This window comes from Furipterus horrens, unplaced genomic scaffold (assembly GCF_987537825.1).
Source record: "Furipterus horrens unplaced genomic scaffold, mFurHor1.1.pri manual_scaffold_4, whole genome shotgun sequence".
NCBI lineage: Eukaryota > Metazoa > Chordata > Mammalia > Chiroptera > Furipteridae > Furipterus > Furipterus horrens.
This window is the reverse complement of record NW_028327174.1, coordinates 38,308,394-38,552,186: the sequence shown is the minus strand read 5'-3', so window position 1 is coordinate 38,552,186 and position 243,793 is coordinate 38,308,394. Positions and strand designations below refer to the sequence as shown.

At 36.8% G+C, this 243,793-nt stretch overlaps 4 protein-coding genes and 1 pseudogene across 4 annotated transcripts; 3 read left to right on the top strand and 2 right to left on the bottom strand.

The window, feature by feature from the left end:
* Positions 1-8,564: 8,564 nt before the first annotated feature.
* Positions 8,565-51,548, top strand: OVCH1 (ovochymase 1). Its single transcript, XM_090275115.1, is given in 32 exon segments — positions 8,565-8,705; positions 9,006-9,076; positions 9,078-9,101; positions 10,056-10,196; positions 10,617-10,726; positions 12,267-12,370; positions 12,479-12,578; positions 12,978-13,029; positions 13,031-13,127; positions 14,613-14,682; positions 14,685-14,801; positions 16,444-16,531; positions 18,954-18,988; positions 23,253-23,387; positions 24,670-24,746; positions 25,279-25,282; positions 26,116-26,369; positions 26,578-26,664; positions 27,096-27,307; positions 27,577-27,744; positions 31,546-31,637; positions 32,014-32,196; positions 34,650-34,695; positions 34,697-34,802; positions 41,204-41,244; positions 41,246-41,359; positions 44,159-44,223; positions 45,311-45,352; positions 45,355-45,547; positions 49,237-49,361; positions 50,523-50,656; positions 51,411-51,548. Coding segments are annotated over 32 exon segments (3,366 nt in total).
* Positions 26,546-27,712, bottom strand: LOC150011544 (V-type proton ATPase subunit E 1). The gene has a single exon (XM_090275503.1). The coding sequence runs from the start codon at positions 27,641-27,643 to the stop codon at positions 26,963-26,965; it is 681 nt and encodes a 226-aa protein (XP_090131629.1). The 5' UTR covers positions 27,644-27,712; the 3' UTR covers positions 26,546-26,962.
* A 9,433-nt stretch (positions 51,549-60,981) lies between the features above and the next one.
* Positions 60,982-70,323, top strand: LOC150011542 (chymotrypsinogen A-like; annotated as a pseudogene).
* Positions 70,324-71,776: 1,453 nt separating this feature from the next.
* Positions 71,777-110,901, top strand: ERGIC2 (ERGIC and golgi 2). Its single transcript, XM_090272968.1, has 14 exons — positions 71,777-71,904; positions 81,484-81,623; positions 83,092-83,200; positions 85,289-85,335; positions 86,543-86,613; positions 92,011-92,051; positions 95,866-95,964; positions 97,083-97,178; positions 101,319-101,374; positions 102,215-102,313; positions 105,664-105,761; positions 108,234-108,396; positions 109,413-109,495; positions 109,665-110,901. The coding sequence occupies exons 2-14, from the start codon at positions 81,518-81,520 to the stop codon at positions 109,725-109,727; spliced, it is 1,131 nt and encodes a 376-aa protein (XP_090129094.1). The 5' UTR covers positions 71,777-71,904; positions 81,484-81,517; the 3' UTR covers positions 109,728-110,901.
* A 5,865-nt stretch (positions 110,902-116,766) lies between these two features.
* Positions 116,767-217,304, bottom strand: FAR2 (fatty acyl-CoA reductase 2). Its single transcript, XM_090272967.1, has 12 exons — positions 217,140-217,304; positions 151,418-151,646; positions 140,761-140,936; positions 138,674-138,853; positions 134,389-134,566; positions 133,046-133,090; positions 128,639-128,757; positions 127,728-127,795; positions 125,416-125,587; positions 119,932-120,061; positions 117,943-118,070; positions 116,767-117,032 (listed from the first exon to the last, which is right to left on the bottom strand). The coding sequence occupies exons 2-12, from the start codon at positions 151,604-151,606 to the stop codon at positions 116,870-116,872; spliced, it is 1,548 nt and encodes a 515-aa protein (XP_090129093.1). The 5' UTR covers positions 151,607-151,646; positions 217,140-217,304; the 3' UTR covers positions 116,767-116,869.
* Between the last annotated feature and the right edge of the window lie 26,489 nt (positions 217,305-243,793).

The window sequence follows — 243,793 nt, the reverse complement described above, 5'->3', positions numbered from 1 at the left end:
AACATAGTATATTCTACATGAAAATTATTAAAGATATTAACTGAGAGAAATGTTCTACTTTATTACCTTAACATTTAGACATCACGAGATTTATTATTTTTTGAAAAATATATTTAACCATTTAGGAATCTTTACAGTGTATAACAAATTTTCATAAACTCTAACTAAATGGAAAGAGAGCTTTATTGATTTGTCTTCCTAGGCTTAATGAGAATTCTGTACTTAGAACATGAGTGATGTAAACCCAGAATTCTTGGTTCTGTATTTGCAATTTTGGATAATTCATGGAAAACACTCAAAAAAGTCTTTTAAAAAATCTAAATTCATAATTTAAAATATATATTTATATTTAAAAATAAGGAGGGCAAATTTGAACTTATGAATTGATGCTTGTTTTTTAGTGTTATTTATTTTATAACTTATAAAATATTTAATATATATACACAATTTTTCATTGTACATACTGGTTTTAATAGTAGCTTTTAAAACTGATCATATAAAAATTATAAATTTAAATTACAAAGTAGTTAAGTTTCAACAATATGTCAAAAAAGTTGTATTGATTATTCACTTGCTAAAATCAAAGAAATTAGGGCTCAGCCTTCAGTGTTTAGGTAGTAGTATATTTTGCTATATATTTTGAAATTGGAACACCTGCTTTTAATTTGATCATTATTAAAAAAAACAAAAACTAAAAACTCTGGGCAGTGCTATTCATGGTACTGAGCCAGGTTCCATAGAGACACAGTAGTTTAAAGTACACATATTTTCCATATTTAGGTTAGGGTATGGTGGGAAAAAAAAAATTGCTTAGCTTCTTTTCAAATCAGTATCAAGAAGCAGTGCCCTTACATGTTTTTGTTTTTTGGGGGGTGGGGGAGATGTGAGAGGGGTCAAGGTAAATCTAGATAAAGGAAGAAAAACTTCTGTAGAAAGAGATGATGTAAGGAATGTATTAAATGCAAAGGATTACAGAAATTGCATTGGCATACATCTGCTTGCATGCATCAATAATCCAACAGTGTTTCTATTACCACTATGATCTTATGTTTCTGATACTCTTTTAAAGTTGTGTATCATAAATTTATCCAAAATTTTATTTAAAATATTTTTCTTCCCCCAATATATTTCTATAGTCCTAAGGCCAAGAAATGTACTACAGTATATTTGAATAATGTTATGTATTAGACCCACCCTCAAAATGAATAATATGAAGCTCTAGCTAAAACCAATATCTAGGACTTTAATCACAACATTTTAGAATGATCTGTAACTGAAATTCACACTTAGAAAGTTAGTGGAAAGACTGAGTCCCAAGTTTTGAAAAGCAATTATGCCTTACTTGAAGTGCTATGAAAAGCTATGAGAGTACATTTGTAGGATTAATTGAAATATTGAAACAGCAATTACAACCTAAATATCTCTGGGAGAAAAGGGTCACATGGCCTTCAGGAGCCATCTTCTGCCTTCTTTTGGGTGCTTTTCTCCCCTTCCCCCCCATCCCCCCCATGTCTGTTTCTCTCTCTTCTTTCCTCCTGCCTCCTTTCTAGTCCCCTCTCTTCTCATTCTGTCTGCACACACTAGCATCTCTTTGAACATTAAAATCTAGCACTATTAGCATCATATATTTTTGTCCCAAATTAATACCTTCACTGAGATGTAGCCAATGAAATAATTTTTATAGTTGAAATGGTGCCTATAAGAAAATAAATCACATAATATTTTTTCAAAGATATTAAGTATATTTTATAACTTTTTATTTGGTCCTTGTAACATGAAATAATAAGTGGAATCCATGCTTATCAAAATTAAAGCTGAGTGCCCTGACTAGTCACGGGGGTGCATCCAGGTTGCCCTCCAGGAAGCAGGATTGGCAGGGAGTTGATAGCGCCTTTCTGTGATGGAATTGCAGAGCCAGCTTTATGGACATGCAGTCTACACAGTCCCTCAAAGTCCTGTGCTAAGAAGCACCTTATGCTTGGTTGACTATCCTGCTTGAAATTCATATCTTCCTTTGAATTGTTTTTCTATTACAGTTGTCCCAATTTTCCCCTCATTTCTCTCCCCTGTCCCGCCCTCCTCCCCCCTCTCCCACAGTCACTCCCCACCCTGTTGTCCATGTCCATGGGTCATTTATACTAATTCCTTGAACCTAATATCTTAAACAGGAGTCCTGCAATTTCATTTTGTACTGGGTCCTTAAATATGTAGCAGGTGCTGGGTAGGAGTAAGGTGGCTGAGGACAAGACAGGGGTTCCTTTATTCTGGCTGAACACTTGATCCAATGATCAGAGTTTCATTTGTGACTCTGTTACCCTGATCATCGTTTGCTATTTTTTCTCAACTACATTAGAGTTCTTCATGTACCCATCTTACCCTTTCTCCTGCCAGTCTGTCTAACCTGTCCTCAGTCCTACCTAGAACCAATTCTCTTTGCCTTCAAAATCCCCAGAAGTGGCAGCTTTTTAACATGTCCTTTGACAGAGGAGCCATAGAATGGCTTTACACGCGTATTTCAACCTTAAGAATTATTCAGGATTTTAAAAGTGATTCAGATATTTTCAATTTGTTAATGACATTCATAAAGCATGGTTCAGCAATGTAACAGGTGAACTAAACCAAAGATTTAAATACCTTGGAGGAAAAAAAAATTTATCTTAGAAAATCCTGATTCTAATACACAGGTAGGCTGGAGAAACACCACAGGCTAACAACTTCAATGGGAATTTATGACTTTTACAAAATATATGTTCATGATCTCTCACAGAAGAGATGCTTATAATCTTTCAAATTCTTACTTTTATATCTAGACTAAAATAAGCCAAAGAATCCTAAAGAAGGATTGATTTGTGGCACAACTGGTTGGCTGAGACTACCATTCCAAAACTGGCAAACAGATGGGCTGGACAGAGTGGTTTTGCACTTGTGACATTTGAGCTATAATTTCATCTATAGTTACAGAATTCTTATTTCTAAGATGGACAGGATTGCCTTGTCATTTACATGTATACAGACAAAATGCCCAGTATATAAAACTTATATTTTTTTATGACTCGAGGTGTCCATACATAGTTTATGCCTAGACCTATGTCTCTCTGTCTTTGGGTTAATTATATACAGGTCAGCTTTGGATAATTATTTCTTAGTTGTACTCATTAGTTTTTAAAATAACAAGTTTTGCTCTAATTTATGATGAATTTGCACCTTAGATTAGTATATCTATAGGATATTAGTAACAACATTTAAAGGAAATGTAGTAGGTAGGTTTTTTTCCTGATTTCCATATCACATTTACTTTGATTAAACTATGTTATATTTCCCAATGATAGTAAAACTTACCTAAATGCCTCTTTTGACATTTAAAGAAAGCAAATACCTTTCAAGGCTTGCATTTAGGCTGCAATTGAGTAAGATAAAAGCTTACAATGCAAAAAAATACGTAGGTAAATATTATAACTTTTTTATTATTCTTGAAGTTTTTATGTAGAAGAGCGAAATGTTAAACAATTCTTCCAAAAATAGCACTTTATTATTTTTTAAAGTAATCATGTGGCTTAAAGAGAAGAAATAAAATAACTGCAATCAAAGGTATGGTTTAATATCAGTCAATAAAATGGCACAACAGAAGTGATGGTATTCATATCTATGCATCGGCTCTTATAAAAGTGTCCCATTATAATCACCAAAGATCCTTGCAATTAAAACCTTTAAGGTATATAACTCATAAAATTAGCACATGTCACAAAATACAATCATTAATTTGTAAGTTCAGATCATCATTTACCCTAAACTGGAAAGAGATGTGTATATCCAGAAATCCAGAAGTTTCATCCCATTCTCAGTGGTGCACATGTGAAGTTTTCAATGCGCATAACGTCCTTCTGGGGTTGTCTTGCTGGTCCATAACGGGATGCACCAGTTCAGGAACCAGGAAGTCTGGGTTCTTAGTCTTTCCTCTGTCCACCTGGGAAGCCATCTCACCCTGGGCACGTTACCAAATGTCTCAGTCATGTTTATCACGCATTGAAGCACTGGTTAGTTCTATGGAACTAGCAAGCTTTATGAGTCTCCTGACCCAGATCGAAAGCCCTGTACATCTGAAGACAGAACTGATAAGTGTTGCCCTTTGTTTTAGGAATTCTGAAGATAAGCACCACAACAGAACAAATACACAAACACCCCTGAATGTGACTGAACTGCCTACATGCTTTAACATGGCAGAGGAAACCACTCTTATTTTGCAGTCTCTACTCATTAAAAAAATTAGTGATTTTGTTATGTTGTTAGGAGAAAAATATTTTTAAAAATTTCCTCCTAAGCAATTAAAATATCTGTAGAAGCCATGGCTTGCTTTTATAGTGTGGATATCATTCGACTTGCTGTAAACTCACACCAAACCCTCCTTTTTTCAGAGGGAAATGACTTGCATCATGTTCTTTGTTCAGAATGCTTTTATTTTCTACTTTGATCAGTTGTATATAAATGTACATTTTTGTTACTTTTGCTGTGCCAGTTAGAAATATATTTTCCACAAAGTATCTCTCCCATGTAAGTCTGATTATGTACACTTTGCCTAGGTCTTTCCAAAATAAAATTTATGTAAATGTCTATTTTATATAAAATATAACGAAAGTAATTACGTCTTGTTTCAGTCTCTAAAGTGCTCCATGATTAGTACCCAATTGAAATCCATGTCACCAGTCAGTGTCTACTTTAAAAAGAAAAAAGACCATCTTCCTTCCTTCCCTCATTTACTCATTCATTCATTGCATTGCATTGTTCTGTGTTCATCGAGTCTGCTCTGTTTCCCATATCCCACAATGACTATTTCAGTCCTTACCCACTCCAGATCTCCTACCCTCATCTTGCTGAGTACATGCCTTCACAAAGTAAACATAAGGTAGAAAAGAAGTACTCCCTTAATATCCTGCACTCTGTCTACAATCTTACCTGTATGCAGTTCTTCCTTCTCTCCTATTGCTGCAGTGGAAGAAGAGGGCCCTATTTGCCTCTTGTAGAAGAACTTAATTCTATTCCTGAACCTCTTTTTGCTGTTTCTTGCCCATGCTCTTCTATTTTAAAATCCATATACAGGTAACCACCATCAAAATCATTTGAAAAAAGAAATTCCTTTACTTCTTTTTATCTCTAGCTGCTACCACATCTCTTTCTGTCATTCACAGCCAAACTATGTGAATGAATTTTCTTCACCCATCCTTTCTATTCCATCCTTCAAATTCCCTCTGCATCATAGTGATATCTATTCCTGCAACAAATATTCAAATAAAACTGCCACTTTTAAGGCCACTAATAATCCCCATAGTGCTGAATCCTAGGCCTTATGGGACTTTGGGGCAGGTTCTAGAGTTTAGTCCAGTAGTTTAGCATGAGTGGAAAAACTTGTTTTTCACATAAAACATTATTTGCCCATAATTTTCTCATTGTTCGTGGGTTAATCACCTAACACTCCTACTTTTACAACTCATTCCAGTTGGGGCTTCATCAAGAGTCTTGGGAGGCCTCCAACAGCATATCATTATTACCCTGCCCTAATGAAGATACGTTCAAGTTAAAGGCAAATTTTTCATATATCACAAGTCCAAACTAGGGCATTCCAGTACACTCTGCTCTTCCTTGACATCCTTCCTTTTCTAATGTTTATTTTTAAATAAGAGAATACTTCCATTTGAACACTTCAACATCTATATAAACTTAACTAATACTCAACTCATCATCTTACAAATTTAAATCTAAATCTAATGACCTGACTATTGGGTATTATACAGTTTATACTATTTAATGCAAAGGCATTATGTTGTTAGGCCTGTAAGAGAGCAATCCTTTACACAGAAGAACAAGGTCTCACTTGAGGCTGTGAGTTCTGAACTCAGAAAACAAAGGGGGCCGTGCTGTAACAGGAAGTGAGGTAGTATCTAACTCCATGGAGATTTCTGAGTGTGAAACAAACCACTGAAGGTCTTCAAAGCTGTGTGTACCACATGCAGAAAGTGCAAGGGGACAGGTCTGTGAGCTTTATAAGAAGTTTAGCCATGAACTTCAACACTGTGGGTGTTAGGTTCATGCGAGGAAGAAGGGAGGAGACGTGTAAAATGGTTCATAGCCTTTATTGGGGAGGTCCAAGCAGGCAGGCTGAGTCTGGAGGGACTGCAGCTCCCAGCAGAAACTGGGGCTTTTGAGAGCTTTAGTGTTGGGAAACAGGATTGTCAGTCTGGGAAAGCATAACAACCTGACCCCAGGCTAAAACAATGATTCTTGCAAAACCAGGATAGGGGGTTTCTGAGAACACAGGCACACATGGCGTGACTGCAAGCCACACAACAGGGAGTGTTTTGCAAGATCTGGTGCCAGTGGCAAGTCACGGGACAGGCAAAATGGCGGTCTCTGGCCCTCAGAGTAGGTTCAACTGCATTTCCACAGCATATGTTCTTTTTTTTTTCTTCTCCCACTTTATTTTCCAAAACCTTTGTAGTAGGTTTAATTTGACTCCATTTTGCTAAGAAGAAAGAGAGGAGTTGGGTCCATTTGAAGAGTCTGAGCTTTTATTGGAGAGTAGTGCAACCCTGGGGCCAGGGTTGGTTATGGTAATCTTTGTGAGATAACTATAGTGAAACAAAATTAAGGGATGAGGATGGTGAGGGCCATTTGTCATGCTGCCACATATATGAAGATTTCCTGGCCAGTGATCAAGTCTGGAGGTATAGTGCTTTATTTCATAAAAGAGCTACTTACCAAGCCCCCTCCCAGTGTCACCTAGACACGCAAGATTGGGTGCCAATCACATTCCCCATGCTTTTTACCCAAAGGTGCCCACCCATTCACCTTCTCCTTTCCACAGTTACAGGGATCATTGTCCCAGCTGACTGTCATCTGCCTAGTCCAGTACCTGCGTTCCCTCCAGCTAGACTTTCTGTTTTTCCATTCATCAGTCTACTGCCTCCCTACTGTCCTGGGTTTGTTTACTGTCCTACCTCAAAGAGTTTTTATTTCTATTTTACACAGAATTGAGACAACGTGTCCTGGGGGATTGTATATAGAATGTCCACTTAGCCTTGCCCTAAGTTTTTGATAAGATATAAATCCATTACAAATTCTGGCTTTATTCCTCTCCCATCTCAAGCTAATTTATTGGAAAAGTGCTGACATGATCATTTTAGCAATGAACTTATTTTCATAATCTTAAGTGATGTATTGTATAGCTTTGGGCCACTCCACTTAAGCTGCTAACACTGCCATCCAGAAAAGTAATGACAGCATAAATCTGATCTTTTCTGTCCATTCTATTTGAAAACTCCTTTGAATTTCAAAGCCTTCAACAAGCTACTTAGATGCAGGAGCAGTGCCATTAAAGACTCATTAAGCTTCCCTGAGTCTCCTTCCTCTCAGAAGTTGGCTAGCCTGTGTCTTGTATGGGTGACAAGCTTCTTTGCCCTGTGCTTGGGGCACATTGCCCGGCGTGGGACAAAATTCACCTGCGCGGGACAAAATTCACCTGCGCTGACCCTTGTAGGTCACTGGTCACCTTGATCCCACATCTGTCCCTAGGGACCTCTGCACACTTGTGAGCATCCCACCAGCCATGGGGACACCTCATGTCTTTCTCCATGGGCCGATGGCTGGGCCCTATGAAACCTGGGGCGGCCAGAAAGCGGCAGTCTCTCGGGATAATCCCGAGAGGGAGACGCTGCGAGGTCCGCCCGCGGGGCAGGTGCGGCCCATCCCGCTGTGGCAGAGGTGAAGAGCGAGGCGGGCGGCCTGGCGTGAGCTGGCAGGAAGGAGCGCTAGGACCTGCGGCGCGCCGACCACTTTCCTCGCTCGGTTTTCTCAGTCCGAGACGGAGGAAGACGCGCGAAGTCCTCCCGGGTGAAGCCATGCAGGCACTGGCGTGGCTTGGGGTGCTGCCGCTTCCCGCCGTGGACCTCCCCCCACGCTCAGGGGAGCCCGGCCCTGGGCACCCAGGATGCTGATACTGGGGCAGGGAACTGCAAACTCCTCAGGCCGGCCGAGACAAGGGTGAGGGGGCAATGCAAGCCCAGGTGTTCCCAACGACGCGCCTGGGCCAGAGTTTCTGAATGAAATTCTTGGATTCTGGAGTTCAAGTTTGTAGGCCCATCTGTTACTCCTGATCGTGCTAAGCAGCCTCCTCCAAAGAAAAATAACCAAGGCGCAGTAACTTATAGCCAAATGGCTCTCTTCCGGGTAGCACATGTTGTTCTCCAGCATCTTCACTGGAACCCAAACTATGTACTGCGTACCCTCCCAATCAGCCCGCCCCTGTCAGTCACCACAGGAAGAGCTGGCGCATCTTGTCCCCAGGTGTTTTCCTGTTAAGGCAGCTCCCGCTGATAGGGGGCAGGGGAGTGTGAGGCAAGTTCTAGTCAACACACATGACTGAGGGGTAGTCTCAGGAAGGAAGAGTTTGAGAAAAGAAAGGGGATAGCCTGCAGCTGAGTGACGTCAGAACATCTGTGCCAAGCCGGAAAACTCTGAACGTGAAATCTTGATAAAGTGAACCCTTAAATAAGGTGCTCTGTGTGCGCTGGTGCATGCCTAGGCTCTCCCACACAGGACTGAAGTGTGGAATTCCAGCAGTTGATTTGAAAAGCATGGAGACTGTCTTGGAATCTGAGTTCTTCTCTAGAATTATTAGTTGGAGAAATTCAACAGTTGGTGAACATCCGTGGCAGGTCAGTATAACAAAGGCACTGATTTCTTAATGAGAAAATGGTAAAATATTTATTTTGTTTCAAATATCGCAACTCGAGCTAGGTTAACACGTAATTGTTTTCTTGACACACTTGCCCTATCTGCCAAAAATATTTATTTCAAAAAAAAATTACTTCATAGGTAATATCTTAGTAACCAACTTGTAACTGTATCTAAGGATATCATAGCATATTAAAAGAGTTAATTTCAAATATATCTGAAGGAGTCAGCACCATGGGGACATGTATGTTAGTCGTGCTCAGAAATTTTGTCTTGGACAGGTCTCCCTAAATGTAGGTGAACACCATTTCTATGGAAGAAGCTTGATTCAAGATGATCTGGTGGTTACAGCAGCATTGCCTGGCCAGCCTCAATGAGTAAGTTGTGGATTTTTATCAGTTGTCAAACTTCTATTTGTTGTTATAGAACTTGGAGAATTGATTATCAAAATACCTTCCAGGGTTAGACCTCAACACCTTTCTTACTTTTACTACCTGGTCTACCATCTATTGGCCTTCCCCATGCTTCCCACTTTACTCACCAGAAACCCTACATATCCAAGACATCATCTATAAATTGTGGAGTTAGTGGGAAGAAAAATAATTATCTATTCTCATAAAGTTTTAATATCAAATGTTAAGTGATGCTCCAAAGTTTTAATAATCTGAGTTTTAATCATTGGGAGGGGAAAAATATGTAAACAACAGATACTTGATGAGATTAAAAAGAGGGTACTAGTAAGAGGAAAAGAAAAGTAGTTTTAGAAATAACTTTTATAACTTGTTTTAAGAAAATGAAAGCGCCTTGGCTGGTGTGGCTCAATGGATTGAGTGCCAGTCTGTGAACCAAGGGGTTGCTGGTTGATTCCCAGTCAGGGCACATGCCTGGGTTGTGGTCCAGGTCCCCATTGGGGGGGCATGTGAGAGACAACCACATGTTGATGTTTCTCTCCTTCTCTTTCTTCCCCCCGCCTCTCTCTAAAAAAAAATACAATCTTTTTTAAAAAATAAAAAAATGGAAGCAGATATGTAGACTGGTTTATGTACAAAATAAGAAAAGATGACATACTTAAATATTTTACAGAGAGGTGATCGATGGTCAGGGAAAGAGTTCACAGAATGTAAGCACGATGACTAAAAACCTTGTATTTTTATAGATCCCTATAACTTATAGGAAATTATGACAATTAGTAATCACTAATAAAGGCATAACTTCTTTTAAGATAGTAATACAAGTACATCAATCATTTTTTCATTTAATTACAAAATATCAAGCGTCTTTTCTGGAAAAATGACTGTTGTACATATTGAAACATTTTTCTTTGCTTTTAGGGAGCACATTAAGAGTCTGACTGTGATTGCTGGGGAGTACAACCTCTTTCAGAAAGATAAGCAAGAACAGATTATTCCTGTCTCAAAAATTATTATCCATCCTGAATACAACACACTTGGATATAATGAGAGAGAAAAGCTGTAACTTAAGAGAAAGCGGCTGAGGTTTAAGCATGACTGATGAAACACAAATCTTCAGATCTAAGTTCAATAATTCCAAACTATGATATTTTTAAAAATTGACATATAGATATGTCATGCTGAACCTACAGCATGCTAAAAACAAAAAGTGAATCTCAAAAACATCCAGAAGAAAAAACTATTACCAAAAAGAAATGACAATTAGATTGACAGCTAATTTTTCCACAGTAATAATGAAAGTCAGAAGACCTTAGTACAAGGTTATCAACATACTGAGAGAGAATGACTCAAACTAGATTTGTACATCAAAAAATATTATTGATTTTTTTCTGCTCCTCTTCATAGAAACACTCTATGAAGATCCAATTATGTTACGTATATCGATTTCCTTTCCTCAGCTCTCCTAACTGCATGTATTAGGTTTGAGATGTCTATTAGACATCCAAGTAAACGAGACTTTCAGCCATGCTATTGTACCAGATTTGCTCTTGTTACTGTCACCAATGACCTCCATGTTGCTAAATTCAAAGGTAAATTCTCCATCTTCATCTTACTTGATAGGAACTTTGACAGAGTTGTACATACTTCCCTGGAAACATTCACCTGAAGTCCAGGAGTCCCTTGGTTTTTCTCCTACTCCTTTACCCCCTTCCATAGATTTCTATGATGTTTCCTCCTCTTCTTTGTGACCCTTTATTGTTGTAGTGTCCCCAGGGCTCAGTATTTTCACCTCTTCTCTGTCTGTGTTTATTCCCTCAGTGATCCCATCTGGAGTTGAGGCTTAATGATCTCATACAAGATCTAAGCTTTAAATACCATCTACTTGAAGATTACCCCAAATACTGTGTATCTAGCACAGGTTTCTTCATATTATATAAACGCTGGTGGGATCAATAGGGGTCATATAGTCAATTACCTAATATTCTCTACCTGGATGGTTAATAAGTTCTCAAATTTAATATGTTTAAAACAAAATCCTGATTTCCCCCTACATCCTAAATGTGCTCCACCCATAACCTTTCATCCAATTAATGACAAGTCTATACTGCCAGTTGTTTAATCTAAAAACGTTGTACTCATTCTTCTTTCTCTCACACTTTACATCTAATCCATCAGAAAAATTCTATTGCTACTGCCTTACCTTCTCCACTCTTACCATCTTATTTCAGCCTACAGTCATTCTTTCCTGCATTCATTTTATGGTCAGCTCTCTTTTGCATCACTAATCTGTATTATTAACACAGCAGCCAGAATAATACTTATTGCAATGTAAGTCAAGTTCTCCATCACCCTCAGCAGGAAATCAACATTCTTATTATCTGACATCTTCCTCTTCCTAATCCAACATCTAACCTCTTTTTTTTCTTTTTTGTTCTTTTTTACTGAACATTCTTTTATTTTATTCCTGGCCTCCACACTGTTCCTCAAACACATATGATAAGATTCCACTACAGGGATGTTCCATCTGTTTCGTCTTGCTTTCCATCAAAATAACTGCATTGTTCCTTCCCCTAGCTTCTTTAAGCTGTGTTTAAATGTCACAAGCTCAATGAGACTACTCATGACTGCCCTATTTAAAATCATATCTCCCATGCCACACTCTTTAATCCCCATACTTGTCTTCTTCAGCCTGCTATGATTTTTCCAGATCACATATCTTATAACTAAATTATTATGTTTATTGTTTATATTTCCTCCCCCTGCCCCGAACACACACATGCACACACATACACATGAGTTCTTCTAGGGTAGGGATTTTTTTTTTCTGCTTATTCACTGAGACCCAGAAGAGTGCTTGCCACATAGTGGTATTTAATTTACTATTGAAAGAAGACCTATTTCTTAAGAACAATGCTATACCTTAGTAGCTTTTGGGGGGTTATTGTGGTGTGTAGTACTATAGGTTATGTTTTTCCTTGTTTTACATTTTCTGTGTTTTTCTAAATTTCTATCTGAAATAATTGTTAAAGAGGAAAACTTTGAAAATATGTGTCAGTATAACATTTATTAATAACTTGTAGAAGACATGAAATCAACCAATGTCACTTTGTTGTTTTTGTTGTTTTTCAGGAATTGCTGTTCAGCCAATCTGTCTTCTCCAGAGAGATGATGAATTTGAAGAAGGGATGACCAGTGGACGGGAAAGACTTCAGAGAATAACAGGCATAAAAAATGTAATATTTCTTCCAGGCCCCCTTTGTATGCCCAATAAAGCAAGGATTTTGTTGGCCATGAGTAATACATTTACCCTCTGTTTTTCTTTGCCCTGAATTCTGTCTCAGGGAAGATTTCTGATTGTCTTCACCATAGAAAAGTCTACATCTAAGGCTCTGCATAAAACTCTTGCTGACATTTTGGTAAGTGTGTCTGATAAAACTGGAGGTAATTATAATAGATGAAGAAGACAACAGGAAAGGGATTATCAGGAAATAGTAACAATAGTGATGTTTTCTTATCTTTAATATGGTGATTTTTAAAGAAAAATAAAGAATTCTATAAAATATTGCTTTATGACTAAGGTTTTTCTTCTGGGGAAACATTCAAGCATATCTTCAGAGAAGCCCCAATCACCTATGTTCCCTTAAAAATCTGCTGGATGTTTTTAAAATGGTCTTGATCACATATACGATTTTAAGAAAGAATATAATTCACCCTTAAAAAAATAAGAACTTCTACATTTTAGTTAAAGATCTATTTAAAATAGTCATAAACTTGTAGGCTTTTTATGATTTGTTTCAGTGAGGACAATTGTTGACTAACTTATCAGTCCCTTCTTCACAGCATCAGAATATTCAAACGTCCTACAAGAACTGGAACTTCCTATCATGGATGACACAATGTAACACTGTGCTCAAGGGTATGAACCTTCCTCCCCTGGAAAGGACCATGTTGTGTGCTGGTTTCCCTGAAGGGGAAAAGGGTGCTTGTCAGGTAAAAACATAAATCAGTCTAGTTATTCAATAACACACAGGTGATGGTGGATTCTGCCTTCCTCATGAGCTGCTTTTGGGGTTACTGCTTCAAAATTCCCTTCCCTTCGCCTTTTTACCTGGTTTCGACTAAAAAGTTGACCTGGGTTGAGAGAATTCTTTCCTGTCCTATGCCCATCTTACCCCCATTCCTTTTTCTTTCTTTCTTTTTTTATTTTTGGAGAGGGAGAGGAAGGGGATGTGGTTTAAACATTCCCAATCTAATAGAATCAAGCAAGATAACCACTTTGGCAAACTAATTAAGTTTGGCTGTGAACTTTTTTATTCCACATTTTGTTAAAATTTTTTCAGTGTTAAGAGCAGAATGCAATGTTTGCACAAAGTCGGACCAAAGATAGCATAGTTACAGTAACTGTTGGGTCAAAGATGCTGTGATTGATAGTGACCTCCCAAAGACAACAGTTTTAACAAAGAAGAACAATCTTTGCCAGATACAGAGAGAAAGGGAAATATTTACTAATGACATGGGTTTTAAGTTTTAGATAGAGAAGATGACTTACTTGGAAAACTTATTTATTTATTTATTTATTTTGGTGGAGGATCAGGGAGTCTTTGTTCTTTTCCATCAAGCAGCTTGAAACCACTGTGAGAAGCTCCCTGAATTTATCTTTTGGAAAAATATTTAAGTTATCTTCCAGGGGGTGACAAAGACCAGGAAGACTCTGGGAGAGAGGAGATAAAAATTTATAACTGTGCCATTTTCTAAATTGGAACACGGGTAGACTATGGGCGCTTTGTCCTGTCTGCATGCTTTACAAGCAATCCTGTTTTAGATGAAGCCCTCAAGCAATTCTGTGCCTTTTTGGGAAGAGCTTAATCTGACAAAAAATTGGCACATATTCTCAAAGCAGCATATTTTCCTGAAAGATTATTAAAGATAGGATCTTGAAATCACGGGTTTCTTATCCTCTAAGGAACCAACAGTTTTGGCACATAGTCTCTGGGACAAAATGAAGCATCCAGGCATTCTGCTTTCAAAGCCTTGAGCCATTGCATAACCTTGGGGGGGCTCTATTCACTGGTGCTATAGTTTGGGGATATTACCTAGTCTTTTCCAACAATTTCAGGTGACAAAGTATTGTAAAAGCATGTATCTGTAAACTCGCTCTCTTCCTTCCATTGATTTTGGGATGTGTGTGATTGTTGCCAGAAAAGGAGGGGAAGAGATTTTAAGTGTTATGTTTACAAGATTGTACGCAATGGGTGGAAGTATGTTACATCTGGGCAAAACTATATACCTTGAAAGTAATGATAAAGAAACAAAAAGATGGACAAAAAATATTGATAGACAAAAAATATTGATAGATGATGACCATTGGGCTTATATACCTCTACTTCTCTGAGATTAGTACTGATATTTGTGCGCCTGATGAAATATTCTTAACTCATGAATATTTTCAAATTTTCTCTTTCTTTACTATAAAAGAGGGGCTCTGGAAGCCCACTTGTTTGTAGAAGAGACAATGGATCCTGGGTTCTTGCTGGGATAACTTCCTGGGGAGCAGTTGTGCAAGAAGTTGGGCTCCTTTAAGAAATAACTATGTAAAGACATCACTTGGCATTTTCTCCAAGGTGTTAGAGTTGATGGATTTTGTCACTCAGAACATGATCACAGGTGGGTATAATTTCTGTGAATTTTTTCCTTTCCTGTTTCATTGTAACTCAAAAATTATTGTACTTAATTATTTCCAAGAGTACTTTGATATATTGCAGATATAATTAGGACTAAGCTTTAAAACAAAGCAAAAATATGGCTTGTTTTCAATTCATAATCCAATGTATATAAACTTCTATCTCTGAGTTCATGAACACTGGTCTCTGTCAATTTTCCTTGATCATCAGCTGGATCTTCAAGTTTATGTTCATGCAGATTTTCATGAAATATGTTTCTTTTATTTTTATGAGATTTTAAAATACAAGAAAAGATTCAGAGTATTCTTTATTTATCCAGTTGACTTTTTTTCTCTAAATTACTTAAGAGCACTAAAATAAATCACTTGTCTCCCACTTCTTCCATTCTGCCTTGTTCACTTTACTTGGCAACAGTGGAAAAAATAAGGGAGGCTTTGCAGAGTTATTTTTGTTCTGTAGCACTACAATCTAGATTAGAAAAATAAATATGGGTGTGGAGATGCTAAACCTGTCCTACAGGAACTTTCCAGCTATTTGGGGAGACAAGTAAATGGATAGGTGCAATGAAAGGTAAAGTGCAGGTAAACCCAGAGCATCGTCAGATCACGGAGGAGGGGTCTTAGAGGCCTAGTCCTGAGCCACCAGAAGGTTTTTCATGCAAAAAGGCAGCAACTTCACAAGAAAATGACACAAGGGACAGCCTCTGTAGAATAAAGAAGCATGAGAAAATACAGTTTCCAGAACAAGTAGTTTGATAGATGAAAAGATTTTTAGAGCCAGGACCCAGAGTAGCATATTGTTCTCTCCATCCCTCCTTCATTATAGTCCAAGATCAGTCACCTGGCAGATGGTTTGAAAAGCACTGCTGCTGTTGGGCCAACTGAAGCCTAGCTCTGCCTCAGGCTAGAGCAGGCTCTCAACTCACTTTCATTTGGTCTTCATAGTTAAGTGTCTCACTCATTGCCATTACTGCAAGTGGAAATTTTCTCCTGTGGTGATTCTATCAATTGTTATCACCTGGAAGTGAAGGTTAAAAAGGTTAAGAAACCCTGAACAAAGGTTAATGATAACAACGTTTTAAAATGGCAATGAAATCAGGTGATAACCATGAATCCACAGTCAAATGAGTGTTGGAATGTGACAAGTACTTTATTTAAATAATACTTCCTTAAGGTATCTTGGTAAACTAGTCCCCTCATTGCCTGTTTCTTCTAGCTTCAAACTTTCATTACAAGGAAAAAATTTATAGCTATATGTGATGATGGATATTTACTAAACTCATTGTGATCATTTTTGCAATATGTAATATTGAGTTATTATTGTGTACACCTGAAACTAATGTAATGTTATATGTTAAAATTATACCATAATAAAAGCAATATAGGAAGAAAAGTATTGTAGAAGTACATGAGATGATTAATAAAACTATCATTAAAAAAAAGAATGTATCATTTAGAAATTTTTCTAATGCAGTTACAAATACAATGTCACAATAATAACACCTAAAAACATATTTATTCTCATAAATATGAATTCTACAGCTTTGAGCTGACTCTGTATAATATGTCTTGAAATATTGTCCATGACTGAAGTAAATAATCAATTATTTTCCAATGTTTTGGAAGATTGTAGACCTCAGGGAACAGTGTTATTTATACAGAAGGGGGAGATCTGCTATCCCCATCTGAAAGAGGGCAACTATTCTCATAATTGGTATGTATCCCAGGTAGGAATGATTCCTAGGTTTTTCCCCATAAACAAGGTCATTTAAGAATCTATGTTTTGGCAATTTAATCTAGGATCTCAATACCTTTATCCGATTAATATAAAAGTCTGTATGTTTCATCTGAAATTTTCTGGTTGGCAAATATTTGCTAATCAGTATTTCTGATATTCAGTACAAATTATCAACGCAAGTGGCATTAAGACTGGAGCTTACCTGAATTGGTGTGTTCAGATGACTAACATTAACAGCACCCGGTAGTGAGATTGTTATGGGAATTTAGTGGTTCATCTGTTTCACTTATTTCTGTAATAATGATAATGTTTTGTTAAATGTTGCCTGGAAGATGGAAAGTAGTTCATGATCTATAAGCTTTGATGTCTTTGAAAATTTTTCTACGTACCCTGTCTTCTATATGAGTAAAGATATATTTAAAGTTTAGAAATTCATTTTGCAAGTATCTCCTATTCTTAAGTGTTCTACATTCATTTTTAAAAATTATATTTATCATTGAAATATATTCAAAGACAGATGATAATTCTATGGATTTGTAACCTGGTAGGAGGAGAGAGCTGGACAAAAATAACTATACTATAAAACAAGATGAAATAAGCATTATAATCTGCACTACCCAGGTGTGTTGATATTGTGGCACATGGAGAGACTAATTTTCAGTTTTCATTGCAGGGGTGTGTGTGGTCAGTGTACTGTGGTTGGGAGCGGTGGGGATAGGAATGCTTTAGTGAAGGGAATGTTAGTGAAACTAGGCATTAAAAGATAGTTGTGACTTTATAGGTCATGAAGTCTTTTGTAGCTCCAATATCTAAGAGATTTCCACAGCAGAGAGAATTGTGTGTAAACGATGTCAGGAAGGTGAGAACTGTGGGGTTTTTTGAACAATGTGTATCTCAATGATGTTGGAAAGCAATGTTAATGTAAATAGGAACTGGGATAGCAGTGGACAGTTCAGACAAAAAGAATGGTAAGGTCTTAAGCATACAGGACCTTGAATTGCATGTGAATAAATTTACACTTCATTCCATATGGAAAGCTAAAATGATGGTGAGATTATAATTTACAAAATTAATGTAAAATGAATGTAAATATTTTCACAAGTACAGGATGGAAATGAAGTGGCTTATTGCAATCCATACTTAAAATGCTTACACTCTAAGCTGGCTTTCTGTGAGTAAATCTAGTCATAACATACTAACAGTAAAGCCTTTGTCATCTTTCTTATTCTTTTAGAAGAATAAAATTCAGAACAAAATAGAGAGTACTGTTTTACCAGAGTTCTGGGCAGAGGAAATAGGGAGGAGGCCTATAGGTATCATTTTTAGAGAGGGACATTGATAAGCCAGAAAGTATTTGAAGGACAATAACTTAGACGAAAAGAAATTTTAAACAGTGTCTTGGAAGATACAGTGGAAGGAACTAGGAATATTTTTGATGCAAGGGAGACTTGAGAGAAGGAAAAAACTGTCTTGATTTATATGAAAGGCTACTAGAGAAGCAAAACTGAGCAGAATTGAGCTTGTTCTGATTAACAACAGGGCTGAGAATAAGGAGCAGACAGTAGATGTTAGGAGGAGGCAGATTTCAGTTCACTATAAAGTAGTTTCTAATTAGAGAGATTTCTGGGACTTAATGAACTTCCTCAGGAGATAATTAATCTTCTTCATAACTGGTTATTTGAGCAGAGCATGGATGGCAATCAGTAAGATTAGAAAAAAAGCATTTATATATTAGGTACGAGACATGTAGATTAATGCCAATTTACCCTCAAGCACAGAGAACCTGTTGTTCAACTTAGTGGAGAACTGAAGGTATTGCTACAAGAAAGACTTTCAAGACAAAGGGGGTTTGTAGTAATGTCAGATATTGCAGAAGTTTAAATGAGCTCAGACTAAATGCCATTGGATATGACCATTCAAAATTTGGGAGATGATTTGGTAGAAACGGTCAGATCAGAAACTATATTTATAATGGATTAAGTGATTGTTTAAGACTTGGTATCTTTTCTTCACCAAATAGGCAAAAAAAATTATTGGGGCCATAAGATGTGTCTGGCACTAGTTTAGGTGTGAGTAATATAGCAGTGACTGGTTTGTAACAGTAGAGGTGGTGAGAAGTAGCAGAACCACAGGATTTGCTAATTAGTCAAAAATCTGGGTTTTGAGAGAGAGAATATTATGACTAACTTGAGGGGCTGCCTTTTTCTTTTTCTTTTCCTTTTTCTTTTTCTTTTTCTTTCTTTTTTTTTTTTTTTCCAGCCTATGGAAGAATAGAGCTGCCCTTGTTTGGGATGAGAAAGACATTAAGCACTGAAGAAAAAGACAGTGGCGTTTGGGTAATAGGGTAATAGGGCCATTAGGCCAAGAGAAACAGACTTTTGTTTTTGTTTTTTGGAAGTGCAGGTTTAACTGCTCTTATGGGCAGAAGAGATGGTAAGAGAGATAAGTCCAGAGAAATACATATATATGTGAAGTAAGTTTAATCAGAACAAAACAGATAAAGGTTTAGCTTTGGAAAGAAAAACAATTCCTTTTCTGAGAAAGCAACAACAAAAAAATTGATGTAATTTATAGGAAAGTTGAAGGAATTTACATTAAATGCCACCTTCGTAATTATAAGGTTTTAATTGTTTCAAGTTTAGGAGATGAGGTTGAGAATCATAGATAGAAAGGCATTACATAGCTTTTAAGGACTAAAGTAAGAAGTGACATAGAGAGAATAAGACTTTCAACCATATCACAACTCAATATTAGAATGAATGTGTTACATTTCAACAAGTTTCAAACAAACTGGTTGTGAAATTCATCATTATTTCATGTACCACCAATAATGAAAACAAAACATGGAAGACTGAGAGATCTCTGTAGAAAGCTGGGACACCAAGGGTTCACTGTTAGGCTAATTGAGGCATAAACCCACCCACATGGAAAGTTACATACCTCCCTCAACCTTGGCACTGAGAATTTGAATCACAGGATAATACTCATGTAGGGCTAGAGTCTAAAATTCTCTACACTAATGTAGTCCAACCTACGTCAAGCAGAAAAATGAAGTAGTATTCAGTTGAGAGTACCTCCAGTGGCTGGCCAAAGCTGACACTGGAGAACACAATTTTCATTCAGGTAGATCTGACACTTGTTTTTGACTAACTTTTAGCATCTGAATCAAAAAATGCCCCAGTTTTTCTCTATCACGTCAACTTTTTAAGGTACAGGATACCCTTCCTTTATCCCAAAAAAACATACAAAATGTACACACAAAGGACAATAAAGAAAAAATTACCTGAATAGACTGTTTATTTAGAGTTATTTATTTTATTCCTATACAGGCTATATATTGTTGCTATAAGTCAAATTGTGTATAAGTAGTAACGTTCTGCTACCAAACATACATATTAAGGTATTTTATCTTTTCAAATGACAAGTTAGGAAATGCCAAAATGAGATTCTTGAAAAAGTCTCCTTCATTTGGCAAAGCTTTAACAAATTGCTTCATGAGACCCAGTTTTATGTGCAGAGGTGGGAATATAATGTTCTTTCTGTCAACAAGTGGCTCATGTAGAATGTTTGGATCACCAGGTTTGAGGTCAGACCTTGGAGGTCAATTTGACTCCACCTGATGCTTCTCACGAGCTCTGCTATCCCACGTACACAGAAAACAGGGATACTTGGTGTATCTGTGTTGCTGACCAAGAAGGAAGCAGACCATTTTGAGGTCAACACAGATTATCCAGTTTTGCTTGTGATATTGTAAAAGATCAATGACTCTCTTTATGTCTTCACATTCTTCACAAAAACAGACTAAATGGCTGATTGGGACTGCACCAAATAAATTGCCATTGTGGAGGAGGACACACTTCAAGCTCCGCTTTGAGCTGTTGATGAACAGTTGCCATTCAGTTGCGTTATAGATTAGAATTCCCAATTTCTCCTTTAAACCATGTATGTTATGGCAATACACAAAGCCACTGTCACTTTGAAAGTACTGCAGAAATGCCCTTTCTCTTGATTGAAAGTAGGATACCTTTGCTCCTTTTTCCCATTAAGTCTTGATGCTAGGAGTTCTGAAGCCTTTTTGGATAGTCTCAAATTTCATGCCAAATTATTCAACTCATGCTGATCAAATCACTTATGAACTGAGTCATCTTCGGTTTCAAAATCTTCATCATTGCTGTCACTTAGTTCTTCACCATGCTCCTGTTTTTTGAAAGAGGGTAGATCAATGAAAACTGGCACTGGTATTTCAGCTGAATGAGGCACTGGGCGTGTAGCTGATGGTAGACTAGGATACTCTATTTTACATTTATTTTTCTTGTTATATCCTGACGTTTTCACTCTATAAAAGTAATAGTCACTTGAATGATCTCTGGGCTCTCGCCAAACCATAGGTATACCAAATGGCAGTTTATCACGTGTTCCCTTCTTCCATATCTGTAAACTCCCAACACACTGCTTGCACACTTTGTGAGGGGCCCAAGACTTATCTTGATCACCAAGTTTTACTTTAAAATATGCAAAATAGGCTTGCCTGACAAATGCTCTGATGTTTGTCCTTTGCCTGGGAATGGTGAAACTGCCATAGATATAACAAAACAAATCAGGGTTGTTTAGGCACTTATGATGAGAAACAGCAGAGGCAGACATGATCTGAAGGAAAGGAAATAAGTATGTATGTGAATAAAAAAATAAATTCTCCTAACTCCTTGTATAGAGACATGAACTTGGACTACACTTCGGAATACAATTCACTATATAGAGTGGCACACAACCTCTCACCACACTGTCTCATGTGTAACTGAATAGCCTAGACAAGTATGAACCTGTCGCTGGTCTCCAAGGTCGCCCCCCCCAGCCCTCCCCACTCGAGGGAGGTTTGCTCTCTGCCAATAGGAGAGCACTAATGCTTCCCTCAATCCAGGCTCGATCCAGTTTAGAGTGGTCGCATTAACATAAGCTGTACAGAGAAAGCTTGATGTGATAGAAGAAAACTAACTGCAGTTTTTGAAATCAGCATGCCTATTTAAATCTAAAACAGCTGAAAAATCAAACTCAACAGGAATTATGTTAAAAATTGTTCCCCTGTGAATCCAAGTCCTTTCTGGAAAAACTCTGTCAATCTGTGTCTAACGGAATTGTAAGGTCCTTCTGATTTTAAAATGTTCAAATGCAAAAAGAAAGTTTTTAGAAATGGAATAAGATATGGGGCCAATTTGCATGCTTAGTGACTTTTCCAGCATGCTAAGCAATGCTGAATGGTAGAAGGGTTTTATAAATTCCCAATGGAGTCATTTAGCTAATGGTAAGGGAAAAAGAGATATTCAGGAAAGGAGTGGGGAGTTATACAGTGTCCCCAAGCCTAGTATTTTTATTCTGGTATGTGATAGCTCGATTCAGAAAAGACAGATACATGACACTCAGGTGGTCTCCTATTTTCCCATTCCTATGCAAGACATTGCATTTCTTAGAAGCTAGAAGAGTGACTTGAAACTAAGAAACACTCAGTAGATACTTGAATGAATAAATCAATGATTAATTTTGGTACCCATCTCTCACTTAGCTTGATTCAGAATCCTTTTTAATATAGCAATCACTAACAATAAGTCAAGATTGGCAAATGATTTGAAATCTGTTTTCCATCTCTGAGTTAGCAATTTTGAGGCAGAAGATAGTTTGATAAAAACAGACAAAAGTACTGGCCTTTGAAATAATAATGCCTGAACTATATTTTCTGTTATACGATATGTGGTAAGTCCCTTAATACCAATGCCAGTTTTCCCACTTGGAGAAGGAATAATTTCTCTCCTGCATGCTTCAGAGGAATATAATGAATATCAGGAAAAATGATAGACATGGAGTGTTTATTCGATTGAAGCGCTTTAAAGAGTGAGATTTATTAAATTTTAGGTAACTTATTGCTTTTTAAATTAAAGTGCTTAGAAAGTGATTTTAATAATATTTTTAGCAGCCTATTTTTTACATCTGTGTTCAGGATGATGGACACAAGTAGAAAAAGAGTAAAGCAGGGAATTTCTAGTTAAGGAGGAGATATTTGGTAAAAAGAAATACTGTGTTTGGTTTTTGGAAACTGGGCATAAAAGAGTTGATAAATTCCTGCAGTTTTGAACATTTATTGCTTAGAGGGCAGTGGGGTGTTAACCAGTCTAAATGTGCTGATAAAGAGTACTGAGTTTTAGAAAGAAGTTCATTCTGATATGTTAGATTCCAGATAAGATTGTTCTGCACTAAGATGAGCATGAGACATGGAAGACACTGAAGATTTATGGCCCACTGAGGTTTCTTATCTTGAATAATAATAAGTTTTAATTAATGTAGGAAAATAAAGATGTAAAGGATTATGTGTTAAATTATGAAAGACTACTTTCAAAATACATAGACATGATTCTAAAGATACTGGGAAAAGGTTACAGTTTACCTTTCTGGGAGTTTGAGAGATGCCTTGTAACCACAGGGACTGTGACTTAGGCTGACACATGATGCATGATCAGTCCACAACTTATAATTCATAATTTAACTCCTGGGTGAGTATTATGAATTTCCAATTAGACTTAGAATAGAGAGATGAATCTTAGGATTCTTCAACTTAGATATTTAATTCCATGCTATTTTTTTATTGTGGAGGTAAGGAAGAAAGAATGCCTTTGGCTATCCACTTGGGATTTCCTCTGTATCTCCATAGGTTCGGGGTATGGGAGTGTGGCTCTATTAGTGGAAGAAGGGACGATTCACTCTGCCAGTTACCCAGACTCATATCCCAAGAATTTGAGGTGTCATTGGTTCATTCATGCTCCTGAGAAACACATTATAAGGCTAAGCAATGAACGAAGCTTTGTACTTCATTGAGAACATAACTATGTTAGTTAGGCAGACTTGCTTCATCTGGACTGTTCAATTGCCATCATGACTAGGAGCTTCTATTTGCCTTTTATTTTTCAAAGCCCAAAAAGAGGATTTATGTATGTGGTTTTAAAAGTTTCAACAACTTAAAAAATAACACAATGCAAAGTATGCTTCCTTCTCATTCAACTCCCATCCTACCTCCTGGTAGCAAACACTCAAAAGTTTCTAGAGCACCCCTAGAAAGATAGTCTGAGCATTTACAAATATATGTCTGTATATATTACTTGGTGATGCCTTTTCGACTCAAAAATATCTCAGAGATCTTTATAGATCAGTCCACAACCATGTAAAATTCGTCGTCGTCGGCAGCCGTCCGTCTGGAGAGACGATGGTGTAGCTTCTTAAGAGTCTATCTGCACCGCCGAGAATGGCTGTGCAGTCCGACTCGGGAGTGACAAGGTATCTGTCTCCTCCCGTGTTGAATCGACATCTTACGATGACGCTGGAGTGTCCTCTCCAGTGAAGCTGAAGCTACAGAGCCTGGGCAGGGTGATATGGAGGGTCTGCTGTTGCCCATGCAGCAGACCCCCCCTCTCTTCGCAGCTGAAGGGTCCAAGGGAAAGACGGAGTCAATACAGCTTGGCTTCAGGTGCGCCGCAGGAGTTGCCGGTGTTGACTACAACGTCAAACCGCCTTAGGGACTCCGGCTCCGGATTTTCTGTCGGGGTTTACTCCCTTAGCCTTTCCCCTGAAGAGGTATGCCGCAAGGCAGCGGAGGTTTTTTGGAGTCAGAGTTTTCCTTCTCTGATGTGCCCTGACTGGAAGATCGAACCAGCGACACTTAGCTCGCAGGCCGACGCTCAATCCACTGAGCCAAACCAGCCAGGGCCATGTAAAATTATATTGTGCAATATTCCATAATTTCTTAAACCAGTTTCCTGTTAACTGACATTTAGTGAGTTTCTAGTCTTTGCTCATACCAGTAATGCTGGTACATTCCTGCATCACTCTGTTTGGGCACATGCGGATAAATATAATTCCCAGAAGTAGAGTTACTGGGTCAAAGGGTTTGCACATTTAAACCTTGCAATCATTGCCAACCTGAGCTCCGAAGAAGCTACAATTATTTACACTCCTATTAATGGAACAGAAGGTGGTTACCGAGAGCCATTTAATGTACAGAGGAAAGCTCTTAAAGTTGATCTCCTCTCTCCCTTGACCACTTCTCTGGTTATGTTTATAGTATGTACAGTTGGCATTTGCGGACTTTATCACTGAATTTAACCAAAACTGTACATGTGATGCTGTTGTGATTTATAGTGATCCTGAAGAGGCATGAGTTAGGTGGGTAACATTTTGTCTTTTAAACTTAATCTGAAAAGCATGAGACTAACCAGAGTAGCTGTGACACTGGCTGGCTTCACTGGGTACCCAGAAGGTCAAGTGGGAATATGAGTTTCTTATACTGAAAACTTATGATGCCATAAAACTTTAGCTTTACAACCAAGGAGCCAGCAATGGGTTCACCAGTAAAGTTTTGAATAGAAACATGCAATATTTGAAGAATTTTTCAGAATATTTCCTTCTTTTCAGTATTAATGCCTTCTCTCACTGATATTTTTGTTTTTATGCCCACAAAAAGAAACAAAAAAGGTAATCGAAAACTGTAATTTCTACTTGAGTTAAAAGTTAATTATTTGGACCAAAACATCAAATATGCTTTTAGTTTTGACCTACCAATTTTCCAAGTATAAAAAAGTATTCCTTCCAGCCACATATCCACTTCCTTAACACCTTAGCTAGGTGCTAGTGTGGGTCAGACACCAGGAATATTGGTAGGTTCAGACAGTTTATTTGATATTTAGGCAGGTGAGTGGAAACACAGTTCCCTCCCTGATCCAGCAGAATGGGATCTGTCTGGAGGAAGGTTTGACTGAAGCAGATTCCAGATATTATCTATTCACATACAGTGCAACCAAGTTCTCTTTGGAAGGAGGAATACAAAGCCCGGTTTGTTTTTTGTTTTTTTTTTTACTTGCCTCTTCTCATTGTCTACAAATTAACAATCAATTGAGGTTTTTATGTATACTAAAAAGTAAATCAGATGTCTTTAGCCTATCTATAGATTTTTCCTGTGAGATAAAATTATAATATGTTGTTATCTGAAAACTAGTGTTTAAATCCCACATAAAATAATAAAAGTTGTTTCTACAAACCAAAGTTGAAGAAAACCACAGTTGCTTAAAAATAATTAATCAGATGATACTTTACTTCTGTTTGTTTTTTAATTTATAACTATAAATTAAACTTCCCTAAAACTTTTGCAGCTAAATGGGTTTTTAGGCATTTTAGAGATAAAGTAGTCTTTACCTAGAAAGAGGAATATCATCTGCAAAGACCCCAATATAAAAGAGAATGAATTATGTACAGAAAAACTACAGATAATTCAACGTTGTTTGACTTTGGAGGGGATAATAGAAAAGGCGAGAGTTAGACTGTGACGGACATGGGGCATTAAATTTTAAATACCAGAGTGACAGGATAGCTAGCTAATGTTTCATGATTACTTGCTGTGTAAGTAATTACTTGCTGAGCGCACGCGCGCCGCGCCTCCACCTGCCCTGGTGACCTTTGGCTGTAATGCCCTGCCGCGCCTTCTCCGCCGGGGACCAGCGCCTCCGGGCTTTTGAGGCGTTTTCTAGGCGCGCGCCAGCGGGCCCGGATCACGTGGGCCAAGGCTGCCTCGTGGTCCCCAACGGCAGCTGAAGCGGGAGGACGGAGCTGCGGCCAACGCTCGCCCTCCGAGTGCGCCCTAGGGAGAAAACCAGAGGCTGGAAGGAACCCTCCTGTGCTGTGTCACGGTGGCCGCGCTCGACCCACTGGTGCCTGTGCCTGTGGGAGGAGACAAGCACCTCACGATGAGCCCTCTGATGTCAAGGCAGCTGACTTTTATCAGGTACAACCAGGCCCACCACCACATCCAGTATTCTACCCAGGAAAACAAGAAATCAGTCTCCCACCAGATGGCCTCTGGGTTTTGAGATTTCCTTATGCATACGTGACAGAGAGAGGACCGTGTTTGCCCCTGAAGGAAAACGTGCACATAATGAATTACAAGGGATTTTTTTTTTTTTTTTCACGTACACGTCTTGTTTAATAAATAGAGCCTCACGGCTTGGGTTTCACATCACACGTGCGTATCAGGAGCCCTTCTGGGCCCGCAGGTGACAGGACGCCAGCTCCGCCCACAAGTCAGGCCTGAAGAGCGGAGGCGCCACGCACGACACTACACTAGGTGACAAGCAGAGGAGAGCAGGGGACAGAGGCCCGCGAACCACCGCGTCCCTTCACCTTCAGGACCCACGGCGAGGGGCGGTCCTCCTAGAGAAGCCCGGGGTGGGTTCCGAGCACAGGAGCCGAGCCCAGCTCCCGCTGCCGACGGCCAGGCGAGGGCAAGTAGAGGGCTTACACTGGAAACACAGGACAGCAGGACAGCGGAGGAAGCTATGATCTCGTTTCTCCGACACCAGACACGTCGGCCTCCCAGGCCTAGTCTAGAAACTTCCTGTTGGCATTTGCACCAAACAAGGCTCCGCGCACTTCCGGCATCATCTGCTGAGCAATGAGGTCCAGTCGGCTCTCCAGGGTGTTGGAAACCTTTATCTTACGGTCCCCGTTATAGATCTCAATTCCACCAGCGGTCTCCTCGGGCAGGAAGGCCTCCTGGTCAATGTGGACGTCGGCGTCTTTCTTGGCGGCGATTTTGTACATGGGGATCGCTTTCTGCACAGCAGCCTTCACCAGCGGGAAATCCTGTTTCCGGCAACGAATAATCATCCGGGGCTCCAGCAACTGGTACATCCCCTGGAGGACCAGTCCATCCAGCAGCACCTGGTACCTGGTTGGATCTTTTACCACCTTGCCGAGTCTCTGTTTTGCTTCATTTAGTAGGTCCGTAACGAGGTCATCTCTCGCTCTGAGGACTTTGAGTCTTGCCTGATTCAGTAAATTGGACATCTGAATTCTCTTCTGCTGCTCTATCTGCTTCTCCTTCTTCTCGTAGTACTCCATGATCTTCAGTCGCTGGGTCTGCACCAGGCGGCCTTTCTCAATGTTGAACTCTTCTTCTGCTTTTGCATCTATTTCTTCTGCTTTTTCATTAGCTTCTTGTTCAATAAAAGCCATCATATGCTTAATCTGCTTCTGCACATCCGCATCGCTGAGGGCCATGGCGACGGCGAGGCTGGGCCGGTGCGCGACGAGCTCGCTGCGACTCCTGAAGAAAACGACGGAGGAAAAAAAATACAAGGGATTCTTAAAGCAGTAGCACAGTAAGTGATATATTCAGTGGAGCTAAATAGTTGCAAATCACTGTTACAGTCAGGTGCAAGGGAGAGAGTTCCCATCAAATCTTAGCGGTATGTGGCTTCTGAAGAATTAACACCGTCAATCTTCCTAGAGAGCCTGGCCCCCCGGAACTGTATACTGACACATAGTAATAAACAGTGTTTCTATATATTGTTCCAGCCCTGGCTGGTTTGGCTCAGTGGATTGAGCGTCGGCCTGCGAGCTAAGTGTCGCTGGTTCGATCTTCCAGTCAGGGCACATCAGAGAAGGAAAACTCTGACTCCAAAAAACCTGCGCTGCCTTGCGGCATACCTCTTCAGGGGAAAGGCTAAGGGAGTAAACCCCGACAGAAAATCCGGAGCCAGAGTCCCTAAGGCGGTTTGACGTTGCAGTCAACACCGGCAACTTCTGCGGCGCACCTGAAGCCAAGCTGTATTGACTCCGTCTTTCCCTTGGACCCTTCAGCTGCGAAGAGAGGGGGGGTCTGCTGCATGGGCAACAGCAGACCCTCCATATCACCCTGCCCAGGCTCTGTAGCTTCAGCTTCACTGGAGAGGACACTCCAGCGTCATCGCAAGATGTCGATTCAACACGGGAGGAGACAGATACCGTGTCACTCCCGAGTCGGACTGCACAGCCATTCTCGGCGGTGCAGATAGACTCTTAAGAAGCTACACCATCGTCTCTCGAGACGGACGGCTGCCAACGACGACGACGACGACTTGCTGTGTACCAGACAAAGCATTTCACCTGCAATATCCCATTAATTCCTCCTTAAAAATCTGAGAGGTTTGTGCACCGCTCCCCTTCTCACAGATGAGAGAACAGAGGCTTCAAGAAGTAACTTTCCCAAAGATGCATAGGTAGTAGAGAATTCTGGGGCCAGAACTCAAACCTTGGTAGTAATGTGGAAGAGGGAAATTAGGGATGAACTTATGTGCAAGGGGAGTAGTGAGGAAGTCATTGTAATAATTTATTCTAGATATAGTGCTTGATTAGATGTGTTCTAGGGAAGGGGTTGTAAGAAGGAGAAAAATTCCAGAATGATGGTTAGGGTTCTAGTTTGAATGGCTAGCTGGATGGTGAAGCCTCAGAATGATACAGAGAAAAATAAGATCATCTCGACTGTTAAAATCAGTTGGTTCCATTTGAGACATGTGGATATTTTATGAGCTTCTAGTCGATCCAGATGGTGGTATCTAGCAGTCCTAGGTCCTAGAATTCAGGAATGAGATTTAGATTGAGGAGACAAATTTGGAAGTCATATATATGTAATTCAATAAAAATGGGGCTATAAACAGTACCTTGTGGAATACCTTTCAGGCTGAAGAATAGAACCCTAAGAAAACAACAACAAACTGATACTGAGAAAAAGCCTTAGATATATCAAGAAAACCAAGAGAGTAATTTTATGGAGCCAAGGAAGGAAGAAGTGCTTTAAGGAGTCAGAGACAATAGGGGTATTAAGAGACACATAACAAATTGTATCTATGGGATCTGGCATTTAGCATTTAAAAGGCAGTGTTAGTGAGCTCAGCATTAGAGTGTTTTTATGTTTGACTGGGGTGAGCAAGTAGAGTTAGTTAGTTAGTATAGGCTACTCTATTTTTTATTAGATATTTTTTTACAGATACCTTAAACAAAATTGGATCAACATCACCTCCTAAAACCAATCCTGTATCTTCTGCAAAAGCTATTCCTGGTGATGAGTTTCATGGCCATGTGGTTACTCTTTGTTTAATCTCTTTTCTTCTTTAACAAGATGTCTGTTTTGGAAAGCCCCTTCTTACATTGGTGTAACTCCACAGTGGAGGAGAATGAGTTTTATACAAGATTATTTAGGACCATGAAACTTCTAGCATCCTGTCTGAGTTTGCACATAAATTCATAAATAGAAGAAATAAACTTTATGGTGGAAGAAAGGGGTGCAAACCTCAGTCCTTTGTCCTCCTCTATTCCTATGCAAACTTAATATTTAACTTATCTTCCTTTACTCTGTATTTAATATGATTATTCATTTTTAGGCAAAGGGGAAAACAGGTTTTTTGTTTTTTAGCACTCACTGGCAACTTTTAACTTCTTTATAACCTAAAATATCTGGTTAAATATTATGATCTGTCATTCCTCTGTATGCATGTATTGAATATGTTCTAGTTGGTGGCTATAGTAGAAAGCTGTACAGGCCACTGTAAGAGGCAAAAATATCTGCCTCCTAGGGGTGGGGGGCCAGAGAAGGCTTCATGGAGAAGATGACACTTGAGCTGAGTCCTAGCAGTATTCCAGATAAGAGAACAGTATTTGCATGTCTGAGTGAATTTGGCATGTTTGAGTGTTGTAAATCATTTTATACAGTGAGAAAGAGATAAAATAAAGACACATAATGAAGAATCTTGTGTGCTCTGCTACAAACAAAATTTTCCTGCTGGAATATAAGTTCCATATATTATAAATTCCAATGTAAATATATATAATTGTTTAACAGAGTCACCTGGGCAAGCCTTTAAACGCAGATTTTCCAGAGATAGGTTTCAGGAATCTGTATGTTTACAAAGCTTATCTGGTGGTTGGGAATTACAGTCATTGTTTATGGCAAGCCTTTGGAGGAGGATGCTCTTAATTATTTCAGTTAAATGGGTCATTAGTTTCATCTTCCTTGCTGTAGGTATCTGTGGCATCCCTCCACTCAGTCCTTTCATTAGAGTGCATGGCAGGTAATAACAATGATAATGGCTACCCTTATGGAATCATTACCATCTGCAAGGTACTTGCCAAGCACTTGGCCTGTGCTAGCTCCCTCAATAGTCATATAAAAACATGAATAAGTCAGACTCACCATGCAAAGAATTGAAACAGGCATGGTTGTGACTTGAAAGAAGATGCCTATGTGTATTAAGAAACGTCTCCTTTGAATAAAGCGTATTGAAAAGTAATTTCAATAACTTCAATAACTTTACTTGAAGAAACACTTTTGAAAAATGGAAGTCTCTAAGCTGAAGTGACAGAATATTTGTGACAATTGAAGGATTCTTCAGATTATTTTTTCAGTTCGAGATGTTGATGTGGCCAATTAATGGATGTTGATGCAAGTTTTTTAACATGTTGTGAAAGTATATCAAAAATGTGCAAATCTTAGAGGAATTTTCACAAAGTGAGCACCCATGTAACCAGCACCCAGATGAAGAAACAAAGTATTGCAGCACTCAGCAGCCCCCCTCCATGCTTCTTCCAATCATCGACCCCCTAAAATGATCTGTGATTTCTTGCCGTGATTTCCCATGTCATAGATGAAGCTTACCTATTTGTGAACTGATAATCTCTTTTTATCCTCCATTTTATCAATTTGTGTGACTTCATAAAAGACAGCAATTTGAGTTATATTTCTATATGTTTGGTTACTTTTAACAGTAAAACACAAACCTGAAGCTACCTCATTTTGAATGCAGTTTTTTTCCCCCCATGTATTCTTAACATCACTGTGAGATCAAAATAAGCTCTTTTTCTTTTTTTCTTCTCAACTTAAAAATTGCCTTTGGTGTTATTTGGTAAGGGCTCCAAAGACATTGTACAGCCAGAAGAAGAAGGGAAGATACGCAAGTAAGAACTTCTCAGGCAGACCAGGAGGCATGGTGTGCCTTCTCGGTGGGAAATCACACAAAGGAGCCAGGCAGGGGACTGACTGGCTCGCACCTGGCTGAACTGAGCAGTGCATGCTGGTCAAGCCAGAGAGAATTAGGCAAATGGTGAAAAATATCATTTTATGTCAAACTTTTGTTCTTCTTTCTTAGGAAAAACAATCCATTCTTTCGGACTATAGTTGCTGGGTACTATGACAGAACCCTGAAAGAATCGATGGAGCTCATGAGAAGTGTTTTTAAAGGTCTTTTTTCTTCACTCTAAATGCGGTCACATGCCAGGGACTTTCTTTAGCAAAACTATGTAACAAGATATTCATCTCCTAGTGCCCCTTTACATTTACAATTTATACCAACATGTAAAGAAACAATTGGAGGCCATGTTTTAATCAGAGAATTAGGTGAAGTTGGTCAGGAAGTACAAATTCATGTCCACATACCCAAATCTACATAGTCTGGTTGCTCCAGAACTGCCAGTCCTCAGAATGAGGTTCAAGGCCTCCTGTAAATTATATACAGAGATTGCCCTTTTCCATTTAGTACAAAGTCATCTTCATTGCTGATATTTGGAGATTTAAAATTTATTTTGGACCATTAGGCAAGGAGGTAGTTTGGCTTGACTTAACCTTGTGGTGCACGAAGACTCTGATAGATTGAGCTCCAACTCCCACATCTCCCTAGTGCGGCTGAGCTCTCCTCTGGAGTTCAACTTCATGGTACAGCCAGTGTGTCTCCCACACAGCATGGAGCCTCTGTTTTCCTCTGAGATCTGTGCTGTGACCGGATGGGGAAGTATCAGTGAAGGTAAACATTTTATATTTGCATAAACGTTACTGCAGTTAGTAATTTTGAAAATTTGTCATGGAAATGATATAAGGCAATATCTGCTTTAGCCTTTCTTTTTCCAAAAGCTAGAAACCATGTTTTATTTAGTCGTAATAGGTGATCAAATTAGAGAATGAGCCATTTTATATTTTCCCATTAGGGTGGCTAATTATAAGTAGGCAAGATCTGCAATATAAAGGGCCAGATAAGTTTTTTAGGCTGTGCAGGCCATATGGTCTCTGTCACACCACTAAATCCTACCATTGTAGCGCAACACAGCCACAGGCTATACGTAACAAATGGATGTGGCTGTGTTCCAACAGGCCTTCATCATGAACTTTAAACGTATAGAATATTTATATCTCATGAAATATTATTCTTATTTGGATTTTTTCAACCTTTTAAAATGTACAAACCATTATTAGTTTCTGGATTGTATTAAATAGGCACGGGGATGAGGTGGGAGGTGCTGGCGGGGAACTGGCCCGCTGTCTGTGGTCTGCTGACTGCTGGGCTACATTATGGAGCTCTTAAATCTGGAATAACATACTGAGTGATCTGAATGGGTCAATGTTGCGTCTTCTTTTCACAGTGAAAGATCATTTTCTTTTACATTTCCCTTCTGTTTCTGTGTCACTTTTTGAAACCTGTGAGCTTTGTGGAGAGGGGATTTATCTTGGCGTACAGTATTCGTGTTCACAGCTACCGGACTACCTGAAGCCAAAGAGCATTTCCCAAAAATCTTTGCAACCACCATGTGAGGAGATGTTTATCCTCTCTGTTTTGCAAATGAGGAGGTTATGGCCCAGAGTTACATAACTTACTAATATCCCCAGACTACTACGTAACAAAGCTAGGATTTAAAATCAGCCATGGCCCAGCTGATAATCCATGAATTCCTGGCCTGACTTGGGCTCGGTGTTGTCTGGCCTCCTCTTAACCCTTCAACTTCATTTCCTCCTTTTGTCCCTTCAGGCACTGTGGTCTCCTTCCTTTCTCTTAAACCAAGTGTATTCTGCACTCTGAAGCTCTGCACATCCACTTAGAACGCCCTTAGGCTACTTGCCCAGCTGCCTCCCCCACATCATTCTACTCCACTCAGATGTCACTCCATTTCTCAAACCTTGGTGCTGCAGCAGGACTGTTCCATCACTTACTTCCTGCACTAGCCACTTTGTCATCTCATTACACATACATTCTTGACATTATTTTATGTGATCACTTTCTAGAGCTCATCCCTTAAAGTGGGAAACTCAGGGAGGCACATCTCTGTCTAATTCAGCACTCTTTCCCTAGGGCTAAAAGTTTAAGTAGGTTAGAGTGAAGAGCAAATACTTATTGACAGACTGGCTTCAAAACCCTTGAATAAATATGCCCATTCCCTAAGACCTTCAACCTTTGCCAACTCCATGACCACCAGACAACTGAGAGGTGGTGATTACAGTCTTGTCTAAGAGGAATCCATTCTTCCAAACTCAGAGAGAGTGAGTTCTGAATATTGAGACATGGTAAGTAACACTGGTGGGATTCATGGTCCCTGAAAAGAGGAGTTTAAATACATTAAAATACTTAGGTGTTAGATGAATATATAAAAAAGAGCATAGAATTTAGAGTCAGACCTAGGCTGGTGTCCTAGTGCTGTCCCATAGGTGCCAGGAGATCAAATTTTCAGAGCTCTGGCTTTTCCACATGTGAGGTCCGTGTGATAGCCCACCTCACACCACTGTTGTGTTATTAGGTGGGAGCAAAAGACCCTATAAATATAAAGGTCCTATATAAATGTTGGGTAATTTTTATTTTGTCTTAAAAGGTATAAGACTATAAAATAGTAAATTTAATTTTTGTCATGTCATGAATCTAAAGTGATAGAATAAGTCATGCAAAATACATGTTAATAGGCCTGAATGAGGGTCAATTATGAGAAGAAATTCTTTAGTGTCATTTTAAATTGGAGTTGAGTTTAGGTCACACTGTCAATTGAAGAAAAAAGGAATATGATTTTAGTTTATATTAGGAAATCATAAAAACATATTGTTATCACTTATTTATAATATACATTTACATAATATATTTATATGTATATCAATCACATATAACACCAATTCATATCTTGTTGAATTTCTCTTTCTGAATTCTTATGTAACAATATTTGAAACACTAATATTTAAGTTGGAAATAAGCTAGAAAAAAACGTTTCTGGTCTTGTGCTCCTGCCAATGTTATTTCCTTTACAAAGATGTCACATCTGGAAATGAAGATACTTTGCATGAAACACATATATTTTTGATTCAATATTCTATGTCAGCTCAGGAATAACTGAGTGATTGCAACTCTGTTGGAGAAGAGAAAATCTGAGCCTCAATATTTTTTTTAACATAACTTCTTGCTTACTTCTTTGTGAAGCTCTCTTTCTGAATCTGTTTCTTAATTAGATGGTCGCCTGGCAAATCGCCTACAGCAGATACAAGTGCATGTGTTAGAGAGAGATCTGCGAACATGCTTATTATTCTGCTCACCCAGGAGGGATCACAGAGAGGATGATCTGTGCTGGCTTTGCAGTGACTGGAGGGAAAGATGGCTGTCAGGTGAGACAGCTGTAATTTTGCAAAGGACGATAGAAAGTTGTCATCTCCTGGAGATTCTCCTTGCACAGGAGGAGACAACTCTCTTAGCCTGTGCTTCACAGCATCATGCCACATCCCCGCATCCCAAGGCCAGTAGGAGGACAGGAAGAGTGAGTTACTTTATCTAGACTTGCTGAGATGGTAGAGGTGTGTGGAAAGAGCCTACGGCCAGAACAGGAGGTGGGTGCAGAGAGGATCTCTGAGGAGATAGGAGAAGGCAGCACCCCCAAACTGGCCTGTAGGTAGGAAGATGTGTTCAGATATATTTAAGCCTTTGGAAAAAGAGGAACAAGCGAATAAGGATTCTAAATTAGTGTATCCTGTTTATCACTTAAGAGTTTAATTGTTTTAAATTGTTATTAATCTCCAGTGCACTCACACTTGATTTTCCACCATGAATTGACATAAAATAAGCATGAAGAAAATGAGAACCTTTGAAAAAATGGGTTTCGTATGCAGTGAAAATGAACACACAAAGCACTAGTTTAATTTCAGTGATACCGTAGATGTGTTCACAGGGTTAATCATGCTATTGGCAAGTTCAGAATCAGTTAAGAAAAAGGCAGAATATGGGCAAATGGATCGCCAACGCCAGCTTCACTATTCACAAAGCCAGCTGAGGAATGCAATTTTAGATATAAAACCAAAAAGGGTTTCTGACATTTTGTAGCCCACCTTCAGTATCTAGTCTGGAATTAAGCAGCCCACCTAAAGGAGAGTTGTACTCTTCACAACTTTCATACTGGTCTAAAATAGAGAGGGAAGAAAGAATGAATCTCTTGTCTTTACTGCTTTTTGGTAGCAACCCTTCCCCCCCAATCAAGAAACATGAACCAATGGATGTCACCTCTATGGGGAAGGCACTGGGTATTAATCTGAATAGAAGTCCTTCCACCTGAAAACATGAAGAGAAAAGGGAAGAGGTACGTTCTTAACACTGAGTATAAATTTATTGCACTTAAACCCTTTGGCGGCATCAGGGACTACTCAAGTTCTGTTATATGTTGTGTATCTTACTTTGCATCCCCCAGAAGCAGAGCCTGTGACCAGCACTCAAGTGCTACAGTCTCTTTAGGAAGTACACCTCCCTGGCAGGAAAGAGAGGAGGGGTACAGGGAAGCTACCACAGTGAGGGACTGAGCTTCATCCTGCAACAAAACTCTGGCAGGGATGCAAAACCCACTAAGAATATGTATCCCCTCTGAGGGGTGAGAGAACTGGGATATTTATACACTAATTCCCTTAAGTCATAGTTCAAGGCTGCAGGGCAAGCACTTCCTACACTTGTGGCCTGCTTGGTGGGTGGGATGGAGGTAGGGAGAGCCCGCAGGCCCAGAGCCAGGATGGGGACTGGAAGATCTGAGGAGTATGGGAAGGGCACTGCCAGGTCTGTTAGAGGACATGAAGTTATATTATAAAAAATTTTTTAAAAGAAAGAAAAGCCCTCTAAATTAGTGTGTTCAGTCTTCCCCTTTTGAGGGATGGTTTTTATCTCTGCTTTGAATCAAGAAAATCACAAATGGCTCTACTGTCTGTCATGTTTGACAGCATGTACATTAAGGGAAGACCTTAATCTCTATCAATAGAGCAAATCAGAACTAGTGAGGAAATTAGGTTCATGTCAGAGGTGACCTGCCTATTGTGGTCTCCATTGCCACTTTTTCTTATTTCTGTTATAACAGCAGTCACCTTGGCTGCAGCATGACCAAATTCACAGCCAATACAAGGGAAGGAAAACGGGGACATTAGATGCTGACTAGTAAATGTGGCTGGATTTCTTTTACAAAGGAGTGACTTCAGAAACTTGCTTTGATGAAATGGACTCTGTCTATCAGCTAATTGATTTTTACCCTCCCGTGTATGCTCAGAGGTAATGGACCTGCTGATGTAACTTCTCATCCAGGAAGGTGAAAACAAAAGTGTTGGAATGCAGAGACATGCAATTTCAGATATACAATGTAGAATCCTGTGGTTTCTTGCTCACAACAAAAATCGGATTTTAGATTTTTAAAACATTTCCAGTTCTCTGACTTAAAAAGGATCTCTGTAATCACAGAGTGATGTAGGTCCCATTCCTGCTGACTTTTCCAGTTGATTTCATGCTTCTCTCCTCTTGCCTACTGAATTTCAGCCACATTTATTTCTTTCTGACTTCCCAACTTTCTATCAGTTCTACATAAATATTATTCCTCTAGGTTTTTAAAAATATAGCTCCTTTTAATCCTTCATGTATCAACTCAAGTGTTATTGAAACTGCATATACATACATGCACATGTAAATACACACACATACCTACTCATATTCTCTACATTTCACTCTATTCCCTGTATAACTGTTATCACCAATTGATTTATACTCTCTCTTGCTTGAAATGTCTAGCTCACAATAGACACTGAATAATTTTTAAAAATAAATAATAGATACTCTTGTTTATGTAATACCATATGCTAGTCCCTGTGATAGCCACTGGCAATAAAAGGTAAATTAGACAGTCTCTTTCTCTATCAAGGAATGATTGTAATTGCTTAAAAAATTCTATATTGGGTATGTGTTGGTACTAAAAGAATGAGTGATTTTAAAAAGAAATTACCTGACTTGATGCATCCAACAATTTCCAAACTGGAAGGGGGTCTTAAGTATAATCTTATTTTATGTGAAAAAATATATGCCAATAAAAGTGTTATTTGTTCTACATTATAGACTAGGAAATCTATCTTCTTATTCCCAATTTAGGATTTATTCTGTGCAATTTTTCATGTATACAATGTTGTTAACTACAATCACCATGCTATGCGTTAGATTCCCGGGACTTGTTAACCTCATCACTGGAAGTTTGTACCCTTTGACCAACATCTTCCCATTTCCCTACCCCCACTCTCTGGTGACCATCATTTTGTTCTCATTTACATCATTTTGTTTTCATTTACTTTGAGTATATGAGGTCTGTTCAGAAAAAGTCCAGCCATTGTTAATATAACAAGAATGGTTTGCACAACATCAGTGTAACCTGGTATCCAAGGAGAGTGGACTGGAATGCACATGCGTGAACAATGATGACTTCACTGTACTAGGCAGTGTGGGCAGTAGACACTTGAGTGAGCATGTGTACTGTGTGTCCATCACATTCAAAATGACTGAGCGACTAGAGCAATGAATCTGCATCAGATTTTGCATTAAGATCGAACATTTCTCCACAGAAAGGTTGAGTCAGAAGGCTACATCCTATGGGCAACTGGTGATTGGTAGCTTCATCATAACAATGTGCCTGCTCAGGCATCATGTTTCATGAAGAATTTTTTGGTGAAACATCAAATCACCCAGGTGACTCAGCCCCACTGCAGCCCAGATTTGGTGCCCTGTGACTTCTGACTTTTGCCAAAACTAAAATCACCTTTGAAAGGGAAGAGATTTCACACCATCGATGAGATTTAGGAAAATATGACGGGACAGCTGATGGTGATTGGGAGAACTGTGTGAGGTCCCAAAGTGCCTACTTTGAAGAGGACTGAGGCATCATTGTTCTGTGTACAATTTTTCTTGTATCTTCTTCAATAAATGTTTTAATTTTTCATAGTATATGGCTGGATAACTTCTGGACAGACCACATATTTTGAAATCAAGAAGTTTGATGCTTTCAGCTTTGTTCTTTCTCAGGATTATTTTAGCTATTCAATGTTTTGTGGTTTCATATGAATTTTAGAAGGTTTTTATTTCTATGAAAAATGCCACTAATATTTTGATATAAACTATATTGAATCCGTAGATGGCTTTCATTAGTATGGACATTTTAATAATTTTAATTCTTCTGATCCATGTACATGGAATAGCTTTTCAATTATTTGTGTCTTCCTCAATTTCTTTTGTCAAAATCTTACCATTTTCAATAGAGAGCTTTTACCTTCTTGGTTAAATTTATTCCTAAGTATTTTAGTCTTTTGATGCTTTTGTATATAAGATTTTAAAATTTTCTCTTTTATACATTTTGTTAGTGTATAGAGACAAACTGATTTCTATATGTCCATTTAGTATCCTAAATCTTTACTGTATATGTTGATTAGTTCCAACAATTTTTTTGTAGAGTCTATAGGATTTTCTATATATAAGATCCTATCATCTGCACACACAGTTTTACTTCTTCCTTTCTGATTTGGATGCTCTTCTAAAATTTTGTCTGATTGCTTTGGCAAGGACCTCCAGCACTATACTGAATAACAATAGTGAGAGTGGGTACCATAGTCTTGTTCCTGATCTTAGATGAAAATGTTTCAACCTTTCACTGTTGAATATGATCTTAGCTGTGTGTAGTTATATATAGTTTTTATTATGTTGAGGTATGTTCTGTCTATACCCAAATAGTTGAAAGTTATTTTTTTTATTGTGAACAAATGTTAAATGCTTTCTCTATCATGACAACATGATAATATAATTTTAAACTTTCATTCTATTAATGTGGTATATCACAAATGTTGATTTTTGTATGTTAAACCATCCTAGGGTCACTAGAATAAATCCCACTTGATCATGGTGTGTGTTTCTTTTGAATTCAGTTTGCTAGTACATATACTCCTTGACTTATGATGAAGTTACATCCTAATAAACCCATTGTAAGTTGAAAATATAATTAAGCCAAAATGTATGTAATACACCTAGTATATGAAACATCATAGCTTAGCCTAGGTTACCTTAAATGTGCTCAGAACATTTACATTATCTCACTGCCATTGACCAGCATCACTAAAGAGGATATCATATTGCATATTGCTATCCCAGGAAAAGATTAAAATTTTAAATTCAGTTTTTACTAAATGCATATCTCTTTTGCACCATCATAAAGTCAAAAACCGTAAGTCAAATCATCGTAAGTCAGGGTCTGTCTGTATTTTGTTGAGGACTTTTACATCTGTGTCCATCAGGGATACTGGCCTGTGATTTTCTTTTCTTGTAGCATCTCTATCTGCCTTGGGTCTCAGGGTAGTGCTGGCCTCATAAAATGAGCTTGAGAGTATACCCTCCTCTTCAATTTTTTTAAAGCATTTGAGAAAGATTGGAGTTAATTCTTTAAATGTTTAGTCGATTCGCCAGTGAAGCCATCTGGTCCTGGGCTTTTCTCTGTTGGAACATTTCTGATTACTGAGTCAATCTGCTTATTTGTATTGGTCTGTCTGATTTTTTATTGCCTTATGATTAGGTCTTGGTGGATTATACAATTCTAGGTCATGCACTCTGCTTCATGACAAGAATACATTCTGAGAAATATATCATTAGGAGATTTCCTCTTTTTGCAAACACCATAGATTGTACTTACACAAACCTAGATGTGTAACCTACTACTGTAATTGTATGTGCTAAACTTTTACATGACTGCCAACATAGTGGGATTGTTTACACCCACATCACCACAAACATATAAATAATGCATTGCACTACTTTTTAGGATAGCTATAACATCACTAGGTGAAAGGAATTTTTCAGCTTCAGGATAATTTGTATATGTGGTTTGTCATTGACCAAAGCATCATTATATACTGCCTGACTGCATTTCTTCTAGGTGGTCCAATTTTGGGTGTGTAATTTATTTATTACAGTCACTTATGATTCTTTGTATTTCTGTGGTATCAGTTGTAATGTCTCCTCTTTCATTAGCGATTTTATTTATTTGAGTCTATGTATTCTAAAGCATTCAAGTTGACAAAGAATGATTCTTTTAGAAATTAAAGAAATTCATATGAATAAATTATTGCTTATTCCTGTTCCAAAAGCCCTGGCTGGTTTAGCTCAGTGGATTGAGCGTCGGCCTGCGAGCTAAGTGTCGCTGGTTCGATCTTCCAGTCAGGGTACATCAGAGAAGGAAAACTCTGACTCCAAAAAACCTCCGCTGCCTTGCGGCATACCTCTTCTGGGGAAAGGCTAAGGGAGTAAACCCCGACAGAAAATCCGGAGCCGGAGTCCCTAAGGCGGTTTGACGTTGTAGTCAACACCGGCAACTCCTGCGGCGCACCTGAAGCCAAGCTGTATTGACTCCGTCTTTCCCTTGGACCCTTCAGCTGCGAAGAGAGGGGGGGTCTGCTGCATGGGCAACAGCAGACCCTCCATATCACCCTGCCCAGGCTCTGTAGCTTCAGCTCCACTGGAGAGGACACTCCAGCGTCATCGCAAGATGTCAATTCAACACGGGAGGAGACAGATGCCGTGTCACTCCCGAGTCGGACTGCACAGCCATTCTCGGCGGTGCAGATGGACACTTAAGAAGCTACACCATCGTCTCTCGAGACGGACGGCTGCCGACGATTCCTGTTCCAAAATTGAAAACAGGAGCTCTGATTAAGGCAAATTTATAGAACACATTTCCTTGGTATTTCAGGGAGACCCTGGTGGACCATTAGCATGTAGAAATGAAAAATCTCTTTGTCCTCTATAGCATCGTCAGCTGGGGACCTGGCTGTGCCCGGCCAAGGAAGCCAGGTGTGTTTGCCAGGGTGAGAGTCTTCTTGGACTGGATCCAATCCAAAAATCAAAGGTAAGTATTTTTCTGATAATTATGAAAACAATGCCTGGTTTTAAGATTTCTATCAGCATTATGAAAGAGAAGACTATAAGGTAATATTTTATTTACTTTAGTTTTGAAACACATTAAAATGCACCTTAAAGTTCTGTAAGAATACATTCTCCCTTAGACTTAAGGTAAAACTGACTTTTCCTGAGGCTGTTTTAATCCTACATATGCATTCCTCTTTAACAAAAGCTGCGTTGGTACAGACTACCTGTTGCCTTCAAGCATTCGTTTTTATTTTTTTTTTACCTGTCCTCTCCAGATACAATTTTTGCTTCATTTCAGATAAATAATAAAAGCAAACCCTTAATAAGGAAACAAATTGCCACCACTCATAACTTCAACAAGTAGTGCATCAGGGCCAGGTAATGGATACTCATAGATATCCCATTAATACAGCTAGTAAGAACTTAGCAAAAAGCATCACATGTCTGGGTTCCCTTATTTTCTTTGGAACACTCTAAACTCTATGTTTTCATTCTATTCACTAGTTTAAGCTGAAAGAGAGGAGAGTTGTAATTGCGATTGTCTGGAGATCTTTTCTCCTCATAGATACAGTGGTCACAGGTTTAAAAAAAAATCTTTTGATTGTGAACAACTGCTTGAATAGTGGAGAAGTGCATAGAATTATTTTGATCTGTGAGTTATTTATTCCTACATGAACAAAGGTCCTTATACTTTCAGGTATCTTGCTCTGTAAAGACTCTGGCTATGAGAATACCAAGACCAGCATCAGGATTACTGTCTCTCCTAATCCTATTTCTAATAGGATTTTTATTTTTAATTAAGAGCAAACAGCAGCTTGAGATTTAGAAATTGGTAGTAGACTTGTGGGAAGATGAAAAGTTCTACGATTTTCAAATTATCAGGGTCTTTCCCTTTTCATCTAGCCATTCCCCACTCACTCCCACCTACACTCAACCCAGTAGAGACAATAAGATGAGTTGGAGAAAAACTAATAAAGGTGCAAGAGAGACGGGTTGGGGAATTGTTAGAGTGGTGAGTTCAGTAGAAGAAAGGAATGAGATCTAGTGCTCGGCTGGAGGGGCTGGTCTTAGGTAGGAGCAAAGCACAGTTCATCCATAATTGCCGGATGGAAGGCAGAATATTTAGTCACTGACACACATGTATAGGTACATGTGGGGATGGGAGCTTCTGGCATTTTTTTTCTAATTGCTTCTGTTTTCCCAGCAGATGAAACAGGGGGTTCAAGGGTCCTAAAAGTAAAGAAGAGAAAGTATGAAATAGTTCTCTAAAAAAATGGTAAAGTGCATGGACTAAGAAAATGTAGTAGGATTATTGGGCAACACAAAAGCCTCTGAGATGAATGATTATAAATTTAGAAGGAGACCAACCAGTTAGCTTAATTGTATGTTTTCATCTGTAGACACTGAGCAGTACTATATAGATGCAGAGCAGGTAGAGAATTGATTCAGTCACAGTGGATTTTCCCAGGTAGGAAAACATACAGGGAATTGAGAATGTGTGTGAAGAAGGGATTAAAACAATAGATCATTGGAATTGAAAGAGGAAAAAAATAAACAAGGATGTGAGATAAGTTAGGGACCAAGGAAAAGGTGATAGGATAGATCAGCGATTTTCAATCTTTTTCATCTCATGGCACACGAATGAATTACTAAAATTCTGCGGTACACCAAAAAGTAATATATATTTTGTCAATTGACAAAAAGAGTAGATATAATTTTGATTCATTCATACCAGAAAGCTATTGTATTGGCTAGTGTCATTTTAAAAAAATTGACAGTCTAAGGAAAAAGAGGTCAGGCCCCTGACTAGCCAGGTATTGCATGTTTTAAATATTCTTGCGGCACAGCAGTTGAAAATCACTGGGACAGGTGAACTGCAAGTCTCAAGAGTTGTGAGGAGTGCTGGAGGAGCTTAAAAGATAGAATTTGCGGTTGGAGGCAGTGGTGCTTAAAACTGAGATTATGAAAGGCATGGGGTTTCTTCTAATGAGCAGATCTCATTAGAAGCTTGAGGTCAGTTGGGGAAGAGTTGAGAAATTGAGAAACTTCAGTACTGGAATGATCATCTACAATATACAGATACTGAAGTCAGCAAGACTTAAGGGAAGGATAGTATTGGAGAGAATGTCTGCTAAAAATCTAGGAATGAGAAGGAGTAACTCGAGACCAGTTGTGGGTGATATGGTCTGACAACACAAGAGTCTAAGAGTCAAAACAAGAGTCAGAGTCATATTTAGATTGAAATGAAATTTGGAATTCGGGTTGAGATGAAGAGCAAACTTAGGTCCAAGATCCTAAAACCTAATGATTTCAATGGGTTGAGGTAAATGAATAATTTCAATGAGTGCTTAAGTAATTTAATACATGTAAAGCACTGAGAATAGGGGTGGCATGGCCAAGGAGTCAGTAAGTGACAGTGATGGTGACAATCCAATGTGTTCTTTGAACTGTCCCATTCAAGCTATTAGAAAATAAATATTGTTCATATGGAGAGAAGATATTTCTCACTTGTATATGTTCAGAAATTCTTAATGCATCCAAAGAACTTAGAACGTTTTACATATGAAAAAGCATTGTTTTATTTTAGTTCCAGGACTATTGTATGAGATAAAATGTTAGGGCTGTGCCACATTTAACACCCACCCATTCTCACCACTTGTTTTTTACACCAGGGAATTAATAAATCTTAGCTATGTTTTTTAATTGTTCCCCTATTATTAAAAGCAGTGACTGGTGGGAAATTCATGAATTTATATGATTTGGCTCCTTTTCCAGGCAGATTTGTCACAGAGGATTCATGTGCAGAGAGAAAAAAACGTTGGAAAGACACATTACGGCCAGACTGTGAAAGACCTGGCCAGGTATACTACTTTAGTTGTCTTGAACAAAGCAAGAACTTAGTTATTTTGTTTCATACATGGTTCCCAGATTGGAGGGCATGGTGGGGGAAGATTAGAGACTGGGAAATTAGTTAGGTAACTATTAAGTCAAAGTAGGTTTAGTAAATCTATAAATGACATTACAGTAGCCATATAAATGAAAAGGACAGTTTGCAGAGAAGTAACAGAGTACTAGGTGGTGGAGTAGCATCCCGAATTCTGGTAGCATTTTATTTCCCTTCTACCACTCTTCATCTCTACTGTTCAAAAAATGTATTTATGTATGCATTTCCATGGTTAGATTATTAATTTTTCTACACATAACATATATAATCATGTATATATTAATTAAATAATACACATTAAAACATGTTAATTTGAATACAGAGTATTTCAAAATATAATTGCTCAGAAGATTTTTATCAAGGGACTAAATGGACATAAGGGAAGAAGGCACAGTCGAGGATATAACCTAAAGAAAGAGCAGTTGGTTACAAAGTCAGTGGGCCAGAGAGCTACTGGCATCTAAAGCTCTACAGGTATCCCTGCAGGTCAAATGGTGCCCTTGACCTTACAAGCAACTTGGAGAAGTGAGAGACATTCAGGTGCTTTCAGAAAATTCTCCTTTTCTTGGTCTCAGTCACACACTGCATGAATGTAATCATTACTCCCAGTAGCATACATGCTCAGTGAAATTAGCAAAGATTTAGGAACAGATCTTTCATTGCATACCCTTCGCAAAGAAGGGAAGAAACAAAAACATGTTGGAAGTAGAGAATGTAATCCACTGTGCATTTTCTAAGAATTTTTAAAAATTCAGTTAAAAGTCATTTTACATCATTATAATTTAAATTCTACTATCACAATCTCATTTCAGGAAAATAGAACACATTAAATGTGATGATCTTTTTTACTCAAGAACTTATAACTGATTGTAGTAAAATTTTAATTTTCTTCTTGTAACCTACATTTTTCGAGTTTGTGATAGAACCTCATTTTTCCTTGCTTTGCTTATATGTTGGTCCCTGGTGTCTGTGTATTCTGAATTGCAGGCTGTTCCTCTGAAGTGAAGCTAGAAGAGCCCAGAGGCTTTTTTCAACTCCAATATATCCACTGAATTATCAAGGAAAACTAGAATGTTCTTCGGTGCTCAAAGTTTCACTAAGCAGTAAGGCAAAATTTACAATTGAGTACCTGTCACAACCTGGGTCTCCTATGTGTCAAGATTCAGTCCTGACTATTTATGAAGAAAACCACAGCGAGAGAAGGATGTCAGGTAATCCTTACTGGCATTTAAATGTTGGGCTGGAAGTCTTTTCTGTAGAGGCAGTTTATGATCAAGAGAGACTTGGACTTGGTAATAATACCACCAAAATCTTGATTCATGTAATGGGCATGCCTTTTTTTCTAGGCTAGCCTAATATTTTCAAAATTTGCAAAACAGGTATACTAAAGATTGAGAGTGTGTGTTTGTATGTAAGTATAGTAAAAAAAAAAAAAAAAAAAAAAAGACAAAAGGGGGCCAACTTCTTCAAACATCGAAACCACACAAGAATGCCAGAAGTGTGTATATAATTGGAGTTAAGATGGTCAAAAATGGGAAGGGGAGCATGGAGGGAGTGTTGAATTTTAAAATAAAGCAAAATACATTAAAGGCTTTTAAAATGGCAGAATTAAAAACATTGTTAATAACATGCCAGCTGTCATTTTATTTCATGTACCAGCAAACCTATTTTTGTTCAACAAAACAAAGTTGCCACCCCTTCTTTGTATAGGTGTAATACAGGCTTTTTGTCTCTTAGTAAAGAGGAAAGTGTTGGAAATAATTTGGTTAATGGGGAAACCTGGAATGAAAATAAGTTTGTGTACGTCATTGTGAGTGTGTATGGTACACACACATATGCATGTGCTTGATTCTGGAGTATTTGGAGGCCAGGAAAATTGCTTTGAAGGTGAGATTAATTTCTTAGGTTTACATCAGGGCGAGAGATTAAATCCTTGACTTAAAAGGCACACACATTTATTAGAGGCATCTTTCTTTAAAAATACTATCTCATTTAGACTTCAGAAAAAACTATTAACTGGTCTGTTCACTTTGGATATTTTTCCCATACAATTAGACCACCTTCACCATCCCCCTTAACACTGCTCAAAGTCTTCTCCTTAGAGCTGCAATAAAATCCAAACCCAAGCACACCTTTCCCCTCTCTATCCCTAGCTCTCCATGCTCCAGGCATCTTCACTCTCTCCTGAGGGTCTTGTGCAGCTATGGCTCCCAGCTCTCCAAAGAACTTCTTTTCATCCTTCTCCCTCACCTCCCTCAAGTGTTGACTACAATGTCACCTTCCTGATGAGTCCTACCTTGACTGACATAAATTGCATCATCTCCTGCCTGTGTACTTCTCAGTTCCCTTTTCTTAGCACTTAGTGACTTCTCACATATTTTTTTTTTCATGTCTGTGTCTTCCCCTTTGAATGTGAGCTTTCTGAGGGCTGAAACTTTTTTCTCTTCACTTCAAGAATCCCCAGGGCCTAGAACAGTACCTGACACATGGAAGGTGTTGAATGAATGAATGAATGAATGATCATCTCCTCAAAGACCTGTCAGTCTCAAGTAGTATCATTTTTTCCCTCCCGACAATCAGTTTCCATCATATTATGCTAGTTATTTCTTCTTCAGCCTTGGTCTCTATTTAAAATCATCTTCATTTATCTGACTAAAATGAAAGCTTCACAAGAGCAGGGATCTTGCCACTTCGCTCCCTTCTATATCGCCCCAAATTAGGATAATGCCTAAAGACTCAGAACATTTTTTCACATGAACGTGTACTGCTAAATACTCCAGAAATGCTGAATCAGTTTTTGCTGCCATTAGCAATACATGGGAACTTCTTCCACAATGCCAATAACCTTATATATCAGTTTGACAGGCACTTTTACTTTTCAAAAATCATTAATGGGGATACATATTTTTTCATATATTGCTTAGCTATTTGTATTTTTTATTTTTTTTCATTATCATCTGTTTTTGTATTATTCTTTTTATTGGTTCATAAAAGCTTTTATATATAAAGATATTTTTCTTTATCACAAAATGCAAGTGCTTGTTCATAAGGTTATAATTTGCCTTTAAATTTTATTATATGTTGGTATAAACATTCTAAAATTTATTTGGTTAAGTCTATTCATACATATCTCTGATCTGTGATTTATCTCATTGCTTTTACATTTAAAAATTAATTTATCCTGAGTTCAGAAAAATTTTAATCAAAAATTTATTTATTTAATCTTGCTAAAATGTATTATCTTGTGTAGGAAAGTGATGCTATACCTGTTTTTTTTAAATAAGTTATTTTCTCTTCAATTTATATCACTATCTTTATTATATACTAAGTTCTCATATAGAAAGGCATTTTCTGCAAAAAATTTCCCCTGTCCTTACAACCAATTGAAAAACATGCTTGACTCTTATGTGGACTAACTGAGAAACCACTATAATTTTTTATCCTAGCATTTCTTTGCTTTGAAATGGTAATCTTGATCTTTTTAGAATTGTTTTGTCTCTTCAGATGATAGCTAGCAGAACTCCAAGACTGTAATGGAAATATTATCCCTCATTCAAGTTGGATAGTATTCTTCTATACTGTATGTAAAATGCTGTCTTTTCCCCTGTGGGAGCCAGCAGTTCACTCAAGAGCTGCATTTATCTCTACTTGCTACAAATAAGTATTTGCCCATTCTTCAAATAGTATTTCAACATGACTTACCCAAATATGTTACGCCAACTAATTGTTTTCTTCTTCTTGGATATAATCTCCTCCCTCTCTTCCTGTGGAGCACTATGGGCCAGAGACTGACTCTTCTTGGTTTTGGGGACCCAGTAGTGAACAGATAGACAAAAAATCCCTTTCCTTATTAAACTTATGTTATAGTGGAGAGAGGACACATAATAAGATAAAATAAAATATATAATGCATTATGTGGATGAGCTAAGGACATGAAATGAGGAAGGAGAGAATTAGTATCTGGAATGTAGGTACCATATAGTTGTATGTAGTATAAGCAGCAAATGTCTTTCTCAGTAGTTAACATTTAAACAAATGTTACAGAATGATACTGCATCGTTCTTATCGAAGATGAGCTTTATTCTAAAAAACTCACAGGTTCTTTTCATATTTTCTCAATTAGCCCTCTGAATTGTTTCAGAATTATGATTATAATTTTTCTTTCCATCTTTGACTTCAGGTTCTCAAAGTAAAGGAAAGAAAGAAAGACTGATATGTAGGGAAAGAATAAACTTTCAGGTAAAAAAGTTTTTTGTTATGGATCTTCATGGTGAAATGTTTTTAATTATTAGGTTAATTTTATAGGAGAAAAAAATGGCATCTCAGCATCATATGATATAAAATAGTTTACTACCTACTGTCCTTCAAGGAACAATGTGGCGTGGTAAAGTAGACTATAATGATATTGGGGTCATGGGCCCAGGTCAGATCCTCGCTCCTCAGCACACCAGTCTGTGACTTTGGGTGAATCACTTGAGTTCTGGAACCCTGTTTCCTCATGTTGCAAATTGGGATAAATTTCTCTCTCATGGGTACACACTTACAACTAATAGATAAATAAGTCCCAGAGATCTAATAAAGTACAGTGTAGTGAGTATAGACAACAATATTGTATTCTAATCAGCAAACTTGCTAAGGTACTAGATCTTAATTATTTCTACCACATGAAAAAAGAAGAAATAATCATGTGTTGTGGTAAAAGTGCTAACTACTGCTACAACTGCAATAATATTGCAGTATATAAATGTGTCAAATCAACATGCTGTATCCCTTAAATTCACACCATATTGCATGTCAGATATATTTTAATAAAAGTAAATAATGCTTGAAAATAAATAATTCATGTGCATAAAATAGAAAGCTGCTCAAAAACTTGAGTCCTTGTTTTTCACTAGATTTTTTTTTTAACCTAGATAATTATGTGGAAGAACACTTTACTCGATGATTTTTGTGAGCTCTGGAGCACTGGTGAGGGTGACATTTTGTTTCCTTGTACAAGGTGCTTTTGGCATAAGTTCTATTGCCTTTAGAGTTCAAGGTATGTTTGGTCATTTTATAAACTTATACAGTTTAAAGTCAATGTTTTGTTTTTTGTTTTTTTTTTTTTTTTGTCTGTGAGGTTGCCTCTCACTTGCGTCCCCAACTGGGGACCTGACGTGCAACCTAGTCATGTGCCCTGACTGGGAGTCAAACAAGCGACACTTGGCTCGCAGGCCGACGCTCAACCCACTGAGCCACAGCAGCCAGGGCCCAATGTTTTTTTTATTTTTAGAAATATTCAAAACTTGTACATTGTTTTGAAAGAAATCATGTTTCTGTGGAAAATGAGTTTAAGTTTGAGGCGATCATGATTGGTCAGGTCCATTAGAGAGACTGCTCAGTGGATAACTTGACTGACTTGTAAACCAACTGTGATTTCTGGACACGACTAAGATATGTTGGTTGCAAAACAATGTTTTTGATTGTCATTGTCATTGTGATTTTACACCATAGAGAGCCTTTTCTGCTGTTGTATTTCTTGCAAATCAGAAGATCTGGATTTGAAATCATAGCTGGCTCTGGACAGGTTGTTATCTCTGTATTAGAGTTTTCTTTATGGAGATAATATAATAAAAGGGTAGAATGAGTTTTGAAAAAAAACTACACAAGTATTAGATGCTAGCATTGTAAATGTAAATTCTGAAATTAAGAGTTATCAAATTGCATTTTAGAACACATAATTAGTGAGAAGTTTCGACTCTTGATGAACATAGGTAACTGAAAGCTTGTTTTTCTCCTTGGCATCAAAAATCACTGCAAAGATATATTTGGGGAAAAGTTAAATGAGTAATAAAGAAAAGCATGCATATCGTATGAATTTTTTTTCCCTGAAGAACTATATTTAGAATGTTGCTTTCAGATGAAGCTGTGCATGGGACCAGCATTATCTACATTTATCCCACATTACTTTCCATAGACCCTAGACTATGCCAAACAAAATTCCAAGAAAGGTGCTGGTTTTCTGTATCTTTCCATATTTCAGATAGAGACTTTTCAGAAACACTAACCATCTACTGTTAACTTTTTAATAACAATTGGAGAAGAAAGCTTACAGCCTCTTTTTGGAGGCTTGCTGTATGCCTTTGATCTGAAAAGGCATATAGGAAACCTCTTAAAAATTAAGTTTTATTCTCATTTTCTTTTCTTCCTTTATTTCTAGGTAAAAATATCAGTAAAATAACCAGACTTCTTCAGAGTTCAAACCAAGAGTATATGGCCACTTGCACCAATGTTATTCTGACCAAACCAGCAGGAATCATAGAGATCCCAAGATATTTTCACAGAACTACTATGTGGTGAGGAAGGACTGTTTGTTACAATGAAAGAAGTATGGGAATGATTGCTTGACAGGTAGCAATACTTAGTATTTACTGAAGCATTATTTTTCACCTCTTCTGCTTAAAGAGTAGACTTTGGGATAATCCCTGATCTGAGGCCTTTGATAAATGAAAGCTGATTGTAAAGTTATCCCCATTGATAAATTCTACTTTTTGAACAAAAGAGATCATTTATCAGTTGAAGTGTAAAGTCAGATCTCTATGAAAGAGTTTTAGAGATTAAAATAATATATGCAGAATCTTCTGGCACTTAGTAGGTTCTCCGTAAATGGTTCTTAAATTGCCATGATGGAAATAGAACTTTCCTGGAATTAAACAAGAGGATATATTTAAAGGGAAAAGTGAAGATTTATATAATACAAATCCTAAGTAAATTTATGTGATTTGGAGGAGTTTGGGGCAACTTCAGACAAGAATATGTCCTTAATTCTTATAGACTGCGAGTCAGAATTTAGAGTACTTTATGTGATTGACCAACCATTCACCATGATGGGTGAATTTACTTAAACCTTTTGACAAAGCAAGTATTAGAGAATCTTTTTTAATTGTTGTAAATTAAAGTAGAAATCTTTCTTTCACCCAAGCACAAAGAAGCAGATATAAAAACTAAGGCATTCTAAGTCAATTACAGTGATACATTAAATTCTCAACAAAGCAAATAACAGCATATGCTGTTTAGAAATAATTTGACATTCTTCCATCTGTGCCATCACTGCCATTGGAGGTTATTAACCCCTTCAAATCACATCATTTGCCTAGATATTATCAATTTCCAGATGAAATCGACACCCTTGGCCTGCCAGGGTCACCTGTTGGTTTATGAAAGATTTGGATCAGCAAAATATTAATAGATAACTAGTCTTCCATGAAAAACTATGTTTTTGATTTTCTTTTATGAAGCATCATAGCTTCTTGTGGGGAAAACATAGGATCTGGGCCCGGCCTCCTTAGAAATTATCTGTGCTTCTTCCTTTCTTGCCTTACAGAATACCTGTTACTTAAACTGCCTCATAAGGTGGTTTTGAGAACTTAATGAGGATGCATGTTAATTAATATAAAAGAAACCAAGCTTCTGCTGTGTTTGAATTAGAAATTTACATTCCCATTTCTATTCTTTAAATTGTGCTGCTTGGAAGAAAAGATTAGACTGTTGTTTCCCTCTTGCCTTTCCATGAATGGGGTGTCTGCATACACAGTTTGGAAGAAGAAAGAAATATAGGGAAATAGTACATTAGCTATATTAGTTATAACTTATAATGTTAATGAAGTCCATACCTGTTCTTCTTTACTTAGAATTAGTTCTTTAAACATGCTTACTACTTCCTATCTCCACCCCCAAAAGTTTTAATGACCCAATCTCAATTTTTGCAAGTAAGTTTTACAAGCTCCAGGAGCTAACTCAATGCTTGAGGTCAGTAGTTAATCAATGAATATTTAACATAGCCAAGCACTATGATTTATCCCTATAATGCAAGGATCATTTTTTGAATATTAAAAAATGTATTATGTATCATGTAACTAGGTCAAACTAAAAAAAGAAACTAGATATAAATTAATTACACAGCAATCATACCTTTAAAACCATACCAGTAAAAATTAGTTAACAGATATAATGGAAAGATCATTTCCATTATAGTTAACAACAAAAACCATAAAGCTAAGAATAACCTGAAAGGAATATGAGATATATCATCAAATGTAAAACTTGATACACACACACACCCACACCCACTATACCCCACAACCCCCCCACACAAAGATCAGAATAGAGAAAAGTAGCATGTTCTAATACTGGAAGACAGAATTAACATTAATTCATCCCAAATTAATTTACAAATATATTTCCCAACAAAATTCCAATGGGAATTTTTTTTACACAAAGGAAGAAATTGATAATAACTCTAAAGTTTATTCTTAAGATAAATAGCACTAGCTGTTTGGGGTGAAAAAGACCAGATGAAGCAAATTATCAGGTATTAAATCATACCTTCAAATAATGATAATCAAATAGAGTAGTGCTAGTGTAAGAAGAGACACATATGAGTGGACCATAAGGGAAATCAGAAATATATGCATTAATAGGATAAATTTGTCATTACAGATCAGAGAGGAAAATAAATTATATTCTTCATCATATTACAGAAGAGCTTATTAAAGAATTAAGCATTTTCCTTAAACCATTAAATGTATAAAAATAGGTAATTATTTTAACTTTGGATGGAGAAAGACCTTATCATATAAAAGCAATGAAAGTGAACAGAAAACTATCAGTAAATTTCTATATCATTAAAACCTTTTCTGCTCTAATCAAAACAAAATTTAAAAAGCAATAAATGGGATTTTCAACAACTCTGAAAAAGGATTAAGGTAATTAACATGGAGAATTTTAAAATCAGTATTAGAAAAGCTCAAATCTGTAAAAATAAATTTTAGGTCTCAAAATCTTTGACTAAGCTTTGATTAAGTTGCAAGTTAAAACCAGGGTCTCCAAAGGGTTTGATTTTTTGTTCATTTTCCAAGAGAATGACAAGCTATTGACCCAAGTGATTTTGAAAACATAAAGCACTGGATTAATCATTAGCTTCTTTTAACAGATAAGAAAGGTTAGTGACTGTTTGCATATCAGTTACTATACAATCTAAATTAAATCTCTTTTTATTTTGTGTCCTGTCACATCGAAGTTGATCCTCTGGCTCTCTGTTTACTAAAAAGAGCAGTTTTCCTGCAATAGTGAAAAGCTTAATAGTTCCTAGGATTATTGACTTGAAACCTTGAAACTATGAATGTTATAGCATACTACCTTTGTTAGAATGTTTGTTTCAGAAAATACTGTGTAAGATCAAAGTTGAAATGGTTTGTCATAGGAAACAGATTTAAATCATCAACCTTATGATAACCCTTGATTATGACCTTTTATTTAGTATTTCAACTTTTAACCATACTTATTAAAGATATACTTCACACATATGTAGAGGCATTTATGTATAAGGTGTTCATTCAGCTAATGTTACTTATAATGGCCAAAACCACTTACATGGAATATTGGTTAAGAAAAGTATAGTAAACCCATAGGTAAAAATGTTATGCAGGCACTGAATAAAATATTTTCACTTTTTTTTTTAAGAAACTCAAGTCTTTTTTATTATTATTACTGATTATGCTGTTACAATTGTCCCAATTTCTCGCCCCCCTGCTTCTCCCCTCCCTCCAGTAGTCCCCCCGCACCCCTTAGTCCATGCCCATTGGTTGCGCATATAGTTTTTCTCAACATCTTCCTGTCTACTCCACTCCCTCCTACTATGCTTCTTAATTCCTGCATCATCTCCCTTCCTTTTCCCCCTTCCCTCTCCCCGCTGACCTCCCCACAATATGTTCCCCATACCTATAATTCTATTTCTCTTCTCGTTGCCTACTTAGTTTGCCTTTATTTCGATTCCCTAGCTTCTGTTGTTGGTTGTTGTGATACAGTTTTATTTTAATGTTCATAGTTTTGATCCTCCTTCTTCTAAACCAGTCCCTTTAACATCTCGTAGAACAGTGGTTTGGATCTAACAAACTCCTTCAGTTTTACTTTGTCCTGGAAACACTTTCTCTGCCCTTCTATCGTGAATGACAGCTTCGCTGGATAGAGTAATCGTGGCTGTAGGTTTTTGATTTTCATTACTTTGAATATTTCTTGCCAGTCCCTTCTTGCCTGTAAAATCTTCTTTGAGAAATCCGCTGATAGTCTAATTGGGACCCCTTTGTACATGATTCTTTTCTTCTCTCTTGCTGCTTTTAAGATTCTCTCTTTATCTTTGATTTTTGACATTTTGATGATATTGTGTCTTGGTGTGGTCCTCCCTGGGTCCAGCCTATCCGGAACTCTCTGTGCTTCCTGGACCTGTAAGTTCATTTCCTTCCCCAAGTTAGGGAAGTTCTGCTTCATTATTTTTTCACATAATTTTTCAATTTCTAGTTGTTCTTCTTCACCCTCTGGCAATCTGATAATTTGAATGTTCGATCGCTTATAGCTGTCCCAGAAGTTTCTGAACCTCTCATCATATTTCTCACTTTTTGTTTCCTCTTTCTGCACTGGTTGACTGTTTGTTCCCTCCCTATGTTCTGATTTGTTAATTTGATCCATGGTTTTCCCTTCCTCACCACTTGTCTTGTATGTATTTTTGTTCATTTCAGCAGGATTAGCCTTCATTCCTTCCCTGTCTTGATTCAGCCCCGCTGTTAGGTCTGTAAGCTGCCTTATGACTATAGCTCTGAACTGAGCCTCAGAAAGATTCGCTATTTGTTCATCGGTCAAGGCTTTTATTTGTTTTTTTTTTTTTGTTAGCTGTGTGATTGGTATTTCAATCATTAATTCTGCCATTCTGACTGTTTTGTTTATCTTTCCTTCTTATGCGGGATGCTGTCACACCTCCTACGCTATATGGGGCCGAGCCCCATGTGCTCGTCACAACCTGGCGACCTTTCTCACCACACTGTGGTGCTTTGCGTGGGGGCGGGGGTCCAAGATGGATTCCTGCTGTTACTCTCCACTGAGGAACAGGGCCGCCTCCCAATGGGGTCTGCCTTCCCAGGCGTTGGAATCGCGAGCCAACGGATCTGGTCTGCAGCTGGGGCTGGCTCCCAGTCGCTTCTCTTTTCCCCCCAAATAGAGGTGTCTGCTTACCCGGTCCCACTGTTCGCTGCTGTGGCTGCTGCGGCTGCTGCCTCCAGCACAGTTTGATCTTTCTCAGCTGCGGGTTTGCACTTCCTACCTGTCCGTATGAGCACCACTTGTTTATGACTTCATACGCTGGACTTCCATGTAGCTTTATTTTCAGGAACTTCTTATTATTTTTAGTTTTGCAGTAGTTGTAGTCTTTCTTAGTTGTAGAGGGAGACAGAGCGTGTCAGTCTATGCCTCCATCTTGGCCGGAAGTCTATTTTCACAACTTTTTTATGAAACTGAAAATTTTTAAATGTAATATTGAATGAAAAGATCAGGATGAAAATCTAAATAGCATAATTAAATATTTTTAATTTATGACTACATATGACTAAAATAAAAGTCCAAAGGAAAATACATCACTATGTTTAAGTAGATATTTCAGGAGTACAAGATTATGAGTAATTAGTTTTGAAATTCTCTAAATTTTCTCCAGTAATTGAACATTCTGATTTTAAAGAAAACCATAAAAAAACAAAAGAGGAAGGAAAACTGTTTTGTTCTAGATGTTGAATTAACTTTATGGGGGAGAACTTCATGACAGCAGGCTGGCTTTTAGCAGTCCATCTCATAAGAGAGAGAACTGTCTTTGAAGAAGTTCAGACTCTTATCACCTTCCGAAGGATGCTTTAGAGATCCTGGTGTAATGAGAGGCTGAACCATTGCTAATTAGCTCTAGGATTCTGAGTCTCAGGAGACCTCTAAAAGCTATTGCCTAAACAATTTCACTTAGGCTAGCTAATGGATTTAACTTTCGTGCCAGTTTCTACAAGCTGCTTCTTATTCATTTGACTATGCTGTGAATACATGAAGGTTGTTTATAGAAAAGGCTCCAATACACTCCCTATACATGATTATTTTTCTGAAGTCTGGTGACATGAATAATATTTTTGTTCCCTAAGGAATTATCTAGACCATGTCACCTTCTCTTGTAAAATATAGCTTTAAAAATATCTACTAAGGTTATTTCAGATATTATACTGTCTCCTAGTTGGTTTAGAACCCTTTCCTAAGAATTGCTTAGACTCAGGAATCTGGAACTTATATCTGTTCTAATTGGGTTTTATTCTGCTTGATTTTCCCATTTTTATATTGTTGGGAATAGATATGGTATAAATTTGTAATTTCAAAAATTGGATTTTTCTCTCTTATTTTGCTCAAAAACCTTTGCCTTATTGAATAGTAAGTTTTTTGTTTGTTTGTTTGTTTGGGGCTAGAAAAATTAAGTGAAGGAGATTCATCTTCATTCAAATCTCATGGTCCTCATATGATGATTTTTACATACAATGCCAGTTTGGCCATGGAAGAATTTTTTTTGAGATAGTCTTTTCATATTTCTGGCAAGTCTATTGCTTTTTTTTCATGTTTGTTAATGTGCTTGTTTCATCGTGCTTCATTATGAAAACTATGTTACGAAATAAGTAAATTGGAATTCTCTGTTTCATTTGTCAGCTTTAGGGGCGAAGACAAAAATAATATTTAAGGTTGTGACTTCTTTAACCCATGGAGGCCTCAATCTAAATATCTATGAAGTATAAGATTGATCAGATTTATTATTTTTTTGTATGTCACCTAAAACTTTTATCTAATTTTATGGGTACTTGGAATATTATAAAAATATAGTAGGAATATTTTATCCCTACTAAAAATTTTTTTTGAAATTCCTTAATGTGCAAATATCCAGAGTAAATTAGTTCTCTTTTACTTGTTTGGTATCTAGTTCATATATATTAGTTGCAATAAGGTTATTGAAAAATATGTTTTGCCTAACCTTCCTGTGGTTTGGGCAAAGGCACTGATGGTATTATGAAAATTGAAAATTATTGCAAATTATAGAAATCAGGTGCTATGAAGGAAACACTTGCAATTATGTTATTAGAATTGCTCTAGTTCTTAAGGTTAATCAATTATAACCATTAAAATGTTAATTGAAATACAATTGAAGAGATATTTCTACTAAAAACAGTTTGCTTAATTTAGTCTGATAATTTGGGAAGTGTTGGTAGGAGATCACTAAAGAGACTTGCATCGAGTTCAGATTATATGTCAAAGAATACCTTAAGGGACTCACATAAACAAAATAGAATAAAATCTCACATTTAAACCTTTAATTATCCTGAATGTCAACAAATATTTTTAAACTTATACTAGAAGGATTCAGCAGTGAACAAAACAGCCCCTGCCCTAATAGAATTTACAGCCTGGTAGGGGAGCTAGTCAATAATCAGATAGTCATGTAGAAAAACATAGCGTAAAAAAAAAAAAAGTGTATTAAATTTGGAAGGAAAAATACAGAGTGCAATGAAAATATGTAACAGAGGGATTCGGTCTAATTTGACTAAGGATTGAGTTGGAATTCTAGGAAAACTTTGATTTCTCTGTTTCCTTACAGTGAAGCATCAGGAAATTTATTTCTACTCATTGTCTCCCCTTTTGCTCTCTTATTTTGTCTTGAATCCATTGCCATAAGACTTTGTTTTTCTTACCATTCCACATTGTTCTTGCCAAAGCTACCAGTGACTTTCAAAAGTCCAGATTCAGTAGTCACGTTTCTGTCCTACCAGCAGCGTTTGACTCCCCTCCCCCCTCCTTGATCTCCTTTAACTGGTTGTTCATCATTTTCTGTACCATTAAAAGTTGAGGTGTTCCAGGGCCCAGAACCTTGACTCCCTTTTCTTCTTTACCTATACTCACCCTTAAGTGAGTGAGTGTGCAACCCCTAGCTTTAAATACCATCTATGCACAGATAATTCCCAAATATATATCTCCTGGCTCAACTATTTTACTGAACTCCAGCACTGTATATGCGACTTCCTCCCTCTCCACTTGGATATTTATTAAGCATCTCAAACTTATTATGACCAACATTCAACTCCTGATTTCATACCCCTGACTCCAATTTCTTCTTCTACCAGTCTTTCCCATCTCAGTAGATAGCAAATCTATTTTACTAATTTATTGCTTGAACCATTAATCTTGGTTGTCCTTGACTTTTCTTCTCATATCTCACATTAAATATAGTTCATAGGTGGGCCTTTCAGTAAAACAGATCTAGAATCAAACTTTTTCTCAACAATTCCAACATAACATTCTGATATGAGTCTCTTTTTCATCTATTTTACTCCTAACAGCTAGCATGATCCCTTTAAAGTAAATAATTCAGATCATGTTATTCTTCTGCTTCTAACCTTTCAATGTTTTCTCAACTCATTCATACTGGAAGTCCTTACAGTGACCTACAAGATGTTACATGATCCTGATCTTGGCTACCTTCTTGATTTCTCCTACCATTTTCCCCAATACTCACCACACACCAGCCATGTCAAACTTCTGGCTGTCTCTCAGTTGTATCAAGCATGCCCGATTGCTGTTATCTCCAAAGATGACAAGCATGCCTAGTAAACAATTGGTGCTCAATGATTGTTTATTTGAATAAAGGAAACTACATTGCAGCCAGAGCAGATTAGAGAATAAAGAGAAAGGAGTGAATGGGTAAGAAAAGTATCTGTTTTCTTTATGCTAATCCCCCTGGCTAAGAGCTGAAGTATGAATTAGAGTTAACTCAGGAGACTGTTATTACACATATTCAATTTTGTCTTTCAAGTAAAGTCATAAAATCTTTAGTGCAGACATTTTTGTAATGACAGAAGAAATTATTAGATTTACACACTGTGTATGAGGTTTATTAAAGATCTGACTCATCATTCATATTCTTGAAATTAAAAATTAAAATATGTCCATAGAAATTATGTTGTATCTACATGAATCAAAAATATAGAGCCATAAAGTGTCATACAGTTTTGAAAGATGTACATATAGCATAGAAAAAGACCTGACAGGATTTACATTAAAATATGAGAATTGGTTACAGAGCTCCTGCAACTACAGGAGACTTTTTATTCTCTTTTTTGAACTCGATATTTTTGAAATTTTCTACAATGTGCTTGTATCACATTTAGAATAAAAAATATATAATATTTGCCTGGATGTATTGACCCTGAATATTTTCTTATTCTAGATTCCATGTGAGGAAAAGTGAAAGATAAAGGTAAGATTATAAAGGAGGTAAGGAATCCAAATGGCTTGGCTTTGGTTATATAATATTATGGAAATAGAATCAAGAATATCCTTGTTGCTAAGCACTGTTTAATAAAAGGTGTCCTCTGATTTCTGTCAAAAATTTCCAGGTGTTTGTGGGGCCTGATTCTAGTTGCTTTGGAGTGAAGTATAGATTTGAATTAATTTTCTTAGTGTTAAACTTTGAGGGTAATGGAGACCCAAGGTGGATTAGGGAGTGGAGGGTAAGGACGTGGCACATTGCCCAATTAATGGATGAGAAAAGCATCTGTTTTGTTCATGTGAATCACCCTAGCTATTTTAAGTCTATTTATTGACATTCTTTCTATATACTCTTATTTTATGTCTTTTGCGTTATGTATATTATTTCTCTCTCTCTCTCTCCTGGACCAATACATAGGGAAACTACAAAGAGCTAAGATTATGAAATAAGCCAGTTTTTGGATGGTGCTAACTTTAGGTTGGATAATACCTAGAACATTTGGAATAGCCCCAAAATGTTACTGAATTACTCAATTCTCTTTTCTGGTTTAGTAGCCCCTTTCCCCCTATGAAACTTAGTATCCTGGTTCCAACTATCTGAAAGTGATCCAAATTGCCCTATCTAATAAATATGTGTAATTTGAATTGTACATGCTGTGAAACTGAATTTCGAGTGTACATAATTTGCTCATGTATTTAGTCTAGTAAAGTATTCATATCGACTTCTCAAACTGCTTTGTTCTTTACTCACATTTTGTAACATTGAAATTATTTCTCACTGTATTTGTAAAGAAATAAAATATTATTGTGGTATTTACAAATTTAGAAAGTCCTGAAAGTCTTAGGGCACATTTGTTGAATGTCAAGTGTGAGTTCACGTGATGCTAGACTGAAGATAATAAAATCTGTTTCTCATGATTGTGAACATTAAGTAAGATTATGTATTACATATGAGCAACAAAACTACATTTAAATGTAGAAGGTGATGATTTAGTAGTTCACAGTTTGTGAGTTTAACTCAGAGAACTTCTGTGTCTTCTTTTGAGGGGTAAGTTTTTCAAAACAAAAATCTCTTAAACCCTGTGTCAGTATACATAGGAACTATGGATGCAAAGAAATGGTGACAGAAATTAATAGAAGTACACTATAGTTGAAGTTTTTTAAAGATTTTATTTATTTATTTAGAGAGAGGGGAAGGTAGGGAGAAAGGGAGAGAAACATCAATTGGTTGCTTCTTGTACACCTTCAACTGGGGAACTGGCCCACAATCCAAGTATGTGCCCCAGCCAGGAATCAAACCATTAATCTTTTGCTTCATGGGAGATAACCCAGCCAAATGAGCCATGCTTGCCAGGGTTATAGTGGAAGTTTTAATAGATTCAAGAAGTAACTCAGCTTTTTGATTATTGCATAAATACTTTTTATTCTTTTTGCCTTAAGGATGTCCAGTATTCGATTTGATTCCCATTAGTTTTATGGAAATCACATCTCCCAATTTTCCTAGTATTTATCCAAATATGCTGAACTGCACTTGGACTTTTTATTCCATGTCAGTAAATACAATTAAGGCAGTGATCAAATACTTGATAACAGAAGAATCTTGGAATTGTGAATGTGATTACGTCAATATTTATGATGGACAAGATCAACAATCAAGATTACTTGGTAAAATCATTTTTTTTAAAATGATCTATGCTAAGTGTCTCTAAATATTTATATAATGTATACATGTGGAAAGTGTGACCTACAATTACCTTAAGAACAGTATCATTTGTTGTCAGTGGTTTTCTATCAAATCCTTAATCAGAATTCCCAAACACAATGGGCTGAGCATAAGACCACACTCAACTGGATTTTGACCTTTAATCTCAGTACTTCTTGATTTCAGCCCAGTGATTCTTATCTCCCTTTATCATTAGAAAACAGTCTAATATGTTTTTTCTCAAGATGTAATATACTTCAAGAGGTTTTATTTTCTAAACTGAATATCCAGGTAACTTTTTTGAAAATTTGTTTAGATAGGTTTCATTCTCACAGTAAAGATGGCCATTTTTAGACTCAGAGTAAATTAAAGAGGAAAAAGCTAATTAGGTTAAAGAGGAAAAAGCTAATTTACAGACTTATCAATCACATAGTGTCTGTAATACGTGGATGTCAGGCAATATCCTGTTCTGAGACCGAATCATAGAGGGAAACTTTTCCAGAGATTTTGTAATCTAATATTGAATCATCTTCTCCAATGCCCTCCCAGTTCTGCCACTTAGGACACCATTACAAGCCACGTGTCACAAAGGGCAAGAGGAGAGTTTTTGATAGTATATTTTCCAGGGACCTTGACCTCTTCTGTGATATTCCAGGATTTATTACACCAGTATGTTTAGCAATTTGCTTCAAAATTCCAAAGTTACCTAACTATTTCTTATCGGTGAGTTTGATAACTATCAAGATTTCTAAAGCAATTAGAGAATGGGTGAGGGAAAGATACAAAATTTCAAGCTATTAGTTAGTTCTCCTTAAGATTAATTAGAGGCATCTACGGCACTAGACTTGCCTATCTAACTCTCATCAAAGCCCTTTAGCCAAAGACCCCTGGAACATATCTATAATTGAGCAATTTAGATTTAATACTGCAAAGAGGGAGATTATATACTATGGGAAACCATGAGGTGTCAGTTAGAAGGTGTTAGAAACAACCCACTAAAGGATTTGGGCTTTGCTTGGGTTGTTTTAGAGAGGGTCTAAGTCAGCAGACTTAGTTCTACATTGGATGCTGTCAGGAAGTGGGGCAATTTTATGATTGGGTATATCAGTCATGCCTGGCTCGAGTAAGGATAAAACTGCAAATGAGTAGCAAGCTCTCATTTTAGCTGAGAGAGAGAGAGGGAGGAAGAGAGAGAGATTCGGTATTTTGGTGGGTACACATGACCTTGTCTTTGTCTCACCTTATTACTGACTCAGAGAGTCCTAGCTGATGTTGATGTTCTGTGAGATTGTTTATGTCCAACAGGAGAACAACACATTCTAGCTTTGAGCACCACATTACAGCAGTTCATGGGCCGCCTTTTGCTTTTTCACTCTTTTGTACTCTTCAACTTGGCAACATTATTCCTTTTTAAACGTTCTGATTAATAAAAAAATTAGAGGTATCAAATGATTACAAATGAGACAGGTTGTATTTCTGTAGTTATGATTCTATATAAAAATGAGGAAATTACCATTTGCTTACTAGCTTTTACAAATTTATTTCATACAATTTTATATACTCATATTATTTTATTTCAATGAAACACATGATTTCTATAAGGATTTTTTTATAACTATTAAACATAGAGTCCCATTACTATTCTCCTAACTAGTTACAAGAACTATCTCTTATACAGAAGCACACTGGCTACATTGTCTTAATTATCTTTTCTTACTAAATCTTTTTGTTCACTTAAATAGAATCCACCAGTTTTTAACTAGCTTTTAATCATTGATGTGAATATAAATGGAGTGGTAGATAGCTGCCAAAGAGTTTCCATTTCAATGTTTTTAGAATATTTTAATGAAAATAAATTCAGCTAAATTAAGGTCATCTGGTCACTTTTCTTCCATTTACTCCATGAAAGCAAGACATCAGTAATTAGTAAACACCATATTAAATGCATAGGTTAAATTCATTTATTACTGAATATTTCCTAAAGTGTAAGGCATATTGGAGACACAGTGGTGAATAAGTCAGATGATCACTGCCACCTTCTCTAGAAAAACAGACAATCAAGAAGAAAAAGGTAACACTATTTAACAATACATTACCGAGGTCTCCTCTATCCCATAACCTAAACAGCCCCCCTCCACTTTTTCTTCTTGGCATTTATCATGACATAGCAGATATATATTTGTTTATTTGTTTAAAATCTTTCTCCCTCTGACAGAATGAAAATTTCCTGAGAGCAGGACTTAATCCCTTTTGTCCAATGGTTAGAGCACTAACACTTAGCAAGGGAGTCATTTGAGGCTGCTCTGGCTACTGTGCGGAGGAGTGGATTTGGGGGCAACAGGTGAATTATATAAATAGTTATGAAGCTATTGTGGTAGTCTAGACTTGCATTGTCCAATATGTGTTGCTATTAAAGTTTAAATTAGTTAAAATGAAATAAAATGTGGTATTAGCCATATTTCAAGCACTCAGTTGCTACTTATAGTGATTGACTACCATACTGGACAGAGCTGATATAGAACGTTCCATCACTGCAGAAAGTTCTATTAGTAGTTTTAGATAATAGATTATCTTACCATACAAAGAGATGACAACAATAGGGTACAACTGAAGTGGGCAGATCTAGAACGGAACTGGTAGAATTTTTTGATGGATCGAGTATGGAATTAAATATACAAATCAAGGATTGACTCTGGTATATGGTGTGAGATGTTGGAGGTGGTATTTTAATAGATAGGAAATGCTAGAAGGAGAACTAGGTTGGTTGGGGAAGATCAGTTTGGGCCATGTTAAATTTTTAATGCTATGCTATATCCAGATGGAGTTGGCAATAGGTAGCTAGAGGGAGAACTCTTGAGCTAGAAAAAAAGTTTAAGCTAGAAATATAAACGCTAGAGTTATTGGCTTTTTACAAAATTCCTTATTTTTCCTTTCTCCCACATCGTCAATCTCTTCTCTCATTCTCGAAGTTTCAGACACGCACTAATATTATTCATCACTTAAAGTCAGACAAGAAATTTAGCTTTTGTCCCATTTTTTCTGCTTCTTTTTACAGTAAAATCTCTCACTGAGGGACTGATAGATTTAGAAAGTTTATGGCATCAATGGCTAGATGGCCATGGTGAGATCAAACAATTACAGCAGGGAAGTACTAATCGAGTTGAATAGATATGAGGTGGTGATTTAGAAACTGGGTGTTTAAAAGAAAAAATTCAGAATTGTCAAATGATTGTGATTTTTCAGAGCAGTGTTAGAGAATTAAATGATAAAGGGAGTCATAGCTCTATTGTATGGTCAAACTTAGTGTTGGCACTTAGCTGGCACGCGCTAGCTCAGTCTCATGAATCTTTGCAGCCAAGGTCCAATAGGATTGGCTGTTGCCCTGCCTTACTGGTTATTTTATCCTTGGTAATGCAACAGTTTTATGAAACACTGACAAACTGGAACAGCTCTGTACAGCATAATGACCAGGATACTAAAAGTTGTGGACACATGGGCATGTTCATTTTGGAGAAAAGAAAAGACAGAAAGATCATAAGTCTTCTTTTCAAATATGTGTGGAATTCTAATAGAGGCCATGTATGAAACTTGTTCTGTGTAATAATATCTAATAGTTATTGAGTATTTACCATTATTGAGGCATAGTCATAAGAACTCTCTTAATCTTCTTAAAAATCCTACAGATATAGGTTAGTCTCCTCTTAAATATAATAAATCCAAGTCACAAAAAAATGGAGTAACTTACCCTCACTGACATGATAAGTAGATAAATTAGGATTTAACCCAAGCATTCTGATTCACTTACATTTTTGGCCACTATATTAATGACAGTCATTACTTAGATGCCTTTTGATTCAACATGAGAAAGAACACTTTAGCAATTAGAATTGTTCAAAGAGAGAAAGTGCTAACAAGGTCCATGTCTTATTTTCAAGGTTAATAATCATATGCCCGGAGTTATTTTAGAAGAAATTCAGTGTTAGATGAAATGTGAAATTAAATGCTCTCTTAGTTCTGTATTTAATCTAGCCCTTGACTCCTCGTCTAGCCACCACCCATCTTAAACCTACAGACTGTGCGTGTTACATGTATTTCTGTCAAAGCCATTAGTAGAAATACTGTACTTGGAAGAACCAAGGATAGAACTATTTCCATACCATTAAGACCTCCCCTCCAGGTTAACAGTGTATGGTAATGAAACTTCCTAGCCACATAGTTATCTACTTATATTCTATATCTGTTCATAGGGACATTGTAAGATACTTTGTTAAGTGCTTCACTGCAATCAAGATTCATTAGATTTATCTCCTTTCCCCTAGTCACCATCTAATGATCTCTTTCAAAACTTAAATTAGATTAATTTAATGTGGCATGAGAAGGATCTCATGCTGCCTTCACGTGGCCACTGAGTCTTTCTCCAAGTGCTCAAAAACCATCTAACAATTAGCTGTAAATTTTTGGTGAGGTTTATTTTTATTTAACAAACACAATACTTTATAATTACCAATTTATTTAATCCCATGGGAGTATTGTTATTTTTATGTCCATTATGCAGATGAGAAATTTGAGGCACAGAGAGAAGTTAAGTAATTTGCCCAGGGCCACATAGTTAATAAATTGTATAGCTGGTTCAGACCAGCAGTTGGTAGATAGAACCTGCCTATAAACACAAACCTGCATTACTTCACTGATAAATTACCTTGAAAACCTCCTACAACTCTTGGTTTTTTCCTTTTTTTTTTTTCTGAAAATGTGTGGATGAGAAATGAGAGGGTATGAGATAATTCTGTACTCTCCACTCAAGTTTATCTATAAACTCAAAACTGCTCTAGAAAATAAAGTCTATTAATTTATTTTTATTTATTTTATTTTTTAAATTCTTTTATTTTTTGGTTTTTCAATTACAGTTGTCCCATTTTTCCCCTATTGCTCTCCCCCACCCAGCCCACCCCTTCTCCCGCAATCATATCTCTCCCCGTTGTCCATGTCTGTGAGTCATTTATACACATTCCTTGACTAGACCCTTCCCTTACTTATCCCCCTTCTCTCCCTCCCCCCTCCCCCCTATTGACTACTATTCTACTCTTTGTCCTATTTAGTTCGTTTGTTTGTGTTGTTCTTTAGTTTCCTGTATTAGGTGATATCATATGGTATTTGTCTTTCGCCAACTAGCTTATTTCACTTAGCATAATAGTCTCCAGTTCCATCCATGCTATCACAAATGTAGGAATTCCTTCTTCCTTCTTTCTGCTACATGGTATTCCATTGTGTAGATGTACTATAGTTTTTTAGTCCAGTCATCTACTGATGGGCACTTAGGCTGTTTCCAATACTTGGCTATTGTAAGTAATGCTGTTATGAACAGAGGGGTGCATAAGTGTGTATCCTCCTCAAGGAGCGGTTCCCTACATATAAGCTCTTTTGAATTGGTGTTTTGGGATTCTTAGGGTATAATCCCAGCAGTGGAATTGCTGGGTCCCATGTACTCCTTAACTGGTTTTCACCAATGGTAACATATTGGCATTGATTCAGTAAAGAAACAGAACATTTCTATCACCACGAGAATCCATACTGTTTTCCTCTTATATTTAATAAACAATGGTATATTGATCTGTATACTGTGTGGTATTAAAAATGATGTGGTAGACCTATATGTAATTACTTAAATGATATAACCATAATCTAGTACATGAAAAAAATCAGAATAAGAAAAACGACCAATTAAAAATATGTTGGTAGAGGAAAAATGTTTTATTTTAGCTCCAGGAAGTTTGGCAGGAAATGATATGACAGACCAATAACAGTCTGTGAAGGCAGCATAACATAAGCTTTGGAGCCAGTTGGCACATATGTGGAGATGAGTAGGACAAGAATAGACAAGATTTTATTAAGAGAAGGCAGTAAAAATAAAGGACAAATCATTTAAAAAATGGCCTAGGACAGCAGGTATGCTGAAGCATTTAAGTATCTAAAATCTGGATAAGAATTAAGTGAAACATCATGGGAAAACAAACACAGGAGCACTGCATTCTGTGTATTGTATGTGTAGTGTATGTATACACAGACAAACATATAATACAAAACTTCTGTATATGCAAATTTTAATTAGAAAAATGTAAATGTTTAAATGCATAATGTATATAGTTTATATATCATGCCTTTATTGAATATAAAATTGGACATAAAATAGTTATAGCTATAATCATAGGTAAAAGGTTTTAAATTGATACAAATGTGATTTTCCCCACTCATGTAATATAGTTAAAGAAAGAGAGTAATTATATTCTCCTCCACTGTCATCTCAAATTTAACAAGGTGTTGCCCTGGAGGCACAGGGACAAAAAAGGCAGACACATTTCAAAAAATGGTTCTGGGTGAGAATCCAGGGGTCCCACATCCCAGTGTAGAGCATGTGCTTCTATTGTCCTAGGAGGATATGGAACTACCTGGAGCAAAGTGGTAAGATATAAATTGGGATGATCCCTTCTGAGTAATTAATAGATGCTTTCTTCTGGAAGACTTATTTATTAAATTACAGGGTCAAAAAGGGTACTAGAAGTCAAAGTAGATATTCTTAGAGTCATCACTGAAAAACTAACAATGCTCATATCAATCCTATGGAGTAAAGGATATTTGCCTTTTTCTTTCTCATCTTTTTGATTAGGAAAATTTGTATCTCCAATCTGTTTGCCAGGAAAAGACAATAAAATAAATTTACTTTCCAAATGTATGACTGCTGGCTGGAGACTAAGTGACCCACATTGTGAGTATATTTACTACCTCTTCCAAGATTAGAATCCGAATAGAAGTGAAGTCTGAGTATAGTATTCATTTAAAATTTTTTACTGTATTTTTAGTAGAAATGATAGTAGAAAAGTCTTTTCCATAATGGATCTTCAGGTGTCTGCTTGGGTTTTAGGCCATCATATTTATTGATGTTAGTTCACTGAACATAGCTCATTGATGCTTGTAAAAATGTGTGTTGGAGAATATCTAGTGATTTTATTACCTAATAAATATTTGTGTTTCATTTATATGTAATTATTCCCTAGTTGCACTGTGAACACACACATACTCACACACAATTGTTTTCATAACAGTATGCCACTACTGTGGAAATCCATATTTACAGATATAAGCCCAATCCTTGTGGGTGTGGCTCGTTTGGGTGTCATACCGGAAAGTGAAAAGTCATTGATTCAATTCCTGGTCGGGTCACTTGCCTGGATTACAGGTTCAATTCCCAGTCTGGGCCAAATGTAACCAATCAATGTCTCTCTCTCACATTGATGCTTTTCTCCCTCTCTTTTCCCTCCCTTTCCCTCTTTTTTTAAAAAGAAAAAAAAAATGTTGTGAGCCTATTCCCAAAGACATGAGACATTTTTCTGAAATGATAGGCTGGTAAAAATGGTATAAATGGGTGTAAAGATTATGTGCAAATAACTAGGATAAAGGTCAAACTCATGACTCTGTATTCTACAACTGAATTAACAATCAACAATTAACAATTTACAAATATCCAACAAATTAAAGACTAAGTCACAAAGCAATTTTAGTTGACAGCTTGCAGACAGTGTCAGCACATAGACATAATGTCTACTAAGCAAAATTCAAGAATGAGAACAATCTGGAAACAATGGAATAAAGTATACATTTAATATGTAAAATATAAATTGTATTGTTTCCTTTATCAACAACTAATTTGGGTGTATACGTTTCTTTCCTTCTAAAAATATTATTTTTTAATCTTCTTAGAACTATACTAAAAGAAAAAGAGCCCACATAAATATTTTGTTATTATTTTTGTCGTATAAGCCACTGAGTAGTAATATCAGCTTTTTGTTTTGTTTTTTAAAACAAATTATCTAATAGCATCATTACATTGCTGAAAGGAAAGAATGAGTGGGATTTAACCTTTGAAGTCATCTATAAAATAGGGCATTTTTTGTTTTATCTTTTAAAAGCATTTGCCTAGGTAATATATGTTTTTATTCCTTTTCTACTAGAAGATGAATTTTCTAAAACCGTGCAGCAGACAAAGGTACCATTGATCACTAGTACATCTTGTCAAAGCTACTGGGTACTGGATATTAAACACATCAATATATGTGGAGGGGCTACAGGGTTATCCTCATGCATGGTAATTCAAGGATTGCATTGATGAGTGTGGGGGCTTTCTTCTCAGTGTGTCTCATGAATGGGTATTGGTTGACAATGAAGAGTAAATGTATGGCAGTTTTAACATGAAAAGTGAGAAGAATAAGTACATTGCTAAGTTGATGTGCTGTGACTGTTAATTTGATACTTGAAGGGGACTCAATTCTTGGAAGGAATTATTCATTTGCTTAGTTAAGCTATGTGAAATTAATGATATTCAACTCTTTTTGACCTACAAAAAATGATAATTTATTTGATTTCAGAGCTGAATCAGGTAGTTCAAAGTACCTACTTCTAGTAGCACTGAAGATAATAAGATGTTTCCATGTAATTCAAAACTGTCATTTAGTCATTTTATTTAGTAGATACTTGAAAAAACTTTCTGCATGACACACTTTATTGTTGATATTGAATCAACTTATGCTCAATGTATCTTTTAGCCTATCCTTGAAAATACAGTTTGATCTGGTTCAGATAGTTGTAACATCAGTCAACTACCTGATGGCTCTAGTTTCCTATGCTGTTGTGAGCAGAAATCAGAGTTGAGAGAGTTGAGACCACTGTCTGAACATCCTCTGCAGTTGGGGTTAGCATCAACCATGGATCATGCAGCCAGACCTTTTCTTTTTGCTGGTTGTGGGGAGATTCTGGAGGACCACTGCAGTGTGCCCAGGATGGGCAGTGCAAACTCATCAGTGAGCTGGGGAAGCAGTAACTGCCCTCCCACCGCACCAACGGTCTTCAACAAAATTTCTGCCTACAGGGATTGGATCACATTTGTCACTGAAGGAGAAGCATGATCACTGAGACAGCAGCTGGATGGAATTGTGTTATAAATTGGAAAGAAAACACATACTAGTATACTTGAAAAATAAGTCTTTTACCAGTGCTAAAACACTCAATGTCACTTGTATTGAGGAACACTCAACTCTTGTATTGAGGAACTTGGATTTGGTATATTTCATACATTCAGTAATAAACATCGGCCACAGAAAGTTAATGTTGTTTCAATGCCTCCTGGAAATTTACAATCTGAAATGTCATTAAGTTCATTCTTAGTATAACATGTATATATCATAGTTGAATAGCATTATATACACTTCTACTATTTTTTTTCTAGTTTGTTAAACATTGAAAGACATCAAGGCAAATGTTATTCAGTCCATAAAATTATTAATTTTATTTGAGCAGAACAATACCCTGCACTCAGGAGAGGTCCCTGTAAGTTTCACAATTTCAGTGAGCAACGGATACTTAAGAAATTATATATCAGGCTGATTACTTGATTTTTAAGTAAACTAGGATATTGCCATTGTTTATAAAGCATTTAATTTATCTTTACCTCTTTCTGTAAACTGTAGCCAAGAATGAGGTTAACCACTATGCTATGCTGCTTTTTAAAACTGTGAGGGAGGTAGAAGCAAATCAACTTAAAGTTGATTTAAAGTTTTTCAACTTAAGTGTTTTGACAGGAAAGACTGGAAATGAAATTGCACCAATGATAACTATTTATGCTTATATTCTAGGATTTTTCAATTTAGTAAAATTAATATTTATTTAAATGTTAATTCACCAAATAAAAGGGCAGTTTAGTGTTTGGTCAATATATCTCTCTGCCTCTTGCACCTATTGATTTTGGGTAAGTCACTTAACTGCCACTTGACTCAATTTTTAAATTTATGAAGCAGACAAATAATGGTATTACTTTACACCTTTAAAAGAAGTAAGGCAAGTGAAACATTTAAAATAGTACTTACTGGGGAAAAAAATACAGTGCTTGATGTGTGATTATTATTGTCATTCGTAATAATTGTCATTATTGGCCTTCGTAAGAGTTTTTTTGGCAATCATTCAGAAAATTAAAATCTAAATGTTTGATTGGAAAATCTGATAACACGTGCTTACTCTCAAATAGTAGTACCCTTTCTTCCCAAAGTCCCCTCTATTACCTATTATACTGTGAAGTGTTAGGAAAAAATGAAGTATTAATTTTTCTTAAGAAATATTTGAATGCATAGTAGGTATTGGCAATATAAGGGTGAGAAAGACAGATGTTCTTTCTTAAGGTGCATACCATCTGGAAGACAAAAACATTGAATAATTAATATCGTTGCCTATGTCAGGAAAAATAACTTTAAATATTATCAGCGTGGGGTGGGGGGTGAGTAAGGAGGCAAAGACGGGGAACGTGGTGCAGTTTGAGGACTGATACGCATCCTGCGCCCAGGTCTTTCATCAGTATGAGTAGAGCGACATTATTAGTTCTGTGTTCTTAGTGTCTGTCAGAAGGTAATCTACCCCTTCCCGGAGCAGCTGATTAGTTACTGGCCACATGGTTACACCTAAAATAAGTTTCAACCTCCGTTCTCTTTAGCCACGCCCCTTTCAGCTTGACCACGCCTCTTGATTCACGATACACTTCGTCAGCAAAGGGCATATCGCGAGAACTCTACATTGTCTCCGTTCTGATATTCTCAGTAGTCGTAGTTCCTTTTGTTCTCGCGATATTTCCGGGTGAACGGGAGCCCGGGCGATCCGGGTGTCTGTGAAACATGGTGGTCGGCTGGGACCGAAACTCAAGGTAAATTTCTGAAACCCTGCTGGGTGCTGTTCTGTTGGTTGTCCCAGGGCTTTTCCGGGCGTGAATGTAGTTAAGAAGGTGAGAGGCTGTCATGGAATTGGCTCCTTATCGTCTTCGCTTTCCTCTGGAGAGCGGGCTGACCGGGTAGCCGCTCCACTTACCCCAGGGGCGTTACTGGCAGGACCCTGGGCAGCGCTACGCTTGGGAGCTCCACTCTCCCTGGCTCTGTTTCTCTGAACTGTATTGCAACTTGAAGGAGTTTAGGTGCTTCCTCGATAGCTGTTTACCTGACTCATTGCTTCTCACAAAGCCAGACTGCTTCCGTCCGCAGGCGAGGAGGGTCCCACGTTGTGAAGACCATACGGGTCGTGTCTCCGTCCTCCTGCGTGTCTGGCTCCCGACCATCATTCAGACAGATACCAAATTCTTGGCAGCAAGTTGCTCCCTCTTTTTAAGAAAAACTGAGGTCTTGGCCTTGCCTGGACGGAGAGTTTCGCACCTTCTCGGAAAAATGAGAATGGGGCAGGGCAGGGTGATATGTTACTGGAGGGACAAGTCCGAGTGTCACTGCTTTATTTAAACCTTCGAGGATTAAAGAGACCCTTGGAAAGTAACTTGTCAACTCGTGGTGGAGAATAGTCTTGGGTAAAGGCTATAGACGTGAAGGAAAAATCGTTATTTGAGAAAACATGTTTAAGTAACTTATATTTAGGATTTAGTGCCCTCGAGACAACACAAAGTTACATAATATCTGTTCAAATGTTGCAAGACTGGCTTTCAGAAGCTATTAAAATACATTATAAACAAGATGTATTCATTTGTTTGGAGTTGTACTTATTTCAAGTAATTGCTTAGTCTGTTACATTGAACGCGTGTATACAGCCATTATAAAGAAAGAAGTCGGGCTATTCACCGAAGATTTCAGGACGTACACTGGCTTAGCTGATTTGTTTATTGATAGCTTTAAATTGATGCAGTTGTTCCAGTTCTCAGAGGAAAAATATGAGAAAAAGAAATTCCATGGTTTTGGGGGTGGGATGGGATGGGGGAAGGAAAGAATTTCTTTTTGAGAATAAAGTTTTACCACACAACTAAGTATTGTAATGGCTCGAGGGTACAAATCATAAAAATACATCAAGCTTGAAAGCCTTATCAAGGGAAATTAGGCCTACTCTGGCCTAAAAAGAATTAGAAAAAACAAATTTATTTTCTTTGGGGGTTAGTGATTTAATTGAAAGAAACAGTGATTTAATTTTTAATAGAAGTTACTTTCAGATAGTCTCTTGCGGCTACTAATCCTAGTTAACAGTTTTCAATACAGTATTCTTATTCTGCCTCTTAAATGTCACGATGGGCAAATTAACTTCTTTGTGCCTTAGTTTCCTTACCTACAAATTGGGAATAATAATGCCTAATTCATGTGGTGATTGGTGAGGGTTAAATGAGTTAAAACATGCAAAGCACTGAGAACAGTGCCTGGCATGCCGTTAACATTCATTATGTGTTAGCTCTTGTTATTTTTAATTTTTTGTTTTCTAACTTCTTTGGTTACTCACAAAATGTTGCCTTGGTATTTAGTCAAAATTACAGACTGAAGAAGACATGTAAAAAAAAATTTCTTTCTGACCCCCAAATAAATGAAACACTACTCATTTTATATGGTTAATAGGTCTTTAAACTCCATCTTCCATTTGCTTGCTTTCTTAAGCTGTTTTCCTAAGATAAACATTCCTTCTTTCTACTGATCCATGTAGTCTTATTACAGTCTAGATCAGCGCTATTGATCTCTACACGCATTGGTAACCTGCTCTCCTTGCTTTGGGGGCCATTCTACTGTAAGATTTTCTGTTTCCCTGACCTTTTCCTTACCATTCCTTCTCTACTTCAATTTTGTTCCTTTTATTGAGTAGTTGCTGTAGTCAAGCCATTCCTTGCCCTTGGTTCACGTTGCAACTGGGCACTTGCTGCTATTTGTTGTGTTGTCATCACTCTTCAGTCTCTTCTCTTAATTTTGATTTTCTCAGTTTATATCACCTTCCGGGTATTCATGTTTTAACTAACCTCATATATCCTCCCATTTTCCTTAAAGACTTTTAAAGTAATTCTCAAACATCATACAAATCTTTGCATTTCTTTTGAGAATTAGAAACAGACATTTATTAAATGATTATTTTTTAAATCTTGAATAAGAACTGTGAGGTAGCCATTATATCCCTTTCCCTCCTTTTAAAATGAAATGATAATAGAGGATTCTGAGAAGTTGAGGATCTTTCCAAATTTGTCACACAGCTAACAAGTGCCTAGAAATTAACCCAAGTTCTTCTAATCACAAAACTCATATTTATACTGTCTTACTTGGCTTCCAAGTAAACCCTTTAATCACTTAGAATGTTATTTATTTTATTAGAATTATGATAAATCATTTTGAAAACATAATATTTAACTAAGTAAGTTTTAAAGTAAAAAGGATAAGCACTTCTTTTGGATATCTGGGTTTATATACTGATACTAAGCTATCTTTCATAGAAATATTTTTATTGTAATGTATCTTAATATAATATAATTAAGTAATTTAAAATTACATAAGTTACAGTTTTGCTTTTCATTTCTAAAGTTCAGTAATGGCTTGGATAATACTTTTTCTGTCTTCTTTCTCATTCTTAGTGAAGATTTGTATTAGTTTTATAGGGCTACCATAACAAATTACTGTAAACTGGGTGCCTTAAAAAAAGTAGAAATTCATTCTCTCACAGTTCTAGAGGCTTACAGACTGAAATCAGGGTATTGTCAGGGCCATGCTCCCTCTGACAGCTCTAAAAAGGACTTTCTTTGCCTCCTCTAGCATCTAGGCAATCTTTGACCCTCCTTGGCTTGTAGAAGCATGTAATCTCTGCCTCAGTCCTCACATGACATTCTTCCATGTGTCTGTGTGTCTTCACATAGCCTTTTTTCTTTTTTCTTTTTGCTTATTCTTTCTTTACTGGATACTTTGTAGATTTACTTCACATGGCTTTCTTAGTAAGGCCATCAGTCATTGGGTTTTGGACCACTCTAACCCAGTACAATCTCATCTTAACTAATAATATTTTCAAAGACCCAAATATTTCCAAATAATGCCCATCCATCCACAGGGTTCGGACTTCAATATATCTTTTTTTTTTTTTAAACCCACACCTGAGCACATGCTTATTGATTTTAGAGAGAGGGGAATGGAAGAGGGAGAGGGAGAGAAACATCGATGTGAGACTGAAGCATCAGTTGCCTCTCGCTTGTGCCCCAAGCAAGAACCCACAGACTAGGCATGTGCCCTGACCAGGAATAGAATCTGTGACCTTTCAGTTTACGGATGACTCCAACCAACTGAGCCACACTGTCCAGGGCTCAGTATATCTTTAAAAAAAAAGATTTTATTTATTTTAAGAGAGAGGGAAAGGGAGGAAGAGAAACAACATGAGAGAGAAACATAGATTGGTTGTTTCTTGTACACACCCAGCCAGGGATTGAACTTGGAACCCAGGCATGTGCCCTGACCAGGAATCACACCAACAACCTTTTGGTTTGCAGGCCAGCACCCAAGCAACTGAACCACACTGGTCAGGGCTCAGTATATCTTTTTGAGGGACACAGTTCAACCTATAACATGTCCATATCTATTAACCAATTAAATATTTTTCATATTGCCAAATATGTTTTAAAAATAGAAGTTAGCTCATAAAATGTGGGTAGCTGGAGATAAATGGTGTTTCCACTTTTGTTTAGAGAAGTAAGAAAACTTAAATGAGCAGATAAACTAAAAAGTGTGATGAATTCTATATTTTAATTTTGGCAAAGCATCTGATAGTCTCATTTTCAAATTGATTCAAGGGTAAAGTATGGGCTATATGACTACATATATTGAGTGTTGATAGTGTGTGTCTCTATGCTCCAACATGAAAGATGGTTTCTTATTTCTTATGCAGTTTTTCAAAGCATTGTCTTATTAGTCACAGCTGTATTCCTGGAGGTTTTTTGTTTTATTTTTTTTATTATATATGCAGTTTAGGAGAGAAATTGGAGGAAACAGGTATGGTACTGAAATTGTCTAAGTATGAAAAGCAGCACCAACCAGTGGACAAAAAATCTAGTGCAACAGCTCCTAAATTTTTAGATTTTGTGGAGCAGTACTAAACATATATAGAAAAAAAAAAAGGAAAAGAGATTGGATGTGAAGACTGAGATAGAACTGCAGTTTTTAATTTTACTAAAGGAAGACATAGAAAAACAAAACTTCTGTTATTTACTCTTATCATTTCATTAAAAAAAGACATTTTGACTTCTGCATTTTTCAATATGGCTGACCAAGCTGGGTGGAGAGAGAGATGGAGTGGGGAAGGGAGCAATAGAAACGGATAGCTGAGTCGAGTCCAAGAGATTCAGAACATAGGGAAAATGAAGAGCAGATTCTGTCCTAGTCAGGCAGTTACAGAGCTGCAAAGATGATTGGTTCTGCTTAGCGTCTTGGGTTTTGGAGGTGGAGCAGTTCTAAAAATGAAGAGAAGACAACACATGCCTTTCTTGTGTGAGGCTTTGCTTAGATTTAAGATGAAGGTCACTGAAGTAGATCTGTTACGTTTACATGGTGAATGTGTACCAGAGGAGTGTCATCCGGTTGTGAGTGCCAAAGGGTGGTGATGGAATGGGGAAGAAGAGAAGCAAATTAAGTGATCCAGGTGCCGAAGTCATAAAGAAATTTTTAAATTTTTATTGAATTTATTGGGCTGACATTGGTTAATAAAATTATATAGGTTTCAGGTGTACAAGTCTATGATACATTGTCTGTATATTGTCTCCTTCTGTCACCATTTATCGCTCCTGGGAATTGTAACTATATGGAGAAAATGATATAAAGTGCTAAAGTGAGAGTATGCACTGTGGTTTGGAGCTTCGACTCTGGAGCCAGGCTACTTGAGATCAAATCCAGGTTCTATCACCTGCCGCATGGCCTTTACTTGAAAAATCACGTAAAAAATTCCTTGATTTTTCTGTGTCTCAGTATCCTTTTCTATAAATGAGATAAAAATAGTATCTAATTCATAGAGTCATTTAGAGGATTAAATGACTATATAGTGTTTCAAATAATACTTGGCACATAATATGAAAGTTAGGCTATAATTCTATGTAGTATATGTGTTTATTTGAAGATAGACTTGAAAAGGGAGGAGGTGGCTGAGAAATCATGATAATACAAGCTACTTTTTTTACCCTTTGAGTCTCAGAGATAAAGTAAGGATTTACAGGGACTTACTACCAGTTGAACCCTGGCTGGTTTGGCTCAGTGGATTGAGCGTCGGCCTGCGAGCTAAGTGTCACTGGTTCGATCTTCCAGTCAGGGCACATCAGAGAAGGAAAACTCTGATTCCAAAAAACCTCCGCTACCTTGCGGCATACCTCTTCAGGGGAAAGGCTAAGGGAGTAAACCCCGACAGAAAATCCGGAGCCGGAGTCCCTAAGGCGGTTTGACGTTGTAGTCAACACCGGCAACTCCTGCGGCGCACCTGAAGCCAAGCTGTATTGACTCCGTCTTTCCCTTGGACCCTTCAGCTGCGAAGAGAGGGGGGGTCTGCTGCATGGGCAACAGCAGACCCTCCATATCACCCTGCCCAGGCTCTGTAGCTTCAGCTTCACTGGAGAGGACACTCCAGCGTCATCGCAAGATGTCGATTCAACACGGGAGGAGACAGATACCGTGTCACTCCCGAGTCGGACTGCACAGCCATTCTCGGTGGTGCAGATAGACTCTTAAGAAGCTACACCATCGTCTCTCGAGACCGACGGCTGCCGAGAGAGAGACTACCAGTTGAACATCATGTTTTCATATTGAGAGCAGGTAGGGGGATTGTTTTTAGGCAGACTTGTTATTGGATAACTTGTTCATATCAGAACAGTGGATCTTTAGAATAGGGCGGCAACTATTGGAGATTCAGTAAGTTTCTTGTATGTAGGTTAGTGCCGAACGAACAGGAATGGGGCAGGAGTAGCACTAGAATAGTAGTCGTGGAAAACAGGAATGAAAGAGGCTAGAGGTTGAGAGCAGCCAAGTGGGCTATACTAGCTAGACTTTTTTTTTTTTTTTACTTATTCCAGAGAAAGAGAGAGAGAGAAACATCCTCCCATTGCTTTGCCCATCCATGTACCCAGTGGTTGCTTCTTTTATGTGTCCTGACTACAGATGGAACCCATAACCTTGCCGTATCAGGACAACACTCTAACCAACTGAGTGACCCAGCCGGGGCACTAACTAGACTTTTAAGGGAGGAGTGCTGAATAGTCTATATGAATTGTTAGAGGCTTTGTAAAAGTAACTCTTACATATCTTTATACTTATGTAAATTTAAAGAAAGCATTTATAAAGCTTGTAAAAATATAGAAAATTTAGGAAGTAAAATTCAGTTTTATTCATTTGCCCAACAATGCTACCTGCTATGTGCCAACCACCGTTCTAGGTGCTGGGGACATACAGTAGTGAACAAAACAGAAAACTTACCTTTGTGGATCTTATACTTTAATATATTTATTTAGGAATGATGGTTTGTTTTGATTGTAAAGCTGTGCAACCATGGGTGATTCTGAGGAAATTTCCCACCTTCCTTCTTTTATTTCTTCCACAAATGTGTATCAATACCTGCTGTGTCAAGAACTAGAGATACAAAGATCAAGTTAGACATGATTCCTGTTGTAACATTACAGTGGAGAAACAGACAATTAAACAAGCAATGAGAAATGGTGTTCTAGGAGCACCTACTATAACTAGTATGTTTGAGGTAATAGAAAAGGATTTTCACCCCCTCAAGAGAGAGATGTCTAGCCTGAGACTTACAGAGTAAGTAGGAGTTAGCCAAATGTAGAGGTAGGGGGAGCGGAAGAAAGGATATTTCTGGTAGAGAGAATAACATGTTGAAGGACTAGAAAGTGATTTAGTTTTATACAATTTAGATTTTGAAGAGAAGTAAGCAGGACTTGATTTTTGAGGGCTTTGTAAACTTTGTTAGGATAGAGTCCAAACTCTTCAAATATAATGGGAATGAACCTATACAAAGGTTTTTAAAGAAAATTTATATGATCACTTTTATGTATTAAAAAGATTATTGGTTGTATGGAGAGCGAATTGAGGAGTAAAGGCTGTTGAAGCAATGAAGTGATAGATTGTGGCAGCTGGGACCAGGGTTCTAGTAAAGAACTTCTCAGTGAGCTCAGAGAATAAAAGGTTGGAGAGAAATTTAGGAAGAACTTAAGTTTAAGAATGTAAGCCATGTTTCTGACCTGTGCTTTGGGGTGGTTTTTGGATACCTGGTGTCGTCATTGACTAGGAGGGACACGGGAGAAGTAGGTTTGGTAGGGTTGAGTATTCATTTTGGACCTGTGGAGTGTGAATTGTCTTTGGAATGCTCCCATGAAAACGTAATAGAGGCAAAGAGATAATACATGTCTGCAGAGAGCTTTAGGCTGGGAATAAAGATTTGGGAAGAATCAACATGTAGATGGAAATTGAAGGGATGAGAGATGTCTTGGATAAAGTGTGGAGGTTGGAAGGGAGGCCCGGTAAAGAACTGGGAGGAAGAAGAATCCACAGAGTAAGCCAAAGAAAGTCTTAGAGGCAGAACAAAAATCAGTGTACTATCGCTTATGCCAAGATAAGAAACTGTTTCAAGAAGAAAAACAAGTGATGGACAGTGTATTTTCTGATTGGCAAAATTAGATAAAGACTAGATGAGTCTGTTGGATTTACTACTAAGGAAGCTGTGAATGACCTCGCTGAGAGAAATTTAGTTAAGAGATGAGCCTGTGCTGAGGAAGTAATCACAGTGGATGAATGGGGACAACTCATTCTTTTATGTTTGTATGTATTGACAGATATGCAGGCAGAGATCAATAGTTGGAGTTGGACGTGAACTTCAGTGGAATGTTTTGTTATAGAGATAAGAAGATTGAACATATTTAATATTTAACTCCAGTAGGAAAGAATGAACAGGAATAGAAAGATTGAAGGAGAATCAATCTTTGTGCAGTTACCACTAATCAGATATAGAAAATAAATTTGATTATTCTCAGTCAAACAGTTTTAGGGAGCAGGGGCATGGCTTATGCCTAACAAACACTGAGACGCTTAACTTACAACTGAGAATACCAGTTTATAACTTTCCTGGGGCTTAGAAAATGTCATGTGTTTTATCTACATGTTCTTTTTTTCTTAGGAAGATCATACACATGAGAAGCAAAATTTTAATCTGAAGGCCACTTTGTGAAGCATGGAATCAGCAAGGGAAGTTAGTTGAATGTTTTTAGTGGCAATTGAAATCAACCTATAAATGCATCCAGCTTCACTTAGGGCAGTAGCCCCTTCATGGACTGGTTAGTAGTGTCCCTGATTAGGACCTGTTCTCTTTTGGACACTGTTTATGATTGCTGCTAGTTTTTACTTCTCTGACTCCTTTTTCTCTATGAATGCCCTTTCTATGTCCTATTCTTTATATTAACCCTGCCCATGGGATTTTAGACAAATCTTTCTACTATTTTTTCGAGAGACACTTTTCCTTTTAGTGGTTTTTGCGACCATTTGATTTATTCTGCAGTTAGGTTTGAGTTTATTAGTACAACTTTGATTTCTGGTAATGCTTTATAGTATCACTTATAGTATTTCTATAAATAAGTCATAAGATTATGTAAATATTTGAGAAATCAGTTATTTTTATGGCCTTGTAACATACTTTAGATGTAGTTGGCATCCCAATCAAAAGAATAGCACTCAATTTTTAAATATTTTTATTGTAAAAATAATCTGGTAAGTCTAACATTTTGTAAAGAAGAATATTAAAACCCTCCCATGATCTACTTTTATCAGTTTTGTGTATAGACTTTCAATTTGTTTCTTGAGTATCTTTTTCCTGTCTTTCATAAAACTGGACCCATATAGCCTTCTAGTCTTTTCTCAATGCATTATGATTGTTTTCTTATTAAATTTTTCTTTTATGAGATTTTTAGTGTTTGTGTAGATGCAGAGTTTTTAATTCATCATCATTTATATCCTAGATATGATGAATTTATTTCTAGGTTAAATGTAGTTAAAAATAACAGTATGAGAAATACTGCACAATCCAGATTATTGCCTTATGATATATTCCTAAAAAAGAGATTTAGTCAAAAGGAGAATGGTGAATAGTTATATTTTCATTAGCAATGTATGAGCATGTCTATTTTACACCATTGTCATTTATTAGTGGTGATGTATTATTTTTATATAGTTGTAAATTTAATAGAAGAAAAATTATTTTGATTTGTGTATTTAAATATTATGAATACGGTTTCCTTCCTTCCTTCATTTCTTTCTTCTATTTAATGTGCTTGTGTCTGTAAGTAGCCTTTCTCTAGTGCTTTTTTTCAGGGTGAGAGTGGAGAAAGGAGAGATGTGAATGAGGGTTAAACTCTTTCTCAAGGAGAAATGAGAATATTAAGTTCTTCCAAGGACATTTGTCAGTTATCTAAAAATAAAAGAAACCTTTATATCTTTTTAGAGGATACATTTATTCATTGTTTATTTCTTAGCATGACTATATGAAAGAAGAAGGTTTTTCTGAAGATGAGGCGACTGAATCGGAAAAAAACCTTAAGTTTGGTGAAAGAGTTGGATGCCTTTCCCAAGGTTCCTGAGAGCTATGTAGAGACATCAGCCATTGGGGGTACAGGTGAGAGTATCAATTCAAATTAAAACTCCTTCACTAAATGCAACTTCTGAGTGAGCCAATCAATAACAGACAGAAATGTAACTATGAGGAAAAGCTCATCAATGTAGTAACTTTTTAACTAGTCTGTCCTCATGTAACACTGTTTTGCCTTAATTTTATTGTGTCTATGTCTGGGTGTTCTCTTTGGCATCTAACTCAGTGTAGATGTGTAGTGTTTATTGAAACATTAACTCAATTTTACCATTTGAGCTCTGGTGAGTATGTGTATTAGTAAGATTATTATATATAAATATAATTTAACTTGGAGGAAGTTATTTAATGAAGTGAAACTGCCTCATTGCTATTTTGGTTAAGAATAAATCAGTTTAGGTGTTATAATAAAAATTCATAAATTTCACCTTATTGGAGAGGCAGCATGGGGTAATAGTTAAGAGCTTAGATAGTGGAACCAGGCTGTTTGGATTTAGATCCTACCTCTTCCCGTTTCTAACTGTGACCTTGAGGACTTTAATCTGTCTTTACTTTAGTTTCTTCTTCCATGAAATGGGGATGATGACAGTATTTACGTAGTTAAGTTGCTGTAATGATTAAATAAGTTAATATTATGAAATGCTTAGAACAGTACCTGGTACAGATAGAAGTATTTGTTAAATAAAATAAATAAAGAATGGAATATATAACTGAGCTACGGAACTATAATAGTATTTACTATTATTCCTTTTTCTGAGAAAAACTAATAAAATAATATTTCAGATAAGATTGACATTTCATTTGGTAATTGTGTACTAAGTTGCTTACTATTTCCAATCTCTTGTGATCAACTTTTGTTAAAAAAATTAGTGCAAGTCCTTGTTGCACAATTCATTTTAAGTGTTTTGTCATAGTATGTGATAGTTCTTTCCTTTTGTCAGGTGTCTTTGAGTTGCTTTTACAAATGAAATATGTTTAGGAGATTCCAAAGTAGTTGAGAGTTTTATTAGAGATTTGGAGATGTATGGTACCTGAGTTTCTTGCACACAGATTGTTGTGGCTACTCAGGATCTAAAACATTAGGCTTTTTTTAAAAAATTGGGCTGCAGGCATAGATGTATTTTTAATTATGAAGGGACCATTTTAAAATTCGTATTGTAAAATTTATGCTTACTTTGATTATTATGTCTGTGATACTGCTATATGTAAGAAATCAAAGTTTTATGTCTTGTAATATTGAAGAAATAAAATTTTTCTCCATAGTACAAATGTTTGTGTTTGTTTGTATGTTCATTGTTCATTAAATCTTCTTTTCTGAGTTGTTTTAGAAAAAAAAACCTATAATGGACATTTTAGGAAGAACGTTTTATAATATTCATTGTCATGGCAACCATTAAGTCATTCTTTGATATATTTAATTTCAATAAAAGTAGTGTCCTAGTATTTACTTTTTAAAATTTGTTTTAATTCTGTTTTTCTTTTTTGTTTGATTTCTTAGTTTCTCTAATAGCATTTACCACTATGGCTTTATTAACCATAATGGAATTTTCGGTATATCAAGATACATGGATGAAATATGAATATGAAGTAGACAAGGATTTTTCTAGGTAACATTCTTCTTCTTGAAATATCTTTAGATTCAAATTGTTTTAAAGATAATAGGCCTTTTTAAAAAAAGTCTAACCTTTTATACTTCATTTACTTTAGTTCTGAAGAAATAATTCTGATTAATTCTCATTAATTGTATACATTAGGTGAAACATTTTAGAATCATTTGAATACTGGTTAAATTCTAAAAGGGAGGTTCTCTGATATAATATGCACTGTATAAAAAGGTTGGGAGAACATAATATGGTCTTTTTAAAGATGTTGAACTGGTAGGAATTATTTAATGTTTTAAAACTATTTACTCTTTAGATTTTGAAATAACTTACTGATCTGTGTAAGCTGGAAAATAAATTATTTAAAGATACATTGTATATGCTTATAATGATTTTTATAAATTGTATCTAAACTAAATTTTAATGTAAATAACATCACTTAAAACTTTGAAAGTATAGTACCTTAATAAGGAGACAGATGTACTTTATTTGTCTTATTGGAATATTTTAATTAACTGAAGATAACAGGTTTATAATATTAAAATTGTACTAAATAGGGGAAACATTTATTTCTCAAATTCAGTCCCAGCTCTGCCATTTACTAGCTGCGTGACTTTTTTAGGGAAGTTACTAAGTCTGTATCAGCATGTGTTTCAGTTTCTTTTTCTGTTAAATAGGGTTAATAATTATAGTACCTTCCTCATGACACTAGTGAGAAGTAAGTCAGCATTTGTAAATTGCTGGTAACCTTGGGTAAGTCACACAGCTGACTTGTTTTGGCCTCAGTTTCTTCATCTATAAAATGAGTATTATTCTTGATAACATAGGTTTTCAAAGACTTATTTTTCTTATTTTGTTTAACACCAAGGAAGCACTTTATTTTTTCCAAATGGAGTCTTATATAATTCACCAAATAAGCCAAGTGGGGATGCCCAGAAGCCTGTCTGCTTAGTCTTATCCCCTGGTTCCTACAGCATCTCCTGGGCCTAAACCCCAGGGTTATTTGGAGCACAGTTTGAACTCTAGACAACTTTAAGACTATGAATCCCTAAAAATCTATTGAAAAAATTTTTGAAGCTCTAAAAATTTCTTTTGAAACCTGATATAAAATCTTAGAGTGAAAAATGTTTTGATTGGCAGCACAGGACGAGACTGATATTGATTGTACTCATTCTTTTATTTAGGGTGCTTAATTAATTCTAACATTTCAAAATTAATTTAATTTGATTTCGTCACTTGAAAATAAAGCATTAATTGAGCTTTTTAAAAAGGCCATGCAAAACTTTAAGCTTCAGAGGTTTTTTCCTGGCAGTTTGGTTGCATTTATTGAGTCACACAGACCTAGTTTCCAGTATACCTTTTCAGTGGTTATATGATCTTAAGCCAGCCATTTATACTGCCCTGAACACCAGTGTCTAATCTACAGAACTGTGAAGCCACCTACTTTATAGGCCCATGATAAAGAATGAGATAATATTTGTAGGGAATCAGGCATAATGCTTGATATATAGTATTTATTTGATAGAAGAGAAAGACTTGCAGTTGCTAATCCTTGATTTTGAAAGTTGTTTTTTTTTTAAGATTTTATTTATTTATTTGCAGAGAGAGGGGAAGAGAGGAAAATAGAGATATCAATGTGGTTGCCTCTCCCATGCCCCCAACTGGGGATCTGGCATGCAAGTCAGGCATGTGCCCTGACTGGGAATTGAACCGGTGACCTTTTGGTTCACAGGCCAGCAGTCAATCCTCTGAGCCACACCAGCCAGGGCTGATTTTGAAAGTTTTAAGGAATATTGTACACAAAGGTTATGTAAACACAGGTTAAGACTTATTTTTTGAGTTTCTTAGAGTTTTTTAATTTAATATAATTAAATTACAGGATACTGTATTAAAAGCTTGTTAATTCTGAAAGGCTTTTGGAATGATTGCAAAATAGATTTTTACTTTGAAAGTACTTTTTTTTTGGCCATAAGAAATACTATCCAAGTTCTGACACATTCTTCTTGAAATTCAGGTTTTTCATAGAATTGACTTCTATTTCTCGTGTTTTGTTGATTACTTGGTAGGTACTAAAGTTTCCTTTTTGTCTTTTAGCAAATTGAGAATCAACATAGATATTACTGTTGCCATGAAGTGTCAGTGTAAGTACACCTTTAACTTCATGAATCTGTATATAGTTATGGTTTAAATAATTGCTAGTAAAAAGTAAAAACCACTGGTTGTGCTTTTTTTTATTTTTCCTTTACCATATCTTAAAATGCTATTGCAGTGTTATTTAATAATGCAAGTTTTCTCCCCAACTTCTGTTCTTTAAATTTCTTCTCTAGAGAGAGAAGAGACTTAACATTCACATTAGTATAATTAAAATAAAAGAAATTGAAGGATATTTTTGTGAATCAGTTTTAGTTTAGGTATATCCTTTACTTCTTTCTTGTTTGGACTACCAGTTTTTACACCTACGTTTCTCAAGAATATCCTGTTTCACTCTTACAGTTTATCACCCTTTACTTTTACTCTTGTATATTAAAATACAGATCCAAGTATTTTAAGTTAAGGGATCCCTTTTCTGTTTTCTTCACTGACTTCACTTGATTATACTGTTAGAAGTGAAATATTCCGGAAATGTTTGAATCAGAGTGCTCTCAAAAAATGAGGATATTTTTCCTAAAAGTTATCTTTAAATTACTGCTGGAAAAGTAGAGACCAAGAATTCATTAGTTCAGACAAAGATATTTAAAGTGTGAAATAGTATTATCCAGTTAAGGAAATTAATTTCGGGGGGTTTTATCACAGAACAACCTTAAATCTTTTTTCCTTTTCTACTTATTTTTTTCTTATGTTAGTGATTTTAAGAGAAAGAAATGCTTTGTAGCTAAATTATGAGCTAGTGTTAATACTGAATACATCATATTTTACCTTATTTAGATGTTTGAATACCATTAGAATTCTAGCCTTTTCAAATAAACTTTTTCTATTGATATTTAAAAATCATCCATCAGTAACTTTGTCTTAAGATTTTTTAATCTCTCAAAATAATTCTTATAGTTAATATTTTGTGTAGCAGCCATTTAGTACTTGTGATTAGGTTCTTGCCAATTTTTGCAAAGTTCTTCAGTAAACTATACTTTTTACTGTGAGAGTCTGAATCATCTTTTTACTGAGCAAGAGTAGAAAAAACATTATTAATTTTTAGAATAATCTCAACCAAATCTATATAATGCTATTATTTTAACTTTTAAATAAACACTACAGGAAAGTGAGTTTTCTGTTATCTTAGTTTGTTAGTTTGTATCAGAGATAGTTTGGCCCTTAGCACAGAATGTAAACCTTCTAATTTCTTTTGTGCAGACGTTGGAGCAGATGTGTTGGATTTAGCAGAAACAATGGTTGCATCTGCGGATGGTCTAGTTTATGAATCAGTAAGTTTGATTCGTATGTTTTTAAGAATAGTGTTTTTTGAGAAATTGTTCCCTTAAAAACAGTTTTTATATTTTCTTTTGGTTTTGTCTCAGCTGGTTTTTAAAATATATTTTCTTAATTCAAAAGCAATCCATATTCTTTGTAAAAAATTGGGGGTGGGGGGAGTTGTATCTAATACCAAAACCTTGAGATAATCATTGTTAGCATTTTGAATAAGCCTTTAATGTCTCTTTTATGTCCTTATTCTTATTTTTCACTTTCATTAATGTTTTCTAATAGTTTCTTTTTCTCTTTTAGAGTTGCTATAGTGATGAAATTTTCTTTTCCTCTTAATGATTTGGAAATTCTATGTCCTGTTTGTATTTCTTTTAACATAATCAAGAATGGAGCCGTATCTAAGAGGAGAAATTTCCTACGCATTATTTCTTTCTCTTTCACATCTCCATTTCCCAAAGCTAGTGAGATACTGACATTCTCATATTGTTTTTATGGAACAAGTTGTGTATAATATAATTGATTGATCAGAAATCACCACCAGCCCTGATTGGTGTGGCCCGGTTGGGTGTCCTCCTGCAGAGCACAGGGTTGCTGATTTGATTCCCATCAGGGCATGTGCCTGGGTTGCGGGTTAGTCAGGACCTGTGTGAGAGGCGGCATATTGATGTTTCTCTCTCCCTCCCATCAGTGTTTTTCTCCCTTTCTTTCTCCTTCCCTTCGCCTCTCTCTAAAAATAAATAAAATCTTCAAAAGAAATCATCACATTACTGAGGCAGGTTTTACATTACATGGGCTGATAACAAGTCATGACCAGAGATAGCTCTAAAGAAGCAGTTTTGCCTTGAGTTGCTGACAGCTGTGTTGGCATTGTGGTACTTATGTTTACCATGCATCCTTGAGTTCTTTTGCTTACCATTGATCCCATGAACACTTTTCTAAGCAAAATTGCAGTGAAGACTAAAGGTGATGGAGAAGAATTGGAAGTGACTGAATCCGAGGAGCAATAAAAGGAAACCTTAGGTGTATTTTGATTACCAGATTATTTTTAGCTTACAACAACCAACTATAATTATATCTTTTGATACATACTTTTTAAATAGAAATTTCTAAAGAAAAATTTTAGTAACTTTCTTATTGCCATTCTTAGCTTCTCTACTTTTAACTTCTGTATTCTCACTTAAGAAAATTGATTTCACAGTAATTTTTTATAAGATTAGGCATCTTACAAATTTAGGTACCATGTTACTGCATACACTTGTCTGGAAATTTAGTTCTGGGTGATTATTAGAAACTTCAAAATTTGCATTACACTTTATACTGTCTTAATAATAATTATTCAACTTTACCTCTATGTTTTATTATTTTTATTTTCTAACATTCTTAGTGTCTTGATTTTTGTTCTTTCTCGGAGGAACTTTTTTGAGATTTATCAGCAAGAATATGTGGTTTGTGTTTATGGACTCTATATAGAGTGCCTGCCTACGTCATTCTGCTGTTCATATATGTAAGCTTGGTTAAAGATAGAATTCATTCTTGCTTTTTGATGTTTTGCACTCAAAACTTTATAGACATTCCTTCATTGTCTTCTGGAAAATTATTTTTTTCCTTCATATGTAACATACTTTATCTACTTGAATGCTTCTTTTCTTTTAGTTTTGAAATCCACATATTTATTCTGTATATCCAAGTATGGAACCCTTTTAGGTTGTTTTTTGTTCGTTTTTGTTTGTTTTTGGTTCTTGGTGATCTTAATTTTTTAAAATGTTTTTGCTTGTTTGTTTTAATGATGTTCAAAGCAGTGCTTTTACCTCTGCTTTTCAGAATTATCATATGATGTTGAATTTTGTGGAGTTCTCAGTATCTTTATTACTCCTTACATTAGATACAGATTTTGAACTTTGCCTCTGAGTTTGGGAGATTATTTTGACCCTAGAAGGACCAGTCTTCTTCTCAATGCCTTCATTATGTTTTAAAATTCAGTGATTATATTTTCCACCTCTAATATGTTGCAGATCATTTTTTCCTGTCTTCATGATGCTAAATGTCTTTGAGAAATAATTAGAAAAACAACATTTTTCTTCTTATTTTTAGGAATGTTATCAGAGAGGAAAATTAGCTCTAGTACTTCATACTGACCACTTCTTTCAAGTTAATAACTCTTTTAAACATGTCAGTTGAGTAATTGATTTACTTGGTCATCTTTAGAATGGGGAAGTAAGTGGCCTATTGAGAGTTGTAATAGAGTGTTATGTCAATTGTTATACTCATTCTGTTTTATTTTTTAATACCAAGATGAAAGGAGGTTATATGTACTGTGTTTCTGTGTCAGATTAGAGCCTCAGAAGATTTTAAAAACAAAAGAAGTCACAAATGGATCTGGGATGGCAGAGTGGTTCAGGGAATCCTAAATTTCTTTTTTTGTATTTGCATTAACAGGCTAAATTTAGCAAGAGTAACTTCTTTCTTCACTTGATGTGACTTTCCTCATTAGCAGCCACCCGTGGCAGTATTTTTGCTTAGTTTAAAATACGGTACAGGCCACGTATAAGCTAGGAAATAGCACTGCTGTGGAAATCCTTCACCATGTGGTCTCTGGCACTTGATTGAACTCCTAAAAGTGTTTGTTCCTAGGATGAAGACTGCCTCCTTCTGAAGTGTCTTTTTATCTGTTTTATCCTCTGTTCCTCTTTTTATGTTTTTTCCTCTGTTCCTCTGAATTGGGGATTTTACTTGCTGCTTATATGTACGTTTCTGTTCCATGAAATAAATTTTATGTTGGCTTTTTCTTAATTTAGTCTCCTTTGTACTCTGTCTTATATAAGTTCTTGAAAACTTTCAGTATGTGGATACTAATTTAGAATGATTTAAAATGATGACATTGGTTGTGTCCTAATTTTTGTATTTCTTTAAACGTTGTAAAAATTCGGTTATGAGGAGACTTAATCATCTTGAACTTATCCTCTAAAATTTATTTATGCTGTTTCTCTAGCACCTTTTTAATATTCTGAGTGTCTGTCGTTCCCAATCTCTTTTCTTGACATTTATTAAGTTCTTTATTTTGTTTATATATATTTTTTCTGAATAGCTTGTCTATCTAGATTTTAGCTCCTGAGAAGTATTAACTATTTTTTCTTTATAGGTCACAAAATGTAAAGCATAATGCCTGTAGGTATTATACACACTAATGAATATTTTAGAATTATGTAATTGTAACAAGATCATTGATTTCATTGTAAAAAGTTTCTGCCATCTCTTCCATTCATTGTGGAATAGGAAAGTTTTATTTAAATTTAACTGCCATGTAATTACAGGTCATGTCTTAGCTAGAAAGTTAGGAACTTAAAAATATTTAATTGTATACTCTTTATCAGTAATTTTTAAAATGTGTAACAGTGTTTCTGGTAAGTATTCATTTCATTGTTCTTATATATATGAAAATATTGAAATAATATAAAATATTAAGTATCTTTAGTATAATAAGTATTATTATTAATGTAAAATTATTTGAGAAGATTTTACTTGCTTTCAAATTTTTCATTCATTGTTTTAATATCACTCTGAATATTAAAAATTTAACTCTAATAACTTTACAAGCTTCTAAACCATGTTCACACAACATATCATAATAGTTACTATTTTGCTATTTGCTGTTATATTGTATCACTTTTTTTTATTTAAAGAAATTAATTATTTTTGAAAATGTGGGAAAGTGAGGAATCTGGCAGAGCTGGATTTATAGGCTGACCCTTACTACCTGATTTTGAAAAAGTTTTCAACCTTTAAGTGCCTTCCTTATATGCAAAAGGAAAAGAATTACTGAACAAACTCATAAGGTTGTTATGAAGGTCAAGTGACATAAAGAATTAAGTAGCATAGTGCCTTACACAGACTAGGCTACTCAATAGTTTCTTTACACCTTTGTGCTAAGCATTATACTAAGCATTTCTGGGAAGTTAAAGAATCCCATAGTCCCTACTGCCACCCGTTTTATTCACAAGGTAACGGGGGAGCAATTGAATGGTGTGTTTTTACAGATATTAGTATTATCCTTGTGTGCTGTGGTGTGAAAAGGGTTGGGAAGCATGCTGCAGACAAGTTCAGCAGGAGGAGTACAGTATTCCCTCACTTATCGTGGGTATTATGTTCTAGACCCCCCGCGATAGGTGAAAATCTGCGAAGTAGGAACCTTACATTTATTTTAGTATTTATATATATTTTAAGGCTTTACAAACCCTTTCCACACACTTATAAACCATTCCCAGTCCCTTATTAACTTTTTCCACACTTTTATAAACACTCTTAAACCTACGTAACTTTAACAACATACAGTACCGCAAAATCCTGCGATATAGTGAAAAATCCGCGGTAATTAAGTATAATATTTTTAAAAATCCTGCGATACAGTGAGGCCACAATAAGTGAACCGCAATATAGAGAGGGACTACTGTAATCAAAATGATTTCATTGTAATCAGAAAGAGGGGACAGTTTAACTTGGAGCACATGGTTTATAGAATTTAGATAGACATAAGGGTCAAAATTGCAGAAGTTGTTTCCAGGTTGGTATAATTAAGTTACCAAAGGTACAGAGGTAGAACTGTTTACTAGAGTGAGAGATTGTTCCACTTTAATTTAAAACCAAGAATTTGTAAAGAGAGAGTAGTAGGTTAATGCTTAATTATGGAGGTATAATTAATAATGTTAATAAATTAGAAAGTAGCATTAATATGCTTTGTTATGAATTGCCTTTATGAAAATCAAAAGAAGACATTTTGTTGCAAAATAAGTTGTTAGTATTGCCACAAACCATGAGAAACTTAATTTTTCTCTTAATTATATAAGTAGCCAAGTCTGATTTTGAATTGATGAAGATAGTGCCTGGATAAAATTTCTGGAATTATTCTTTATTGATTAATACATTTAAGAATTACAGTGCTATTGTTAAGCTCATTATAAAAAGTGTCGATTTCATCATGGTATTATCCCAACAAGAATATGTGCTTTGGAAGCTTAAATATTATACTTAGGCTATATGTCTTTTTTTTTTTTTTCTCTTTAAATACTTAAAAGTTTCATGCTGTCATCATTTAAATGATTTTAGGTACTAAAATACCGTTTTGTACATATGATAGATTACCAACCTGTGTCCTTTCTCATAAATGTAAATAACTGTTGTAACAGGAAAATATTTGTGGTTAGTAAAATTTCTTTTACTATTTTTGAATAAAAATAAAATACTTAAATTTTTATAGATTGACACAGATTAAATAAATATCATGAATGCTTGTTTTTAATAATACTATAAACTTGTATCTTGCTCAAAGAAAAAAATTTTAAATTATTATTATAAAAGCCAAGGGAATTTGACAATGTTGGTGATTATGTTGTCCTTTATTTCAGGTAATATTTGATCTTTCACCACAGCAAAAAGAGTGGCAGAGGTAATAATTAAACAAAGTATTGTGATCCACAGAAATCCAGATCCCATTTTGTCTATTGTAAACTATTCCTACATTAGCATATTTCTCTAGGCATTTCTCTGGATGAAATATTTGCAGAATATAGTATATAATATAATTTTTACACTTTCAGAAAGGTATCAGATTTAAAGTCATGTTAATGATATTTCTAGTGACCTTTGAATAATGAATACACTTTAGTTTTTATTGTATTAACTATTTAAAAAATTTTAAAAAGCAGTATATGATCATCGTTTAACATTCAGTTTGAACAGAAAGGCTATAAAGTAAAAAGTAAAAGCCTCCTAATCATTTCGTAAACCTAGTATTAATGACTAGTGGTAATAATCAGAGTTAAATTTCTTGTGTAGCATTCTAGAAATTTTCTCTTCATTTATAATTTTCTGTATGTTTGCATATTTTTGTTATTTTTTTCCTAATACTAATGGAATCATTCCATATGTTCTATAATTTGCTTTTTTCATCTAATGTGATATTTTGTTCAGCTTCCTGCTTAAATACATATGGTGGTCCATTTTATTGATTACGGATGGGTAGATTGCTTGCAAGATTCTAATATTGAAAACGATTCTCAGTGCCCCTGGCTGCTGTGGCTCAGTTGGTTGAAGTATTATTCCGTAAACTGTAAACCAAAAGGTTGCACGTTTGATTCCTTGTCAGGGCACATGCTTTGGTTGAGGGTTTGGTCAGCGGTTAGAGCATGTATGAGGGGCAGCTGATTGTTGTTTCTCTCTCACTGTGATATTTCTCTTCCTCTCTTTCTTCCTCCCTTCACCCTTCTCTAAAAATCAGTGCATGTCCTTGAATGAGGATTTAAAAAAAAGAACAATGCTTAGTGAAAATTCTTGAACCTAATTCCTTATGTACGTGTGTGTGTGTAGTTTCTAGAAAAGGAATTTCTTTCAGAGGATGTTCATTTAACATTTTGATAAATTCTTATCACAAGGAAAAAAATTTAAGTATTTGAGGGGATTGTTGTTAACTGTGGTAATCATTTGCAATAGGTGCATATATCAAATAATATGTTGTACACCTCAAACTTTTACAATGTTATATGTTAATTATATCTCAATAAAACTCGAGAAAATATTTGATAGATAATGCAAAATAGCTTACCAAAATAGTTTTGCTTATACTCCAAAACTGTATGAGAGTACTTGTTTTCGTACAAACTCACCAACAGTGATAATAACAAGACTTTTATTTTTGCCAGTTTGATGGGTGAAAAATGGTATTGCACTTGTTTTAATTAGTCATTTCTTTATGAATCAATTGAATACTTTATGAGTTTTTTTTCCATTTGTACTTCTTTTTTTATGAAATTGCTTGTTCATGCCATGTACCCGTTTTACTTGGTTGTTGCTCTTTTAAAAAAATACCTTATGAATTCTCTGTGTATTAAAAAGTGAGTCCTTTGTTAAAAATGGTTCCTCCTTCTACCACAGATTGTGGGTTTTTGTTTTCCAGGCTATGTCTTGTGCTTAGAAAGGCTTTACCTAATTTAAGATTATTACAAAAACATATTTTTTACCAATCTAAGTATAAGGCCTTTTAATTTCCAGGTGGACCATTTGGGGAGATTTTAAAATTAAAGTTGAAATTGAATGTAGTTGAACAAAAGAACTGAGTATTAGGTGTTTCTGGGATTCTAGTGGTTTTAGTATAAAGCCATCTAGAGATGAAATATGGTACCTAAATCTAGATATAATAAAGTGAGAATAACCTTTCATTTGGAATTTTATTCATTGTTCAAGACTAGTAATAATTGGAAGCAGAGATTGAGTTTGTACTATGATTTTCCATCATAGTATTTTCCTGTGTACCTCCATATATGGAATATAAGTGTGGATGTTTGTTGGTATTTTTGAAGTAGAAGTCACACACACCCATCTACATATAGTTTGGTGTCATCATCCTTTCCCACTGCCCAGCACTAAAAGTTGAACTCTGGAAATAAAAGACATCAAAATATGAAGCTTTGAATTGTTGCTAGCATTTTATTCATAGATTTTAGTCTTTAGATGTATAAATCTGAAGATGGGATCTGGCTCTTTGAAGCTTCTTACAAAATGATGTCCTGCTTCTAAACAAATATTCTTGAATGGACTAGAGCTAAGGCCCAGCATTCTGAATAATGTACTTACCAAAATGTTCCTTACCTTTAGAATTTGCTCAAAGATATTTAAGTTCGCTCTCAATTTATCTTCTGCTTTCTTAAAATACTTAGCATCCTAATTATTCTCCCTCCTATAGAAGTAAATTTCAATCCCTGGACATAACCTTTCTGATTTCTGCTTTTATTTATAGATTTAAGATTTATTTTGAACTAAATTTACATTCTAAAAATGACTTGTTATTTTAACTAGTCCTGTTTTACCAGTGTTTGTATTTGATGGTGTAGAAGTATTATATTTTATTTCTCACTTGCACGTCTAGAAAATGTTTATTTTATCATTATAATGGGATATGAAATATTATCAGATTTACGTTTGCTTCCTTTTCTAAGTACCGGTATTTGTTTAAAACTTCTCAAGTTTTATTTAAAAAAACTTATTTTTTAGAGCAGTTTTGGTTCATAACGAAATTGAGCAAAAAGTACACAGGTGTGCACAACCTTCATTATTATCAACATCTGACACTAGAATGGTACATTTCATACAATCTTGCAATCTTTGAACCTACGTTGTTAAAGCATGATTATTGCTCAAAGTCCGTAGTTTACATTAGGGTTCACTCTTGGTGTTATACATTCTACGAGTTTTGACAAATGTATAATGACATGCATCCACTATTACAGTACCTGTAGAATAGTTTCACTGCCCTAAAAATGCTCTGTTTTGTCTATTCATTCCTCCTTTCCCTTTATGTATAATTCTTATGATTGCTGGGCTTGCTCTTTAATATACATGACTTTGTTACTTAAAGATACAGAACTAAAGAAGGTAAAATAGCATTATGTATGAAGACACAAAGCAATTGTTGAAAATGGTAGGAGATAATATGGTCCAAAGGTAGAAGTGTTAGAAGAAAGGCTTTTATTTTTGATGGTGTTTATAATAAGTAATTTAATAAGTTATTGTGGACATAAGAATTTTGTTTAAAAAATCCTCAAGCAACTAATTCTTCGTGGCTAGGTGTATTTAAAAAGGAAATGTATACTTTGTTTCTATAATCATCTGCCTTATATGCTGATATTCTTTTTTAAAAATATAGGTAGAGTGTAATATTTTGTTTAGAATGGTCTTAACATAGAATAAAGTTCAGGTTTCTTCAGAAAAGGAGTCACCAGGTAATATTAAATGGCACTGTGGCCTGGTTTGTAATGAGAATTGGATGCTGGTGTTGTGGCTTTGTATGCCAGACATCTTCCACTTTAAGTCTTATCAGATTTATCATGTGGCCCCTTATTTATCTTTTTTTAAAAAAAATATGTAACACTTTATTCAATGTTGGACAGAAAGTAAGAACTTTGTAATTACTGCATGCATGCATAAAAGATGAATTGAGATATGCAGATGAGCACATTCATTATTGATGGAGTCAGACAGGTTCATTATGGAGTCTAGACCTGTAGCCATGCTACTTCACTCTTCCTTCTTTCAGGAGAATGACCAAAGAAAACTTGGTGTTTTATTTTAGAATAAAGCCCTGGAGTAATAAATGTGTGGTTTAACTGAGTCATCTCATCTAATTATTGCTATTTTTTTTAAGGGCTTGGTTTTCTTTGTGTACCTTACAATATTTATAAACTATTGCTTGTCTGTGTTATGTTTAGGATGCTGCAGCTGATTCAGAGCAGGCTGCAAGAAGAACATTCACTTCAAGATGTGTTATTTAAAAGTGCTTTTAAAAGTTCAACAGCACTTCCACCAAGGTGAGATGTATGTTTTAAGTGTGCTGCTATTTATTATGAATTTACTTTGACATAATTTTGGTATTGAGTCTCATATTTCTCAGAGAAAATGTAATCATTCTGTTTGATGAAGATGTCTTTTAAATTTACAGCCTGTGATATTGGTCAGGGTTATCACAAATATAGTTGATCCTTGAACAACATGGGTATGAACTGCTCAGGTCCACTTACAGTATACTCAGTTTGATTTCAATAACTAGCTGTACTGTTTTCTACCCAGGGTTGGAACTTCACAGGCAGAGGGCCAACTGTATGCAATGATCTGTGTCATTTTATGTAGGGGACTTGAGCATTTGCGAATTTTGGTATCCTTGGGTCCTGACACCAATCCCTGGCAGATACAAAAGGGCAGCTGTAAAGTTTCGGTGAAGTCAAAAGTTACACATGGATTTCAACGCCCCCTAATACTCATGTTGTTTAAAGTTCACTGTATTTTATTTTCATTTAATTTTTCTCTTTTATATGTGTTTTGTATACCTCCATATAAAATTATTTTATGTTTTAAGAACAAATTAATCGCATTTTCTTTTATGATGATGAATAAATTTTGAGTAGGAATTTTGTGTGTTTTTTTTCTGTAATAGATTAGAAAAACTGATATTTGGAAATGCTATAACAATGAAAATGATCATTTAAATTTAAAACTATACAGAGGTTTCACATTTGCTTAGAAAGAAAATGTCATTGTCTGTTTGAACTTAGATGGCATGCCTTTCCCTTATCTCATTTCTATTCCTGTCCTCCCCTGTCCTGTAAGTGCCAAAAACAGATGATGAAAGTACGTCTCTGTTGGACTAATTCTTTACCAGTAATCTTTCTTCTATCATGGGACTTAGTCCTTTGGTTAGATTTGAAGAGCCATGGAATTTTAGATTTGTGTAAATATAACATATATGTATTGATTATATAATTTTTTAATTTTTTTTGATATATGCTTTTTTATAAATGTTTAGACTTCAAAAAACTGTTCTTCTACTTCTGATATTTAGAGCATTACCTGAAAATTGATCTTTACATATCAATGTTGCTGACGATATTGAACATGCTGTAACTAATCCTAATATATCCTGTTGTAACAGGGAGGATGATTCATCACAGCCTCCAGATGCTTGTAGAATTCATGGTCATCTGTATGTCAATAAAGTAGCAGGAAATTTTCACATAACTGTGGGCAAGTATGTTCTTTTCACTCACTGAAAATACTTTAGACAAGTTGGCAGCTTGTTAAAAGTAAATTCTTTGCTAAAATAATACAAGGCTACTAAAGGACCGCTTAAAATGTTTTTTATCTGTGTTTTTGATGTCTTGAGACTGCTGTTCTGGGCTTTGACCTCAGGATAGAGAAGACAACTAATTTTAAATACTACTTTCAAAACAAAAGTTAGTCATTTTATATTTTATATGTTAAAGTAAATGAGCTGCAGGTAAATACGAATTAAAACCTACTAACCATTTTAGTAGCCTGAAAGCTCTTACCTAGACATGTCATTATTTGTTCATTTTGTTGGATGGCATTAGGGTTTTGTTTGGCTTTTCTGTTTGGTGATCATCACAAAAATATAACCCTAACTAATTCAAGATAAGTATTTTGACGTCTGGGAAAAAATTCAGTTAGGTAAAAGTTAAGGAAAAATATTAGACCATCTACCTTCATAAGCAGTACCCAGCACAGAAACTGTTATACAATGAATACTTGGTAAATTTCTGAATAAATAAGTAGATTCTCTGATCCTGCCTCCCTTCCTTATCTTCCATCTTGAGTTACAGAACTGAACAGTTCTTCATTGTAAAAGACATTTTTTGACTACTTGCTATGTACAAAGTACCATGCTAGATACTAAGGGTGAAGGAATGAAAAAAGAGAAAGATTTTTGTCCTATTGGTACTGACAGTGTGAGAGAATCTAAACTTTTAAACAGCAAATTGCACTGATAACCATTTAATTATAGTCGTATTGAAGCCATAAAGGAGAAGTATGGCTGATAAGAAACTGTATAACAAGGTACCTGACCTACTCTGCACGTCAATAGAGGCTTTATTGAGGTAAATCTTAATAGTGTCCAGACTAGTGGATGATTAGCAGTTTTATATATAAAAGAGAGAAGGGCATCCATGCTGAGGGGAAGGTTATGAAGCAGAAGAGTGGCTGGAGATTATATACATATATACTGAGAGAGAGAGAGATGTTTATGCAAATTATTTCAGTGTTTACATTGATCACATCAAACATTTCTTTGTGTCCCACTCTTAACATTCATTTTTTGTTGTTTTGTTACTTACTGTTGCCAGAACCTATTGTCTCCATTTCCGACCTGTAGCTGGGTATCTTAGAATATTTGGGTATCATACAGGCAAAAAAAACAATTGGCTCAAAGAAATTTAGAGGATTTTATTACATCTTTGGATACAAGCAATATACTACTCCAAACCTAACTGAAAGGGAGTAACTTTAACAAATATTTACAAGCCTGTAAGCCTCCATATTATGGCCTTTGTTTCCAGCTTCACTTCTCTTTTCGTGTGATAATTCAAAGTAGCAATAAGAGGGCCAAGCAGAAAAGCATTTGGTTTGCATCTTATTCTTGTCATCTCTGAGGTATCCTATAAACCACTCCTAATTTTCTGGTACTAGATTTGTCAAATTCAATATTGATTTTTTTTTTAAATATCTTACATTACCTCTCAGGCACAGAATTATTCTTTTTTTTTTTTCAGATTTAATGTGTTTTATTGATTAAAATATTACATTTGTGCCAATTTCCCTTCCCTCTGCTCCCCTCCACCCGGTGGCCCCCCTCCCTCCAGTTGTCCCCCCCTTTTAGATTATGTCCATTAGTTGTGCATACAGTTCCTCCCAACCTCTCTCCGTCTATTCCATTCCCTCCTACCATGATCCAATTCCTATATCATCTCCCTCCCTCTCCCCACTCCCCCTCCCTGTTGACCTCCCCCCAATATGCTTCCCGTACCCACAGTTCCTTTTCCACTCTCGTTGCCTGTTTAGTTTGCCTTTGTTTCATCTCCCTAGCTTCTGTTTTTTAAACCAGTCCCTTTAACATCTCATATAACAGTGGTTTGGATCTAATGAACTCTTTCAGTTTTATTTTGTCCTGGAAACACTTTCTCTGTCCTTCTATTCTGAATGACAATTTCGCTGGATAGAGTATTCGTGGTTGTAGGTTTTGGATTTTCATTACTTTGAATATTTCTTGCCAGTCCCTTCTTGCCTGTAGGGTCTCTCTTGAGAAGTCAGCTGATAGTCTAATTGGGACCCCTTTGTACATAATTCTTTTCTTCTCTCTTGCTGCTTTTAAGATTCTCTCTTTATCTTTAATTTTTGACATTTTGATTATAATGTGTCTTGGAGTGGTTCTCCCTGGGTCCAGTCTCTTGGGAACTCTCCTTGCTTCCTGGACCTGCAAGTCTATTCCCTTCCCCAATTCTGGGAAGTTCTCCTTTATTATATTTTCACTCAATTTTTCAAGTTCTAGTTCATCTTCCTCATTCTCTGGCAAACCAATGATTCTTATGTTGGGCCTTTTATAGCTGTCCCAGAGGTTTCTGATCCTCTCATTGTTGCTTCCCATTTCCTCTCGCTGCATTGGTTGACTGCTTGTTCCTTCTCCATATTCCAGTTTGTTGAAATGAACTCTGGATTTTTTTTCCTCACCATCTGTCTCGTATGTGGTTTTGTTCCTTTCGTTATGAATGTTTTTCGCTTCTTTCTTATCTTTTTCCTGCTCTTTTGTGAATTCTGTAAGCCACCTGATAACAATGGCCCAGAACTGAGCCTCTGACAGGTTTCTTATCTGTTCATCTGTCAGGTTCTCTATCTGTTGCCTGGTGAGTTGTGCTACCGGGATTTCTATAGTTGTCTGCCTCATTTTGACAGATGCGTTTTGTTTTCTTGGGCCGGCTGTAAGGGGCAGTGCCTGTGTACGCGTCACAATTCAGCGACTGGCGCCTGTCTGCGACCTATTTCGCAGCCCTGTGGTGCTTTCTTTGGGGGCGGGGGTCCAAGATGGATTCACACAGTTATTCCGCTAGGAGACCGGGATCCGTCCTCCCGCCCCCCTGGGCCTCACTGTTCAAGGCGATGCGGCGGCCGCTCTCCCCAGCGCCGGAGTCGGGCACCGCCAGGGGCTTGCGCAGCCGGGATTCCTCGCCGCCCGCCGCTCCAGGTGCGACCGCAAACAGCACTGCCCTCTTTAACTCTTACCTGCCCAAATGGCACCGCTGGTTTATAACTTCATATGTTGGACTTCCATGTAGTTTTGTTTTCTGGAATTTCTAGTTATCCTTTGTTTTGAAGTAGTTGTATTCCTCTCTAGTTGTAGAGGGAGACCTAGCGTGTCCGTCTAAGCCTCCATCTTGGCCGGAATCGGCACAGAATTATTCTTAACTGTATTATAAAGGAGAACTATTTATTCCAGTATGCAAATCCTTGAACATGACTACATTAGATAAGATAATGAAGTAGACAGATTCTTGCCACTTACATGAAGAATCATTACAACATCTGCAAATGCAGATTGAAACAGATGTGTTGGTCGCTCACATGTCATGAATGGTATTGATGTTGATGAGGTGATATTCTGAAATAGTGAACAACTCTTTGTAATATTCTGAAGAAAACAAAGTATAACATTGCCTCTATTTCCTGGGAAAGTTAATGTAATTGAAACTACAGCAAATTACTTTGTATAGCTAAATGGAGTTAAGTTCTAAACTCAGATTATTATATATAGGGTTTTCACCTACATAATGCCACTTAGAATGTTTGGAAATCATGCAAGATGTGGGACACTATTATCTTGTGTGAGACTGCCATTGCCTTGGCAGGACACCTTGCTTCCCGGCTGCTATCCACTAAATGCCAGTAGAACTCCTCCCCTTTCCCAATCAAAAATACCTCCTCTTGGTGTTATCCAATTTTCAACAATCATTCCTTCACTGATCTTTACATGGAATGATGTATCACAGCACATGAAGAATATATGAAATGCAAATTTAAGTATCTCAAAGTTTTACAGGAACATCTTCATGCTCATTGGAAGTTTGTGAAAATTTACGCACCTAACTACATAATAACTTCAGTTTTTCATCTTGGTCCACAAAAGCTGAAATATTTACTCTCTGGCTCTTTACAAAAAGTTTGCCAGCCCCCAGTTTACCAACTTAACTCATAGGCCAAGTATGTTCTTATATTATTTTATATTAAGAAAATAATATGGCTTAGGAAAGATACCCCTTTTCAGATTTTAATTAGTTATATATTTGAATGTTATTACTTTAATCTTCTTTCCTCCTTTCAGGGCAATTCCACATCCCAGAGGCCATGCACATTTAGCAGCACTTGTCAACCATGACTGTAAGCAATTTCTGAAATTTATTTCCATGAAGATGTTCTTGAGAAAGTTTTTTTTTTAAATTTTAGCACAGGTGCAAGGTAGGGCTTTGAAAGTGGGCTGTTTGAAAATAAATATCTATAGGAAAAAATAAATAATAAATATTACCTCTAATTCATTTTCTCTTGTCTTTAAGCTACCTGTATTTCTGTTTAGTCAAGGATCAGAAGTTGCCAAGGTTAGGGAGGAGAGTTGTAGTGTGCTTTATATCACTTTGTACACATTTCTGCTAATTTTTATGGATAATGAGGGAAATATGTAAATCTAAGTATGGACATATACACATGTACATATAAAGTATTCAAGTTAGTTTCTTGTAATGGTTGTCATCAAACTCAGTTTTTAAAAGTCTGCTTTCAAGAATAAAAACAAGTAATAAATTCCATAAAAAATCAGTTTGGTCCCATTTAGCAGTTTATTAAAAATATATCTGATCCAAATATATTTGGATTCATGGGTATCATCCCAGTTTTGACAACACAATCCTATTACTATGTGATAATGTGGGCCAAGAAAGACTTACTTTTTGGGTTATCAGAATTGGATGTAATAGTTTCTTAGACCTTAATTTGTATGTATTCATGAAATTTGAGATATAGCATTTTATCAGAAGTACCCATATATATTTAATTTCTGCATATTTATATGTGTTTTCCTCAAAATTAATGTGGTTTTAAGTGCTATGTTTTTATACTTGCAGATTTTAGATGTTTTCATCTGAAAGTAGATAAGAATATGAATCCATCTGTAATATGTTTTGAATAATAATTTCTCTACTTATTGGTTTTATTTTTTTGCCTCAGCATACAACTTTTCCCACAGAATAGATCATCTGTCTTTTGGAGAGCTTGTTCCAGGAATTATTAATCCTTTAGATGGAACTGAAAAAATTGCTATAGATCGTAAGTACTTAATACTTATGTTGGAATTTGTATGTAGGCAATGTTTTAATATCTTTAATATTAATATATTTCTAATAATCCTCTTCTTAACCCCCTAGTAACAGATAAACAGATATATCTTTAAGTAGTTTAAGTGGCTGATAACCTTAAGTGGAGATGTGTCCTAGTAGTGGATAAAATGTAAATGTTAAAAAAAGATCCATAGAACAGAATAAGAAATTAGAGTTAAATGTGGGCTATTAGAAGGAGTAGCGTTTAAAGCTCTCTAAATATATGAGAGATTAATATGTCAGCAGGGCATAACTTCTTTCCTATATTCACCAAAGAAAGAATTAGAATAAAATAAAATTTCAACATTGTAAAAAGAATGTTTTTCTTTGTATTGGTTCAGAGTTCTAAAATGTATATTTGCCATTTCAGAAACCTCTCTGGAGAACTTTGCAAACACCAGAAACCTAGTTATTTCATGAGTGGTTTGGTTATTAACACAGATAGAAGTTGTACATTATAGCACAAATACCTTATATTACTGTTTGTTTTAACTTTCTATTCCACCTAAAATTTCAGTTTTTCCAAATACGGGTGGATTATTATTATTTTTACTTTTGTAGCAAGTAATCTGTTGTTGAGTTTCATGATGAGTTTTGGTTGCTTTCCTCTTCTTAAATAGTAATAATGTATGACATGTCCTACCTATAAGACCTTTTAAGGATGTCTGAAGCTTCCTGTGCTATTCAGAATTCTAGCTTTTGTAAAACTGAAATTAAGGATTTTATTTGTATTAATTCAAATAGATTTACTAATATTCTTTTCACTATCTTACTCTTTTAGTATCGTCTTATAATCAGATACATTAAAGATGTTATACTTAAAATACTGACTTACATTCATGAGTATTTTATGTTTGTATATTTTTTTCACTTAAGGAAACTTGAATGTACTAAATTTGTTAATGTGAGTAGAAATTATAAACTATACTCATAATCTCATTTTTAATTTAAATGTGTGTTCTTTCTATACCAAAATGCATTGAATATTACTTAAGAGATGCTCATTTGAAAGCATGTAGGTTAATACTTTGTTTCAGGATGCTAAAATGAACTATAAATTTTTCTACAGAAGTGGTACTAAATATAAACAGGTTTTCAAAAGGATCATTTTAAGTCAGCTTGTTCCAAAATTCAAAAAGACTAGTAGGTATTTAGAGTTATGTTATAAAATGCCACCATACAAGTATTAGTAAGTTATTCAAAGCTTTAAAGCAGGTAAACTTTTCTTCCTAACTAACATGTGTTCTGTTGGGCTCTTTTTCCAAAAAGAAAGAACAAATCAGCATTACAAATCTGTTGTGTTCAGGTAACCACCTCCTCCTTGATGTTCTCCAGAAGTTTCGAGGGGATTACTTAGCAGTTACATCTTTAAAACCATTCAGATTTGGACAGATCTGAAACCTTTGGAACATTTTGTGGCTTGCAACAAAATTTCATTTAACTGCCTTCTCCACCCTCCACCCTTGGCCTCCGCCCAGCCTGGCAATTAACTTATTTAACAAACTTAGAGCCCTCTCTTGAATTAATATTAGACAGATAAGTCTTCAGTAGTTATCTGGCCACAGGTTGAAGGTTTCCAATTTGTCCTGTCCTGTTTCTTTGACCCTTGTTTGTTATTTATTGCAGTGGCATGTCACTCCTCACTTATGGTGAGAGATTTCCTTTGTCCTTCATTTTTACCTCCAAGTGGGATTTTCCCACCCATATGTACGGCTTTGGTTATTGCCTCACCCCTCTCAATTTCATTTCTTTTCATAAATACTTAATATAAACACACCTTTTTCATTGCACTTTTAGCTCACTTTTTTTTTTTTTTTGGTCGATGACAAGATAGAGTTTATTTGTACAACACCTAAAACTAAGCAGAGATTGAGCAATTTACCTTACATCAAAGAACAATTTAAGGGACGAAATTGAAGACTACTCACAATTGATATGCCCTCTATTGGTGGTAGACAAAGTTGATACATTTTCACCCTAGTATAGCCTGTGATAGTATTTAGGATATTAAGTTGAAATTAATAATGGGAGAACTGGTCAAAAACTGTTTGGTTTTGAAAGTTGCAGTGGTACAAGCCCTCAGAGAAATAAGAAGTGGTGACGTTGAAACAGGCTTTGATTTATTATGTTAGAAATTTGTTTAATGATAGTGTGTGAAGAAACCATTATGCATACCTCTCTCCCTCCTCTCCCTTCCCTCCTCCATTTGGAAGTATACTGAGATAAGAGCAGAGAAATTGGATTTTTAGAAATAAAAATTTATTCATGCTGTGAAAAAATAGGTATACTTCCATTTATATGAAATTCTAAAATAGGCAAAACTAATCCATCACAATAGAAAGCAGATTAGTGGTTGCCCCAGGGCCAGAGATAGAGGAGATTGACTACAGAGGGGCACACAGGAACTTGTTGAGGTGATGAAAACTTTTATATTTTGATTGTGGTGGTGACCATATGGATGAGTGCATTTGCTAAAGCATGTATCAAACTATTTAAAATCAGTACATTTTATTCATGCACATAGTTTTCATAGACAGTTATTACCATGTGTTACGAAGTATACCTGTTTGCAGGTTAAACATAATGAGGCACTATTATCTATTGGAAACTATAATCGATATATCTAATTCTAAATTTTTTAGAATATTAACCTAGAGAATTAATATTTTGTATTATGTGAACTGTTAATTAAAATTAATAATTGGTAATGAACTGGTATTTATGACTTATCTTAAACCTGAAATGCTTAATGACTATATAAATGTGATCCTTTGATCACACAGTAACCCCAGGCCATCACTGAGTAGTTTCTTTACATATCTTTCTGCTCTGGTATCAATTCCTTATATTTATCCAAAAGCCAGCTAATTCAGTTTTGGTTTATATACCTATCTTAAGATATCAGTATAAACTAAAAATGTGTCTTGTGGTGATTATAGTATTGTAGCTTTATTATTATAAGTTTCTGTACTATAAGGCAATGCTAGTTTTATTTTCCATATGGATATGAGGATAATAATGATTATAGAGGTATCTAAGTAAGTGACTAATTCATCATTTTAAATATCGTATAAAAGATTTGTGTGTACATGTGATCATTTTATGATTACTGAGAACTTGTTTTATCAAGTATTAGTATATCAGTTCACTTATTCTTTTAAAACTATTGTTTTAGACATTTAAGTCACAAGTAGCATTAAATTTTAGGTTAAGTGTATTTAATAGAAGGAGGATATATTTGGTAGTAGTTTTGTTGCTACTGGATTGATGAGGAAAAAACACATTTTGTTTTTATTCTAGACAACCAGATGTTCCAATATTTTATTACAGTTGTGCCAACAAAACTACATACATATAAAATTTCAGCAGATACCCATCAGTTTTCTGTGACAGAAAGGGTAAGTTAAATCCAACTGATAAAATGATTTTTTAAAGCATTTTATAGTCCTCCTGATACAAAATAAGGTGGTAGTTTCAGTTGGTGTCCCCCACCTTGTAAAATTTGTGGAAATTTTGAAATGCATTAATATTTTATTTTAAGACACTAAAATACCAAAAATGGGTGTTAGTATGTTCTAGAGCAAGCAAAGAAGTAGGTCTTTTAAATAAAAATTTAGGTAAAAATCATTAAACTGCGGTGGTTTTTTTCTTATACTTAATATCTTAATTTTGTAATATTTTCTCATGTATTGGTATAAGTGGTTTTTTTATTTGCTAGCAGATTCTCTGATTTCTGTGTTTGTTACCTATTTTTTAATTAACGTATCTAACCAAGGCATGCGTAGCTATTGTGTGGCTCAGATAACAGATTTGGAGGGTTGGCCTTTCTAATTTGTATTTTGTATTTATCTAATAGAGGACAAATGTTCTGCAACCTCAGGGTGGAGTAGCCTTATAAATAAATATGACATTGAGGATCAGACTTTTGGAATTAGATGGTTTAACATTTCTCCTCTATTCCGGGATCATGTTTTCTTTTTGTGTTCAAGAATAATGAATATTCAAATACTATTTTTCTAAAGAATGCTACAGTAAAATTTAAGTGCTTTAAAATTTTGCTTTTTTCAATGTAGAGTTTTCTTTTAATGGTCTTATAATTTGTGATGGCTATGTCTTCAATAATTGTAGAATTTTCTTTAGTATAGGAGATTAAATATTGAAGATTTTAGGGGTGAAATGTCATGTGTTTATAACTACATGGTTCAGGGGGGAAATAAAGTAGGTGTAACTGTGTGTGTGTGTGTGTGTGTGTGTGTGTACACATTCAGAGAGACTAGGTCATGTGTATACAAGTATATTTTACACTTTTCCACACTGCTGTAGGGGGGTGGGAAGATGCCATTTCTCACTAAGATTGGCACCACCTCAACATCAGTCTACACAGTGGCAAGGCTTTGGGGAAAACAGGCACACATACATTGATTGCTACAGGAATGCAAAATGGCATAGTCTCTGTGAAAGGGAGTTTGGCAGTATCTACAGAATGACCTATGCATTTATGCTTTAACCCAGCAATCCCACTTCTAGAAGTAAAATGCAAAGATAAAGTGAAAAAAATACAAAAATGATGTGTGTATGATACTCTTCATTGTATGGTACATCCACACAATAGAGGAACATGCAAGTTTTTAAAAAAGAGAGAGAAAAAAAGATATCTGTATACTGATATGAAATTTTTGCATTATCTCCATAATGTATTTTAAATAACAACATTAAATTTTAAAAAATGGAATGGAGTCCCAGAGCATTTGACCATTGTGTGGTTTATGCTCAAGGTGACTAAAATAGTTGAGTTTCACTTAAAAAAAAAAAGGAATAATGAGTTGGTAAGGTGGAGGATGAGGGGGGCAGAAGTGTGAAGAACTGACCTTCATTGGTCCTGCAACCCAGAGGGAATCATTATTAGTCTTTTGTTACGTGGACACTCTGATCCCTGGAACAGCTTTAGTCCTTATAGGTGCTGACAGTAATGGTTGAACATATCAGAGCTTTAAGCTGAAGTCATTTCATTGGAAACATGAACAATGGCCTTTATAAGACTCTGTGGTGTTAATAGGGGAAGGGGTTTTGTAATGCCCATATAAAATTGTTTTGTTCTAAAGCTTACAATTTTGTTATAGCTTAGTCAAAATTGGTAGGGTCTGACATAAAAGTAGCAGCAAACCACTATGGTAGCATGGTGTTTTTGAGCTATAATAGAAATTTGTTAGAAAGTTTCCAAACTTGATTTTTGAAAGTGTAAACAGAATAGAATGAAATAGAATATATTCTCAGTGTACACACTTTGGTAGGTTTATAATTTCAGTTACATATCTTTCAAGAAAAAAAAATTTCTTTAAACACTGAACCAGTAGCTCAAATATCGATGTCTTTCAAATTAATTCATTGTTTTCTTCTTGTACTGTTTAAAATGAACAACAGATACTGAAATTATTTGCTTTTAAATCTGATTATTTAAAGGACAGGAAATAAATATGATTATTTTTTAAATTCTTAGCAAAGAAATATTTTTAAAAAGTCAAAATATAAACTTAGTGTTTATTGATTTGGTCAATGAAGAATGTGCCATACCGTTGTAAACTCCTGAGCTCGATAGAAAACTTGTATGTGAAGTGATCTTTCAGAGAAAATAGGAAAGAGTGATTCTGTTCTCTCTGACTGCTTCAAAATCTAACCACACAAAGAATACAGAATAATTTGATTGTCCGAAGATCTTAATCTAGAAGGATGATCTGTAAAAAGATTTGGGAGCTTCTTCCATGCGGCAGAGGAGTGGGGCTTCATGTTGACAGGAAAAGTGAGTAACCGGATAACATGAGTCCTGCCTTTCTCCTCCTCCTACCTCTCCCCATCCTCTGCCTTCCTCTCAGGAACGTGTTGTTAACCATGCTGCCGGCAGCCATGGAGTCTCTGGGATATTTATGAAATATGATCTCAGTTCTCTCATGGTGACAGTTACTGAAGAGCACATGCCATTCTGGCAGTTTTTTGTAAGACTCTGTGGTATTGTCGGAGGAATCTTTTCAACAACAGGTAAAGATTCATTCCCTTTTTTGCCCAATTTCTAAAAGTGTTGCTGACACTGAAATTAAATGCCTTTACTTAAAAGGAGCAAGAAATATAAATACTTTCATGTTTTGATATATAAAGAACTTACACTTTAAGACTTCATTCCAAACCTCCAAAATTAATTGATTCATTGTTAAACATAACTAAGTTTACTGCATCCAGTGGTTTAAGGGAAGTTACTTAGTGAGCTAGACAGATCCTAGAAGTGAGCCCAAGTCCTGCCATTTTTGCAGTGGCTGCCTTGTATAGGTCACCTACCTTTTCTGAAACTGTTTTTCATCAATAAAAAAGGGAATAATGGTTTCTGATTTGCAGGTGTGTTATAGAAATAGTAGACACTTGGATATAAATTTTCTTATGAATTTAAATAATTTTTAACCGAACAATATGTAAAATGATATATTATGGTACTTTGAACTATGATATTTCAGCCAGTGTTTTTATGATTTTGACCTTTATGTCCTAAGATCATGGGTTTCTCTCAAAAATGATAACTTGCACAATCATGAAAATTTGAGAGTTAAGTACAGTAAATAAATGAAATAGTTCCTTCTTTATTTCTAACCCCTATTCACTATTACATGGAGCTGGGTAGTTTATATACTTTGAGTTATATTTTTTAGATGCATGTCCATCTTTTCTTGTAAAAGTCTTTGTCACTGCTTCACTTAAATGCATTTAAATTTGTGGTGCTGGTATTATTTATTTTTCAAAATTATGTGGGTGTGCAATTACTAAGTACCCTTGAAGAGATTGCTTTGTTAAGATCATGAATTATTTGGCCTTGTAATTTTGAGAAGAAATTAATTTGTTTTAAAATTTAACTGTCTTGTTATTTTTAACTGTGGGAGTAAAGCAAACTGCTTTATTTTCTTCCTTAATTTATTCCATCATAATTAGTGTAGTTTTATATTCTTACATAGCAGTTTATGAAATAATTTCATTAAAAGCATAATTTAATTAAAACATTTTTATTACAGGCATGTTACATGGAATTGGAAAATTTATAGTTGAAATAATTTACTGTCGTTTCAGACTTGGATCCTACAAACCCGTCAACTCTGTAAGTAATATAGTATAAAGGGTACTGATTTCTAACTAACAGTGCCATTGTTAAATCTAAAAAGTATCTTTTGGTGCCTCCCCACCCCCAAATTGCCCCAAATAAAGCATTGTGTTTGGAGGAAATCTTGTAAGGGATAAAACTGATGCTCTGGTCTCTTTCTCCCTAGGTCCCCTTTGAGGATGGCCACACAAACAACCACTTACCTCTTTTAGAAAATAATACACATTAGCACCTCCCAAGTGAAGGAGAAAAACTTTTTGCCTGAGACATAAAACCTTTTTTAATAAGAAAATATTGTGCAATATATTCAAAAGAAAAAAATATGAATGAGAAGCAGGAATCATACCTAGGGAAAAAAAAAGAGAAAAACACCCAAACTGAAATCTTGTATGTGTTGTGTCTGTTACAAAAGTTCTAGAAGAAATTATGCAGCTAATCAGTGAATACGCCCAACTGGAATATTGCTTTGAAGGTGACCCTTCCTGATATTTTCATCGCAAATGGACTGTATCAAAATCAGACCTTGAAGACCTGAAGGAAAGAAGTTAAACCAAGTCTAAAGAAAAAGGTGTTAATAGTGCTAATGTCTGAGTCCTCTTGTTTTTAAAATATGGTGTCAGAATAAAATATGTAAAACATATGGAAAACTAGTCTAGACTTTAAAAAGTTGTGATCAGGTCACATTGTTAATAAAGGTAAACAGGGATGGGTTCACATGCTATAGCCATATTAATGTTAAGCCATAATGACAAGACCATTTATCTATTAACTTGGTCTTATGAAGGTAACTGCTTTTCTTTAAACTCTGGCTATTGACTTTGTTAACTTCTCAAGGCAGGGTCATGGGAGACTAAGGTGAGTTCTTACAGGGGCGGGCATATAGGTGCTATAATATGTATAGAGGTATCATTCACAAACTGTATAGTCGGCACTTGCAAGGGGAGAAGAAAGCACATTTTTTTAAAAGATACTAAATTTCTTAATCTGATCATTGTTGGTATACTTTGGAGCAGGGGGTGAGTAATAAAAAGATCTGCTACTGATGATGAAAATAATTAGTTTGTAAAATATTAAGAGGAAAATAGAATATTTTATACATGTTGTGGTGATCAGGCAAAACAGGGTACCTTTAAATAAAATAGAAGTGTGAGGCAACTATTTAAGTAAACAAGATGATGTCATATCTGAGAGATTATCATATTAAATGATGTCCATTAAACTGTAAAACCGGATGAAAGAAGTATCTGCATTCAGAATGTCCTGAATGTGGTTGATTGTATATTAGATTGTGTTGTTCTGACTTTCTTACTATTTAAGGGTTGATTTAAAATTTTCAGACTATAAAAGATTAAAAATAATAAGAGGGAGATATCACCCAGGTGCCATTAAAAACTTACTTGGAATATGTGTGCCAACATCACTTTTCCTTTTGTAATACTTAATGATAATAGAATAATCATCAACCAATCCCCATGGTTCAAATCACTTAGGGAAATGGGGAGACAAAAATTCTGGTAAGCAACAAGGTCAAGACTTAAAAACTAGATCTAAAATTGTCGTTTTTAGAGAACAGGCTGCCACAAATTGTAGTTTTTCAAATGGATTGTTTTTGAAGGTTAAAAGAAGTTTTCTTGAAAATTGTTGGGACAATAATACAGTGGAGAGGAGAAATACTGGTAAAACTACTTTGCAGTGAAGCTTATATTGAGTGATATTTTGTTGAAAATAACAGAAGCATCAATGTTTAAAATACACAGTTTATTATTAAGAGCCACAAAGTTAACTGATTGATACTGGTGACATAACATGCTTTGAAAGATGTTTGAATCCAGAAAATTCAAAAAAATCAATGTGTTTTTTATTTATTCTTAGATTTCCAATGAAGTTAGACTAGGAACTAATAGAATATTTCTCAAAAGGAATTTCAAGGAGAGAATTAGAACTTTATAGCTATTTTTAGACTTGGTTTTGTGAATCTGCTTGTCAGAAAGTTCAGTCAAATTCTAGCCTTTTTTTTTAATGGAAAGAAAGACAAGAATGATTTAGAATTATTTCCTTTCTGTTAGGATTATGACAGTTAAGTATCTTTAAGAATTTAAAAAGTTATTTTGGTACTTATATTTTAATTGTTTTCATGTTTTCCAAATACCATATTGAAATTTTAATGGAATTAATTTGTCCCATTAAAACTATGAAAGGTATTTCTTAAAGCAAAATTTGGCCTAGCTATTGATTTTCATTTTAAAAGTTAAGAAAGATTGAAACTCCTCTGAAAAGCAAGGTCAGATTTTTGGCAATCAAAACAAGATTCTGACCAGCCCTTTTGGACGATGGATGATGGATTTGTTAGCTGTTTTGATCTCACCAAGTGTTTCTTTTCCGTTGCAGAGAACACTGTACTGACCTACCTATTAGACACTTTGGCTTGTGCCTCGGGTGCCTTCATTAGGATACGTAACCTTATTAACTCAATCCTGCTTTTTTTCTTATTAGGCTATTCATAATATCCACACGTATATATTTTAGCCTTAATATTTTAAAAGTTGAAACCTCACATTATATGAAATGTTTTTTTAACTGTATTTGTATACATTGGCCTATAAGAAGAGGTGAAATATTTAGGTAGATAATTTTCTGCTGCAGTATTTGTATACTTCAGACTACCTCATGGGGAAAGCTTAACTCAGTATTAATAACAAAATTATAATTTTCAACCTAGATTATTAATATCACTTTTCTCATGTACATTTTATAATACAAAGCACTGAATTTTTATAATAAATTATAAATGCAAGCAAAATTGATAATGTTTAAAACAAACTTTGGAATTCATAAAGAACAAAGACCTCTTACTTTTTAAAGGTGTAATGGGAGGGCAATATTTTACAGTCTGTCTTTATATGTTAGGTTAGTAATTCAGTACCAAAAAGTAAGTTTACATGCAACTTCTTTGCTTCAAAATTTAAAACTTTGACTCTTGAACCTGAATTCAAGATGCATTTTTTTTAAAAACATTTTTTATTTAAAACTTACTTAAACCTGAGCCTTATGACCTTAAAATTTTCACCATGCCTTTTAACCTGTACTTAAGTCCTTCCCCTTCTATTTAGCACTCTAGCAAACTTTCAGTAAGCCAAAGGGAATCACCCTGTGTCTGCACTGTCAGGACAGATCACCATTTGTTCACTATCTTATGGTATGCTGCCTCAATTAATATCCAACTACGTCCTTATAATTTCCCCCCTTTTGAAATATTTCTCTAGTGATGAGTCACTGCATTATTTTAAGAGTTGGAAACAAGCTGCCTCGGATTTTTGTATTTTAAGAGAACGAAAAACACTCATTTAGTGTCTCAATCTTGAACATATGGACTCTAAATGAAATTACACATTATAAAACAATTTCTTGGTCCTTTCACAATCATGTACCTGCAGTTAAGCCTCAGTTCTCATATTTAAGGCTTCTCCACCCCAGGAAAACTAGCAGTCTTTAAATATCAATTATATTTGCTTTTGCTCCAGATGAAGCTAAATTATGGAGACTGGTTGTATTTTATATTTTTCATATTAAATATAAATGAGTGATTTAAATTGAGCCATAGAGGCAAGGCTATAAATCAGTAGAGTTGAAGATTATAATCAGCAAAACATTTAAATATGTAGTTTCTTTTAGCAACTCCAAATTGTACTGAATGCTTATTGACCCTCCACTAATATATTCAATGGTGAAAACTGAAACAAGGATGCCCACCCTCACCAGTTTTATTCAGCATAGCATTGGACGTTCCAACCAAAGCAGTTGGGCAAGAAAAAAAAAAAAAGGCATCCAAAGTAAAAAGGAAAAGGAAAATCATTTGCAGATGAATGTTTATCTAAAGTAATTATATTAACAGCTCCTCAAAATATAACTCATTTAAGTTATATTGTGTAATTTTAGGTAAAACTTAAAATGATAAGGTGTGGGGAAAAGTATCCATTAATGACAGCTACATATTGTACTAAAGCAGACCTTCAGCAACAACTTATAAATATGTAATAAATATTTTATAAATTGTCCTCTGTTTTCAAGCAGTTATACTAATTGATTTATTTACCTTTTATTAAGTTATTCTAGAATTGATGCAAGGTTCCCACCCTCCCATCTTCCCAGTTATTTACAGTCACAGGTAGAAATCCGTATTGCAGATAAAGTAGGGACATACTAAAAATATTTGTGTGTCAGTAGAGTTGTTTCTAGCTACTTAAACTTAATTTCAGTTAATCATCCTTTGCCATACCTAGATACACTTCACAGGATACTATCTTCTGACAAGCAAATTACATCTTAAAACTAGCAACTACCAGTTTTGTTAACTTTCTAAAAATATATATATTTTTTTAAATAATCTAGGCAGTGAACATTTTCCATTTCCTTGTGTGGGCATATGAAACAACCATACTTTTTACTATAGGTAGTTGCTTATGTTTCCAGAACGTTAGATTTGCAGTTCTAGAAAAATAGCCACATGGAAATTTGCATGTGATTCCTGTAAACTTTGAAAATTACAGTAGTCCCTCTATATTGTGGTTCACCTATTGCAGCCTCACTGTATCGCGGGATTTTTAAAAATATTGTATTTAATTACCATGGATTTTTTGCTATATTGTGGGATTTTGCAGTACTGTATGCGTATGTTGTTAGGTAGGTTTAAGAGTGTAAAATATGTTTAAGAACATAAGTAGTGTTTATAAAAGTGTGGGAAGATTAATAAGGGACTGGGAATGGTTTATAAGTGTGGGAAGGGTTTATAAAGCCTTAAAAATATATATAAATACTAAAATAAATATAAGGTTCCTACTTCGCGGATTTCACCTGTTGCGGGGGTGGGGGTGGGGGGTTCTAGAACGTAATACCCGGGATAAGTGAGGGAATACTGTATTGTTGTTTTTGGAGACTTAAGGCTGACCTGTTCAGTTCATTGTGAGATAACACACTATTTGGGCATTATCCTTCAGATCTGTCAATTTACCTTGAGACTCTCAATCAGTTATTTAAAGTGCTTACTGGAGATGATGATGTGATGTTAGTATAAAATTGTGAGATATGTTTTTCTGAGTTTTGTGCCCATCTACCTCAACTTTCTCTAGTATTAATTGCTTCAGGTGGTGACTGTCTTCAACTCAATATTTATTACTGTATCAGGTATCTAGTGAGTACAGAATATAGGGATTACCAAAATTGCTTTCTAAACATGGATACCTTTTCTTTGTTTTACTTGCCATCTCTTTCCCCCCAAAAGTAGAAGGTTCTTTCTCCTTGCGCTGTATATATTAGGTCCTCAAATACTTGTTAATTGGTCTCGATTTAGAATAATTTCTTTTCATACAGACACCTATCTACTTTCACTGCTTAATCACAAGAGAACTTTATTCATGTAATTTCTTTAATGCCACAGATAAAACGCGCTTCAGCATGTGAACGCAGCTCTATTAATGATGGCAGAAAAAGTGAAGCATTATATACCTATATGTTAATTTATATTAGTCTGGCAGGTCCTTTGGAAGATTACAGCCTTTTTTCTCAGTGGGAGGGAGCTCTGCAGTAGTCAACAGTTAAAGACACAACACTGGAGAGGAGAGAAACGTTTTTAATTCAAATTTTCACTTAATCAAAAGCCAAAATGAATATTTGATTAGTGGAATTTACTGATTTAGCAAAACAATACTCAAAAGATAGTAAATTCTTAGAACTGTTGTTTTATCCAATCTCATTGAATTATGTATCTTGATATTTGTTTTTACCATATCTAGTTTGTATTTTCATCAATGTAACTCAGACATAGACATCTTAAGCTAAAGATCACCAGGAGTTTTGTTTCAGAGCTGTGTTCTCTGCCCTGGAAAGTGGTTCCCAGAATGTAGATGAGATTGGGAAAGACATTGCCCAGAAGAATTCCTGAAAAATGCCCTTTAGGGGTTCAGAAAAACCACAAGGAATGCTAGAAGCTGCCCTCCAGGCCTTGTGCACTTCAGCTACTTGAATGTGCAATTCTAAGTATTACCAATCATTCCAGAGTGAGCAGCAACAACTTGTTAACATTCTATGCTCATTTAATTTTCCAGTAGTTGTGATTATTTTTAATTGTGTAGGCCCCAGACGTTATATTTGAATAATAGTACATGTTTTTAACATCAAATATTGTAATCCACCATGCACTGATTTCTCAAATTTGAGGGAAATTGGGATATATTAATACAGAAATTTGAAAATAACTATAGCTTTTACTAATTCCTTTTCATAACACATAAAATATTTTAAAACAAAACAACACCTATTCTCTAAACTTGGAGTCACTTAATGAAGTCTAGCCTGCAGTACATTGTTGAGGTACTAGCAAATCCTGGTGATCACAGAAGAGTCATCTTCCCCACTTTATGGAAAAAGACTAAAGCTAGCATTTAAATTTTTATTTGAAATTTTGCTTTCCTCAATGACAAAGATCAGGGGACTGGGTTTTTATATAATTCCAGCCTGGAAGCTTCCTCTCCATTTGTCACTCTAATTGAGGCCTGAGTAAAATAAGTTTGAATATAAGGGTTTTGGGGACTTTGATGGACAAGAAGGAAACTCTTGAGAGAAGGTTATCAGGAAAATTGGTAATTCTAAAGATGTAGAAATAATAGTTGTCAAATTCAAATTATGAGAATTGTTTAGTTAAAAGCATAAAAAACTGTCAGTGTAAATATGTTTGAGCCCTCATTTGGACATAATTATTTATGTCTCAGTTCTTTTTAGGTTCCAGAAGTGGATATAGTTAAGAAAAATATTAAATGTAAGTCCCTTTTCTAATTCCCCCAGGACTCCATGGTGTAACACAAAGATTTTCAGTGATTACAGTATTTCCATTACAGCATTTATGAGGATGTTGAGACCATTCTTCCTCCACTTATATTGATTTTAAACCTTTATACAGGGTACATGCCAGAATGGTTCCAAGGTTAGAACTGCTTTTTTTTTTTTTTTTAAGCATAATTCAGCTTCTATCATGTGTTCTTACATGTTTATTGAGTTGAAACTAGTCCTCTCAAGGAGAAAAAAGCTAAATGTGGAAACAGAGTTGTACTTTGGTGGTTTTTATTCAAGGACATAGACTAGAGTGTTAAGAAACAGTCTGGAAATATATTTTTTTCCTAAAATATATATATATGATTATAGGTGAGGATATGACTCCTCTCACTGTAATGAAAAGAACACAGGGATGAATACATGACAACACATTTGAGAGGTGATGAGGCTGGCATATTCTTTATTACTTCCTAATCTTGCAAACCACAATTTGCTGTTTTAGAGGGATCTGAGAGGTTCCAAATAAATGAAGACTGGCAGACTTCCTTAGGCCTTGAGCGTGCTGGATGCCCTAAAGTAGGAGATAAATTTATAGCAGAAGCTCACAATGAAGAGCCAGACATTCCGAGCCATCTGAGATCTTGCAATGAGAAGGCGCCAGGCGATGAGGAAGAGGGCAGTATTAAAGAGGTAGTGAATATTTCGGAGCCTGGGGAACAGACATACATAACCAAAGTTAAAAACAGTGCCAAATACACAACTAATGTTATCTGAGCTATAAATGTGTCTCTTCTGGCTGTGACAAGCAAATAAACGCTCATGGGTATGACCTGATAGCCTTTAGATTTTATATTTTTTATTTCCACAACATTTTTTTCTCAATAATCATGTCCATAATATTGCCCTGAATAGTTTCCCTTTCTCATACCTCTTTCTAACCTATCTTGCAAATATGACTAACAGTCTTTCTTAAAAATACTTTGATCATATTACTGTATCACATATCTTCTCTGGTTCTTGTTCACTAGAGGGTAAGTCCTAAAGTTCTTAGCCTACTAGTCAAAGTCCCACTCTGCTTGCAACTTACTTTTACACCCTTACCATCTCTGTGTTAAAAGCCCTTTGTTTCTACCAAAATCATACCAGACTGCTACAATTCTTTGTCTTTTAAGGGATTAATGACAAATTTAAGGTAGTTGAAGGACTTGAGAAGTGGCTATATGATTTGCCCATGATAAATAGTATGATCAGGTCTCCTGTGGTTGGGTATCCTTTCTCTGTGCCATGTTATGACAGGGTGTGGTAGAAGAATCAGAGAAGCTTAGGTTCAAATTTGGCTCTTTTACTTCCCATGTACTACCATGAACAAGTTACTTGGGGGGGGAGGGGCTAACTAGTTCTTTGATAAAAATGGGATAACAGAAATAATACCTTCATAGGGGTGTTGCAAAGTCTAAATGAAATAGTATATCACAGGGCATAGTAGACAGGGAAGGACCTGTTATGGAGTAAATGCTTCAACAATGTTAATTCCTACCCTCCCAGCTCAAATTTCACGTCTGGTATAAAATCAGATACACATAGTGTGCAATAGATATTAAGTGACTGATTATGCTTACCTTCTTAAATGTTGCTTTGCTTCTGGGACCCCAGCCATATCCTCTTTCAATAAGTACTTCTTAACTCCTAAAACATAATTTTCAATGTATTCCAACCAGTTCAACTGGCGCACATCGAAGTTGTATACCTTGAAGGCAAAAAGAGATAATGGATTGCTAAAATTGCACAACTGGACAATCACTTTGTTCACTTAAGGAAGTTTCTTTTATGTAAATAAGCAACAGTCAGTTTAGAAGACTTAGGTTCAATACCACCAAATGAGATTATTTGAGCTGTTATTTCAAAGGCACTGATAATATGGATTACCATTTCCCTAGCAATATTTAAACGTGGATCAAGTTCAAAAGTTTGACCTTTAAGAAGTCTTGTGAGGGAAATATAAGGAACTGGTATTAGGTGAAAGCTAATTTCATTTCAAGTAAATGTGGATTAATTATTTTTTAAAGTGATGGAATACAATGTTAGGAACCAAAACAAATTATGTGTCATTTTCTTTCCATTTCTCTTAAATGTTGATGTCCCCTTAGCCTACCATCCTTTCCTACAATATTAACCACTTCCTTCTCCTTCAAAAAGTTTTCTTTAGTGTTAAGAAAGCTTTGCTTCTCTTGGAACACTAGCATATTTTCTCCTCTTGGACAAAGAATACCATGAAACTATATATTTTTTTCCTTTTCCAACAAAAACTCAACAAATTCACTGTTTAACTGCCCTGGCTTAGGTATGACCTTGTAAACCACAGATGGACATTCTGTTTTTTCATTCTTATCCTTGACTCCATATTTTAATTCAATTTTATTTTATTTCTATTTTGTTTATTATATGTGGTTAAGGTATCTCAAGTATCTGAGATAATGCTGCATATTAACAAAGACAGTAGATGAGATCAACAAGTTAGAGAGAGGCTAGCTATCCATCTAACATTTACTTCTCAAGATGACTTTGTTTCTTCTCCATGCTGCCAAGTACCTTTTGAATTATTTAGATGGGTAAATTCCACGGAGAAAATCCTATAAAGATAAGCCTACCTAAAATTGGAAGCTAATTTTAAAAATAATGTACAATAAGCTTGAGGGTTTTTTTAAAAAATAAGCTGGCTTGATCAATCATCCATGCATTTCAAATGGGTATACTTAGAATAACTTTGTCTATAGATGGTATGTAAATATTTATGAAAATAGCTCTATTTCAACTTAATTGTATGGTAGTCATGATTTCAGTTAAAATATCCCTCTAAATCTCATCTGGCTTCTCAATATAACATGTAAAGTATTTGACTTTGCAAGAAACCTTTAGGTTCCATGACACAAATTCTAGGACCTGGACTTGAATCATGCTTTCTGAGGCCAGTATGTAAAAGTAAAATCCTTAGCTGGAATATGAGGCTAGCTACTTAAGATAACTCAGTTTCTTCTCCAATGTGTCAAGAACAAGTTACATCAATAAATGCTCTTTGAAAAAAAATTTTATTGGAAAAATGTCATTCAAGAGAGTGAAAATTTAAAGTTTAATTGGAGAGAGGCCTCAGGTGGGGTAGAATAAAGAGGAGTAGAGGTTAGCTTTAAAAGAAAAGGAAGAAACTATATAGTTTAGAGACACCAAGGATTTTGATTTGACAAGGATGGTGGTTGAGAATTTATGATTATTCTTCCTCAAAGTTATACACTATGGCTGTTTGGGGAAAGACAGAGGTACAGATGGTTTGTTGAAAAGATAACAGCTCCGAGGGTGAACAAAGGTTAAGTCTAAGTAAATGTAGGAAATGTGAATGCAGAACAGCAGTGAGAATCCAACCGAAGTCCAAGGACCCAGATCTACCCACATTAAACCTGTTTCCTGAAACTGTGTTGATAGCATTGACTCATTTTCTTAGCAAAAAAAAAAAAAAAAGGTATATAACTAAAACTTTCATCAGCTTTCCAGATTAAATACTTCCAAATTCCAAATGAGTAAGATTTCTCCATTGGTTAAGGCAGCACTGTACTTACTCTCTGGTCTTCAGGACTCAGCTCGGACATCAGCATTTCTGTATTGTTTGTGCTCCATTCCCAACTCTGGTTGATGAAATACTCCAGGATAGAAGTGGTTCTTAAAAGCTGATTCATGAGCTTCGTCATCCTGAGGTAAAGATCAAAAAGGAGCAAATATCAGCACAGCACAGATGGTGCTTCCCTGTTCCTCTGTAAGAATGCATGAGAAATTATTTTTGAGAAAAAATTTTTACAAAGTACGTATTCCTTCCCTCTTTCCTTCCAACCCTCATTAAAACTTCTACTCATTTTTTCCTTCCACAACTCTCTATTAAATGAAGGGAAGGGGATGAAGCTGAAGAAGCTTTTTAATACCACCAGACCCCTCCTCTGCCTCTTTTCTGTCATCTCCTTCTCAAGAGTAATTGATACACAGAGATCTAATTAAGACTGGGGAGAAATAGGAGGGGCCCTAGGAGGCTTTGCTGAGGCAACGGAAGGCAGTCAAGGATGGGATTGGCTGAGAAGCTGAAGGCCTCCAGAGCCAATGGAAGTAAAAAGAGGGCTGGTTCTCTGGCTTAATAGCTTTTCTGGCTCCTGAGCTGGCTCTTTAAGGCTCTGGCTCAGGCTCTCAGGCTCTTCTTCCTCAGGATGCCTGGATGATCATGTTGCAGCTGCCTACATTTTCCAACAGGTATTTTGGGTGGGAAGGAACTCCGGCCCCTCCTACTTTTCCCCCTTAGGAGGCTAGTCTAGGATTGGGCTGGCCTAGCAGAGGGTGGCAGGTTTATTCTTCAGGTGTTCTAGAGGGAACAGGTTCTGAGGCAGAAGGCTGTCATTTTTTCCAGAATTGTGTAGCTTTTGTGTATTATGTTGTTTTAGTTCTTAAACTAACTATAGAAACTAACAGAGGAAAAGAGAACCCAGGTGTTAGAGTTTAGCCTTAATTGATGGGCTTAAGTGATTAAAGCTGTGTTTTGATAGCCTTAAGTGACTACTTTTGAATATAAAGACTCCTTTCCTTTATCACCAAACCTTTGACTCTGGAATTTTGCCTAGAGTGTGGCAGCAGGCAGCAGGACCCCGACTGCTGTTTGCTAACAAGAGTAGCAAACAGTTAAAAAAACAGCTAGATAGCCATCCTTAATGGCATACTATTCATTCTTTGAATTCTGAAGTAGACAGAAAACTTACTTCTCTCCTTTGTTATATGTTCTTGGATTTTTAAAAAATGGATAGACCCAAGGTCTTAGCATATAATTTCTGGGCAGACGTATTGACTGTATTAGCATCCACATAACTAATGACTCATGAGGTACTTCTCTCATTGTACAGTATTCCCTCACTTATCGCGGGTATTACGTTCTAGACCCCCCGCGATAGGTGAAAATCTGTGAAGTAGGAACCTTACACTTATTGTAGTATTTATATATATTTTAAGACTTTATAAACCATTCCCACACACTTATAAACCGTTCCCAGTCCCTTATTAACCTTTCCCACTCCCTTATTAACCTTTTCCACACTTTTATAAACACTACTTATGTTCTTAAATATATTCTACACTATTAAACCTATGTAACTTTAACAACATATGTAAACAGTACCACAAAATCCTGTGATATAGTGAAAAATCCATGATAAATAAATACAGTTTTTTAAAAATCCCACGATACAGTGAGGCTGCGATAAGTGAACGGTGATATAGAGAGGGACTACTGTACACCACATGCTAGTTGTAATGTCAATTGTAATTCAGATTGAAGGAGAAAAGAACATTTGCTGATAACCTGCTCTTGTTAGGCAGTGTTGATAATTTTAGAAACCATCTTTACTAATTCTCATAGCATCTCTGTTAGGTAGGTATAAATCTGCATTTAAAAAAAGATTTTATTTATTCCTAGAGAGAGGTGAAGGGATGGAGAAAGAGAGGGAAAGAAATAACAAGTCTGGGGACCAAACCTACAAACCAGTCATGTGTCCTGACCAAGAATTGAACTAGTGACCTTTTGCTTTGCAAGACAACATCCAACCAACTGAGCCACACTTGTCAGGGCTAACTCCTTTTTTATGAATGGGTAAAGTGTACTTAAGATAAAGTGGCCACAGCAGTCAGTAGGCGTCAAAGCCAAAATTCCAACCCAATTTTGACATCAAAAACCTGTTTTTATAATTTTATCACCCTGTGTCCCATTATGTAAAGTAGAACACATCTTCCAATCCCATGGTCAGAACTTGGACCAGCTCTGCTGTGTGAACTTCCCAACATAACAATTTATTTAAAAACTTCCATATACAATCTTACTGCTCCTCACAATATGAGTCCGTGGAATCAACATCTATATTACTTGCCCTGACTGCATGGCTCAGCTGGTAGGCGTGTTGTCCCATGCACCAAAAGGTTCCAGTTCAATTCCCAGTCAAGACACATACATAGGTTGTGGGTTCGATTCTTTGACAGGGTGCATATGGGAGGCAACCAATCCATGTTTCTCTCTTACATTGATGTTTCTCTCTCTCCTCTCTCTCTAAAATCAATAAAATATTTTAAAAAATTAAAAAGATCAATATTATCTTCATCTTACAGGAGAACTAATAGGTTTATGGTCATATAACTAATGTGTAAACCTAGGTCTTCTGACTACATATCACCTTTGGACTATAGAACATTTGACTTTCACCTTATCAGTTTAGGCATATCTTGGTAGTAGTGATTATTGTAGTTGACCCAGTAATGACTTATGATGCTGTTTTGTGAATTTGGTCTTATTTCTGGTCAATCCTAATGCCCACTTTTCTAACGACTCATTAGGTACTTCTCTCATTGTATCATGGAAAATTCTTAGGCAGCAGGTAAAATCATTGCTTATTGATACAAACGTCATAACATGGTTCTGCTTAGCTATTATTACCTAATATCATTGCTATAAACTAAATATTTGTGTCCCCCTAAAATTCATATGTGGAGACCTAATGTGATGGTACTTAGAGGAAGAGCCCTTATCAAAGACAACCCAGCAAAGCTCCCTTGGCCTTTCCAGCATATGAGGGCACAGAAAGATGATGGCTGTGAGGGACCTGGAAGCAGGCCCTCAGCACACGCCCAATCTACCCACATCTGGATCTCAGACTTCCAGTCTCCAAAGCTGTGGGAAATAAATTAAACTTGTTTATAAGCCACTCGATCCCTGATAGTCTGTTTTAACAGACCAGATGAATAAGACATTCTTTATCCATTCTATAACTCTGATGTAATTGATGCAATTTCAATGGATTTATTTTCATTCCTAAAATAATCATTGTACAATATCATTGTATGTATGGCATTATATCAGTACAATAGTATATTTTAGAAATAACATTTTTTCTTAAGTAGAGAAGGTCTTCTTAATACTTAAAATGCAAAAGTCTTAAGTAATTCATTTTATCGCATAAACATTTAGAACTTTAGTAAAAATGGTGATTACTGTATTCTACACACTCTAATGCACAACCCTATAAATTAGGTATGATTGCTATCTTTTTAAAATTTCTTTACAGGTGAGAAAGTTAGTCTTTAGAGAGGTTAAGTAATTTAGGGCTCATGTGGCTAAATTGGTGAAGTCAGAAACCTGACTCCGAACTCCATGCTCTTAACTACATTATATGTAGCTTCCCTTGTATTAGTCAATATTAAAAAATTTCCTATTCAAAGAAAGAAGAAACAGACTTGGAGAAAATACATCAAATACAGATCTACACAGACACACACATGCACATATACATGAGTTTCCATAAATTAATAAGGCCAACCCCAACCCAATAGAAAAATAGGTGGGAAATAAAAGCACGCAACTTGCAGAAGAGAACTGAATGTCTAACGAACAAATGTCTAATGAACAAACGTCTAATGAACAACTGACAGAGGAGAAAACTCGAATGTCTTGTCTAATGAACAAAAGGGAGGGCCAAGGACTTGGGGCTTGAGTCAAACTAACAAAGACATGATAATTCTTGTCTTGAGTTTGACAATTCAAAAGATTGATTTTTGCATAGCGATGATGGGAGGCAGAACAAACAGATTGTGCCCTCAGATGCTGATGTAGTTGGCCAAATTGACAGAATCTTTGTTTAGGGCAATTGCATACCCTCCAATACAGCAATAACCCTCAGCATCTTCCTCAAACCCAGTGGCACATTCTGTAAAATGCATGGGCACTTGTATTTATTTGTTTACCTCAAAACAAAAACATATACTTCATATGTGGTTGTAAATGCATAATTACAGACAAACACACCTGGTGAGGGACAGGGTCTAGAAGGATTCTAGCATTTTCTATCATTAATGTTATTCTTAAAATTCCTTTCACAAAACAAACCTACCCATTTCCCTACAAATATTACAATTTCTCGTGAAAAAAATTCATAAAGATTTTTATTGGGCTCCTTTCTCCTGTGTTTTTCTTTTCTGCTTCTTGAACTTGGTCTTTATCCAGGTCTTCTTCAACCCTTGATATATTTTAAAGTCTTTAGCATTTCTGCTTACAATATTTAGTTTTTCTTTTTTTCCCATATTTATGTAATAAGCCCTCATACAAATATTTTCCCCACAGACAGTGTCCCCTTTTCACTTTGCTCAAGGAGAAACTGACCATAACTGAATTATGAGCTCTTAGGAGGGTCTGAAAAATTTGAGTAAACAACATAGCCTAAGTTTTTAGTCATTTGCTCTGCTAATAAGCATGGAAATTAAACAACTGGAGAAAGACTTCCTTCTTTATGAAGAAGCTAGCACGGAAGGCAAGACTGTTCATATTTCTGATTCCTGATTGCAGGAATTGCCTTTGGTAATCATAATAATACTGACTCCTCAGGCACATCTAACATTCAATGAAACAGAGAGAAAGGAGTGTGTTCTGTCACAGTCACAGTGACAGAGCTGCCTCAGCATCTGCACGTTTTTCACTCCACCTTCTTCCCTCTAATTTCCTCACCTCTAGGTGGCAGTATATCTAGTTCAGATTTCTCCAAATCTTTCCTCATTAACTTCTGTGAGACTGTTTGAAATTCTTCCCTAAGCTTGTTTCTTCATTTGTAAAATTGGGATGACGACAATATCTTTCTTGCGTGGTTGTGAGAAGGAAAAGGAAGTCCTCATGCACCTTCCCTTGTGTGTGTAAGTAGATTTGAAGATTACCCAACAATTTAGAAAACCCCAGGCACAAGAGTCTCGGATACTTTTCTTTTTGGGTGGATGATTACTTGCTGAATTCATCAAGCAAATTCCTTAACATTTAACTTCTTTTCTTATGATGAATTGTTAAGGTAGGGGTCCTCTGGGGCTTCCCACTACTATTGCTTCAGTGGTCCCAAAATGTGTGACGTGTGTGTGTGTGTGTGTGTGTGTGTGTGTGTGTGTTTCAGTTGTCAACTTGGATCCCCAGCTGAAGTAAGGGCTAAGAACTTTGGAGCCCTAATCTTCCATGCAGTGATACTTTTAAAGCTGTTGACCCAGCCTCTCACCTGGGCTTCCTTCCTGTGAGCCAAAGATAGAGGTCATAGATGATGGCTGGGGCCAGGTGGCTGACTGTATTCCAGTACTGGGTTGTGATGGCGTTGGTTGTGAAGTCAGCATGTGGTCTTCTGAAAGCTCTCTCAAATGGGATTTTTTCACAGGTTGCCAAGACTTGGAATCCTGGAGGAAAAACAGACTCAAGTGGTAAGTCTAGAGCATATGAGCCCATAGTGGTGGATGGCATTTGCAAATGGGTCAAAACAATAGAGAATAAGGGTTTGCTGAGTGGAGTCAAGAATCAATTTCTGACAACCGTTCTAATATTTTTATCCTGGCAAGTAGTCACATCATTGTGTATAGGTTAAGAATTGAGTCCCCTTCTTGAAATCTTTACTCTGAAACAATTTCCCCCAGAAAGCATTGTTCAGAAAAATTTAAATCCATCACTGAATTCCAAAGTTATCTAGTCTATTCTAAAAGCTCCAAGATAGAGCCTAGGGGCCTTATTTCCTTGTTTAGATCATTACTTGCAGAATCAGGAGGAAAGCTTCTTAACAGTTAACTTAAACCTTACCCCTAAGGGTTTAAGGAAAAGAGAGACTATAAGGTAGGATTCCTCTGTGCTGGTTCACTTGAAATACTGCAATCTATTACTTCTTTGGGATTTCTACTCTCTGGGAATACAACAGACTCAATTGTCTACTCTTATCTCCAGACTTCTTTTCAAAATATTTTTCGTTTTTTATTATTACTTAGGTAAAACCTCATTAAAAACTTTAAATGTAAATTTGTAAATTCAATGATTCTTTTCCAAAGATATTCATTTGTACTCAGTTTTGATTTCATCTATGTAGAACTTTCAAAGAATATGCCTAAATTCATTATTCAGTTCTGATGACAATATCAGTTATTTTGGTAATATTTCTATTTAAAAGAATCACCTGACCCAGGAATCTGGACTCTCTTTCTCCTGGAGAAATTCATATTCACCTTTAAGAATCACTAGTGGAGTGGTTAGAGCAAATTCAAGGGAAGGAAGAAACCTGTCTTCTATTTCAGGCACCAGCTCCCCATCTGAATTTGAAATAGATCATTTCCTTTTTCTGGGTCTCATATGTAAGATAAAGCAAACGACCTAGATTATTATTATTATTATTTAAATAATTTATTTGTTTGTTTATTTACTTATTTTTAGAGAGAGAGGAAAGGAGAAAGAGAGGGAGAAACATCACTGTGTGGTTGCATCTCACTTGCGCCCCCAACTGGGGACCTGACATGCAACCTAGTCATGTGCCCTGATAGGGAATTGAACCAGTGACACTTGGATACTAGATTATTTTTAAGATCACTTTCAATTTGGGATTCTATAATTCTGTAAAACATATAGTAAGAATTCTTAGCATGACAGAAGACTAGTTTGAATCCCAGAAGTAAAATTTACATGTAGCATCTTTTTATCTGAGAGCTTAAAATATCTTGTTTGTGTCTATTAATGCCTCTTTTTATGAGTGGTACTTAATTCTCTTACTGAGGTAGAGGAGATTTATTTTTATTTCTAAATGTTTTCAGAATTATTTAGATATATAGCCTAAATAACTGATATATGTTTTAAAGAACTTTGCTGCTAGAAAATTTCATTTCATTTTCACTGAAATAATAACACAGCTGAGTGCTTTGCATTAGAAATCAAGTTCTCATGAATTAGGTCCATTTGATTTTTTTCTACATCTAGGACCTAAAAAAAGTAGCTAGATGATCTAAAGTTTCAGATATTGACATGAAAGTCAACTCCCAAATTGATGAAGGGGTACAAGATTGATTAGCTAATTTTCTATTCTATACAGGATTAATTACTTCAACAAGATACTTTCGAGGTTACTTTTATGGCTAACTGCACAATAAGAGTATTAGTGGCTCAATAACAAAAGTTCATATTATTGGACTTTTTAAATTTATCAGTCCTGTCACATGGTCAGGGATGTGGCAATGGAGCAGGTGTAGTGCGCGTGGAAGCAGTGGCCACAGCAGAAGCAGTGTTTTGTCACTGACCTTGCTTATGGTCACTGACTTCTACTTGGTGTTACTTATTTTTAAAAATCTCTACAGCCATTGGACCCCTTATTGCTTACAATCATGCAGATGTTCCCACTGACTCTTCTTTGATACATTGTAGTTAACTCTTACACATTTGCGGATTGTAAATATTTTATATCTTTACTTAGTTTTTGGTGTTTTTTCCCCACTAGACTGTAAGCTCCATGACACACTAATTTTTTTCCTGTGATAAAGACATAGTAGTGACGTCGCTAGAGGTACTTACCCATTTTGCCCCAGTGACAGGGATTAAAGTTACTAGATGTACAGTGGTAGATTAATGTTGATTTAGGTCTGGAAAATAAAATAAAATTTAAATAAATACAACAAAATGGAGAACTAGGAAAGATAAGGCAAAATAATATTTAGACAGGGTTGTTTCAATAATTCTCATGAGTAAGGTAATGTAGGCAACCTTCCTTCTTTTGTTCCTTCTTTGGGTTAATAAGCAAAATGGAAGATGTCTAGGAAAAGTGAGAGAGAGAGAGAGAGATCAAATAGGCTGACATTTATGGAGAAAATGGAGGTGTCACAATGAGACAGCATATTGTATTTTTAACTTAGGAACATGTTTATTGGGCAAAAATATAGGCTATGTGTTTCCTAAATCCAGCTAAATCCTGCTGGTTTGGAGAACATCTAAAGTCTGACATCAAATAAGAAAAAATTAATTTAATTTATCATTTACTAACAGAGCCAAATATACAAACAACCTTTTTTTTTTTTTTTTTTTTCTCTGTACTAGGAAATACCTCATGCATAGTGATCTGAACTTTTGGCATTTATCAGGAACTGAACAGGTCAATGAAATATAAAATATGCTCTTATTTCATCCACTTTGCATTAAAAAAGAAACTATATTAGTTTACTAATTAGAAAGAAAAACTTTTCAGTTATCAATAATTTTATGGTTAATTTAAAGAGTTTGTTACTTTACAGTCAATGAAGTACTAAGCAGTACTGATAAAACAACTCAATGCATATATGACAGCATATTTGGAACTATGTAAATTATTGAAACAGATACCCTCTCACATTTGAGGTGTCCTACAATAAAATATAAATGTTTCAAAAATAAGCCTAATATATTTACCCTCCTTATCATCAAATCTTTGAAAGTCAGGTTAGAATCCACACCTGTGAACTGCTGTGTACCATCCTACAGCCAAGGTGAGATTGATTACTGTGTCGACGGGAATTAGATCTGCCACAGCCATTGGCATACCTCTTATGGCCCGGAGAAAGCCTTTCCCAGTCTGCATGGGAAGAAGAACATAAAATATTGAACCAGATCTTAAGTAACAGTAGGGGCGAATGCTGATGCTGTTAGTAATAAAAGCCTACATTGATTCACCCCTTACTAGGTACAAAGCTGATGTCTCTCAGACTACCCAACATTTCTATGAAGCACTAGTGAGTGGTTCTTAGGTTGAAATCTCTCAAATTTGTGAGAGGTAATATATTTAATTAATTATCAAACACCAAGAATAGTTTTCACATCTTAAAAATTAATTCGTAAGACATTTTAAGAATTAAGGTTTCCCAAATTTCCTACTAATGCTGTATTAGTTTACCGCTTCTCAAATTTTGCTGTTTTCTGCCAGTGCTTACTAACTTATAAGCAACAGCAGACACTAAAAGTTTAAGAAATGTTTATTTTTTAAAATTAATAAAATTCTGCCCTGACTGGTATGGTTCACTTGGTTGGTGTCATCCTGCAAAGTGAAAGGTCACCAGTTCGTTTCCCTGTCAGGGTGCAAATCTGGGTTGCAGGTTCGGTCCCAGATCAGGGCATGTACCAAAGGCAAGCGATCGATGTTTCTCTCTCACATCAATGCTTCTCACCCTCTCAGTCTTCCTCCCTAACCACCCCCCTCAAAAAAAATAAGTAAAATATTTTTCAATATTAATAAAATTCTACCATTGAACAACAACCTTGTTATTCCTTGGGAAAAGGCCACCATTATTTACCTTTCACTTGGTATCTTAGTTTACCTCACAGATCACCAAAATAAATAAGTCAGTAAAAAAGTAAAAAGTTTTGTTTATTTTATGAAGTAATTGATTATTTACAGCCTGCATATTTCCAACATCAATTTTCAGTGGTTGTTAGCACTTTTTATGTTCCTAATTTCTGTTTTCTTGTAACTGATTCATTTGGACAGAAGATACCAGTTTGGAAATTTTTACTTTTTAAAATATGTTTTATTGTTATGCTGTTACAGTTTTCCCAATTTTCTCCCTTTGACCCCATCCTCCCAGTACTCCCCATTCTCTCAGGCAATTCCCCCCGCCTTAGTTCATGTCCATAGGTCATGCATGTAAGTTCTTTGGCTACTCCATTTTTTATACTGTTCTTAATATCCCCATGGCTATATTCTGTAACTACCAATTTGTTAACCCCTGTACCTTTTCCCCCATTCTCCCCCTTCCCCCTCCCAGCTGATAACCTTCCAAATGATCTCCAAATCTATGATTCTGTTTAGGTTCTGGTTGTTCGCTTAGTTTGTTTTTTAAGTTCAATTATTGATAGTTGTGAATTTATTGCCAGTTTTAGGTTCATAGATTTGATCTTCTTTTTCTTAAATTTTAAGTCCCTTTAATGTTTTATATTATAATGTCTTGGTGATAATGAACTCCTTTAGTTTTACTTTATCTGGTAAGCACTTTATCTGCCCTCCCACTCTAAATGATAGCTTTGCTGGATAGTAATCTAGGTTGTAGGTCCTTGCTTTTCATGACGTTGAATACTGCTTGCCAGTCCCTTCTAGCCTGCAAAGTTTCTTTTGAAAATCAGCTGATAGTCTTATGGGAACTCCCCTGTAGGTAACTAACTTCTTTTCTCTTGCTTTTAAGATTTTCTCTTTATCTTTAACCTTTGGCATTTCAGTTATGATGTGTCTTGGTGTGGTCCTATTTGGGTCCATCTTGTTTAGGACTCTCCGTGCTTCTTGGACTTGTATGTTTATTTCCTTTGCCAAATTAGGAAAGTTTCCTTTCATTAATTTTTCAAGTAGATATCAAATTTCTTGCTTTTTCTCTTCTCCTTCCAGCACCCCTATGATTTGAATGTTGGTATGTTTGAAGTTGTCCCAGAGGCTCCTTATTCTATCCTTTTTAAAAAATATTCTTATTTCTCCTTGCTGTTCTGATAGAATTTTATTTTTAATTCCTTGTTTTCCAAATCATTGATTTGATTCTCAGCTTCATCCTCTCCACTGTTGATTCCCTGTAAATTTTTCTTTAATTCACTCATGTAATCTTCATTTCTGTTTGGGTCTTTTTTATGCTGTTGAAGTACCCAGTGAGTTTCTTGAGCACCCTAATAACCAGTGCTTTGAACTCTGCATCTGAGAGATTGCTTATCTCCATTTTATGTAGTCCTTTTCCTTAAGTTTTGTTCTGTTCTTTCATTTGGGCCACATATCTTTTCCTCCTCATTTTGGCAGCCTCACTGTGTTTGTGTGATTTACATAGAGCTACTTTGACTTAACTGTCTTGGCAGTTTGACTTCCTGTCTTAGTAGTGTGGTCTGTTACTGAAAAGTGTACCCGTAAGTTGGATGTGGCAGACCCTTAGGTAATTGCATGGGCAGGGAAACTGATATGAAGCAGATTGATGGAATCTCAGATATGGTGTCTCCACTCTGTGGCTCTATGTGGGGGAGGGCTCACAAATGGGACAATGGCCACTTCCTGGCTTCTGGAGTTTTGTCTGGGAAGGAGCTGTCCCCCAGCACTCACCCTGATGCCAGACACTTCAGTTTTTCCTTGTATACCACTGGTGCCCTTCACATCACTGCCCTCACGCTGGAGCTGGAGGGAGTGAGTCTGTGTAAGTCCTGAGTTTGTTGCAGACTCTTTATGAGGAGACACCTGAGAATCCTGAATTTTCTTCTGCCGCCCCAACTTCCACTGGTTTTTACAGCTAGAAGTTATAGGAACTTATCTTCCTGGCACTGGGACCCTGGACTGGGGAGTCTGGAGTATCCCGTGCTCCCAGGATAGGCCTCCCAATTCTTATTCACCACATGTGAGTGTGGAACCACCTGTTCTGCGTCTCTGCCCCTCCTACCCATCTGAATGAACATTGTTTCTTTAATTCCTTGGTTGTCAGACGTCTATACAGCTCACTCTTCTGACCATTCTGGGTAATAAGTGCTTTGTAGTTCAGTTGTAATTTTTGCTGTGGTTGTATGAAGAGGTAAGCTGTGTTTAACTACGCCTCCATCTTGACCAGAGGTCCAGAGTCCAAATGAAAAACTTTGGTCTTCTTTGTTCCCACCTTTGGAACTGAGCTGCAGGTTCTGTCCCCAACTGGGTGTGTAGGAGATACAACTAATTGATGTTTCTCTCCCTCTCTTTCTCCTTCCCCCCTCTTCAAAGTGTAAAGCTAAAGCTTGGCCTCCTATAATCTTCTGGTGAGACATAGGCAGGAGCACACAAAACAGTGATGAACACACTTAGGCATATGGAGAGAAGACTGGAAAATTTTAGATAACTTGAATAAATGTGCAGTTTTGTAAGCAATGTAATAAAAACATACTCTAAGGTCATGTTAAAATGATGCTCTAAGTTACCAAATATTCACCCTAACTAAGCCTCAAAGCAGAAGGCAGGTAGAGAACAAAAAGAGAGAAGCTGGAAGCTGCTAGATCATAAAAGAAATCAGAAAGTTCCTTATCACCTTCTTTGACAAGTAGTCGTAATTCAGTGTCTTATATTTGTATCTTAGTTCATGTTGGACCTAGCTCTGAGAACAGAGCCAGAGTCTGAAGTTGAGGTTTGTGAGATTTAAACTCAGCAAACTGAATTGCTATTCATTGTCCTAAAGTGTAGAGTTGTGGGTCTGGTCCCAGAATGCTTCAGCATGAACTGTGCAGTGCTCAGTGTGAACTGGCTGCAGGAAGACACACACAAAGGGCTGCTGACCTAAAGGAACCATTGGTGTTTCTCCTTGTCTCTGAAAGGATTATTGTTGAAAAGTGTTTCCTGTATTTATCAATTTTTTTTGAAATCTTTGCTCCATTGGTAGTTCTCTTTCTTATATTTATTAAGAACTGGTTATTGATGTATTTTATGCATTTATATAATCTATAGCCACACAAAAAATCTTGCATGTGTTTTATAATCAAGAATTTAATATTCTTTGTGAATATGATTTTTATTGTATCCCCAGTTCGCTGCATTAATTCAAGCTGTCAATGAACAAAAAGGAGGGAACACCCCCATCTAGTGGTCTACACTAAAGAGGCAGTCACCTTCAGACATGGTCCTCCATGCTCAAAGGCTTTCCAAAAACTAATTCCTAAATGGTAATTGATATCACAGCATGTCAGTTTTTCTGATAACAATATCCAAAAATCAAGGCAATTTAATCCTGCCTCTATTTTTCAATGAGCAAAACTGAGATAAGATGCTTCAATCACAGTTAGTAAAGTAACATTTATGGTTTTAGATCAATGACACTAAGCCAACACTAAGCATGTTGTTAGTTATTATCCCTCCACATTTCAATGAGTTATTTTCACATCATTATACATACCGCAATAATAAGCCCACTAGGTCCATTCACATTATCAACCCAACCCTAAAGAAAAAAAAAGGAGAGAAGATCTCTATTGGTTATACATGTCAGAAAATTTAATACCTTTGGAATATTTGCAGTCTAATCTTAACACATTTCAAACAGGAGCACTGAGATCCCAGATGATATAACTGTCTAATCCAGTATTTCTCACATCACAAAGGTCAATGGCAAAGCACCGCATATTTTCTGCATTTTATTTGTGCAAGAATTAATATTCTGCCAGCAGGAGTTATGGAGAGTTTCAAGTTGTTTTAATGACATCTTAGGGGCTAAACTGGACCTTCTATTAATATCAGGCTCTGCTAACCAACTCATCAACCATCCTTTTCCTCCATCTGGGACCTGATTTTATCTCCCCAGGGAAATATTTCAAACATGATTTGTAGGAATTATCCATTTCTTGAGAATTTTAAGTCCTACTATCCATACTATCTCCTCCCCCCCGCCCCACCCCATATATATATATATTTGTATTAGCTTGCTTAGAGATGTTAGAGGGAAAATTATGTTTAGGAGCAGCTGGAGGAAAATGTCTTTTTGAGTTTGTCTCCTCAACCCTAAGCAAGTCAGTTGACCCTATTATGTCTGTTTCTTTATCTGTAAAAGTTAAAATGCATGTATAAAATGGGACAGGAGACAGAAGAGAGAAGATGAAGGGGTTCTTTGTTGAGCCTTTTACTTGGGACCAGGCACTGCCAAGCACTGCCCCACATTGTCTCATGGGATCACCTCTCCAAAGAGGGGGGATAATAGCCCCGTTTTACAAATGAGACAACTCATACTCTTCATTGTCATTAAGCAGTGCAGCTCAAGTTACTATGACCCTAAAACTTCACGGAACTGCTTCAAAGATGACAATATAATCCAAAGTGCTTTGAGAAGGATAGAGCAGTATACAGAGGTGAACAATTTTTATTTCTAAACCGAAAACCTTCTGTGAGCTTTGTGATTCTTATTTATCCTGGCAGTTGTAATACCACCACTTTGCCATTAAGAACATTCTGGTACATTTAAACTATAGTGGGAAAAGCAAGAAATGAAACTATCTCCCACGGCCATTTTAAGGCTAGAGTTAATGAGAAGCTAATTTGGGATCTCCCGCCAACTCCAGAGCAGTCAGTGCGAGTCCCAAGAGGAGCCGCAAGCAGAATAATTCATGAACCATATACATCCAGGGGCTGGGGAGCGGGCGGGAGAGAGACATCAGAAAGTAAACAAACAAACAAACAAAAAAGAAAGTAAACAGCTAGGAGGACGCAGGCTTGGACGCAGTGAGGAAGCCGTGCGCGTGCGCTTACTGGGAACGGCTCCTGCCAGGTCGCTCCCACGATGGAGGGCCTCACGATGGCAATGTTCAGGTTCTGGCTCTCCTGCTGCACCACCATCTCTCCCAAGGCCTTGGTGTAGGTGTAAGTATTGGGCCAGTCCCTGAGCAGCTTGGGTGTGATCTCATCAATAATAGCGTCGTCTAGCCACCTGAAGGTAGTCAGAGTGAAAAAGAATTCTAGCAACATGCGTTAGACAGTAGACCAAAAGCAACACCAAATAAAACGTCCACTTTCTAGCTTGAGTTCTGGAAGTAAGGGGAGTCACAGGATACCAAGGCTAAGTGTGTACATTTTCAAATCATGTGTGAGCTCTTCGCTCTCCGTGGCTAAACCCGATCTTACCAGCTGACTCCTCCCTCCTCCCACATAGATAGGTTTAGCAGCTGTGCAGTCTCCTACTTGATTACATATAATCTCTATCTTCCATGACTTCCTCCCCAACAGGTTCATAAGTACACATGCATCGAACATTTGTGAGTGCCAGTCACGAGCCCAGCAGCACGCTGGGTGCATTCATGGAGTTTCGAGGCTCTACCGTCCGAGGGGCTTCTGCGGCAGCCCTGCCCACCCGGGGTTGTCCAGTGAAAACCTAAGGCACCAATCTTGCAAACCTCTGCTTTTAATTTTTAAAATTCCATTCACTGCCTCAACAAATAAAAGCAACTCCCTTTGGCAGACTTATAATCTGTTTTAGCATATCTATGAGATGTATTTTGAAAGACTGTTTAGAGTCTATGCTAATAACTTGGTAGTAACTTATAGAGATTTCCAGTGAATTCTGAAGTGCTCTAATAACTATAAATAGGCTGTCAAGTAGAGTGGTTATAGTACTCTGACACAGTTGTAATAGTGATCACTGAATACCTCTACTTACAAGAAGACGTATAATAAACAACTAAGTACCATGACAACAGCCTAATCTTTTCTTTAAAGGTGTCAGAACCATTTTGATAATCTCAAAGTCGATCTGCAATTCTTGAAGAGAGCAATAAAATTATTGTCAATTAAATATTTAATGCTTCTCCTAGCTGGCAGATCTATTTGGTCAAACCTTGGATATAATATAGTTTTAAAAAATTAGGCTACCTAAATATATACTGTAATTTGATACATTTATTCCTATCTTAGAGAACTGAGTGCAGTCATACTATTTTGACTGTAGAAAAATCTTAGCTGTTACTACTTTACTCCCACTTCAAATGGTTGAGCATTTAAGATGTGTTTATGCCATGACTTGTTCAGAAACCAACTTCCCATTTTAATAACTCTCATTTGCTATCAGAGTGAAACATGTGCATTGTCTATAATTTGGTTTTTCTCTTCACTGCTACTACTGCTGAATGTTCTAGATACTCAAATGTCTCTTGATTTAAATTGAACAGGGGAAGTTTGAGAAGTTCCTAGAATTAAAAACAACTGCAAATACTTAGAAAAACAGGTATTGCAATAAATGGCCACCTGAGGGTTGGGAGAGAGTCTGGGGATAATGCAGGCAGCTCTCCATCTTTATAATAATGTTACCTTTTGCCCATCTTGTCTGGGGGTCAACAGTGGATTAACTAACCTAAGACCATTTTCTTTCCCTACAAAAACATATAGGTTACAAAAACTGGGTCAGAAGAAATACAGCCTAATTTCTTTTCTTTTTTCTTTTTAACAGATTTATTGAGATATAGTTCACATAACATACAATTCACCTATTTGGTGGAAATACAGCCTAATTTTAGTAAGGTGGCAAAGAAAAAAATTCTAAGACAATAGCAGACCCCAGAAACACTAGGATTGTATGTCACATGGCTGGGCCCAGTTGTTGCACGGTGCTGGTTTACACCCAAGGGTAACACTTAGAGGCTTTACCAGGTTGGGTGAGCTTGCTGCTCAGAAAATGTTGGTTTCATAGCCTTCTAAGAACACAAATGCAGAAGACATTGTAATGTTTTGCAGAGGCTTGCCTCTACCCTTCGCAGCTCCGCCTGTATTTTGCTGTATCATCTTGTTTCCCCCATTTTCACTAGTGAAAAATGGCAATGATTACATCTGTTCTAAATTTTTAGATTATCATAAGGATACACAGAAATATTCACAACTGCACTTAAAGCTTTTTGGTAAAACAACCAAGGAGTATATATCTACAGAGGCAGTAGTGGCTTTTAAAATATTTTTCCTAATGCAGCCAGACAGACTGTGGGCTGTCTCACCCAGGCACTTGCTGAGGTCACAGAGGTGAGTGTAAACAGGTATGCGCATTTGCTGGTTAAGTGGGGCCCTTTTCAAGATGAACAACCAGTTCATGCTCTTCTTACCAAAGTTTGATTTGCTGCTGTGGTTTGTTCTAGCTCATTTTTAAAACAGTAAATAAGTTAGCGTGGAAAAAAATAGACACCATATAAACCAAAGTACATTTCTGAAATTAACTAAACACCCTTTGGTGTACTCAAAATGCTTTGAACCCATGGGTCCCAAACTCTACACTACTTAAATTGATTCAAAAGAAGCAAAAAGTTATTAAAGATTTCACAAAACAATGTGTGTGTGTCCACACACCCATGATTTCCTCTAAATATTACTCTTTGGCTTGAAACTTCTGGAATCAATCTCTTAATATCATTCATAACTTCAAATTTATGCGCTGACATATAAGACATATAGTGGGGGAGGGTGGAAAATGCTAAATACATGAGAATAGACCAAGACCTCTTCTGGAAGGTGAGTTTATTCTTCTTTGAAATCTAGCGGTGTTGAGTATGTGGACACAGTTTGGGAGGTGGGAAATTGTATGAAGTACCTGGCCACTGCAGGTGAACTTAATGTTTACTTCCCACTTCTTTTTCCCAGTGCACTCTCAGCAACTTCTGTACTGGCTCAAACTGTGCTGTGGTCTGTTAGGTGCAAGAGGGGTTGGTGGTGGACTGAGCCTGCAGAGTCTCAGGTCCAGGGTCTGGAATCCAAGGGGGGCTGCCCCTTCTCTGGGCCTGTCAATATGTGAGCACCTTGCTTACTGAGACACAGCACTCTTAAGGGGGAAGCTCACTGACAGACAACTCAGTCCCACCCTAGACATGCCCGAGGATATAGACATGCCCTAGACATTGACCTTCTTGCTCTGACTTTGGGCATCACAGAGTCTTTTCTCTGCCTTTCCTGACAGACTCTGTACTCCAAAGGTTTCTTTTCACCAATTAAGTGAAGCGTGATTTATTAGAAACATTAAGTAATCTGTGGGTCTTTAAAATGACCTTCAGTCTTCTTTGTCCTGGATATTTTAAATGACAGGTAAAAATATCTGTTCTCAGAGTATATGAGATAAAAATGTTCGCCCTCAGGGGACTGAACTCTTGATTTAGCTAAAGCTTCATTTTAAAGAGTATGTCTTAAATGGAAATACAGTATTACATGAAATTACAATCTGACAAATTCACTGTGAAATAGTCTATTTTCTCTGCCATAATATTTTTTATGCAGAGTTAAAAGAAAACAACTGAAAAGATCAACTTAGTAAAAGGAGCAAAAGAACAAAGAAGCAGAAGACAGAAACATATTTATTCTGAGACTGAGGTCATGTCCTAAGAATAAAGTGATTCCTGTTAGTTGGCAAGAAGAAAAATAAAATGTTAGACATTGTTTCTGCTGCACAATAGGAAAGTATGGAAAGTATATCTTGGCCAAAGAGGTCAAGAGACTCGCTCCTTCTGCCAGATCTGGGAGGAATTCCTGTTGTCTATTAGTTTATCTTTACTAACCTTTTGATTATCTGCTGTTCAACACCCTTTAACACTGCAATAATTGCTTGTGTTTATCAACTTATCATCAAACTATAAGACGGACCTCATTTTACAAATGAAGGAATTGAAGCTCAGAGATGCCAAGGAACTTGCTCCACATCACACAGCTAGTGGGTTGCAGAGCCTAAAGCTGAACACTTGTTAATCTGACTCCAAAACCTATCTTCTGAACTTTATACCATGTGGTATATTTCCTTCAGTGACAATGCTGAGTTCATTAAGATGTGAGAGACCACATCTATGTGAAGTATCCCCAAGTACCGCATTCAATCCTACACTATTTAACAATACTAAACTAGTTAACAAGATCTGGGGATGGAGGGAATAGCAGGAACAGGGTAACTAAAGCTAGCACCATGTCAAAGCACTTTGTTTCAAGAGTGTTTCATGTTGTTACCTCATTAATGAATGACTATAAGCAATTAAAGAGAACAGTCTGCCCACCCCTGTCCCCCTCATTGGACCCATCTTACTCCATGGAATCAATGATTTTTTTTGGCTCCACAGGACATGGATAGATAACTTCATCGATGTGCTTCAGGTTACAATTTGAAAAGGCAGTAGAGACATGGATGAAGGCTTCGAGCTTTGGCATCTGACTGGCCATGAGCAAGAGCTTCTGGGTGGCAATAACGTTAAGCTGCATGGCATGTCTGGAGAAAATTAAGCAGAAGTAAATACAGCTAGCCTATATTGTGCTTCATAGTGAGAAGTTACGAACACTGTTTTTAAAGTCAGGGTCAAACATGCCTACAATCACTGTTATAACTTAACATTGCTCTGAAGTTCCAGCCTTGTAATTAGGAAAATAAAATTAACAGATATAAATATTGCAAAGGCAGTCACAAGCCCAATGTCAGATTATATAATTGTATACCTGGAAAACAAATAGAAGCAGCTAAAATAAAATTTTGGATAGACAATAAGGCAATTCAGTAAGGTGTCAATTTATAAAAGTTGTGTAAAAAAAATCACTAGCTTTTTTGTATACAAACAACAATTAGAGAATTCAATGGAAGAAAGGCATACATTTAAAACTATATCAAATAATAAATGAATAGACTATATTAAAAATGATAAAACATTAAGGTCATGACAAAAAATTGAATAAATGGAAAGACATACATTGTTCTTGAATAGGAAGAACCAATGTTTTACATATGTTAAATGTTTTCTAAATGAATCTACACATTCAAGATAATCCAAATCAAATTGCCCTACCTTTTAAAACCTTGGCAAAATTACTGTAAGTTTAATCAAGAAGAATAAGTAGGTGAGAATAGTCGAGAAAATCCTATTTAAAAAGAATGATGTGTATATACTTGCCTAATAAAATTACAGTAATTAAAGCACTATGATATTGAAAGAGAAAGTCTAATTAAACTAAAAAAAGAGTTAAAATGGGAATTTAATGTTTTAAGTTTTCTTTCAAATAGAGTAAAAGTAAATCATTTAATAAATGTTTCAGAAATAACCATATATTAGGAATTAATTTTAAAAGCTCTAATTCACACCTGCAACACTCTTCTTTTTATAGAACTTTCCTGACTATTCATCCCTCTTTATAGCCAAATAAATTTTAAATGGGTCAAAGATTGGAATGTGAAAATAAAACTGCTATAAGAAATTTCAAATAATTTCATAAATAATAAAAACAAGGTTGATAATAAATGATAAACTGTTAAAATATTTGGAGTCTTATACAAAAAAAAAAAGGAATGGCTAAATCTTTCAAGAAGTCTTAAAATTTCTTTAAAAACGCTTCAAAAGAAAAATAGGCAAAAGCCACGGATAGATATTTCACAATATAACAAAATGCCAATCAGCATTTAAACATCTTTAACCTTTTTAATTATTAAATAAATAAAAATCAACATACAATGCCATTTCCATGATCATATTGACATTAAAATAATTTAAATATTATAATACAGTATTGGTGTGGGTGACAGAAATAAGCATTTGTGTGCATAGGGACAGTGGAAATTGATGGTACCACCTCTTTGGAGAGCAATTTAGCATTATATGACTAAATATAAACTGTTCATAATCTGGGTACATTTGAAACATATCTAACAATTCTATTTCTGGGAATTTACCCAAAGGGAAGCTCACAAAGGTATGAACATATGTGCACAAAGATGTTCATTGCAACAGTTGTTTATTATAGAGAAAAAGTAGAAAAATCTAAAAACCATCCACCAATACAGAACTGGTTGAGTATATTACATATGTGTACAATGGAGTATCATGTACTCATTACATAGTGTACTACAATATTCATTTCCGATAAAAGATAAAAATATAATTGAGCAGTTTGCAAAGTATTCTCAGCATGATGCCTTTGTTTCTAAGTTTGAACATAATTCTATTATTGTAGATGCATAAAGAAAAATTGGAATGGATGTTCTCAACAATATTAAATGGTTATCTCTGGAATGACTGTGGAGAAGTTTTACTCCTTTGTATGTTTTTTTCTCATTGAGACTATCTTAAAAAAAAGGAACACGTGTGTTCACACATGTGTCCATACAAGCCATCAGGGGGAAAAGGAACGTACCTGAGACTATCATTGAAGCGCACAGTGGCGGCACAGTGGAAGATGACGTTCGTGCAGGACAGCAGCTCCTCCACGTCTTCCTTGCTGATGGCCAGGTCGTGCTGGTTGAGGTCTGCGGAAATAGCTCTGATCTTCTCATGCACATTCGGACAAACTTCTTTGACCTTCTCAAACAGCTAAAGCATAAATATAAATCAAGGTGCAAAGATCACCATCACTAGTTCTTGTTCTCACTGGCTTGCTTTATTTTGGTTTTCAAAAACTGGTTTAAGTTGTAATGTCACTCAAAGCAGATATCTCCTCAAGAGCTATTTGAGTTAAGTTCGTGCAGTTGAAAGTCAGTTTAGTATAACTCCTGCTCCTCTTAATTTGATAAACATTTGCAAAAGTTCCAACAGATAGTAAAAAAGTGTATTTTGAACTTTTCCTGTAGAGTGGAGTGATAGTAAATTAAATATATCCTGCCCCCTCTCCTCTCCCCTTTTAAGGCAACTTTGTTTTTATACATGGTGATTGTTACCATTTTGTGCTGGAACATACTGTTTTCAGTGCAAAATTACCAGCCTTTACATAGCCTTTAAAGATGATTAGCCTTTACAACATCTCATGAGCATAAATTCGAGACAATTTGTTTAACTGGTCAGAATAATAAGATGTCCTAGCAGCCTGAACATAATGAGAAACAAATGAAGCAGATTTGTAATGGGTAAAACAAATACAAATTTTATATCATCTCTTTCTAGTAAAATGGCAGTTATTGCCTGGTAAGAGAATTACACAAGCTCATGTACTTTTTATGAAATTGTAATTGATTAAAAAAATTAATTTGTAAAGGAAAAAGGAAAGAGCACTGGCAGCTTTAGCTTTTATTACAATTATTCACTTGCATTGAGGTCTCTAGTTTCACCTCCACACAGAAGTTCTTAGATTAAATTGGTATCTTCCATTTTGTCAGGAAAGACAATTTTAATAAAATGATCTCTCTTCCAACAAATTTTGATAAAATGGAATTTTTCTGTAATATTGGTATGATATGTTAACAGTAAGGAAAAGAAAAGTAAGGCTAAATGTTTAGAAAGGTTAAGATCAGAGAAAATTTGTCTGTGATTTTAATCATAATACAGTAGCAGAAATAAGTTCTCTCCTACCCTTTAATCCCACAAGAAGGTTTCATCTATTACTTGATCTTTAGAAGCAGCCTCTTCTCTTCGTTAGGGATACACCCCAGATTTTTTATTGGGTAATAAGTAGTTGATCTCAGGTAGTTAGAGAAATCATGTCTCATTTGTATCAGGCAAGACTATATTCAGAGGCCATCCTGGGAATTCTATGAAGGTGATCAAAGAAGGAAATTAAATCCACATATTGCCTGGCAAATTAATATGCTTCTATCTCTGCAAGGGTATCATCGTATCAGCAGCCGTCCGTCTTGAGAGATGATGGTGTAGCTTCTTAAGAGTCTATCTGCACCGCCGAGAATGGCTGTGCAGTCCGACTCGGGAGTGACACGGTATCTGTCTCCTTCCGTGTTGAATCGACATCTTACGATGACGCTGGAGCGTCCTCTCCAGTGAAGCTGAAGCTACAGAGCCTGGGCAGGGTGATATGGAGGGTCTGCTGTTGCCCATGCAGCAGACCCCCCCTCTCTTCGCAGCTGAAGGGTCCAAGGGAAAGACGGAGTCAATACAGCTTGGCTTCAGGTGCGCCGCAGGAGTTGCCGGTGTTGACTACAACGTCAAACCGCCTTAGGGACTCCGGCTCCGGATTTTCTGTCGGGGTTTACTCCCTTAGCCTTTCCCCTGAAGAGGTATGCCGCAAGGCAGCGGAGGTTTTTTGGAGTCAGAGTTTTCCTTCTCTGCAAGGGTAGGGTCAGTCTTTTCCATAGGGTGTTACTACAATTCTAAAAATATTCAGAGGTCAGGTTAATCCTCAGAGCTTTGTTGACATCTGGGATTGATAAGGCTTTTACAGTGTCTGAGGGACATTCTCAACTAAGGTCATTCTGGCTCTTCCAGAGAGATACACACAGTATATTCCCAGGCCTACTAAATAAGAAATTACTGGGGCATAATCAGGAGTTTCACATCAAGTTCTCTAGTTGATTTTAACTGATCCCAAGATGAGAACTTGTCTAGTTGGAGTGTTAACACAGATAATTACTTATGAACACATGTCATTTCCCTTTATAACTGCCTAGGTCAGTTACAGGGTACCGGTAGATTTCAAACTGTAAGCATAAAAATAATCTGGGAACTGGTTAAAAATGAATTCCTTATTCCAACCTCAGATCTTGACTTGGTAGGTTTGGTGTATGACCCAGGAACTTATATTCCTCAATAAGCTCCATAGGTAGGTTGATAGTCCAGGTATCATGCTTGGAGAAACACTGACTCTGAAAATTCATGTCCATTTTTAGAGCCAGGACTTAAATTCCCCCTACCCCTCCTGCCCACTTGTTTGTAAACTCCTTGATTCTTGTTCATCTATGTTTGACAGCACCCAGTTCATTTTAAGGACTCACATTTTATTTATTAAATTAAAATTAATTACTGTAAGAATACTAATAGAATCACGAATGGGAGCTTGATTTCTGAAATTGTTTGGTTACCAGCTCTTTTGTATTGGCAGAATGAAAGAGAGCAGATAACTGCTACTGAAAGAAGACACCAAGTGTCCCCTGGGGTCCTCAGTATTAACTGCCAATGGCAGCTGGAACGTCTCAGAGCAGATGGAATAAAAATGAGTGAAGAACAATGCAATTTCAAAAATGTCACTGAAGGACCACCAATGAAGAACTTAATGTAATTATTTTAGATTCTAAGGGTTTATTTTATTCCTTCTCACATAGTCTTTATTTAATGGCCTATAAATGAGAAGGAAAGAGTTGAATAATTACTTGCCATTTAGGAAACCTCAAGCTGAGGGACTGTTGTTTTTCCATTTGTGAAACCGTGTTCTTGGCAGGAGCAGGGCGTGGTTCTGTAGTCGCTGGAAGATAACAGCTGGGAGGCGATCCAAGCATTTCCAGCTGATAATAAAGCTATACATTTATACAAGTTTTTAGGGAAGTTTAGGAGTGTTCCCTTGATTTGACATTACACAGGCAAGTCTTTCTCATAATTTGTCTGTAAACATGAGTGACTATCTTATTTATGACAATAGTTACTTACAGCCCAGAGGCAGAGAGAAACTTTGCAAACCCTAAGTAAGAAAATTAAGCAGAATGAGAAAACCAGAAAGAGAAATTATTTTGGAATCAATAAACTCCTTGGGTTTGACCCCTTGACTTTTGTAGCCAGACACTAAGACTGCATTTTTATGAGAAGCAGGAATTGGGCGGGGGGCGAAGAGGGGGGCATGACATTTATATAGTGATTTTGAAACAATGTGGAAGTCCTAAACTTGGACTTCTACAATCCACATGACCTCAGTTTAGAGGTATCCACAAAGAGTTTTGGTCACTATTTCCTGAGGACCATTGAAAGTAATCTAATCTTTTATAATCATGAGACTCTTTAACCTTTATTCAGTTTACTGAGTCCCTCTCTTTAAATATAACTATATTATTTAGTCCCCAAAATGCACTAAAATTTGCTTAATATTTTTAAGTTGCTAAGGGAAAAAAAAAAGATCTCTTAAACTAAAGGATAATCTTTTTGAAATATCTGGTGTCCTAAAGCAAAAGAGAACCTGCAACATTTATCAGATAAATTTTTGAGTGCTGAGTAAGAGGAAACCAATGGATTGTGAAAGTTAGCCCGCAAACGAGAAAGACTTAGACATCACTAAGAAAGGGTATAATCTGAATTGAGAACAATTAAACACAAATAAGTGCATGTAAACTAAGAGAAAAACACTATAATACCCAACGTAAAGATTAAAAAAACTTACAGAATGTTAGGATTTGGGTAGTTCATTAGTAATTCCCACAAGATATAAAGGATTAACCTAGATGTTTTTACTACTTAGTATAGGACTAATTCTGTAGGACAATAAGGCTATGGTATGGTGTGGTAGTGTGGCTACCAGACTTTGGCATATAGTAGGTTGTCTGGAAAGTTGTTTACAAAAACAACAAATGAAAACCCAGATGTCCTGACTGTGGAGATCCTGACTTCCCAGTTCTGAGTTGAAGCTTGGGCATCTGCGCTTTGTACAAGCGCTCTAGAGTCTGATACACACGGGATGGGAGAACCATTGATCATTCAGGCCCTTTGGAGTCAGGAAGATCAGGATTTGAATCCTGGTTCCATCATTTATTAGCTGTGTGGATGGGGCAAATTACTCGCCTCTCACCTTATGGCGCCTCAGGGCCTTGTCTGCATATTTATCTAAAATGCTAATTACTGGACTACCTCATTATATGATCTTAAGAGAACTAATGATTCCGCAGCTACTCTGCTATTGTTAAAAACAATTTTGCATTTAACATAATTTTATTTTACATAAGCACCTATAATAAATGCTAGAGGTGAACACAATGCTCAACACCAAAGGACGCTTTCACGGAGATCCTTCGGAGAGTTAAGAGCCAGGTTAGAAGCAGCCGTGTCCTAGGAGAGGCAGTGCAAGGCAGTAGGGAGAGCATGGGCTTTTTAGAGATGGAAGAAATGAATTGAACCTCCACTTTGTCAGCTCCTTGGATGAGTGTCAACTTTTTTGGATTAGTTTCTCATTTGTTGAGGTAGCAATAAGGCATGCCACAGTTTTGTGAGGATTAAATAAGGTAATGAGAGTCGGATGTCTAGCATAGTGTCTGCCACTTAATAGGTTCCTAATAATAGAAAAACTTTCCCTGGCTGGTTTGGCTCAGTGGATTGAGCGTCGGCCTGCGAGCTAAGTGTCGCTGGTTCGATCTTCCAGTCAGGGCACATCAGAGAAGGAAAACTCTGACTCCAAAAAAACCTCCGCTGCCTTGCGGCATACCTCTTCAGGGGAAAGGCTAAGGGAGTAAACCCCGACAGAAAATCCGGAGCCGGAGTCCCTAAGGCGGTTTGACGTTGTAGTCAACACCGGCAACTCCTGCGGCGCACCTGAAGCCAAGCTGTATTGACTCCGTCTTTCCCTTGGACCCTTCAGCTGCGAAGAGAGGGGGGGTCTGCTGCATGGGCAACAGCAGACCCTCCATATCACCCTGCCCAGGCTCTGTAGCTTCAGCTTCACTGGAGAGGACACTCCAGCGTCTTCGCAAGATGTCGATTCAACACGGGAGGAGATAGATACCGTGTCACTCCCGAGTCGGACTGCACAGCCATTCTCGGCGGTGCAGATAGACTCTTAAGAAGCTACACCATCGTCTCTCGAGACGGACGGCTGCCGACGACGAATAGAAAAACTCCCTTTCTGCTTCCACAACAATACTCCCTTTTCAAAAGCTGCTAATCTGACAGCTGTGTGTGTATGTGTATTTGTGTGTGCTGCATCGTCTCGAGGTTTTTTGATTATACCATGTGATCCAGATACCTCTAAAAACTATTGAAGGTATTCCAGTGTCATGTTGAATCTGGCGGCTTGGTGACTTTTTGAGTGAAATTAGTACACGCATTTTGAAACTTTAAAAAAAGACCTGATGTGATTGGAAACAATTTAAAAAGAAGGAACAAAGTTGGATACATGAAATCATGCCAATGATGGAATTAACTAGTAAATGGTATTTTAAAGGAAAATAAGAAATTGAGAAAACAAATTGCTTCTGTTTCTGTGGCCTTCAGTACATCCCTGGGACTAAATAAATTTCTTTCTTTTTTTTGAAAGAAAAGTAATAATTGCCCACAGGGAAGAGGCTTAACAATGCTTCAACTAATCTGAGCTGAGTAACTATCAAGGTGAAAACTGGTTACACTCTTTTAAAAGTGTGTGTTTGTTAGTCATGGGAATTTTAAAATTCCTGGCAAGGTTATATTCCCTCTAGTTGTCCCAAGTTTATAGAAGCCTCTTGCTTTTTGTGGGATAGTTTCTTAGGAAAAGTAAAAAATAGTCATAGAACAAAACTGGCTTTGGGGATTTATAATATAAACTTCTGTTTCCAGTTGCCTTTGCCTTATATAGAGATTTAACAGGATCATTAATGACAAGCAGCTTTTATACAGGGTAGCTTGGACCAAACATAAAAATGTCCCCCTGCCCTTATCAAAGAGTCTTTACAAATTAACAAGGAACTCTACATAAAAGAAATTAACATTTCAGTTGGGCATTTCTTAACACTCAACAAGGTCAGATTGTTGGCCTTTTTTTTCTTTTTCAGATGTGATTTGGTTCAGAGTTAATTTTTTTAGTTCACAGCTATTTATTTTTAGTTCAAAGTTAATTTGTTTAAATGCATTATTTTTCCTCTCAGGTATTAATTTATCTAATATTTTCCAGAAACTACCAAACAAGTGATAGCCTTGCAAAAGAATTCAATGAAATCTTTCATTAAATTCTATTATCTTCTACTGTCTTCAACATAATCAGTTCTGTGAACTGAGTGACCCGTGTGTGTGAGCCTGCATGATCCAATGTGGAAAGTTCTCCAGGGTATTTCAAAGTCGATTTAGCTCGGGGCCAACTGAGGGCTTACTGAATAATTCACATTTTTCCAGAGAAGCTGACTTGAAATGTCCAGTGCAACCTGCCCAACTCTACCTTTGTTTATAAATCCATTTTATGGTTGTATCCTACAGGTTGGGTCCTTCCTGGAAACATTGAATCTGGTCTCAGATGATACATTCTGAACCCAGCATAGCCCCTCCGCCACCCTTCCCTTATCTGATTACTATAGCTTCGTAGGAAAAGCCCAACCATTTTTGGTAGTTTTTTGAATGAGATATTTTTTAGATTCTGACCTCACAATCACTCTTAATTAACTATCTCACTCTTAATGTAATTTCAACTATTTAGGATTTATTTTTCAGGCATGGATTTTGTCTTCTTGATATTTTCTTAAAGAGTAGATTATGGCCAGTATAAGATCCTAAACAGACATACATGGAACATGACTGTTGTAAAAAAACAATAACAACAACAAAAACACCCCACATCTCTAAGGCACTAAGGAACCTCAAAATACTCTTGATACTTCTTTGAATGTCACAACTGTAAGATTTATTTGCCACTACTTATCTTTTATAGTGGGGAACATACATGTGTTGTGAAGCAAAGCCACATTCAAGAGAGCACAATAGATAAAATATCAATTTCTCTATCTGAAACTGTTCTGGTTAAGATGGAAAGCTGGTTGGTCATAATTAAATGGGTACATTTTTCATAAGAGACTCAGCAGCAGCTTGGGAGCTCTGGGCACCCACGCGCTGGAAAGCATGAAGGTTATGGTGCGCATGTGCACATTGCAACACCTGAGACTTGGCTTATTTTCCTTAGAAGCTTCTCAGATTTGGTGAGAGAAACAAAAATATTTTTAAAAAGACAATGCTGAACACTTGGAATTATATTTTTAATAAAAATAAGTCACACTATTTAATTTAGCTTCCAACCTAAAAATGAACTGAATTTATGTCTAATGACATAATTTGGGAAATTTATGATTGCATTCCCTGCCTTATTTATTTACTTTTTTTTTTTTTTTAGTGTCTATTTTCCCCTCACTATAAATGTGAAACATGTTCATTGTAATTGTATTTGGAAAACTTTGGAAAAAGATTATTTCTTTATTTTTTTCACTTTGGAAAGGGTGCTATTTTTCTCACCATAAAGTTAACATGCTCATTAGAATGGTGATACGAAAATTTCTAAGTGCTACCCTGACTAGCATGGCTCACTGGGTTGGGCATTATGTGCAAACTAAAAAGGTTTCGGGTTGGAATCTCGGTCATGGCACGTGTCTGGGTTGCGGGTTCATCTCGGTTGGGGCATATGAAGAAGACAACGAATTGATGTTTCTCTTAACACCAATGTTTCTCTCCAACATCAATGTTTCTTTCCCTCTGTCTTCCTCCCTCTCTTCCCCTCTCTCTAAAGTAAATAAATAAACAAAAAAAAAATTGGAAGTGCCAAAAAATAAAATTAGTCTAAGATCCCATCAGCATTTAGGGCCATTAGTTGAGATTATACTGAATATTGTTTTGTCTTTTTTTTTCTTTCATTGAATGTATTACAAGCATTTTCTCATGTCATTTAATATTTTATAAAATATGTTTCAATGCCTACATACTACTTCAACACATGTATGCATTATTGTTTATTTAATTATTCCTCTACTGTGGAATATTCAGATTGGTACCAGTTTATTTTTGCTACTGCAAATAATAAATACTACAACAAATATATTTGTATAGTATTTGTGTGTGTCTCTGGTTGTTTTCTTACCGTGACACCTTAATTATCTTTAAGAGAAAGTCCTCAAAAATCCGCCATCAATTCAGATACCTTTCCCTCTATTGATATATTCCCTTAAGTGCTCTGAAAATACTTAAGAAACTTGGTCATATGGGATGAAGTGGATCCTCTCTTCTGATTCTTGATCCCCTGTTTTATGTCATCAGTGGATTAAAAATACCCTCCTTTCTAAGGCTTCTCCCTCTTAATTGTCTCCCTCTGAAAGCAGGAGAGCAGGAAGGCTAAGAAGGAAAGGAATGAAGGAGACACATAAGTTTTGACAGAACAGATGTTCTCTTGACCATATTGCTTGAAGACATAGTGGGAGTCAAAGGCAAACCGGTAACATTGTTATTTATTATGTTTTAAAGAAAAATATCCAAGCCTCACATTCCTGGTATTTTTGATCCACCTTTAAGAACACCGAATTACTTCAGGCAGGTTAGAAATCCATAAACTGGTTACAAAACTGAAGAGCCATGTCCACCATGTGATGAAAATCCCTTAGGGATATATAACTGAGCAAAACAGTCTGATGAGACCTCTGAGACTTTCTTCTGGATTTTGATTTTATGACATATCCGGTTCCAGGTCTTATTCTTACGAACCATTAGTTATAATGCAGGCAGTATCGGGGTACGACTCTAAGTGACCCTTTATATTCCAAAAGGGACTATGAACCAGATATGTCCATTTTTTCATTTGATTTTTAAGGCAATCCTGAAAAGTTGTCATCATTTCTATTTTAAATATTGCAAACTGGAGCTTAAGTGGTAACGTGATAACAAACTTGATAAGCCAGAATTTGTGCAACATGTGTTTGAGACTAAAGCATATATATACTGCCGTCAAATTTATAAATTAAACCATGAGAGGACATGCATATTTTTTTGGAGGAATGAGAGGGTTTGATACCCAAATGCTCATTCACATGTATAATATTAATTTTTAATCTTTTTTCCTTAGAACAACATGGGATAATAGGAATATAATGGAATAATAGAAATATCAAGTTACAACAGATTAAGTGTACAACTAATAAATATAAGGTATATAACCTTCTGGAGTTCAAATAACTATAAGTATTGATGCATGACTACTTGGTAACCATATTTGTTTGATATAATATAATATTATATATCCAAAAATGTAGGAGAAGTCTACCTTAAATTTAGAAGACGATTAGAGAAGAGTTCAGATGAACTTTTGATAGTGAGGCAAGATAGTAAGAAGCTAGGAAAATTCCTGGGCAAGTGGAATGTGGAAACTGAGAGAAGAAAACTAAACAAGGCCAAACAGTTTGAGCAACTTAGAGCCAGCTGGTGAATCACAAGATCTTATCTCCCCTAACCAAGGACGCTCAGGAGCAAATGGTTTATACCTCTCCTCCCTGACCAAAGAATACACAGCTTAAATCACCTCAGCTGGGAAATAGATAACAGAGACTCAATTAATGTCATTTGTGCCAGCTAAACCCAGGAAGGGATAAAGTCAGGGGAACAAATAACAAAAAACCTCATTAAAAGCCAGACAGATCCAAGCTAAAAGTAAAACAGTATACCAGACCAAAGATGAGTCCCAACCCCACTCCCCTAAGATTCTCACCCACAGAGATAAAAAGCCCTCAGAAGACTCCGAGGAACAGAGGAAGTACACGCTACAGCAGGCCCTGCCCATGCCCCCCCGCACGAACATTTTACTTCCTCCTAAACTCTAAGAGACCCCACGAGGCTTGCAGCCCGGGGAGCAGCACGCAGAGGCAGCTCACCCGGGCTTACCCCCATCTTGTCTCCCTTTTTTCTGACTTCCCAGTGAGCTAACAGTAGCCCCACCTTGGCTCACTCCTTTCCGACAACATTTCTAAGGAGCCAAAGAAGAGCACCTCCTGTTACTTCTACCCTAAGCCCTTCCTTTGTTTCACGGTCCCCGGCTTTAATCAGTGTACTCCCAAAAGCACCTGGGCTCATGTTGTGAAATCTTTCCAAAGTCAAGAGCCCACACACTACAGGCCAGCCTGAGGCAGACCCACTCCGGCTGGTCCCTATCCAGTAACAATAGGTTGCAAGCCTGGAGAGTCCACTCGGGAGTTTTAGCATTTTGATTCTTACTCAGTAATTTCCAGAACATAGAGGATCTGCTCACTTGCCCAGAACAGAGCCTAAGCACTCTTTCTTTCCTCATGGGAAAGCACAACAGATTCCTAGGAGCAGCTGGTTGCTATCTTGTTCTGTCTTCTCTCCTCCATCTGCCGAGATATCCTGGCCCTCACTTGCAGTGTGAGGCTGGCTGTAAGGGAGCACTGTAATGAGTCGCCCTGCCCTCCGTCTCTTCCCATAAGCCATACCTTACTATTTAAGATCTGGACAACCCTCTCCTGCAGTGTCTGGCCAGCCTTGGGCCTCACAAGGATGTAGATGACTTTCAGGTCAGGACTGGTGCGGAACAGCTTCTCCATCAACACTTTGCCCAGGAAGCCAGTGGCCCCAGTAATGAGAATGGACTTGCCACTATAGAAAGCTGCAATCGTGGACATGATGCTTCCCTTTGTCTTTTATGGCTCCAGAAAAAGGTTCCTGAAAAGGAAGAGAAATAACAAAAGATTACATTCTTAGAAATTTGAAGATGCAGTCATTTAAAATGTTTTTGGTGCTTGCAGAGTTCGGAGCACAGAAGAAGGTGAGACAGAATGATAACATCGTGGTTTACTGGCAACACCATACATTGAATCAGTATTTAGTTAGCTCACTGTGCACGTCAGACTTCATGCCAGGAACTGTGGGCAAGAAACGAGTAAAACGTGGTTCCTGCTCTCAAGGAATTTCTCGTAGTCTAATGCAGGAGACAGACACCTGAAGAGATAGTTATCTATAACATGGCAAGTGCTAAAACAAAGGGGACGCAGTGGAGGGTGCATAGCAGGATCTGGAAATTTCAGGAAGGTGACACCCAATGTGAAGCTTGGAGACAGAGGAGGGCTGCGGTGAGGGTGCTCTGTGCCAAGTAATGAAAAAGAACAAAGGTCCACAGTGTGGTGCAGCATGCTGTATGGGGGGAAGTAACCAGAATTCAGGATTATAAGAATGTAAATGATAAGGCTAGGAGTGGCCCTGTAACTTGTTAACCAAAGCTGAGAACAGCTATCACATTTTGAAAATTTATGATATAATTAGTATTTCAGTTGAAGTTTGTTTAGAGACATTACTGGAGCAAATAACTTTTGGTTTCACTTGAGCCACTAGCTCCAGCCTACCCAGCCATTTCCGCATTAATATGATATTCTTTTCCTTGAGCTGAAAACGGGTTGCATGCCATCCTTTCCTTCATATGCTGCTCGTAGGCTTGAAACAGTGCAATTGAGGAAGGACAGAGAAGGCTGAACAAGCAAGGCCACAGACCAGAGAGGCACATCGAGCCCTGAAACAGCACCGGGTGCCGTCCACTGCCAAGTCTCATGGAAGGCCCTGTTGCCAGCAGCATGAGGCCAGAGGTGGTGGGAAGCAGCGGCAGCACTTAGATGCTATGACTCCTGGCAAAAAGTCTCCCGTGCTGTAGAAATGTTTTGTCTTTAAGCCCCAGGTTACAGACTGTTGAAATTGGAAGCAGGAGCTGTGAGTTTTGGAGGAAGGCAGTGCTGGCTTTGTGGAAGCAGACTTCCCTTCTGTCCTCTTGACTTCTCCAGCTCCAGCCAGTCCCCGGCCATCTGCTTGGCTGGGGTCGGTGTGGATCTTGCATAACCCAACTCCAGGGGCTGGCCCTGACACCAGGATTTATAAAGAAGAAATAAACAACCAGTCCAAGAGTCAACATCCTGCCTCCTCAACTCCAGTCAAGGTCACTCTGCCAGTAGCTCCTTTAGAACAATGTCTTTTCATAGTTATAATGTATATGGTATAATTTATAGTCATAACTAATACTTTGAGGAACTGGAGGCTATGATGGTGGGAATGGTAGTAAACAGGATGTATGCAGCTTAGATTCTTCTTTTCTGTTCTGGAGTATTTATTTTTTCTCCTTAAGATCACCAGTTTCCCCAGGGTCATTAATAAAAATAGTTTTTACTATCCTTTTGATAGTAAAATGAGGCTGTTATCATTTTTAGAAAACAGATGTTAAAATACTGAATCATAATAGTTGTGCCAAGTTATATACTTTTTGCAGGTTACAGCATAGGGGAAGTTGAATTACTCACTGGTTAGTTCTACTGGAAAATGAAAAATTAATATTCAGACATTTAAGGGAGACAAGTTTATTTAAATTTCTTGGTAGTTCTTTAGAGAAAAACACCAGGACAACTGTAACTAAACAACAATAAAATTTTTTAAAAGAGAAAAAGAAAAAGAAAAAAGGAAGAAATGAGGTGCTTTTCCTCTGAGAACTCTAACTCTTGACCAAGATTTCTTGGTCTTGGAACTATAACCTTTTGGGACAGATACATTTTTGTTGTGGAGCTGCTCAGTGCAATGTAGGGTGTTCGGCAGTCCCCTGGCCTCTACTCACTGGATGGTAATAACATCCCTCCTTTCTCCAGCCAGGTGTAACAACCCAAAATGTCTCTAGACTTTGCTAAATGTGCTTTGGGGGAAAACTGCTCCCCCTGCCCACCCCAGAGAACCATTATTCTAGGACTTCCTTTAATTCTCATTTTATAATATTCAGCACATCCTATTAAAAAGTCAAGATTCAAGGATGAAACTTCTGTTCGTGAAGCTAAGTAGAAATACGAGCCACTGGCACACCCTATTTTGTCTATATCAAATCATTCATAAAACATCTCCCACTATCTATTTAACTAAACTTTCCATTTCTGCACTATAAATTATAAAACTAACTTCACCTGTTATTTAGATTGAGTCTCTCAATTTTACGAAACCTATTATTGTCAAATTTAAGTAAAAATGGCAATCAGACAAGCATGAGTTCAACTGAGAAAAAAAAATTAGTAATGATTGCTGTATATTAATAATTCTATGGATAATCAAGTTAATCTCATCTGTAAGCAATTCTTTTGCTTTCCTTTGGAAGATACCAAGGATGCTGTGTGTTAAGCAATATCTCATGTAGACAAATGGAGTTTTGGTTGGCAATGCACCCAGTAATACAGGCTGGTTTATTGAAAAAAATCAATGCTACTTTTTAAAAAATTCAGTCAATGGAAGTCGTTCATCTTCATCAGAATTAAACACTATTTTTTTCAGTAAGTATGTTGAATTAAGGAAATACACTTACAAATTAATATTTAATTACAAAAAGAACACTAATTTGTAAACCACGATCATGCCCATTACAAATCCCTGTGGAAAAGACTGGAGGGCAATGAAATACAGGAGAGCAGTTGTATAATAGTGTGATGGGATTAAAGGTAAAAGGTAAAAAGTAATTTCTTTCCATGATTTTAAAAGGTAATTTAATAAATACATACCTAATAAAGAAGTTCTTAGAAAGTAATAGCAATGTGTGCTGTGGGCTCTAGAAGTATAAAGAAATTTGCTAAGCTTCCTTAATTTAAAGTGTATTTAAATTCTTTTAAGAAGTGTGGCTCACCTGATATTACACACTGGTTTGAATTAAACTGTGTCCCCTTCAAATTCACACACTGAAGCCCTGGCCCTTAATGGGAAGGTATTTGGAGATAAGGCTTTTGGGAAGTGATTTAGGTTAAATGAGGTCTTCAGAGTGAGACCCTAATCTGACAGGAGGAGTGTCTAATAATAACAGAAGAAACACCAGCAAACAGTCTCTCTTTAAGCAAGCACCAGGAAAGGCTGTGTGAGTACTCAGTGAGAAGGCAGCTGTCTAAAGCCTAGAAAGCTCTCCTCAGAAACTAAATTTTCTGGTACCTTGATCCAGGACTTCCAGCCTCCAGACCTGTAGAAATAAATGGCTGATCTTTAAGCCACAGGCTGTGGTATTTTGTTATGACCACTTGAGCAGAGTAACTGATGCACAATCACACTGGAACACAGACATGTACAATTTGGGTAAATGAGTAAACTAATTCTTGGTAATAATTTATCTTAATATTTCCAATTCTGGTGCAAACCTTTATAATGAAGCAAATGTATCTGTTTAATTTTCCCATCTTTGGGGCATAGAGGTATAATATTGGTTCTTGGTTTTCACAGGTTTGTGAAATTATGGACAGGTTTTTTAGGATAAACTACAGAAACTTCATTAATCCCAGCCTGAAATACCTGTATATATGTCACATACCTATGTGTGAAGGACTTAGTGAATTAAAAATTTTCATCAGAGAGATCTTTCTTTTTATTGCTTGTGTATATCCCAAACTATACAATTCAGCAATGAACTTAGGTTCCTTTTACTGTAGGCTTCTTGTATAAAGTTTTTCTGAGAGAACTTTTAAGTTCTTGATGGGGGAATATTAACACCCAGGGGTATTGTGGGCATCTGTTGGGCACAGGCCTCACTAATTGGATTAGCAATGCTCTGTAGTCAAGAAAAACTAATTTGGAAAGAGTCCCAGCTGGGGAGAGAGAGTTCAGACCCTCTTTAAGAACACAGAATTTAGCAATCACCTCAACACATTCTTCTGAGTTTGCTTCTGCTTAACTTATTATTAAGGATTAAAAAGAAATTGTCCTAATTTTACAGAAATGAAAAAGGAAAAAGATATGACCTAAATTAATGATTTTATAATAATTGATTAAAATACATGGTATTATTATTATTATTATTTATATGTAATTCAAACATCAGTCAGCATGGAATCTAAAATATCACGAGGGTCAAAATCAAGTGCAAATCATGATTCTCCCTATTTTCTTTTGGTGAATTATAGATTGATCAGGTTTACATAAAAGCATGGTTGGTGAACACAGTGACAAAAGAAATCCTACTGCTTAGTGTTAAAAGACTTTTTATTTTGGAGATAATATGACAGAGAGAGAGAGATAGAGAGAGAGAGAGAGAGAGAGAGAGGGGGGGGGGGAGAGAGAGGGAGAGAGGGAGAGAGAGAGAGAGAGAGAGAGAGAGGGAGAGAGAGGGAGAGAGAGGGAGAGAGAGGGAGAGAGAGGGAGAATTGGCTTATGAGATGATTACAGAGGATTGGTAAATTCAAAATCTCCAGAATGTGTCTATTCCAGTAAGAACAAACCACTGATCCTTCCCTGGTGGAAGTGGTCCATGGTAATCAGTCTGCTACTGGGTAGCTAGTTGGTCACCCTGATGAACAGTGCAGGTCAGGGACTCAATGTTGATCTCTGTCACTGGCAGACTGGGCACTCAGCAGTGGCTGCAGCCAAGTTGGCTTTGGTGAGCAGCAGTTCATGTTCCTGAGCCTGTGTACAATGCTCGGTGTGCCACAATGGCCACTTTGTTCGTGAGCCCATTGGTTGATGACAGGGTGGGGCTGGGGAAAGAGGCTGACTGGTATTTATAGAATAGGTTACCCTATCTTCTTGATTATTAAAATCTCCCTTGGTTGAGGTCACTCTTTGGTGAGCATTTATATGGAACACAAGTACATTTTCATGTTTTTGTTCCTTTCACACACATCTTTCCCAGACTTCCTTGGATCAATTTTCCAATAATGCTCATTTCTTCCAAGTCCCTGACCACCCAGCCAAACCAGTGGCCACAGGCCACAAATCAGTATATAACCCACACCTACCAGGTGCATTGCTTGAAATTATGCCCTCTGGGACAATTTTCCTTTACCACTGTCCTTCAAGAATGTTGCAGAAAGGGGCTGTAGTGCTGCAGATGTCCACTTTGGGTGGTGCCTATGTATCAGGCAGAACCACCTGTAAAGAAGGCCTAAGAATTTTCTTCTGGTAACTGACTGTAGGGAATTCCCCATGAGGTCAATGGGGCAGCCTGAGAGAGATAAGGTAGTGTAACAAAAGTAACTTACTTGTGTCTTCAGGGCCTGCTCAGACCTGATCAGATATACACAACTTCTACTTGATGGAGTGCTGCTGAGCATGTACAGCTTATGGCTTGCAGGGTCAGACAACAGCCACTTCAGGATAGGCAGCTCAGGTTTCACGGTAACTTGGTGGCCCATGGTTAGGTGTTTAGTCTCTACTAAGGCCCAGTAGCTGGCCTATGTTGTTGGGTATAGAATTAATTTAATTGGATAATTCTAATAAAGCTGTTTCTTAAAGGGACACTAGTTCTCCATAGAGAATGGCAGGGCTTTACTTTAAAATTCTAAGTGCTATGATCCACCAATAGAGGCCTGCTGAAGGCTCAAACAGCATCGCTGTCTGCCACGGACACTTCAAGTACTATTATGTCTGCTGGATCACATGGCCCAAGCGACAGAGTAGCTTGTATAGCACCTTGGACCTGTTGGCAGAGTCTCCTCCTGTTCTGGGCCGCATTCAAAACAAGCAGCTGTTTGGATTACTCAATAAGTAGGCTAGAGTAACACACCCAAGTGTGGAGTATATTGGCTCTAAATCCAAAGAGATTCACTAGGCACTGTGCCGTTATTATTTTTGTAGGAAAGGCCAGATGCTTTATCTTAGAGAAGATATCTTGACATGCCCCACACCATTAGACTCATAAAATTTCACTGAGATTAAAGGACCCTGAATTTTTGTTGGATTTATTTACCTCTCTGATACACAAATGTCTTACCCATAAGTCTAGAGTGGTTGCTACTCTTCATCACTAGGTCCTATCAGCATAATATCATCATTATTGTGATAGACCAATATGATATTTTGTGGGAAAGAAAGATGATCAAGATTCCTGCAAACTAAATTATGACACAGGCCTAGAGAGTTGCTATGTCCCTAAGGTAGGACAGTGAAAGCATATAGCAAGCAAACTGTTTATGGTGTTTCTTTTCTTTCTCTCTTTTCGTAAAATAAGATTACCAATATTTTATGTTATTCTTCCCTGTTTTTTGAGATATAATTGACATACATCACTGTATGAGTCTCAGATGTACACTGTAAAGGTTTTACTTGTAATTTTTATGAAATGATTACTACAATAAGTTTAGTTAACAGCTACCATCTCATATAAATACAATAAAAAGAACTTCAAAAATTTTGTAATGAAAACTCTTAGGATTTACCCTCTCAAAAAGTTTCTATAGCAATGGTAACTATAGGCATCATGTTGTACATTACATCCCTAGTATTTATCTTATAACTAGAAGTTTTTACCTTTTGGCCAACTTCCTCAATCCCCCCCCCCCCCTTACCCTGCACCTCTGGTAACCACAGGTCTGACCTCTTTTTCTATGAGATTCTGTTTTTGTTTTAGATTCCACATATGAAATCATACAGTATTTGTCTTTCTGTGTCTGACTTGTTTCACTTAGCATAATGCCTTCAAGGTCCATCCACATTTTCAAATGGCAGGATCTAATCTTTTTTTATGACTGAATAATATCCGATTATATATATTCACATATATACCACAACTCCCTTATCCATTCATCTCTCTCTGGACACTTAGCATGTTTCCATGCCTTGGCTATTGTACATAATGCTGCGATGAACATGTGGGTACAGATATCTTTTGGAGTTAATGTTTTTGTTTCCTTTGGATATACAACAAGTCTGTCCAGAAGTCCAGCCATTGTTAATATAACGAGAATGGTTTATGGGAAATCAATGTGCCATCACTGTACTTGTCAGTGGGAGCAGCAGATGTGTTGAGTGAGCATGTGTACTGTGTGCTATCGTATTCAAAATGACTGAGTGAGTAGAGCAACAGATATGCGTCAAATTTGGCGTTACACTTGAACATTACTCCGTGGAAACTATGCGGATGATTCAGAAGGCCGCAGCTATGGGCAACTGGTGATTGTCAGCTTTGTCATGAAAACATGCCCTCTCATGCATCGTGTCTCCTGGAGAGTGTTTTGGCAAAACATCAAATCACCCAGGTGACTCAGACCCCCTATAGCCCAGATTTGGCTTCCTGCAGTTGCTGGCTTTTTTCACAACTAAAATCACCTTTGAAAGGGAAGAGATTTCAGACTGTCAATGAGATTCAGGAAAATACGATGGGGTAGCTGTTGGGGATCGGGAGAATTGTATGAGGTCCCAAGGTGCCTACTTTGAAGGGGATTGAGGTATCACTTTCCTATGTATAATGTTTCTTATATTTTGTATCTTCTTCAATAAATGTCTCAATTTCTCATAGTATGTGGCTGGATACTTTCTGGACAGGTCTCGTATTCCCAGGAGAATTGTTGTATCACATGGAAATTCCATTTTTAATATTTTGAGAATCCTCCATAGTTTTTTCTATAATGGCTGTACTAACTTACAACCTTTTTATTTATTTATTTTTTTAACTGAGATTTTAAAATAAGCATTTGCCAGATCAATAGACATGTATCAAGAACCATGGGATGTGTTAATTATCTCAGGCAATGAGACCACATCTGGTGTAGATTCTGTAACTGAAGTCACAACAAGGTGAAGTTTACACTCTCATTCACTCTCATTTTGAAGAAAAATCTATTTTCTCTACTAGTCAAATAGGCAAGTTGAATAGGGATGTGGTTGGAATCAACACCCCTTTGGTGAGGATCATCACCCTTGAATCTTTCAACTCCTTGATGGTGGCCCAAACCTCTGCAACCCCCCAGGAATGAGGTATTTCTTTTGGTTTACTATTTTGCTAGGTAGATGCAGTTCTTGTGGTTTCCAGTTGGCCTTTCTTACCATCAACAGCCCTCACCGCACAGGTCAGGGAACCAATACAAAGATTCCACCAGCTGCTGAGCGTATCTATTCCGATCACGCTTTCCAGAATTGGAAAAAAACCACCACATGGTGTGGTCGAAGACTCACTGGGCCCACCTCAAGGAGGACCTGCGCTAAAACTCTGCTGTTCCTCTGACCTCCATAAGCCCCTATTCTGAAGGGTGGACCACAGTGACATTTTGGGTTTCCTGGAATCAGTGTCGGTTCAGAGCCAGTGTCCAGCCATTCCCCAAAGCCTCGTGAGTTCCTTTTCCCCACTGCAGTTACCCTAGTAAAAGGCTGTAGATCCCTCTGGGAATGGCCAGGAGAAAGAGTCACAGTATAAGTTTTTAGCAAGGTACTGAGGGCGTTTCTTAAGGGGACCTATCCTCTCCTACATTCAAGAGGTACCGGGTATGTAAACCTGCTCAAGTCTGGTAATTGGTTAAGAATGTTTTGAATTGGTCATGAATGTTTTTGTGATTCAAGTTAGACTTTTGTTCAGTTGACCTGGAACTCTTTTGCTTTTACAGATCAAGTAATAATTTATTAGGCTTCCCATCTATTTCACTTAGCAACACCATTATCTACCAGTCAAGGCCATAGGTCTCTACAGCTCAGAATATTCTGATGGCTGCTTAGGCTCTCCTGACTTTATTTCTGTGGTCCAGCAAAGCTGACACATAAAGCTATTCATGACCATTATTATATTTTTTCCTAACACAATCACCACATGCAAGAATTTTCTCATATATTTTTTTTTGTTAAGGAAGAGAATCCTTGCTTGATTGCTTAGTAGCTGAACATGAAATACTTATTGACAGGAAGGAAGTTTTATTTCTTTATTTGATTTGGAGTATTTCTTATGCCTTTTTTTCAACCAAAGTATTAAATACTGAAATAATTTCACTTTATCTAAATTATTCTATCTCTGGACTGCTTACATAAGAAAAAGATTACATGGTACAATGTAGGCACAGTGAGAAGAATATTGGTCTAAGAATTATTAAATCCAGATGTGAAATTTGCTCTGCTGTCAACTGGTAATATAACGCTGAATCTCAAATCTTAACTCTCAGACTCAATTTTCTGTTTCTGCTAAATAATATCTTACATATTTCACAGAATGGTTTTAGTAATCAAGTAAAGTAATGGACAAGAGAGATTATTACTCCAAGTATCACCTGACAAGAACAAAATGATGTCTCTCTTGTTCTGGATGTTACATGTTCTACTATTAACACCACTTTGAGCCTGAATCCAAATACTTTGTGCTTTCTTCTTAATAAATATTAAAGGCACATCTTGTCACTCTAATTAGGTAATAAAAGACTTGACACAGATTGTGCATTGTATTAGTCCTCACATGCTAACTACCACAGTACAATGCAATAAAAAGTGGCACAACAAATATTGTTGAATTAGTGAATAAATGCATCAGGACTGAAGGACTGATTCATTTAGTAAATTAATAAAAAACCAGGGGGTAGTTCATAAACCCTAGTGAGCATATGAGTCTTTTGGAAAGCTTGTTAAAATGGCTCTTTATTATACCCCATTCTCTGAAATTCTGATTTAACAAGTCTGAGGAAGGACCCAGGTAGATAGATGTGTTTTAATGTGCACCCTGAATGATTTGGATCTAAGTGGTGAGAGAAATGCTGGCATGGACAAGTTTATTATTGAGTGTGTTCTGATTCCAGATCATATTTTGTACCTTAGGTTATATCTATAATATAAGCCCATGTTATCCCTAAGATTTGTAAAACAATAAAGCAATCTTTTTGACTTGATCATTCTCTTTTATAATAATAGTAGAGTGTGGATAACACAGTCATGAAGTGGCAGATAGTGACTTCAATCCACCCAGCACCTAAGTCTATGTTTCAGTGACCTCCAGCTCGCACTAAGGTCATTTGGACCAAGAGACTTTCTCCATATTTACTACAAGCATCAGAGCTCACAGGTGTCACTCACAAAAATATATGTATTGGAAAAAGGTGGAATGGAGACACATCTTTTCAAATAAATAACTAAAGCTTCTAGCAGTTATTTTATTTTCTATTTTCCTGCATCCCAAAACTGAAAGTTAAAACAAATGGCTCTTTCAGGACTTTTAAAAAAAATGTAGTGCAAATTTATACACAGTTAGTAGAATAATATACCAATGATTAATAAATCTGTTATATTACCTTAGCATGTCAGGGTTATGTATCAAAGTGTCCTAATTTTTTCTGGAACAATCATTTTCTTTGCCACTTATATGGTTTAAAAGACGTACTCAGATCCATTCAAGCATAACTTAGAAATAAAGTTGAAGATTTCTGTTTCCAAGTCCTATGACTATATCTCAACCTTTTCTTCACCCAATGAAAAATTTAGTTGAAATGTGTGAAGATCTTTAATAACGATGCCTGACTGAAAGAGGATTGACTTATCATCAACTCAGTCCACCAAAAAGACAATTGATTCATAGAATAACACTAAAAAATCGCTACAAAATCATACCACAAATTATTGCTTGCATTATAATGTTTATATCTAAAAACACATAATTCTTTTGCAGATATGTGGGTTACCAGAATTTGTTACTGTCAATAATTAGACACAATATTTATAAGCTATATCCGTTCCAGGATAAAGCACAGCATTAGTAACTTCATGTAGTGAGATTCCAGGAGCTTAGTCATGGCCTCATACCAATTAATTGTTCTTGAACCATGTAGGAAATTATATATTTTTAAAAGGTTGATATAAAGGTTAATCATACCTAGATTCATATAATATGGCAAACTGTAAATTCTTATTTCCTAATGGAAGTGACTGATCCTGACCTATGCCAATTAATTGATAGTGCTTCAGGAAACATCTGAATAAATGTAAATACAGCTGGCCCTTGAAGAATGCGGGTTTGAACTGCTTAGGTCCAACTAAATAGGGCAGATGTGGATTGGAATTTTAGTTCTACTATTTATAAGCTATGACCTTAGGCAAGAGACTTAGCCTTCACCAGATGGTTTCTCATATATAAAGTGGGAACAGTATTATTGGGAGTATTTAATTAAAAAAAAACAAAGCTGGACAGAACCTGGCACATTTATAGTTGGGTTAATGACGCTGGAAGGGAAGAGATAAGTAGTAGAAACATTGAAAGGACATTTTGTATTTCTCTTACCATGTTTTATCTTATATTTGTGTGCATGAGTTTTCTGCTGTATAAGAGTTGAAGTTCTTCAGGGGCAGAGACCTTAATCATTGTTATGTGCTCCAGATATTCTAACTGAATGAATATATTCTGTCCAATCCTGCCTCTAGCTGCATTTGTGTTCAGCATTAATTTTATATCATACTCTCGAGCTCTTAGAGGGCAGGAACAGTAGATTCACTTGTAACTAACTAGTGCTTGGTGAACTCTAGGTGTTCAGTGTTATACAAATGAATGAATAAATGAACAAATGGATAAATAAAGGTGTGGAGGATGAAGTGCAGCCTAGTAATGGCTGGATGCTAAGTGAGGTCTCCTTATCTTTGAAATCTTGGTCTCCTGCAGGAGGCTCTGCCCATCTCACGGAGATGTACAGTACCGGAGAGGTTGTTTAAACCAGCTGGCTTGGGATCTATTTTTGTGAAGTCATTTGAATAAATTTAGCATTCAATATTCACATTTTGCACCACTTCACCTGGAGTCTAATAAGATAAGCTACTTCAAGTCATCTTTCTTTTCTGTTCATTGAATAGGGATTTATAAAATTCCTTTTATGTGTACATTGACACTTTTCAGAATTTAGCATTTTGGAGGCAAGAAGTAACAAAAATAGTCATTCTTGATTTTGCCTATCATGATTTCTATGATCAATCATTTGATGCTTATTATTTTTAAAATGATGCTATTTATTTTTAGAGAGAAATGAAGGAGGGAGAAAGAGAGGGAGAGAAAGATCAATGTGAGAAAGAATCATTGATTGGTTGTCTCTCACATGGGTCCCAACTGGGGACCTGTCCACACCCAGGCATGTGCCCTGACCAGGAATCGAACTGGTGACCTTGTGCTTTGCAGGACAATGTCCAACCAACTGAGCCACACTGGTTGGGGCTCATTTGATTATTTTTTAGCTCAATCACACTCAAGAAGCTCTGGTGAAGAGGAAAACATACAGAAATATCTAATTACACAACAAGTAGAAGGCAAGGTGACATATTTTCTTCACAATAGCTACTTGATCTGACTTAAAATTCATCCATCCATTCATTCATTCATTCAACTGCTGACTAAGTGTATACTATATTCCAGGCACTGTGCTAGAAGCTGGGAATCATGCGAGTTCTTACTACAGAACATTTAACACCTGTAGGTGGCTTGAAGCTCTAGTATCCCCAGCAGACATCCTAAACTCAGGATGAATTTAGAGACCTATTAGGACCCTGGAGTTTCTTTTGGACTTGTACAGTTCCTAGAAGTGCGATTAATGGGATGGGCAATTTTAGGATCTCCTAAGGAATTCACAGGTGTTTTGCTTACGACTAATATATTATTCATACTCTGACATAATTCTATTGAAATGGACCTAGTTAATACCAATATAATCTGGCTTTCCCACATCCACCCAGTTGTGATCCGAACTCCAGCAATGACATCAAGAAAAGTTTACCAGATAGCAGTGGTTTCAAACACTTGCAAAGACTGTTCTTTTGTTTACTGAGCACCTGCTACAGGACAGCCCTGTGATGCATGCTTTTCATGGGTTCAACTGAGAGAATGAATCTACAAATGCAAAATGGCCTGACCTTATAGAAAAATAGAGCTTTGACCCACAACCTGCAGCAACCTGCTCAGGAACCCAACCTCTCATCTACAATAAACAACCCAGGAAGCCAACCAGCTATAAATCAGATTTGCAGGAAGTCAAATAGCTACTTCTGGTGATAATACAGGAAACTAACCAATAACTGCTGTAACAGTTGGCCCCAAACAGCCAGGACATGATTAACAGCTGACAGCTTCCCTAATATCTGTCCCTGTTTTCAACTTAGCAGCAGAGAAGGCCACATATGTACTGCTAACCAGCCACACAGAATGCCTCGCTTCTAGTTAGTGTGCCTACAGCTTCCCCATGCCAGTGACGTCCCATAGGGGCAGACATGAAGCATTCCCTTTCTCCTTGAGGAAGCTTCCAGCTCCTTTTCCTGACTTTGGGGTCTGTGCCCAGGTGCAAGTGAGGGTAGCTGCTTCCCTTGTTTTAGTGAGCTCAGAATAAACAGCCTTTATTTGTTTATTTGTTTGGTTGGTCTTCACTTATTTCCCCACCACTATTATACTCATTTTATAGATAAAGGGATTTATAGAGATTAACTTTTGAATGAGGCCACACAAGTGGCAGAGCCAGGTTTTCAACTTGATAGCACTAATTCCAAAGTTATTTCATGAACCATTATCCACATGTGGAAAGATAAAAAGATGCTTTTCCTCTGCAGTCCTCTGCTAAACTTAATTTTCACTGGTGGAGTGCTTTTACCTTTCCTCAAGAAGAAGTAATTCCAAGGATAATGCTATTAGTCTGTATGCCTGCTGGTGTAGCAGGGAAGTTTAATTCAGATACACTATTAAGAATTTAAGGGGATCCCCAGGGTTATAATGGTAACCCTAATCCCATGTTTCTCTATTTTGAATTAAATATATGAATAGGTCTAGAACCCAGTAGGTGGCGAGACTTCAGCTGCCCACGGGGAACTAGTTCTCTGGCTGTATTGCCACTGGATCATAGGACACGACACAGTGCTGCCCACTTCTGCTGCATCCCAATGACTGAGTTAGGGCCTCTATGTAACTTTAAAGGATTTAAAAGTAACCGCTAACTCTAGAATGCAGAATTTTAGCGTGTGTATAGTCACTAATATAGTCACCAGCATAATGGTGGTCAGAGGTCATGAAGGGGAGTTGATTTAAGGAAAAGTAGCATATATATATATATACGTATATATACATATACGTATATATATACATATACATATATATACATATACACATATATATACATATACATATATATGTGTATATATATATATATATATATATATTTTAGTTACTATATTTTATCTGTCATTTTGAGTTACCCAGTTCTAAATGGAGTGAAGGTGTCAGGAGAAAGGCCTCAAATTCACATACAAATTCCTCTCCAGTCCACAGAAATCCTAAATTTTTGTGTCAAAACTTATGTGAATCCTTTTGTGTAACATGAAGTATTGTGGATTGAAATGGATGTACAAAAATATCCAGAGGCAAGATCCATGCTTAGTATTCAGACTCAGTTCTCTAAAACCCTCACACATGACACCTTTCACTGTCACTGGGTGTACTGACCCAGTGGTTTCTCCACAGGGACTCTGGAGAGGTGGGGGGTGTTCCTCACTAGTCAGACATGAGCCCTAGGGTCCTGGGCTACCCCCATCAGCAACTGTCCCAGGAATCAAACACTCCCTGGAGCGGCTGAGGTGCCTGCTCAAGAATAAAAGGCATGAAAGACAGCAAGTAATACGAGTCCTGCTGCTGGAATATGCAACAAGAAAAGGGAAACTGTTGGCTTTCATTTCAAATGTTGATACAGGAAGGAAAAGAAGGATTTTACATTTTATACCTTTTTTTTGAAAAGTAGCTCAAAATACAACATCAAAGGAAACATTGGGAGCATTGTCAGGTTGCAAGGAAGTCTGCAAAAACACTGCAGCAGTGAAAATAAAAAAAGAAATAAAAAAGTGGAGCTAGAGAGACAAGAGGAGGGAAGGGGAGAATTTCTTTTTTTCTTGATGAGAAGGAAAGGAAACTGAGTCGTATATACATGCAAAAATAAAAACCACAATTTGCAGAGTAGGCAAAATAAATCTGAAATCAGAAATTCCTCCTTCATTTTTTTTGAGAAAGTACTTTTAGATTTTTTTTTCAAATTTAGTTACAGTGATACGAGAGGAAGCAAAAAAGAAAGTGAAGTGCATTTTAACATGTTTACATAAATACATAAACATCCATACATTGTATCAATATCCACACATATACACACACTTTATGTAGTATATACATAGCTTAACTTCTCTTTAGTACAAATTCATAACGAAATTTTCAAAACTAGCCTTTAAATATAGAATAAAATTCCTAGCACTTTAAAAATTATGTACCTTTTAACTGAATAATTACATAGTTCAGTTACCCTTTTCAATTATATCATTTCCCTCCCTCCTCCCAGTAAAAAAATTTGTATTTGGAATTGGTGTTGGCCTAGATGTTCTTGATAACATTTTTAATAGATATAGTCCCTTCTCAGTAAAAGTTTACAAAGAGAAAAAGGTAATGCTGACAAAACGTAAAATGATGACATTTCACAGAGAGAATTGCAATTCAGAACTAGAAGGAAGGCAGAAATCCCCTTAAGATCATTTCTTTTTTGTTCAGGAAAGTAAACATGGGCAGGTTTAGTCCTGAGAACCGCCGCCTCTCAGCCGCTCTACATGATGGGGGAAGAGAGAAGGAGGGGGAGGGGGAGGGGAGGGATGGGGAGAAGGGATTCCAGAAAAGAGAGAACCTGAGAGAAGTGGTGGGAAATTTCTGAGGAAGCAGAAATGCAAACCAAAAAAATCTGTGCTGTGGATAATGAGGCAGGACAGTGGAGTGAATTTTCAATAAAACTGTCCATTTTGAACTGTCATCTCTGTTACCCTACACCTTTAGGAAGTGTCTGTCGTACATTTATGGTAGTGGCACTCTTGGTAAAGGGAGCGGTGTCTGCCATAGGGAAGTGGTGTGGAAACAGCAGCCATGACAGGTGGTGGGCAAAGGAGCGCAGGTGTGAAAATCCAGCGGCAGCAAGAATTCAGAATGAGAAGTGATCAGGAGAATATAAGCCCGTGGTTCAGGGAATCATTTGGTACTTCAAGAGGTCAAGGGCAATTCTTTCTGAACATTAAAGCTTTAGTAACAAAAGCACATCTCTACCAGCCATGTCTCTCAATCAGCTCGCTGAGTCCACAGAAGAAGAGTTCCTATTTTTTAAAACTAGAATTTGTGAAAATTATTAGAAAAGCAGCATTTTAGTTCCTGAAAAAAATATAACTCTTGTCTGGTTTGCTTCTATCACCCACTGCATTCCCCTCTCCCCCAGAGAGCCGGGCATAGCAGCTGGCATAGCATAATGCTTTGTAGGTGCCCAGCACTACTGGTGGGACTGACTGGCACATGGGCCAGGGCATGCTAGGACAAGGTACTGTGCAGTGAAAGGTTCTGGCATGGCTTCCAGGTTGATTCCAAGAGAGAGAAAAAAGCCCAACAATTAGCAAATGTATATTGACTACGGATTTATTTTCTTACCATAGCTGGACTGCTCAGTGTATTTTTTGTCTGACCACATACTTCAGGAGGTGGCTCAGTTATAGTCAATTTTCAAGTGAATGACTTGTGGAAAAACACCGAGAGATGCGAACAGGTACATTTCCACAACACACAAAGCTGCTAAAATTGCATTCCCAGCATGGACTACAGTGAAAATGTGATGGGATTTTCTAATTTACACTTAAAAATTTCCAACTGCTGTTTATTCTGTCATCCTGACTCAAGATCTTTATTTTCATTCTAGACTATTCATCTTACCCAGTTTCTCTGTGAACATCTTTCTTATTGCCGAAATACCACAGAACATTGATAGAGAGAAGTCCCCAAAAGAGAAGAGATAAATGCAAATGTGATCCAGAGCCAAGTTCATGAATGGACTTTTGACAGGGAGAGTTAGTTATATGCTAATTTGGTATAAATACAGATAAATGCCTGCAGGTATGTGGTTGGTAAGATGGAAAAGAAGGAAGTTGTCATATTGTGCAATTTATCCATGACGGGATAAACTGTCCCAGTTTCTATCTTAAGCCTTCTATTTTTTTTTTTTTTTTTTTGAAATAAGAAGGAAAATCAGGTGCTGAAAATGACATGGGAAATTGTGGTTTAGAGAACTTGGAGGACGGTGAAGTACTGCAAACAGCTAGACATAGATGACCAGGACAGACACAAGAATTATTAAGCAAGACTGAGGGGCTCGCCAAAATGGGAGACAATTAGTGGCATCAATCAGCACATGTGTGCAATCTTCTACAGCTGTGCTTGGTGGTACATGAGTGAGCGCAGAGAAGCTGGACATTAGATTCTGAAAGGAAAGTATAGAAGGCAGCTGAAGAACTGAGTGTATGATTTTAAAATAATGGTTTAGGAGAATAATTAAAAATTATTTAGTAGGCTGGTGAAGGAGAGAAGAGAAGCTGAGACGGGGGAGGACTGAGGCAATGGAGGAGGGGGTCCAAGGACTGGAGCACTTGTTGAGGTCAAAGGATAAGCATGTGATGACAACACTGAGAGCTCCAACTTTTCAATAATGAATTGTTTTCTGGGCGTGAGATATGGAAATTCAGGATCCCAGAGTTGAAGCAGCTCTGGCTGACCTGGCCCATGGTGTAGCGATGGGAATGATTGTCAATGAAGAGCTCACTTGAAGACCATCGGAACTGAACAGACCAAGGGGCGCTGATGGGAACAGGTGTATTTGTTGGGTCATCTCCATTGATGTAGTAGAATTTGGAGTGAAGAGGAAGATTGTGGCTCAGAAAGCTATGAAGGACCGTGGAGGAATAACCACGATGTTGATGGACAGTAGTGGTACTATGTAGAATAATAATCAGAGAGCATGGCCTACCAAAAAGATTTCTGGAGGATGTAAGAGAATTCTGAACATCCTCCTGACCATGAGAACAGACTATTTGTGATAGTTCCTATTGAGATATTCAAATTTCAGTTAAAGCAAGAGGTAAAAGATGTAGAAGGCTTCCACAGGCATGGTGGAAGATTAGGAAGGATGGATGCAGTAGGGAAAAAAAAAAAAAGCCATGAGCAGGGAATAAAGGACAAAGCAATGTGAAGGTGAGAATATGGGGGGCGGAGACAGATGCCTGGAGAGGTTTGCAATCCGTATATTAGCCAAGGGTGGAAAGAGTGAGGCCAGCTTGAAATGGGTTCAGGGTCAGTACAGACCCTGGGACTGTTGGAAGCTTGACATGTTCTTGCTGAGAACTTTGCTCCAGTTTTCAAGGAGAAAGTTGGTCAGATAATGTCTTTGAAGAAATCTCAGCCTAGAATTGCCAACAAACAGTCCAATCCTAGGACCTTGTATTGAAAACAGTGCTTGTCTCTTTCCAGAGATAAATGACAAAATCCTAATGCTTGTATTCAGATTCCCAACCCGCTCAGGATATGCTCTTTTTCAGCATCGTAATACTGTAAGAAGTCATAATATGGCCATGACATCATACCCACCTCTCCTATCCGAACTTTTGAAAACCTGCATCCCCAAAGTCTCAGGCATGCACCTAACCATGCCCAGTGTCCCTATGTCTCTCATGAACTCTTCTGTGGTGACACCCATACAATGTTTCCTACTTGACTGAGAAATCCTTGATGGGAAGGGTTGATTCTTTTTTCTCTCTGCATGCGCAGCAGTTTGAGCCCATGGCACCTGACGGGCACACAATGTGTGCTTGCTGAGTGAAGCATACGGATAAATCTACTTGCATCCGCACCCAGCCTTTTCAGGGGAAAAGAAAGCTGCTTCTTTTAGTATTTAGGGCTCATTCCTCTACTTGCATTTGGATTCCATCTCCTCCAGTCTCCTTTGAGAGCTATATGATTGCTTATTCCTTCCCTCTCTTGCATTACCAACCTGCACCACTCAAAACTCTCCTTCCTTTTTAGCTATGGACTCTCTCTTGTAACTCTCTCTGCCTAGACTTGATCCCCTGAGCTTCAGACCATGGCACACAATTGCTCACTTAACACTCACTTGGATATCACAGAGGCACCTTAATCACTGGTTCTTATTCCATTTTTTTCCTGTATTGAATGAAATTACTGTCCATCATCTTGTACAAGCCCCCAAATCAAGTCACCTTTTTCACCTCCCCCTCTCTCACCTCCATATCTATCCATTACCAAGTACTGACAGTCACTTCCTGAATTTGTCTAGTCACCTGACTTCCCATGTCCACCACCACCACATGCCCTAAGCTACCACAGTATCTTGTCTGTGTTGTGTTTACTAATGCGTTCTCCTGCAGCCATGCTTACATCAATCTCTAACTCCTATCTCTGCCCCAGGCAGCCGGTTCCACTTTGGAAATGAAAATCGATACCCCTAAATATCCCTAAACACCTCACCTCTACTTCCACTGCCACTATCCTCCCTGACCCTCCCTGACCTTCCCACCCAAACACGGACCCAGTTCCTTCTGTTCAAGGGAAGCTCTACTCCAGGCCTCAGCTCTCACTCTTCCCCTTGACCAGAGAAGCTTCTCCTACCCACAGTGCCATGACTTGCTGCTTCCCCTTCAGGCCTCAGCTCAGAGGGAGCTCATTCAGGAGATGATCCCCCAGTTGTCCCACAAAACACATCCACCTCAACTCCACACCCTGTGCTCCCTATCCCATTTATCTTTTTCTTTTTAATTTGATTCACAGCACTTATAACTACTTGGCATCATTTATGTTTCTTTTGTCCTTTGTTTATCGTCTGTTTCCTCCTCCACAGGGGCGGGCGATTTGTTTTGTTCACTGCTGTCTGCTCAGCACCAGCCTGATACAGAGAATGATGCTCCATGTTCCCTTTGTTGGAATGTTCTCGAGTTCATCTCTGTCTTACCATCTCCCAGGCATCCTTCAGATATCCATTTGTCACTTCCATAGAGAAGCCTTCCCTGACCTTTCATACAGTCTAATCTGTAAAGTATACTCATTCCATACATCTTTCTCCGTTAGCAGTTATCGCAATTGTAATTTGACATTTGTCTGTATGATGTGTAGGTTAGACTTTAAACGCCATGAGGGCAGGCACACTGTCTGCTTTTGCTCAGCATTGTCTCCTCTGGATTCAGTGCAGACCCCAGCAGCTGGTAGGCACTCAATAATGGCTTCCTGAATAAATGGATGAATAAATCAGGGAACAAATGGATACCATCTCTTTAAAGAGTTTCTGACATCTTTACGTTGCCAGAAAATTTCTTTTTGTTGTCCAGAACTACTTTGTTTTTCATAATATTTTCATTAAATTGAGAGATGAAACTGTCAGCAGGTACATCATGAACTGAAAGTGGGATTGTCGGAATAGTGGTGCCTATCTGCACCACCTGTGGAGCTTGTTCAAAAATCAAATTTCCAAGCCTTACACTTGAGTTCTTCATATGGCTCTATTAAAAGACAGCAGGTACCTTTCAGGAACTTCACACCTTATCTTACTTTGTTTCTTCAACATTAGAAGAATTAAAAACAGACAACAACTTCGAAATATATCAATTCTGATACAGACCTCAACGGGAAGCTCAGCATGCCATACTCAGTGGGGAATATAGGTTTCAGAATATCCTCTATCATGGGTGGAAATGCTTTTTAAAAACAACCATTGTTGACCTACTGCAAAGAATGTCAAAACTGAGTAACTCCAGAAAGAACATTGCTGAGTTTCTGCAAATGAAGGCAAAAAATAAACATAAACCCTTAATAGCCTCTGTGTTTTCCTTCTGCTCCAGATAAAGACATTCTTTTACGAGTCTCACCCTAAACTGCTGCAGGTGCCAGTTAGTGATATCCACATTTGAGGAAGTTTAAGATTTTCTGCCAGAATATGATGGGAAAAATGAAATGAATCACTATATAAAAGTAATTTTATAACAACATAATGCAACATAAAAATTCTTATAACAAGTTTCTCAAATGAAAAATTTTATAGTACAATACTTAAAAATAATAACTTGTTTAAAATTTAAATCTTCAAAGTAAATGTAATCTTAAGAAAGGGGGTGCCATTTTTCATAAGGAAATAGAGACATCACCCCAATATTTTAAAATTAAAAATCCTGATTATACTTTTACTTCATTTGGAAACAAAGTAACCATTATGCAAGGCTGAAATGTGGGATTATTAGAATATTTGCTGAGGAGAAGGTAAATTAGGTTAGCAAATGTAATGAGGTTTGAAAAACTTAATTCTTTATAAAAGAATAAAAATAAAAGCCAATTTTATTAATCTTAGCAAAGTATACCAATGAAATACACATAGTTTGCGGTTATTGTTCTGTCATAGTATTAAATTTAGAACAGGAAAGATGTTAATTTTCCTGGAAAATTAAATGCAACATAAAAATTCTTCAGAAAATTTTTTCTACAGTCAAGAGAATGCTACTTTTTCAGATGTTTCCTTGGCTGACACTACAATTCTTCTTTTATAGTGTTCTTAAAAAATTGATGACTTAATAAAGCAATCTGCCTGCATTAAACTTTCTGGAAATAATCAGTTGTAATATCCCTTTTTAAAAGGCAAAATATCAACATAATTATGCTGAAAGGCTTGAGCAAATACTATAAATAGATAGAGTATCTGCTCAACAGAGATGAAAGGGACCAACTTCTTACCCATAACTTAAAATTATCTATTCATTGTTCATTAACCCTAAGGAAGATGGAAAGGAAAATGTATTATACTTCTCAGGAATTAAACAGATAATAAGAAACCATGGGTTGGGGACAGGGTTAACCAATTACATATTACCTATATACATTAACAATCTTTTGTTTCAGAGGCCTCATTATAATGTTTCTATATTCTTTAATTTCAATTCCCTTCTCAAAGACTTTAAGTAAATGGGTTTTTAAGTATATTTATAGATTATGTTGTTACAGTAGTCCCAATTTTTTCCCCTTTGCTCCCCTCTGCCCAGTACCCCCCTTCCCTCCAGCAATCCCACCCCCCTTAGTTCATGTCCATGGGTCGTGCATATAAGTTCTTTGGCTTCACCATTTCCTATATTCTGCTTAACTTCCCCCTATTTTGTACCAACAAAGTATGCTTCTTAGTCCCTGCATCATTTCCCCATTTCTCCCCCTTCCCCTCCCAGGTGATAACCCTCCAAATGATTCGCATACCTATGATTCTGTTCCTATTCTGGTTTGCTTAGTTGGATTTTGTTTTTATTTTTTAAATCCAGTTGTTGATAGTTGTGAGTTTGTTGTCATTTTAATGTTCATAATTTTGATCTTTTTCTTAAGTAAGTCCCTTTGACATTTCGTATAATAGTGGCTTGGTGATGATGAACTCCTTTGGCTTTACCTTGTCTGGGAAGCACTTTATCTGCCCTTCCATTCTAAATGATAGCTTTGCTGGATAGAGTAATCTTGGTTGTAGGTCCTTGCTTTCCATCACCTTGAATACTTCTTGCCAGCCCCTTCATGCCTGCAAAGTTTCTTTTGAGAAATCAGCTGATAGTTTTATAGGCATCCCTTCATAGGTAACTCTCTGCTTTTTTCTTGCTGCTTTTAAGATTCTCTCTTTAACTTGAACCTTTGGCATTTTAATTATGATGTGTCTTGGTGTGGTTCTTTTTGGGTTTAGCTTTTTTGGGACTCTTTGTGCTTCCTAGACTTGTATGTCTATTTCCTTCACCAAATTTGTGGAGTATTGCCTCATTATTTTTTCACATAACTTTTCAATTTCTTGCTCTTCCTCTTCTCCTTCTGGCACCCCTATGATTCAGAGGTTGGCACGTTTAAAGTTGTTCCAGAGGTTCCTAAGGCTCTCCTCATTTTTTTCAATTCTTGTTTCCTCATTCTGTACTGGTTGCCTCTTTTTTTCTTCCTTATGTTTCAAATCATTGATTTGAACCCTGGTTTCCTTCCCTTCACCATTGGTTTTGTGTGAATTTTCCTTCATTTCTTTTAGCATAGACTTCACTTCTTCCCTTATGCATTTGCCGTACTCAAGCATATCTGTCAATCCTGTGAGCATCTTTATTACCAGTGTTTTAAACTCTACATCTGTTAGGTTGGCTATTCCCTCATCTGTTAGGCTGCCTACCTCCTCATCACTTAGTTCTCCCACTGGGACCTTGATCTGTTCCCCCTTTTAGGCCATACTTCTCTGTCTCCTCATCTTGACAGGCTCCTGTGTTTTTTTGCCTGTGTGTTAGGTAGAGCTGTCATGCCTGTTACATTGTAAGGGGCAGAGCCTTAGGGATTTGTCAGTACAGGACGATCTGTTTCACCACGTTGTGGCACTGTGCATGGGGCAGGCGTATGAGAGGGAACAATACCGCTTGCTCAGCACTTGCCCTTTTCCAGGCATTTCTCCCACTTCTGTATGGGACTGGTGACTCTCTAGCTGTTGCCCAAGCTGTCATTCCCAGACTGGGTGGGTCTGGGATGTTCTAGGACAATGGGGGCCCTTTAAACAAATGGACTCTGCTGAGAGACTGGCAGTATCTTCCTCTGCTCCAACCCCCACTGGTTTGCATAGTCAGAAGCAATGAGGCTTTATTTTTCCCAGCGCTGGAACCGTGAGCTGTGCGGTCTGCTCTGGTGCTGGGAGTGCTCCCCAGGTGTCCCCCACCTGATTTTTAAAATGTGTGACTGCGCTTTTTTTTTTGGCCTGCTGCTGCCACTGCCGCTGCCACTGCTGCCACCATACCGCATCCTGTCCACCCCAGCTCCACCCCCCCCTACCTGTCTGGATGAGTATTTCTTCTTTATATCTTTGTTGGACTTCCATGCAGCTCGTCTTCTGGAACTTCTGGTTGTCTCTAGTTTTGAGGTACTCGTATTCCTTCTTAGTTGTGGAGGGAGATGCAGCATGTCTGTCTAGGCCTCCATCTTGGCCGGAAGTCTCTTAAGTAAATTCTTTAATATTGCCAAATAAATGTCTTAAACAAATATTTTTCTAGCTCTTAGCAACTAAGGAGCCAAATCTGTTGACAAACATCAGAAATCAGTAATATAATCTGAAAAATTGGGGCTCCACTAACAGATCCCTCATTCCTCATCAAGATAGAAAAAAATAATCCTCTTATAAAGAGGGAAAGTTACATTTACTTTAAAGCTTATTTTCTATTCTTAGTTTAAAAACTCTAAGTAAAATACATTACAAATATGAAGCATGTTCAATGTTCTTTCAAATGTACTACCTCATTATACTTTTGCAGGATGCTCCACCATATTATCTCTATGATCTTCCCAACTGGCACCATTTGGTTCTAAAAGAAATCAGTAGTATTCTATATCATTATTCAAAATAACTGTTTAGAGGAATTTAGAGGCCTCACACACTGGTTTCTCAAGCAGGATAGGACTAGAACTAAAATGATGTCAAAGTGGGAATGAAAAGAAGTGTGAAAATTAGATAGATATCCAAACTCTCTCACAAAATGAATGGAAAGGTATGTCCACTCCACAATACTGAGTCAAAATGATTTTGGATGGATTAGAATTTCATTTTGGAAGAAACCCACCATCATAAATAGGTTTGTCTTTCCAAAATAGTTCAGAAAGGAAACTAATGGTTTAAACCTTTTTCCAGGGCAAAATTTGCATAAGAACTTTTGCTAATTAACTCCTTATAGTTCCTTTAGTAACACAGACCTTGTTCCTGCACGTTGTGAACCTTCACTACTAGAAGTGAAAAGAGCAGCAGTGTAAGTCTGAAGGTGATTCTCAGATTCTATGCTATTAAATTAATAAATGAAGCAAGTACAGATATTTGACAATGGGCTTTGGGAACAAAACTTCTAATCCCCCTTTCCCCCAATTCCTTTCTCTTAGTGAAGTTAACTCATGGAGGAAACTATATAATAAAACAAGAGTGATACCTAACTTCTATTAAAACAATTAAACAAGGAAGCCGTTAGACCGAGGTGGCTTTAATGCCTTAGTATCCTACATAAGCAAACCACAATCTAAGCCTGCTGTACTTCAAAGTTAAGAAATTGAAACGTAGGAACAAGCAATCCCAACCAACCAACTAGGCTTTCCCAAATAATGAAATTACTGAAGCCATTGCTAATCAAATACTTTCCTTGCTTTGCTTCCACATCTTCTCTATCAAAGTCTTTCCCTTAACTCCTGTCTGTGAAGGGCTTCCAACCACTTCTGGGATGGCACTGCCCGATTCTAATAGGTATTTGCTCAAATGAACTCATAAAATTTTTAAGTATGCATCAATTTATCTTTTAACACTTATCTGTGCAAATATCCAACAAAAGAAACGAAAAAGGATTGCTAACATTTGTCGAGCACGTACTATGTTGCAGAACAACGTCCAATATCCCATGTAATTATTTTCTCATATAATTCTTCCAGTAATGGTATGAGGTAACAAATGAGGACTCTCAGCCCAAGGAGCTTAAATAACTTGTGAAAGTCCAATAACAGAAGAAGAGCAGGAATTTGAACCCAGGAACGCTGTCACCAGAGACTTTTCTTCTATATGACACTAGTAAGATGCCTTTATTGAAATATTGGGTTGGCCAAAAGTTTCATTTAGTTTTTCTTATAAGATGGCCCTGAATTGCTTAGCTGTCTTTAACTTCATTTGAAACAATTTTGTTAGATTGTATTATGATAGCTGTCATATCAGCGTGCATTTAAAAAACTTCGTGAATTTTTGTGTAGCCATTTTAATATTGAAAATGAAAGATGCATTTTTGGCATATTATGCTTTGTTATTTCAAGAAAGGTAAAAACACAACTGAAACACACAAAAAGATTTGTGCACTATGTGGAGAAGGTACTGTGACTGAACGTGTCAAAAGTCGTTTATGAGGTTTCGTGCTGGAGGTTTCTTGCTGGACAACGCTTCATGGTCGGGTAGACCAGTTGAAGTTGGTAACAATCAAATCGAGACATTAACTGAGAACAATGAACATGATATCATGTGGGAGATAGCCGACATAATCAAAATATCCAAATCAATAAATTTATTGGTGAAAATGACAAAATGTGTCTTTTCTTTTATGGAAAAAACTAAATGGACTTTTTGGCCAACCCAATATTTCTCCAGGGTAAAGAGCATGGACCTTCAACCCCACACATGATTCAGTGTGGAAATAATGGGAGCTGCAATCATTTTAAAAACTAAAACAAGGTGAGGCTTTAAGGTGTCTGACCTTGCACTAATGTACAACTATGGAGCAAAGCTCTGACAACTCCACTCTAGGGGGAATATGATTGCCTTCATTCATTTTTACTGTTTACCTTATAAGTTCCACATCAGCATTTGTTCTACTTTCTTATTAGATAGCTTTCCTCTAACTGTAAATTTTCAACAATAATTACAACAATAGCTAAGACTTTTTTGTCCCAAGGCCTTCTGGTAAGGGATCACATGTGTTAATCCATTTAATCCATGCAGCAATCCTTTGAAGCTGGCATGATTATGACAGATGAGAAGAGGGAGGCTTAAAGAGGGTAAGCAACTTGCCCAAAAGGTACTTTATTTACAAAGTTAACAAATTACTTGTTAATTACTGTTATTTTCATATCCCTCAGCTTCAGAAAAGAACAGGAGGCAAATAAGTACTTACTTGGTGACCCTTTAGGTAGTCCACACAATCATACATCTTTCATATCATTGCACTAATTCTACTTTACAAGTTAAAAATACTATTAATATATTTTAAGTCTAATGAATCCCTACTTTGGTATGTATATAAAGGGCTTGAACATGTCCCATGGAGAAGCCGGTTGAAGAAAAAAGAGGTGAAATGTTTAGGGAATGAAAGCCCCATTCCAATTCCCTCATACCCAGCAGAATAGAACAATCAGCCTTTTGAGCACTTTGGAGTTAATTATGAAATGAAAACACACATCTATTGTCAGACATAAGCTGGAATAAATAACCTCTGATTTGGGTATGAAACTTAAATTTTCTTTTGCAATTTCCTTTTCCAGGCAAATTCAATAAAGCGATCAAATGCAATTGAAATATCATATTCTTCCCTGGAGCCCTCAAGTTCCCCTCTATTGTAATCTATATTTGAATCCCATATGAAAATCCTTGGACTATAAATCTGTACCATATGTGTCAAAATGACACATAATTCACACAAAATGACACAAAATTGAATTTTGGAGACTGGCAACAACTATGTCACCTCCTCCCCCCACAACTCAATACCCCACCTCCACAAAAACATTTCATATAATGCAGTTAGAGTGAAAAGCAATTTCTCTTCATTCAAACATTTAAATGACTTCAATTATTTGGCTTGCACGTCACAGCACAAGTTGAACCAAGCACTTATTTTTAACCAATATAGAACATTGCGGATTTATTGATTTTGCTTTACAGGAAATTAGTCATTGATTTCTCAGGATAAATGAGTTCTTATGAGCTATGGTGAAGAGCAACGAAAAGTGAAAATGAGTCAAAAAGAACAGTCTCTCACCCTAGGACTCATTTAGCGTGTCATTCGTATTAATAGCTTTATCAACATCTGGGACTGCATTGATTGCTTGTTTTTCTCTTACCTTTTTGTCGTAACTCACTGGCTTCGGGCTTCTCTAGAACCAGAATGTATTAATAAGAAGAGCTGAGCAGGAAATGGGGCAGAAGAATCTAACTTGGGCCTAAAGAGCTATAGGCAGAGCTCCCACAGAATCCCCCAGCCAGCAGCCCTTCATTAGGGGGGCTTCTTCATCTAGGGAAGAAAGGTTGATCTCCCTCACTATTATATTCATATCCCCAAGGTCCAGCTCACCTCAAGCTAGCATTGGAAGGCTCTGTGGGGTGGGCTCCCATGGACAACTGCAATCACCTGTGTATTGTGAAATGCAGATGATGTCTTCTGGTTTTGAGAAGTTGCCATTGTAGCCCCTGGCACACACGGAGTTTGAGAAACATAACTTGATTACTTTGTTGGTGATCAGGAACTGCACATCACCTTATTGTTCATGTAATCATTCATTTATTAAACAAAAATTACTGATTATCTGCTATGTATTAAGTATGGTACTAGGTAGTAAAGATAAAGAGTTCAGAAGGTAAAAAAAATGCACCAAAGTGTATGGACTTCCACAGATATCTTTCTACTTCCCCTGTACCCACTTCCTTGTGTTTCCTTGGGGAAAGAGGAGAGAGATTTTGTAGATGCAGAAATGCACAGCGGTTAAGAGAACCATCTCAAAAACCGTGTTGTTTAGGCTCCAATCACAACTCTGACATATTCTAATTAAGTAGCTTTGGATAACTTTGTAACTGCCGTGTGCTTCATTTTCTCTGTCTGTAATCCTGGAATGAGAGTAATAATAGCAATTCCTTCACAAGATTGTAGGGAGGATTAAAGTGATGGATTTTCAGGACAAATAGTCAGCACATCAATATTACAAATATTTTCATCATCCTTTGATATCTATCAAATTTTCTAGATTTTATTTCTAACTGTCAGCACATGGGCAGTTCTGCTAAAGGATTTTGTTCTGATAAGACAGTTGGTGTTATTCATCCATGGACAAGGCTTATGAATAGTAATAACTAGTACAGTACCACTAGCATTCTAAATTGGGCCTAAAATTCCAATTTAAAAAGGTCATGGTGACACTTGTTAACTAACCAAGTTCCTGTCCCTGTCCCATTTGCTTTAGGCATATCTTTCTAAGAGACTGTAGCAACTTACAACCCAACTGCCTTGTGATTTTTATTTTATGTAACAAACACTTCTTTAGAAGTATGGACCAACTACTGTTCTATGGACCAGATTTATAATAATAACTCATTTAATTCTCAAAGAAGCCTTATGAGGTAGGTAATAGTAGTACGTCTGCTGGTTATAGAATTCTAACTGGGCATGATTTTATTGGCAGCATTTTAAAGATATTCCATTATCTTCTGATTTTCATTACTCCTGAGAAGTTAATCATCATTCTTACTGTGGTTTTCTTGAATGTATAACCTTTTCCACCTCCCAGCTGCTTTAAGATTTTTCTCTTTATCTATAATTTACAGCAATACCCCAGGTGTCATTTCCTCTGTGCTTATCCTTCTTGGTGATCTGGAAACATGGGATGGCTGGTCACAGATTTGCGGGTTATCTGCTTATGGAATAGAATATAAATGAATAACTTTGCCAAGTGATGGTGATGGAAGACCAAAGAGCAGGGTGTTAAAAATAGCATCTTGAGTCACCCTACATATAAAAAATTTTAAAAAGGTCAGAGAAAGAGTAGCTAGAGAAGTAAAATGGAACCCAGGGTAGAGAGGTCACAGTCATGAAGTGGAACTGCCAAGGATGGTAGTGACCAGTGGAAAATGGACCAGGCAAGTCAGCAAAAATAAAGACTGGAAATGGGACACTAGACCTAGCAATAGTGTTTCCTCAAGAAAACCCATTTCTTTTGTTTTCAGGGCAGAAGTAGAAGTAAAATCCAGACTTGTAAGGATTTGCCTTGTATTGTTTCAGGTTCAGATTCATATACTTTTTATTAGTTGTATCTTGATGAACATGTATTTACTCTTAAAAAATAGAATAAAATATTTTTAAACATACTTTGGGAATTTCTAACTACTATATATTTAAAAAGTGGTTAACCAAAATAACATTAATAAAAATAGAGAATATGTCAACCACAGATTTGTAGTTAAAATGTATTTTCTACTCAGATCAAATGAAGTCCTGTTGATAGATCCATCCTCCAGGTTTATGTTGGAGCCTGTGGCATCTTCCCAACAAATAAAAGGACGGTCCTGGGAAGGACTGTAGATAAATTATATTTTTGCAGTCTCCTTCCCTTCCTGGAGTGCACTGTGTTTTTTATTGTAATACCTCTAAGACTTCCCCCAGTATCGTCCAGGCTTTTTTTTGCCTTCTTTTCCCAAGACAATATGAAGGCTGGTCCCATTCTCTACATTTTCCTATTTTTCCTTATAAAATTTTGTCCTTGTTATCATTGCATTTCTTATCATAGGGGGGAAAGTCTGAGACAAGTATCTGACAATGAGAGAAGAAAGACATTAGTTTAGTTATGGAATTAAATACTGTGAGGTTATTTTAAAATGTCTGGGCATAATTAATAATATGGAAAAAATGTCAATATGTTAAGTGAAAAAATATGTCTGACCAATATTCTGGTTCATAGAATAAGAACATTCTTACAGAAATAATAAAATACTTGAAATTGGATTTGCCTGAAGATAACATATGGCCACAGGCACCATGTTAAATAGTTTGGGGCAAAGAGTCCCATTGTGTGCCAAAATATACAACCATTGAATCATGTGCTGCAGTTATGGGTTACCACATGGCTATAGATGAGTCAATTTTTATTTCTGTGTCCTTTGAATGATTTACAGAGCATGTCATAGCCCAACACAAAGTTTGGATTTTTCTTTAGGAGATTAAAAAAATCATTCTAGCAAAGACAAAATGCAAACCCATGAAACAGTGTTCATTATCATTATGTGACCTGTACTCTTAGTTGATCAATATGGTTTCATTATATGTCACTAAATAAAACCTTCTGGACCATCTGTTTTTATATTTTGTTTTAGAATTTTTGATTGGCATTTAAATGGAAAACTAAAGATTTATTCATGTTTAAAAAGAGAAAACTAACACAAAACATTTCTTCAGTAAAATGACTAAAATTAATTTGACAAGGCAACTAAGAAAGCAAAAGCATGTCAAAGAGAGAATCTAAGCTATTCAAAATATTTCTTGTGGAAAACTACTTATTTAAAAAATAATCTAAAACATTGATTTTTGTTTGCTATACTATTTGTGTCTCCATCAAGAAGCTGTCAAAGTGAGTTTTCCTCTAATTCATATAATGCTTTATAAATATATCCCATCAGTCCTTTAATATCTGTGAATCAAGAAGAAACATTTTCTTAATTTGAATATAGAAAATCTAGCACAAGAGATTAAGTCAATTATTTTAGGAGACTGAATAACCCATTGGGAAAATGGAAACAGATTGCAGCTCATACTCTTTCCTTCTTCATATACAGTTAGAGTTTTGGTTGTTATATACACATAGGCACAAAGCTGATCTCATAAATCACTACAGTGTAACTATAATTACAAACAAAGGACTAAATATTGCCTTTTATTAATATCTAAATCCTGATGATGCAGTCATCTACAAATATGCATACATACATACATAATCTACTAAATTTGTATACACACACATTAGATATTATATTAGCACCGTGTTAATGATGGACAAAGCAGAGGGTTTAAGTACTTGTCTGTAATATAGAGAAAGTCTTAGTTGAAGAACAAATATAAACCAAGTTTGAAAATTGTTTATCAGTGTTGCTAGAGTGTGGGGAAGAAACAATTTGTAAACATAAGGAAGATTTTTGCTCTCTCTCTGGAAGAAATGTGATGAATGGTAGAAAGGTATATATTCTCTGGCTGAATTTAACAAAATTAAGTGAGTAATATTCTCTTTTTGGAATAAAAAGAAAAATACCCACCAATTCAGGGGGGTGATACATGGTTTACTATTAGTATATAGTCATTAATTCATTCATTCACTCATTCATTCATTCATTCATTCATTTATTTGTTAATGACTTGTCAGCTTCTATTATGTGCCAGGCTACTTATGGTACTTGATGATCAAGCTAGAATTTATCATGCAGCTTATCTAGTGGGAAAATGAAGGAATTTTAGTTCATTTTAGTGCAATATTATGGACACCGTGATAACCCTTCAAAGGTAATGTAATGATAGGTTGCATTTATTGAAGGATAGTATCTAGAATAGTAGTATTTAATTCTACTCTAATCTACATGATTGTCACCTCAACCAAGATTTCTATGTTCCACTCTAAAATATATACAATAAACTGAAACACAAATTCTGTAGTTGATCATAGAGGTTAAAAATCTGAAAATTATGTTATATGAGTAATAGTTGAAAGAACTCAAGAGCTAGTTTAGAGAACCAATTACTTAGGAAGGTCATGATAACTCTCAAACACTAAAAGGACTGACATGTTAAAAAGGAATCAAATTTGTTCTGTCTTGCTTTTAAGAAACTGAACTATAATAAATGGGTGAAATATATACTGTACGTTGCTGAAGATACTCAAATATCCAATGGATGACTGAGCTAGGTGACCTTTTTATTCCTTCCAAGCATGAAAGTCAATCAATCTATGATGCAAGTTAGAGACATACAGGACAACACTGAATTTGTTTATCTTTTCAAAGTGTTTGGTTCTATCAAATGATTTACTTTCTGAATAATCTTAATCAACACTGATGTTCAGAGAAAGATTTTAAGTTCACTTTGTGTTATAATATAGTTTATATCATCTTGTTGAACTCATTGGTCTTTTACTCATTGTGTTAGGTTTTTTTTTGCTCCTCTAATGAAGTACTGCAGACTTAGAACCATGGAAATTGATTGTCTCATAGCTGTGAAGGCCAGAGTCCAAAATTATGGTGTTGGAAAAGCCATGCTCTCCCTTAAGGTGCTAGGGAAGGATCTGGTTCAGGCCTCCTTACTAGTTTCCCGTCCTTGACTTGTGACAGCATGGCCCCAGTCATCACATGGTTTTCTCCCTGTGTGTGTGTCTCTGTGTTCAAACTTCCCCCTTTTACAAGCTACCAGTTATATTGTATTAGGGGCTACCTACTTCAATATGACTTCATCTTAACTAATGAATTTATATTCAAATGCAGTCACATTCTGGTGCATTGGGGTTAGGATTTCAACATATGAATTTTTGGGGAAAAGAAACTAGTGGCAAGGAGGCAGGCCTATACTATCCATTTCTACCCAGCCTGCCTAGCAACACTAACTTCTAGTTTTCTCCCATCAGGACTGGGAGTTCCGCAGCAGCAATGACTTCTTCCCAGAGTCAGAGGGAGTGATATCACGACTCCCACCACTGATTCAACATGACCTTCATAAACTATTCAAAGGTGTTTGTCCTAAAAGAATGCACCACTTTCTGAACTGTGTAAGTTCTTGATGACTTGAAGCCCAAGCTAATCCAATCTTAATAAATACATTGGTGATTGACCCAATCCACTTCCTCTATCAGAAAAAAGAAAAAGAAACATTATGTGATCTTTGGACTTTTCCAGTGAGATTTCTCCTGGATCCTCTTTTCCTTATGCAGAGCTTTGTCCTTAGCTCAGGTCCACATTACCTCCTGCCTACATTTCTGCAACAGCCTCCTTGCCCGTGCTTTGGATGTAGCCTCTTCTAGGTACCTACTCTTCTCCAGACTAACCCAACAAAAGCAGATTGCGTTCCCCATATTAGTCTCTGTTTTGTCACACCAAGGTTGCATTTTGCCACTGGAACATTCTCCCATGATATTGTTTATTTTTCCCCCTCACTACTCGGAAATTAAATCCCACTCATTAATCCAATCCCATGTTTCAGAGAGACACTCCAGTGCACATAATCATTTCACTTTCAGAACATGTACTACAGTTGTTGTATCTCTCACTTTAGTATTCATTTATTCTCTAATAGGCTTATATTTTAGAATTTTGTCCCCAGAACTAAACTGGCCAAGACAGGCTCTTTTTCTTTCTTCTCTCTAGCACTTAGCTTGAGACCTGAGTTCTCAATAAATATTTCTAATACCTGAATAATGGACAGTCACATTTCTCCTTTGGAAACTGACCATAGTAAACCTTTTAGTTTAACCTGATAGTAGAAATGTAAGTGAAGAGTAATAGTTGTGTATTTGCATAGCCACAATCCAAGAAAGGCTACACACACACACACACACACACACACACACACACGTTCCTTACATAGGGGTTGTGGTCCTGCTCAAAGCTCTTGTCCAGTCAGGAGGAAATGCTAAGCTTCTAGTTACTTGCAAGGCAGTACATTTAATGCTGACACACAAACTTAGTTGAAATAGTCTTTCAAGTTATTATATGACAAAGCAGAGACTTATAGTTAATGTGCTGTGTCTAAGTTCCTGAATTTGTGCAGTGGTGTGATTTTTATCTTCTTCCAACATCTAACAGAATTTTATCTGCAAAGAGTTGTAGAAAAGGCAGCTATAAATTAAACCATTTCCATCTAGTTAGGTGACCTTCTTCAGTAAAATCTATCCATTCATCCATCCAGCTAACCTGTGTCAGCCCAATATTAGCCATAATATGACTGAAACTTTACCCAGGCCTGCCCTTCAAACAAGGAAAAGGAGAAAGAAGCAGAGACACCCAAACAAACCAACATACAAGTGGATCAAAGTCACAATGAAAGTATCTGAGTAGTTCAGGACATGCCAAGTGCAGGGCACCCTAATTATAGGTAATGGAGTTGAGACCCCCGTAAGGCTTGGTTACTGTTGGAGACAATAACTTTGCTGCCTCAGCAGTGCCTTCTTCTGGCTATTACTCAGGGGGATTTTATACAATAGTTGTACTTCTGTACAAATCACCATATCCACATAGTAACAGCCTGGATCCTGTATCTAAGAGGATGAGGAACTACTGAACCATTAGCATGTGTCTACTCTTAATTTCTCTCTCACTTAAGCTTCCAACCAGCAGGTAGAAATGGGAAGTGAGGAGTTATGTGATACAGAGGAATTCTAATATCTTTCTCCAGCTGTAAGTCAGACGTTGTGGCTAAATACGTCCCACTATCCTGAATCAAATATGTTTCCCAAATGCCTTGGCCACTGCTATTTACAAATTAGCTGAAACCTGACTTTCCTCTTTTTCTCCTACACTGAAGGTTTTACCTGACCAAACACATTTTGTTTCTTTAAACTTTTTTCCTTCTCACGGAACCCCAACTTTTCTTTTATGCCTGTCTCGGATATCTGACTCCTGGATATCTCTGAAACCTCCCAAGATGGCCTCATGTCTGAGGAAGGTTGAGAACCACTGGCCTATCTAAGGTCTAGATGATATCCTCCTTCATCCCTGACACCTGCCTGGGCTGCTCTGGGGGCTGGGCACGTCTCCTCCCTCCACCAGGCCCGAGGCAGTTGCATCGTTTCATGTTATGATCTTTTATTCTTATTTAGCACTTTTACTGTTAGTTCTCTTCCTTAAATGTCTGTATGTCTCAATCCTCCAATTAGAGGTGGAAACAATAAGAATTGACTCCAACTGTGCCTCCCACTTAGTTAGGGGTCACTAAATATTTTTAATTGCCTGAAAAGGGTCAAAGGCATCAAACCATTATTTTATCCATGGCAGACAAAAATGAGCTGTGTGGGAAAGCTGTGTGCTCCGTAGTACTTGTTGGGTGTAACTCTCAGTGTCTGAGTCCCTGTGAAAGGATAAATACAAGCCATAGTTTTCAGAACTTCAACACAGTTTCTCAATCCATCTTTGTTTGATAAGGCAATAAAATAATTGGTGTTAAGTAAACTTGGGTGATCCTTTGGACTATAGTGTCTAAATTGTCAATTATTGAGCCTTGTAGGTACATTGCAACAGTCTGATAAAATTCAAGGAAGCTATAAATGTCATTCACAGCACCTAGCAGGGTGAGAAATAGGCCTTGGTCCAATTCTACACAAGGGTGATTCTTGCTATATCCTTTGGTGATTCTTGCCCAGTTCTTGGGGGCAGGGGGGCAGGGAAAGACAGGTAAGCAGGTGGTTCAGGGCCATTCCCTGTGGGTGACAATGCACTCTCATGGAACAAGCATCTCCATGATGACAAATATTGAAGAGTAAATTTAAGAAAAGCATCTTTTAAGAAACTGCATCTTTATTACGCTTCTGCTTCTGGGAGACACTATCATTAAGACACAGTCCCTAGGCTCTAATCAAAGCAAAGGAAATTAATATTGATTTTTTAAAAAGGATTTCATAATGAGAATCTGGTAGCCACAAGCCAGAAAAATAAAATACAGTTCTTTTTTTTTAAACAAGTGAATATAAGAATCAATGAGCTCTGGAAGCCTAACTCCTTGACTGCAGCCTCCTTTAATGACCAGCTATGTGATATAGCTGCTACTTCACAGAGGCTGAGCCTTCTGAGAATTTCATGGGTCTCAGACCCTTTCAAACTTTAAGGGTGCCTTGTATTGTCCCTCTATGTAAAACCCTTTGAGGTTGGCTAGTACCATTATTTTATTTAGATCTAAAGGATCATATGGGGTATCTTCTTCATTTCACTGTCTCCTTGTCTTTAAAACCTGACCTGTAGCTTTTGGTGCCACTTGTCTGTTCTTCCATGGCATACTGACCCAAACAGCAAGTGCTAAAAATATGGCATACATTTTAGCATTCACATTTTATGTACTTCTTTTCTCATTTAGTCATTCATCAAACACTGTGAAGTGGAAATGCTGCGCCTTCAAATCAGCAGAACAGGTCAGGAAAGAGAGCAAATGTCTGTATAACATGTCAGTATACTGAAAAGTACCAGGCCTGTTCTTTGCTGAGACCAGAGAAAATAATATTTTGTTCCTATTTGACAGATCTCTCTCCACAACCCTTGAAAATCTCTGTAATAATTCAGCTCTGGCAGGGGGCCAAGGAGCAACATTTCATGAACATAGTAAAATGCATAAACTTTTACTGCCATCCCTAATCACTGGCACATGAGTGATTTTCATACACTAAAATGAATGATGAATATTTTCAAGTGGTAATTTTCACTGTATAACAATAATGTAAGGGAGGGATTCAAATTTCTCCATGAAAGCAACAATATAACACATATTTGTAATTTTCATAATATTATAAAGGAATCCTCTGTATGATTCTGTCAAGAAAAAAACAAAAACAAAAACCTTGTAAAAGCCCGTGGCAGCTGTTAGGGACATAATCTCACCTGTGGGACTTTGTACAGGCTGCTTTCTCTGTGAACTCATTTGCTCCACAAACCTAATTTGTCGCTATGCCAAAGAAACAAGTCACTGTGAATTGACTGCTGTCTGTCGAGTTTTTGATTACAACACCATGCTAGGTCTTGACATCTTAGATCTTACTGAAAGATGACATTTTACCTCTGTGATATTTTCTATCTAGCTCAAAGTTCTCTGCAATCCATAAGGTGCTGGGGGTGACCAAGCCTCCACCCAGTTACAACCTTTATTCCTGCACTAACACACAGTGTTCATGCAGGTAAAACAATATTGTGGGAAATGAAATGGTTTAGTAAAAGAGATTTTCTTGGGGTCCAAGTATAAGTATGTCGACCCTTCCCACTAACTAAGATTTATACTAGGAGCTTCACTCTTGGGTCATTCTCCCATGGGAACCTTAGAACCAAGGAAACCTTTCACCTAAGCAGTAATTCTTTGCCAAAAAAGGGTAGATATGCAGCATGAGGTCTTTTCCTGCAAAACAATTACACTGTGGCGGGCGAGCTACTATATTCATTTACCTTTCTATGGTTTAAGGAGGAGATTTCTGGCTTATTAGAATGTCCCATAGATCAAAGACCACAGTTTTAAAGACAAAACTTTAGCAAAATTAAATTTTGTAAAGTGCTTCTCCTTTTTCGTAGTATACTAAGTATCTGTTCTTTCTTCAAAACTCATCTTTAAAATGAATTATAAAATTATATGTACTATTTTGTCTCCATGAATTCTTAAAGTCTATGTATAATGTAATCAAACAGCATCCATCTTCTGAAAAAAATATTACAAAAATATATTTCTTCTATAATTCTCAGATTTTCTGTGGAAATATATTTACAATGGATTTGGGAACATTGTTGCACTAGAGACACCTCCTGTCTGAACTTTTTAAAAAAATTTTTAAGTATTTTATTTTTTTATTGTTGTTCTATTACAGTTGCCCCACTCTTCCCCAGTTGCTCTCCCCGGCCCCACCCACGCCCTGCTCGCACAGTCAGTCCCCAGCCTGTTGTCCATGTCCATGGGTCACTTATACTAAGAACTTGTTTTTGATGGTAAGAGAATAAATGAATCTCTTTTAAGTAAGTTCTTAAAAGAGTGAGTTCATAACTACCAACATGTTCCTTAGTTAAAGAAAGCACTGTTCATTTAAGAATACATATAGTTCCTTAAAAGGTCAGAAGCTTCTGCCATTATATTCTGTGTACATTCCAATGTCCACCTTATTTTACTCAGAGAAAAGGAAAGGTTACCAGATGATTTTTGTAAGGCACTGAATAGTAGACTTTGGACTGGAGATAGAGGTGATTTTGGATTTTGATTCTGTCACTTGCCTTCTCTTTACCTTGTTCCCCTCATTTGTGAAATGATAATGCTAACACGGAATTAGTGGAGATTAATTTAGAAAATGAGTATAAAAGTACTTGGAACACTACAGACGCTGATAAGAAGCAAGTTTTTCTTTTTCTTAAATTATATCAAAAAACCAAAAATCCTCTAAGCAGCATAATTTAGACTGTGTGTTATTGCGGAGAGACTCAGTTATTTCCACCAACGACGGGGAACTGACGGGTACACCTGACACGGTTCTGGAGTAGCGCTGTCCGACAGAGCTTTCTGTGGCGGGGAGATGTTCTGCACACCTGTGCTGTCCACTATGGAGGTCACTGGCCGTTTGTGGCTACTGTGTGCCTGAAATGTGGCTAGTGTGACTGGGGAACACATGTTTGTTTTTACTTACCTTTTGTTAACTAAAATTTAGTTTTGTTAACTAAAATTTAATTTTACATAGCCAGATGTGGCTAATGGCTACCATACTGGACAGTATAGTTCTCCTGAAATAAGCTCAAATTTGAACCAGATATATTAGTCAGCATTCATAATTAAGAAGATAATGATACCAGTACACATCACTTATGACTAACCAATTCATCCTGTTACAAATCTCTCTGTAATACCCATTAAAAAGTGGGGCTCTTTTCTTAATGAGTCTACTTCTTAACCTTCATTCATGCCCCTAACTCCAGCCTACCTATAGATGGAGAAGGCAGAAATCTCCTTTGAGTTGAGGCCAGATAGTTGGTATGACTGTCTGAAATCAGGCTGGTAAGGTATGGGAGCAACACAAAAGCCCATCAGTAGATAAGTGGGTAAAAAAGATGTGGTACATACATATAATGAAATATTACTCAGCTATGAAAAAGTAAAACCCTACTATTTGTGACAGCATGGATGGATCTAGAGGGTATTAGGCCAAGTGAAATAAGCTAGTAAGAGAAAGACAAATACCATATGATTTTCCTTGTATGTGGAATCTAAAGTACAAAAGAAATGAGCAAACAAAATAGAAACATAGATACAGAGAGCAGACTGGTGGTTGCCAGAGAGGACGAAGTTTGGCTGACTGGGTGAAAGATGTGAAATGATTAAGAAGTACAAATGGATAGTTAGTTACAAAGTAGTCATGGAGATATAAAATACAACATGAGGAATTTAGTCAGTAATATTGTAATAAATATGTATGGTGCCAGGTAGATACTAGAGATATCAGGGGGAACACTTTGTATTTGTAAAGTGTATGATTATCTAATCACTGTGGTGGACACCTATACCCAATACAAAAATAAACTGTAATTAGAAAATAAATAAATAAAATGCAAACCAAACAAATAAATAAAATCAGGCTGATAAAATTTGTCTCATCCAAAAAGATGATGGTGAATATGAGGAAGGCCTGGGCTTGCCTTTGATCCCTTGTTCATAAGGCACCTATATTTAAATATAAATGAAGTCCATGTTCACAAATATATCAAAAGGGCAACAGAACTCCATGAGAACTGTACTGAAACTGATTTGATTTTGAAGCCCTAAAGGGAGCCTGGGTGTGCTGCGCCAGGTGCAGATAATGGAGGTTGTGAAAGATAAAAAGCAATAAGAAAAAAAAAGAAAATGTATCCTGGGGCATCAATGACGGTCACATAATATCTGCTGGTCTCGAATTTCCACAGGGAGATATTAATGGTGATACCACACTCACATTCAGCTTTCAGTTTATGCAAGACCCGGGAATACTGGAAGGACCCCTTCCCCATCTCAGCAGCCTCCTTCTCAAATTCCTCAATGGTTCTTTTGTTGATCCCATCACATCTGAAGATCAGATGGCCAGTAGAGATAGAATTGCCAGAATCTATGTGTGCAGTGATGATGATGTTGATATGAGTCTTTTCCTTTCCCATTTCAGCTTTGATTTAGTGGTGATTTCACAACACCTGTGTTCTGGCAGCAAAGCCATCACACAAAAGAAGCAAAACAATTTTTTTTCCTTTGGAATGATTCTAGTCTACCATGCAGCATAAAGTTAGTGTTGAATAGCATAATACACATTATAGGTCAAATGCAAATCTTGCTTCATGTGACTTTCCTCTAAGGATTTTCATCAATTCTCTTGTCTCCAAATAGATCAAGAACCACTGCCTAGACTGTTGCATCACAGAACCAGCTTTGTTCTTCTTATAAACAGATTTTAAAATAATGTTTTAAAAACGCCCTAGAGAAGGGAGTATTTTTCAAATGTTTTTTTTTTTTTTTTGTTTTAGCAGATGTTTTTCAAGTGTATTCTGAATTTTTTCCATTTCTCTTTGAGTATATTCTTTTGTTCTTTCCTCAATGAAGGCACAGAAGAGTGAGTTATTCAGAATTGATCTTAACTTTGCTACTTTACTCTTCATGCAATAAATAGTTGTTTATAGGAATTTTCTGTTACCGATATTTCACAATATACATACTATTTTCCTTGTACATGATGATATGTGAGAATAGGGTCAGCGGTCTGGAATAATATGCAAGATGGGAATTGATAAGTAATAGAAGAAAGAGTCACTATCATTCAGTTTAGAAAAAGAAAAAAAGTGGCTGTACATGATGAAAAGTACAATTTCTTCAGAACATTATGAGTTAAAATAATTTAATTATATCCACTACAGGTAAGGTCTGCTAATCTGAAGAAATTACCGGAAAATATATTTTGATTCCCAGGCTAAAAAGTAAGACTGGGTAATGAACTTTATAATATCAAAGAATGTTTCGAAGAAAAGTCTTATGAGCAGAAGTAAAGAACAATAATTCATAGATTGCAGCCCCTGCCACTGATCAAAGGTACATATGTAAAAACCAGATATTCTGGAAACCAGAAGGGTTTATGCTGTTGTGAGACAGGGATTCCACCTAAATCTCACCATTTCAACGGTGTTCAGTGCATTTTGCCTTAATTTCATGTTAACTAAACGATCTTTTTCTTACTCGCCTTCAGACCCAGTACAATAAAGAGTCCGACTCCATTTTTTGATGACTGCAGACATCTTTTAAGCCTTACCCTGCCCAACTCACCTTCTACCAGCAATAAGTTCAGGTCATGTGCTATATCTCTCACCCCAGCCCTATCCTCGAACAACCCTAAACATTCAAACCCAGTTTCCCTTTCTCTTTCACAGCTCTTTTAAGACATTTTTAGTTCAGCTTGAGAGATAGCTCCTGCTCTCCCAGCAAGTTTCATTATGGGAATAAAAAGCCTTTTCATACCCTCTGGGTGTGTGCGTGTGTGTGTGTGTGTCCATCAGTTTGGGAATCCGTCCATGACACTGGATGGAGGGTCCCTTGGAATGAAAATGCAATAATTTTAGTACCTAGAAAGAAATATGCATCCAATAGAAACTTAATAAACTGGGATTTTCTATATCAATTTCTTGTGAATTTATATGGTGGTAATCCTTTCCATTGAAACTAATCAATGCAAAAATGATGCTAAGTCTGAATTTCAGAACCTGAGAAGTTTAAGACTACCCTTTGGAAATCAGTAACAGACTACTACCAGATCCTTCTCTTTTTGTTTCCATTAACATATGGAAACACAGATTTATTCCTGTAAGAAATAATACACAGTGCATTTGAAGGAATAATTCTACTTTAGGAGAGCCAAACTCAAATGCCTGTAGGGAGCAGTAGCTAACTTAAATGGAACAGTTAAGAGAAAAAAGATGTGCCAAGTTTTTGTATTACAACCCAGAATTACCTGGCTCTATTACATTGTTTATTAGAACACTTGACTGTTTAAAAGGCATGGTTTTAAGAGGCAACCTATGGCCAGCTTTTCCCCCCAGCTGTAAATGCGGAGGTTGAAAGTTGCATAACTAGGAATATCAGAATTTTAACCCCTTCGTTATCAAATATTAAAAAATCTCTTAAAATCTGCAATGTAGATAGTATCTTACATGTATGTATATAAATGTGAAAAGAGTGTCACTGAAGGAACCAAGACCTTTTTCCAACTCTCTCTTTCTTTATATTTCTACTTTCACTTATATTTCATATTGACTAGATTCTTTTTTTTAATGTTTTTTATTGATTATATTGTTACAACAGTTCCAATTTTCTCCCCCTTGTTCCCCTCCACCCAGCACCCCCCTCCCCCAGCAATCCCCCCCAAGTCCATACCCCTGGTTTGTAAAAATTAACTATCCCCCCCCTCTCAAATATTAGGACCCTTTGTAATCTTGTAAAGGACAATGGGCGAAGGTCTCAAGCTCCTCTAGCTGCTTCAAGCTGGACATGGTCGTCGTCCTACCTACCCTTGGGTCCAGAAAACCCTAATAAGAGTGGGGGTGTGGAGGGGAGGGTGGCCTTCCCACATGGGGAAGGATCGTGCAGACTCCAGGTCAGTTTTGACTAGATTCTTATGCTTCATTAATTGTTATAAAAGCTGATGCTCATGTACTGGATCTCATGCCTTAGGTAAATTTAGATGTATTAGATGTATATGCACAAATGCAATATTTTATGGAACCTTTGAGCAATTTGATAAACATATAGCAAATATTATTTGCTTAACTAAAAATCTGCAAATACATCAATGGTTTTTAAAGAACTCTGGGGTGTTGGAGTTATCCAGGACTAGGTACAAATACTGGTTCTACTAATTATTAACTGTAGGGAAAGCTGGTTAACCTTATCTATTCCACAGAGGGTCTTGTGATGATTAAATGAGACTGCATACATATAACATCCATCATAATGTTCTACATGCAGGAAGTGCTTAATAAATGCTACGTAATTGCCTTCCTTTCAAGTTAGTCTCTTAGGGTCCTTTGGATTTTGGTACTCTGAAGCCTTGTTAGTGCTTCATAACCCTGATAGTTCATATTTATTCAGAATATTTAAATTGCATAATCATACAGTTCAATTGATTAAATCTGTGGAGGTGCTATGTAAAGACAATGGCAGGAATTACTGTGGTGTGTTTTGAATTTGACGCAATGGGGAAAGTGAGAGACGTAATGATGGTTATTTTCACACATGACTACTCAGTGGGGCATGACTATTCTCTTCTTTTTGACAAGCCATGTAAATCTACCTGCTTGGTGGCCTTAGGCAAAGTCCTAATCAACCAACGCAAATAGCCAGGAAACTGACTTTCTGATAAATATGAGTCTATTATTTACTTGAAAGGTGTAGTCTCTGTATGGGGAGTCTTTAGCTAACCTCAAAAAGCGTTGTTACAAACTGCAGAAGTAAACTCGACGCTAGGAGTGATGAGATTCTGAAAGAAATGAAGCTTTCTGCTTTATCCTTCCTAAACAATTCTTTCAAGTTACCCTTCCTTGAAAGCCTAAAACAAAGCCACTTACAAAAACACCCAGAAAACGCAAAAGCCTATTAATATAATGTTAGGGTTGAACATGTAACTATATCAAAGGTCAAGTTTCAGTTACAGTTTCCATAGCAATTGTAAGCTGGCCAGTTTGCACTTCAACAGTTAACAACCCCGGGTATCCACAACTATAGAAAGCATTTCTGTAGCAGCTCTAGGCCTCTCTCCCTTTGAAAAGTTTTAGCTGTTCTGTTGCATTTGTGTTGGTGTGTTGACTCACATCAGTATTTCCAAAGCATCTCATTTAGGTTTTACTACTAAAAGCTCTTCAAATGGGCCTCACCGTTTCAGTGGTGAAAGCGGCAGCCACATGTATCTTGCAACTGTCCGTTTTAGCCAGTGGCATTATAAATGCATTTCTACCCTTTCATGGAGACACATTTATATAAATCCTCCGTGGTGAACTGGAAGGCTGTTTTTACACTATGTTGAAAATAAAAAAATTTAGGCATATTCCTCACTCAGCAAATGAAATCAAAGTGGGCAATATATAAAAACGAAGGATCAAAAACCAGGAAGTGATACACCCAAAGTTGGGGGTGAGGTTTCATAGAAACTACTAAAATAAAATTCTTTTTTAAAAGCAGAGGTATAAATTATTCTTATAGTACACATAACAGATAAACTAAAAGACAATACAGTTTCATTGTCAGACAAGACTTAATTATCTCTGAACCTGTCTTCTTTGTATTCGAAGCTCAGTATAACACCTCAACATTATGCTGGAATCACAATAGATCAAATAGCCAATCTGTAAAGTCAAAGTGAAATGAATGATTCTGGACTATCCAGAACAAGGGTCAACAAACTACAGCCCATGGACCAAATATATGGACCAAACAGCCCGAGATCTGTTTTTGTAAATAAAGTTTTATTGCAAGACAGCCAGGCCAATACCTTTATATCTTGTCTCCTTAGCTGTTTTCATGATAGAATGATAGGCAGATAGTCATTGTGAGAGAGACCATCGGGTCGGCAAATTTACAATCCGGGCCATAACAGAAACTTTAGCCAAAAAGCTTAAATAAAAGCAGACATACAGACCCATTGCCTGGAATAATCAACTCCCTATTTTTTTGAGGAAGAATGAACAACAAACACACAAATCTCGTATGGACTAGAAACGACCATTTATTTTATTTTTCTTTCAGGCCATAAAGCTACCAAATCCCAACTAAAATGTATATAAATCATTCCCTTTAAAAAGTTCAGAAAAGCTGATATTATTGCCTCTTTTTCTTAGTGTATACTAAATACAGGCTTGATACATTTTAAAACTTGTCTTACAAGCCTTAAAGATTTAAAATTCAGATGCCCCATACTTGCGATCCAAATGTTAAAGAGTATATTTGTGTGTGTGTGTTTTTTTTTTACTTTAGGAGTATTTTTATCGAAACTCAAGTGGAAATAAAATATTTATGAAAAATAATTAAACAATACTCCAAGTAAAGTGTTTATCATTAAATAACCAAGCTCTAGAGAAATGGGGAAGAATGGGGAAATTTGTTATATTCAATACAGCATGAAAGAATGCCAAAAGGAACTTATTAACATGTAAAATTGATTTTGTAAAAAAATGAGTAAGAAATAAATAGTTTTATTAGCTGGAGGAAATGTGGAAATATTTATGGATGTTTCAGCAAGGGAAACTTAGACAAGCTATTATTTTTAAAAAAGAGGTCATAAGAAGAACCAAATTGTATATAATTCTGACAAGAAGGCTAAAAATCTGAGTTCAAGCATTATCCTGAATAAGGAAAGCAACTATGGCAAATGTAAAAAAAAAAAAAAAAAATGCATATTTTTCAGAAAAGAAGTCTGTCCTGGAATTATAAAATGGTTAATTTAGCTCCATACCTAAAAAAAATATAATGATAATCATCAACATGTCTTTGGCTTTCTGAAGAACACATTAGGCAGACCAATCTCATTTCTTTCTATGATACAGGGACAGGCACAGAAGATGAAGTCAACTGAGGTCTTTCATTCAGTCACTTATGACACACATCTTGTAAGAAAGACAAAGATCACTTAGAAAACACATTCAGAATCTCCTAGAGTTGTACTATAGGAGCAACTAGCTACAGGGTGTTGGCTACTAAAGACTTGACATGTGGCTAGTCTGAATTGAGATGTGCTGTTAAGTAAATAAAGCAGATTTTGAAGACATAATATAAAAAACCCATAATATCTCACTAATAACTGTATATTGATTACATATTGAAATAATATTTTGTATATACTAGGTTAAACAAAATATATTACTAAATTAATTTTACCAGTTTTAAATTATTTTAATATATCTATCAGCAAATTAAAAATGACAAGGTAGCTTGCATTTGTGGCTCTATACTATTTCTATTGGATAACACTGTCTATAAAATAGACCAGTGATTTTCAACCCTTTTTATCTCATGGCACACATAAACTAATTACTAAAATTCTGCGGCACACCAAAAAATATATTTTTGCCAGTCTGACAAAAAAAAAAAAAAAAAGAATACAATTTTGATTCAACTGTGTTGGCTGTTTTGATTTTTTATTTGACAGTCTAAGGGTGAAGAGGTCAATGCCCGTGACTGAATAGTTAGGTGTTGCACGTTTTAAAAATTCTTGCAGCACACCAGTTGAAAATTGCTGATATGGACTGATGCTAAACCCAGTTGATTGCAGGAGAGTCTCTTATCTTTCATGAGCATCAGTTTTTCCTATGTTATGGGGGTGGGAAGATAGGAAGGCTGGTAGGTGGTTGGACACAGGATAGTTCTTTGTTGGACCATGTGGAGGGTGCGTTTCCTACAGTGCAATGTGTTTAGCATTTCTACATCCTTCCCATTAATGTTTGCCCATCTCTTGTCATGGCAGCCAAAAAAAATTCTTCTCATAGCTCCAATGCCCCTAGGGTGATATTTTTATAATTCTACAGTGTGATTTTATAAGACTCCTTTTTTAGCCTTGGTTTCATGAAAATTACTTTTTGGTTAATTTATTAGCCCAGTGTCCAATGACAGCCTACTTGAGGACTGAACTATAAAACTGTTATTCGTGTTTACCCTGCATAATGTCCTATATTTGTTTGAACTTTATTTATCTAGCATCCAGATCTTTGTACCTGCTGCTTTTTATTTCATTCCCTTACATACAAGCCTTGTGCTCCAAGCAGGATCATAAGTCTTGCTGCCAGGGAGAGTTCCTTATACAAACTTTCTCTCCCATAACAAATGAATAATAGATACCAGTGAACTAAAGGGATACAGTGCTCAAAGATAGCTTTCTGGATTGAGTTAGAATCTGGGGTTATTTAATATTTTCTACAGTGCCTATAGTGTTGGAATATATCATTCATTTGAAACTTAACCATATGCTACCTTATGCATATAAAAATTTCAGTTATAAATTTGATTATCCAAATTAAATAGAATTATTTGAGGGCAGAGAGTTATGTCTTACTGTGGTAACAATATTTTAAAATACCTTTATGATATCATATACAGTTCCTAATTCAGGAATTGAAAGGACCCCACATAGCCGACATCATTATTCTCTCTGTTTCACCTAAGAGGACACTGAGGTTTCAGAAGGTTGACAACCTGACAATATTGGTGTCAGATCCTGAACCTAGAATTTGAAGTTAGGTCTTTGTGCCGCTCTACAGCACTGTCATGTCTCTTCCTTTGTGTGTGTTCTAGTTTGTGTTCCCACAGAGGTTGACCCTGAGAAAAGGACTTGAGTGGAAGTTTGAGGGGGGTGCAAGAAACAACGGAAGGGGTGTGGGGTTGTCATACAGGGAAAGACAGGCATCCAGTAAGGAGAGATACTAAGCCAGCTATTCCCCTATGCAGAGGGGCCTTAATTTCTCAGGGAAATAATTAAATAGTATAAAACCTATGTGTTGTGGGATGAATTGTGCCCCCTCAAAATTCATATGTTCAAGCCCTAACCCCCAGTGCCACAGCATGTGAATGTATTTGGGGAGAGGGCCTTTAAAAAGATGATTAAGTTAAAATAAGGGTATTAAAGTGGGTCCTCAACCAATCTGACCCTTGTCCAAATAAGAAGAAATCTGGACACACAAAGAGACACCAGGGATGTGTACCCCTAGAGAAAAGGCCATGTGAGGACACAAGAAGGTGGCCACTTACAAGACAAGAAGAAAAGACTCAAAGAAATGATACCTGCCAACAATTGGATCTTGGACTTTTTAGCCTCCAGAACAGTGAAAAAAATAAATGTCTATTGTTTAAGCTACCCAGTCTGGAGTAATTTGATATGGCAACCCTAGCAAATTAATCCACCGTGCCTTGGAATTTTCCTTCCCAAACAGGGAGGGAGTTTGAGCCGTTACACTTGAGTTTCACCTTCTGAATTCATATACTCTCCTTGTCTGGCCCTCTGTGCCTCTGACCTGCAAACCACTTGGAATGTCCTCACCTGCTCCCTGTTTTGGCTTCCTGAGCCTTGTTCTGCTATGTTCCAGTATTGCTCACAGACAGCTACACATCCATTTCCGTTTCAATAAGACCTTAGCAGACAGTCCTTTCCTGTGAGGAGGACTCGGGTAGCAGAATTTAAAAGAGCTGGAAGAGCTGGAATGCAGTGTACAGAATGGATTCTAATAGAAAACATACATCGAATTAAAAACACTTCAGAGAGACAAGAGCCACCAGTCATTGCCAAAGATTTAGATTCAAACTGAATCCTAATGCAGAATTTAGTACAGTAACACAATATAAGTGTCATTGTAAGTGAAGAGCACAGGACTAACAGAACAAATGAGGTAAGGATGTGAATGCACATTTTAATTCATTGCACCAATAATGCTTGCTGGTGTTATTATGAGTCTAGGGAAAAAAAAGAACAGCATGTTGGAAGAAGAAATTAACTTTTTCATTATAGATCTGAGTAACAGTCATATCTAGTTTGGAGCCCTGTGAAATAATGCATGAAATGAAAATATTAAAAAGAGGCAAAAGGTAAATAATAAAGGTGTTTAAAATCTGTTTTAAAATTTTGAGGAAAAGCTTATAAAAATAAAGATCAGCAATAATACTAAAGTTTTGGACGTGGTATTGCTGGATTCAGACCAGCTGTCATCTATTGCTAGGGAGAATTTAAAAGTGAAGAAGTAGACTTTAAAAGCTGAAGGAGAGATTTAACTGGGCCTCATAAATTTTGAGGGTCAGAATGAAATACTAGAAAATGCCACCGAAGGTTAAAATAACTCTTTTTCTAGGGACGTTTAAGAGCAAAGGTTAAATATTAACCTTTATAATGGATCTTGGGAACAAGTCATATAATTTGTCACAGTGAGAACAAATAATTCAGAAATACAGTTCTTGTACTCTAAGTGGTATGTAAGAATTCAGTGATAATTTAACTTGCCTACTTCTTTATTTAAAGCCTGACCTAATCTCTCTCAGAACTGCAGATTCAAATTGATTTCTGTGGTCTGGGTAAATAACTATCCCAATAGACTTATGGAAGGTTCTTTTTATAGATGAGGGATATGAGCCTCTCCAAAATCTCTTGTCAAGACCACAGCCACAGCCAGTTTTCTGTTATTTGCTCTGCAGATTACTTGAAATTTATGTGGCAGGTCTTCCCCTGTATTGTTACTGTAGAGCCAATTTAGCCAGAGGAGATGGGAATGACACAGATATATCTGTGTCAAGTACCTTCATGTCTGGATGTCTTCTGAGAGTATTCAACAACATCTCTAAATTATTTGGCTCCATTCATTGCTGCATTCATAAACTTCCTTGGGCTTGTACTGGTGTTATTTTAAATTCACTGCACTTCAGAAAGCTCTTTGGCTCTAGATAAGGTTGGCCATTGCTTCATTTTGTGAGGTAAGCGCTGGGTGTGGGTCTGTTTGGCTTAGCCAAGTTGAGGAAGGACTGGAGGTCAGCATGGCTAAATGAAAGTCACTGGTAGTTTGTTAAAGAAGATTAATTTAACCTATAGTTTCTGGCTTCTCCACAACCAAACGTATCACTTTTTCTCTGGGAAGGTATTCAGTTGTTTAAAGATCTGGGGCTAGAGCAACACATCTATATTTTGTATAAATTGTATTCATAGCATCATTTCCTCAGCCTTTGTCATAAGCAGTTATAAAATATCACAATTATTAATATAAGAAGGGCAGCTTTACCTATAGTTCTTATTTTCCTCAAGATGGTCTTTCAATTGCTTTATCTAAACTTTATTTTCTTTAAATAAAAATGAGGTTTGTTTTTTTCTTGAAAGAGCTTGTTCTTGTCTAGGTTGAAGAAAATAATGCTAACTAAATAATAATGTTCAAAATATTGTCTCTGCCACTGGCAAATTACCTGCCTGCTTTTGCTGTTCTTACCCAAACTCAGCTGGAGTTCCAATTACTGGTTTTGCACAGAGCTTAGCTGCAGATCAGTGGCCCTGATGACATCATGCATATCCCAGTCAATAAATGACCAAGAAAAACAAATGTACACGATGCTTTAACAGCAATGATTACCTTTTGCAATCATTGAAAAAACAGCTTTTATCAGGAATTAAATTTTCTCTTTAAACAAATTTGCTATATATTTTCCCAAATTTTTCATATGAGGCAAGAGCAATCTAGGAAGCTTAAAAATAAAATTTGATAATGAAAATCATAAAGAATGGTGATCTCTTAGGCTTAGTGCTTTGGAAAACTTAACAGGTACATATTTTATACAACTAAAGGAGTTCAATATATTATTCATCCTTTAAAACTTCATAAACTGAGGTCGCTTAGTTTTTACTCTTGTTATTAAATCTTATTTTTCAGTTTTTACTCTAGCATTTTTATAAGATGAATACTAAATTATTAGCATTTATCATTTGCATTACTTTCTGTTCACTTCTTCCTGAGCCTGTCAGCATGTCTCTGGGGCCTCATCTATCAGCAGGCATACCACACTCTCCAGCCTCAGAAATGAGTTCACCAGGGCTATGCTCAGGGTTACTTGACACCTGCTAACAGTAAATGGTTCCCCATACCACTTCATAGTATATCATAAACTTCAGTTATTTCTGTCATCATGGGTGAGGGTTCACTCCCTCGCTTTATGGAGCAAGAACCAAGGTTCAGCTACACCCAGTTGGTCTCTGTTTCAAGCCACAGTCAACTGTAGAAAAGGCTTCTGTTGACATCTGTGTTTACTCCTCGCTGATACATTATCAAGAACTCATCTGCTACTACTTTCTGGAATCTCAAGTACAAAAACTATTTTAATTTCATTTATGAGGCTATGCACATTTATTTGACTGCACTTTCTTTTTGATGCAACATTTCTCCAAAAATTTCATATGGCAGCTGATAATGAGAAATGTGTTTTTTTTCCTCACAATTGCCATCACTGTCCTCAAGGTTCTTGCTTCCAACATGAGGTTTCATGATTAGTGCTCTGATAACATTTCTTGTTATTCATTAGTCAAAGCAGCAAGTCATATTGGCATGCTCATCCAAAGCAAACATCCTTATTGAGAAAGGTAAAATGTCAATATAGAAGATGAAAATGTCTAAATAAAGCACCAAAATAAGTCCCAGAAAAATTCACGAACTGCTTCCTGATTGTAGTATTCTATACAACAACTCTGGACAGATTACTTCATTAGAACAGCTAATGTAAATTACTTTTGGGAGAGGTTCATCCAGAGAGAGAAAAGTGATGTAGAGTCACAGGGTAGCAATAGGAGACTAGAAGGATACACCACTGAGGGCATGTGGGGGAAGTTCATTTGATGGTGGCATGGGGTATGTAAGCATGGGCAGCGTCTGAGAGGAATTATACAGGAAAGAAGGAGTGGATGAAAATATGTGGAACCAAGGTTCTAGAAAAGCTCACAGGGAATGAATTTAGTAGAGAAGATAAGAGTGGTCAGCCCTAAACACAGGAAGGCCATTTCATCCTCTAAAAAGAAGGATAAGAGGGAAGGCTGGATGGGGCAGGAGGTAGATAAAGTTGTAGGCTGGAGCAGAACCTGAAAAAGATCTTTGGTTATTTGTTTCTAAAGAGTATGAGGCAACACGTATTTTGTCAGCTAAAGAGCTGCAAATAAAGGAAGGTACTCAGAGAAAAGGGTAAAGTATTTGTAACTCCTGGTCTAGATAGGAAAGAAAATAGACCAGCAACAAGCAAAGAAGCTGAAAGCAGCAGCATGTTCTGCTAAGGTTACAGATGAACTTGTATAATCTCTGTTTCACGCAAATGCTTACCTGGTCTTCTCCAGCAACACCTGACTGCCTGAGGTTGGAGCAGGGCATATGGATTGTCGGCAAGATCCAAATTTGGGGATAGGAACAGTGGACTTAGGGAGAAATAAATGGAAAAATTAGGGAATAGAGGAAGCTGACAAAGGGGTAGTTAAAGCAATGGACCAAAGCCACAAAGGAATATGACCAGGAGGAACCTCATGGACTATGAGAAAGCGTGTGTACTTGTGTGTGTGTCTGTGAGACAGTGTGTGTGAGAGAGTGTGTTTTTATGTGAACGTGTGTGTGGAGAGGAGTCAAACGGCTGGAGGTCTTGTAGAATGGGAACAGTAGCTTTGGTGTGAAAAAGAAAATGAGAGAGCTGGAAGCACAGAATGTCACTGTCCACGTGGGAACTGCTGATTTAGAGATTTCAGACACAGAAGTCAGGAGCAATGCTAAGGCCAAGGACTGGCCTTGGAAGTAGGTTTCTATGACCAGGGTGCCTCCGTGCATGAACTGCAGCTGATGAAGATGTGAGGTCGAGGCAGCAGGGGGCTGTGCGCTCCTTCACATGGGTGCAGAACTTGAGGATACGCTTCAAAGTTGGAAAGGAATGGAGGTATGTGAGTTACATATTTGACAAATATCAGAGAATGAGCTGGAGGCAAAAGGTTACTGCAACAAAGACTGACAGAAGTTGCAAAAGAGGAGAGGTTTTCTTTTGTTTAAAAAGCAGAGATCCGCATTAGTGACGTGGAAAGGCAGGACAGCACCTTGCCCACCTCACCGGTTGCGCTGAGGCTTGTAGGAACGAATGAGTATAAAAGTCCTTCAAGGAGTGCAAATTATAATTTAAATTAAAATTATTCTTATTTTTGTATTCAAAAGTATATGTAGACATAGATATTAGTGCCTATACACACAAAATTATCATTCTTATATGCTATAAATACGATTAACATTAACAATTTGTAATATCTTACACTTTAACAGTTCTTAAAGCCTTTCATGTACATATTTCAGTGTTTTCTCACAACAATCCTGGGAGGTAAGTAGAGAATACGCTATTACCCACAGATGTGGAAACTGATGAAGAGAGACACCAAATAATTTGTCTATGGCCCATACCAGTGACAGGGCCAGGACTTAAATTTTGATAAAAGAAAATGAAGTCTTCTAACTTTTACAGGTAATAAAGAAAAAAAGCTTTTCACCAGGTGTTAATTTGCTTCCTGCTTTTCCTATATAATAACACCTAGGACACCTGTTCTGTACACCCGATAGCTATCTGTTTTGTATTTTTTTCTTAACAAATACTATAATATTAGGATATGCGAACTCTAGAACCTCAAAGGTACTGAATTTGCAAGGAGATTCTCCTCAACAGCCTCAAATATTTACCTCCTGGTACAATTAGTTTTCACACTGTCTCTTGGTACTAAAGACCAGCCCATGATTCTGTTCCTGAGACATTGCTCATTGAAAATGAATATAGAATCATTTTTTGTTGCTTTTCAGGAAAATATGGTGCTATTCTTAATACAGTATTCCCTTTCTATATCATGGTTCACTTATTGTGGCCTCACTGTATCGCGAGATTTTTAAAAATATTATTTTTAATTATTTATTGTGGATTTTTCGCTATATCGCGGGATTTTGCGGTACTGTATATGTATGTTGTTAAAGTTACGTAGATTTAAGAGTGTAGAATATGTTTAAGAGCATAAGCAGTGTTTATAAAAGTGTGGAAAAGGTTAATAAAGGAGTGGGAAAGGTTAGTAAGGGACTGGGAACAGTTTATAAGTGTGTGGGAAGGGTTTGTAAAGCCTTAAAATATATATAAATACTAAAATAAATGTAAGGTTCCTATTTCGCTGATTTTCACCTATCGCAGGCGGGTCTAGAACGTAATACCCGTGATAAGTGAAGGAATATTGTACAACCATGTCTAACCTGTCCAAACAATGGGAGTATTTCAATATCAAAGACCTTCTCAATATAAATTTTCCACCCCCCGCTGGAAGTCTCTCTCTTAACTAACCTTACACTTCAGTGATGACTACATTTTTATGTTGATGCTTGCTTAATGACCATATTTTAAAATTCATGAGCCTTCGTTTTCTCACTTGTAAAATATATAATCCCCAGGACTGATGTGACATAATTTTTTTTAAGTGCCTGTGTGAGGTCTTACACTTGTTAAAACAATCAGTAAATAGTACCAGTGGTTTTAATGAGCCACGATTTAGCAGCCTGCAGACCACTGTATTTCCTTCCTTTGTGTGAACTGTGCCACTGCACTCACACCAACCAGAGGAAATCAACGCCGCAACCTGAGTCTGACGCTGCATTCTAACTGAGGAGGCGTTCACAAAGTAATTCCTTAAAAGGTGATGCAGACAGGGAAGGCTCTCTTTCAGCAAGACACAAAATTCTCAACACAAAGAGAAAACGCTGGATGAATTCACCAACATTAACAGTAAGAACTCTGTTTTTCAAAACACATCAATAAGAAAGTAAGAAGTCAAGTCACAAACAAGGACTTATATCAACCCAGCAATGTGAGTCATGGTTAATATATGTGACATTGGGCAATCACCAGTAAACAGTTTTGCAGAAAAATGCAGCTAGTCTTGCTTTTACTCAGGCAAGGTAAGCTTTTAGTTTTCTCTTCTTTTTGCTACTTCTCCAGCATCTTTCTGTATTCTGGTGTATGCTCAATTAGATCTTCATCATACAAACACACTAATATTTGTCCAAAGTCATGCAGTCAGAGTATGGTTCTTCGATAGCCTCTGCCTCTGTCCCACTCCCTAACTCATGACTTAGGGCTGGCTGAGGCTCCTTCCGCCCTCCTCTCAATTCTCCCCTCTGCTGGGTCTCCACCCAGGAACACTCTCAGACCTCCCCTTCTCCCATCCTCCCTGCAGGGTCAGCCAGGTGTCCAGAATGCCTGCAGGGGGGTCTCAGATGGTAGATGGCGAGTACCAACAATATATTCTGAAGGTGATGTTGAAGGCTCCTTGCACTAGGGACCCCGCTTCCCCCCACCCACCAATACACACACCTCAACTAGCACCTCACACACTTGGCAAAGCTGCTCTAAAAAATGGGGAGCAAGGGGAGGCGTTATGCAGGGGAATAACACAATTCTTTTCCTGGTTGGAACAACGCAGTGCTCTGAAGATGGAACATGAAAACCTAAGTCTCCCAAACAGTTCTCTGGGCCCTGTGAGGAACCGTTAGAAGGGATATTCCTGACCTGGTAGTGGCCTAAGTCTGGACTATTTCAAAGAGGGAAAAGGAACAACCTGAATGTTCCCGAAGGTTCTGCTCTTGCTTTAGTCATGACCTCTTTGGGAATCTGCCGAAAGCTGTTAAATCCTCTCATCAGACAAATGTCATACTGCCCAGATTTAAGAGTATAGATAAGGGTTTTTAAGGCTTGGTTTCTTGCTCTCTTTTCTAGAAATAAAAATGAATGGTTAAAGAAAACAGGCCTTCCTGCTTGTCATCTCAGAGAAAGACAGCAACTCACTACTGGCCCTACGCCAAGACTCAAAGGTATTCTGGAAACTTTGTAACTTTCACATATTGGTTGTTTTGGTTCCTCCCCTATATTCCACCCCACCCCCGGGATTAGGATAGGAGTTAATTACTACTAAAGAGATTGTGGTTAGGAGCAGAGAGAAAAGGAGAAGCCTGAGGATGGAACCCACTCTATAGCCAGGTTTGGGGAAAGAGTGAGAAACTTAGAGGAGAGGAGCTCAGACCGATTAGTCTTCAGGACTTGTGAATAAAGCAGAACACTGTCTCCATGAGAATAATTTTTATTCTCTTCCCTGTGGACAGTTTAATATTTTATTTTAACTCCATTTGCCATCATACCCTTATTGCTCAGAGCTATGGTAAGCCAAATCATCAACTGGAGCTAGTTAGACGAGAAAGAAAGGGACATAAAAGCATATGAGTAGTTTATATTTTCACACTGAGAATCTTAACTAAACTATTTCACAAACGTCTAAGTTGTAACTGGTTAAACTACTCAAACAGTAGGGCGCATTAAAGCTTAAGGGCAGGTACCTGAACTTGTTCACCATTATGTTTGCAGAGCTAAACACCCCATCTGTCACATGGTAGACACTCAGCAAATTGTATGAATGAATGAACGAATGAGTAAGTGAAGAATGAATGAACAGAATGATCATGGGATTTGTAGTAATAAGATTTGGATACCAGTCTACTCATCCATTACACAGATGCATGACAAGTTACTTTATATTCCTGGGACTCGCTTTTCCTTTCTATAAAATGAGGTAACTGGACCAAATACAGATAAGATATTCAGGCATTCTACAGTATAGAATATGAATATATTTAGTTAAGGAGAAGCTATTTGTAGTCACCGCTATGTACAGCAGATAAGATGGTGTTGTGATAGTGGCCAACACATAATTGGCTAGGAGTTCAGGAAAGTCTAATTTGACAAGTTTCACTCTTGTCCTAAAAGAAACTGAGACCTAATTTACCTAAAGTGCATTCCTGTGATCAGCAGGCACTCTGTGGCAATTTGAATAACCATTGCTTCAGGCAGGACTAGACCAAAATAGTAGGAGGAAGAGGCAATGTCTCAATTCCATAATAGAAAGTTTTGACAAGTTTAGGCAGTTGAAAAAGGAAGGAAACTGTTCATTTGGGTGAGAGAAATTAACTCTTTCAAACCATCAAAAATTCCTGCAGCAAAGAACGTGTATAAATGACTCATGGACACGGACAACGGGGAGGTATATGATTACGGGAGAAGGGGTGGGTTGGGTGGGGGAGAAAAATGGGGGAAAAATGGGACAACTGTAATTGAAAAAAAAAAAAAATTCCTGCAGCTTTGAGAATAGTTTTGTAAGTGGTTTTTAATACTCTTGAATTCTTTTGGTAAGAGAGCAAGTGTCCAACTTTTAGATTATATATTTGTCTTGAGGGCAGATATGTCCTGAAGGTCTTGTATAAACAATACACAACAGAAATGAGATTCAATTCAGAATGAGACAACAGATATAGCATGATAGAAGTTGACGTAAATTTGATTTCATTAATATTTATCAGGGTATCTTACATTTGTTTCAAGTGACATTAAGTGGACAATTTCTCTTAACTTTGAGCTAAATGGCTCTATTTTTATTAAATGAATACTGTCCATTTTTAAGATGCTTTCAACACTAGCTAAAACTACACTGCTACCATCCAGGCATTTTATAGTATTAAATGTCCTTTCTGCAAAGTAGTAAGCAAAAAGCCTTCAACATGTGCACGCACTGAATTCTTACACACAGCTGGGTAGATTCCTCCAGTATCTTTACAATATTGTGCATTGGTAGATCTAAGTCTGCTCGAAATACTCAAGTGGTTTCAAACATGTTGGGACCAGACATATAATTTAATGGTCTTCCTAATTTCCTACTATTCTGTCTTCAAGAATACCTGGGTTTTGCACTGACTTTTGTGGAATGTGTCCTCTCACTGACCTGTGATAAATAAAGCACTATTTTTCTAAAATGTGGAGCATTTCACAATGACTTTTTCTCATTTCCTGGCTCAGGAAATATTGTTCTTGCCTCCTGTGATCATCCTGTTATTCACCAGCAAATGTTACTGACCCAACAACTTTTCAACTGAGGCGGAAAGATGAAAAAGTAGGTAGGACAGGCCATGTTTCTGCCTTTTCTATACAGGTGCACAGGAGAGATCCCTTCCTCCCCTCAATTCTGTACTCCCATGTTTTGGAGCCATCTATGGAGGAGCCTGGGAAGCTAAAACACCTTAACTAAAAGATAATAATATGTCCAAAGACCATAGGGGGCACATGTTGTCAGTTGCAGCTTGAAAATACTTTTGCTGGACTGCAAGTGGTTAAGGATACAAAATTATCCAAGACTTTTAAAATAAACCAAGACTAAAAGATAAACAAATGCTATTCCTAGTTTATGATAATTATAGTAATTTTTCATTGTCTACTTAATCATGTTGTTGACTACCCAATATTCTTTCCTCTGTCATAGGTGTTGAATAAAATGAAAAAAAATACATAATGAATGATCCCACCTAAAACTCGTTCTTTTTTTTAATGATAAGTCTCTGAGTTAGTGATGGAAAAATCCCAGATGAATGAGGCTGACAAGGTACTCAGCATTTCATACTGTCTGATTCCCACAGAATACCTTGATCTGGGAAGATTTTGTGATAGCAGTAACAGACCTTGAGTGTGCTATCTTCTGGATCTAAGTCTCAATACCTGGACCACTTGTTCCCACATTTTGTACCTGAGCAATGCTGGTTATTTCTGAAGTATCTGGTGGTTTTCATGCCAAAAATCTTGATTCAATAGGTGTGTGGTAGGGACAATAACAGGTATTTCTGTCACCCCCAAATTAAGACTATTACCTTTAAACCATCACTCTTCATAAAAGGGTGCATTAATAAAAAGTAGACTTGCTTCATTATTGAAATAATAATTGGAGCACAGGAAATCTATGCTCAGAGGCAGCAGATTTCAACAACTAAGTAATATTAGGGTTAATTAGTCCCTATACCTCTTGGGGCTCTGGTTAGGTTTATCTGATCTGCGTGCCTATCCTTTTATATGAGTTCAAATATTTTAATAGCTCTAAAAAGCTATTACTTTAAGACTATTACTGCAAGATTGTCTTCTGCTTCTCAAACTGACATGAAAGATCACCTACATTAGGTATCAACAATAAATAAATAGCAATTTCATGACTTCAATGCCAATAACATTTGAGGAATTTCTAGGAAGTCCATTTACCTATTTGTAGGTAACCCTGCTATAGACTGAATGTTTGAGTTCCCCCAACATTCATATGTTGATTTCTAGTCCTCACTGTGGTGGTGCTTGGAGCTCTGGCCTGTGGCAGGTGATTGGGCATGAGGGTGGATCTCTCCACAACGGGATTAAGTGACTTTACGAAGGAGACTCCAGAGAACTCCCTTGTCCCTTTCTAACATGTGAGGTTATAATGAAAAGTCCTCTATTAACCAGGAAGTAGGTTCTCCCAGATTCTAAAACTGTTAGAAATAAGTTTCTGTTGTTTATAAGCCACCCAGTGTATGGTACTTTGTTACAGCAGCCTGAACTAATTAAGGCTACCCCCTAATATATGAACAAATGAACAACAAATCTATTAAAATTACCTATGGCTAGTGAGTTTAACAGCCTAGAGCAGGGCGACAAAACATGTCCTGCAAAACTCCAGATGGTGGGTATGCGAGATCTGTCCAGAAAGTATCCAGCCATGTACTATATAAAATAGAGACATTTACTAAAGAAGATATATGATACAAGAAACATTATACACAGGACAATGACGCCCCAGTACCCCTCAAAGTAGGTGCCTTGGGACCTCACACAATTCTCCCAGCATCTCTTCCACTGTTCAAAACACTCTGCAAAATCCTTTGTTGGAGTCACCATCAGCTGCCCCATTGTATTTTCCTGAATCTCATTGACAGTCTGAAATCTCTTCCCTTTCAAAGGTGATTTTAGTTTTGGGAAAAGTCAGAAGTTGCAGGGCACCAAATCTGGGCTGTAGTGGGGCTGAGTCACCTGGGTCGCCTATCTTTGTTGATTGCAGCTCGTACACAATCAACATTCTCAGGTGTTCTGCTTGTTGTAGGCCTTCCAGAATGCGGATGACTTTCAACAGATTTTTGTTTTGTGCCACACTTTCATTTGTGCTGCACTCATCGCATTGTCCCTGAAAGCCTTCTGAATCACCTGAATAGGTTCCACGGAGGAATGTTCAAGTTTAACACAAAATTTGATGCAGATTCTTTGCTCTACTCACTCAGTCATTTTGAATACAATGGCCACACAGTACACATGCTGGCTCAATGGCATCTGCTGCCCCCACTGATGATAGTACAGTGAAGTCGACATTGTTCAAGCATGCACATTCCACTCTACTCTCGTTGGCTGCCAGGCTACATCGATGTCACAAACCATTCTCGTTATATTAACAATAGCTGGACCTTTACTGGACAGAAGTCATATTAGGCTTTGCAAGTCACAATGACTCATTGAGTTGTTCCCTAAAGTGGCCATAGACATTATGACGAATATATCCATGATACTGGCTGGTTTCCTATTAAACTTTATTTATGGGCACTGCAATTTGCATTTCATATACCATGTGCCTCAGAGCATTCTTCTTTTTTATTTTTTCCCACCACTTAAAGATATAAAAACCCTTAGTTCCAGGGTTATACAAAAATAGGCTGGGGCAAAATTTGGCCCTCAGGCCATAGCCTGCTGATCCTGGGCTAGAGCACCAAGTGGATGAAGCCACAGCCAAGTTTACAGTTTACTGTTGCATTGTTCTGTGGTCACAGATTGCATTCCTGCCTCCACCTCACCACCATGCAAATCAAAGGTACCAGGGACCAAGAAAGAATATATGTATGATATTCACTGCAAAATCTCACGCCCTATGTATTCACATTGTGTTGCTCTGCACGAGATATATTACAAACAGCAAATAGAGCCCAGACCTACCACGGAACACAAGAGGCCCGGTGAAGTCTTCCCCACTGTTTATGCTTAAGGTTCCTCATGTGTAAATCTAGACTTGACAGAATATACTTCAGGGAGGTCCTGCATAGCCTTACCGGGAAGCAGAATTTATTATTTTTTTAATGGTTTTTAATCAGACTGCCGATCTTGCTTGTGAATATATCTTTATGTCTTATCCATATAGCAGAATTGTTTTTATCATCAACTTAAAGCCTACTAACAGAGTCAATTCTGATCTCCTGCTTTCTTCCAACTAAGAAGCATGAAAGACACAAGAGAAGCTGATAGTTAACAGAGAGCTACGGGTGTTAAAAGGTCTAATCTATTAATATAGGGCAGCATTTCCCAAAGCGTGTTATGCTGAATGCTGACTCTGCTAGATGTTCTGCCAAAAAAGCATTTCAAGGTCAAATAAGTTTAGGAAATGGGGCATAAAATACCTCTTCCTTTTTGATGATTCTTAATGTGCATTAGTATATTAAAGGCTCTGAGGATCCCTGCAATAAAACTAGGTTAAATCAAGGGTTTCTCAAGCTTATATGATCAGGAAAGCTTTTCTTTCTTCCTTCACGCAACTGTTATTATTATTCCAAGAAACTAACGATCCACAGAAAACATTTTGGGAAACATTGATATAGACAAAGGGGAAGAATTTTAAAGTTTTATGCAGAGGAGTGAGTTATGTTTTAGAACAACCACTTAGATGAGGCTCAGTCCTTTCTCTCCTAGTTTTTGTCATTTTAAGAAATTACCCCAGACTCTATCCATGTGCTTAAGCCAGAAAAACAAGAGCCCTATTTGTTGTGGTGATAACTTGTAATCGATTATAAAATGCATGCATGATTTAAAAATAATCCCAACAGTATGAATGATAGTATGAAAAGCAAAAGCATTCTCCCTCCTCTCTGTCATATCTCAATAGCCTGGGCTACTTTCTAGAGGTACTAAGTAGAGTTGGCAGTTTTCATTTCACTTTTCAGGTCTTCTTATGCAACTCTCAGTCAAACACTTTTGAGCCTATTGTTTCAGATGACAAACATTCAGCAGTATCTATTGAAGGACTTTATTCTCATACTCCTTTCTGCCTCACCATCTCTTACATCTGCTGCTTCATGGACTTCCATCAATTTTACTTTAGAAATACATCTGTCTTCTGTCTTCTTCTCTCCATCTGCCTGGCGGTACTGTCACTGGTGCTCTGTCCTAATTGATTTCCTACTTCTAATCCTCTATCCCTCTAATCCACTCTTATTGTAGCCATAAAGATCTCTTTAAAATATAAATTAGACAATCTCTGGCTTCAAAGTCTTCAAAGGCTTCCCACTAAAATAAATTTCAAAGTCTTTACCAAGATATGTGAAGTTTTGCATGACCAGGCTCCTTCTTACCTCCCCATACACGCATCCAGACTCTCAGCAAAACCCTAACCAAACTCCAGCCACTCATGCCTTCGGACACTTCCGGCCTTTTTGTTTTCTTAAAACCTTCCCATTTGCTATTTCCTCTGCCCAGAATTATTCTAAAAAGTTTTTTTGTCTGGTTAACCCATATGCTTCTTTTAAACATCAATTTAAATCTCTTTTTATCAAAAAGACCTTCCCAGAGCATCAAATCTGAGTCCATTTTTTACATTGTTACACTTTGTTCTCCATACTACTTTCAACAATTTGTTATTATACGTTTATTTTTAAATGTTTGTAAGTTCCAAAAGAACAGGGAGCATATCTGCTTTATTTACCACTAAATGCTGTAAAATTGGCACAGTATCTGGTCAAAGAATGGACTTAATAATTACTTATTATATGAATGAAGCTAGCCAGTGGAAAATTCTCTTACGGTTTTATTTCCTGCCTTTTCTTTACATGAAATTTAGTCCCATCCAGATTTTCATTTTTTGAAAACTTATCATGCAGAAGACTCATTAATCTCTATTAGAAATGGAACTTTAAGGGACACCTCATGTATTCTCCATTTAAGCTTCACTCACTCTCTCAGTTTCTTTTATTCTTTTTGGGAACTCATTGCATTTATTTTCTGTACCACTCATATCATGCTGAATCTTGTAATGTCTTGTAACAACTTATCTCCTGTTGTTAATGAACAGCTTATATTTACATGTTTTGTCTTACCAATGATGTCATGAGTCTATCAAGTACAGGACTTGGTTTCACATCCTTAAGTAAGTACACAGCATGCCCCTGAACACAGTAGTTGCATGAAAGAAGGTATCTCCATCCACCCCCTTTAGTGCCCCCATTATAAGACTTTGATGTGGGAGTTTGACCCATTTCCTTTCACTCTCTGTTCTTCCTCAGCCCTTCTGAGTGTGTTGTCATTATGCTGGGAATGAAAGCTGGAATAAAGATAAATTCTGAGGTCAGAGAGAAGTAATTAAGGAAGGAGTGAATACAGAGGACTTGTCCAGTCTTTCAGTTCCTCCCCCAGCGTTACAGGAGATGAGGACAACTTGATAAGGGAATAGGTGTGTTTTATATTGCTAGGCGTTTCCTAGAATATATAAAAGAGTGACTTGTTCAAGATTTTGAAAATATGGATTTTCAAAACAAATGAGACAATAAAGGTTACATCCTCAAGAAATTTCAATCATTGACTCAGTTTCTCTGGTTTAATATTGGGATAAATTAGACCCAAACATCAACTTAATTCAGAACGTGTCTTTGGGATCCAAGAAGTTATTCTGTACTTCATGTTGCCTCTTCTAATCTTGTCCAATAATGATATTTAAGGAATATTTTAAAACTACCTTAGCTACTTTTCCTCCCACCAAATGTAAGGGTTATATAGGACCTGCAACCTTTTATTGTACTAAAGCAACTTTCCTCAACGTCTAAAATATGGAGTAGAATAGTTAAGTGTGTAACAATTCTTTGTTAGACTAGACCTGTTCAAGGTAAACAGACATTTTCACAATGCCTACTCTTTTTACCCAGTGTATCTTCACAACAAGCTTTTAAGATGAATAGAGTAGAAGATATTGTCTGTTATCTTTGTCAATGAGGAAAGTGGGCACAGAGGGCTTATTGAAATAAATATGCAGCAGCTAACTTGTGTTGGAGAATTCCCCTGAAATGTAGAATTGCTATGAGACAATGCTGCTGTTCAGTGAGCTCTCGGGCCAGGTTGTTAACCTAGGATCACAACTGGCTACAGAATTTGCAAAGTCTGGTGTACAAAGGACATTTGAAGCTCCTGTTTGAAAGTTATTAAGACAGCCAGAGCCTTAAACCAAGCATGTGGGCCTTCCAAGTACAGGGCCCTGTGTAGTCACAGCTGTATTTCCATGAAACTGGGCCTGCCTGGGGTCTGTGGATGGCTTACATTTGGGTGGTTGGGATTTAAGGACACTGAACTGAAATTTTAGACAGAATTCTGTGTTAATGTGCAAAGATTGTCTCTTGTATTTCATAGTTTTTGTCAGATTTTTAAAGTAGTCTGTTAACAAAATGAAGTGTTAGGAACGAATGTTCGCGAGCAGTAAATATTCTCACAGAGCCTACAATGTCAGAATACATTGGCAGGGACCAGCATGCAGGTGGTAACTGCATGACCCTCCAGGAGAATGTGAATGACTGAGTTTTCATGAATGCATGGAATGAATACAAGAACAAAAAATTGTGACGGTTGCCCAGATGTTGCTGGAAAAAAATGTGCTCAAGAATCCATCTTCAAAATATAGGAAAGCAAAAGGTGAGATATTCAAGATGCCCACATCCTTAAAAAACCCCAAAGTAATACCTGAAAATGAGCTATTTTATTTATTTTCACTCTCTCAAAGGAAGGTTCTCCATCTTTTGGAATATCAGCCAACTCATTGTAATTTATATCTTTTTTATAGATAATTATAACCCAATGTTAGGAATTGGGGTAAGGTAGGATCTTGTTACAATAATAAAGCAGGTGCAGAAGATGCCCTCACAGAAAGGAAAAGAGAACTCAAAAGACCTGCATCCTGCCGGGGCTGGTCATCTCTTAAAAAGTGTGATACACAAATAGCCCTAAATGTGGATTTTGCGGAAAAGCCTGTTTCTGCTGCTTGAGTGGCTGCCTTAAAACTGTATTCAGTCCCTTTGCCCTTTTAGACTAAAAAGGCTCTTCAGCCAAAACTCCAATTCATAGAAATGGGGATATGTAGAGATGGTAACTGAGCCCAGAGTAACCCTCTAATTTCCATTTGCACAGTGTGAAACTTCTCTTGATGCAGCACCTCACAAGCAGAAAAACCACGGGTGATTTGTTTCCTGGTCATTCTGCTGTGCACACTCTGTTCTTGCTCATGGCACAATGAGCACTCATACATGCTTCACCTGGCTGCCAAAGCTCCTGGGTTCCAATGAGAACCTTGGTTGCTCATACCAGGGAGTTCATCCCTTGAAGAATGTGTTCATAATTCTACTACGACCTAAGGCTTGAAAAAGTAGAGGGCTGGCAGGTGGGGCACCTTCCTGTGGTTTCTAGGACACAGTTGGTCATCAGCTCTCTTAATGGAATGGAATTGCCCCCCGGGTAATCTTATTTGCCCTCCCGAAGGCCATCTACTCCTACTGCGGTGTTCTGGTATTTGCTCCCTGCTTTCTCCAAGATGCTCAGGCCACAGGAAGAGGTCGAAACTTTCAACCGGGACAGACCCCGCCCTGGTGATCCAGGCCGTTTAGCCTCGGTCTGGGTACCAACCAGGCTCGAATGGGGGCGCGGGGGGGGGGGGTTAGAGGGGATGTGGATGCGCATGCACAGCCCTAGGCAAGGGGCGTGAGGCTGTGATTCCGGGGTCAAGAATTGGGAAGCGGGAAACGCAGGGAGGGCGCCGTGCCACTTGTGGCCCCAGAGTCTGTGAGCCTCTCTAGGAATAGCCCCGGGGTCAAGGAGGCCTGAGCGAGACCCGGCCTGGCCTGCGGGGCATCTCTCTCCCTTGGTCCCTGGCAGCTCCGGCGCAGCTCCCCGCGTTAACCCTCGCGGGCCCGGTCCCCACACCGCCGTTCCCGCCCCTGTGCGCCCTACCTTGGCGGGCTATGCAGGCGCCCAACACGCCCTAACCGCCGGCTGCCGACCGGGTGCGGAGGGGGCAGCTCCAGCCGGCAGCCTGGGAAAACGCATCGGTGCTCCTGCGGGCGCTACGCCCACCCTACCCTGACTCGGCCCCCGAGGGGACCCGCCCCACCCGCCCCTCCTGCCCGGCCAGCCCGCTCTTAGCCTTGCCAGGCGTGGGCTCTGCCAGCGGCTGGGCTGCGGACCCTGGAATACCTGCGCCTCTGGCTCAGAGTGGGGTTCAACGAGTGCTCCTCCAAATCCCGGTCCTTCCGCGAGGCCACGGTAATACTCCAGCCACTAGGAAACTGCTCTTGTCTTTCGGCTCCCGAATGTGACACTATATATCCGGCTCCGAGGCTGGGTGTGGGCGGGAGGAAACAACCCTCCCCCCTACTCTTCCCCCGCGGTGTCCGCCTCGGGCGTGGAGCCGGAGGCAGCCCCGGCTGGGGCGGAAGGAAGGCGAAGGGTTGGTAGGGGTCCTGCAGGCTGCAGGGCGACAGCGTGGAGGACAGGGCGGCCGCCCGAGCAGGCCAGCCCAGAGCCTCCATTCATTCAGCACCGAGCAAACCCAGGCTATTACTCCAGGGACGACCCCCCCCCCCCGCCCCCCCATTCTTTAATCGGTGGGTGAGGGAAAAGGGAAATGGAGACACGACCCTCTCTAGTCTGGAAAAGAAGGAGCACTCGCACTTAGGAGAGGTGGGAGGGAGGGAGGGAGAATAGAAAAAGACAGACTGACAGACAAAGGGTCAAAAGTTTTGGTCTGAACACTTGGAGTACACAACTTTCCCCACCCACCCTAGCCGAAAAGGCAGGCAAAAATCCCAGTTACTCAGCTCAGCTGTCCTGCTCACCCAGCGGGAGGGATGCTCTTGTGTCTACCTGCTCCAAACTTGCCGGAGGCACCCCTCAACGCCTACCGACGCAGTGTCCTTTAAAAACCCAGCGGGGGCTGGAGACACCATTTACTCAGAACCAGATGCGGAGGGGCAGAAATTTTCGTAAGGTGCGGGGGAGAGGGGTGAGTGGGCAGGTGGATGAAAGACTGAAGAGGATCAAATGAGGGTTGAAGGAACAGTGGCAGGCTAGCTTTGCTCAGCAGCCCTTATCCAGATTTTGTTTTAAAAAAGACGTTTGCTTGCTTAGCCTGATAGCTTTTTAGGGGGATTAGATTTGGTCATTGTCAGGGCGAACTTGTAGAGGAAAGGACAGGCACGTCACTCGAGTTGCCACAGTTCTCACCGAGGATGAGCTGGAAACCTGCCAACGCCCAACAGAATTCCTGGGACGTGGTGCAAGATAAATTCTTGGGACGTGGTGCAAGATAAATTCCTGCATAAATATGCTACGTTAAGAAAATCCTGAAAAGAATACTGCTTTATAAGCTGTCCTCACTCTCCTCATTACAACAATCACCATTAGCTAAATTAGACATAAAATTCATGAAGGTTAGAATTAATGAAATGAGCTATATCTTGCATTAAAAAATTTACTCCTATTTTGAATTCTCTTCTACTGGACTGTCTTCAATTAGAAGTGTTAAGGAAAGTGTAGTCTAAAAACACTGGTCAGTTTCCTCTGGTGACTGCCCGAAAGCAACAGAGAGAAGAAAAATTAGCAAATAAATACACTTTGTGTTCTCAAAATGTGTATGACAGTACCTGGAAAGGACAGTTCATGGGAAGGTACTGTCAAGTTGGTGAGTAAGTGTTGAAATCATTCATCACATAGCAGGTGAAAGACAAATTGTTACAGTTCTTTGAAAAGCAATTTAGGAACACTTTTCCAAGGCGTAAAATATTTAGTCACTATTTTTTTTTTTTTTTTTTTTTTTACTGTTCTGAACAGTAAAAGATTGGTAAGAAATTCCCATTTCCTAGAATGTACCCAAAGGACATAACCCACAAAAAGATAAATGCCATATGGACAAAGCTGCAGGTTTATTACAGCATTATTAATAAAGTAGAAAATAAAATACATATTTTCAATGGGCTATTTGTAGATAAAATGCAACATTATTATAGAATAAAAAGTCATAATTTGATTATCAGCATTAAAAATTGCATTTATGTATAGATAAGGTACTAGTTTGCTAGGGCTGCCGTATCTAAGTACACAGACTGGGTGGCTTCAACAACAAAAATTTATTGATTCACAGTTCTGGAGGATAAAAATTCAAAATCGAATTGTCAGCAAGGTTTGTTTCTTTGGAAGGCTTTGAGGAAGGATCTGTTTCATGCCTCCCTTGTGGTGGGTTTGCTTGTAATCTCTGGCTTTTGTTGGCTGGTAGAAGCAAAACCCTGATTATTGCCTTCATCTTCACAGGATGTTCTCCTTGTGTGCATGTTTGTTCAGAGTTCCCCCTTTCATAAGGGCACCAGTTATTCATATTGGATTAGGATTTACCCTAGTGACTTCATCTCTACATCTGAATTTGTCACAATTCTATTTCCAAGTAAGGCAACATTCTGAGATACTTAGGGTTAGGACTTCAACAGATAAATTTGGTGATGATGGGAGAGGGGGAGCAAGGTAATAGGGGGAGGGGCAGTCTCAAAGCCACTGTTGCTCAAGGTCAATGTTGAGAAATAGATTATTACTGTAACTGACTTCACTTTCAAAGTCTCTCTACCTCACCATTGCTCATTCACTTACCATATTATTTAACCTCATAAAATAAATGTTTCTTTGTAAATCTGCCCAGATTTTATTTAATGTTCAAAATACTTACAAAATGTGCCAAATCTAAAATATATCAGGTCATTCTAATGACAAGTTAAAGTTGAGGATTGTGAATGAATGCAGTGTTCCAAAAGAGTGATATCCTTCCTCAATACTGTCTCTTTAAACAAGTTCTGTTTCTGTTGACTGATAGATAGTATCATAGAAACAGAAGTTTGATTTTGATCTACAGTGGAATCATAAAAATATAGTGTTATAGAGCTAGAAAGCTAGTCTTTTGGGCCCACTATCTTACTTTGTAGTGGTAAAGACAGGACTTAGTATCTTGTCTAAGATCACTGTATTCATTTTCTGTTGCTGCATAATCAATACCATAAACTTGGTGTTTTAAAACAATACCCATTTATTATCTCAAAGTACTACAGGTTAGTCATCCAGGCATTATGTGACTGAGTTCTTTGCCCAGGGTCTTACAAGGCTGAAATCATAATGTCAGTCCTGGTTCCAATCTCATCTGTGGCTGGGAATTCTCTTATGAGCTCTTCATTGGTTGTTGGCAGGATTTAGTTCCTTGCTTTAGGACTAAGGACCTTGTTTTCTTACTGGCCCTTGGTGAGGGTTTGCTTCCAGCTCTTGGAGGCTATCCTCTCTCTGGTCCTAACCATGTGCTCTGTCACAGCATGGTTGTTTGCTTCTTTAAAAGCAGCAGAAGAAAATATCTTTCTCTCTTCAAATCTCTGATCATTTGTAAGGGCTTCAGCTCAGTTATGTGGGGGTTGTTTGGGGTAATCTTGCTCTTTATTAACTCAAAATCAATTGATTGGGGGCTTTCACTTTCATCACATAACACGATGACAGGAGTGAAACCCATTGGAGCCATAGTCCCACCCCTTCCAGGGGAAAGGATTATGCGGAACACAGACACTAGAGTGTGGTGATCTTGGGGCTGCCTTAGAATTGAGCGTATCTTGTCACTTGCTTCAGTGGTAGGCAGTAGTATGAGCAGTAGCAAGGTGTTTCCTATTCTATTGAAGAGTTCCTTTTGCATCAGATAAATTTTTTTTCATTATCCGGCCTTTTAACAAAGCAGATAGTGATAGAGCTTTATAGTTGTTGTTTTTTTTTTTCTTGACCTATTTTCCCTACAGAGTTATACATGTCTTTAAAAGTTCTATATCTTCTTTATTCACAATGTGTAACAGGTGAAGACTAATCTCATATTTTCTGATTCTAAGTGTGGTGTATTCTGAGCCAATGGTTCCTTAAACCTTGCATTATAAACATCAAGAGTCTTTTGATAATGCTATTGAGAATTCTTTTGAGAATCCTGTTTTGAGAATGCAACAGGTAACAGCTGAATTAACTAAAGGCACATCCTCTTTATGGACTATTGTGGAGACATTAAAAAGAATGAGTTAAAGCTATTCCAGTTGAATTGCAGTAATTTCTAAGAGGTTTAGTTTATGAAAAAGGCAACATGCTGAAAAACATGTAAAATATGATTTTGTTTCTATTAAACTAATGTCAAATAACTTTGAATAAATAATGGTATACATAGATATATAGGTTTATAAAGGCATGGAGAAAAGCACAGAACATACATACTCAGTTATTAACACTTTACCTTGATCGGTGAAAGAGAGGCCATGATACATGTGGGGAAGTTAGAGAGAGGAGTACCAGGCAAAGAAAGGACAATAAAAGAAATAATAAAATATAAATTAAGGTATGGTATGATCACATTTACGCATTTATTTAAATCATATTAAACTTTTTTTAATTAAAGAAGAATGCTATGAATTGTCACTCCCTCCTAACAAGTAAAAATCTAAACAAATTGAAAAATAAACTATCTTTCTTAATTCAGGAGAAAAATAAATTCACAGGGTAAACTGCTGCCCCCCAAATGGGAGAAAGAGACAAGCTGATACAGAAAATCGCAAATGACAGTAATAGAAGCCATGAGCAGAAACCTCCAAATTACTATTACGTAGGTAGAAAAACTGAATAGTACTTGAAGAATTGCTGGAGACTCGGTGTGAACAATGCTGAGAGTTAAAAAGGCTCCCAAGGGAACCCAGTAATGGGGATGGAGGGAAGGTACACTTTTGTGAGTTTTAATTCCAGAACCTCTACCAGGTCCTCACATGAATAGAGAAGAAAAATCCCTTGGTGCTTCCAGTAGGGGGAAGGGAAGAGGGACCATTTGATATAGGCCAGGGCATTTTGTTCTTTTAACAAGGCTTGCATTCAGGAGAGATTATATTACCAGAGGGCTTACCTGTTTGAGTTTTATCGAGCCTAAGGTAACCACCCAACTCCCACCTTGCTCCAGCCATCCTATTTCACCCAACGGGGAAAAAACTGAGAAGCACTTGTGATGCTTACAGCCCAGGGGCACAGGCTCACCAAAGGACTGAGATGCAATCATAGGACCATAAAATGCTTCTCTTCTCTGCACACCTTATCATTACATTACCAAATGACTATTTACTGCAGTTCCTTTTACCCAAGACTCAGGTCCACCTTACAAAAAAAATTACAAGGCATGTGAAAGGCTAAAAACACATTTTGAAGACACTGAACAAGCATCAGAACCAGAGTCAGATATGGCAGGAATGTTGGAATTATCAGACCAGGAGTTTTTAAAAACTATAATTAAAATACTAAGGTCTTTAATGAATAAGGTAGGTAACATGCAAGAACACATAAATAATGTAAACAGGGAGATAAAAATGCTAAGAAAAAAATTTAAAAGCTAGAGATTAAAAAAAAGAAAACAACTGTAGCAGAACTAAAGAATGCCTTTGATGGGCTCATTAATAGACTGGCTACAGCCAAGGAAAGACTGTCTGAGCTGGAGGATATAACAACAGAAACTTCCAAAGCTGAAAAGAAAAGAGAAAACAGAGAGTGAAAACCAGAACTGAGCATCAAAGCACTGTGAGACAAATGTACAATGTGCAACTACAACATTCTGATGAACAATATCAAAGAAGAACTAAATAAATGGAAAAATATTCCAGATTTGTTATTAAGATGAGTCAATATTGTCAAGATGTCAGTTTTTTTTTTTTTTCCTAGCTTGATGCAGTCTCAATCAGAATCCCAGAAAGATATTTTGTGGATACCTACAAACTGATTCCAAAGAGTATATGGTGAGGAGAAAGACACAGAATAGGAGAAGTCAATGTTGGATAATAAGAAAGTTGGAGAACTGACAGTACCCAACTTCAAGAATTACTATGAAGCTGTAGTAATCAAGATAGTGTAGTACTGGTGAAATAACAGACAAATCAATCAATGAAATAGAATAGAGAGCTCAGAAATAGACGCACATGAACATAGTCCACTGATGATCTTTGTCAAAGGAACAAAGACAATACAATGGAGCAAATGTAGTCTTTTCAACAAATGGTGCTGGAGCAACCGTAGATAAAAAGAAAACAAGAACTAGATACAGACTTCATATCCTTTACACAGATTAACTCACATGGATCATAGACTAAATGTAAAACTCATAACTCTAAAATTTCTAGAAGCTGAACAGGAGAAAACCTAGATAATCTTAGGTTTAGAAGTTACATTTTGATACAAAAACATAAGCATAATCCATGAAAGAAATAACTGAGAAGCTGGACTTCATTAAAACTAAAACTTCTGCTTAGCAAAAGACAATATCAAGAGAATGAGAGGACAAGACACAGACTGGGAGAAATATTTGTAGAAGATATATCTGATAAAGGACCCTAATCCAAAATATACAATAGATTCTGAAAAAACAATAAGACAAGAAACAACCCAAGATCAAGATATGGGGTATAATATTAATGTAAGTTTTGCTCTTCTTTTTGCTGTGGTCTCAGGCAGTGTAGTTTTCCTCTATGATCCATGACTGTTTAAAGTAGGTTTTGGTGAAAGAAGACCACCGGGCTTATTCTTGTAAGTATTTGATGGTTTGGGCAATGATGGTCCATTACACAGCACTAATTCTGCTTAATAAGTGCCCCACTAAGCATTCTCATTCTTTGGGCATGGGATACAGGTGGGGTTCAGGTACCCCACTCCTAATAACCTCCTATAATCTGTGGGAGTTTGAAAACAGGCATGAGGAAGAAGGGTGAAAGAGGCACTTACCCCACCAATGCATGCTGTTCAGGATTGCAGCAGGTTACAAGGAATGTATTCTGATCTGGGACTGAATATTCCAGGTCTAGAATTCCAATGGATGAGTAGATAGCAATATAAACCCTCACCTTTTGTCCTCCATAATGAGGTTAAGACCAGGATTGCTGTTAATTTTATATCCACACAATCTTTTACAGTCTTTTCTTAATAGCTTTCTAAGCAGAAAAAACAAAAAACAAAACTGAAGTTAAGTTTCCACCCATTTGTTTAATAATTAATGTGCTATGTGCCTCTGAATTTCAAGTACTTAGAGGCATGGTCTATTTAAATAATTTCCGTTATTTCCGTACTTCTTTCATATTACTAAGGCCATCCAACTATAGCTTTTGGCACATGTAAGTCAAATCAGATTCAATCCCTATATATATTTCCCCAAGTGAATATTATCAAATTTTGCTTTTCTTTCAGAGGAAAAATATCTATGCACAGTGAAAAAAAAGTTACTTGGATTCTGTAAAATATTGACTATGAATAAGTTTAGGGTAAAAATTCTGCCAATTTTGTTTTCAAAATTTCAATCAGTTAGTTGTCACCAAGATATTGTGTAAAGTGATGATCAGTTTCCCTGATTGAGAACTGCCCCTGAAATGTAAGGGTTATTCTCCATCAACCATCATTCATTCATTCATAAATACTCATGGACCATTTACTATGTATCGGTCATTGTGCTAATTTTGAAACTGAGACAAAAGAATCAAAATCTCTTTCCTCTTATAGATTATAGTTAAGAGAGTAGAAGAAAGAGATTAAACAAACTCCAGAGTAAACATCTGGTTATAAATGGTGGTAAGTGCTGTGAGGTATAGAATGGAACTCTATGAGAGAGATTAATGGTGGAAACCTGTTTTAGATGTGAATGAAGGTTCAAACAACTCTGTCATATGACATTTTGGTTGATATGGAAAAGATGAGAAAGAGCGATGGGGAAATTTCTAGGCAAGAGAACGAGTATAAAGATTGCAAGGGGAAGTGTATTTGGGTAACAGGGTATGTGCTTTGAGTAAATTTGGAGAATAGGTAGACATTGGATGATATTTGAACTTGAGGAGAAGTACCAGTGACATGGAAGGGTTTAACAAGGGTATTAAGAGCCTGCCTTCGTGATTGAAACTGATTATTCCAAGGATGATCACTTGATCTTAGCTAAACTAATCAGGTTTTCCCTTATAGAAAGTTGTCATTTTTGATCCAAAAGACACAAACTCAAAGTTTCTGGAGACTCAGTAACTCTAGAAAGCATTCTAGAAAATACATGAATTTTTTGCTACTGGATCCCAGAGCTCCCTGTCCTTCCCAGGACATTTTTTCTTTCTTGAATTGTGATATATATATATATATATATATATATATATATATATATATATATGTATTCTGCTAGAAGTTATTTATTATTATTACTTTGTTCAATTTAGGCAGATTTCATTTACTTTTATTTATTAAAAGAAAAGCCTTAACTTACATTATTTATCAGATGATAATTTTCTGCCATGGCTACTGTTATATTTCATTAGTGCTTTAAGATGGCTAACCCAAAGAACAAATATAGAAGAAAGATGAGTTGAGAGGATAATAATTTTGATGATATTTCCAGTCACCATTTTTGTTTTGTCAAACAAAGAATCTTTGAAACTTTCTTACTGAGCATACAGGCTGCGTGAAGGAGAAACTCATTTCCATTGATACAATTAGATCCTTAAAATAACAAGAATACCGCTCCACTAAATATGGAAAGTTAAAGAAAAAGGTTAAAAGTTAGATAGCTTTTCCTTTTCCTCTTTCTGTTGTTTTAGTAAGATTTCTTGTTGTAACACAACAGCGGCATTATCAACAGTCCTGCCTATTTTTAAACAAGAAGGCACATGCCCTACAAGGACTTCCCATTAAACCTTAAGTCAACAGGCTCCCAGTTGATTAGAATTGAGGTACATTCAAATGCAGCACCAAATCTTTGCTCTTGAGCCAATTCTGTGCCCTCTTTCTTGGAAGATTTTGGAAATCTAGTGGGAAGAAAAGATGTCACAAATAAAGGATTTATTGGAATTAAGCAGAGTGAATATGCCCTGGAAGGCTCTTAGAAGGCAAAGGCTTGAAATCAAAAGCTAAATTTGACATTCAAAGCAAAATACTGCATTATCTCAATTATTTCATCATTAATGTGGAATTTGTTATTTATGAAAATGTGGACAAAAAGGTTTTAAAAATTTAATATGACCTTCTGGATGCAATATTACAGAGAAGAGAAGTATACAATTCTAGTTGCTCTTTCCCTCTTTCTCACTTACTTTTGTTTTGACCCTTGTTCTCAATCTGTTTTTTCTTACTTGTAAAAACAAAAGTGATAAGCCTAACTCAATAAGCTTGCAATGAGAATTAAATGAGAAAGATGTAACAATGAATAGTAGTACTTAAATTATATTAGCTTCTTAGTGGATTTTTTTTTTTTTTTTTACTTTCTGGTCCAATTGTATGAGATAAATTGTGAATGCATTGATTACAAAAATTAATTTAATAACAGAAATTACATAGCTTATAAAAAATCAAAATAGATGCTTATTATTACACACAAACTGAGCCCATGGAAATAAAAGACATGAAAAACTCACAGCAATTGATCTTGTTAATAGCTGTTCCTTCACTTTGAAATATATTCTCCTACACCTCATTGGTATCCTTATTAGACACTCTGCAGAACTTCAGTAACCTTGAGAACCAGAGACCCCGTGTAGTCACAACTTGTTTACCCAGGTTCATCAAACCCAGAATGCAAGTATTGGCAGTCCTGAGTACAATTATTAAATAAACCAAACTGAAAAAGCTTACCTATAGTTTAACTGAGCATTCGCTCATCCTCATGTACATTTGACAATTGGCTGACTTTAGCTGTGATGTGTGTCAGAAGTTCCACAGTGCCTAAGACCCCTCTGTAGAGAGAAAAGGACTGATACAAACTGATTTTTTAAAAAGCAAATAGTTAAAAAGATTTTAACAACTATTTATATAATGTTTACTATGTTCATGACTCTAAGGACATTACACATTTAATTTCTCCTAACAACCCTATGCAGAAGGTTCTATGATTATCTCCATTTTACAGATCAGGAAAATGAGGCACAGAGATGCATCTTGTCAAAGTCACTGTTGAATGAATTTTATCAGAGCCCCTCATTTTATTTACTGTTCCCATAGAACAGGGGTCTATTAATCCTTGCTGATTTTTCTGGGTGTAATTTACTTCCATAGATTGGACTAAGGGCATTTTGTTATCTTCCCATATAACGGGACTGTAAGGGTGGCATTTGTTCCCAAAGCACCTCTCTGGTAGTTAGTTTCCAGCACTAGTATCCACAGCTGCTTTTGGTTTGGGCACCAATTCCTGGTTCCTTCAGTTATAACTAAAGTGGCAGTGTCACATTATTTGTGATTTTGCAACTTCATAAGCAAAAGACTCACCTACAGCAACTTTTCTCTGCAGGGAGCAGGGAGCATGGAGGATGCTCAGAGGCTTGCAGCCTCCTGCGCGATGCAGATTTCCAAACTTCATATTGCTCTTATTGTCTTGCCTAACTCCTCCAAGACCGAGGTCTAAGTTTGGTGCTTGGCCATATGATCTCTACCATTCCAACAGGTTTTTGGAAATCTTTTCCTGTTATTGTAACAATCCTGCTGATACTCCTATCTATACTTTTGCCTGAACTCCAAATTTTTCATGTCCACACTAAATTCATGTCTATTCCACGTGCCAACCACAGGTTCTGCCCTTCCTCCATCCTACATTTTCTGTTTTCTACCTCTTATTTTTTCTCCTTTTTGGTAATTTTCTATTGCTCTCCCATGGTATCACCTCTGTACATCTCTTGCCAGCTAATTATTTTCAGTTTCTCTCCCTTTCCTTGCTTTGTACTTCATCATCTCTTTGTCTAGTTCCAATCCTCCAAATCCCTTGTAGGCCTTTCATTGGCCTGATTGAGTCTGGGCTACTTATAGCTTTAGGATACCGTCTTCATAGTGCCCAACTTCATTTTCAAATCAACACAAATAGGTTCTGCCACTTTCAAAAATAATTAATACTTCCTCTTACCCACATTTAAAATTCAACCTCAGCAACTCTAACCTCCTTACATAACCACCTTTTTATGGAGATAAGGTTTTTACACTACTTGTACACCTATTGGTTATTGACGAGGTTGGTTTAGTTTTCCCCAGCCCGTGATTTTATGCCATTTGAATTGTGGACACAAATTAGAGGAAATCACTCACTTTTAAAATATAGCTTTTTGAGAGATAATACCTAACCTTTAAATAATACCTCTAATGACCTAATCACCTTTAAAAGCCACATTGTTGTGTTTTTCATATATTTGCTCATTTAGTTCTCATAAGAAACCTAGATGTAGGCACTACTATTATCTCCACTTTACAACCAAAGTAATTGAAAAAAAAAATAGAGTAAATTATATATTGAAAAAGCATTCAAAATTGATGGCACTGAAGAATGGTAGTAGTAGCTTCACCTGAATTAGTGTGTGTGTATGTGTTAGTTTGTGTGATGTGAACAAAATTGCATTTCTAAATTCATGGTTTTTACATATGTGCTCTCTTGGAAAATGATATAACAACTTTTCTATTCCACAAATGGGAGACAAGAAATATGGGTAATCTAACGGAGTGATTACTTTAAAACTCAACTTATTTAAAAATCAGGCTCTTTAAGTGCCTTCTTCCACTGACGTTTGAATATGACTACATTTCACATTTGGGAGTTTATTGTAAAAAAGTAATGAAAGTGCTTAGTAACAGCGTGGCCCCCTCTTGTTCATCTTTTATCAGGACACACCTAGGTTCCAGACTTGAGTATGCTGAGGACAGCTGAGTTAGTATAATCTTATTTCCCTTTATAGCCCTATTATTGTATGTCCTGTGATTTTTCTTTCCTTATGTAGAAGGTTGATTTTTTCCCTCCTGAATGATAAAAAGGAAGATGACTAAACACTTCATTTCTAAGAATTCTCTTTATTCAACATAAGTCAGGGGTTATTCATGTCAATAAGTTCATGAGATACGTAACAAGTTCCTTGACAACAATCTATTTTAAACTAACCTAACAAATATAGGGGACTCCATACCTGCTTGTTGAATGAATTAATTGAAATTAAAGTCTATGGGGTTATGTCAATAGCGTGACTTGGCATCAGCATCTAGGAAAAACTTAAAATAGTAGTGTTTTACCTTTAAAAATTGCTTTCTTAGCCTTTACTTTTAAGTTATCAAAGTAGTTCTATTATGGGCACCTTCTCTTTGAGAGAACTGACACACTGAAGCAAGTGACTTGCTAAGACGAAGAAATAAATCAGCAGTGTTAGGTGTGCAAAAACCGAGAAAGTGACATTAGATCACACTTCATTCTAAAAAGAATTGGAGGGATGAAAATAGCAGCCTTCCTGTTTCATTTAAAAACATGATTATGTGGTTTTGTTCTGTTTTGTTTTGTTTTGTTTTTACCAAACTGCTTTGAATTAAAGCAAGAAGCCTGTTGTATTAAGATTTATGGCTTGGTTATCATGTGCAAAGCTATGATATGAAATAAAGCACAAGAATTTTCAATTAAAATTTTTCTGAACAAGCCATCATGCGATTTTAGAGTTTCACTAATGCAGACTCAGCACCTGGATCCATGTGTTTCCTAGTGCCTGGTCCTATTTTGAAACCAGAACACTGAGCTTTAATACACTTCATGCCAGTCTTAAGATCTGTCCCATTTACAGCAAACGGCTCAAGAGCTGAAAACACAAGAGGCTTGGTGAGCTCCGGGAGTGGTGGGCCTCAGATTAGGCTCCCTTGAGATGTGGAGCTACTGGTTTACTCTCGTCCTGCTCCTGAGTTTTCTTATAGTAATGACCTAAATCCAAAGCACCCAAACTGATAATGATAATGGAGAGTTTATTCAAGGGCCAGGCTAATCACTGTATTACTCTTGCACCATCCAGAGTTATTTTCATTCCTTTATTATCCAATATTTATCTAAGATTTAAGTGAATGAAACTTACTCCTCCTTCAAAGAACCTATGGTCCAGAGGGAGAGGCTGACTCCTCTTATTACAACCACTACAGTGTCATAAATAAAATTCTAGGGCACAATATGCTGGTGCAGAGAAAGGCATATCACCCAGGGAAGAGTGTAGGGTGCAGAAGAGTGTTTGTTATGGGAAGGATTTTTGGTGATGAATAAGAGGTGTTTTCTTGATGGAATGAGGCACTGGAGGAAGAATTACCCATGCACACAGACACACAAATGGCTTGTGTGTTTAAGAAACTAAATAAGAGACTATGGAGTGTGTTTGAGGAAACACAACCTATTCCCTGTTGCTGCAATGCAAATGTGGGGGGAGGGTGCTGAGGACTACGGAGCAGAGACCTGTCCCCATAGAGGTTCTTGGATGCTGTGCTGAGGCATTTAGATCATATTCTACAAGGGAGGCAGAAGCTCTGAAGGGCTTGAGGCAGGAAATAATGTGAATAGGTTTCAGTTTTTGGAAAATCACAGTGGTAACAATGTGAGATAAACTTGAATGGAGAAAACCTGAAAGCAAGAAACCAGTGGAGATCTGGAGTGATCTGGAGATATTGGAAATGATCACTGACTTTCAGTTCTGTGACCCTTGTAGGAAAGCACTGTAAGAGTCAGTGTATGCCATGGGCTGCAGAGCCAGATGGTCTGGGTTTGGGTTTTAGTCGACCGCTATGTGATCCCAGGCAAGTTATTAATTTCCAAATCTTGTTTTTTTTTTTTTCACGTGTAAAATAGGGATGAAAATAAAGGCCTCTTATCGGTTACTATGAAAATTAAACAAAATAATGCATATTGCATGGCACACTGCCCGGTATTATATAGCACTCTATAAATGTTAACAATTTTCATCACATAATGAGAAAAATGAAAAATAGGACATGATGAGGAATAGTAATGACATTTCCACATACTCTAAACACTTCTTCCAGACTAAAGTGTAAAAATTGCTTTAATTTCAGCAAGGATAGAGGGGAAAAATCCATTAAAATAAAAAACTAAAGGGAATGAAGTTATTTTCTGCAAAAGGCAGAGCCCTGGCCTTATTGACATGCATCCTAGTTTTCAAGATGCAAGGTTGTATAGCTGGCATGACCTTGTATTGAAGTAGATAGAAAAAAATTCAAAGAATGGCCTCAATATTTCTACAGTGTGTTCACTGATGATGAGAAACATTTGATAGCAGTAACTACAAATTCTGTCAACATTGAAAGGCTTCCCTCCCCAGACATGTGTGATGAAATCTCAGTTCTTTCTGGCTGGCTTCATCAGATTACATAGTATCTTTCTTTGTCTGTCTGCTGGCAATGGAGAGAAGTACAGATGTGAGGCCATTCATTTTATTTAGTCTATTTTCTATATTTTTAAATAAAATATTTAATATTTCAAAATTTTCAATTTTTTATGTATTTAAATTCTGTCATTTAATTTATTTTTCTGCATTTAAAAATTGAGTTATTTCCAAATGCTTCAAAATATAAAAAGTATTATTGAAAATTTAAAATAACATCAAAAGAAATAAATTATCTATATTTTTACAAAGTGCTAATTTAATACTCTTATGACTGCCCTGGTATCAGACCGTCAAACTCCTGACTGGAAGCCTTTGCTTATAGTCTCTCTCTCCACCTTTTCTACTCTGTCCTCTTGCACAAATCTGGCCCACCTAGCCTTGAGAATAGGACCTGGATAATTACAGAGTCCTTGGTAGAGTCAATTCTTCAGTTGTGCTAAAGATGACTAAAATTATAGGTCAAATTTTAAAAGAAAACACTTCATTATATTATGAAGATAATAGTTTTCTAATTCCGCAGTTCCTCTGCAGTCTGTTTATAACTCACACAATTAACAGAAAAGAAATAAAAAATTGTTGCAAGGAAAAGTAATTCAATTTCTACAGACTTATAGACTGAGATCATCTAACATAAAAGAAAGTAGAAAGTAAATAGATAAGTGAAATAAGCCAGTCAGAGAAAGACAAATACCATATGATTTCACTTATATGTGGAATCTAATGAACAAATTAAGTGAACAAAATGACTCATAGACACAGAGAACAGACTGATGGTTGGCGAAGGGGGGGGTGCATTGTGGAATGGGGTGAAAGAGGTGAAGGGATTGAGAAGTACAAACTGGTAGTTACAAAGTAGTCATGGAGATAGAAAGTACAGCACAGGAAATATGGTCAATAATATTGTAATAACTATGTATGGTGTCAGGTGGGTACGGGAAATGTTAGGATAACTTTGTAAAGTATGATTGTCTAACCACTACACTGTACACCTGAAAGCAAAAATTTTCCTTTCTTTGCTTTTTTTATTGTGATAAAATACACATGACATAAACTTTACCATTTTAACAAATTTAAGCATGCAATTCACTGATATTAAGTGCTTCCGCATTGTTGTGACATCATCACAGCTATCATTTTCAAAACTTCTACATCCTCTCAAAGTAAAGGTCTGTGTCTATTAAATAACACTTCATTATTACCCCCCATCTCCAGGCCCTAACGTAGTGGAATCATGCATTACTTGTCTTTTTTTTTCCATCTGTCTTATTCCCCTGAGCATAATTTTTTGAGGTTCATTTATGTCGTAGCATGTATCAGAATTTTTTCTTTCCAAAAGACTATTTTCTAGGGTAATTTTTAGTTGGTAGAAAAATTGAGTGGAAAGTACTGAGTTCTCATATTCTCCCTGCGAGGAAGAAGCCCACTGTTTTGAAGCCCGTCATTCCATACAAAAGCCATCCCTGAGGCAGCTCACCTACCCCACCACCACCTGCCCTTAGCTGCCCTAGACTCTGGTGACTATCAGGAGGTTACAACTGGGCCAATCGCCAACCTGCTGGCCATATAAGGAGACAGTTTAACCTATCCTGTGCTGTGGCCACATTCCAAGCCTCAGAACTCCTTAAAACTCACCATGCCTTGACCCTGGCTGCTGGCGTCTGACTCCAAGACCCCAGCCCACTGGGTTGCATACTCAATAAACCATCTTGCCCAGCTCCTGACAGCCTCTCCCACCATCAACATCCTGTACAACAGTGGTACATTTGTTACAATTGATGAACCAGCTTTGACAGATTATTATCACCATCAGCATTACATTAGGGTTCACTCTTGATGTGCATTCCATGGGTTTTGTCAAATGTAGAATGACATGTATCCATCATTATAATATCAAACACAAGAGTTTCACTGCCCTAAAAGTCCTCTCTGCTCCACTTCCTCATCTCTCCTTCCCTTAACATTTGGCAACCACTGAATTTTTCACTGTTTCTATAATCTTGCTTTTTCCAGAATGTCATATAGTTGGAATAATACAGTATGTTGCCTTTTTAAATTGCCTTCTTTCACTTAGTAATATGCATGTCATTAAGTTTTCTCTATGTCTTTTAGTGGCTTGATAGTTCATTTTTTTTCAGCACTGAATAATATTCCATTGTCTAGATGTGCCAGAATTTGTTTATCCATACACCTATTGAAGGACACCTTGATTGCTTCCAAGTTTGGCAACTATAAATAAAGCTGCTATAAATACCCATGTGTAGGTTTGTGTGTGCATGTAGCTTTTCAACTCATCCTGGTACTGAGGAGTGTGATTGCTGTATTGTATGTCTGTACCATTTTGCATTCCCACCGGTAATGAGAGCTCCTATTGCTTCACATCCTTGCTGACTGGTACTACTAGTGTTTTTGATTCTGGCCATTCTCTTAGGTATGTAGTGCTATCTCCTTTTAATTTGCAATTTTCTAATGACATGATGTGTTGAGCGCCTTTTCATATACTTATCTGCCAGTGTTATTTTCTTTGGTGAAGTTTCTATTCAGATATTTTGTCCATTTTTAAATTGGATTAGTTGTTTTTTGTGTGTGTGTGTGTGTGTGTGTATTTTAAGAGTTCTTTGCATATTTTGCATACCAGTCTTTTATTAGATATATTTTATGCAAAATTTTTCTCTCAGTCTGCCACTTGTCTAGTCATTCTCTTGTTGTATCAGAATCATATTTCTTTTAAAGGCTCAGGAGTAGTTCAGAACATGTATATACCACATTTTGTTTATCCATTCATCTGTTGATTATTTTCACCTTCTGGTGACTGAGAATAATGATACTATAAACGTTGGAGTACAAATATTTGTTCAAACCTCTGCTTCATTTGCGGAGTGGGTTATATATCCAGAAGTGGAATTGCTGGACATCTCTTTACTTTTAAAAATTCTGCAGTAGTGCGGCTAAGCCACTGATTTCAGTGATTACTTCTGTTAACAAAGTAGTCATGTAACATTGACAAAAAGACACTATTAAAACAATCTTTGCTTTTGGTATAGCTTTACCATTTCTGATTACTAAGCAAAGAATGAGTCAGCAGTCTGCCAGCTTTAGGAAAGTAACTATGATCCTTGACTGCAAATGGCATTGCCTGAAGAGAAAGTGAAGTGCATAAAAGAAAATGGAAATTTATGAAATACTTTAAAAATAAAAGAGATGTCCCATAGTTCCCACTTGAAAAAATAAATCCTTATTTTAAATAGAAACCTGGTAAAAGTAAATTAGAATAAAAAGACCTGAAAAAGTACCACAGAGAATCCACATGAAATCTTGCCCCTTGCTTCCTCAGAATCTACATATATCCAAAGCAGCAGTGGTACAATATCATTGTATTTCTATGTGACAAATAATCCAGCCTTCCGTTTTATACTCAAAGCACCAAGACGTAGGTAGAAGAATCTTACAGATATTTACAGTCATAACACACGAGAACAAAAAATTATTTTAGACACCTAGCCTTAACCCATGGTAACCTTTCACCAGGTAGACATAGAGATTGGGTTACATGTGTTTATGACCTGAACATAAAGCATGTGTTTTATATCTTGGATCTAAAAAAGAGTTATGACATTTCCACTTAATGTCTTTGAAAAATAAAAATAAAGGAATTCATAAGCAATATAACTAAACCTTATATTAAAAATCTCATTCTTTTCATATCTTTGACTATTTATTATCTTAGTCTAACTATGGTCAAAGGTTTACTTTCAATAAATGCTTGAGGGTCTACAGCTATATTTCTAAGTTCTTTTCAACTCTTAAAGATTATGTAATTCTTGTAATATATAGGCTGTTATATATTGTAAAAAGGATGAAAATGTGAACCAATTTAACTGAGTATAATAAATCCAATACTAAAAACAAAGGTAGCCCTTAATAGAATATCCTACTTATGAGTGTAGATTTAGGGAGTCTAGAGTTAAATACTCAACAAATGAAAGTAAAGTGAAATAATATTTTACCCCAACCCAGTGGACTTTATCCTAGGAATAATTTAATGTGAGAAAAACTATTACTATATTAGGTTATGTTAGTAGGTCAACTCACAGAAATGATTCTTTCAGTAGCTGCTGAAAAAAAGCATATCATAAAATTTAATATCCATTTTCTGTTTCAAATTTTTTTTAACCCTGGGTGGTGTGGCTCAGTGAATTGAGTGCTGGCCTGTGAACCAAAAGGTCGCCAGTTTAATTCCCTGTCAGGGCACATGCTGGGTTGCGGGCCAGGTTCCCGGTTAGAGGCAAGCAAGAGGCAACCAACGGATGTTTCTTTGGCACATTGATGTCTCTCTCTCTCTATTTCTCCCTCCATTTTCCTCTCTCTAAAAAAATAAATAAATAAAAACTATATTTTAGTAAGTCATACTTTGAAATTAATTTCCTTAACCTAAAAAAGAATATTTGCTACAGACCAATGTCCAAAATAATATGTTAAGAGTGAAATATTATAAAGTCTAATAAAACCAAGGAAAATTTAAGTATGAAATAAGTTAGAACTTTACTTAATTTAAGCAAAAAAGAAAATTTTTTGGCAAATACTCAGGGGCTCACAGATTTGTTGACAGACTAAAAGACTAGGCTTGTAAAGAACAGGATTAGAGAAATGCATGAGGGTCAGGATGAGGGGTACATAGCAGGGACAGTGGTCGGAAATAGTCCTGGTGCATCAAATCCACCAGAGCTTCCTTAACTTCAATGATTATAACCTCCAACAGTATAACAACATCAGGTCATTGGTTCAAGATGTGAAGTCCCAGGAGAAGGTCACTTGGCTAACTCTGAGTCAAGGTCTTCTCCCACCAACATTGCAATACTATACATATAATTGGAGTATTCTCCAAATGAAGGTGGAGTCCAATTATATATATTATAAATATAGTATTGCAGCTGGTGGGGGTGTTCTCCAAAGGAAGGTGGAGTGCTTTAGAAAGAGGCAATTGGAATGGTGACATGTTTACTACCTACTGTCATTGTTATTATTTACCAAGTTGCAGATTGAACTATTTTAGGGAATCAACTGAAGCTAATAGCAAAAGAGGTTTGTGAGGAATTTGGATAAAAAGTATACAGAAAATTGTAATTTTCTTATATAATATAAATAACCAATTAGACAATACAATGAAAGGAAATATTACTTTTACAATAGCTAAATATGAAATTTCTAAAAATTACTATAAAACCATAGTTGTTGTAAGATGTTGCATTCCATTTCAGAGGATTTATGGATGAAATTTTGAAGCTTCCCAATGGATATTCTAGCAAAGCTTTCTTAATCTTTTACACATGAAGGGTCCTTGTAATAATGTCAAGTTCTCAGGAACTTCTGCATATTTATAGTTCATGGTACATTAATGTTATAAATAAGTTGCAGGCATAATGATTGTTGATGATCATTGAGTAAATAAAGAATGATATTTTTCTCATGATCTGTTTCTTTTGGCCAAGAATTCTTGATTTTTTTAATAGAATTATTTATGCATAAAGATGCTGTTGGCACTAAATGTGAAGAATAAAATTTACCTTTTTACTTTGAATCCTGTGCATGATTTTTGCTACACAAACACTCAATTCTGGATTAAACTTGAAATAAGCAAAGACACATTTTATTTCTAACTATAATGAGATTTCTGTACTTAATGCATGTTTAAAAAAGAAAAGCCTTGATTATACATGTTAGGAAGTTGAAATATTCAGTAGAGTGTCCATTGCTTTCCTATGACTTGCTTGTATTGCTCTTACACAGAAATCCAGAACTCCTCTGGGGTAAATGGGTAAATTTCATTTTAAGTACCTAACAAATTTCTTTATTTTGTTAAAGTCACATTCTCAAACTGAGCAAAAAAAACTCAGTTAGAAGGGATTGAAATTATTGTTCATTTCTAACCTGCAGTCCTTGTAGGTGGTTTTCAAGAATATTTGGAACTTGTTGGTACCTTTTCTCATTCTCAGGTCCAAATAGCAATTTAAAATTTTCATTTTGTCTCATGATTTTCCCAAAGACTGGGTTGTTTTTCTTAACATCCAAAATTCATGTCATGTGAAGTCAAAACATTGTCTCCAGGCTTTGCAGAGACTGATTAAACTGGTTTTTGTGAAGAAAATGTCTGCAAAGAAGGCTAGTTTCTCCAGCCATCTTCATCTTTCCTGCAGGAAAATCTAGACTACTGACTTCTTGAAAATGCTCCTGAAATTTATCTTCCAATTTAAACAACTTTCTAAGAGCTCTTCATCAATTGAGTCACCAGATTTCTCTATGTATCAGATTTACTTGTTCTTAATCCGGATTTTCACACTAGTTTTTCTTGAGTAAACTGACCTTGTTTAATAAAGCTAACCATTTAGTATCATGCTAATAATTTTTAAGTTTATTTTCAAGAATATTGGACACCAGAATCCCTCTGTGAAAAAAGAAGTGTGTTATGATAAAGTCAAGATTTTTAGATTTTCCTCAAAGAAATGCAGGATTTCTACTTTATTTGAAGGTAAATAACACTGGGGAACACAGTTTTCATCGAGTTAGATCTGACACTTATTTTTGACAAATTTTTGGCATCTAAATCCAAAAATGACCCCAGTTTTTTTCTATCATGTCAATTTTGTAGGTACAGGCTACTCTCCCTTTGTCCCAAAAATCATACAAAATGTACATACAAAGGAAAATAAAGAAAAAAATTACCTGAATACACTGTTTATTTAGAGTTATTTTATTCACATAAAGGCTATATATTGTTACTGTAAGTCAAATTATGTACAAGTAGTAGAGTTCTGCTATCAAACATACATATTAAGGTATTTTATCAAATGACAAGCTAGGAAATGCCAAAATGAGATCCTTGAAACAGTCTCCTTCAGTTGGCAAAGCTTCAACACATTGCTTCATGAGGCCCAGTTTTATGTGCAGAGGTGGGAAAAGAATGTTCTTTCGATGAACAAGTAGCTCATGTAGAATCTTTGGATCACCAGATTTGAGGTCAGATCTTGGAGGCCAATTTGACTCCACCCAATCAATGTTTCTCATGAACTCTGCTGTCCCATATACACAGAAAACAGGGATAGTTGGTGTATCCACATTGCTGACCAAGAAGGAAGCAGACCATTTTAAGGTAAACACAGATGATCCAGTTGTGCTTATGATATTGCAACAGATTAATGATTCTCTTTATGTCTTCATGTTCTTCACAAAAACAAACTGAATGGCCAACTGGGACTGCACCAAATAAATTGCCATTGTGGAGAAGGAAACACTTCAAGCTCCACTTTGAGCTATAGATGAAAGTTGCCATTCAGTTGTTATAGGTTGGAATTCCCAATTCCTTTATTATACCATGTATATTATGGCAAACACAAAGCCACTGTCACTTCCAAAGTACTGCAGAAATGCACTTTCTCTTGATCAAAAGTAGGATGCCATCACCCCTTTTTCAAGCAAGTTTTTTCATGAAGCCTTGATACTAGGAGTTCTGAAGCCTTTTTGGATAGTCCCAAATCTCATGCCAAATCATTCAACTCATGCTGATCAAATCCTTTACAAACTGGGTCATCTTTAATTTCAAAATCTTCATCATTGTTGTCACTTAGTTCTTCACCATACTTCTGTTTTTTGAAAGAGGGTAGTTCAGTGAAAACTGGCACTAGGATTTCAGCTGGATAAAGCACTTGGTGTATAGATGATGGTAGACTAGGATAGTCTATTTTACATTTATTTTTCTTGTTATATCCTGATGTTTTCACTATACAAAAGTAACAGTCACTCGAATGATCTCTGGGCTCTCACCAAACCATAAGTATACCAAATGGCAGTTTATCATGTGTTCCTTCCATCCACATCTGTAAACTCTCAACACACCGCTTGCACAACTTGTGAGGGGCCCAAGACTTATCTTGATCACCAAGTTTTATCTTAAAATATGCAAAATAGACCTGCCTGACAAATGCACTGATGTTTGTCCTTTGACTGGGAATGGTGAAACTGCCACAGATATAACAAAATGAATCAGCGTTGTTTAGGCACTTACAGTGAGAAATAGCAGAGGCAGACATGATCTGAAGGAAAGGAAAAATAAGTATGTATGTAAATAAAAAAATAAATTCTGCTAACTCCTTGTATACAGACAAGAACTCTGACTATACTTTGGAATACAATTCACTATATAGAGTTGCACACAACCTCTCAACACACTGTCTCATGTGTAACTGAATAGCCTAGATAAGTATGAATCTGTTGCTGGTCTCCAAGGTCATCCCCCACCCCTCCCCACTCGAGGGAGGTTTGCTCTCAGCCAATAGGAGAGCACTGGTGCTTCCCTCAATACAGGTTCAATCCAGCCTAGAGTGGTTGCATTAAGATAAGATATACAGAAAAATCTTGATGCGATAGGAAAAAACTAACTGCAGTTTTGAAATCAACATGCCTATTTAAGTCTAAAATAGCTGAAAAAATCAAACTCAACAGGAATTATTTTTAAAATCCTTCTTCTGTGTAATATTCCATTGTGTGTGTGTGTGTGTGTGTGTGTGTGTGTGTGTATCACATTTTCTTTATGTATTCATCTCTTGGTGGACACTAAGATTGTTTCTATATCTTGGCTTTGTGAATAATGCTGCAGTGAATACGATGATTTTATTTCACTTGGATATATATATCCAGAAGTGAGATTTCAGTGTCATATTATGGTTCTATTTTTTAATTTCTTGAATAATCTCCATACTTTTTTCCATAATGGCTGTACCAATTTACATTCCCACCAACAGTCCACAAGGGTTGCCTTCTCCACATCCTCACCAATACTAGTTATCTTTTGACTTTTCATAATAGCTATCCTGGCAAATATAAAGGAATAGCTCATTGTGGTTTTAATTTGTATTTCTGTGGTGATTAGTGATACTGAGCATATTTTCACATATGTGTGCCATTTGTATGATTAAAAAAAAAAAAAAGTTTCCCTTGGTTTGTCTGGGATTCCAAAAGTCACTTAAATTAATCAGCATCTTTACATGTCTAATGGTTATTATTTGTAGATAATAGGCTTTTCAATTTTTAAAAATCAACTTACTAGATATAATTTACATACAATAAAATTCTATGGTTTCTAATGTAAAATTCTATGAGTTTTAATAGATATATACAGGTGTGTAATAAGAACTGTAACTAACCATGATACACAGAACATTTCCATTTTTCTAAAAAGTTTCCTCATGCCCCTTTGCAGTAAACCCTATCTCCTCATTCTACGTCCCTGGCGATCACTGACCAGTTTCCTGTCACCCGAGCTTTACCTTCTCAAAATTTAAATAAATGGAATTTTACAGTATGTAGTTTTTACATCTGGCTTCTTTCACTTAGCATAATATTCTTGAAATTCACCTGTGTTGTGTGTATAATAGTACATTCCATTTCATTATGAAGTAGTGTTTCATTTTATAAACATACCACACTTTGCTTATCTAGTTACTAGTTGATTAATATTTGCATTGCTTTGAGTTTTGTTCTGAACATTTCCATATACATTTTGTGGACATGTGCATTTTTTCTGGGTAAACACTTAGGTATACATTTCTGTGTTTTATTCAAATTGCATGTAAACACTTTTAAGTTTCTAAACTGTTTTCCAAAGTGTCTTTATTATTTTGCATATGATAAAGACATATGCAGTGTGTGAGTGCGTTTATTTGCTCCAAATCCTTGCCAACTCTTGATGTTGTCAACTCATTTAATTTTTGTCATCTTAGGGGATACAGTGATATCTCATTGTGGTTTTAATTTGAATTTCCTTATAGATTATGCTAATTATTTTCTCATGTGCTATTTTTGCTATTCCTATAAGTCTTTGGTGAAGTGACTATTCAAAACTTTTGCTTATTAAAAAAATTAAGTTGTCTTTTTATTATTGAGCAGTAAGGCTTTAGTTTCTGGATACTAGTTCATTTTCAGATAAATACTTCACAATATTTCTCCAAAACTGAGCTGTCTCTTAATTTCTGTAATATTATCTTTTGAATGGTACAAGCTTTAATTTAAATGAAGTACATATTATCAATTTTTTTCTGTTATGATTTATTTTGTGTGTATATGTGGTTTACTTAAGAAATATATGCCCAGATTGGTGATCTTGCCTATTCAAAGTTTATGATGATATTTTCCCAGAGATTTCTTCTAGATGTTTCATGGTTCTAACACATAGTTGTGTGATCTAATGCATGTAATTCATGTATATACAGTGTAAAGTTAGGGTTGAGATTCACTCGATTGTATAGGCACATGAAATTATTTTTAATGGTTTTCTGAAAAGATTATTCTTTCTCTTATAGAATTTCTTGGTACTTTTGTTGAGAATCTATTGTATATGTGAGGTTTTATTTTTGGACTCTATGTTTTGTTGCTTGATTTATAACACTATGTCTGAATTTTACTGTGTTACTTATTGTAGTTTTATAGTAAATATTGATGTCTTTAATTTTATTAAACAATTTCTACAAAAATAAAAGAAGCCCTTGGGAAATTTTGACTGGAATTGTGTTAAAACCTATAGACTAATTTAGTGAGAACCGATTTCTTTACACTATTGAATATTCTAATTCATGAATATAGCATATCTCTACATTTGTTTAGGTCTCCTTTGACTTCTCTTAGTAATGCTTTGTACTCTTCGGTGTAAAGTCTTACAAATATTTTGTATGATTTATCTTTATTTGTATTGTTTGATGCTGTTATAAATGATATTGTTTTTCAAGTTTCAAAATGTTGATTGTGAGTAGATAGAAATATAATGGATATGCATAGCAATGTTGTATCTATTGACTTTAGTAAACTCACTTATTAATTCTAGTAGCTTCTTTACAGATTCTTAGCATCTTGTTTGCAACTGATCATGCCATCTGTGAATAAAGACAAAAGATGGAAAGCCAGAAAATAAAAAATAAACAGAATATTATGTACCAACCAAAATTTTAACAAATCCAATAAACATCACTGAAATACTTTGAAGAACTTCAAAGAAATATCACAAAATTCATTGGAAAAGAACAAGGATATAAATGTTTTTATAGAAAGAATGATAAATGTGGAAGACGCTGAGGAATTCAATTTCCATAGAACAGTGTTCAAGAATAAACAAACCAAACCAATGGAACAGAGAAAGACTTACATAGTTTACTATGCTCCACTTTAGGTATATCTACCTGATTTATCTTCTTATATCATCTAAGTGATCATATGCAGAAGAAAACCTAGCTGCTGTTTTTAGTATAGTTTTGACATTAGAATTACTTGGTTCAAATTATTGCTCAATTTTTTGCTAGCTCTGTGACTTTGGAAACATTTATCTCATCCGGGTCGCTCAGTTATCTCAATTGTAAAGTGGAGATAATAATAGTATTTATTGGAAGATCCAAGATGGTGGAGGAGTAAGTGGAAGCTACACTAACCTCCTCTCAGGACCAATCTGGAATTACAACTTAATTGTGGAGAAATCATCTGGAATAACCAACTGAATACTAGCCAGAGAGGAATCTTATAACCACGGAGAGACAGAGAAGGCCACTTCATCACAACATGACTGGTAGGAAGTGCAGAGACATTAAAGGGCTGGCTGGGCTCCCACAGATGGCAGCTGAAGGGACTGAGAAACAGCTCAACAGCCGGAGGTTCCCCCTGAGAAGGGCAGGGTCTAAACCCCCAGCTGGGCTTCCCATCCTACAGTGACAGAGCAGAAAGTAAAATAGCATCCAACTGTGAAAAGCGAAAAGCCACAGGATTTTTTGCTGGCCTGAAAGAAACATCTGGAGAAAAAGATGTTTAATTGATCACATACAAAAGTATTTTGGCACCCACTTACCCTGGGCTCAAGCAGAGGGAGGGCAGAGAGGAATAGAGATGCTTGGGGAGAATTTGGAGCAGTGGTTTTGAGGAAAGAAGTGAGGGAGCAGCCGACAGGATCCCAGTGCTGACTCATTCCCAAAACTGCAGGCAGACTATTCCCCTCTAAATGGCATCAGCCTGAGGGGAAGCAAAAGCCCTGCCCACAGGAATTAAGCTGCCCCACCCTTAGTGCTTAAGCCTGACCACTGATCACAGATTGAATAGATTAACAACTAAAAGAGACAGACAAAGGCAGTAGATCTCTGGTAGTCTCCAACAGGCTGCCTAGGCCCAGACTGGTACACGATCTGACGTCACCAGGGGCAGATCCAGGAAGCACAGATCAATCTAAGAAGCAGTAACAAGCAAGAAGAGTCACAAAAATTGGGAAGCAGAGAAAGAACCCCCCATCGAAAGGAAAGGAGAAATCTCCAGAAAAAGTGCTAAATGAAATAGAGGAAAGCAAAGTATCACACAGGGAATTCAAAATATGGATTATAGAGAAGCTCAATGAGCTCAGTGAGCTCAAAGAAAACTACAAGGAACTCCAGGGGAATTACAAGGAACTTTCTGAGAATTACACCAGCATGAAAAGTGACATAGAAGCTATCAATAAGAGCCAGGAGGAAATGAAGAATACAATTTCTGAATTGAAGAACACAGTAGAAGAAATTAAAAGCAGGCTAGAGAAAGCAGAAAACTGGATTAGCAAGCTGGAAGACAACGTAGAAAAAAGTTCCC

What these genes read in the sequence shown, in the direction of transcription:
- LOC150011544 (XM_090275503.1), bottom strand. Translation starts at nt 27,643, where the DNA reads ATGGCCCTCAGCGATGCGGATGTGCAGAAGCAGATTAAGCATATGATG.
- FAR2 (XM_090272967.1), bottom strand. Translation starts at nt 151,606, where the DNA reads ATGTCCACGATTGCAGCTTTCTATAGTGGCAAGTCCATTCTCATTACT. An exon ending in AAAATCATTGATTCCATGGA is followed by an intron (nt 134,567 to 138,673) that starts GTAAGATGGGTC and finishes GACTACCTTCAG; the next exon opens with GTGGCTAGACGACGCTATTA. An exon ending in GCAAAGCAACATTTAAGAAG is followed by an intron (nt 117,033 to 117,942) that starts GTAAGCATAATC and finishes TCTGTTCCCCAG; the next exon opens with GCTCCGAAATATTCACTACC.
- ERGIC2 (XM_090272968.1), top strand. Translation starts at nt 81,518, where the DNA reads ATGAGGCGACTGAATCGGAAAAAAACCTTAAGTTTGGTGAAAGAGTTG. An exon ending in TGTTGCCATGAAGTGTCAGT is followed by an intron (nt 85,336 to 86,542) that starts GTAAGTACACCT and finishes TCTTTTGTGCAG; the next exon opens with ACGTTGGAGCAGATGTGTTG. An exon ending in TGAAAAAATTGCTATAGATC is followed by an intron (nt 102,314 to 105,663) that starts GTAAGTACTTAA and finishes TTTTTATTCTAG; the next exon opens with ACAACCAGATGTTCCAATAT.